The following is a 288,358-nucleotide window of genomic DNA, read 5'->3' as shown; positions in this document are numbered from 1 at the left end:
ACATACATTCAACAGAAGTTACGTGCCATATTATCAGTAAGGGTTATTAGCTCCAATACTTAGAGCTCTTCAGAGATCCCTCACCATGGTCATGCCAGAAAACCACTATGTGAGCTCATGGAATTGGCCAATGACTAGGGGGAAGTGCTCAGATCATAAAAACAGAAAATGCTGGAAATACTCAGCATGTCTGGCAGCATCTGTGGAGATTGAGAGAAAGAGAATTAACGGCTGGGATGTCCCAACTGAAAGCAGGTGGCATGGCAGCAGAGTAGAGGAACTCAGCACAATATTCCCATGGCCGACCAATTAACGGTCAGCAGGCAGGGGAGGTTAGACCGCACAGACTGGGGGAGTTCTGGCTCCTGAACACTGAGGAAACAGGATTCCCCTCTATGCCCATACAGCATGATGAAACACTTCTGGCAAGGTATCACTGAATCATAGAAACATAGAAAATAGGAACAGGAGAAGGCCATTTGGCCCTTTGAGTCTGCTCTGCCATTCAACATGATCATGACTGATCCTCTATCTCGATGCTACATTCCTGCGCTCTCCCCATATCCCTTTGTGTAAAGGTCTGTGAGAAATTGAGCTGCCTGGGAGGGTTGGGCCTTGAACCTGCTCTCCTCAGGTTTTTGAGGTTGTCGTTGGCTTAGGCAGTGGGCGCCACTGAAAAGATAAGTGAATATTTTATTTTAATTCTATGGACTCTGGAGACACAGGAGTATTTACAAAGATCGCTGCCACCTACAAGCAGCCCCCTGCAGGGTGTTGCCCCCCATTCCTCCCCCCCCCCCCCTGCAGACCCGGGATATACCTGAGAGGTGTTACCAACAGACCAGGTGGCCTAAATGTTAAAGTTTCTGTCAGGCGAGCTGATTGTTATGCTGCAATATGTGCTTGCAGCTGACCTGAATATTTCAATGCGGCCTGTTCTCCTCAGGCCTTTACCTTTGGGAAAACCAATCTATTTTTAAGTCTGGGATTGCCACTGAAAGCAGGCTAAAGGGTTGTCTAGGAGATGCCTTAATGTTCGTTGAAGATAAATGAGGAGTTGAAATCAAATTATTTAAAGTAAACCAAAAACTGTTCAGGATACCACTGAATGTTGCATCAACATTAAAATATTTGTTGTTGATAGTTGTATGTTTTACAGCCATAGTTTAAAATTTATTTATTAGTGTCAGAAGAGGCTTACATTAACACTGCAATGAAGTTACTGTGAAAATCCCCTAGTCGCCAGCCACACTCCAGTACCTGTTCGGATACACTGAGGGAGAATTTTTAGCATGGCTAATCCATCTAACCAGCACGTCTTTTGGACTGTGGGAGGGAAATGCAGCACCTGGAGGAAACCCACGCAGAAACGGGGAGAAAGTGCAAACTCCACACAGACAGTGACCCAAGCTGGGAATCGAACCCGGATCCCTGATGCTGTAAGACAGCAGTGCTAACCACTGTGCCCCCCTCACACACCAAAATTTAAATAAATCAATGATATTTTGTTACATTTGATATGTTAAAAAGCCCAAGGAAGGAATATTTTTTAAAACTTTGTATAAGACACCAGTTCACCTCCAGCCAGAGTATTGTGTCCATTTCTGGGCACCACACTTTAGGAAGGACGTGAAGGCATTAGAGAGAGTGCAGAAAAGATTCACGAGAATGGTTCCAGGGATGAGGATAGATCGGAAAGAAATAGGGCTGTTTTCCTTGGAGAAAAGAAGGCTGAGAGGAGATTTGATAGAAGTATTCAAAATCATGAGGAGTCTGAATAGAGCTGATAGGGAGAAACTGTTTCCACTCGGAAAAGGGTCGAGGACGAGAGGGCACAGATTTAAAGGGATTAGTTAAAGAAGTAAATGTAACAAGAGGAAAAACATTTTCACACAGCGAGTGGTTAGAATCTGGAATTCTCTGCCTAAGAGCGTGGTTGAGGCAAGTTCAATTGAATAATTCAAAAAGGAATTAGACTGTTATCTGAGCAGGAAGAATGTGCAGGGTTATGGGGAGAAGGCAGGGGAATGGCACTAAGTGAATTGCTCATCCGGAGAGCTGGTGCAGACACAATGAGCCAAAGGATTCCTTCGGCACTGCAACAATTCTGTAAGACCAATTTCCTTTTATTCTTCTGTCTTTATTGTCTTCATAAGTTTCTAATGTTTTAAACAGAAGTCAGTGGAGATAAAGATTAAATTCTTCTGATCTTTGCCGCCTCTTCCCAGTGTTGTTTTTGCATATATTCCTTCATTAGATTGACCTCCTTTTGAGATGGGAACATTCTGGGAAATATAAGCATGATTCTAATCACTAATCTTTCTTGTGGGAAAACGTGAGTTCTGCTAGGTCTTTCTGTATCTTGTCAAGATCAGGAATTTGATGTTTGTTGAAGTATGACACAAATCTATATCTTACAAAGATGATTGCAACATGTGAAATAGTCTTCTCTTGCATGTGTCATATTGTCGTGAAGACTATCGTCAAAAGCAAATTGGGCTTTGTGTAATCCTCCGTCCCTTCAACCCTCTATTGGTGGCTGTCTCTTCAGCTGCTTACATCTCACATTCTGCAATTCGCTGCCTCTCCATCTTCCTCTGTCCCTGTTTAAAATCCACCTCTGACCAATCCTTTTGGTGCCTCCTCTTTGGCACAGCAGCCACTTATTTCTGGTTATCCTTGTGTGAAACCTCTAGTGTATTAAGTTAAAGGCATGATATAAATGCAAGTTGTTGTTTTGAACAATCTTGGTAGAAACATCTTTTTCATTACAGTACAAAGGATAGGAGCTCCTATACAATGCTGCCCTGCAGACACAGATGTTCAGAGTTCAAATGGACTACAAAACATCGATCTCTTGGGCCTAAATTTTCCAGTCCTGCCCACTGCTGGAATGGCAGCGGGTGGTATGGAAAATTTAATGAACCAATTGACTTTGGATGGGAATTTCTTATCCTGCCCTTTAATTTTTCCCAGTATTCGAAAGTCTACAAAAAGAATTGCATTTCAGAATTTCAATAGTGTCAAGAATAGAAGATAGTCCCTCAATTCATTTGAAAAGAAAGGAATTGCTAACGAGAACGTAACTGTTTCCAGGTCATGCTGCATCTGAGTGCAGCTTCAATCATTCTTCCACCTGTTGTGACATTTTATGTTTCACACTTTCAATCAGGGCCTTCAGCCAAGAACTCCAACTTTGCGTAAGTTTTATTCTTCAAACCCATGTCCACTAGGAATTAGAGCGAGCATGTTGATGCGCGATAAATCACACGGGAGGCTGGATGTACCCGGGAAATAAAGGCTTTTATTGCCAACAATAACGGAGCTACTATATACAGTATACAATCCCAGACTAAAGGGTCACCAGGCAGAGCAGTGACCTTTATACCTCTCCCGGAAGGCGGAGCCAACTGGGGTGTACCATAGGACTATATTAACAGGTAGAACAGCCCAACCCTAACCCCAACAGTAACATATCTACAGACTCATAGTGCTGGCCAAACCATGGCTCAGCACTCCCGGTGGTAACCAACAATGGTTCACCACACATGTCATCATTTATTTTCAAATATAACTTAAACACAGAGATCTGTTTTGTCACTCATGCCTGTGCTGAGTTTAATCCTGGCTCCCCGGGGGTAATAAACACTGTGCAATGCCAGGGTTTAATTTGTTGTTTTACAGAGGCTTTAAAAATCATCGGAAGTTTTCTGGAAAGCACAGCTATCATCGAGATGGCATTATGACCTGGGAGCTGCCATCAGGGTAACTGCTGCAGCCATCGTACAGGCAGAGGCAACAATGAGTTCTGGAATTTTCCCAGGCAAGAGGAGACAGATTTACAACTGTGTGCCTGGAGTTAAATCCCCTAACAGTGAAGTCAGGGTCCCAACATCACCCCACCCATGTCCGGTGTGCAGGCAAGTGAATACATCCCCTCCTCCACCATACAGCTATGCTGTCGATTAAGTCATTAAAATATTCAAATAGGCCATTTTGTGCTGTCTTAACCTTCATTTCTGCCTCTAACAGCCAGAGCATCTGTTCCCCAACTTGCCTGCAGCAGGGTCACTGTCCAAGTCCAAAGCGGGAAGGACTTTTTCAATTAAACTTACAAAACATCTGACCAGTTACACTGAAAGTTTTTTTCTGATGCTGTCACAGCTCCTAATAAACTCTAAGATACTAGCCAGCAGGGAATGAAAGCAGATTGTAACAGCAGACCTGCTACTGTCTGTCAGAGCAGACAGACTTCTCAGGTCCTTACACACAACAGGAAGTGGACCATGTCCTGATGGCAGCCCCAGTCAGGCAAAGCAGCCGGAGTCAATGGGATTTATCCAGAATTCCTGAAGAACATAAGCTCACAGAGAAGGAAGTGACTAGCAAAGCTGTTTACCAACATCCATAGCACAAGCATCATTCCAAACAACTGGCACCAATCCAAGATAGTGGCCATTGCCAAACCAGGGGAGGATGACCCTCACAGGCCTCCTTGGCCTGCTCTCATTAACCCCTCCTGCTAGATAGACTGAGTCTGATCCGAGAAGCAGCGATGCCTGTCCTCAACAGGCAAGTTTCCAGCCAGGTCACAATCACTCCGAGCAGGTCCTGACAACTTGCTGACATACTGAAGCAGGTTTCCTGAAGGGCCATCTTTGTTGCCACATCCTGTGCCTTTGGCACAGTGCAGCACAGACACGCTGCTGAAACTCTCCAAAATCATCCGCTGTGTGAAAATCCGACAAAGAGTCAACTCCGGGATAACAACCCACAGTTCCATGTGAACCTTGGAGATTAAATCATTTGTCCACACAAAACCACAACGTGCTCCTGCAGGGATCAGTCCTCACACGGCCTCTCTTCATCATAATTGACCTCCCTCCCACAAAGTTACAGCTCTTCACATATGTTGACGACTTGGCCCTGGATTTCCAGGCTGAAGAACTCGAGGACGTTGCAAACAACATTCACTGAAGATCCATTTTCTCTGAAAACCTACTTCAGAAAATGGAGACTTCAACCAAATGCTGCAAAGATTGTCATTTCATGCCTTCCACCTGAACAGCTCAAAGACCAGAGAAGAACTTCCTTCTCAGTTCTGTGGCCGACCATTCACCCACCACCTAATGCTCAAATATCTCTGGCATCACTCTTGATCATATATGAACTCATCAGCAGCATTTCCAGAACATCAGAACCAAGGTCAAGATGAGAGTGAATCTTGTACAGAAACCTGTGTATGCCACCTGGGGCAGCACAGCTTCACCTGCCATGGTCTACCCAACAGCACAAAGCTGCTCATCCTGCTCAGAGGCTGCCACACAAACGTGATAGATATCCACTACCAAGGAGTCATGAGGAATACCTCTGGCCAACACGGCAGCTTCCTGTGCTAGCTCACATTGAACTTTCTGGTGTCCACAGGGACAACATCCTCCTTAAAGAACACCACTGGCCAACAGCTAACAAAGCACTCCCATTGGACACAGGGCCTCCAAACAAAATCCATGGATTCATCTAAATTTTTAAAAATTTGCTCTTTCACACCATTAGCAAGGCCACCATTTGTTGCCTATCCCTTATTTCCCACATTGTCACATGTAGGCCAGACCAAGTAAGGATGGCAGATTTCCTCCCTTAAATTACATTATTGAACCTGTTTTATAACAATGAACAATAGTTTCATGGTTACCCTCATTGAGACTAGGACCAGGATTTTACCAGTTCGCCCTGCCCATCAATGGGTGGTGTGAACAGGTAAGATCACGCAAGAGCTGAGAAATCAGGATCACGCCCGATTTCTTGCCTCTTGCGATCTTACGAGAGCCGGGTTTCTGGCAAGGTCAGCCTCTCACCAGAAATAGGCAAGAGGCTGAATAAATTATGTAAATTTATTGAAATGCATTAGCGAGCCCGGCGCTGAAACATTCGGGCTCTTTGCCTTCATGGCCTCACCGGGAGAGGTTCTCATCAGACCATTAGAGTTTGGAAGAGTGAGTGGCGATCTCGTGGAAACTTATAAAATTCTAACAGTGTTAGACAGAGTAGATTCAGAAAGAATGTTCCCAATGGTGGGGGAATCCAGAACTAGGGGTCATAGTTTGAGGTTAAGGGGTAAACCTTTTAGAACTGAGGTGAGGAGAAATTTCTTCACCCAGAGGGTGGTGACCGTGTGGAATTCACTACTACAGAAAGTAAGAGGTGAAAATGTTGTCTGATTTCAAGAAGAAATTAGATATAGCTCTTGGGGCTAAAGGGATCAAGGGGTATGGGGGGAGGGGGGGGATCAGGATATTGAATTTGATGATCAGCCATGATCAAAATGAATGGCAGAGCAGGCTCGAAGGGCCGAATGGCCTCCTCCTGTTTCTAGTTTCTATGTCTTTGAGTGATCCATTCCTGGTGGCATCACAACCATTTACACTGTGTCATCTCAACCCATTGAATGGGTTGTTATTACAGCCACACAGATAAAGAACAGAACTCCAGCTGAGAGGCTGCTATTCACAGCACTTCTTCCCTCAGAGCAGGTTATCATCACTTAACAGATGTTTGCCAACTTTCTGAAAGGGTTGCAGGGCTGCCCACCCACAAGTGGTCTGTAGCCAATTAAGGCTTCTTAAAGGCCTATTTAGGCCAACCAGAAGATTTCACAAAGCCTCCTAGTCCCCCCTGAGGCATTGGGGTCTAGGCCATTAGTGATGGGCAACAAATACTGACCATGTTAATGAAACCCAGTCCAAAGATGTGCGGGTTAGGTTGATTGGCCATGCTAAAATTGCCCCTTAGTGTCCTGAGGTGCGTAGGTTAGAGGGATTGGCGGGTAAATATGCAGGGATATGGGGGTAGGACCTGGGTGGGATTGTGGTCGGTGCAGACTCGATGGGCCGAATGGCCTCTTTCTGCACTGTCGGGTTTCTATGATTTAAAGAAAAGAAATATTGCTACAGAGTACAGCTGCTCAGTGGGAGTGGGGGGGGCAGGGGGAAGCAAGTTTGAATATCAATAAACATAGACAACAACTGAACTCATAATAACTAAATTGTAATAATTACTAAATAATGATTAAACCTAACAAAATAAGAAAGAGAAGTGACTAATTTAGAGATTGCAATCAGGCTCTATCTTCACAGAACTCCACCTGGTGGCTCAGAGTGGCACTGCTAGAGTGTCAGTTTAACATAAACTGTAAAAACTCCTTGACCAGGATTTTACAGCCCCTCCTGCCCAGCGGGTTATTACGGTTCTGCTCAAGTGCCGAAGTGAAAGGCCCACTGCATCCACCGGGGGGGAGGAAGAGTCACACCATCGGGGGGGGGGGGGGGGGGGAGTCGGGGTTGTAAGTCGGACTCAGCAGTAACGTATAATGTGTCAATCTTCTGATTGGGATATGAGAATAAACTTTATTTTAAGGAACAGTGCTGGAAGGTATCAGACAGATTCACCCTGCTGCAGTTCGTTCTAAACACTCACTCAATATGAGAGGTGCTGGATTCAACTCCCACTCCCAAGTTCAGAGAACAAAATCCAGGCTGACTGTCTACGAGAACAGAGAGGGAGTGCTGCAGTGCCAGAGGCGCCATGCTGTCTCTTGGAGGAGATTCTAAACCAAGGCCCTGTCTGCCCTCTCAGGTAGACAGAAAAGATCCAGTGGTACTGTTTTGAAGAAGAGCAGCAAAATTCTGACAATATTTATCACTCAATCAAAAGAGATTATCTGTCATTCTGTTCCGTATCTCGCTTCTGCTCCAACAGTGCGCATTGAGAGATGCACAATGAAAACGTGTGGCAAAGTACAATATAAAAGATGTGGCTTATAAATCTGTGATATGATGCACCTTTGTCAATGAAAGGGAGGACCTAATGGAATTTCTAAGTTCAAGAAGTGGTTCCCTTGCCTGTGTACCCCACTCACCTGATGAAGGAGCAGCGCTCTGAAAGTTTGTGATACCAAATAAACCTGTTGGACTTTAACCTGGTGTTGTGAGACTTCTTACTGTGTGTCAATAGTAAGAAGCAAAGGTTGTAAAAAGATGGGGTTGGCAAGGAGTTATAGTACACTGCAACTTAATGCTGCTCCCAAAAGGAGACCACACTAAAGTTGGATCCTCTTCAAGGGTTCCCACTTCTGCCTGTGTCAGTGAGATACATGTGGTTTCACTATCCAGTGAGTCCCATCACAGACCTGGGTACGCTATGCTAGAGTTTGGAGCTCATGCCTCAAGCCCACTAGCCTTACAAAGATAACCACATTTTGGGATGAGTAGCATGTCCGTCTCCAGCAGGTTGGTGATTCTACCTGCTCCTCCACTCGAGGACATTCATCAACCTATCTGAATTGCTGTGTGATCAGGTGGCCCATGACCTCCCGGATTGTTACAGAAATATTGATATATTTTTCATGACAATGGATAAAAACTCAAAGTGTGGAAGCCAAGTTTAAACCTAGCCGGACTCTGCAATTAGCAAACCGAGGAGCGGGAACAGCCAATATTCACTGAGCCAGGCCTTGGACAATCAACTTCCCAATGAAACCAGACAGGCCTGGAACTGCCTGGTCAGGTGCTAACAGCCACATTGTTTCAGTGTAAACCATTGTTTACACCTCCAGCGAACTTGTTTTGTTAGAAGAATGTGACGTAGACTTGGCGGCACCCAGCTCAGTAGGAGGCCAGAAGCATAGCATAACAAGGGTGGCACTTGGCAGTTCAAAAAAGGTTCAAAACCATGTCTGCGACCTCCAAATATGGAAAGTAGTCACCTCATTGGATCTTCTTGCCCTTGCCTGATGCTAATATTGGACACAGACCACAGAATTTTAGAGAAGGGCATGAGGAGGGGGATAAAAGGGGTAATCTGGAGCCCCAGCTCTCTCTGTTTTTGCACCTTCTTCAATGGGTGTCTCCAGGGAGCACCTTTGACTGGCAGCTGAGCAGTACAGCATCTCCAGCTTTTTGTACCTCTTGGTAAGCATCATCAGACTGACCAGACCCAGAAGATCATGCCGGTGAGAGTGGAACCAGACCTAGACGAGAGAGGAAGCCCAAATTGACCACTGCAGATCCTGAAACATCAGCCAGCCCTCAAAGACCGAGGAACAGTCTGTCTCAGTCTTACTGAATGGGACAGGTAACACAGACAAACACTTGAAATACAGTGAAAGGGACCTGTGGATAGAGTGTAGCGAATCCTCAGAAGCGCATGTCAGAAGTAGATAGCTCGTGTCGATTTGAGACTGTTTACTTAGAGATCTAAGACTGTTTACTGAAGAGTCCTGTGAAGAGATTGTTCGAGTTTAGAGTACAATCGTGGAGTCAGATAAATATTGATTTTTCTTGATAAAATTTTCAATAAAGTTGTATTGGACCTTCCCCTGACTCTTGTCCCCTTTGTCTATCTCACTGTCTAATGCACCCGAGTTAAAAACAGGGTCACTGAAACTGGTCAAGGTTAATCAGGGTGCATTTACCCACCTTTCATTTTCTAATAGCTGCTTAATTTCTGCTCCTTCCCACACATCCCCCTGTGAAATTAGCTACTTTATAACAGCCACCGACTTTCAGCACCCAAGTCTTGAGATGTAGATTAAGAAAAATTAGGAAGGAATTTATAAAGAAAGAACAAAGAACAGTACAGCACAGGAACAGGTGCCGATCACATTGTCCTAGCTAGACCAACTGCCTGTATCCCTCTATTCCCCGTCTGTTCATGTGGCCATCCAGATAAGTCTTTAATGTCATTAATATGTCTGCTTCAACCACTTCACTTGGCAGTGCATTCCAGGCCTCTACCAACCTCTGTGTAAAAGACTTCCCCCGCAAATCTCTACTGAAGCTTTCAAATTTTGGGGGTGCGAGAATCCTGATGGGATATACCCCAGAATACTGAGAGAGGCAAGGGAGGAAATTGTTGGGGCCTTGAGAGAAATTTTTGTATCCTAATTGGCTACAGGGGAGGTCCCAGAGGATTGGAGAATAGCCAATGTTGTTCCTTTGTTTAACAAGGGTAGCAAGAATAACCCAGGTAATTACAGGCCGGTGAGCCTTACATCAGTGGTAGGGAAATTATTGGAGAGGATTCTTCGAGACAAAATTTATTCCCACTTGGAAATAAGTGGACGTATTAACAAGAGGCAACATGGTTTTGTGAAGGGGAGGTCGAGTCTCACTAACTTGATCGAGTTTTTTGAGGAAGTGACGAAGATGATTGATGAGGGTAGAGCAGTGGATGTTGTCTACATGGACTTCAATAAGGCCTTTGACAAGGTCCCTCATGGCAGACTAGTGCAGAAGCTGAAGTTGCATGGGATCAGAGGTGAGCTGGTAAGGTGGATACAAAACTGGCTCAATCATAGAAGACAAAGGGTAGCAGTGGAAGGGTGTGTTTCTGAATGGAGGTCTGTGACAAGTGGTGTTCCTCAGGGATCAGTGCTGGGACTTTTGCTCTTTGTAATACATATAAATGATTTGGAGGAAAATATAACTGGTTTGAGTAGTAAGTTTGCGGACGACACAAAGTTTGATGGATTTGCGGATAGGCGATGAGGACCATCAGAGGATACAGTAGGATATAGATCAGTTGGAGACTTGGGTGGAGAGATGGCAGATGGAGTTTGATCCAGACAAATGTGAGGTAATGCTTTTTGGAAGGTTCTAATACAGATAGGAAATATGCAGTAAATGGCAGAACCCTTAAGAGTATTGATAGGCAGAGGGACCTGGGTGTACAGGTACACAGGTCACTGAAAGTGGCAATGGAGGTGGAGAAGGTAGTCAAGAAGGCATACGGCATGCTTGCCTTCATCGGCCGGGAGATTGAGTTTAAAAATTGGCAAGTCATGTTGCAGCTTTCTAGAACCTTAGTTAGGCCGCACTTGGAATATAGTGTTCAATTCTGGTCGCCACATTACCAGCAGGATGTGGAGGCTTTAGAGAGGGTACAGAAAAGATTTACCAGGATGTTGCCTGGTATGGAGGGCATTAGCTATGAGGAGAGGTTGGAGAAACTTGGTTTGTTCTCACTGGAACGACAGAGGTTGAGGGGCAACCTGATAGAAGTCTATAAGATTATGAGGGGCATGGACAGAGTGGATAGTCAGAAGCTTTTTCCCAGGGTGGAAGAGTCAATTACTTGGGGGCACAGGTTTAAGGTGTGAGGGGCATGGTTTAAAGGAGATGTACGAGGCAAACTTTTTACACAGAGGGTGGTGGGTGCCTGGAACTTGCTGCCTGGGGAGGTAGTGGAAGCAGATACAATAGTGATTTTTAAGGGGCGTCTTGACAAATACATGAATGAATAGGGTGGGAATAGAGGGATATGGTGCCCGGAAGGGTAGAGGGTTTTAGTTCAGTCGGGCAGCATGATCGGTACAGGCTTGGAGGGCCGAAGGGCCTGTTCCTGTGCTGTAATTTTCTTTGATCTTTGTTCTTTGAGAATGATGGATAAGGCGGGGAATCCTTCTGGAGACCCAAAATGTTTTTTTATGTCGGCAGGATTTCCCCAATCGATTGTCCCTGCCCTCCCCTCCTCCTGATGATGTAATGGGAATCCTAACTTTACAAGTTGGGGTTTCCATTTGAATACTGTTAAATATAATAATGAAGCCTTTGCCCCGATAGACCTCATCTTTTCAATTGTCCATTTAACGGTGACTTGAATCAGGACAGGTCTTCCACGACGTGTACCTGCAGAGCAGAACCCGCTGGAGGTGAACAGGTGAATACAGCCCCCAGGGGGTGAGAGTCATGCCCAGGCAGTACCTGGAACTTCGCTGTGGCCCTACCACAGCACTAACCCCGGGGGGGGTTGTCCCTTGGTGGGTGGGGGTTGCGTGGGGAGTTCAGTTTCTGTGTGGGGGTGTTGACATGGTGGTTGGGGGGGGGGGTTCCGTGGTGGGGTGGGCTGTATGGGGTGGTTTCTTATAGGTGCAAGTAGTTTCAGAGTACAAGTCTTCAACACCACAGTCAGGATCTTGGCTGGTTCCATAATCTCCGATGTATTCAGTGCTACCACGTAGAATTAATTGATTTGGTTGAAGCCTGGTATCAGTGGTACTAGGACCTCAGGAGGAGGCTAACACAGATAATCCATTCAGCATTTCTAGCTGAAGATAGTTGTGAATGCCTTGTCTTTTCAACTTAAGAATGTGGAGAAACAATTTAAATTAAAGGGTATAATTCTAAAAGGGGTTGAGGAGCAGAGGGATATATGCATAAATCATTGAAGGTGGCAGGGCAGTTTGAGAGCACGATTAAAGCATACAGCACCCCAGGCCTTATCATTGGGGTACAGAGTGTAAGAGTAAACAAGTTATGTTAAACTTGCACAACACACTGGTTCAGCCTCAACTGGAGCATTGCATCCAATTCTGGACACCAGAATTTAGGAAGCATATTGAGTGCATTGGAGAGAGTGCAGGAAAGATTCAGGACAATGGTCCCAGGGATGAAAAAGTTCAGTTATGTGGATAGATTGGAGAAATTGAGGCTGTTCTCCTTGGGGAAGAGAGGAGTTTTGGCAGAGGTATTCAAAATCATGACGGTTCTGGACAAGTAGATGAGGAGAAACTGTTCCCATTGGTTGAAGGGTTACAAACCTTTGATGCAAAGATTTAATCATTGCACAGACTTAAGGTAATTGACAAAATAAGCAATGGCGACATGAGGAAAAACTTTTTCAACCCGTGAAGAGATTGTGTGCTGCCTGGGAGTGTGATGGAGGCAGGTTCAATCAAATCATTTAAGAAGGATTATTACCAGGAAAGGAAGAATGTGTGGGGCTCCGGAAAGAAGGAAGGAACTGAAAGCACTAGGTGAATTACTCCTTCAGAGAGCCAGCACAGACACAATGGGCTGAATGGCTTCTTTTTGTACTGTAACCATTCTATGGTTACCATTCGATATAACCAAGACTGGATGAGGGCAACATGTTTTGCTCCCTAAAGAACGAGTGGGTTTTTATGACAACCCAATAGTTTCATGTTCACCATTACTGATACTAGCTTTTTATTCCAGATTTATCGTCATTTTTAATTTATCCATTCACAGGGTGGGTGTTGCTGGTTGACTGAACTCAAATTTATAAAATACCCTGGTGGGATTTGAACTCACATCTCTAACTACACTGATTGTTTGGATTTCTACCCAGTTACCATTCTGTCCCGAAGAGTAGCCCTCATGATCCATAATTATGTTGCCTCTTATTCAGCCCCCTAAGCAGCATTCCATAAATAGGGTTAAGTCAGCTACTTTCCAATACGAGATAAAAATAATCAACCAGCATGTATTTTTAATGGATGGATTAAATATGACCAGCTCTTGCCTCAATAGATTTGAGTCAGAGGATTAGTATACAAGTCAAATAAATTCTGAGCGAACTGTTTGAGTACAAGCCTTTGTAACGGCGGATTGTTTGACCTCGAGGGAGTTATAGTGTCAATACTATCTGGCTTAGTCCAGTAGCAGTGCATCTCCTACACAAAGCCAGCTCAGTCAGAGTGCTTTTTCAGAAATGTTTGCAGCATTGAGTCAACTGAAGAACGCAGAGAAACAAAAGGCTGTCTGAAGGATCAGTTAAAAAGTTTAAGAAACAAGTAACTACGGATTAAAAGTTGGCAGGAACAAATGTCCTTTTCAAAGCACTTTTTATTTGAGGGAGATTATGCTTTGTTTGTTTTGATTTTGGACCAAAGCCCAGGGGCCTTGCTTCTCAACTTAAGAAGGTCACGTACAAATATTTACTTTTGTTTTAGAGGACAAATTATTGCACTTATCAGAGCCAATAGCTTCATGCAGAGTGTGAGATTTCCCTGAGTTAAAGTGACAATCGCTAACCTTGTATTTTACCCTTTATTGATTCCATGGTGATAGTTGCACAAGCTCAACATATTGTTTGGCAATTGTTGTTATCAACTGTCCCTCAATTTCAGGATACTTAGGGTCACAAGTTTCTGCCACGGGTTTCCTTGTGACTGAACAGGCTGATTCTCAACCCACAGATTCTTAAGCACATGGGGCAAGATTTCCCACAAGGTATTGGGATCCAGAATGCAGGATTTGCTTTCTTTCCTTTCCTACTCTGCTGCCACTCGGCCCCATCATTAAGACCTTGTGACTCAAAACATGAAGCAACTTGATGGACATGTTGTCACCATTTTGAATGGTTGGCAGTAAGCTCCTCCCAGTCATTAATGTCAATGCTCCTGCACTTCAAGGAGAGATTCAGAGTGTTTTTGAAATGTTTTCTTTGTCCTCTTCCGGACCTTGGCCATCTGAAAGTTCAGAAAAAAAGACCTAGCAGGGGAGATAGTTTTTTGACGATCTGGACAGAATGTCCAGTCCATCATAGTTGGTTTCTCAGGAGTTTTCCTGAATGCTGGTGGAGTTGGCTTCAAAAAGGACACCAGTATTTATCAGTTTGGCATCTGAAATAGCCTTGGAAACTGCATCTGGTCACTTAAATATATCCAAGGAAAGCACAAGCTACAACAGTCAAACCTGCAATGCTAGCTGTACAGTACTGCCAAAGTCACTTGCCAGGAATTCCAGGTACTCTTCATTGTATTCAGTAAATTGTGACGCTCTGAGGATTATGCACCAGATACTTAGATGTCCAAGAAACATCATCACAATCCTGCAACTACTTCCCTTGTGAATGGTTCTCCTGATTTTGTGATGTTGTCTTATATCCTGACAAGCGTGCTTGATATATGTGCACTGAGACGTATGTCGCCTGTTATCCTGTTATTCTTTGAAAGCCCGAGATATCCATTTATTTATTGTGGAAGTCATCCAATGAGATGCTCTGGCAGTGGAACAAGAGAGAGCTTCGTTTAAAATCTGTTACCATTTTCATTCAGTCTTGGTGTTAGCTATATTTTCTATGGCTGTGTGGGTTGTGACAATGGCTACTTGGTAGTTCGGCTCCTGGAGTGTATGGTGAACATATCATCTTGTGGGGAGGAGGAGGTTCTTGTCCTCCCCCGAGATATCCTGACAACTCCTCCTCCTGTTGCTAAGGTTTCCTTGATGGGGGAAAATTGGGTGGAATTTTGTTGAAGGTGGGGCCTGAATAGCCTCTCAGGTGTGACTGGAGATTGGGGAAGTTTATTTTGTTTGTAGCCCAGTCATGGCGTGAGTACCCCTGGTCTGTCAGTCCTTCTTTCAACCGTGTCATTGTTCAATGTCTATCTTGGCTGGGTATGTTAGGGTAGTAGTTACTTTGATTACCTGTTCCTGGACCTTGTGGAGAATATACTAGAGGGAGTAAGCTCTCCTTCCTTGAGATGTCCCTTTTGGAGTCTTCTGGACAATTCTCTTTCTAGAGTTCAGGTTCCTCGGGGGCTGGGGCCGGGGTGGGGGGGGGGGGGGGGGGGGGGTTAATATCCTGTTTGCAGGGTCTGAGTGTGAACTCAGATGTTGGGGCTCTGTATTATCTGAGTTTCTCCTATGAGGTTATGTAGCTCTGCTCCTGCCATCCTGCATATGAGATGTCTTGTGTTTATGCTCTTATCCAGGTGTTGCTCTCTCTTCGAGGTTTTCTTTCACTATCTGGGTCAGTGGGGTACTGATACAGGCTCCGGTTTATTATATTTAATCCCATGGAGTTCCCCTCATCTTGTTGGGAGGGTGAGGATTGTATCTTGTATCAATATAGTTGGCTCTCAACTGCACTCTGAAATGGCCTAGCAAGCCACTCAGTTCAAGGAGAATTAGGGATGGGCAATAAATGCTGGCAAGCCAGCGACGCCCATGTTCCACGACTGAATAAAATTCCCCCGAGATATCATAGCTGTGGATGTCTTCACGATTCTTCTTCTGGTTGGTGGGGTCTCCTTGGTTGGGAAATGGGTTAAATTTTCCTGCTGATGGTGGGGCTTGAGATGAGTGAGGGTTGTTTTGTGGTGAGCCCAAGTGTGGTGTGAGGATCCTTGGCTTATTGCCTCTTCTTTTATCTGTCAATATCCCTTACTTTCTTTGGCTGTGTAGGCAAGGGTATCAGCTTCTTTGAAAATTCACACTTAGAAGCTGCGGAGATTATATTCTAGTTTAGGTCCTCCTAATGGAAGGGTCCAAGTGCAAGTTTAGATCCTGGGCTCTGTTTTATCCACACTCTTCCCATGAGGCTGTATAGCTCTGTCCTGTTATCCTGTATGTGACAGTGTAAACTGTAATGCCACGTCTTAGATTTGGGGTTGTATCCCAATGTTCCCCTTTCTGTGATATCTGTTCATTGTTTGGAGGCTTTGGGGTGCTCTTTTACGCTCTGATTGATTGTATTTGACCCCATAGGGGTTCCCTTATGCTATGTAGCTCAGTCCTTATTATCCTGTAGCCAAGGGTGTGCACCATTGTGGCTCCTGTTATCCCCCACTCTGTGTAATATAATTTCATTATCCATAAGAAGGGAGGCACTGATTACAATTATTATAATGAGCTCTAATTAATAATTGATATTCCAAACCAATTGTAATGATTTGCTGGTCTTTTCTGTTAGTATATGCTGTAATGTAGCAACCCTTTAGGGTTTGCTGCATTGTTTTCAAGAATGGGGAAAAATCTTCAATAAAAAATAATTTAACCTGCCATCTCTTAATTTGGCAGCGGGGAGTTTTCAAACAAAGAACTACCAAGATAAACTTTAGCTTTGTTTGATCAAATTGAACAGCTCACATCAATATTTAGATTTGATCATTACTGTCTTCGGACACGGGGTTGAGTTATGGGTGGTAGCACAGTACCATTTAAATTGGAGAGGCATTCCTCCTGTTAGTTGAACTTCCATTCTTCTCGACTGAAGTCATAATTGTCTAATAGCACATGGGCAAGACAGTGAATAACAAGTTACACAGAGGAGGAAGTTGCCAGTTTAAATCATTGGTTTGTGCTAAGTTAGCAGAGCTTCTGTGAGGGCAATTACAAGTGACCGTGATGACCCTAAATTAGGGAAAATACTTCAGGATTCCGATCCCTGATTTCCAGCAGTGATCCTTGCTGAATGTTGATATGTGTGGATGTCTGGTGAGGAAAAGATTATGATGCGATTGCCCCTTTAAGGGCAACACAGCAGAGTAAGAATCACATGGCCTGGGTGACCAATCAGGACTCAGAGTGTGGAATCACCCCATGATGAGAGAGGCTTCTAGCCAGACATTTTGGGAGCCAGCTACAACCATGCGGCTGCTGTACAATTCTTATTAATAAATACTTTTTGTCTTCGCTAATGAAATCTGTGAAAGTGCATCTTTCTTATTAGTTAGTTAGATTAGTTCTTGCCTATGATGCATCATTCACAGTGGTTAGCACTGCTACCTCACAGTGCCAGGGACCTAGGTTTGGTTCCGGCCTCAGGTCACTGTCTGTGTGGAGTGTGCACGTTCTCCCTGTGTCTGCATGGGTTTCCTCCGGGTGCTCCGGTTTCCTCCCACAATCCAAAAGATGTGCTGGTTAGGTGCATTGGCCATGCTAAATACTCCTGTGTACCTGAACAGGCGCTGGAGTGTGGCAACCCGGGGATTTCCACAGTAACTTCACTGCAGTGTTATTTTAAGCCAATTGGTGACACTAATAAATAAACTTTAAACCAAATAGATTATTAAATATAATGTCAAGGCTTGCACACAGAAATTTGGGTATGTTACTGGTGGCAAAATGTTTTTTCATTCAAATTGTGATAAACGTTAAGAAACATATAAATGAGCATTTGAAATGCCATAGCAAACAAGGCTACCAACCAAGTGCTGGAAAATGAGATTAGAATAGGTAGGTGCTCGATGGCTGGCACAACCACAAAGGGCCAAAGGATCTCTTTCTGTGCTGTAAAACTCTAATGATTGTGACTTTATTTACCAGGTAGGATAGTAGAAGACACATTCACTCCCTCCACCACTGACACAGTGGCAGTGGTGTGTACCATTTACAAGATGCATTGCAGCAACTCACCAAGGCCTCTATCGACAGCACTTTTCAAACTCGCAAACTCTACCACATAAATGAACAAGGGAAGTAGATGAACGGAAAAACCAATGCCTGCAAGTTGCCCCCAAAATGACACACCATCCTGACTTGGAATAATATCACTGTTCCTTTACTGTTGCTGGATCAAAATCCTGGAACTCCCTTCCCAACAGGAATGTAGATGTACTCACCACATCGATTGCAGTGGTTAAAGAAGGCAGCTCACAACCACCTTCTCAATAGCCATGAGTGATGTGCAACAAATACTGGCTTAATCAGCTACACCTACATCCCATGATCGATTTTTTAAAAAACCCTGCAATGTGTGTAAGACTGCTTTCTAACCCAGTACCTAAGAAAATCAAAAATTGAGAAGCAGACTACTGTGGATGCTGGAAAACTGAAATAGAAACAGCAAATTGTGAAAAGCTCAGCAGGTCAGGCAGTACCTGTGGAGACAGAAACAGAGTTAATATTTCAGGTAGATGACCTTTCATCAGAACTGGAAAATGTTCAAATATAATAGGATTTGAGCACGAGGCGTGAGGGACAAGGACATGGGGTGGGGGCTGCTGTGATATCGTGGAAGACAGGGGAGATTAAATCACAGAAGAGTTGGTCTTACAAGATTAATGTTGAGTCTAAAAGATCTAATCGAAAGATGAGGTATTGTTCTTTAAGCTTATGTTGAAATTCACTGGAACAGTCCAGCAAGCTGAGAAAGTCAGCCTATGCAAAATCTATTACATACTTAACTTTTCCCAGTTCTGATGAAATGTCAGAAATTTGGGCAAAGAAATGGCAGATGGAGTTCAATCCAGATAAATGCGAAGTGATGCATTTTGGTAGAACTAACGTAGGGGGGAGCTATACGATAAATAGCAGAACCATAAAGGGTGTAGATACGCAGAGGGACCTGGGTGTGCAAGTCCACAGATCCTTGAAGGTGACGTCACAGGTGGAGAAGGTAGTGAATAAGGCATATGGCATGCTTGCCTTTATAGGACGGGGCATAGAGTATAAAAGTTGGGGTCTGATGTTGCAGTTGTATAGAACGTTGGTTTGGCCGCATTTGGAGTACTGCGCCCAGTTCTGGTCGCCACACTACCAGAAGGACGTGGCGGCTTTAGAGAGAGTGCAGAGGAGGTTTACCAGGATGTTGCCTGGTATGGAAGGGCTTAGTTATGAGGAGAGATTGGGTAAACTGGGGTTGTTCTCACTGGAAAGATGGAGGATGAGGGGTGACCTAATAGAGGTGTATAAAATTATGAAAGGCATAGATAGGGTGAACGGTGGGAAGCTTTTTCCCAGGTCGGTAGTGACGTTCACGAGAGGTCATAGGTTCAAGGTGAGCGGGGGGGGAGGTTTAACACGAATATCAGAAGGGCGTATTTTACACAGAGGGTGGTGGGGGCCTGGAATGCGCTGCCGGGCAAGGTGGTGGAGGCAGACACACTGGGAACATTTAAGACTTATCTAGATAGCCACATGGACGGAGTGGGAATGGAGGGATACAAAAGAATGGTCTAGTTTGGACCAGGGAGCGGCGCGGGCTTGGAGGGCCGAAGGGCCTGTTCCTGTGCTGTATTGTTCTTTGTTCTTTGTTCTTTGATCTGAAAGATTAATTCTGTTTCTCTCTCCATCAATGCTGCCTAATCAGCTGAGTATTTCCAACATTTTCTCTTTTTACCTAAGATTATTAACAAGAGAGAATTCACTATTTATTTTGTAATGGAGACTAATCCAGAGCAAATAATAGTGGTAAAGGTGGGGGAGCATCTAGATAATAGTGATTATAATATGCTTTAAGATAATAATTGAGAAGGACATAAGCATGGCAAAGATTGGTAATAGATGGGAGGAAAGTTGATTTTGAGTTGCTGAGAATAAAAGTGAGAAAGTAAAATGAATAACAATTTTGGCAAACAATCATGTAGGGAAACATTTAAAGTGCTGTTCAACAGGGTCTGGAGAAAATAAACCAAATTAAACAAACATTAGACATCTTGGATGAATAAAGATGTAAAGGAAAAACTGAGGGTAAGGAAAGAGATGTGCACTATTATGTCATCATTGTCGACAGGAATAGTGCCAGAAGACTGGAGGATAGCAAATGTTGTCCCCTTGTTCAAGAAGGGGAGTAGAGACAACCCTGGTAATTATAGACCAGTGAGCCTTACTTCTGTTATGAGCAAAGTTTTGGAAAGGATTATAAGAGATAGGATTGATAGTCATCTAGAAAGGAATAATTTGATTAGGGATAGTCAACACGGTTTTGTGAAGGGTAGGCCGTGCCTCACAAACCTTATTGAGTTCTTTGAGAAGGTGACCAAAGAGGTGGATGAGGGTAAAGCAGTTGATGTGGTGTATATGGATTTCAGTAAAGCATTTGATAAGGTTCCCCATGGTAAGCTATTGCAGAAAATATGGATGCATGGGATTGAGGGTGATTTAGCGGTTTGGATCAGAAATTGGCTAGCTGTAAGAAGACAGAGGGTGGTGGTTGATGGGAAATGTTCATCCTGGAGTTCAGTTACTAGTGGTGTACTGCAAGGATCTGTTTTGGGGCCACTGCTGTTTGTCATTTTTATAAATGACCTGGATGAGGGCGTAGAAGGATGGGTTAGTAAATTTGCGGATGACACTAAAGTCGGTGGAGTTGTGGACAGTGTGGAAGGATGTTGCAGGTTACAGAAGGACATACATAAGCTGCAGAGATGGGCTGAGAGGTGGCAAATGGAGTTTAATGCGGAAAAGTGTGAGGTGATTCACTTTGGAAGGAGTAACAGGAATACAGAGTACTGGGCTAATGGTAAAATATTTGGTAGTGTGGATGAGCAGAGGGAGATCTCAGTGTCCATGTGCATAGATCCCTGAAAGTTGGTACCCAGGTTGATAGGGTTGTTAAGAAGGCGTACGGTGTGTTAGCTTTTATTGGTAGAGGGATTGAGTTTCGGAGCCATGAGGTCATGTTGCAGCTGTACAAAACTCTGGTGCGGCTGCACTTGGAGTATTGCGTACAGTTCTGGTCGCCGCATTATAGGAAGGATGGGGAAGCATTGGAAAGGGTGCAGAGGAGATTTACCAGGATGTTGCCTGGTATGGTGGGAAGGTCTTATGAGGAAAGGCTGAGGAACTTGAGGCTGTTTTCATTAGAGAGAAGAAGGTTAAGAGGTGACTTAATAGAGGCATACAAGATGATCAGAGGATTAGATAGGGTGGGCAGTGAGAGCCTTTTTCCTCGGATGATGATGGCTAGCACGAGGGGACATAGCTTTAAATTGAGGGGTGATAGATAAAGGACAGATGTCAGAGGTAGGTTCTTTACTCAGAGAGTAATAAGGGTGTGGAATGCCCTGCCTGCAACAGTAGTGGACTCGCCAACGTTAAGGGCATTTAAATGGTCATTGGTTAAACATATGGATGATATTGGAATAGTGTAGGTTAGATGGGCTTTAGATTGGTTTCACTGGTCGGCGCAACATCGAGGGCCGAAGGGCCTGTACTGTGCTGTAATGTTCTATGTTCTATGCACTAAGTATGTCAGCAGGAAGAAATAAAAAATAAATTAAGAGAAGTCAAAAACAGGAAGCAAGAGAGGAACTATGACATTAAATTATCAAGGAACGTTAAGCAAATAATATAATATTCTACAGGTGTATGAATTAAAAGAAGGGAAAGGCAGGATAAGAATAGAGCTAAAGAATGGACAGGATAAAATTACAGCAATAGCAAAATGGCAGAATATTAAATAATTACTTTAGTATTTATAGAAATGATATAACCACATTTAAAATAATGAGGGGAAATATTGAATAAATTAATCAAATTCTGAAAGGATAAAACCCCTGGTCTAGATGAATTGCATTTGTACATTTAAAAAACCGAGAGAAATTAAGGCTGAGGCACATATTTAATATTTTGTTAGCAAAAGGTGGAATACCAGAGGACATGCAAATAGCTAACATTACACCTGTATTTAAAAAAGGGAGATAGAAGATATTGAGGGAACAATAGGTGAGTCAGTTTAACATCAATAGTAGGAAAGATAATAGCATTATAATGGATGGTCAGCATTGATTTCACAAAGCAAAGTCTTGCTTGACCAAATTTAATTGAATTCTTTGACAAAGTAACAGAGAGAGTAGACAAGATTAATGCAATAGGTGTAATTTATTGAGATGTCTAAAAGGTCTTTAATACACTGCCACATAATAGACTAATGAACAAAGTCCAAACATGTGGAATTATAAGCAGAATAGATAGCTAGCTGGCTGGGCAAGACAGAGAGCAGAGTGTAAGGATAAAAGGTATCTATTCAGAGTGGCGGCAGATGGAAGGTCAAGGGTCCCACAAGGATCAATGCTGGAACAACTGTAGGTCGCAATTTACATTAACCATTTGGAATTTTAAAATCAAAAACACAACTACTCAATTTGCTTGTGACATTGTTATTTTCTGGATACTCAAAAGTGAGGAGGACTGCAACAACTTACAAGGCATTGATAAACTTGCAGAATGGGCATATAATTGGCAAATAAATTTCAACACAGATAAATATGAGATATTACATTTTGGTAAGAAAAATAAGGTACATAGTACTTGGAAACTAAGATTCCAAATGGTGTTGAAGAGCAAAGCGATCCGGGAGTAAAAATCACTAAAATAGCAACAAACCAAGAACTAGGGTTAATTTCTATAGTGATTTCTTACATTGAACCTTGATTAGGCCACACTTGGAGTATTGTGTATAGTTTGGCCACAGTATTACTGAATGAAATGAGAAGCCTGAGGAGTGATCTAATAGAGGTGTTTAAAACTTTGAAAGGTTTTTGTAGAGCAAACACACCATGCATATCCATTTCTGGGTAAGAGCAGAACTAGAGGCCATTAAAACCATTTTTTAAAATTTGTATTTACAGGACATGAGCATTGCTGGCTGGGCCAGCATTTCTGTGGATCTGGAGTCACATGTAGGCCGGACCAGGTCAGGATGACAGATTTCCTCCCCTAAAGGGCATTAGTGAACCAGATGGGTTTTTAACAACAATTGTCATCATTAGGCTTTCAATTCCAGATTTTTTATTGAATTTAAATTTCACCATCTGCCATGGCGGGATTTGAACCTAGGGGTCCTCAGATCTTGTTCTGGACTGTGACACTGCCTCCTCGTAATGATAAGAATGTGGATCTCAGAACTGTTTGAGGCATATAGTACAGATACATTTAATAGGAGGAAGAGAGGCATACAAAGGAGAAGGAAATGGAGGGTAATGCTGATAAAAGATAATGAGGAAGGATAGGTGGAGGCTCCAGTGGAGTATAAATGGCAGCACAGACTGAATGGCCTGTTTCTCTGCGAGCCTGTATACTCCATGTCATGGTGAACAGAAGCAACAATGAAAAATCTAAAAACAAAGTGAGGGACAAATCCATGTTTATTGAAGGTATTGCTGGAAAATAAAAAATACAATCTGTATTTCTTTGTAAGTTGGGCTATCAATACAATATAGTGTCAAATGTGATCATATGGGTTGGAATTTTCTGCTCTCGGGACTAAGTGCGGTGGTGTGCAGGAAAGATGTAGTGGACCCTGCAGCATGGTGGGTTTCTGCGCAGGTTGTCTGCTTTTCACCTCATTATGTATGCATAAATGATCAGCAAGTCATATCTCGTGGCAGGTTGAGCTGGGATTCATCCACCCTGTCACTACCTCACCAGCTCATATTTACTGGCACCATATTTAAATGGCACACATTCAGTCTCTGCACCAAGGACTTGCCATGACCAGTGAGGGCCCCAAGAAGAGACAGGTGCTCTGTGCTCAAATTCAGCAGCAAGGCACTGGCGGCACTCCTCCAGGCAGTCGAGGACAAGCAGGAGGTCCTTTACACCCAAGATGGGAGACCGGCAGACCACCAACCTCATTATTAAGGCTTGGCATGGGTCGTCAACGTGGTCAGCAACTGCGCTTCTCAGAAGAGGACTGCTATCCAGTGCAGAAAGAGGATGAATGATCTCAGTCGCTCTGCCAGGGCGTGTCAACCTTCTCCTCACTCCCAACTCTCACAAAGCCATCCCTACAGTCCACAGAGATCTCACATAATCTACCAGCACAAGGGCCATCATCACTGACTCTCTCACACACACTTTTACATCTTCATCTCTGTCACGTCCTGCACAAGTCACATCTCCAGCCCTAATATAGATCCACTCAGCACACACAGAAGTCAGGCATGCTTATCACCTGCTTTGGCATCCGTCCTGCTCACAGTCTGTCCATCTCTCTTTATGTAGGACAAGATCATTCACAACAGCAGGTAGACATCCCAGACCAGAGGGGGAAATGCCTGAGCTCAAAGCAGTCACCTATTTTGAGGAGTTGGTGGCAGAACTGGCTGGCAAGGACAGGGACCATTCCTGCGCTGAAGGCAAGATTGGTGTCTCCTAACAAGCCGGTGAGGCTGTATCCACCAGTCTGAACCCACCCGCCAAAACTGTGAGTTCTCTTTAATATAGGTGACTATCCAGCCAATCACTAATGATCTCTTCTCTCTATTACAGCCACCAGAAGAAAAGAGGGAAGCCCACCACCAGACAGCCCATCAGCCGCAGTCCCCATGCCGCCTTGGATAAGGATCCTGAGGACCACTAGATGTCGAGCTGTCACTGCTTTCTCCAGTACCCTCCACCAGCTCAGAGACACGCACCTCAGTGGGTCTTAGTTTTAGAGCAGGCTTGGGGACAACATCTGGTGAACGCAGCACAGATTCGGGTCCACAGCAGACAGATGCAGTGACACTCAGGGGACTGCTGGAGGCCAGGATCCTGCTGAGTCCGAGTCGAATGACAAGCCTCTGGATTCAGCCCTGAAAAAGATGTTGGAGCTCCAAAGGCAGGCAGGGGCAGAGTAGGAAGGGCTGTCAGAGAATGTCTGCAGATTATAATGGAGGATGGAGGAATCATCCATGTTCTGTCTAATCTTGTTGCACCAACATGCCAGTAAGAGGATGGGACCAGGACATTATTCTTGCATGAGGGATGGCCTGTGGAGTGATGCTGCAGTCTGGATTCAGTTCAGACCGCAGGCATTAAGGCAAGAGAACCTGTGATAGACGATTGTCCACCTTGAGGTGCCTTCTAACACCAAGCATACTGCCCTGAATATGCTGACTCTGCCCCTGGTGATTTTTGACCTAGGTTATTTTTTAATTGTGTCATTCCGCGCGCTGTTGAAATGGTGCTGCTCTGCTTCCGTTATGAGACTAGTTTCCTCTGTCTTGGCCCCTCCACAACAATTCCCCCCCCCACCACCCCCCCCCCCCCCCCCCCCCCCCGCCCCACCCTGTCAAGAATGTGCCTTCCAGTACCATCCTTGCCTCTGTCTTGTCTAAACAACACCCACCCTCCCCCAGTCAAGAGAATGCCTTACAAACCCTCCCCCCCATCATCTTCCCTTACAAACACCCCCCATCTTCCCACTGGTCTTGTCTGATTATCCTTGGCACCACATCACAGCAGTCGTGAGTGAAGCGCAGTGAAAGCTAGGTGAATGTTGCATACACAAATTCAAAATAGCAAGTGAGAAGCAGTTTTCCAGGTGCATGTCTGTTATATCTGGTTGTGATTCACGCCAGTCTTATTAGCTGCCGGCGTGGTCATTTGGTTTAGACTGGGAGTGTGATTCCAGTGAGCTGGGTTTTTAATGAGTATTCGCCAGATGCAAAGGCAGGAAAATCCAGTTCCAGTTCCCAACATGGTGGGGCGGGCAATTCGAGCCAACATGAAATTCAGGAGCAGAAAATTGCAAAATAATTTTCACGCTGGCTGAAAACTGGCTTTTGGCAAAGCTCCAAATTTTCCAGTTCCACCCACCATGATGTCTGCCACCAGCAAGACCAGAAAATTCCACCCAAGATTATGGGGGAGAACTTTGACCGCGCTGCGGCATTTCTGATCAATTTCTCAAGGACAGGCAGTGCATCAGACCACTGCGTACACAGCCCAAGCTATATTCTTCATTAATGCCAGTGAGGAATGCCACGTGGGCTGTGTGGAAGGCAGCCCATGGTGCTGCTTGCCATCAGGGAATCAATGTAAGTTTGCAAAGCATCACCAGAATTCTTCCTCAATGGGTCACTAATGATTGTAAGAAGTCTCACAACACCAGGTTAAAGTCCAACAGGTTTATTTGGCAGCAAAAGCCACTAGCTTTCGAAGCGCTGCTCCTTCATCAGGTGAGTGGGATTTCAGTTCACAAACAGGGCATAATCAAGTCTTAAAGGTACAGGCAATGTGAGTGGAGAGAGGGTTAAGCACAGGTTAAAGAGATGTGTATTGTCTCCAGCCAGGACAGTTAGTGAGATTTTGCAAGCCCAGGCAAATCATGGGGGTTACAGATAGTGTGACATGAACCCAAGATCCCGGCTGAGGCCGTCCTCATGTGTGCGGAACTTGGCTATCAGTCTCTGCTCAGCGACTCTGCGCAGTCGTGTATTGTGAAGGCTGCCTTGGAGAACGCTTACCCGAAGATCAGAGGCCGAATGCCCGTGACCGCTGAAGTGTTCCCCAACAGGAAGAGAACACTCTTGCCTGGTGATTGTCGTGCGGTGTTCATTCATCCATTGTCGTAGCGTCTGCATAGTCTCCCCAATGTACCATGTCTCGGGATATCCTTTCCTGCAGCGTATCAGGTAGACAACGTTGGCCGAGTTGCAAGTGTATGTACCGTGTACCTGGTGGATGGTGTTCGATGATCCGGCATATCTTGCAGAGGTTGCTGTGGCAGGGTTGTGTGATGTCGTAGTCACTGTTCTCCTGAAGGCTGGGTAGTTTGCTGCGGACAATGGTCTGTTTGAGGTTGTGCGGTTGTTTGAAGGCAAGAAGTGGGGGTGTGGGGATGGCCTTGGCGAGATGTTCGTCTTCATCAATGACATGTTGAAGGCTCCGGAGAAGATGTCGTAGCTGCTCCGCTCCGGGGAAGTACTGAACGACGAAGGGTACCTTGTCCACCGTGTCCCGTGTTTGTCTTCTGAGGAGGTCGGTACGGTTTTTCGCTGTGGTGCGTCAGAACTGTCGATTGATGAGTCGAGCGCCATATCCTGTTCTTATGAAGATATCTTTCAGCGTCTGGAAGTATCTGTTGCGATCCTCCTCATCCGAGCAGATCCTGTGTATACGGAGGGCTTGTCCGTAGGGGATGGATCCGTGGGCTTGCGGTACAGTGAGGTGCTGAGGCGACCATCCTTGATGGAGATGCGTGTGTCCAAGAATGCAACCGATTCCGGAGAGTAGTCCATGGTGAGTCTGATGGTGGGATGGAACTTGTTGATGTCATCATATAGTTGTTTCAGTGATTGTTCACCATGAGTCCAAAGGAAGAAAATGCCATCATATTTGGTCCCCATGGCTGTTCTGTGTGTCTGGATGAAGAACTGGTTGTTGAAGGTGAAGACATTGTGGTCCAGCATGAAGCGGATGAGTTGTAAAATTGCATCTGGAGACTGGCAGTTGTCGGCGTTGAGTACTGAGGCAGTTGCAGCAATGCCATTGTTGTGGGGGATGTTGGTGTAGAGACATCCATTGTGACGAGGAGTTCGTGCGGTTAACCTCCTGGTTCAACTGCTCCATGTGTGCTGAGTTTCTGTAGGAAGTTGCACAGACTGATCAAGACCTTTGATCTGGACCTTCAGAGCACCCTCCGTGCTCTCATCCCACGTACTCCCCGCGTTGGAGATCTCTGCTGTCTCCCGAAGACACACAAGGCAAACACACCCGGCTGTCCCATCATATCGGGCAATGGGACCCTGTGCGAGAACCTCTCTGGCTACGTTGAGGGCATCCTGAAACCCATTGTACAAAGCTTTTGTCACAACACTACGGACTTACTCCAGAAACTCAGCACGAAAGCTAGTGGCTTTTGCTACCAAATAAACCTGTTGGACTTTAACCTGGTGTTGTGAGACTTCTTACTGTAGTTTACCCCAGTCCAACGCCGGCATCTCCACATCATCACTAATGATTTACAGCCATTACGTGGTTACAAAAAGGAATACAGCAGATATTAATGGATTAAAAGCACAGACAATGCTGAAACTATACAGTAGATCAGTTGACATCTGAAAGGGGAAGATAGACTAATGGGCAATATAAATGGATAATGGGCTTTTCAATTCGTATTTAACTGTTCAAACATTTTCTTATTACTTCAAATTGAATAGATGGTTGTATTGTAATTCCAAAACATAATTTAAGATGATATGTACTGTGAACATATTGTTGTTCCCTCGAAAAATATTTCTTTATTCAATTATTACATATGCAGAATTTTACCATGTGGTGGCACTGTTCACAGAACATCTCGCTAAGCACCTTGCTATATAAAGATATTCCCCTTTTCCCTGTTATTGTAAAGTATTTGCAAATTTTAGCCTATTTTTCCTTATCCTGCACAATAACAAAGTTTATATGTTTTATTTACACACCCTAAATTTACTGTTACTGCAGTGTTACTATTCGTATATTACTTTAAGGAAGTTATGAAATTGTGGAAAAATTGTTTTTTTGAAAACGTGTGTAAATAAGAGGGCACTCAGTAAAGCATGTACCTCCACTATGCTATGTTAACTCAACATTATTACAATTAAAGTTTATTTATTAGTGTCACAAGTAGGCTTACATTAACACTGCAATGAAGTTTACTGTGAAAATCCCTCAGTTGCCACATTCAGTGTACCTGTTAGGGTACACTGAGGGAAAATTTAGCATGACCAACGCACCTAACAAGTACTTCTTTCAGACTGTGGAAGGAAACCCACACAGACACGGGGCGAACGTTACGAAGCTCTTCCTTGAGGTTTGTCTCTGAATGCTTGATGCTCTATAACTATAAAGCTGAAAATAAATCTTATTATTAAGAGCTTCAAATTCACTGAGGAGGCTACGGGCCAGTCCACATCCAACAACCTGCTCTGAAAACTCTGCTCGCATTTTGATAATTTTGACAAATTCCACCATAGGCAGCCGAGACAATTCACAATATTCGATATAAAATAACCCAAAACATTTCAAATAAAATAACCCTCAACATTCCAAAAAAAAGTCAATTTACCTTATCCCACAGTGTTACCAGATCTTTTACAAAATTCCGGGATCAAATCCGAATCTTTGCCAAAAACTAATCAGTTTTTCCTTTGGCCATATCCTAACTGTGCACCAAGTTTCATTAAATCCGTCCATTTGTTTTTGAGGTATTTTGTTTATAGGCAAACAAGACAAACAGATAGACTAACAAATAAGGATAAAAACATTACCCCGCCCACCACGGTAAACTACAGTTTCACATCCTCCATTTTCTGCCATTATTATCAATTATCTTTATCTGTGAAGGAAAACAAAGGCCATTTTAAAAAAAATCCTGAACTGACAGTGTTCTTTTGCAAATAGCACCAAAAAGCGCTGAAATCCTGGATTGTGTTTTAAATTGCTGTCTATTTTCAGAATTTCTAGCCTTCCAAAAGAGCTGCTGCAAATATTTTTAAGAGTTGCCCCCCTCCACAGCTTGCTCTTCTCTCTTGTATTTTTTTTGTAACACACACACACACGTGTGCAAATATATCCATGATTTCTTTGGCTCAGTTATTTTTCTCCTTGTTGACATTGTTCCCTTGAGTATGGGATTTCTCAGTCAAGCATGAAGTCTGCTCTCAGTGGAGTACAGGTCTATCCATTTGCAACAATTGTGTTCTGTGCCTCTCAGTCTAACCCAGGCAATATTGAAGATTAAAACCTAAAAGCCCCTGGATCAGCACTCAGGCCTCACTGGAAAGGGATAAGGCATCTCGGAGTACAATAATTTCTCTAATTGGAAAGTTGCTTTTGCAGCAACTGTATCTGCTTAATTAGGGGAATTATTTTTGGATTCCATGCAAGTGCCGAGTTTTTAATGCCAATTGCTAGCACCGTTAACATTAGGTCAACACTTCGATGCAGTACTAAAGAACTAAAGTACTAAAGAACATTGCTTGAAATTTGTGTCTTTCAGAAAATATATCAAATGCTACATCTATCTGTTGAGGTGGGATCTATGGTGCGATTTCAAAAAAGAGGTGAAGGATTTTGCCCATGTTAACTGGTTGATTGCATTATGATGTTCGCTTGTGGGACCTTGCAAATTCACGTCAGCATTTTTTTACAAACAACAATGATAACATTTGAGTTGTGCTTCACTGACTGTGAAGGACTTTAGAACATCCTGAGAATGTGAAAGACATTGATGCAAGTTCTTTCTCTTTCTGCCTAGGGATGGGCAATAAAAATGCTGGCCCAGACAGCAATGCCTGTGAAAGAATAATTTTATTCTTTTATGGGGTGTGGGCATCACTGGCTGGGCCAGCATTTGTTGTCAATCCCCAATTGCCCTTGAACTGAGTGGTTTGCTGGGCCATTTCAGAGGGCAGTTAGGAGTCAATCACATTGCTGTGGGTCTGGAGTCACTTGTAGGCCAGACCAAGTAAGGACGGCAGACTTTCTCCCCTAAAGTGAGTGTGGTACTGTTGTGGGGTGAGGATAAAAGAGATGTCCAGCATAGATATTTTGAAAGGCTTAATGGAGACTTTGGCCAATATCTTCATCTGATTTTAATCTCTGCTAATCATCAAGTTGTTGGTTGCCATTGATCAGCAGATACTTACAAATGGGATTTCCACAGCTCCTTTAATTCTGTCTGACACATGCCAGGCTGAGCTGGGAATTCAGACAAACCACGTGAGCCATGGGTCTAAAGTTCATATCTAAAAGCATGCTCTGGATCCCAACAAATCCTCTCCTGTTTTTATATAGATTGTGAGAAGTAAAACAGGTTGACTTAGTTTTTTCCCTTCCTAGCCAAGGGATGCTGAAGTCATAGAAACCCTACAGTGCAGAAGGAGGCCATTCGGCCCATCGAGTCTGCAACGACCACAATCCCACCCAGGCCCTACCCCCACATACTTACCCGCTAATCCCTCTAACCTACGCATCTCAGGGGCAATTTTAACCTGGCCAATCAACCTAACCTGCACATCTTTGGACTGTGGGAGGAAACCGGAGCACCCGGAGGAAACCCATGCAGACACGAGGAGAATGTGCAAACTCCACACAGACAGTGACCCGAGCCGGGAATCGAACCCGGGACCCTGGAGCTGTGAAGCAGCAGTGCTAACCACTGTGCTACCGTGCCACTCAGTTACAGTTTCCACCATCGCTACCACAGCTTTAAGCAACTCGTTCAACACTGAACGATCAATGAAACTGGAAACCTTTCAATTCTGAATGGGCCAGTTCAACTCAACGTGGTGACTAGATTTTCCACGATAGAAGACTCCTGAAGATGTTCCATTGTTAACTGTGTGTGATCAGGAACATTTATGACAGAATGTAGATTACTGGCAATAGTGTGCTGGCTGGGCTGGTCTCTCTACTACTAGCTGAAGTTTTAAAACAAATGTAAAATTGAAATATCAGATTAATGATCATTTAAACAGGTTTTTAGGCTACTTAAATTTAAAGGATCACTCTCTGCAAAAGTAGAATTGGAAACTTCTTCATTCCGTTGCTTGAAGGCCCACAGCGCCACAAGGTAGGTCAAGGACGTAGGTCTCAAATCCACCCCAACTGGAACAAGGATCAAAGCCCGTGCATTGGTCGATCAGCCAACTGCCCCCGCACAAGGAGTCCAAATTACTGTGCAACCTACACTTTTACGGCAAGGGACATCCACAGCACACAAGTGTTATGTAATGACCATCTCCACTAAGAGAAAATCTAACCATCTCCCTTTGACATTCAATGGCATTGCCATCACTAAATCCCCAACAATCAACATCCGGGCCAGAAACTAAACTGGACTCGCCATATAAATACTATAGCTACAAGAGCAAGACAGAGGCTGGGAATCCTGCATGAGTACCTCACCTCCTGACTCCCCAGAGATTGAACACCATCTACAAGGCAGAAGTCAGGAGTGCGTAGAATACTCTCCACTTGCCTGAATGATCAAAAAGTAAAATATGTATCAGCAATTACTAGCTGATGTGAGATCACACACACAATCATTGGGTACTGCTTCATTCCATGGTCCTGGTTTAATCCATCTTCAGATCCATCAACACTCAAGAAGCTCGACACCAGGCAGGACAAAGCAGCCCACTTGATTGGCACCCCTTCCACCATCTTAAATGTTCACTCCTTCCACTACCAATGCAGAGTGGCAGCAGAGTATACCATTTCCAAGATGCAACAAATATTTAAGCACCTTCAAACCCATAACCTGTCCCACCTAGAAAATGGGCAGAAGAACACTACAACTGGCAAGTTCCCATCAAAACTACATACCATCCTAACTTGGAACTATCTCATTGTTCCTTCACTGTTGCTGGGTCAAAATTCTAGAACTCTCTTCCTAACAGCCTGTGGGTGTACTGACACTACATAGACTGCATCAGTTCAAGATGGCAGTTCATCACCACCTTCTCAAGGACAATTAGGGATGGGCAACAATTGCTGACCTAGCCAGTAACATCCACATTCTATGAAAGAACGCAAAAGTATGAAAAGTTGCTAACTTTGTGAATTTTGCACCGAAGATGGATGAAGCCAAGGCCATGGAATGAAGCAATGCTCAATGATTGTGTGTGATCTCACATCAACTAGCAATTGCATTATAATTAATTAAATACATATTTTACTTTTTATAACTTTTCTATAACAACAATATTATAAAGAAATTCAGTTGAGAGGGCAGATTGGGAAAGTTAGAATTGACCATAAGATGTAGGAGCAGAATGAGGCCATTCGGCCCATCGGGTTTGCTCTGCCTTTCAATGCGATCATGACTGATCTGATATGACATGATAATCCCCAACTCCACTTTTCCACCTTATTTCCATAACCCTTATTTATTCCTTTACTGGTTAAAATCTATCTATCTCAGCCTTGAACATAACTAACGACCCAGTCTGTATAGCCCTCTATGGTCAAGAATTCCACAGATTCACTACCATCTCATTGGAACAGAGAAAATTGAGTTGACCTCATTTCTTTTCTGTTTTCCTAGAGATGTGAGTAAGTGATGGTGAGCTGCCTACTACAGAATGAGTTGGTAGGCCATTCCAGAGCGGCAGTTTATGAGTCAACCACATTGCTGTGAATCTGGAGTCACGTGTAGGCCAGACCAGGCATTGACAGCAGATTTCCTTCCCAGAACCAAATGGGTTTTTTTATGACAATCTGGTAGTTTCATGATCATTATTGATGAAACTAGCCTCTTCTTCCAGACTCTTTAATTCAAAGACTTTAAATTCCTCCAGTGGGATTGGAGCTGATGTCTTCACAACAAGTATCCAGGCCTTTGGTTTACTAGTCCAGTAGTGTTACCACTATGTTCATAAGTTCATAAGATATAGGAGCAGAATTGGGCCATTCAGCCCATCGAGTGCACACCGCCATTCGATCATGGCTGATTATGCTCCTCATCCCCATTTTCCTGCCTTCTCTCCATAATCTTTCAACCCATTACCAATTAAAAATCTGTTTAACTCCTCCTTAAATTTACTCACTGTCCCAGCATCCACTCTTCTTTGGGGTAGCGAATTCCACGGATTCACAATCCTTTGGAAGAAGTAGTTTCTCCTCAACTCTGTTTTAAATTTGCTACCCCTTATCCTAAAACTATGACCTCTCATCCTAGAATGCCCCACCAGCGAAAGCATCCGCTCCACGTCTACTTTATCCATACCTTTCATCACCTCAATTTGGTCTCCCCTCATTCTTCTAAATTCCAGAGAGTATAGGCCTAAAATGCTTCTTTCCCCACAGAGGGTTCCAAGATGGTGACAGGACTCCTTATGGTAAGTGGGCCAATAACCAGAGGTCATGGATTTCAAATCATTGATAAAAGATCTAGAGGGGAGATGAGAATGTCTTTCACTTGGGGTTTTAGTGAGGATTTGGAACGCTTTAACTGGAAAGGTGGTGGAAGCTGATTCCATAAATAAGTTCTAAAGTGTGTTGGATGGGTACTTGAGAATGAGGAACTCACCAAATTAGGGACAGACAACAGGGATGGGCGAATCAGAGTGACTGCTGTTGCAAAGAGCCGGCAAAGCCTGACTGGTCGAATGGTGCCTCCTATGCTATAACTTTCCATGGTTATTCTGCTTTCCCAGCTCCAGATACCAATTGTTCACTTAAAGATTAATAATTAGTTTGTTGAATTTACAAATTTTATGAACATTTTGTATTTTTCGTAACAACTAAACCAGGCAAAACACTGACACATATCATAAATCAGTTGCCTTCACTTAATTTTTACTCCACTGAATAAACAGAAACATATGGTTAACAACACGAGCATCTTGTAAATTGTGTAAAGTTTAATGGACTCTGACATTAGGACTTTACATAGGTTAGATCACTGACAGGTAATGTAGATTGCCCCTGTTTGTTTTATGCACATTTTTCCATTAAGTGTCCCAGATATAATTTTCTTCTGTACTTCTACCTGCCATGTACAGACTTTTACCTTCCATTGTCATATATTTTACTTCAGCCCTCAGAAGGACAGGAGACAGGGACTTCTCCACAGATGTTGTCTCCACTGTGTTGTGCTGTGCTGTGGTCAGTTGACTGCAGTTTTTTCTTCTGCAATGCTCAAATCAATTTTCCCTCCATAGGATGGTGAAGCATTCCACATCTGTCAACTGTCCAAGAACTATTGTAACTCTCATCTACTGGAAAGGTCAATTAATTTTTCCTTTGATGAAGAACAAAGAACAGCGCAGCACAGGGACAGGCCCCCTGCCCACCAAGCCTGCACTGACACATGACATCTTTCTAAACTAAAGGCTTTTTGCCTCTACGGGGTCTGTTTTCCTCTATTCCCTGCCTTTTTTTGAAGCTGAATATCGATTGAAACTGAAGACTACAGGCTGGAAACTTTAGAAAGGACACCAAATTACTGGGTCCTACTCAAATCCCCTTGTATATTTGGTATTATTTAAATTTGGTAACGCAGCCATCAGGAAGTTGGGAATAGAGCACCTATGCCTCTGTCCCTCCATTCAGTGCTCCAAATTCAGAAACAAACTCTGCATTTGAGGAAACAACATAAATGTTTTCGAGTAAAATAAAGGTTGAAAGAAATAGAAATTATTGAACCAACATACATAATGCATTTATAATACTGAGTTTTACAATAGCTTAGCTAGAAAGTAATTTGGGGCTGCAATCTGAACACATGTCACAGTCATGTCCATGAATAACCTTTGCCATTGGCAGGTGGTTCACCCTACATAAGTTCTGCCAGCTGACACTTGCACCATCGAGATCACATCCAAGTTGCTCAAAGGCTCCAAACAAAAACTGGAAAGACCGGCAGCTTTTGCCTTCCAGGGGATGTATCTGTTTTGCCCTTCGCCCCCGAGAAGATTTAATACAGCTCCCCATTTAGTAAAGGGGTCTATGCTATAATTAATCTTTTGAACTTGTTTCGGGTGGTTCAGGTTCCCATCCTGTTCTGAATTCCTTGGTAGGCCTGATAGACTCCATCTCACTTAGCATGCCAGCCTCAAATTTATGCCAGGTCACTTTGAGGCTGAGGAAATGGGAACACTCAATACAGAAATTCCTCAACCTCAGAACCCCTCCTCATCAGGTCAGTGGCTTTTTTTTGGCTCAGATTGAGGTGCCACCAATGGCCATCCTCGCCAACCCCCCCCCCCCCCCCCCCCCCGCCACCCCCAATTCACCCCCCAACTGACTGGAAACCCCATTGTAAGCACACATCTGGGTTATCGGTGTTCCAGAGGAGTTTAGTGTTGTTACACTGCAAATCCAAAAGAGTCATTTCAGGGCAAACATTTTTACAATTACAGTACCTTGATCTCAAGCCATTGCTCATTCTCATGTGATCCTTTACAGACATCTTTGCTCCTATTTGAACTTTCACTCCGGAAAAGGTCGTTTTTTATATCAGGACGCAGACATTCTTTCATATCATCCTCGTTCCAACTTTCTCCCATGCTGTCAATTTTAGCCTATTGCCACTATTAACAAAATAAGTTTGCCTCTAACCCATAAATGAGTGAAGCATTACAAATTAATTTCCCTCATGTATTGCGAAGTGAAAAAGATAAAGATTTACCATTAAATCAATAACCACTCATGTAACACTTTTCATGACCCATGACCTCAGGCTATCCCGAAGCATTTCATTGCCAATTGAATTATTGTGAACTGTTGTAATGTCGAGAAACACAGCAGGCAACATCCCAAATACATCAATGAGATAAATAACTGGATAATCCATTGACCAGGGTATCAGGAGAATTTCCTTGCTTTTCTTCAGATTGTGCAATTGGATCTTTTATAGCCACCTCGGGGGTAGAAATTCCTTTTATTATGGGGGTGATTCTCCAACCTCGCCTGGTGCAGATCGCGTTGATCCTGAACAGTAGCATAAGGGCCTAAAAATCGGTTTCGTGCCCAGCAGCAGTTTGCGATTCCCTCAGCCCCTTTCTAATGGAGCAAACCAGATCGATTAGCATATTTACAGTAGCATTTAAATACGCATAGCCTGTTCAACTCCCAGCACACAGAATTCTCCGGCTTTCGGGCACGACACGATAACGGTGAGAATCACTGCTGGTCTCCATCAGTGGAGACTTGGCACGATGGTCACGCTGGGGTCTCAGAGGTTTTTGAAGTCCCCGGGTGGTCAGGGAGATGGCTGAACATTGCCCATTGGGCAGTGCCCACCTGGCACAATGGCAGTGCCCACCAGACACCTCAACAGTGGTCACCAGACACCCCGGCAGTGGCCACTGGATACCCTGGCAATGGCCACCTCAGCTGGCACAGTCAGTGTGCAAGGGGCAGTGCTGAGGGAGTGGAGCCTGAGTGGGGGCGATGACAGGGGGGCTATGCAGGGGGCGTCATGATGGGGAGGCACGTTGTGGATCATGCTGGGGTGCAAGTCAGGGGGCATGATGGGGGGGGCATGTCAGGGGTCAATGCCCCAATGTCGGCACCCTGTGTCAAGGAGGGGGTGGGGACACATGCTTCCAATGAGGGGTTGGGTCCCGATGTCCGTGGGGGGAAGGAAGGCATCTCCAACCGCACTGTGAGATCAGGGTGCCTTTGTGAAACAGCACCAGTGCGCTTTGAAGCTGTGCTCACCGGTGTGATTACCCAACCCCCCCCCCAGCACCGGTGCAAAACTCCCAACTTTCCAAAAGTGAGTGTGGGAGGATTGCAGGAGGAGTAGCAAGATGGACGAATCCCACTGGCGTGAATGGCCGAAGAATCCCACCCTTAGATTTTGTTTGGAAGAATTCCACCCAATGTCTCATTGAAAGACCAGCAGTGTAGCACTGCCTCAATGCTGCACAGATCTGTTCGTCAAAACTGTGAGCAGAAGACTCTGGAGGGGCACCTGAATCCCACAATCCTCTGACTCAGGCAAGAGTGCACGTTGAGCCAAATCTGACATAAATAACGTAGGGAGAAATCCATTTTTTGAATTTTTGAAGCTACATTAATTGAAACTAAAGGAAACATCAACATGGTGTGGAGTACTTTCAAGGGGTGATTTAATTATGTATAATTCTTTTGAGTATACCCACATGTTACAAGAGTAGCCTTACGCCTCAGGCAAGTGGGCCCAAGTGCCTGATTCACAAGGCATTATATTCAAAGAAGTATATTCAATGATCTAATTTTTGAAAAACATTTGAGGTTTTGCACAGATTGTTTATAAGCCGTGTTATATTGCTTAATTGTAGTGAACAACATGCAAATTGGTTCAAGCCAAAACAGTGATCTTTTCATCTGCTCAATCTTCCATTGCAGTTTGCCTTTAGAAAATGTGTGCAGCTGGGATTCTGGCCTTTAGAAGCTTGACTGTTTATTGTGCAATTAGCAGCTTAGGATTTGTGTTTCATATTTCATGTTTGTTTTTCGCAAAGCTGCATCTGCATTGTCTAAGTATTACTTGTTGTTGATAGTTGCCGTTGCAGCCACGGATGCCTTGGGAAAAAAGGTCATAAACAGCGTGCAAGTTGTTTATTCTGTTTTTCCAAGGTTTCTGTGACTCCTCTGCTGATGTTACAGCCAATGAGGAAGAGAACCCCCTTCGAAATTTACCCCAAGGTCATATCTGGCTCACTTGATTGAATGTTTTGAGGAGATAACAAGGAAGGGTTATAGGGTAACATGTTTGAAGTTGCCTGCAAGGATTTTAGCAAGGCTTCTGAAAAGCTCCCATGTGGCATACAGGTCAGAAAATTAAAAACTCACAAGATCCAAAAGAAAGTAGCAAGTTGGATCCAAATGGTCTCAGAAGAGGAAGCAAAGGGTAATGGTAAACAAATGTGTTTTTGACTGGAAGGCTGTTTCCATTGGGTTCCAGAGCGCTCAATACTGAAGGGCAATTAGGGATGAGCAATAAATGCTGGCCAGTGGCAACGCCCACATCCCATAAAATGAATTTTAAAAATACTGATCCCTTGATTTCTGCAGTACTATAAGTCAATGATTCAACTTAATTGTAGGGGGCAGGATATAAAAGTTTGGAGATGAATGCAAAAATTAACTGTGTGGTTGACAATGAGGAAGGAAGCTGTCGACTGCAGGAAGATATCAATAACTGGTCAGGTGGGTAGAAAATGACAAATGGAATTCATTCAGGAGAAGTGGGAGCATTTGGGAAGGACAAACAAAGCAAGTGAATATAGAATAAATGATAGGATTTGGAGAGGTTTAGAGGAACATAAGGACCTTGGAGTGTATGCCCACAGATCTCTGACAGGACAGCTGGTTAAGCTGGTCAACTAGACCTATGGGTGCAGGCCTTTATTGGTCGAGGCCTAGAGTGTAAGAACTGGGAGATAAGCTAGAACTGTACAAAACAACAGCTTTGTTCATCCTTCAAGGTGAAGATGACTATATTTATAACCTGGTGTGTTTGGTGGGGTATGTAGGCGACAGCTAAGGCCGGTCTGTCTGGAAGGTCCCACTGTAGCTGGTAAAGGATAGCACAAACAATTGAGCTTTGGACGAGCTGCTGGCTCAGAGTTTCCTCTCCTTGAGTTTTCTCCTGGTCTCTGATGCTCGGCTTCTTGCTTTTGAAGGAGGCCGCATCCTTTTCTATTTGGTTGTGCCAGGTGTGGCGATCATAGGTGAATTTCTTCCAGTTTCCGAAGTCAATATCAAAACTCCGAAGTGAAACTTCTTCAGTGCGTCTTTATGGTGCTTCCTTTGACCAGCATGAGAGCGCACCCCAGACTTGAACTCTCCATAGATGATTTGCTTAGCCCAAGCCAGTTGTGACTGTCTGAATATGGTGTGGATGCATGTCATGCCAGCTGGGTGAAAGCCTCAGTGTCAGGTATTTCATTGACATCTAGACCACAGCTAGAGTACTGCGTACACATCTGATCACTACATTACAAGAAAGATCTGATCATACAGCGCAGAAAAGCGCATGAGAAAAGATAGAGGAGATTAGCGAGGATATTGCCAGCAATGGAGAATTTTAACTGTGAGGAAAGTTTGGATAGGCAGTATTTTTAGAATGAGGAAGTAGAGGGACGTTTCACTTGAAATGTATAAAATTATAAGAGGCCTAAACAAGGTGGATGAGCAGGATCTATTTCCTTTAGAAGAGAGGTCAATAAACAGGGGTCATTGATTTAAAGTAATTGGTAGAAGGAATAGAGGGGAGTTGAGGAGCAATTATTTCATTCAGATGGTGGTGGGTGTCTGGAACTCACTGCTAGAAAGGATGGTAAAAGAAGAAACCCTCATCACATTTAAAAAGCACTCAGATGTAGCCATCACCACAGGGCTGCGTGGAACAAGAGCTGGGAGCTGGGATTAGACTCGACAGATCATTATCACTGCCATGGACAATGAGGATAATAGGCCAAACAATAAACCTTTGTGTTTCTAAATAACAACACAATGTTACAATCTAGAGAGGGGAAGCCATAGGAAAACAAAGAAGAATCAATCTGAAGACTTTACATTGAGGAGGAGAAACATAAAATGGTTAACTTGCAGCCACTGGTGGACAATCAATAACTTCAGTAACTGTGTAATTTTGCCCGGATGAACAGTCCTATGATCATCAGCATCAAATCATCAGCTGCCCCAATGAACAGTATGCTCTGCCTAACACAACCTCTACAACAATAGCAAATACTAGATGCTGGAAATATTCAGCAGGTCAGGCAGCATCGGCGGAAAGAAAAACAGAGTTAAAGTTTCAAGTCAGTCACCTTTCATTGGGATTGGGAGAAGTTCAATATAAAGATATAACAGGGTTTAAGCAAGTACAGAAGGAGGGAAAGGGATGAGGTGAAAGGAGAAAGAACACAGGAGAAGGTCTGTGATAGGGTAGATGACAGGTGGGATTAAATGACAAAATTAATGCCCACTTAAGGGCTTCATCTTGCCACCACTGGGTGGTGGACTCGCCACTGGGTGATGGAAAGTTTAAGAAGCAAACCCTGTCAGGGTTTTGCAGGTCCCAGTGTGGGAGAAGGAGCCTCATTCAAAGGCACTCAGAGCCTGATTGAGAAATAGCATTGGAAGGCTTTCCTCTGGCAGTTAATTGGAAGTTTGGAAGTTAATAGGACAAGCCTTCCTGCAAAGACGTGATGAGGGGCTAGTCTCACCTGTTCTGTAGCCAGCGGTAAGGGTGACCAACTGTTCTGGATTTCATAGAATTGTCCCATCATTGAGGCAGTTGTCGCATATCCAGGGTTTTAGGTTGCTGGGACACTGCTTAAGACCTTTAAATTTTGCGCATGCATGTTTGCAGGTTTGCATTATTCCCGGCTGCGGATCTCACAGCTTCGCCAACAATGCCCTCCACCATTAACCCCTCGCCCCCAAATCTTGACTCTCTCAGCTTCGCCAGTAACCCCCACTGCCAGCTTGAACGGTCACCAGCGCCAAAGTGTTCCTCAATTTCTTCCCCTGAGATTTGCTCAACCTGGGACAAGACCCCCGTGGTGTACACCAAATATCTCCCAAATTTAATGCCAATACATTGAAGAGGGATTCTGCAATCACATGCTCCAAGTGGGGCTGTCATGCTTAGAGCTAGCATGACTACAGTGTAGCCCCAATTCTCTAACTGCAATCTCTGTGAATGCATTTATTACGGTAAGAAGTCTCACAACACCAGGTTAAAGTCCAACAGATTTATTTGGTAGCAAATACCATAAGCTTTCGGAGCACTGCTCCTTCGTCAGATGGAGTGGAAATGTGCTCTCAAACAGTGCACAGACACAGAAATCAAGTTACAGAATACTAATTAGAAACTTGATGTCTGTGTCGATATGCCCGATCTTCTTGGAGATCCTCTCCACTTGGAGCTGGCAGTTTGCGGTGTCGATGGTAGTTAAGATCTCCAAGAAGATTGCGCATATCGACACAGACATCAAGTTTCTAATTAGTATTCTGTAACTTGATTTCTGTGTCTGTGCACTGTTTGAGAGCACATTTCCACTCCATCTGACGAAGGAGCAGTGCTCCGAAAGCTTATGGTATTTGCTACCAAATAAATCTGTTGGACTTTAACCTGGTGTTGTGAGACTTCTTACTGTGTTTACCCCAGTCCAACGCCGGCATCTCCACATCATGTATTTATTAGCCAGGATACTGTTATTGTCTCTTGAGGGCTATGCAGCTGCGAGGGTGCTGTGACTGGATGCTACTGAGTGAGAGAATTTTAAAAGGAAGCAATGAGGAGGGAGTATTTGCCACCAATCTTTGCCAGCACATATCCTCTACTTCATCAGTTCCCACGAATTGGAGGATAACATTTGCTCTCATGGGGCTTCAGCATTTAGACATTGGAGGCCTGTCAACAGCCCAACTTAACCTTTTGGCTTTCAGCAGCAGGAAATAACACTGAACTCGATACCTCATTGTTCAGTCTACATCCCAACATCCCATATTGTTTAAAAATAATTAAGTTGCATGCAAATAACTTCAGGTGGCATTTTGACTTGGTAATACAACATGAAACAGTTCAATATTATGTTAGAAATGTTTCTCTGTTCTAGCCACAAAGGTTCATGCTGAAGTATCAGGACATGAAAATATTGGTGATCAAGATATGAATGGTTGTGCCATTGCATCCCATTCTTCTTCACAGATACTGCTCCACTTTTAGACCACAGTGCATGTGGCATGTAAAGTACGTACGCAGGTATAATTTGAATTGCAAAATTGTGACTAACTTTATTTTAATCCTTTCCCAGGCCTAAATATTTTTTAACCTGCTGCCAGGGTCTATGTGGGAGGAAGCAATCGCACTGTTAACCACCTCCAAACCTATATATTAGCTTGTGCCATAGAGTTCCCTTCATTTCAAATATGGCTACCTTCCTCAAGTAGATGCTCACCAACATTCAGTTTGATTTCCGTCAGGGTCACTTAGCTTCTGACCTCAGTAAGCCTTGGTCTGAACATGGAGAAAAAAGCTGAAATCTAGGGGTGAGGTGAGCGTGACTGTCCTAGATATCAAGGTTGTATTTGACCATGTGTGGCATCAAGGAACTCGAGCAAAGCTGAAGTCATTGGGAATCAGGGGGAAAACTCTCTACTGCTTGGAGACATACTGAGTGAGCACTAAGGAAGATTATTGTTGTTGTTGGAAGTCAATCATACCAATACCAGGACGTCAATGCAGAAATTCCTCAGGGTAGTGTCCTCAGCCCAAACATCTTTAGCTGCTTTATTAATGACCATCGCTCCACCATGAGGTCAGAAGTGGGGATGTTCACTGATGATTGCATAATGGTCAGCACCATTTTCGACTCCTCAGATACTGAAGCAGCCCACGCACATATGCAGCAAGACTAGCACAACATTCTGGGTTGGGATGACAAGTGCCAAGTAAAGGTCACACAGTGCCAAGCATTGAACCATCTCCAACAGGAGAGAATCCAACCATCCCCCCATGACATTTAATAGTATTACCATATCTGAATCTCCTACTATTAACGTCTTGGGGGTATAATTGTCCAGAAACTGAATTGGATTAGCCATATAAATACTGCGGCTACAAGAACAGATCGGAGGCTCACCCCCTGCTTTCCCAAAGTTTGTCCACCTTCTACAAGGCACAAGTCAGGAGTGTAATGGAATTCTCTCCACTTGGCTGAATGAGTAACGCTCCACAAACCCTCAAGAAGCTCTACACCATCCAAGACCACGCAGTTCGCTTGATTTGCATCCCCTCCACCACCTCCAACATCCATTCCCTCACTAATGCATGGTGGCAGCAGCGTGTACCATCTACAAGATGCACTGCAGCAATTCACCAGGGGTCTTTCAACAACGCCTTCCAAACTCATGACCTCTACCACCTAGAAGGACAATGGCATCAGATGCATGGGTACATCACCACCTGCATTTTTCCCTTCAGGCTATATACCATTCCTTCACTATCACTGGGTCAAAATCCTGGAACTTTCTCCTAACCAGCACTGTGGGTGTGCTTACACCACACGGACTGCTGCAGTGGTTCACAAAGATGGCTCACCACCCCTGTCTCAAGGGCAATTAGGTATGGGAAATACAATTGCTGGCCTAGGCAGTGACACCCACATCCCATGAAATAAGTTTTTAAAACTTGCATATTATTACAATGTCATAATCTTAGTGAATCTAGTGAGGTTAACTCCCCACTCTCCATTCATGAGATATCCAACTGATCTCCAGGATCACAGAATCAGCCCTAATGGTGAGGTTCTAAAATATCCCAGAATGACTCGTACTTGATAAATAAAAAAATGAACATTCTCCAATTATTTTTCCACCACACAAAATATCTCTATTGTCAGGTGCTTTGGGGATATTTGTGTTTCTTCTGTTTTCCCCTCTTTGTAGAGATTCTCCATTTCAGATCACTACACACTGTTGGACTCTACAGTAGAATCTAAAGAGATTGACACTCTCAGGCCAGTCTCAGACACTAAGTTGGAGGTGCTGATGTTGACGTACTTATCCAATTACACTTGTTTTATTGTGTAGGTCACACTGACATTTCCAAGGGCATCATCTCTCAAGTTATTGGAAACAAATATGATCTCACCGACTCCCTGCTGATGTACAAGTTGTGTTCATGTGGCCATGCACCTTCACTTTTCGGCATCTCCTGATTACTTTCCTGCCTGTGCAATAGGATCTGAAGAATAGCTTTTCTTGCAAAGGCACATCTTTTCCGACATGCTCACATAACCCTAACGGGTGTAACATTGGGTTTATGCACTTGTAACGCATTTAGAGTACTGTGTTTAATTGTGGGCAGAGCTCCTTTGGAAGCACAGATTGACGTTGGAGCTGGTGCAACACAGATTGTCAGAGTAATATCGGGACTATGGCATTTCTTGAACAGCACAAGCATCTCACACTCATTGACGACTTGTTAACCTTCAGTGAGAAAAGTCATACTGAGAACATTTCAGCTTAATATTCTTCAAAGACTTCACTAAGATCATCTAGGAATAGTTAAATGTAGTGCAAGAGCACAGCAGTCAGTCTGGTAGCTAGGCATTACTCACTCTATGGAAGAAATTATTTCTAACTAGCTTACTTGTGCTGCAAACAGCCAAAAAACAAAAAGAATCATTATTATCTTCTACTTTTCCATCAAGGCTGTGGGTAGCACTTGGGAATGGGCATATTTGAATTTAGGTAAAAACCTTCTTTATTGTCATTGATCACTACTCACGGTGGATTAAAGTAAATAGATTGCATAATATCACAGAGGAAGTAACTTGCAAATGAGCTATCCCACAATTTTGCTAACAAATATGGCTTTGTTCATTCAACCAGTTCACCTCGCTATCCTCAAGTGAATGGAGAAGCTGAAAGAGTGGTATGAACCATCAAAGATATATTGAAGAAAAACAAAGACATTTATTTATCTAGCTTTTCTGACTCATCGAACCTCAGCACTGTAAAATGGTTTCTTCCCACGAGTAGGAGATTGAGAACACGGCTTTAATTTTAGAGCAAAAACTCAAACCCAATATCACCAAAGAAACCACAAGGGTGAAATAGCGTGAGGAAGAACAGAGAAGCAACCAGACTTGGAACTTTAATCATAGGCATATCCATATGAGAGATCAGTGCTGAAGTCTGGGAAAAGAGTCCAAAACACAGCAGGAAAGCACAATCATCGAAAAAAAAACTCCACAGCCAAGATTATATAGAATTGAAACGGACCCAGGGTATTGTTAGGAGATACCACGGTTCCTTAATATTCATGAAGAAAAAGCCAATAAAAAACTTGGGTTTACTACTCTGATCTTGATGAAGAAGATAAAAGACTTGCTACTAGCTCTACAGCCACCTGGTAGATCACTCACACCAACAGAATATCCTCACCGTCAAAAGGAGATCGGCATGAGATTGGGGAGATTAATCAAGACACCTCAGAGACTAACCCTGTGAAGTCTGAGAATTTGGGGGGAGATATAGGAGGATGTAAATATGATAGGGATAAAGATCTGGGGGCAGACGTAGAGTAAAGGGTTAACATTATTAGCATACATGGTGCTGATGTAATAATGATGTTAGATCACATGACTGAGAAGTAAGAGAGACCTGGAAAGAGGAGAAGCTCCAACCTCGTGTAGAGGTCCAAAGTGTAAATACTTCCTGTAAATAAAGAATAATGGTTTTGAGAAACTACGGACTCGAGCAGCACACATTAGGAGAATAGACAATCCCCAAAACCCCTGTCTAGATCTTGACCACACAAGGAAACAATCTAAGGCAGTCAAGATGTCATACATCCTGATCCGAACCTCAGAACATTCAAAATGTAGTAAGTAACCTCTAACGTATGAAAGCGGCTGTGAGGTCTGAGTATTTATTGCAGTACTTACCAGAATTTGCTTTGTGTTCTCACCTTGGTTTCAATGGCAGGTTTCAGGAATCCATTAAAAGCTACGCATGCAACAATAAATTTGAAAGGACGTTGAAGTATCACTACATTGGAGCAATTTCCATACTTAAATTGATAACCAACTTCTCCTGAGGGGATAGTCTGCCGAAGGTCCCCGAGTTAAACCCGAAAGTCGGTGGGTTGGAGCTGGCTGCCTGACACACTAGCTTTTCTAGTGGATGAAACCCACCCTCCCCTCACCCCTGCCAGCTACTTCTAAACCCATGTACTCTGCAATCTTAAAAATTGCCCCAAAAGTAAGTGATGGTTTCACTTTTGATCTTGGTAGATATAGATGTTTTGGATTTGAGTGCTAGGAACACAAGTTCAAAATTTACATGAACAGCAAGATGATTGTAAAAGACTTCAGGAAGAGGTACATTCAACTTAATGAATGGGCAGACAGATGGAATACACAATTTATTGCAAATATGTTAATTAAGTAAATTAAGAAGTAATAATAAACTTTTACAAAACATTGGTTAGGCAATGGTTAGAGAACTAAGTATACTTTTGGGCATCCAATATAGAAAGGGCATTAAAACCATATGAAGCGTACAGTATAAATTCACCAGGGATGATCGTAGTGAGGAGATTGCAGATACAGAAACTATTTCACTGGAGTGGTCAAGAGGAGATTTAAGAGAGTGTTTTAAAAGTGTGAAGGATTCTGATTAAGTGAATTGGGAAAGACTATTTCCTTTGACTGGGGAGTCAGTAATAGGGATCATTAAATAAAAATTGTGCCATTTACAAGATGCACTGCGGCAACTCACCAAGGATCCTTCGACAGCACCTTCCAAACCTGTGAACTCTCCCACCAAAAAGAACAAGAGCAGTAGACGAATAGGAACACCACCTGCAAGTTCCTCTCCCAAGCCACACATTATCCTAATGTGGAAATATATCACTGTTCCTTCATTATCGTTGGATCAAAGTTCTGCAACTCACTTCTTAGTGGCGCTCTGGATGTACCTACACCACATGGACTGCAGTGGTTCAAGAAAGTGGATCATCGCCGCCTTTCTCAAGGGCAATTAGGGATGGGCAATAAATGCTGGTCTAGCCAGTGATGATCACATCCCATGAACGCAAATTTTTTTAAAAATAAAACTTTTCTCTGAGAGCAAAGTTTGAAGAAATTCCTGTACACAGAGGGGGTAAATCTTACCAAAAAATGGCAGGATGCTGTTTCCGGTGAGAAAACTGGCATGTTTCCTTCCAGAGAAACAAGCTAGTTTTTTCTCCAGATCTTACCACACTCTGCCAAAACAAACATGGGAACATGTTTCACGCTGTCATACGGGGGGATGGGGCTCAACACACTGGCTCCCTCCCTTGGCCATTGCCAGTGTCCCCAGCTCCCCTGTCCACTCCCAGCCACCAGCACATCTAAATGCACCCCCCCCCCACCCCATGAGGTTCCCTCTGGGGCCCGCCCCTTGGCACAGGTTGGCATTGCCAAGTTGGCATGGTGTCAACCTGACAGTGCCGACCTTTGCCAAGAGGCAGTGCTAGGGGGCAGTGCCAGGCCACGCCCCTCTCCACTCGGGGCTATAGTTACCTTTACACCGGTGGGGAGACCCCCATGACAGGTTTATGTCCTGTCTGAAGTTGTGCTGACATGACACCAATATACAGCATGAAGTCAATATCTTGCAAGGGGACAGGTTAATGATATTAAAATTTATTGAAATTCATGTAAAGAAGGTTCACGCCCCATGACATCGCTAGCGAGAAGCAGGGATGGTCTGAACTTGAGATCTCGCCGCGAGATCTGCGACTTCCAGATCTTGAGCCCCTGCTGACATTCGCAGAGACAGCAAGCATGACTTAATATCGCCCCAGAGAATGGTTAAATCACAGGTCAATGCATGTTTAAAGGAAAATTTCAATAAATATTTGAAGTGGAAGAAGGTGCAAGGCTATCGGGAGAGCACAAAGCAGGGCAATTAGCTGTGGACTTTTCTAGTAGTGCTGACACAGGCACAATGAGCTGAATGGCATCCTCTGCTCTATAAACGTCAATGGTCCAAACGTACATTGTTCCCGTCAGTCTTCAACTGGTCTGACAACTGCCCTCATTTTCTACGGTGATATTGATGTGTGTCAACCTTAAGCTATACGATCACATGACTTGGACGCATGAGACATGAAAGTACTTGAAGCGATTTACACAACCCATCAGAGCACAATCACAACTTGTTTTTTTGTGACATTTTGAAATGAGAGCAAGCATTTACAGTAAATTTTCGTTGTCTTTTTATACACCCTTTAAGTAAACTGTCATACGTATTGTTAAAACATTACACTGACAATATCATAGTTCAAAGTTCTGATAGCATCAAAGGTTCTGTATCCTGCAGCAATTTGGTTACTGATTTGCATGTGTTTTACTGTTTCTCTTGTGTCTATGAGCAGCTGCCATGGAAGTTTGGTAAATATTATATCTCATAATGTTCCTTTTGTCACATCACCTGTGTCTTTTAAATATTTTTGATCCCCACCTTACAGGTCATTCTATATCTTATCCTGTGAGCATTCTGTTAGGACATGGCACATTCACACACCTAATTTCATCTCAGTCAACTGCATATTCATGTGGAATACTTCCTTATCTTTAATGGCATAATTTTGTCTCACAGCCATAAAAATATAGCAAGAGGTTCTCATAAAGGACACACCTTTCAATTTCAAGGCAATTCCAGAGTGATGAAGTGTATAGTTGGTAAAATGAGGCTGATAGATAAAAAGCAGAAAATGCTGGATAAACTCAGCAGGTCTGGCATCACCTGTGGAGAGAGAAACATTTATTGGGAGGGATTTTGCTCCCACCCCGCGGCGTGTTTCACGGCAGTGGGAGGTGGCACGCGCTCACTGGCGGCAGGATCTTATGGTCCTGCCGCTGTCAATGGGGTTTCCCATTGAACGCACCCGTCGCCGCTGGCTTGAATGGTAGCAAGATTTTGGCGAACGTTTTGAGTTCATATGATCTTCTGTAGAAGAGTCATATGGACTTGAAACATTAACTCTGTTTCTCTCTCTACAGATGCTGCCAGACCTGCTGAACTTATTCAGCATTTTGTGTTTTATTTCAGATTTCCAGCATCCACAATACTTTGCTTTTTCTGATAGGTAGATGTTGTACACCTGATCTCAAGTCCCTAAATTCCCAGGATAATCTCACTCTAAATATATTGGAGACCATGGAGTTGATTAGAGAAGATAAATCTGTAACTGCAGTCTAGTGCCTATTCTTGTAATGTTCTCCTCGCACAAAGGAATTTGTCTTTCATTAAGAGATAAATACAGAACTTACCTGTTGCCACAACATCACACCATGACATGTATTGGATGCTGAGATGTCTTACAAGGACATGTCCTACATATCACAATGTATCCTTCTTCCTACTGTGTTTCAGTTGACAGTTCAATATGACAGCATCATTCACTTCGCTTGCAGGTTATGATTGCCCAGGAGTTTCTATTCCGTGGGAAAATATTGAGTTAGACTTAGAACTGAACAATAAACATGCATGCCAACATCACATACATTCATTCATTCATGTGTGCTCTGCCCGAAGACAGGTCATAGAAATCATAGAAATCATAGAAACCCTACAGTGCAGAAGGAGGCCATTCGGCCCATCGAGTCTGCACCGACCACAATCCCACCCAGGCCCTACCCCCACACATATTTTTACCCGCTAATCCCTCTAACCTACGCATCTCAGGAGTCTAAGGGGCAATTTTTAACCTGGCCAATCAACCTAACCCGCACATCTTTGGACTGTGGGAGGAAACCGGAGCACCCGGAGGAAACCCACGCAGACACGAGGAGAATGTGCAAACTCCACACAGACAGTGACCCGAGCCGGGAATCGAACCCGGGATCCTGGAGCTGTGAAGCAGCAGTGCTAACCACTGTGCTACCGTGCCCGCCCACCGTCCTTGGCTCATTGTCTGCTAATGCTTAATCCTGAGTTGTAGTCTTGGCTATTTTTTGTTGTCAGTTGTGGTTTGCCATTGCCTTCCACTTGCTGGGGCAGGGCAAGGAGGAAGGTCTAACGTTTACCTCAGCTGGAATAGGAATCAAACTCACGCATTTGGCAGTATTCTGAACCACAGACACTCTCCTTCCAGCCAACTGAGCTTACCTGCTGCCTATTGTGTATGCCCCAAAACAAATCTCAGAAGGGAAAATTATTTGACAGCATGTAAAGTGGCTTGCCAAATATGGCAGTTAGTTTGGAGAGGGACATTTATAATTTTATCCACAATCACCTCTTGTCCTTGCCATTATTGCAATGGAAAGACTAATTAGGTTGCTGTGTCTATGAAAAGTGTAAAATGAAAATATTTCTGCCTTTGTCTTATTATAATTTTAGATCCAAGACCTCATTAAAGTCACGTGCCAATAGAAGGCTTACAATAGGTTGCACTGGCAACCTTCGACACTTTTACGTATTTCACATTTTGCATGAATCTCTTCGGTGAGTGTAGTAGTGACATTTTGTGACCATTCATGTGTATAAAATAAAACAAACTAAACCAGCCTATTTCCCAAGCTCCATGTTGTGCACACAAGTGATGTTGTCAGGAAAGGTACGACAGTTTGGCAACAAAGATGGGATGGTGGATTCCCTAGCCGAGAACCTTTTGGTTGGAAAGGTTTCCAGATGACCAGCTGAGGGACTTGTGAGTGTTATTTGTTGGAAAAAAAGGTCTTAAAATACGTCCAAAACTCGGTGGACTGATCTTCCAAGGTGGCTGCATTAATGGGAATTATCGAGTGACTGGGGAGTAAGGCTGCGATGACAGTTTTTTGGTGTGTATGTGGAGCGGTGAGAGATCGTTTACAATTATGCTCATAGATGTTGTATATTCAGCTGTCAACAAGGCAGTGTGGGAAAAGAAAAGGGTAATATTTTTGACTGAAGTAGGCCTGGATGTAGATGATTTGCTCACTCCAGCAAAGCCAAAGAATATGCCATTGAAAGACATTTTGATGAAGCTTGAGCAGCAGCACAATCGCAAGCCTTTGGAGATGGTAGAAATGTATCATTTTGGAACAAGGATCAGGAAGCTTATTGTAGCCTTGAAAGCTGCCAAATGTGGAGGATCTGTTCACAATGTTGTCAGGAGGCCAGACTTTTTCAAAGTTAGATCTGACAAATGCTTATCTGCAGCTTGAGTTAGATGATCAATCTGTGTCATAATTGACTAGCAATACACAAGCAGGTCTGTTACAGTTTCCTACGATTAAAGGTATAGTGTACCTTTAGCCTCTGTCAGTTTCCAAGGGATGAACCAAGTTTGGCCAGGAATTGAGGGACTAGTGTGCTATTTGGATGACATTTTTATTTCAGTTCCAAACAGTCATATCCATGATCACAGACTGAAAGAGAAGCTCCAACGGTTGGAAAAGCATAGAATTGAGATGAAGCTGCAAACATGGGAAATGTTTGAAAACTCTGTAGAGTACTTGGGTCACGGGGTAGGCAAAGATGGGTTACATCCTACCAAGAGTAAGGTTCGAGAAACAAGAACTGCATCACACTCTCAGATCATTTCTGAGCTCAGATCTTTTTTGGGCCTCATGAATTACTACAGTAAATTCAGACCAGATTTGGCAATATTGTTGCGTCCATTGAAATAATTCTTGAGGAAGAGTGTTGTGTGAAATTGGACGAAGGAGTGTGACAAGGCATTCAAACTGAATAAAAGTCAACTTGCAGAGAATACAACGGTTGTACATTATAACATGCCCAAAAGGATTAAGCTAATATGTGATAGAGAAGGTGCTGTGATCAGGAGGAGAGACCAAATACATTTGCCTCTCGTTATCTCAATGCCAGTGAGTGAAATTATGCTCAGAAAGAATATGAATCAATGTTGTTGATTTTTTTGAGTAAGAAGATTTCATAAATACTTGTTTCATAAATAGTTTCACGATCATAACTGATCATAAGCCATTAATTGCTATTCGGAATCCAGTCTTCAGTGTCCATGGTAGCTGCAGCCCAAATACAGAGATAGGCTTTGATTTTGTCTGCGTATCAGTCTGACATCAAATGCAAGTTGAGTGTCATTTATCCAAAACCTTTGAGGGTGATTGCATTTCGGATCTCAGATCATTTCTGCTTACAGATACTGCATATACGCCTCAGCCTACTTCCATTACAATGGTTTAAGGCTAGGCTCGCTATAGTCTAAAGTAAATAAAATGGTTGGAAAAGTAAAATAGACCATTGAGTAACAAAGGTTAGGTGCAGTCGGCTCGGGTCCTGTCAGTTCAGGTCATAGACATCCTGTGCTAAAGTTTGACGAGTTTCAAAATAGTGTCTTTTTGGATGTATTTAGTTTTCAGAATTATGGATAAAGGATACTGGAACTGTACCAACATCAAAAGATCACTGTGATGCTGATGCAATGTCTAGATTACCATCACCATCAGAGGTAGAGTCCAACAGGGAAGATGTATTTTTCTTTTTGTACATAAATGAGGTGTCAGTCACAGTAGATGACATTGGTAGAACAACTCTTAGGGACCCTATATTGATAAGGGTGTATGCCTACAAGGGTATTGGAATTAGAAATCAGACCATATTTTATAGATAAGAATTAATTGTCAGTTGATTAACGTTGCGTCATGTGGAGAACCCGAGTTGTAATTCCTGGAAAGTACAGATCACAGTTGTGTGTGATCTTCATGGTTAACGCAGAAGGATATGTTTGACAAAGACTTTAGCAAATAACTATCTTTGGTTTGATAAGGACATTGAAAACAAAGTGAAACAGTGTGGAGTATGTCAAGCAGTAGAAGGAGTAGAAGGAGACAATACACATCTTTTTAGCCTGTCTTGATGCTCTCTCCACTCCCATTGTTTTGTTTCTTAAAGACTTGATTAGTTGTAAGTATTCGCATTCCAACCATTATTCATGTAAATTGAGTCTGTGTCTTTATAAACTCTGTTTGTGAACAGAATTCCCACTCACCTGAAGAAGGGGCTTAGAGCTTCGAAAGCTTGTGTGGCTTTTGCTACCAAATAAACCTGTTGGACTTTAACCTGGTGTTGTTAAACTTCTTACTGTGTCAGACAAATGCCAGAAACAAATCTGAAGAAACGTCAGTCTTCATTGGATCACAGACTGGCAAATTTTACCTATCGTAACCATCTCACATTTCTGCCAGCGGAACACCAGCTCAACGATTTCTTAGAAAACAACCCAAATTAAGATTTTCATTGCTAAATCCACATTTAGCACAGTAGAAGGAAAACAATCAAGACAGTAAGAGGGTCATTATAGGAGTGGAGTGAAAGAAAGAAATCTGAAGTTGAACCAGAAGAATAGAATGAAGAATCACCATCACAAGTTGTTGAAGTTGCTATCAGGAAGAGTTGTGAACCTATGTGGTCCTCACATATATTTGGCCAAGGTGTTTGGTAATGGCAAGGTCAGGTTTGTACACTAAAATAAAAGCAAAACACTGCGGATGCTGGAAATCTGTAAAAAAGAAGAAAATGCTGGAAGACCTCTGCAGATCTGGCAGCATCTGTGGAGAAAGAAACAAGTTAATGTTTTGAGTCCGTACGACTCTTATTCACAGCTCTGAAGAATTAGCTAATTTTCTCCCAGCAATGTGACAATGGCCAAACAATCTGTTATAGTGATGTTGGTTGAGGGATAAGTATTAGTCAGGACACTGGGTGGAACTCCTATGCATTGAGATCTATTACATCCACCTGACAACTGTAAAGTGCGCTGAATAGGTCAGTATTCAATACGATCACCACTTGCCACATATGGTGAATTAGTCACAGGCACATGGCAGATTGATATTGGTCATTTTTGAAGACACACAGAGTACTGAGTTGTGTTGAAGTTGAGGCTGTGGGTATGAGCATGGGTATCAATCTCTATTGGAGCAAGGAAAATCAAACACATCTCTGTTAGGCAGGAGTCACACATCGATCAATGACAATGTTTATTAGATTATTGTTCAGTTGTCAGGTGTGTAGTGACCTGGAACCTGAAGGACCACTTACTCAATGAAACAAGAAGAATAGTCAGCCATTTGTTACCATCTCTGTTCCTGACATTTCTGAGTACCTCTTCAATGACAATATATTTAGAGCTGTGAGACTGCTCTGTGAAGTATTGTGAACACAGTAAGAAGTCTCACAACACCAGGTTAAAGTCCAACAGGTTTATTTGGTAGCAAATACCATAAGCTTTCGGACTTCTTACTGTGTTTACCCCAGTCCAATGCCGGCATCTCCACATCAAGTATTGTGAAAACAGGGTTGGCCTTCACAACAACAGCAGATAAATGGATCTCAAAATGTTCTTGGGAATCTGGTGAGACAGGGGATTCTAACTGAAGAACTTTGTTTTCTTGAGCCGGTAGTTGTTGGTTTTTGCAAAACAGTTGAGATGCATGAGCAGTGCTGCATTGCTGCCAATGAGGGTTGAAATGTGCAATTTTGGCAAGTTGTGAGTGGTACAGCAGCATCCAGATGTGCCCAACCTTCATCTTAACAGATGGGCGACTGAAAGGAATAGGGCACTATAGGTGTAAGGTGTTGACCATTAGCCAAAGCTAGAGATCTGTTGATTCTTTAACCTTCCCAAGTTCGGTAATATATCAATTCTGATAAAACAAAGACAATTTACTTTTGAAGAAATTTGTTTTTCTGAAAATAATAAATATTTTGAAATAAACTGGAACATACTAACAGAGACAGAGCACTTCAGTTAAGAGATTGTCACCACCCTTTGAGAATGGGAACATCTGGCTTGTTTTGCAGATTACAAAACCCTTTTGAAGCAGTTCTTCTGGCTCTGATAGTGAATGCAGCTGTCTTGAATGATGGTGCTGCAAAATCTCAAACAGTATTTTTTTTTAAAAGTGCTTTTTGTTCTATTATTATTGCATACATTTTGTATTGTGTGGAGAATATGGTGACCTGATTGCAACAAGTTTGTCATTGAAATCCTATTGGATAATACTGATAAAGATATGCACTGTCAACAGTGATAAAGTTGTTTGAGGGCTTGGCTTGAATTATAAGTAAATGTGAAAAACTTAGCCCAGCAACACTTCATAGTATACATAGCAAAGATATGCATTTTTAAAATGGAGCATTTTAAAAATTGTCAGTTTCTTCCATGTCTATTGCCAGATCTTGCATTGAACCGGGTCACCATTTTCTGCTAGGTACCCTGCTCTGGCGGTATCTGGGGAGAATGCACTTTAATGACAACAAAGAACAAAGAACAGTACAGCACAGGAAACAGGCCCTTCGGCCCTCCAAGCCTGTGCCGCTCCTTGGTCCAACTAGACCAATCGTTTGTATCCCTCCATTCCCAGGCTGCTCATGTGACTATCCAGGTAAGTCTTATAGAGTAAGACAAATAGAGTAATTGGGAGTAATTCTCCCAGCTGGGAGACATCAGCGGAGGGTGTCCAGCGGGGTTCCCGCTGTTCGGCACGACCTCTCCCTGGAGATCACATGGTCTGGAATGGGGGGGTGGGGGTGAGTTAATAGGTTGTAATGAACAAAGCATCGTAGCTGTGAGGGACAGCTCGGTGGATAGGATATTGGTATGTAGATAGGCTGGAAAATTGGGCGGGGATCCTGGATTCAGGATTCAATCCTGGACCGAGGAGCGGTGCGGGCTTGGAGGGCCGAAGGGCCTGTTCCTGTGCTGTATTGTTCTTTGTTCTCTGCTCGCCTCCGGCTGCTGGATTTCCAACGTTGCCATCTCTGCGCCAGAAATTGCACAGAGCTGCATAAGTTATTTAAATTGAGATTTACATCTCATTGGCAGGCCCGGGACTGAAATCTTACTCCAGTGAGGTTTACAACAGCTCCCCACTAGCGGGCCATGGAGGCCCCACAGGAGGTCAGGAGTAAGGGGGGGGGGTTCGCCAGGCATTGCCAATTCGGCAGTGCCAGCCTGGTCTCCTGGCACTGCCCAAGGGGCAAAGTGGCAGTTCCCAGGGGGCATCTTGGCACTGCCCACCAGTCATCAGGCCGTACCAAGGGGATGGGGCCAGAGGGCGGCAGGGTGTCTGGTGGGGGAGATTGGTGGGGGTGGGAGGTACCACTGCCATTCTGCATTTGGGATTGTGGGCAGAAGGAGGGAGGACAGTGATCAGGGCTGGCCATCGGAGGACGGGGGGGTAAATCGGGACTGCCGAGGGAGGGGAGGGGAAATTGAGGTGGACTGGGGGGGGGGGAATCCAGGAAATCGGGACTGCCTGGGATGGGGGAATCGAGGTGTGCTGGGGGGAGTTGGGGGGGGGGGGGGGAGGCGGGGGGGGGGGTGGTCAGGGCATGGGGGCAGGGGGTCGGAGGGGCAATGATGCATGGTCATAGGGATGGCCAGTGATCGCTCAGCTGGCCAGTGATCGGGAGGCCGGCACTGCGGGGCTACTGCGCATGTGCGATCTCCGCTCTGACAGATTGGTGTATGCACAGTGGCCCGCTCAGCACTATGTTGCCGGCTTCTCCAGAGGGAATAGGCCCCAGCCCACTGATTTTTAGCATGACTCACGCTAGGGCACTCCCTGATGCACAGAGTGTGAGAGATTCATTTTGAAAATCCCGCTGAAAAAAACCAGTGGGATTTACTCGTTTTTACACAAATTCAGCACTTAGAATTTCTTTGGAGAATCCACCCATTGGGTGGAATTTTATGGCCTCACTTAAGCGAGACTGCCTGAGGTCAACGGACATTTCCATTGTGCGACCCTCGCCCACTCCAATCCCGTGGCGGGCAAGGAGGTAGAATTCTGGTGATTATCTCTGCATCCATCATATTTATCAGTAACTCCACTCTGCCAACCATCAAACAGGAATTCCATTGCTGCCATCTGCATCTAAATTCATTGTGCCAGCTCTTGCATTGGCCTAAGCAACCTATGAACAGGCCAAACGCAGGAGTTTGCAAAGATTATTCACTGGAGGTCTCTTAATTGACTGCTGTAACTTTAACAAAAACCCAGTTTTTACATATAAATTGAGTTTCAATGACTTTTCCCCAAAATTATGACAGTCAACTCCAAAAACTCCACTGAAATCCACCCCCTACCCCGCACAATTGGGCCAGAACATCCTCTACAACTAATCAGGTGGGCACTAATCCAACTGTGTCTGCATTGGCCACCATCCCTCACCCCCAGATGTACATAAAGACACGCAAGTTAATGCTGAACTATATCCAATTTAATTCCTACTTTAAATTTTGGTGTACAGTTTACCTTTTTATGAATTAACCCAAGAAAATTAGATAAAAAGATGTAGGAGAATAAATAAGCAACAAAGAAGACAGAAGTGGGTCAAAATAAATGAAGAAAGAATACCTGAGTGACTTTCTCCTCTTTTCCAGGGAGTTTTTCCCTCATTTCCAGTGGATACGTGCTGGAGCTCTTTTCCACTGATGGCTTACCTATGGGATTGTGATAAATGCAGCAATGAAGTGTGTGAGCCATATTTCTTAACACTCTAGAAGTTGCTTTTTCATTTGCTTTATTTGCAATTTACAGAATTCCGTACCTATTTTCAATTGCGTTATAGCTTTGTGCTACATGACCTGCTGCAGAAATCAGATTAAACGAACCTCGTCACGAGAATATTGAAAAAACAAACTACGAAAACCCCAAACTTCCTCCTTGCCAGGAACAGATGTAGAAAGGTAAGCAAAGCCCCTGCGGGCTGTGGCAAATCGAACGGAACCTAATCTGAAAAACATCAGTCACTAAAATGTAGAAATTAACTCACCTCCTTTAAGAAATGAGATGCGGTCATTGTGGAGTGTCAGACAGATTTGTGTTATCTGTTTTAGCTCCAAACATTGCCTGGAGGAGGATTAAGATTTTAAAAAAACCTTGTAATCTAGATGAGCTCCTGAAGTGGGTGTGGAGAAAAGCAGCCTCTTTTCTACCACAACATTAATTCTAAAATGTTGGAAGGTTACAATAGGTTTATTATCACAGTAAGTCTAAAATGTTAAATGACACACAAAAAGGATTTGCATCCAGTTTCCTTAATTCCAACTGCAAGTAAAATCTAATTAGATCTTAAATATGGTCAGACCCAACGTGGATTATAAGGGTCAATTTTTTAAAAATGTAGACAGAATATATTGGTTACGTTTATGTTTATTTTCTCCTTCAATTACAAATAACAGACTAATATCCAAAAAGTCTTTCAATTGTACCTGAAGGGAACCAATTGATTTATCGGTGCAAAATAAAATAAAAGATCTTTTCTGCTGCAGCTCAACAATTTGCATTCTCATTGTTTTGACTTAATTACATAAGGTTATATGTTTAGAAAAGAATCTGGAAGTAACTTTGAAAAATTAAGTATGAGTACATAGCTAAGTTTCAAAATTTAAATAAAACATCCAATTGCCTGTCCAATTCTCTCTTCATATTACTGATGTTATCAAAATCATTCATCAGAATCCAATTTCACAGATTGGGCCTGGTTTGGGTATTAGGCTCCTCATTAATATATGAAAAGGGCCTAATGCCTGAAAAACTGCCTGACCCAATGTGTAGTGAGTGTTTCTTCATCACAATTAGCAAACTGCAACATTTGACTTGATTTTAACTTTACGGCAAATACAGCAAAAGATAGTTTAATTTACACGCGTGAAAGATATCCAAAAATACTGCCACTTCAGGGAACAAACTTTGAAGAAATTACATTTTAAGCCAGGATTTTCTGCTTCTGTACTCAGTTGTCCATAATCTGCTGTTCACTTTAACGAGCAGAAAATTGCTGGTTTGCAAGCGTAAAAGTGGAAAACCCTGACCTCAACGTGACATTGCATTGGACTTGACGTCACATTCGAACTGCACTGCAAGCGAAACACAAAACCGATTCATTGTGAACTTGTGGTTGAGCATTTTCGAAGATAGTTTCCTGACTCTACAATTACCTTGTCACATTTTTCAGTTTTGCAGTAAATAATCTTTCAAGTTCAGCACCCCTAATCACTCCCACAAAGGTTCCTCATGATCCAGATTGCAGCTTTTCTGCCCATTCTCAATTTGAGTATTAACATGACCCCAAGAGCTGTAACAATGTACTCTCACGATGTGTACTTTTTATTTAAGCACATTATTCATGGGGCCTTCTCTCTCGATGAAAGGTGAACTAGGGGAGATAGTGGCATAGTGGAATGTCATTGGATTAGTAATCCAGAGGCTCAGACTAATCCTCTACGGACATGGGCATAAGTCCCACCTTGATTGAATCTGGATTGTCGTGAGAAACGGTTCATTACTGCCTTCAGGCAAGGGAATCTGCCATCCTTACCTGGTTTAGCCTTACATATGACTACAGACCCATGTGGCTGGCTCTTAACTGCCCAATAAATGGCCCAGCAAGACACTCAGTTCAAAGGCAATTAGGAATGTGGGTGTTGCCTTGTCAGCGACACCCACATCCCATCAAAGAATAAAAAAGTACTAAAAAAGCACATTACCGAAATGGGGTACAATTAGAATCCATAAACTGCTGACCTTTCACTAGCAATACATAGGCTACGCTGGCACAATTTTGGATAGGTCATTAATACAGGTGCAGGAAGAATACATCGAAAGTGAGTAGAGTAGATAAACTTCTCTATCAGTCAGGGTCTGAAGCTGATTTGATGCTCTCATTTTCAAACTCAGTTGTCCAGCTAACTTCCTTCTCAAGCTAAACATTCACTCAGTAAGAAAAAGGGATTCCAACAAATGTTATTTAAAGGGATTGATCATCAACTACTTTCAGTTGAGTTGTTGTTTGATTTCCATTAGCTGCTGCTGAGTGAATCAAAGTGCTTAGTGGTTTGTACTGCCCCTTGAAAGTTGCTGAGTTTACAGGGAGATATATGGTGAAGGCTTTGGTTCTGACTTGAAGAGGTCTGCTCAGATCATTTGCTTTGAGTCATGGGTTCAGTGGTTTCTATGCCCCTTGGCCTGCAGTATGACAGGGAGAATAAGCAGCGGCAGCACGCACACAGAGGGCAAGTTACATAAAGAAGGAGAAGGAGGGGCAGTGCTCCCAGCAGGAGGATATATCCACTTCAGGGAGCAGTTCTCATATCTCAAACTCAACGAGAAACAGTATGTGTGATGTCTCTGTTTCCTCACTGAAATCCATCACCTATAGTCCTGCAGTCTCAAAACAGGGCAAGGATGGCATTGACAGTCACTGTGATGGTAACCATGGCGATGGATCCCTTAGCATCAACCTCTTTCCAGGCTGGAGCAGGAATACCTTCCAACATCTCCCAGTTCACTATCCACTGTCGTGTGAGGAAGGTTGTTGCATGTAAAGATTTAACAGGGTAAGATTCCCCATGTTGCAGGTCCACCACTACTTCCATGTGCCTTTGTCTAACCAGTGCTCCCACATAGTGCTACCCACTGGCTGCACTATGGCTGTCTTTACACAGCTCTGGCTTCACCGCAGCCCGGCTTTAACCTGCACCAGGTCGGTATGACACGGCTGCAGTCTGAAAAGCAGCTGCAAGGGCACAAGCCAAGCGACAATGTGGGAGCACATCCTGAGATCCTGAGAGAGGACAGCAGGTTCATCCACCCGTGTAGCCATTGGCATTGCACCAGAGTGGTATTTCAGCAATTCTAGCAACGTGCTGGAGGATAGATTGTTGGACTGCTGTGAGAGGTTGTAAGATCCTTTGAATGCCTATCTCCATAGCAATAATAGCAGCAGTCTAAGCATGCATGGTACATGTATAACTTCAGTCTGAGTTTCCATTGCAACACTCAGACACTTTTGCCCATGCTGCATTGGAAGCTGAGACATATAGCCATCAGATGCTGCGTTACACTAGGTCTAAAAGTGCAGTAATTGAGTTGCCTATGGCTTGCACGCTGCAGAAGGTGGACTCCAAGCTCTGCCAAGTCCCTGTAAGATTTAGCACCCAATTCCTTCACAACGACACAGGCTTTCATATGGCCTGCCAATGCACCAAGATCTGGGTGCACCCCCAGCAGTCCCTTACTGCATGCTGTCCTTCGGAGCCCTCCTCTGAGCCTTTTGCAGAATTTGTGTGTGACTGCACTCTCTGGAGAGTGGGTACCTATGCTACCCTTTGCCACTATCTTAGCTCTTGGCCACTCATGCCTGGTGTTTCCAAATGCATAGCCCATCTCTAAGCTGTTCACTAAATTATTAAAAATTTATTCTCTCACAGAGTCTAGTCTAGGCCAATTGTTGTCCATCACTAAATGCCCTGCAGAAGTGGTGGTGAGCTGTCTTCTTAAACTTCTGTAGTCCACGTGGTTTAGGTGCCGCTACAGAGTTGTTAGGGAGGGAGTTCCAGGGTTTTAACTCAGCCTAAGTGAAGGAAAGGTGATAGAGTTCCAATCAGGATGGTGAGTAACTTGGAAGGGAGCTTGTAGGTGGTGGTCATCCATGCATTTGCTTCCGACTAGGTAATAGAGGTTGCGGGTTCGGAAGGAGTTATTAAATGAGCCTTGGTGAGTTGCTGCAGTACATCTTGTAGATGGTATACACTGGTGTCATTTTCTGTCAGTGATGGAGAGAGCAATTGTTCAGGAGGTGGATGGGGTACCAATCAAGTGGCTGGTGTGGAACCTCTTGAGTGTCAATGGAGCTGCACTCTTCCAGGCTAGTGCAGAGTATCCGATCACATTCCTGACTTGTGCCTTGTGGCTGGTGGACAGAATTTGGGAAATCAGGAGGTGAGTTACTGCTCCAGGGAGGGAGTTCCAGGATTCCAGAATCCTGGAATTCCCAGCATCTGACCTGCTCTTATAGCCACAGAATTTACATGCCTGCTCCAGTTCAATTTCTTGTCAATGGTAACCCCCAGGATGTTGACAGTGGGGGATTCAGTGATGGAAATTCCATTGAATGTTAATGGAAAATGGTTAGATTTTCTCTTGTTGGAGATGTCATTGCCTGGCACTTGTGTGACACAAATGTTATTACTTATCAGTACAAGCCTGAATGTTGTCCAGGTATTGTCGCATTTGGACACGGATTGGTTCAGTATCTAAGAAGTCATGATTGGTGCTAAACATTGTGGAATCATCAGCAAACATCCCCACATCTGATCTTATGATGGAAGGAAGGTGATGGATGAAGCAGCTGAAGATGGTTGGGCCTAGGACACTACCCTGAGGAATTTCTGCAGCAAAAAATAAAAAATCCTAGGACTAAGATTGACCTTCAACAGCCACAACCATTTTCTTTTTTGTTAGGTATGTTTCTAGCCAGTGGAGAGTTTTCCACCTCATTTCCAGAGATTTCAGTTTTGCTCAGACTGCTTGATGCTACTCAGTCAAATGCTGCCTTGATGTCAAGGACAGTCACTCTCATCTCATCTCTGGCATTCAGCACTTTTGTCTATATCTGGACCAAGACTGTGATGAGGTCAGGAGCTGAGTGACCCTGGTAGAACACAAACTGAACATTAGTGAGCAATTTATTGCTAAGCAAGTGCCACTTGATAGCGCAGTCGATGACACCTTCCATCACTTTACTGATGATCAGGAGTTTGACTGGCCAGGGTTAATTTGTCCTGCTTTTTGTGACAGGACATAGGCTATTTTTCACATTGTCGGCAAATGCCAGTGTTGTAGCTGTACTGGAACAGCTTGGCTAGGGGTGTGACAAGTTCTGGAGCACAAGTCTTCAGTATTATTGTCAGAATGTTGTCAGAGCCCATAGACTTTGCAGTATCCAGTGCCTTCAGCCGTTTCTTGATATCACATGGAGTGAATCGAATTGGCTGAAGACTGACATCTGTGATGCTGGGGTCCTCAGAAGGAAGCCAAGGGGGATCATCTACTCGCCATTCTGGCTGAAGATTGTTGCAAATGCTTCAGCATTGAATTCAGCCTAAGTTACACATGGTGTCAGTGTCTGGCTGCGAGTCATCATGAGTCTCTTTGCCCTCTTCCACTTCCACTTCCACTTATTGCTCCTGCAGAACTTTGGTTGCACCTCTTGGGTGTCTGAAAATAGAAAGGCACAAGGTTTTGGTTGTGGTGAAGGGAGAGGGAAAATCAATAGGTGCATGTTTAGACTATAGGAACTTATAAATCTGAAGAGATTGTGGGATGAAGGGGAAGTAAGATGTGAAAATTACTCATGATACAGGAACAGGCCATTCGGCTCAAGCAGTACATGTCAATGTTTATGTTTCACCTGAGCCTCCTTCCATCTTGCCTCATTTAAATCTTTCATTGTAGCCCTCTATCCCTTATATGTTATCTAACTTCCCCTTAGATGCATCTGTACTATTTGCTTTCACCATTTCCTGTGCTACTGAATTACAAATTCTCCTCATTGCTTTGGGGAAAGAAATCCTATTGAACTACCTTCTATTGATGGCCTCTGGTTATTCTCTTCCCCACAAGAAAATGTATTGATTCTGTATCCACTGTATCAAAATGTCTCATAATTTTAAATATCCTCTTTTGGAAGATCCCACAGCTTCTTTCTTCAAGAGAAAGGAGAATCAGCCTGTTAATTCTTTCCTGATACGTACTTTCACACAGTTCTGCTATCATTATTGTAAATCTTTTTTGCATTCTCTCCTGTATCTCTATGTCCATTTTATAATATGGTGACCAGAAATACGCGAGTTCAATACAGGTTTGGTCTTCCCTACTTTTCCCACCAGAAATAAAACTTTGCACTTGATTAGTTATTTTATGGCCTTGTTAACTTGAGGCAGCGTCTTTCTTGATTGCTGTTTTTGCACTCCAAGATCCCTTCTTCTACCCCACCTAGACTTGTACCTTCCAAGTATTAAGTGACCTTCTTATTCTTCCTACCAAAATATATTACATTTATCTATGCTATACTTCACTTGCCAATTGTTTGCCCATTCTGCAAGTATATTAATGCTCTCCTATAATTTGTTGCAGTTCTCTTCATTATTGACTATCTTCCCAATCTGGTATCATCTACAAATTTAGATATTGTGTTTTTGATTTCAAAGTCCAATTCATTAATGTAAATTGAAAATAGCGGTGATCCCAGCATTGATCTTTGTAAAACATCAGTTAGCCACTCAAAATAACTACCATCTACTCCCACTCTCTGCTTTCTGCCTTGAAGCTAACTGGCAATCTATTCATCCATTTATCCCTTGACTCCATTCACTAACTTTTTCATTAGTCTATTATGGGGCATCTTAGCAAAGGCCTTTTTAACATCCAGGTAAATTCCATCTACTATATTACTATTATCTACGCTCTCTCCAAAAATACTTATAAGGAAGAGGTAGGTAGATTCTTGTTAGGAAAGGGAATCAAAGGTTATCAAGAGTAACTGGGAATGTGGAACTAGAACCACAGATCAGCCAGCATGCTTGAGGGGCCGAAAGGCCTACTTCTGCTCCTATTTTGTATGTTCGTATCTACATCCCCTTTTTAAAATTTAAATACGCTGATCCCATTGCTCATCTCATCATTCAATGTTATACTGGCCTATTCTATCTCCCTGGTAAGTAACAAAGCAAAATAATTATTTAATATTTCTGCCATCTCTCTGTTACTACCTGTGATTTTAGTCTGTCTACCCCTTAATGGTCCAATTCACATCACAGCCTTCTTCTTTTATTGACATGCCTGTAAACTATTTTGCTATATTGTTTGATATCCCTTGAAGAGCTGGTCAGAAGCTAGGAATCCTGCAGTGAGTAACTCACCTCCTGACTCTTCAAAGCCTGTTGACATTTATGAGGTAAAAGTCAGGAGTGAAATGGAATACTCTCCCCTTGCCAGGATGAGTACAGCTCCAGAAACACTCAAGAAGTTCCACACCATCCAGTACAAAGCCGTCTGCTTAAGTGGCACTCCCTCCACTACTGCCAATCAGTGGCAGCAGTGTACCATCTACAAGATGCACTGCAACAACTTTCCAAGGCTCCTTTGACAGCACCTTCCAAACAGCTACCATCTAGAAAGACAAGGGTAGCAGATGAATGGGAATGCCACCAGCTGCAATTTCCCCTCCAAGCCACACACCATCCTGACTTGGAAATATATTGCCATTCCTTTTGCTGCCACTGGGTCAAAATCCTAGGACTCCCTCTCCAACATTACTGTGGGTGTATCTACAACTCACGGAATGCAGTGGTTCAGGAAGGCAGCTCACCGCTACCTTCTCAAGGGCAATTAGGGAAGGGCAATAAGTGTTGGCCTAGCCAGTGATGCCTGCATGAGCAAATTGAAAAACACCATTTTAAATGTCTCCCATTCGTGTTCGACATCTTTGTTTGCCAATAATGTCGCCCATTTTATTTTTCCAAGTTCTATTCTCAGCCCCTCAAAATCAGCTTTTCTCCAATCTATTAATCCAGGTTTCGTCACACTTAAATCTATGCCTAACTTCATCTTAAAGCTTACTAAATCAGATCACATTGCCAAGATTAGGAGGATTAGGATGAACATACTGTCACCTTCAATGTTTTCAAACACACCGCTGGCAGAGTGATGGCCTGCGCAGTCTCTTCTGTTGAGTTGAGGACAGGCAGCCACTCCTGCCCCTGCCAGTTAGGTACTGCTGCCTGCAGTTGTGTATCACATTGTCCTGCAAGAGAGAGGGAAGCATGTCAGTGAGTGTGGTGCAATCTATTCGGCTGACACGCCTGTGAAGGTTGAATAGCTGGCTATGTGTGCAAGCTTTAAAATATGAGAGTGAGACTTGCGACTGCACTAAATGTGTGAGGGTGAGGTGACCGTGAGGAATGAGTTGTGGTTGTTAGAGAATTTTGGTGGGCAAATGAAGGTGTGAATTGAGCAGTGTGTGAAATAAAAACAGAAAAAGCTGGAAATGTTAAGCAGATCAGGCAATATCAGTGCAGAGAGAAATATAATTAACATTTCAAATCCTTTCATCAGTTCCAACACCTACAGCATCTGCCACACCACACTGAACAGCGTCAAGGAAATCTAGATAGCACCAAAGATTCATACAGTTTGAGCAAAAACCAGTAGAAATTAGCTAGCAATAAAATCTAAAAATAATTAATGATTGCTTTAAACAGCAGGAGTGGGAGGGAGTGGGCGGGGGATGGGGTTTCGGGGAGGAGTCCTTCATGCTTCATGTTCTGTCGTAGATCATTAAGAGGAGGCAGGAGTATTGGGCTGAAAAATGGTAGCACTGAAGTCAGTTCTGCTATCTCCACCAGTGCTAACTGCATGTGCTAATGCCCTCACCAATTTATCTTTTGGTACGACCTGCACTAGAAATGTTTGAACTCCTAAGGCCACCTGTAGTGCCCAATAAAAGGCTCTACACATCTGAATTTTATGCCCTCTTTCTCCAACCTGCCTATGTTATCTTCAAACTGTTCTTTCTCCCTTCTTTGGGTTCTATTCTGCTTCTGTCTTCCATTCCCTGCTTTTTGTTCCTTTCTATTCTTCTTTCATAATCTTGGTGGGCAGTGGTGGGGCAGGAAAAGGAGGCATCAGGCGTTGTATTTGGAGGAGATTTCATTGGGGAAATTGAGGCATTTTATCAACGTTTTTCTATCTCTCACTTCTATCCTCTCCAGCCCTCACTCCCAATCATGCCATGCCCCCTACTCTTTCCATCCTCCCATTGCTGCCTCCTTTCCTAGCCAACTCCAAGCTCACTCCCAGGTGAGGCAGAAATGTGCAATTTTAAATGTGGACACACAAATTTATAATGGAAATGGTTGACACAAAAATGTGACAATAATAACAACAGGAATTAAGATTTTCTGGAGAGGAAGTGTGCAGTTATCTAATTTTACACTTCATCCAATGTTGTACAGCACATTTGAGGTCACTGTAACCAAGGGATATTTTGGAACAGACCCAATCAGTAAAGCAGCTTTGGAGGTTTTGCCAGAGGAGATCCTTCAAAGAAAGGGGGAGCCGAGGACCAGCTTGCTGTTGGGAAGATTACTACAGTAGCCTGTATAGATAGAGGTGACTGAAAGCTGTCTCACTGTGGTGAACCATCGTTGGTTCCCACTAGATAGTACTGAGCCAGGGTCTGGCCAGTACTACAAGTATGTATATATGTTGCTGTTGGGGTTAGGGATGGGTTGTTCTACTTGTTGCTGTTGGGGTTAGGGTTGGGCTGTTACACCTTGTATTATAGTTATTGTGGTACATCCCAGTCGGGCTCCGCCTCCTGGGAGAGGTATAAAGGTCTTTGCTCTCTCTGGGACCCCTCAGTCTGGGATTGTGTATATAATTAGTAGCTTCATTGTTACAGCAAATAAAAGCCTTTATTTCCTGAGCATCTCAAGCCTCGTGTGTGATAACGCGCATCACTCACCAATGCCACAAACTTTGCAGATGAAGAACTTTTCTGGTCTCGGGACCGTTGCAAAATTAAATGTGCTCACATGTTTGGATAGTTGGGTAAGGTTGCATAGCATATAGATATGGATGCATACTAATATACAGGATTTGGTAGTGTGCACCTTCTACAAGATGCCCTGCAGCAACTCACAAAGGCTACTTCAACAATACCTTCCAAACACACAACACCCTCCCAACCAAGAAGGACAAGGGCAGCAGATATATGGGAACACCACCATCTGGAAGTTCCCCTCCAAGCCACTCACCGTCCTGACTTGGAAATATATTGCCATTCTTTCACTGTCATTGGGTCCAAATCCTGGAACTCCCTAACAGTACTGTGGGCATACCTATACCACATGAGCTGCAGCAGTTCAAGAAGGCAGCTAACTGCCACCTTATCAAGGGCAATTAGGGATGGGCAATAAATGGTGGCCTAGCCAGTGATGCCCACATCTCATGAATTAATTTTTTTAAATTCAGAGGACTTTTGGGGATGGAAGAGCTTACAGAGGAGGGGAAAAACTGTGGAGAAATTTGAAAGGAAGAATGAGAATTTTAAAGCCTAGAAGGTGCTGAAATAGGAACCAATGTAGATCAGCAAGCATAGGGGTGAAAGGAATTTGATGCTTGCAAGGACATGGACAGCAGAGTGTTAGATGACCGGAGGTTTACAGAGGATAGAACATGGGAATTGGCCAGGAGTGCATTGAGATGATCAAGGCTAGAGGTAGCAAAATGATTTCAGCAGCAGATGGACTGAGGCAGGGCAGAGTCACACTGTTTTGCAGAATGCCAGCCTATTGGAGTACCATTATTTGGTAATTAAAAAAATTATTTCATGAGATGTGGGTGTCCCCCTCTAAGGGCACACAGCCCTAATTGCCCTTGATCTGAGTGGCTTGCTAGGCATTTTCAAGAGAGTAGCTAAGAGTCAACCACATTGCTGTGGGTCTGGAGTCACATGTAGGCCAGACCAGGAAAGGACGGCAGATTTACTTCCCTGTAGGACATTGGTGAACAAGATGGGTTTTTACCACAATCAGCAATGATTTTGTGGTCATCATCAGAATCTAATTCCAGATTTTTGTTTTATTGAATTCAAGTTCTGTCGTCTGCCATGGTGGGATTTGAACCCCGGGTCTCCAGCGCATTACTCTGGTTCTCCGGATTACTAGTCCATTGGTAGTCCATGACAATACCACTGCACCACCACCTCCTCTGATTTCTGATTTTGAACTCTGGGTCCAATCATTTGGTCTGGAATGGTCTTTTCAGTTCCTCCCTTCATATCTTCCTTGTAACAACAACTCACTGCAGCAGAGCAACAGAAATGGAAAATGCACAGCACCCATTAACTTTACAAATGCACAGGTTAATTTGCAAGCCAGGGTGAAGCACACACTGGGAAAGGCTTAGTGCTGCCAGAGAAGGCGGGAAGAGGACAGGCAGTGGGAGAAAGGAGAGTGCGAGCTGGTGCTTCTAATGAGCACCCTCGGGGGGGACAGCTGCTGTGAAGCTCTCTCAGGGAACTGCAGACCTGTAAAAAATAAATTGCGATGGAAAAACTGTGCAGAGTGTCGAGGCAACACAGTCAAACACAAACCTCAGTCCCTTCACTCCTGTCTCTGACTGCAGCCAATGACAAATGGCAAAGAATGAATGGTAGCTCCACACCTAACCGGGATCTCAATGTTATGAGACCCATGAGTTGGGAACAAACCTGTTGCAATACGGGCTTCACCATAAAGAGAGAACACGTGGGTATCTTTGACAATCAGTTGCCTCATAATTATTAGGGAGTTCCCTTGGTTGGCCACATGTGCTGAACTTGATTTGAAAAAATCCATCTCTCACCTTAGATTTTACTGACTGTGTGGTCAAGGTTAGTTTGGAAAAATAGAGTGTGTGTCACCTTTCAAACTGGCTCCACCACATTCAACACTCACCCTGCTACCCACCAACTTCCCCTCTCACCCTTGACCCACTCAATATCACCATTTCTCTCCCCTCTGTCACCCTTGAACCTCCCCAGTTACCCTGGACTCTATCATGATTCACCTCCAGATGCCTTCCCTTCCCTCAGAGCTGACATTCGTTCCCATCCACCCTGCCTCCTCCCGTTATCCAAGCCACCTGTCTGGTCCCCTTTGTGACCCACCAGATGAGACCTTCACTACCAAACTCTAACACTGAACCTGTCACCTTCCCACACTCCACTCTTGCCTCTGACTGTGACTGTTCCTTCCTATCACCAGTACCCTGAGTTCTCCCTCCAAGAAAACCCAATCAACACCACCAACCCCGTCCTCGAAGACACTTCCCCCTGCCCCCCAACCCCCTCCCCTAGACATTCTCCTTGTCCTTCCCCCTGACATTGTCCACCCTCTTTCCCTGAGCACTGTCTCCACCCTTCTCCTGTGAACCTGCCTCCCCCATCCAGGCTTCACTCCACTCTTACACTCTATGTACCTCCCTCCAACATTCACCTGCCTCCCTTGTCCAGACTTGGCGTAGCCTGGCTAACGGAGAAAGCAATATCTACGGACCTCAAAGTTGTGGAAGAGGTAAATCTTGCCAGGTGAATGCCATGTATATAGTTATAAAACTGAACTTAATGTTGAGGGGGAACTTAATTCCAGTGAGATGGCCTTTTAATTAACATGCATGAGACGCTAATGCATGCAAATCAGGTACCCGAGTTGGGGAGTTCGATTTGCCTTTAACCGATCTTGAAAGTTGGGAGAGCAAACTTTCAACCAATCATCCCTTTATTTATTTATTTTTTATTATTGTCACAAGTAGGCTTACATTAACACTACAATGAAGTTATTGTGAAAATCCCCTAGTTGCCACACTCCGACACCTGTTCAGGTGCACTGAGGAAACTTTAGCATGGCTAATGCACCTAACCAGCATGTCTTTCAGACTGTGGGAGGAAACCGGAGCACCCAGAGGAAATCCATGCAGACACGGGAAGAAAGTGCAGACTCTGCACAGACAGTAACCCAAGCCGGGAATCGAACCTGGGTCCCTGGCACTGTGAGGCAGCACACTGTGCCACTGTGCCGGCCACCCATAGTCAGGAAACAGATTTTTTGCCTTCTATCAAGTTAAGTGCCTGCCACAATTGCTGCTGCAGGCAGGAGTGGAAACTTACATCCAACATCTGGAGTACCGAGTACCGTTTGGACTCCTTATTTACGAAAGGATATGTTAAGATTCTGCACTGTTTTCCTTTGAGAATCTTTCCAGAGTCTTTTGGGTAATTGGATGACTGTTATGGGGAATATGCTCATTCTAAGCTTTCTCTCTGACACAGCTGCGATATGGATATGGCAGGATAAACTAAGTGAACTATTGCTCACATACACATTTCACTAATTTTGAAACGCAGGTTAACTTTTTGGAAAAAGCCTCTAGTTCTTCCTCAACTGGCTGGTAATTGTCATGTTAATTATTTCTATCAACTTTTCTAGATCAGATGCATTCTCGAGGTTGCTGAGGGAAGTCAGATTGGAGATAGTAGAAGTTCTGAATGGTGCTAGAGAACAGGAGATTGGAAATGCTGTTCGCCTGTTCAAAAAGAGGGGGACAATCTGGTAATTACAGACCAAGCAGCCAGTGGTGAGAAAACTACCAGAGACCATTGTCAAGGACAAAATGTATTCTCACTTGGAGAACCATGAGGTAACAACGGCAGCCAGCATGGATTTGTTAAAGGCAGATCATGTTGGATTATTACCTGCTTATGTTCTTTCATGAAGTAACAGGAAGGGCTGATGGAGAGAAGTGCAGTAATGTTTTATATGAGGAATTTTTTCAAAAGGCATTTGGTACCCCATCCACCTCCAGAACAATTGCTCTCTCCATCACTGACACAGAATGACACCAGTGTATACTGTAAGGGGAAAATGTAAGGAAAGCACACTTTAAAATGGCTGCCTGGCACATAAAGAGTTAACTGGGAAAGGAGCCATTAAGCAGACACCGGCTTCCACTTAAACAAAGATCACTTCAAATCTAACCTAACAGACAAGCCATTTCTAAATCACAGACAGTGACTTAAAGTAAACAAACACCTCAGGAAGCCAAGCCAAGGATCGAGACATCTTTTAGATAAGGAAAACCCGAGACAAAGGGAATAGATTAGTCATAGGAAGAGCGAGAAAATATGAATGCGGGGAAACCGATTAACACCTGAATGAGCCAAAACCAACCATTGATAGCCACAGACATAGGAAATGTACCCATTCATAAGAACAATACTATGTTAAATGTCTGTATCTGTTTGTATCTGCCTATAACGATGTGATAATGTTCAAATCACCGGTCCATCTATTGTGTAAAAAGTATAAAGATGGACCGTTCCCGACATTTTACTGAGAGAAGGTTTGCTACAGATGTGTGCCTTGTCTCCCGGAGCTCCGTTGAATAAATTGTGTTTTTTGAATCTCGAGGTCTGACTACTAATGGATTTTTCCCACAACAATACCATCTACAAGATGTACTGCAGCAACTCACCAAGACTCATTTCATGGTTCCTTCCAAACCCTATTACTGAGTCGGAAGCAAATGCACGGATGACCACCACCTACAAGTTCCTCTCCAAGTTACTCACCATCCTGATTGGAACTCTATCAACTTTCCTTCACTGAGGCTGAGTTAAAACCCTGGAACTCCTTCCTTAACAACTCTGTAGCGGCACCTAAACCACGTGGACTACAGAGGTTAAAGAAGGCAGCTCACCACCACTTTCCACAGGGCATTTAGTGATGAGTAACAGATGATGGCCTACAGTGCAACACACACATTCTGTGAGAGAATAAATTTTTAATAATTTAGTGAACAGCTTAAGGGTGGGATTTGCATTTGGAAACACCAGGCATGAGCGGCCAAGAGCTAAGGTAGTGGCAAAGGGTAGCATAGGTACCCACTCTCCAGAGGGTGCAGTCACACACGAATTCTGCAAAAGATTCAGAGGAGGGCTCCGAAGGGCAGCATGCAATAAGGGACTGATGGGGGTGCACCCAGATCTTGGTGCATTGGCAGGCCATATGAAAGCCTGTGTCGTTGTGAAGGAGCACCAAGGAATTGAGTGCTAAATCTTACAAGGCTTTGGCAGAGCTTGGAGTCCACCTTCTGCAGCGTGCAAGCCATAGGCAACTCAATTACTGCATTTTTAGACCCAGTGTAATGCAGCATCTGATGGCTATATGTCTCAGCTTCCAATGCAGCATGGGCAGCAGTGTCTGAGTGTTGCAATGGAAGCTCTGACTGAAGTTGTACATGTACCATGCATGCTTAGACTGCTGCTATTATTGCTATGGATATAGGCATTCAAAGGATCTTACAACCTCTCACAGCAGTCCAACAATCTATCCTCCAGCACGTTGCTAGAATTGCTGAAATGCTGCTCTGGTGCAATGCCAATGGCTACACGGGTGGATGAACTTGCTGTCCTCTTTCAGGATCTCAGGATGTGCTCCCACGTTATCGCTCGGCTTGTGCCCCCGCAGCTGCTTTTCAGACTGCAGCCGAGCTGGTGCAGGTTAAAGCCGGGCTGTGATGAAGCCAGAGCTGTGTAAAACCATTTTCGCATTCTCCCCTTGAGAATCAGCAGTCTTCTGCCAGCCATACTGCACTTGGAGCCATACTCCAGCTAGTGGATAGCACTATGTGGGAGCACTGGTTAGACAAAGGCACATGGAAGTAATGGCACACCTGCATCGCTGGCTAGGCCAACACTTACCCTGTCAAATCATACATTCAACAACCTTCCTCACACAACGGTGGATAGTGAACTGGGGGATGTGGGAAGGTATTCCTGCTCCAGCCTGGAAAGAGGCTGATGCTAAAGGATTCATCACCATGGTTACCATCACGGTGATTGTCAATGCCATCTTTGCCCTGCTTTGAGACTGCAGATCTATAGGTGGTGGTTTTCAGTGAGGAAATATCACACACATTGTGTGAGGTCATGCATTTTGGTCACAAAAATGGGATGGTGACTTATTATCTAAATAGGGAGAGACTTCAGGGTGCTCCGGTGCAGAGGGGTCTGGGTGTCCTTTTCATGAGTCACAGAAAACTAGCATGCAGGTACAGCAGACAATAAAGAAAGCAAATGAAACGTTGGCATTTATAGCTAAAGGAATAGAATATAAAGGTAAGGAAGTATTGTTGCAACTATACAAGGCATTGGTGAGGCTGCATCTGGAGTATTGTGCACAGTTTTGGTCCCCGTATTTGAGGAAAGATGTAGTGGCATTGGAGGCAGTTCAGAGGAGGTTCGCTAGATTGATTCCAGAGATGAGGGGTTTATCGTATGAAGAGAGATTGAACAGTTTAAGCCTATACGCTCTGGAATTTAGAAGAACGAGGAGAGATCAAATTGAGGTATACAAGATGATAAAAGGTATGGATAAAATAGACATGGAGCGGATGCTTTTGCTGGCAGGGCATTCTAGGATGAGAGGTCATAGTCTTAGGATAAGGGGTAGCAAATTTAAAACAGAGTTGAGGAGAAACTACTTCTCCCAAAGGGTTGTGTATCTGTGGAATTTGCTATGCCAAAGTGCGGTGAATGCTGGGACAGTGAAGTAATTTAAGGAGGAGTTAGACAGATTTTTAATTGGTAATGGATAGAAAGATTATGGGGGGAAGGCAGGAAAATGGGGATGAGGAGCATATCGGACATGATCGAATGGCAGAGTGGACTTGATGGGCTGAATGGCCTAATTCTGCTCCTATATCTTATGAACTTACTTACTTATGATAAAGCACCACATAGCAGACTTAGCCAGAAGCTGGAAACACTTGGTTGTAAAGAGACTTTGGTGACTTGGGTATGTAACTGGCAAAGTAGTAGGAGGTAAAGAATAGTAGTGAGTGAATGCTTTTCTGAGAGTAAAGAAGTCAGCAGTAGGGTGCTCACCGTCTGTGTATTAGGATCATTATTAATCCTATATAAATGATGTGAACTGGGTATCGGAAGTAAAATTTCAAAGTCTGCAGATTATACAAAACTTAGCCATGTAGTAATTAATGAGGATAATATTCACAGAATTCAGGAGGACATGAGCAGACTGGCGAAATGGATGAACACATATTAAGTGTAACTTAATTTGAATACATGTAAAGCAATGGAAACGCAATGGTAGCTAAATGATATTATATTGAGCAGAGGGCAAGAGCTGAGTGACCTGAGCTGCATATCCACAAATCTTTGAAGGTTGCAAAGCTAGTTGACAAAGGATTTTAGAAAGCATATGGGACACTTGCAGTTCTAAATAGGGGCACTAAATACAAAAACAAGGAAGTCATGCTGAGCCTTTACAGGTCTCTGGTTAGGCCTCATTGTGCAATTCTGGGCACCATACTTCAGGAAGGATGTCAAGGTGGAAAATGGGATAGCTTGATCTTGGTTTTGGTCAAAGCTCGGCACAACATTGAGGGCCGGAGGGCCTGTACTGTGCTGTACTGTTCTATGTTTCTATGTTATGTTTAAGGTCATGGAGAGGATACAGAGGAGGTTTACCTGATTATATCAGTGATGAGGGAATAAAGTAATGTGGAGAGATTAGAGAAGTTGGGATTGCTCTTCTAAACGTAGAGAAGGTATGGGGAAAACCTAATAGAGGTATTCAAAATTACAAGGCGTTTCAATAGTGCAAAAAGGGAGACACATTCCCTGGCAAGTGCATCAATCAAGATTTAAAATAATTGACAGAGGACTAGACAGGAAATTAGGAGACATTTCTGCACAAAGGATTGTTAATAGCAGAAACCAGTACTTTAAGAGTGGTAGAATCCTTAGGAACTTTCAAACGGCAAATGGGCATGTACTTGAAGAGGACTAATTTGCAGGGTTGTGAGGACAAGGTGCGGTGTGGGAGTAAATTGTACAACTCTTTCAAAAAACCAACACGCTATGGCGACCAAATCGCTCTATGCTGCAGATTCTAAAATTCTGACCGAGTAGAAGGAGGTGTGGTGTGCACCTATTGTTTACAGAGATGTTTACAATGTCAAGCTTGAAATCAAGCTCAAAAGGCCTGAAAACATTGGAAACCCTCAGCTGGTGAGGCAACCTCTGTTGATGTTATGGGTGTAGAATTTTTCCCAAACGGCATTTAAAAAGAAATACAAGGCAAAGGAGCAGGAGGTGGGCTGGGAACAAAACACGCAAAACTTAGGGCAGGATTTTCTGGACCGGAAAATCCCACCCACCGGGCTTTTGGCTGCTTTCCAAATTTTCCAGTCCCACCCTCGCCGATTTCCTTCACTGGTGGGACTGGAAAATCCTGCCCATAGAATGACCTGCATTATGTGGAGAATTGGCAGAAGTGACATGTACAACAAAACATGTTATGTCATAGGGTTGGATTTTAGAGGGATGCATATGTTCATTCACCCAGGAGAAAGGTTGTTTATATTTATCCCATTAGGAATCCCGTATATTGTGTAGCTCTGTCTTTGTTATCCTGTGGAGGAGGGTGTGCATCATGATGCCATATGCTTATAGAATCATAGAATCCCTACAGTGCAGAAGGAGGCCATTCAGCCTCTCAAACCTGCACCAACAAAAAATCCCACCCAGGCCCTATCCCTGTACCCCACATATTTACCCCACTAATCCCTATAACACTAAGGGGAAATTTGCATGGCCAATCCACCTAACCTGCACATCTTTGGACAGTGGGAGGAAACCGGAGCACCCGGGGGAAGACACGAGGAGAATGTGCAAACTCCACACAGACAGTCACCCAAGGCCGGAATTGAATGCCCTGGCACTGTGAAGCAGCAGTGCTAGCCACTGTGCCACCCATGGCTTTATCCTGTTATCCTGAGATTCCTCCACTTTTTCTGGTATCCTTTCATTATCCGTTCGAAGGGAGATGCTGACTACAACAATAATCTGAACCATTTGGATGAATATTTGTTAGTCTTTTCTGTATGTATATGTGGAATAATGATCACTCTGTACTGTAATCCATTTTGGGGATTTGTTGCATCTCGTTGTTAAATGGAAAATTTCCAATAAAAACATTCATCCAAAAAAGAGACCACCCTGCAACAGTAACATGCTGCAGGTGACCTTAAGCTGTGGGTTGGACTTCTGCCCCTAAGTGGAAGCCCTTACGAGCTACCAGCTATTCTGATTGTCTGGAAACTCTTGCAGTCCCAGCAGCACCAGAACTGCAAGCAGTCCCACCAAGACGCATCATGGATGCCAGAGGCAAGTATGTCCCAGGCTTTTGGGGTAGAGGAGGATCAAGCATCCTTGGGAGAGGGGTAAGGGAGACAGGCTTTGGAGGTCAATCGAGGTGGCACAAAAGGGGGATATGATCTTGGAGGGGGACCCTAGATGTGGACAGCACCCCCTTCCCATCCTGAAGGAGGTAGTGCCTCTTCCTTCCCGTCATTTCACCAACTTGAATGAAAGAATGACCTTCTCACTCTCGCCTGCCTTCCGCTGTTCAGGTGGATTGAGGATCTTAAGTGGGCAATAACTGACCACAGAAGGGCCTTAATAGACCTAAGGGTGGGCGGACACTTTACTCATTCCCCCTTATTATGGAGACCTTGTGGAGGCTGGGCTAGCCACCTAACATATTTTACTTGCCCAATTCTGACAAAAATGAGCGGCGTAAAATCCAGCCCATAGTTAAATTTTAAGAAAGGAGACTTGCATTTATATAATGCCTTTATGTAGTGTATCTGAGTAAATCCTGAAGCTTTACAACTAATGAAGCACTTTTGAAGTTGTAGGAAATTTATGATTTTAAGAAATAAGAAAAATCAAGATTACAGATAACAATATGATTCTGTTTCCTGAGATACTTTCCTGCAACAATTTTGACAGGTTGTAGTTAATATGCAAATGATTGCCCTGCAATAGCTCCCAAAGCCTGTATTATAAATTCGCTCTGGGCTCAGGCACCAAGACAAAGGCACTCCTTTCAGAGGGCAGCGGCATGGTGGCGCAGTGATTAGCACTGCTGCCTCACAGCACTAGGGACCTGGGTTCGATTCCCGGCTTGGGTCACTGTCTGTGCATTCTCCCCGTGTCTGCGTGGGTTTCCTCCGGATGCTCCGTTTTCCTCCTATAGTCCGAAAGATGTGCTGGTTGGGTGCAGTGGCCATGTTAATTCTCCCTCGGTGTACCCGAACTGGCCCTGGCGTCTGACGACTAGGAGGTTTTCACAGTAACTTCACTGCAGTGTTAATGTGAACCTACTTCTGACGTTAATAAATAAACTTTTCTTATTTTATCCTATCAGCTTTGCCATTCCTCCAGTGCTCATATTGATCAGACTTGGTTCCTAGTGCTGATTTTATAATTCAACTCCTGCGTGCCTGGTTGTCTCTGATTTTGTGTCAGCATTGAGAGCCTCCACCAAGTTGAGATATTTAAAAATCACAGGAATGCTGCAACAGCACAGAGCGACAGCAGCAGCCTGTAGGAACACACTGCAATGGTGCAGCTGCATCTTTTTAAGAGGAGCAGCTCTGTTAGGAGGGAAACAGTGGGCAGGATATGAATCACATACAAGCCAACCTGTCACTTTTAGGAGCAAAATGGGACCTGAAGTCTAGTTTGTTATATAAGTACATGTGGTTTGTTGCTTTGAATTTAAGTAGGTTGCTTAATTTTCACTTGTATGAAAGAGATAATAACTCAATTGTGACTTAACTGTTTCTGGGTTTACCAGGCCCTCCTCATTTGTGGAAATGTTTTCTGTGCCTTGCGGAGCATCTATTTAACTTTTTAGATTTTTTAAACATTCGAATATGAACCTTAGCTGTTTCCATGGCGATGGAACACTTCAACATTGCAAACCGACATTGTAATCTGGGTTGCATAACAAAAGATGGTGGTAACTGTGGCAACAGAACACTTCACCATTTTAAACCTAGTGTCCTAACCTTCATTAAATTACAAAGGACTGCTGTAAACAGATATAAGCAAACAGTTTTACAATAGTGCCTTGAAAATTCTGAACTCAACCGAACCGCTGAACTTTGATGGATCTTAAAAGTTACATTCCCTCATTCTGTGCAATGGCAATGTGAAGATGGAGTTCAAAAGGTTTTTTTTAATGGAAATATTGATTTTTGCCTGACCCACTTTCACCAAAAATTAAGTTGTTTTTCATGGCGAGTAGGAGTGGGATCTTTTCACACAAAAAAATGTTTTGCTGCTGCTGTACCGATATCTAATTGTAACCATGGCAACAGAACATTTTTACACATACTTTGTCCTTTTCCCATAATTACCAAAATTAAGTTTTGACTGTGGTAATTATTCTGGTGTTTGGAAGGAGATTATGACCCACACATTTACGTTTTTGTTTTAAAAAATATGCGCTAATGTCAAGTTTCTCATAGAAAAGTATCAACTCCCATTCATTTCCCCAATCATTTTTGCCCTTAGTTCATCCAAGGTCATGACAAATGATTTTGAGAGTTACATTGCATGAAAGATTGCATTTGGGATCTGGAAGATAGAGTTGCTATTGATTTTTATCACAACAAATTATTTTATTGACTCTCCCTTTAATCTTGATTTATTTAGACTTTATCCCTCTTCTTTTGACTTGTTCCATTTTACTTGGGGTTACCACCATGCGGTTAATCGATGTGGTGATTGTCCTTTTAAGGTTAACACAGCAAATTTAAGGGTCACCTAGCTTGGGTGACCAATTGGGACTCAGTGTGGGTAATCACCCCAGGGGATGGAGCCCTCTGAGGCAGGAGGCATGTAGGGGGCTAGGTGCAGCTATGAGGCTGCTGTTTCTTATTAATAAATCCTTTTTGTTTTCACAATGAAATCTGTGAAAGTGCATTGTTACAATCACCCTATTCCATCTTTCCCTATCAGCCACCCATTCCTCTTCCAAGGTGGCTCATCCCGAAACTGTAAAATCCAGGATGAGGTCAATGGCTCTTTCCATTGTCCGCCCCTTGCCTCCTCTGATTCCCATGGCAGGTGGGCGGTAAAATTTCAGCGATTGTGTTTACACACATCTTTCCATCAGATCTTAGATCTTCCTCATCTCTTTCCTGACAGCCCAATATCTTACTTGCTTCCTCATATCTCCTCTCTCTTTCTGCAACAGATGACCGCAACAGAAGACCATATCATATCAGTCTCCTCAGTTATTTTCTTCAATGCTCCCTTAATCTTTACTGATCCTCTGATGTGTTGGTTCCTGATTTTCCTCAATTCTCTCATTACTGCACACGTGTGGGACGGCACAGTAGCACAGTGGTTAGCACTGCTGCTTCACAGCTCCAGGGACCTGGGTTCGATTCCCGGCTCGGGTCACTGTCTGTGTGGAGTTTGCACATTCTCCTCGTGTCTGCGTGGATTTCCTCCGGGTGCTCCGGTTTCCTCCCACAGTCCAAAGATGTGCAGGTTAGGTTGATTGGCCATGCTAAAAAATTGCCCCTTAGTGTCCTGAGATGCGTAGGTTAGAGGGATTAGCGGGTAAATGTGTAGGGATATGGGGATAGGGCATGGGTGGGATTGTGGTCGGTGCAGACTCGATGGCCTCTTTCTGCACTGTATGGTTAAAAGTGGCGGCACGGTAGCACAGTGGTTAGCACTGCTGCTTCACAGCTCCAGGGTCCCGGGTTCGGTTCCCGGCTCGGGTCACTGTCTGTGTGGAGTTTGGGGCGGCACGGTAGCACAGTGGTTAGCGCTGCTGCTTCACAGCTCCAGGGACCTGGGTTCGATTCCCGGCTTGGGTCACTGTCTGTGTGGAATTTGCACATTCTCCTCGTGTCTGCGTGGGTTTCCTCCGGGTGCCCCGGTTTCCTCCCACAGTCCAAAGATGTGCGGGTTAGGTTGATTGGCCATGCTAAAATTGCCCCTTAGTGTCCTGGGATGCGTAGATTAGAGGGATTAGCGGGTAAAATATGTAGGGATATGGGGGTAGGGCCTGGGTGGCATTGTGGTCGGTGCAGACTCGATGGGCCGAATGGCCTCTTTCTGTACTGTAGGGTTTCTATGATTAACTTCTATGATTAACATTTACCTCAACATCCACATCTCATTGGCATCCAGCCATTGTTCCTCACTTCTTGATGTTGTCCAGGTTTCTGCATGACATAACAAAGCCAGTCTCACACAAAAACAGAAAATGCTGCAAAATCTCAGTGGGTCTGACAGCATCTATGAAAAAGAACAGAGCCAATTTTTTGAGTCAGGGTGACCTTTCGTCAGAGCAAAGCCAGTATCACAACTATTTTATAGATTCTTCCTTTCATGTTCAGCGATGCTTTCTATCACATAACACTCCACGGGCAGAATTTTCCTGCCCTGCCCACCACTGGAATTGTAGCAGGCAGGACATGGGCCATGCAAAGGTCTGTTGACCTCGGGCGGGATTTTCTGATCTTGGGGTGAGTGCGGTCGGAAAAACCCAACTCAGGTCTTCCCATGAGTCCAGAACTAATCCATTGGTTAATTTCCACATCTATACTTCCATCTTCTGCCACCACTGACCCCAGGTACTTGAAACGATTCACTTTCATCTCATTTTCACCCATAATCTTTACACATTCACTCTGATCCTCTACGCCAGGCTCAATTTAACAGTACATAAATTAGATCCTTGGTCTACTGACCTTCATATCTGTCTTTCAGTTTACTCCAGTTCTCCATGGAGGTAAGTATGGCTTTGAGTGATAATGTCAACAGTGATATACATCCCCACTTTATTCATCTCTCCTGAAAATCAGAATGTAGGACGTTGGCTAATTCCAGTTCTTCCGTTGATATTATCACACAGTCAAAGTTATTCTCTTTATTCATCAATAAACATATTACAATAAACACATTGAATTTTAAAATCTTAGTGTTCATATTCCAGTCTGAGCATGATCCGTTTGAGAGGCGACTGTGGTAGATTTTGCATTCATCAGCTCAAGGATAGGAGCGAGGATAACCAACTCTCCAGGAGAACCCAGAAGAAAAATCATAGGTGTATTAAAAACATGTGTTTTTGCATTTATGAATTATAAAAGTACTGCAAAAAAAGACTGGGTGGAACAACTGGAATCAAGAGCTCATGTGACACAACCTCCAGCAATATGCTCATCTCAAGTTGGGAACACCAGGCGAGACTGGCATTGCTGGTTCAATAAATATTCAAAGATAAGTTTTCTTATATTTTTGAGAATCCTTCAATGTTCCCTTAAAAGAATGCTGCTTTGGCCTCACAAGAACCAGAACAACACACTGAAGGATCTGTGGCAAGCTTTGTCCATTTGATCACCATCCTAGAGCCAGCATTAGGATTACAATTGCAAAAATGCCTGTTTCAGACAGATGCCCTACTCATCGACAAGTCACTAGTTTCCAATTTTGACAGCTGATTCACTTCTGGGGAGATGGGATGTTTGAGATCATAGTCCTAAATGTGCAACAAAACGTGTTGACAAAAATAATGAATTTTCCCTTTAACGTTTCCTGTTTTCCACACTACCTTACAATACAATCGCCTTCCATCTGAATTTAGTTGCATGGCATATACAAACATAATGATCCTTAATCCTCTTTAAAATCATATCATAATATTTGGATATCATCTATGGCTTCCTGACAATTTGAACTTCATAACTCAAATTCGCTGTTGACTGGAGAAAATTATACTTGACACGAGGGGGCAAACACACACAATAGGAGGTTTTTAAGTAACTGTGATGAGATCAGGGTAACGTCAAAGGAGTAGAAAATGGTGAGATTGGACACCTGCCGCCAGTTCCTGGTTGGTACTATCATTCTCATACTTTTGCTTCTCACCCGATTCATTCACTCATCAACATCAAAGTATACAGTGAAGTACAATGTCCCCTGGCCATGACTTTTCCAGCTGTAAGTTATACTTCTAGGGTTGCTATAATGGTTTTACTGAACCCATTTTACCTCTATATTTCTAGGTGGGACAAAGGAAGCTGGAAAAAGGCTGAGTAGATCACATTTGCTCAACATTCAATGACACTTGCTCATGCCCACTGAGGCATCAACTTATAAACATTAATTTAGAACAATTTAGGTATTTGGAAAGCAAAAGGTGCACAATATAATACACAATTTCAGGCAAACAGGAGGGGGTGTGGTAATCTGCTGTTCAAAAGATCCTCTCATGTTCATATTCACCTGTTGGTCTCAGCAGTCCAGAATTCACAACGCCTGCTTTCAAAAGAAGGATGGATGTTGAGTACAAAACATTGTTAGTCATTAGAGATGGCTGCAGAATGTCTCATTAAAGTTAATTGGTCCCTGATGGCACCCCTTCGCTTTGAGAGAAGAGTGCAGCAGGGTTTCCCTTTGTCTGGCCAACTGTATTTAATTTGCATAGAACCATTCCTGCATCTCTTGCAGAACAGGTTGCCAGGTCTGACTCTGCGCGGGCCGAGCATTGGGGTGGTCCTGTCAGCTTATGCTGATGACATGCTCCTCATGTTCACAAATCCAGCTGACCTACGGAGGATGCGGGAGTGTCAGACCGTGTACTCCGCCATGTCATCTGCCAGTATCAAGTGCTCTGGACTCCTGGTCGGTCTGTGGCAAATGGAACTCCTCCCAGAGGAGCTCAGGCCTTTCACCTGGAACATGACCAGCATCCCCTACGTGGGAGTCCATCTTTGTCCGGCTGAGGAATCATGGCCGGCGAACTGGCAGGAGCTGGAGGCCAAAGTCACCGCTCGCCTGAGTCGCTGGACAGGCATGCCCCGAGTACGGTCTTACTCGGGTTGGAGTGGGGGGGGGGAAATGGTGGTAAGAGAAAAAAGGATGGAAAGCAGGATAAAAAAGGGGATGGAAAAATGAATCAATGGTAGAAATGAAAATAAATTGATAGAAATAAAAAATAGGGTGAATAGGGTGGTGGAGAAAAGAGTTCACAGACTGAAGCTGTTGAAGTCGATGCTCAGGTCTGGAAGGCTATAATATGCTGTGCATTGGTCTTCACTGGCTCATGGGAGGTCCTGGCTTGGGACTGACCAAAATGGAGAAGCTTAATCCTGGAAGGCACCGAGCACAGTTGGGAATGTGCAGAGACAAAGTCGAGGCATGAGAGGGAGCATAGACCTTCAAGCAACTCATCTACCCAACCTTTCAAGGACCACCTGCCCTGAGGGGCAGAGTCTGCAGATCATGAATCAGCCATCTCAGAACCTATCGAGGTAAGTCATCCTTGATCATGAGGGTTTGCCTAAGAAGGAGAACAATTGAACGTAGCTGAGGCAAGTCCAGTACACTCTCTACCAGTTAAGTCCTTTTTGTAGCCGGCTGCTGTTGTTCCTCTGGTGGAGGTTCACTGGCTTGCCCAGCTGGCACCTGGCCCTCTCTTTCTCTGAGCTTCTGGTGTGCAGTATGTGAGTCTACTGTGACTAGGTGTATGAGATCTATACCCACTAATCACTCACCCTTACATGTGCTGACCCTACCTTTGTTAACTTTCCCTGGTTATTCTCCTCTGAACACATGTTAATGTCCCCTCTGAATGGCAACTGCTCTGCTCCTACCTCTCCTTGCTGTAAATGAAGTACACCTCTGTGTCACTCTAGACGTGAACGCAGCACCCCCCTCTCGGCCCACCCTTGTCATGAATCTTGCACCACTGTCTACCAATGTCTGCTGGCCCTCTGTTCCTCTTCCTGTATTTACCCATGGCTGCCTTCCCGACGATGCTCTGAGGTCTCACATTAGTACCCCACCTTTAACCAGTGCTGCTGATTAAATGTGAAACCCCTGTAAAATTGAAGTGAGCAAATGTATGTTAAGTGCCTGCTCAGCCTTTCAGATTGCAATCTCGCCGTGTTGTCGTGGCAACATTGCCTTGGAGCTTTCCTGCCACTGGTGAACTGAGGGTCATGACGTTGGGTTTTCAGGCGAGATCATCCCTCCTGAATTTTTGATCCTCTACTTCCCAACTGGTCTTCTTAGCTGCACAAACTTCAGCCATTTGAGAGAGTAATTACAATTATATATGGGATTTTGGGCTTCATAAACTAATCGCAAACATTGGGAGGTCATTCTGAACCTTTATAATGCTCTGGTTAGGCTACAACTAGGGTATTGCATTCAGTCCTGGTCACCACACTTTAGGAGTGATGGGAGGGTCCTTGAGAAGGTACAGAAACGATTTACCAGAATGATTCCAGGGATGAGGGAATTTAGCTACAAGATTGGGTTGGAGAAGCTGGAGTTGTTCTCCTCAGAATAAAGGTGAATTAGTGGAGATTTGATAGAAGTGTAGAAGACCATGGCAGTTTTGGGTATGGTAGACAAAAGAAATTAGCTGGAGGAGGAAGGGATACAGATTTAGGGTTTTGGATAAGAGATGCAGCAAGAAATGTAAGAAAGAATTTTTATGCACAAGTAGTAATTACCTGAAACATGCTGCCTCTAAGATGATGGAAACAGAGATAAGCAATGATTTCAAAAGGAAATTTGTTAGGCACTTGCTGGAAATAAACTCAAAAGGGTATAAGGATTGAGCAAGGTGAATTGGACTGACTGGATTGCCCTACAGAGAGCTATGATTTGATTTGATTTATTATAGTCACATATATTAGTATACAGTGAAAAGTATTGTTTCTTGCACACTATACAAAGCATTCATCGAGAAGGAAAGGAGGGAGTGCAGAATGTAGTGTTACAGTCACAGAGTAGAGAAAGATCAACTTAATGCGAGGTAGGCCCATTCAAAAGTCTGATGAAAGCAGGGAAGAAGCTGTTCTTGAGCTATGGGTCAAGGACTAGAAATTCCCATCAAATATTAAAGGATGTTTTGCTGGGTTGCCACGTTTTCCATCTCACCCGCGATGCGTTCTGTCGTGGGCTGGACTGGAAAATCACGGCCTAAGAATCAAACTGCACAACCAGTCTGACCTCAGCCTCACAGGCCATATCTTCTATACATTCATGTCAAAGAAACTAAACTACAATATCATTAATAAGAAAAGAGTAATTTAATCAGACTCTTGCCCTAAAAATTTATGGAATAAGAATATTAAGGATCTACTTTCCAGATTTATTGTCACTGAGATGCACACTCATTCATGGTGCCTAACAGAAACATGAAGGAAGAATCTAAAAGCACAGCTGCAGCTATTGAAATTTTTCCAGAAGGAGAAAAAGATCATGAAGAATAAGAAGTGATGAGTGATTTATTAGTAGTATCCTGCTAATGCTGTAAACAATAGGCCTATTGTGTTTTCTGAGTAATAGCTGGTTGAGGTAACTAGACTATTGGCCATGCTAAATTCTCCCTCAGAGTACCCGAATCAGTGCCAAAGTGTGGCAACTAGGGAATTTTCACAGTAACTTCATTGCAGTGTTAACGTAAGCCTACTTGTGACACCAGTAAATAAAAATAAAATAAAAATAATGGGTACGACAGTAAATGAGCAGTGAAAATTATTTGAAGAAACAATTCAAAATTTTCAACTAGAACGGAATTCAGTACCAACTGTGGCTTACTTGGAAAGTGAAGGATAGAATTAGATTAAGAGAAGAAGCTTATAATGTTTCAAAGAATAATGGCAAGTCAGAGGGCTGAGAGTGTTTGAGAAACCAGTAAAGAGTTATCAGAAAGCTAATATAAAAGGAATAGAATATGAGAGTAAATTAGGCAGGAACATAAAAATAGATTGTAAGTGCTTTTACAAGTATATAAAAGACAAGTAATGAAAGTAAATGTTAGTTCCTTAGAAGCAGAGACAGGAGATATTATCATGGAGAGTGAAGAAATGGCATGGCTGTTGAACAAATTCTATCTGTCTTCACAGTTAAAGACACAAATTACATATCAGAAATAAAGGGTAACCAAGGGACTAATAAGAGTGACGAGCGCCAGGTAATTAATATCAGTGGAGAAAAAAGTATTGGAGAAACTTAAGGGACTAAAGGCCAACAAATTCCCACGACCTGTTTGCTTAAGATGTTTAAAAGAGGCAGGTGCAGAGCTAGTGGATGCAATGGACATGATTTTTCAAAGTTCCCTAGATTCCACAATGGTCCCAGCGGATTGGAAGTTCACAAATGTAACACCACTCTTTAGGAAAGGAGGGAGAGAGAAAACAGGACAACAGACTGACATCAGTCATCAGGAAACTGTTGCAATCTATTATTAAGGAAGTCAACAATGCACTTTGGGAATCATAATGCGATCAGAAAAAGTCAACATGGTTTTACAAAAGGAAACTCATGTTTGACAACTTTATTGGGGTTTTTGAGGATGTAACTGGTAGGGTAGATAAAGGGGCGCCATTATTATGTATACCTTGATTTCCAAAAGGTATTCGATAAGGTGCCACACAAAAGGTTAGTACAATCAGTGGTGGGTTAGTTACTGGAGGGGATTCTGAGGGACAGGATCTCCCAACATTTGGATAGTCAAGGTCTGATTAGGGATAGTCAGCACTGCTTTTTGCATGGGAAGTCATATCTGACGAATCTTTTAGAGTTTTTTGAAGAGGTAACCAAGAGGCTGGATGAGGGTAGGGCAATAGATGTTGTTTATGTAGACTTTAGCAAGGCCTTTGACAAGGTCCTGCATGGCAAGCTAGTCTGGGAGATTAGGTTGCGTGGGATCCAGGGAGAGCTATGGATTCAAAATTGGCTCTATGGTAGGAAGCAGAGGGTGATGGTTGTTTCTCGGACTGGAGGCCTGTGACTAGTGGTGTGGTTGGTGTTGGGACCCTTGTTATTTGTTATTTATACAAATGGTTTGGATGTGAATGTACAGGGGATGGTTAGTAAGTTTGCGGATGAAACTAAATTAGGTGGTATCTGCGATTGCGAAGAAGGTTATCAAAACTTATAGGGGGATCTTGATCAGTTAGGGAAGTTGGCCGAGGATTCACAAATGGATTTCAATACAGATAATTGTGAGGTGTTTTGGAAAGTCAAACCAGGGCAGGACTTATACAGTGAATGGTAGGGCCCTGCAGAATGTTGAGGAACAGAGGGACCTCAGAGTACAAGTACATGGCTCGTTGAAAGCGGCATCACAGGTAGACAGGGTGGTGAAGAAGGCATTTAGCTCACTGGCCTTCATCAGTCAGGGCAGTGAGTGTAGGAATTGGGACATTGTGTTACACTCGTACAAGTCGTTGGTAAGGTCACACTTGGAGTATTGTGTACAGTTATAGGAAAGACATTAATAAACTGGAAAGAGAGCAAAGGCGATTTAGGAGGATGTTGCCAGGACTGGTGGGCCTGAGCTCTAGGGAGATGTTGGCTGGCTAGGACTTTATTCCTTGGAATGTAGGAGAGTGAGGGGTGACCTTATTGAGATGTATAAAAACATGAGGGGCAGAGATAGGATGAACACACAGTCTTTTTCCCAGGGAAGGGGAATTGAAAACTAGAAGGCATAAGTTTAAGGTGAGAGGGGAAAGATTTAAAAGGGCCCGAGGGCAACTTCTTCATGCAGAGGGTGTTGCATGTATGGATTGAGCTGCCAGAGAAAGTGGTTGAGGCAGGTAAAATAGCAACATTTACAAAGCATTTGGATAAGTACATGGATGGGAAAGGATTCGAGAGCTATGGGCCAAATGTGGGTAATTGGAACTAGCTGGAAGGGCACAATGGTCAGCATGGACCAGTTAGGTTGAAGGGCCTGTTTCCATGTTGTATTGCTCTTTGACTCTACAAAGTAAAGCCTCATGGAGTTGGAGGTAGTATGTGAATCATAGAATCACTACAGTGCAGAAGGAGGCTATTTGGCCCATCAAGTCTGCACCAACTCTCCAACAGAACATCTTTCCCAGGCCCACCCCCTGCCTTATTCCTGTATCCCCACACATTTACCGCGCTAATCCCCCTAACCTACACATCTTGGGACACTGAGGGACAACTTAGCATGGCCAACCCACCTAGTCTGCACATCTTTGGGCTGTGGGAGGAAACCAGAGCATCCAGAGGAAACCCACGCGAACACAGGGAGAATGTGCAAATTTCACACAGTCACCCAAGATGGGAATTAAACCCGGGTTCCTGGTGCTGTGAGACATCATTGCTAACCATAGTGCTGCCCCAAACATGGGTAGAGGATTTGTTAACAGGCAAGAAGCAGAAAGCTGGGAAAAATGAGATATTATCAAATTGGCAGCCTGTAACGAATGCAGTGCAGTGAGGATCAGTGCTGGAGCCTCAGCCATTTACAATCTACATTAATTACTTAAATGAAAAGTCCAAGAGTAATGTATCCAAGTTTGCTGATGATACAAAGCTAGGTGAGAATGTAATCGAAAAGGATGACACAAAGAGGGTGAAAAGAGATTCAGACAGTTTAAGTTAGTGGGTAACAAGGTGGCAGGTGGAATAAAAGATGGGAAGTGTGAGGTTATTCATTTTATTTGTCAGAATAGAAAAGCAAGATATTTTTAGAAGATGTGAAACTTCCAAATATTGAGGGTCAAAGAGTATTGTATCCAGTTCTGTTCATTCAAGAATCATACAAAGTTAGCATGTAGGTACAGCAAGCCATTAGGAAGGCAAATTGTATGTTGGCCTTTAATGCAAGGGGATTAACATACAAGAATAAAAGAAGTATTATTGTAATTATACAGCATTTTGGTAAGACCATACCTGGGATAATGTGTTCAGATTTGTCTTCATATTTAAGGGAGGATATACTTGCATTGGAAGCTCACTACCACGTTTCTTGGGATGAAAGGGTTGTCTTATGATGAAAGGCTAAGCAGACTGGGCCTATACTCTCGAGAGTTTAAGAATGAGAGGTGATCTTACTGAAACATATCAGGTTCTGAAGGGGCTTGACAGGGTAGACACAGAGATTGTTTACCCTAGTTAGGGAATCTAGCACGCAGGCTCAGGATAAGGGAATGCCAAGGGATTGTGGATGCTCCATCAGAGTATATTTAAGACTCAGGCAGATTTTTGGTCCCAGGGCATCAAGGAATATGGTGAATTTGTGGGAAAGTGAAGTTGAGGCATAAGATCAACAATGATCATATTGAATGGTGGGGCAGGCTCGAGGGACTGTCTTCAGCTCCTATTTATTTTGTTTTTATGTATACTGTGAACAAATTAGTTGTAAATTAGTATTGATTTTGGTTATCTTCATTCAAAGGAAAAATAAAAACATATAATTCTGGAAACATTAGATTAAAATGTTATATTTTGAGTGGGATCTTCATCAAATTTATTTCAGATTTCCAGTAATCAATGTTTTTCTTACAATTTAGCAAGGAGCACTTCCTTTGTAAAACATTAGAATGTGCATGAAACCAACCTACAGCAAGTGGTTGTCTCAAACCTTTTCCAGATTGTAAATGGAAAGCAATTAGTTATTATTTATAAGGAAACTACCTTCTCATCATGAAACTTCTAATCTCATCACGAAAGGGGCGGCACGGTAGCACAGTGGTTAGCACTGCTGCTTCACAACTCCAGGGACCTGGGTTCGATTCCCGGCTTGGGTTACTGTCTGTGTGGAGTTTGCACATTCTCCTCGTGTCTGTGTGGGTTTCCTCGGCTGCTCTGGTTCCCTCCCACAGTCCAAAGATGTGCGGGTTAGGTTGATTGGCCAAGGTTAAAAATTGCCCCTTAGAGTCCTGAGATGCGGGGATTAGTGGGTAAATATGTGGGGGTAGGGCCTGGGTGGGATTGTGGTCGGTGCAGACTCGATGGGCCGAATGGCCTCCTTCTGCACTGTAGAGTTTCTATGATTTCTATGAACCTTTGAGGCCAGATCATTGATTGGCAAGTACCTGGGTATAGAACAGAGCTCAATGTCTTGATTATATAAACTGGATGCTGCTCAAATTTGATGACTACAAGGGAAACTCGAATGCTTTCATAACAGATAATGTTAGGAGGAAAACATGTAAATAACATTTGCACAGTTCCTAACAATAGGTTGGGCAAGAGCCAAGGTGCAACTGCAGTTTTAAACTTGCATGTAATATCTTGTTAACATAACGATTTACAAAGCTTGTCTGCTCAAAAATTGGCAAGTTGAGACAGAAAGCCATGTCCAGCAAGAAATGCAATGAAATCAATTAGGAAGTGCAATTGCATATTTTGATGACCTTTACTATCCATGCCAAAGACACAGTTTTGTTTAAATGCAGTACGCTGCCACAAATCAATGCAATTGTGTACTCAGCAGAGTTGATAACATGAACACATTGTAGGATATGACTCATCAGAAGGTGGTTACCTACACTGATGTTCATCAGCCTGAGGGCAAACCCAGATTGCAGGAATACCCTATCTGCACTCTATCCGCTTTCTAGTACAAGGGGGTCCTCTAGTAACGTGGGAAGATCAGGACAAGAGCCATCGCCGTGCGCCAATCAACTTTCACATAACATTTCCGAAAGGGAAAATGTGCCAGTGAGAGAAAGTGTTGGGGAAAGTATCCTCCCCGTCATTGGGCTCTTTTATTTCTGCCTTTACAACACACACAACAAAAGCCTTTGGCAGGTGGCTGGTTCCTGAAAACAAAATCCCCAGTCAGCCTGAGGCGAGGACTGTCTGTTGCAGCTCTCTCTCTGATTTAAAGCGGATTGCTGTGGGGAGGTTCACTCGCTGCTGCTGCTCCCTCACTCAGCCCCGGCACAAGGAAGAAGCCCGGCCCGGCTCAGCCCAGCCCGAGCCCCCGGCTCAGCCAGTCCAGACCAGGCCGCTCCGCCCGGAGCCGAGATGCCGAGTTCTGGCGGTGGCGGCGAGACATGAGGACAGGCTGTGGTGAGGAGGAAGAGAGCCGGAGAAGGGGGAAGGCCTCCTCCGTGTCAGGGCCGCGCCGGCTCCCGCCGCCCATGGGCTTTCTCCGATAGGAAGGAGCCGCGAGAAGCCGAGGCGGAGCAAGAGGAGAAAATCAAAGCCCGGAGGTGGCGCCCGAAGATGGGCCTGAGAGGGGGCGGCTGTGCCCGGGAGTCGGTGGCTGAGCTCGGCCGGTGTTTGTCCTCAGTCGGAAACCCAGATACCTGAAGCCGGCCCGGGGAGCCAGCGGAGAGAGGGGGGGAGAGAGAGGCCTCGGCCCCGGCCTCCCCGGGCGGTGCGTGTCCGGCCCCGGTTCCGGCTCTTCCTCTCGATGTGGTAGTTTCGCTGTCGCCGCTCTTTAAGTCTTTGGTTCGGCCGGTGCCCGCAGGCTCGGCCCCCGCTCCAATGGCAGTATGCTACCAGTACCAGTTACCGGTGCTGCCGCTCGACAGGCCGGTACCCAAACACGTCCTGAGCCGCAGAGGCGCCATCAGCTTCAGCTCCAGCTCGTCCCTGTTCGGCTGCGCTAACCCCAGAGTCCTGTCTCAGGTAGGAGGCTCTCACAAAGTCATTGTACACCAGCAGTATTGTTTCATTTGATTTATTATTGTCACATGTATGAACATACAATGAAATGTATTGTTTCTTGCGCGCCAGACAGGCAAAACAATACATACCGTTCATAGAGAAGGAAAGGAGAGAGTGCAGAATGTAGTGTAACAGTCATAGCTAGGGTGTAGAGAAAGATCAACTTAATGCGAGGTCAGTCCATTCAAAGTCTGATGGCAGCAGGGAACAAACTGTTCTTCAGTTGATTGGTACTTGACCTCAGACTTTTGTACCTTTTTTCCCCAACGGAAGAAGGTGGAGGAGAGTATGTCCAGGGTGCATGGGGTCCTAGATTATGCTGACTGCTTTTCCGAGGCAGTGGGAAGACAGTGTCAATGGGTGGGGGGCTGGTTCGAGTGATGGACTGGGTTTCGTTCGGACCCTTTGTAGTTTCTTGCGGTCTTGGACAGAGCAGGAGCCGTACCAAACTGTGATGCAACCAGAAGGATTGCTTTCTATGGTGCATCTGTAAAAGTTGGTGAGAGTCGAAGCGGACATGTGAAATTTCCTTTTGTCTTCTGGGAAAGTAGAGGCGTTGGTGGGCTTTCTTAACTAATAGTGCTGGCATGGGGGGGACCAAGTCAGGTTATTGGTGATCTGGACACCTAAAAACTTGAAGCTCTCCACCATTTCTACTTTGTCCCCATTGATGTAGAGAGGGGCTTCCTGAAGTCGATGACTATCTCCTTCGTTTTGTTGCCATTGAGGGAGAGATTATTGTCCACCTCTCTCCGCATGTTCAGATCCTCACTCAGTTCACATCCCCCCCACCCATTTTTAGACTCATGGTTAACTCGTCTGTATTGGTGTTCTTGTGAATTCCTCATGTAATTTATATCCACTGACCATTGTATCATGTATTTGTGCAAATGCTTTCCCTTGATTCATATATAAAATGACTTTTTATTATAAAACTCCTTAATGATCCAGGTGTGTAAATGCTGATTCTGGAGGGAATCATCATTTAGCTAATCTCTTCTTACATGTCTGTGTACGTTTTCCTGGAGATTACAGTAATGCTTATGCTAGATTTGGCATGTACACCTCTGCTGTGTCAAGATTGGCTAAATTTTACAGACCAAAGTTTGAATTTGGTATGTTCCTGAGGTTACCATCATGTAATGCTGAGCCTTTGGGCTCATCTATAAGCAACATTTTTCCTGCAGAGTGACTGGAGGGGATTTTCTGGGTGCATCCACCACGGGTACAAATCCGGTTATGGCCAGAATCTTTCACGAGAGGACCATAATAGGATTTGTGCCAGAAAGAGATCCTCCTTGCTGATGACAGGTGCGAACCTGATTTGGAAGAATTTAAATTAATTAACATCTGATTAAACGGCTTGTGCCGTATCTTCTGGGAATGTCAGATGTTCTTACCCGCCGCGTGATGTAACACCAGTGGGAATCACAGCAGCTCTGCAGCACTCGCGATGACCATGTCAGGGTGCGGGTGTATAGCCCCAGGGTGGTCAGGGTCATGGCTGGGCAGTGCCCCCCAACACTTCCAATGCTAACAGTTGGGACCAACAGACAGATCTATAACAGGGATTTCAAATATGCTGGGGCAAGGGGAAGCTCAAGCCCCAATGCCAGCAATTAAGGAGGGAGGCGGGTAGATGGTGCTGGCAACTAGATGGAGGGGGCCTGATGCCCCAAAAACCCGATGCCAGTGTGGATGTGGGGGGGACGGGGGGTTGTACTGATGCTTGCATAGCTGGGGGTGAGGTTGGGCTTCTGTGGCAGAGAGTTGGGGGTCGTCCTCTTATTTGCAGGCAGTCCCAATGTCTGGGGGTGGGGGGGGTTCTAAAAAGCTTGGAGCTGGGTTTGCTGGCACCTTTAGCCCCGTCCCTTGAACGATGGCACAAAACACACCACCTAGCTTTTTTTAAAAATCAAATCAAAGCATCGGAAGATCTGGAGAAAAATGCCAGTTTTCAGTCAGAACTTGACGCTTTGCCATTTTTTGGAAAAATTCTGCCCAATGTTTCAGGTCTACAACCTGATAACTGTGTTTCCTTCTCCACTGATGCTGCTAAGTGTTTCCAGTATTTCTTGCTTTTATTTCAGATTTCAAGCATCTGGAGTATTTTGTTCTTGGAACTTTTTTTCTTGCCCTGTTATATCCAAGAAATCATTACGTACAAAGCTGTGCAGGATATTTGAACATAAAAATAACAAAGCTCAATCTGGGATTGTGGTCGGTGCAGACTCGATGGGCCGAATGGCCTCTTTCTGTACTGTAGGGTTTCTATGTTTCTATGTTTTCCATATTCCACTAGTTTAAAAAGAATCATTCTTGGTATGTGGGTGACATTGGCAAGGCTGGCATTTATTGTGCATCCCAAATCACCCAGAACCATTGCAGTCTGTGTTGAAGATGCTTCCATAATGGTTTTGGGTAGGGAGTTCTAAGATTTTGACCCGTCAATGAGAAGGAATGGCAGTGTATGCCTCAAGTCTGTATGGTGTAACCTTGAACCATCAACTTCTTGTGGGAATTTGGGAATGGGCAACAAATGCTGGTATTGCCAGTGACGCATGAAAGAATAAACAAAAAGTGGGTGTCTGTGATTAATCCATTTGGAAAGGGGTCCTTGTACTGAAAAAGTTTGGGAATCACTGGTCTAATCAGGGCTTTATATGGCATTAGCAAACCTTCCAGTTATATGCTAATACTCTTAGATATGAAGACTACTATTCCTTCTGACTTTCTTTGTACCTCTGAACATAATATTTTAATGATTATGTATTTGGACTCCCTAAATTTTTCTGGACTTCTGTTCCTTGCTTTTTACTGTTGGAAAAAAATACTTGATTCATCTTTTTTTAGTTTAAAATGAATGACCTCACACACCTGCACTTTTTTGCCTGTTCATTTTATTGATCTTTAATTTTATGCTGCAATCTACACTATTTAATATATTACCAGTCTTGGTGTAAATGGAAAACTTGGATATATGGCTTTATGTCAGTCACATTGTCAAAGTCATTAACACAGAATAAATGGTTGACACCCCAGCACAGATCCTTCTAGGACATCAGTAGTCAGTTCCTACAACTTGGGTATATACCCATTGTTATTTCCTAATGAGGTCAATGGTTTATCTTTAATACCAGGAGTTTTAATTTTGGTCGCTATTCTCTTCTGTAGGTCCTCACTGCATGGATATAAACTGTATCCGTTGACGTTCCCCCGTCTACTAATCTAATTACTTCACATAATTCAATTTAGTTCATTAGACATGACCTGCATATTACAAATCCATGTTTGCTTTCTCATAAGTGCAAATTTCTCTAAGTGCTTAATCACTGTCCTTAATTATAGATTCGAATAACTTTTCCACAACAACCATTAAGTCTATAATTTCCTGACTTCTTTCTCTCCATTTTTAAATAATGGAGTTGCATTTTCAACTATCTGCCTACTATGAAAGATTGTTTCCAATTGTTCCATTAGCTGAAGTGAAACTGAGTGTTAGCAGTTGGCTACGATTCTTGCAGTTGTGGTTATCCTGGATACAAGATTTTCAGGATGACCTATATTGTGCAGATATTGCATATAATGGGTCTCAGGTACCCTCCACTAAACCAAATTAAGAGTTTAATAATAAAACAGCACTTTAGTTTGTAGGCCCTTTGAGAATGAACATCACTGTCTACTGGGTCTTTTGCAATCCACTTACTCAGTACAGAATGTATTTGTCCAGTATTATTATAAACCACTTCTCGGATCAGGCTGCAAGTATGTTACAAATACATTAAACCGTTCTTGTTTGCTTTAGTAATTGAGGGTGGTGTGCTGTCCCATTTTCATGGATACTCATTGACACGTTTGCGAATAACACTAGTACCCCTCACTCAAGATTCTGTGTCAAATGGTAATCTTTATGACTGAAGCTGATTCCAACTCTTTAACTCCAATGCAATGCTGTCACTGGAGTCTAAATCCTGGATTTTTGCCGAGTTGGAGAACCGACCCCCATTTCCAGCAGATCCAATTTTTGTTGGTAGGAAAAGAGGATGGGGCATGATTCTCACACAAGGGAAACCCAAACTCAGCAGGGCTGTTCAAACTCAGTGCTGAGTTCAAACAGACCTCATTTTGGCTGTTTTAAGGTCCTTTATCCCACAGTGTGGGAATCACACATTTATGGAGAAAACATAAATGCTCTTGAAGGTCTGCATAACTGTCATAACGTGAAGTTATTTAAAATCCTCAACCCTTTTTAATAAAAAAAAACAGCTTCTCTGTGTCTTAGCATTTAAATAATCTGTACTAGCAGTTGCAGTAGTTGTTTTTTGACATTTCCTCAAGGGTTGTCATTATATCATTATTAATGTTTGGCTGCTTTCCACTAGTGGTCTGCAGCATGGTTGTGAGGTTCAACTGATAATCTATGTCTCTTTAAAGCTACTGGCCAAGCAGCGCTATGAATCAACAGCTCCTACTAACTTTCGCAGAGTATACATTTCTGAGGGCAACTGTAACTGCCAGGAAATTTTGGACTCGGGTGGAGGACTTGTTTTTAACGATTGTTTTGCATTTTTGACAAAATGTGATGATACTTTGGAATTTACCCGGAGGGGGAAAATTCTTGTGTTACAACCCATGTAGAAAATGCATTGAAATTTTAATTCTAGGCATTCAAGATAAATAATGTATAATGTTGAACTTGGCTTTTTGACTTATTCTACATATCTCCGACTAGATAATAAAATATTCTGTCAATCTTCAGACAATTGGTTAAAAACTATTCAACAATGCCTCTCCGGAATCAATAAATGATTGACACGACTGTACCCTTTAATGCTACTTATTTTATAACTCCACTCCGTTAGTAGGTTACAATCTCTAGTAATAGTACAACTAAAGTCACTTTTTTTAAACCAATTTTTATTTTCCCCCACCAATTTAAATCCCTGTATTTTTCCAGGTTGGTGAATTGGTAAAAGATGATTTCTACCCAGTTCTGAAATACAAAAAAACTTCCTGATGCCTTTTTAAAAAAAAATTCATTCGTGTCACTGGCTGGCCAGCATTTATTGCCCATCCCTACTTGCCCTTGAGGAGGTAGTGGTGAACTGCCTTCTTGAATCGCTGCAGTCCATGTGCTGTGGGTTGACTTTGACTCTCAATGCCGTTGGGGAGGGAATTCCAGGATTTTGACTCAGCCATTGCGAAGGAACGGTGATATATTTCCAAGTCAGGACGCTGAGTGGCTTGGAGGGGAACTTGCAGGTGGTGGTGTTCCCATCTGTATCTGCTGCCCTTGTCCTTCAAGATGGAGGTGGTCATGGGTTTGGAAGGTGCTGTCTAAGGATCTTTGGTGAATTGGTACACCCTGAATTGTGTGATGCAATGTGTGTTCATCCCAGGAGTCAACTTTCAGTGCAAAGTTTTGGAAGGGCATTTGAGATGAGTTTAAGTGCTTGGAAGAGTTTGAGTGCCTCAAATGCACCATACCTAATCTGTCGTGTCAAAAAAGTGTTGGAAGCATTCTGACAAAATTTAATGTTTCCACAATAAATAGTTAACATTGATTACTGCTCCATCAAGCATCAATCTGAGTAAATTAAAGTAAAATATTGTGGATGCTGGAGATTTGAAATAAAAACAAATCATAGAAACCCTACAGTACAGAAAGAGGCCATTCGGCCCATCGAGTCTGCACCGACCACAATCCCACCCAGGCCCTACCCCCATATCCCTACATATTTACCCACTAATCCCTCTAATCTACGCATCCCAGGACACTAAGGGGCAATTTTAGCATGGCCAATCAACCTAACCCGCACATCTTTGGACTGTGGGAGGAAACCGGAGCACCCGGAAGAAACCCACACAGACACGAGGAGAATGTGCAAACTCCACACAGACAGTGACCCAAGCCGGGAATCGAACCCAGGTCCCTGGAGCTGTGAGGCAGCAGTGCTAACCACTGTGCTACCGTGTCACCCCACGTGGAAAAACTCAACAAGGCTGGCAGAATCTTTGGAGAGAGAAACAAACTTAATATTTTTGAGTCTAAGTGGTCCTCCTTTGAAAGAGAGATAAAAATGTGATGGGTTTTATGCTTGTTGCAAAAGCGGGGTGGGTCAGGTAGAACAAAAGGGAAAGGCCAGGACTGCAGGTTAGAAGGTGAGGAGAGTAAATATCAAAATGTCATGGAACAAAAGGCAAAGGAAGTGGTAATGATAGTAGTAAAGAAATAAAGCATTAGTTCAGAATAGGTTTAAGTAGATTAAAGGAGTCTTAGATGGAGCATAAATACTGGCATGGATTGGTTTGGCGAAATGGCCTGTTTCTGTGCCTTCTATCCATGTAATCCTATTTCACTTCAGCCTCTGGCTGTTCCCTTTGTCTGAGTTTGTCCTTTATTCTGAAAAGTCTTTATAGTTTGACTTTTCTCTTAGCCTAAACCAGCAAAATGCTTGAAGTCTGATGTTTGTTTTTTTGTAATCTGATATCAACAGCCCTCTGAGGGCAAGTTGTTTATTTCAAATCCCTGTTTCAGGAATTTGGCTTTTTTTTTGGGTGGGGGAAGAACACTTCAACCCTGTGATATGTTTATTGATGTGGTGCCAGTACATCTAGGTACCTACTATGTTCAAGTGATTACTTGTTGCAAAACTTACAAGTTTAAGGAATTCTGACAGGAAATGCATCATGGCCACTGACCTGATTTGAGAGGTTGCCATTTATTCTCATTGGGTTTGTAAAGTCATTTTTAAAAAAGTCATAAGCACAGGAAAAACTCAATCCTCAGACTTAATCATCGATCCAGCTTATAGTTTTTAAATCACAGCAACAGCTGTCCTTTTAAGAATTGTTTGAAATCAATACAGAATAGTGTGTTACTCTTCATGGTGAACTATCTGGCTGATTTTAGTGAGTAAATTACTGCCAGATTTTCAAGGGCAACTAGGGATTGGCAACAAATGCTGGACTTGCTTAAGGATGCTCGCATCCCTTGAACAAATTTAAAGAATACTGACTGCTCAGTTGTTAAAACTACCAGTAAGTAATCTGGAATAAGCAACCACCACAAAATCAATATTTCTTTTTCTTGGGAGCTGTGTTTTTACTCAGTCAATTGTGTGCGTGTAAAAAAAAAACAAGTGCATGAAAACTTAACTAAACTTCAACTTGCCCTTAAATGTATCCACATCCTATTGGAAATATCCAATAAGTCTGCCCTCAAGGTCTACTTTTCCCTAGTTGCCTGGGCTTTGAGATATTCTCTCTTTTTATGAAGATTGTCTTCTTCCCTTGGGCCTTTCTTTCAATATCTTTTAGGTCTTGAACATCTGTGACAGCTTTCAATGCCCTGTTTCTGTCCAATGTTGAATGGCTTGTAGTAAGCTTGCACAAAAAATATTTCCCATGAAACCTAAGAGTGCTCTTCAAATTGATGAGTGAATGCTTTGTTTGTGAAACATGTTTTCATTTGTGTGACGAATGTGAGTATAATGATTGCAGTAGCAGCAGTATTCAAACATATCGAAGCTTCACCACTAGATTCCTGCAGTAGATTGTAACGATGTGGAGATGCCGGCGTTGGACTGGGGTAAACACAGTAAGAAGTTTAACAGCACCAGGTTAAAGTCCAACAGGTTTATTTGGTAGCAAAAGCCACACAAGCTTTCGGAGCCCCAAGCCCCTTCTTCAGGTGAGTGGGAACAGAATTCCCACTCACCTGAAGAAGGGGCTTGGGGCTCCGAAAGCTTGTGTAGCTTTTGCTACCAAATAAACCTGTTGGACTTTAACCTGGTGCTGTTAAACTTCTTACTGTAGATTGTAACACCATGGATCAATTGGATAACCCGAGTAAAAACTACAAAATGAGATTTGGGGTCGAGGCCATGTATGGATTTGTAGAAATTAAAATATTTGTCTAAAATAATCACCCATTCCTGGATTTTATAGATTTTCTTAATACATTCTGGGGGATTAGCAGGGTAAATATATGGGGTTATGGGTATAGGGCCTGGGTTGGATTGTTATCGGTGTAGGCTCAATGGGCCAAATGACCTCCATCAGCACTGTAGGGATTGTATGACTTGAAATGATAGTATGTTTAATAGTTCTATTTTCCACACTGCATCATTATGCATTAACTGACAAGATTCTTAATTATTGCAGGAGTTTATCCATTTTAAAACTGATGAAGGGAGTCCAAAGGTGTATTCGTGCCATATGCTTCTGGCTCCTTCCTGACTTTAAATTGGAATATAAATTGGCTGAAAAGCATTGAACTTCCTCCTGAAGAAGAGCAGAATAAGAATTTCTCTGGCTGTAACTTCAGGTTCTCACACTGGATGCAGGTTGCATTTACTCTATAACTCCAATGTCTGTACAAAAGCAATTATCAAAGCTGTGCTTGTAGTGGACCTTTATTTTGCCAGATAATGCACACGTCCAAGTTTCAGATAGGGAAGCATGATTAGCCTGTTGTTTAATGTTGTTTAGTCTTCTATTTTATATTCCCTTGTGTAATTTGGCAGATTAATTGTACACGAGCACTCATTTAAAAGTTGCGACATAACTGCCTACATTTAATGGCATGAATACATTTCACTACTGACCCATCTTATTTTTAATCCGACCTAAATAACTTTTATCAGTAACCTCATACTTGCTAGGATTTCTGCATGCTTGCATGAATTAGAATCTGCTTGTGCTATTTTCAAAACAAATTCCATTTTTTTCTTTAATTTCTTTATTCTTTAATTGAATGTGAGCATTGCTGGCAAGGCCAGCATTTATTGTCTATCCCTAATTGCCCTTGAACTGAGTGGCTGGCTAGGCCATTGCAGAGGATAGTTAAGGATTAAACACATTGCTGTGGGTCTGTGTAGGCCAGACCAGGTAAGGACGGCACATTTTCTTCCTTAAAGATTATTATGGGAATGGGTGTAACTTGAGAGAGGTGGATACTCAACGAGACCTTGGAGTCCTCATGCATCAGTCGCTGAAAGTAAGTGTGCAGGTACAGCAGGCAGTAAAGAAGGCAAATGGTATGTTGGCCTTCATAGCAAGAGGATTTGAGTATAGGGTTTGGTATATTTTGCTGCAATTGTATGGAGCGTTGGTGAGGCCACACCAGGAGTGTTGTATGCAGTTTTGGTGTCCTTATCTGAGGAAGGATGTCCTTGCTATAGAGAGAGTACAGCGAAGGTTTATCAGGCTGATTCCTGGGATGGCAGGTTTGTCATACGAGGAGAGACTGAGTCGGTTAGGGTTATTCACTGGAGTTTAGAAGAGTGAGAGGGGAATCTCATAGAAACTTATAAAATTCTAACAGGGTAGATTCAGAAAGAATGTTCCCAATGGTGGGAGAGTCCAGAACTAGGGGTCATAGTTTTAGGATAACGGGATATCCTCATAGCTTGAGGATAACCTTTTAGAATTGAGGTGAGGAGAAATTTCTTCACCCAGAGGTTGGTGAATGTGTGGAATTCACTACCATAGAATGTTGAGGCCAAAACATTGTCTGATTTCGAGAAGAAATTAGACATAGCTCTTGGGGTAGAGGGATCTGGGAGAAAGGGGCGATCAGGATATTGAATTCGATGATCAGCCATGATCAAAATGAATGATTGTCCTACTCCTGCTCCTTGTTTCTATGTAAAGGACATTAGTGAGCCAAATGGGTTTTTATGACACTCTATGATAGTTTCATGGCCACCGTGACAGAGTCTAGTTTTCAATTACAGATTTTATTAATTACATTTAAATTCCACTAGCTTGAATTTGAACTCATCTTCCCATAGCATCAGTCTGGGCCACCTCCAGATTACAAGTCCGTTTACATTCCCAATCCACTACAGTCTCCCCTATATTTGTTTGCCAAGTCTGCTAATTAGCAGGAATCAAATGTTTATCTAGGTGAGGAAGCCGCTGTATTAACATTTCTTCATTTTGGTATACGTGATCTAGAGTACATAAATATAATCAACTCAGCATTAAAAAATTGAACTATTTAAAAGTTATTATCATAAGTTGGCTATATTAACTATAATTTAAAGTTGTCAGAAAGAATTGGAACTCTAAATGTTGTAGTTTTGGCTCTCAAACAAAAATGTTGTTTGTACAACAATTCTGTTTATGTAAAAGTGAAATATTTATCCTTTATGCCCTACATGTGACCTTGGAATGGTGGTGATCAATTTGACATCTTTAGGTTTGTGGTGTACTAAAAACATAGTGTAAATCAAATATTCTGGCTCAAAGTGAGTAGCTCAGAGTCTCAATCTGTCATGCATGCATGTGAATTTTTGACTTGTTTCACTTTTGCAAAAAGCTATCTGAATTTGGTCATTCTTGTAATCTTTGTGCTTAAATGCTCAAAGATAAGGCAACTGTAAAACATATTGAATATGTGCAGCCTGGTTTTTTTTTTGTCCAAAAATTTACTTTATTCAAAAAGTTGTAAAGTACATTTCAAATGGAATATTGCAGGAAGTGCAATATAATTCAACTTTTCCCCATACAGCATGTTCCACTTTGAGGTGCCTCAATAGAATTTAAAATCTCTTGATGTTTCCAATACATATAATGTACTGTGGCTGAAAGGCCTTTCCTTAGATGGTGTTATTTCTTCTTTACTCCTCTGAGGTGGTTGTCCAAAATTTAGGGTGTCCCTCAGCCTGTAGTCCTCGGCCTTGGAATGTGCCAGTCTGTAGCATTCAGTTGTGGGGATGGAAGACCAACCTTTGGGACTAAGAGCGTCTTTCATAGAACATAGAACATTACAGCGCAGTACAGGCCCTTTGGCCCTCGATGTTGCGCCGGCCTGTGAAACCAATCTAAAAGCCCATCTAACCTACACTATTCCAATATCATCCATATGTTTATCCAATGACCCTTTAAATGCCCTTAATGTTGGCGAGTCCACTACTGTTGCAGGCAGGGCATTCCACGCCCTTACCACTCTGAGTGAAGAACCTACCTCTGACATCTGTCCTATATCTATCACCCCTCAATTTAAAGCTATATCCCCTCGTGCTAGCCATCACCATCCGAGGAAAAAGGCTTACACTGTCCACCCTATCTAATCCTCTGATCATCTTGTATGCCTCTATTAAGTCACCACCTTCTCTCTAACAAAAACAGCCTCAAGTCCCTCAGACCTTCCCACCATACCAGGCAACATCCTGGTAAATCTCCTCTGCACCCTTTCCAATGCTTCCACATCCTTCCTATAATGCGGCGAACAGAACTGTATGCAATACTCCAAGTGCAGCCGCACCAGAGTTTTGTACAGCTGCAACATGACCTCATGGCTCCGAAACTCAATCCCTCTACCAATAAAAGCTAACACACCGTACACCTTCTTAACAACCCTATCAACCTGGGTGCCAACTTTCAGGGATCTATGCACATGGACACCGAGATCTCTATGCACATGGACACCGAGATCTCTCTGCTCATCCACACTACCAAGTATCTTACCATTAGCCCAGTACTCTGTATTCCTGTTAATGTCCTTCCAAAGTGTATCACCTCACACTTTTTTCCGCATTAAACTCCATTTGCCACCTCTCAGTCCAGCTCTGCAGCTTATCTATGTCCCTCCTGTAACCTGCAATGTCCTTCCGCACTGTCCACAGCTCCACCGACTTTAGTGTCATCCGCAAATTTACTAACCCATCTTTCTACACCCTCATCCAGGTCATTTATGAAAATGACAAACAGCAGTGGCCCCAAAACAGATTCTTGCGGTACACCACTAGTAACTGAACTCCAGGATGAACATTTCCCATCAACCACCACCCTCTGTCTTCTTACAGCTAGCCAATTTCTGATTCAAACCATAGAGATGATGGTCTTCCAGCAGCACCGTCTGTGTGACGGAGTTGCTTGGGATGAACCTTAACAAACACCACTGTAGCTCTCTCTCTATAGGCCTTGTTTGCAAAGGCACCATAAAATATAGGAGCAGAATTAGGCTATACAGCCCATTGAGTCTGCTCCACCATTCGATCATGGCTGATATGTTTCTCAACCTCATTCTCCCACCTTTTCCCTGTAATCTTTGATCCCCTTACCAATCAAGAACCTATCTATCTCTTAAATATGCTCAACCACCTGGCCTCCATAGCCTTCTGCGGCAATGAATTCCACAGATTCACCATCCCCTGGCTGAAGAAATTCCTCCTCTTCTCAGTTCTAAAGGGTCGTCCCTTTACTTTGAGGTTGTGCTCTCGGATCCTAGTCTCTCCTACTGATGGAAACATCTTCTCCACATCTACTCTATCCAGGCCTTTCAGTATTCTGTAAGTTTAGTACGGCACTCACCAGAAGAAGTTGGACAAAGATCAACCCCAGATAAAGCGGAGGGTGGCTTGGGTGATTGCTACGGCCCAGAAGTGAACACGTCTCACCAGGTTCTTACCTATAATACAGAGGGAGAGTTTTCTCCCACGTGCCCTACTGTGTTTCACTGTAACTACATACTCCCTCTAGTTGTTATAGTGCACACTCCAGCCCTCTGAACCGTATCTCCAGCTGCTTCAGTCCAATTCCCAAAGAAAGTGACCCCATCTTGCCATGGTTTACTTTTGTTCCTGAGGACGGTTTGAACTGGTTGTAAATGCTCATCAGTTTGTGCACCCACAGTGGACCATAACCCCTAGCACTTCACCACCAATGAAATGTAGACCTTATCCTAGAATATTCTTTCAATGTTTCCACTTCTGAATAATTGTCTTAATTCAATAGCCTTCTATCTCATAAATGTTTTATCGTATTATAAAGGCAGGCCAGATGCCAGTCCTAGTGTTTGTTGCGCAGATTGATATTTGATTTCACAATAAAAATTCATCATTATATCTGTGAGTTTAATTAATATGTTGCTCACTTTCACAGTGGGTTTTACAGTTCTTTTGAAAGGGCCTGTGGAGCTGATAGAACTTGGTCTTAATGCTCTTTCACTTGTAGCAGATTGTACAATTTTATGAATACCACAGATTTTCAAGCCTGTTGTCAAATAATGGCTTGGTATTCAGAGATTTAAATAAAATGCTTGATTAACACTCATTTAAATAATCAGAACTTGGCTCTCCATTATCCTTTTCAGTGTAAATGTTATGAATTTCAGTGCATGAACAACTGGGCCATGTTGTCTGACTTGATCCATGTTGCTGACAAAATGTCAAACTGTAAACCGATATTAAAAAGTTGCTTCCCTCTACCCTCATCCCTACCACCTCCCAAATCCAAAGTACATATTGAAAAATACAGTTTATGTTGGAATGACTGCAAATTGTATTTTCAAGTTCAGTTCATTATTGTAAATGACACGTGTAGTTTGACTCCTGGGGCGGGGGAAGGTGCACTGTTCTTTTTCCCTACCTTTTTAGTATAGCACCTTTTAACGTATCACTGATGTATAAAGGACAATTTAAAATTGGAGTTTGTTCCATGTTTTTGTGTGACTTTTGATTTAAATTTACATTTAGTAACCTTATATAGCTGTTGTGTATTATTTGGCATCAGTGATGAATTTTAAATGAAAATTGAACTTTGTTTTATATCCAAGTTGAATTGAAGGTTTCTTCTCACATGGTTTTTAACCTCTCTGTGGCATTGGCCCTGAGGAGGAATCACAACACAACTACGCACCATATAAGATGAAAGCTGACAACTCAATTGGTTTACATGGACAAATAAACTGCTTATTTGTTTGAATTATTTCAGGTGGGTGGGCATAATAATACTGATATCTCACAGGACAGTCAAAGAAACAGATGCTTCTATTTACTTATATCTGAATCAAATTTGAAGTGAACCGATTTATATGACCTTTTCATGTGTAAGCTTTAGAGCATTTAAATATACTTTACAAAAGTAAAATACTGTGAATATTGGAAACCTCAAACAAAAACAGAAAATGCTGGAAATACTCAACAGGTCAGAAAGTAATTTCTTTTCCAGATTCTGATGAAAGATCATCTTGAGCTGGAATGTTAATTCTGTCGTCTGAGTACTTCAGCTTTTATGTTTTTATTTCAGATTTCCAGAAACGGTAGTATTTTGCTTTAATATTTGTGTGTACTATATCATGTTGGTTTCCTCCAAAACAGAAAAGAAACCCAACACTGTGTGTATATATTTAAAAACATCAGCCTTATTGCCATTTCTTATTTTTAAACTGGACTTCTCTGCTGAACAATGTCAACTACGATGGTTAATCTTCAATCTCCGGAACAAAAGAATTCTCCCCTCAGTTTTGGGAATGTTGCATATCGTTGAGCCTAAGGAGCTACTAACAGACTACCTGGGACTGGTCAGATCGAATTTCAAAGGAAGCTACACGAAGGCCACCTGCATTTGATAAGCCAGTTTGACGAGTGGAGTCATTGGGTGCACTGCAACAATGGCTTCCCAAATGCCAGACCTTCAACATTAATGGCATTTCTTTCAACCATAATGCCTGAGATATTATCAGTCCTGAAAACAACACCAATTCCAGATGCTGGATAAATACCCCTTTTGAAGTTGTTGTGGAAGAGGACGGTCAAACGACCCAAGACTCTGGCCCCTGGACACTTTAATATTACTTTTTTGAGCTGCACTCCCAGGTTACTGTTTTACCACCTGACTGACAAGCCACAAAAATGTTGGCTCATCTGACCTGACTTACAGAACTTGCTTATAGAATCCCCACGGTGCAGAATGAGGCCATTTGGCCCATTGAGCCTGCACCAACACCAATCCCACCCGGGCCCTATCCCCGTAACCCCACATAGTTACCCTGTTGGTCCCCCTGACACTAAGGTGCAATTTAGAGTGGCCAATCAACCTAGCCCACACATCTTTGGACTGTGGGAGGAAACCGGAGCACCCGGAGGAATCCCATGCAGACATGGAGAGAATGTGCAAACTCCACACAGACAGTTACCCAAGCTGGGAATCGAACCTAGCTTCCTGACACTGAGGCTAGCCACTGTGCACGGTGCCATAGTGGTTAGTACTAACCCTCTAAATTGATCCTAATTTGGAGTTTGCTGTGGCTTATTTGTAAAATTGGGTCACACAAAAATTGAGAGGTTGGGAAAAATACGCAATTGCCTTTAAACAGTGCTACTTGAATTGAGCCCTCCTTGTCATAGAATCATAGAATCCTACAGTGCAGAAGGAGGCCATCCCATTGAGTCTGCACCAACAACAATCCTACCCAGGCCCTATCCCTGTAACCCCACGTTTTTACCCTGCTAATCCCTCTGACACTGAGGGTCAACATCCACCCAACCCGTACATCTTTGGACTGTGGGAGGAAACCCACACAAACACAGGGAAAACGTGCAAACTCCACACAGATAGTGAATTTAGGGTGTTGGTGCTGTGAGGCAGCAGTGCTAACCACTGTGCCACCGTGCTGCCCTTACAGAGCAATTATAATTCAATATAATTTTACTCTATTAGTAACCAACTTTGATTAAGGGTTGAAAGTGCCTAGATTTTTGAACTCTTTGAAAATTTTCCTAGCATCAACCCAGTGTGTTACCAAACAACAGCTTGAAGGTAGTATAGATGTTAAAATGCTATTTCTGTGTAGTATTTGGTGTACATAGAGAACAGAATGCAAAAACACAATCAACGGACTGACCCCAATGTGGTCTACAGACAGTTAATCAGCTGCAGGTTAATCTCCAGAAAAGTATATCTGGATATTCCCTTCTGCAAGCTGAGGGCAATTGTGCACAAACTACACTTGGAGCTATATTTCAGTTGAATTTTACAGTTAAGTTATCTGTAGTTCAACAGCACGTGCACTATTATGTTTCATAGAGGAAGTGGCCATCTGTCATTGCCAAAATGACAATCCTATTATTTCAAAGGAGTTAATAAATATAGCCTTAACTGTTCTGTTTGGGTGAAAAAAGCCTGTATCACATATCTGATGCCTTGGAGGAAACAGAGGGTAGGCAAAACTCTACTCTTGCTGTAAGGTTGCTAATTTTGTGCTTGGGTCCCAGTCCAAGTTGAATAACCTGTTTGTGTACCTAATTTATGACTTGTTATTTTGAAGAGAGCACCATGCTCCCTTTTGATCATCCTCCCACCAAAGAAAATAAGCTCAGTTTGAGTTGCAGGTCCTGGAATCATTCCAGCAGCTTTTCTTTGTGAAATGCATCCATAGAGTCAAACAAGCTGAGTTCCTGTGGATTGACTAGGTGCAAATATTCCAATTATAAATGTCTGTCCAGAGTTGACAATGAACGCGTCTACAATGAATCTTTGATCCTGAGCCTACTTTGTGCTTGATTGATGTCTTAAACCCCACAGAAGGCTGTTAATCACTACCCCAGGATGTTTTAATTATTTATTCTGTGCCAACTCACCTAATTAATAGCTCAAAATCTGCAGAAATGTGTTAGAAAATTTTATTAACAGATGAGCACTTTTGATTTTTACGTCAATTACATTTTGTTTTTCTCCCAGTTTGAAATTGCATAGAACATGTTGACAGCAGAATAGACAGCCTGTCCATACCAGTGTATATGCTGCACTCGGGTTTCCTTCCATCCTTCCTTATCTAACTCTAGCAACATGATCGTTTATTCCCTTCTCCCTCCTGCTTATCTAGCTTCCTGTTAAATATTCGCCTCCACATGCTTACCAAGCCCTGGGTAAAGAAGTTTCTTCCAAAATTCTTCTTTGTTTTTTTAAAAAAATTCATTCGTGGGACATGGGTTTTGCTGGCTGGCCAGCGTTTATTACCCATCTCTAGTTGAGAGTCAACCACATTTCTGTGACTCTGGAGTCACATGTAGGCCAGACCAGGTAAGGATGGCAGATTTCCTTCCCTAAAGGACATTGTGAACCAGATGAGTTTTTCCAACAATAGACAGTGGTTTCATGGTCATCAGTAGATTCTTAATTCCAGATATTTTTTATAGAAATCAAATTCCACCATTTGCCATGGTGGGATTCAAACTCAGGGCCCCCAGAACATTAGCTGAGTTTCGGGATTAATAGTCTCTTGATTAAACTACCATGCCATCACCTCCCCTCGCTAACTTCAGAGCACCTCAACTCTCCCTGTGTGATACATAGGTTTCCCACATATCTTATCCTTACAATCTGAGCCATGCTATTAGCTTGTAGGTCCTAGAAAGTTTGTTTTAAGATCCTAGTTCATTCTTGGCTACTTTGTTGAACATCTTTCTAAATTATTAATTTAAATGAGATGTTGCTTAGCAACCAGCACCCTCTTTAGGTTAGGAAGGATTTTTGAGTTTAGTTTTAACTGGACGCTTGGTAATGAGAGAGAAGGCAACTCTTACAGTTCTGCCAGAAGCCGAGAAGCAATACAATAGCGTAATGGGCAAGAAAATACATTCCAGAAACTAAAGAACAGCTAGTTCTAGAAACCAGGGAATGATAAAAGAAGCTCTAAGAAGATCGGAGTCAAAGGAACAAAAGGGAACTGGAATTTGAACAAGATATTGTGCGTTGAAGTTAAAGAAAAGTGCCGACTTGGTGTGGTTTGCTAGAGAGAGGCCAGATATCGGAAGCCATCCTAAGGTTGGTGACCTTTTGTACAGCTTTGAAGCAGTAGTGTTCAATGGCATGGCTGGCTGCCTGAGATTGGGTGGAAGCTTGAATGCATGCAATTTAAGACACAGGAAAACTGAAAGGAGAGTTGGAAATCTTGGAAGCGGGTCCTTGCTGGAAAAAGCATTGTTTGAAAGAAGATCCTGAAGTGTGATTTTGAGAGTGGAGTTTGGAAACACTTGTGTGAAAGCTGCAGTCCAGTAAGATCAGTTGGCTCATGGTATAATAATCATTTGGGGAGATTTAAGGAGAAATCCATCAAAGCTCGATTGGGTGGCTTCTGTCAGTTGATTTTGAAGTGGGCTGTGTCTAACCACAGTTAGCCAGGGTTTACAGGGACTGTATATTTACTGAAAACAACATGGCACAAGATATATTTTGGGATCTGCGCATATTTGTGCAGATAAGTAGAAGTGAAGGAGTATTGTATTCTAGTCAAAAGCTAATGGCCAGTCCTGTGACTCTTCATGTTTTTTTTAAAAAAGTAAAGAATTTCATTCTGGGAGGCCACCTTGTCCAGTACTAACATCAACTAAGATTGTAACATAGCACAAGGCATATCTAAAAATGCAGTACCAGCCTAGTGAAACTACAACATAGGATTACATGTATGCTAAGCAGTGGAAAGATCATGGTTTTGAACTAAGCAATCCCACGGCAATGGATCTGTTCAAAGCTCTGTAGTCCTTGAAACAAATTAATTAACTTCCCACATATGTTCTATATTTTGTTCAAATCATTTAGAGTTCCACAATTGATGTGTTAGGAGTTGTACCAGTCAATATCAAGTGACCTGGAACCCTCATTAACCTGCCAGTCAAAGACTGATGAGGTGAAATCCCTGTAGATAGAGAAGGGTAAACCTGATCGTCATTGAACAGAGGTAACATGTTTATCCATTTGATTGAGGCTAGCCATAGATAGCTTTTTCAACAATCAAAGAAAACTGTGGGTGTTGAGATTTATGTAACTTACTTTGAATTCCCATTAACTCTTGTAACTTAAAGAATTTCTCAATAATCTATGATACATCTATGATAAAGTAAGTTTCCACGTCATTGTTGACTTGCACAACGTGTCATTTTTCAATATTTTTGCAGCAGAAGTGCAGTATTCGACAGACCAGGAAACCGATCTATTCACTTAGTAAGCTAATCGATAACCACAAGTGTTTATGTAACATTTCTGTTGTGGTAAAATCAATCTGGAAGTGAATCCAAAGATTGTTTGGTGCTGCCTGACTTCTATGGAAAGCCCTATTACATTGGAGGGTTTACCTCTAAACACAGAAAATATCTAGAATCTCTAGCATCCTCCTTATTCTTGGATTATATATCAGGATGAAGTCCTATCTTAAATCCTGAATAGCAATATACCCGAACAGGTGTTGGAGTGTGGCAACTGGGCAATTTTCACGGTAACTTCGTTGCAGTGTTTAGTAAATAAACTAAAAAAAAACTGCAGGAGTTATTGTCTTACAGTCCTCTTCCTCCAAGCTCTGGATATCCCAGCCTAAAATACTGAAACTGTACATATAATGGTATCAAATGTGCCCAATCGTCCTTAGCTCCTGGACCTAAAAATAACCCATTCATGCATTGGGTGTCAGACTGTTCAAAGTCATTCTGTACCCCACTATCCCTCCACATGATTTAACTCCTGTTGTGTCTGTACTACTGCTGCGGGAGTCCAATGTTGAATGTGAAGAACTCTCTATCTCAATACTATCTTCCAAATCACATGTCTCATCAACTGACCCCCAGGACCCAGTAGTCACTGTTGAAACTACCACCTGCGGTTTTCCTAATTTTTCCATTGCTCAATCTCAGTAGTCTCAGTAGTCCATGTAGAGATTCTTGGAATTCCCCGTGTGCATCCTCCAGTTGCTGTCTGAGACTCTTTTGACGCTGTTTCAATGATTTCTTTACCTCCTGCAACTCATGTATAGCATTGCCTCATATTCTGATGCTGTAATGCCACTGACAAGGCTGCTGATCAGGCAACGACAGCACAGTGGTTAGCACTGCTGTCTCACAGCGCCAGGAACCTGGATTCAATTCAGATCTCGGGTAACTGTCCGTGTGGAGTTTGCACATTCTCCCTGTGTCTGCGTGGGTTTCAAAGTTTGCAGATGACACAAAGATAAGTGGAAAAGTGAATCATGTGGAGGACGTAGAAGGTCTGCAGAGAGATTTGGACAGGCTGAGTGAGTGGGCGAGGATCTGGCAGATGGAGTATAACGTTAACAAATGCGAGGTTATTCACTTTGGAAGAAATAATAGCAAACTGGATTATTATCTAAATGGAAAGAAATTACAACATGCTGCTGTGCAGAGGGACCTGGGGGTCCTTGTGCATGAGACCCAAAAACCCAGTCTGCAGGTGCAACAGGTGATCAAGAAGGCAAATGGGATGTTGGCCTATATCGCAAGGGGGATAGAATATTAAAGCAGAGATGTCTTGTTGCATCTGTACAGGGCATTGGTGAGGCCGCAGCTGGAATACTGTGTGCAGTATTGGTCCCCTTATTTGTGGAAGGATATATTGGCCTTGGAGGGAGTGCAGAGAAGGTTCACCAGCTTGATACCAGAGATGAGGGGTGTTGACTATGAAGAGAGACTGAGCAGATTGGGTTTGTATTCGTTGGAATTTAGAAGGCTGCGGGGGGATCTTCTAGAGACTATAAGATAATGAAGGGGTTGGATAGGGTAGAGATGGAGAGATTCTTTCCACTTAGAAAGGAAACTAGAACTAGAGGGCACAGCCTCAAAATAAAGGGGGGTCAGTTTAGGACAGAGTTGAGGAGGAACTTCTTCTCCCAGAGGGTGGTGAATCTCTGGAATTCTCTGCCCACTGAAGTGGTGGAGGCTACCTCGTTGAATATGTTTAAATCACGGATAGACGGATTCCTGATCGGTAAGGGAATTAGGGGTCATGGGGTTCAGGCGGGTAAGTGGAACTGATCCACTTCAGATCAGCCATGATCTTATTGAATGGCGGGGCAGGCTCGAGGGGCTAGATGGCCTACTCCTGCTCCTATTTCTTATGTTCTTATGTTCCCAAAATGACACAACATTACATTGACTGATTCTCCCAAGCTAGACTTCAACCTGAGCAATTCCTCAGTTCTAGGTGATTATTTGCTTATATTCACACCCTATTAAGATCTTTGTCCCTACTACTGATTGTTATGCTGGATTCTTATTGCGATCCTCAATCTATGACAATTTCTTTACTCCTTTCTGATTTCTTGTAGCAACCCCAAACCCGGGCCAAATACCTGTCAATTGGCAATGTCTTGTACTTTAACTTTAAGTGCTCTACTACTCACTCCCAGCAAATGTCCTGTGACAAATGCTATCCCTTGCAAGTGCAAAGTTATTAGTGACCATCCCTTATTTTTATATCCTATTTGCAGCATTTAGCGCAAGTATGTGCATCTGTATTTTTATTCCAATTCAATCAAATCCAGTCCAATTCAGAGTCTCAACAAGTTAAGACATTCCCGATCCAAGCTGACAAGACAGGGCTCTCACCTCCTGTCTTGGGCTTGATCTACATGATCCAAGCTGATTGGAGTAGGCAGAGCTCCTCCTCCAAGGCTTGATCTCATTTGCGTCTTGGCCAAAAGGCCGAGATGCCGCTTTTAAAAATTGCTTAAAATGAAGCTAAAATGTAACCTAATGACTTCAACCAAGCACAGCATGTCGATACTACACTTGATCTTAGCCAAAAGGTGTGCCAACACAAATAACCTCTAACCAAATATTCCGATTCTTGACCAATGGAAGAGCACACTACAACAATCTAGCCAATCAACTTTGAAATCTTGGCGTCCCTTCTAACTGCGAACTATAACTTGTATCTTTTGACAGAAGGTCCTGGAACACTTGTTGCTCTACCTTCCTGACCCAGTTTGTTCCTTAAAGCTACATCACAGTACAGTATTTGGTGGTTAAAAAGACATTAACTTTTAAGACTTAACAATTCCAAAGTTCAAGCATTATCCCAATAATGCATACAAATTAAGACTATTAATCACTAAGCTTATGTACAGTACAATCTGATAATTTAAGCTTTGTTAATTACACAAATATGCCATCAACGTGAAGTCTAACGTGCTCCTCCAGGCCCGCTCTCCAATTCCCCAGGTCAGCTGCACATACTGGCTACTGTGCAGTACACCAGGGTCATTGCCAAATATGTCGAGGTTGGAACCCTCTAATACCTGACCACCGAAGAGATTCTGAAGCAGGTTGGCAATGTGGCCTCGGGCAACAAGATGACTTGTGCTATCCCTGCCTCTCGCTCGTCATCCACAGTGACGGGAAGCTCAACAAGCTGCTGAGAGGACTCGCCGTAGCCAGGGCGGGTTCCTGCCCAACTTCAAGGCCAGTCTGCTGCCTAAGAAAACTCGGCAAATTAAAAGGACCAGTTGAGACGAGTGGGAGGGAGGGGATCTGTGATTGATGGAGCGGGAGCAGCAACATGGGACAGACAATCTGAGTGGAAGAATAGCTCCTTACGGATTCTCTCTCTTGCACGCACTGCTTCTCAAAGTGGGTGACCTTTCTTGAATCTTTCAAGAGTTTTTCCAGAAGGTGTACCAATGCTCATAGTTTCCAAAAAGCCTCTTAGTAAAAATGTGTTGAATGTAAAGAACAGTAAAATACTACTATCTCAGCAAAACGCATTTTGTATTTCTTGTTTTTAAACTAAATTCTGGAGCACATGATAGAAATGCTATATAATCTTGAACACTAGGATTTGGGAATAGAAGGAAAGGTGTCCAAATTTGCGCAAACTACTAGGCTGCAAAGTACAATGAATTGTGAGGAAGAGGTTAAAAGTTGAAAATTTAATGGAATCAGATGGCAGTGGCTGTTCAATAGAACCAATGACAAGGTATAATGTTGCAGAAATAAGTTAAGCAGATAGAAATGTTGGAGTTGATAGTTGCATGAGGAACAAAATTAGGTTTGGCCACTACAGCTGCAGAGTGGGGACCAAAATGACATTCGTTGCTCACACTTCTTCCATAAATTGTACTGGAGGGCATATTGGTGAATGTGCTAGCGTGCAATGCTGAATTAATATAAGCATTGCTTTTTTTCTGAACCAAACACTCCAGCTCAGCTGGCTTATTATTAACTTCACATAACTTGGCCTGTGTGTTAAGGTGATCCCCCACCCCCCTGCAGCAACAGTGATCATCAACTAGTCAATTACTTATAGGTTAGTTGCTGGTTGATTTATTTTGACTGTGCTACAATTGGTGTGGGAGGTACTGAGGGATGTTTTTGCTGATTTCAAAGCTTCTGCACAAATTGGTTGCTCCCAGACATGGGTGGCCTAGTGGTGCTGCTTCTTGGCAGTGTGTGTGACTGGAAGCATGAGCAGAGGCTATGCAGAGCAGGCCAAGCTGCTAGAAGAGTGGGTTGGGGGAAGGGGAAGACGGGTTGTCAGTTCTGTTGTGGGTCTTGAGAGAGCAGGTCTGTTGGAGTACAGATTGCAGAAGTGCTGTCATGCCCCTTTGCACAATAATATCTGGATCCTTAATGACAGAAGCGTGAGTTTCCCCTGCTGCACTCGGGCTTTGGGCAGATGATGCTTTTTCTGCAGTGGAAGCTGAGACATCAGATAATATTTGGGTTCACAGGGGTGCCCATAGAGTTGGCCAGCACTTCTCTACTGGAAAGGATCATTTCTAAAGAATGCAGAAAACCTTGTGTCAGATTGGTACTGAACTCCACCGTGCTCCTTGACATTGAGCACATGCTTTTTGGATGATTTTCCAATGCACAAAGCATTTCATTGTGTCCACTCATCAGCTTCCTTCTGAAGCTTGTCCCATTGAAATCCTCTGCAGCAGAATCTGTGTGTCCTCAGCTAGTGTGAAGTGTTGGTTAACTCATTGGCACAGCTGTGAACCCAAATATTGGTTGATGGCATTTGTCCTTTCCTTGTCCCCTGCCCTGGCTGCAGCACATTTATGCCTGATGTCTCACCACAAGCAGATTCCACCTCTAAACTATCCTTTTATAGGTAGTGTCTGTACCTGTGCTGGTGGTTGCGAATGTGAAAGCAGGCAATGGAATATCTTCTTCGCTGCTGTCTTGGTATTCCTCCACTACCAAGGCAAGTTGCAGCTTTTGGCTATTTGACAGGAAAAGGTACGATGGTAAGGTTTTTTTAAATTTGATTTATTATTGTCACATATATTAGCACACAGTGAAAAGTATTATTTCTTGCGCGCAATCAGACAAAGCATACTGTTCATAGAGAAGGAAAGGAGAGAGTGCAGAATGTCGTGTTACAGTCATAGTTAGGGTGTAGAGAAAGATCAGCTTAATGCGAGGTAAGTCCATTCAAAAGTCTGACGGCAGCAGGGAAGAAGCTGCTCTTGAGTCGGTTGGTATGTGACCCCAAACTTTTGCATCTTTTTCCCGATGGAAGAAGGTGGAAGGGAGAATGTCCGGGGTGCATGGGGTCTTTAATTATGCTGGCTGTTTTGCCGAGACAGTGGGAAGTATAGACAGTCAATGGATGGGAGGCTGGTTTGCGTGATGGATTGGGCTACATTCACAACCTTTTGTAGTTTCTTGCGGTCTTGGGCAGAGCAGGAGCCATACCAAACTGTGATACAACCAGAAAGAATGCTTTCTATGGTGCATCTGTAAAAGATGGTGAGAGTCGTAGCGGACATGTCAAATTTCCTTTGTCTTCTGGGAAAGTAGAGGCGTTGATGGGCTTTCTTAACTATAGTGTCGGCATGGGGGAACCAGGACAGGTTGTTGGTGATCAGGACACCAAAAAACTTGAAGCTCTCGACCTTTTCTACCTCGTTCCCATTGATTGTAGCCAGGGACATATTCTCCTTTATGCTTCCTGAAGTCGATGTCAATCTCCTTCATTTTGTTGACATTGAGGGAGAGATTATTGTTGCCACACCAGTTCACTAGATTCTCTATCTCATTCTTGTACTCCGTCTCGTCATTGTTTGAGATCTCTCCCACTACAGTGGTGTCGTCAGCAAACTTGAAAAACAAATTGGAGGGGAATTTGGCTACATAGTCACGGGTGTATAAGGAGTATAGTAGGGAGCTGAGAACACAGCCTTGTGGGGCACTGGTGTTGAGGATGATCGTGGAGGAGGTGTTGTTGCCTATCCTTACTGATTGTGGTGAGAAGTGCATGCTCACATTATCTGTAGGTTATAAATCCAGAGAGTAAAAGGATGCAAGAAGGAGGGTGAGGTATGAGGTTCCTACCAACTCTATTGCTTTCAGCTCTGCTGCTCGACACACCCTCAGTGATAGTTCTAATAATGCTCAGCACTGTCTTCTGCATGAGGATTAGGACATGCAGGTGTGCCTAACCTTCCCCTGGTTAGATCCTGCTGTGTTTGGTTGTACCTAATCTTGTCTTGCAAGACTGAGGGAAGTATGCCAGTGAATACCATGGAATCTGTTTTGTGTGAGGTGGCTGTCATGGTTGAGGGTATATACAAACTGAGGTGTGTGTGAGGCTTACTGCATATGCAAAGTGTGCAAGAGTGCAATGAACAGCAATGATTACTTGTGTTTAATAGTACAGCATTATTAGTGTAATAAAGTGCTTACAGAAAAGAGCCCCTAGTCTGTTCAACCTTTTCTGATAAGCACCTTTCTCCAGTTATGAAATTCTTTTTGCACCTTAAGTGCTGCCACATTCTTTTTGTGATGTGGAGATGCCGGCGTTGGACTGGGGTGAACACAGTAAGAGTTTTAACAACAGGTTAAAGTCCAACAGGTTTATTTGGTAGCAAATGCCATTAGCTTTTGGAGCGCTGGTAACGCTCACAGCTTGCCTGCTGGCCTTGCAGAATCTCACTGGCTGCCCTGTCTGGAGATAATACACATCTCTTTAACCTGTGCTTAATGCTCCCTCCACTCACATTGTCTGTATCTTTAAGACCTGGTTGGTTGTAGAGATTCGCATTCTAATCAGTATTCTGTAACTTAATTTTGTGTCACTGTGCCCTGTTTGAGAGCAGATATCCACTCCATCTGACGAAGGAGCAGGGCTCCGAAAGCTAATGGCATTTGCTACCAAATGAACCTGTTGGACTTTAACCTGGTGTTGTTAAAACTCTTACATTCTTTTTGTGCCATGGAGACAGGAACTGTGTGTACTTAGTATGATCTAACCAAGGTTTTGTGCAAGTTTAACAAAACTCCCTCCTTTTCAGTTCTATCCATCTCAATTCTGTCCATCTCAAAATGATTCCCAGTACTTTAACCTGCGTCACCTTAGATGATTTTGTTTACCAATACCTCCACATTCCTTGGGGGGGGGGGGATTTGTTAATGTATAATTGCTACTTGTGCAGTCCACACGACTTTCTCCAGCGATATCAACGAGGAACGCTGAAGGCACTGTTGCTAAGTTTGCAGCTGATACAAAGATATATAGAGGGACAGGTAGTATTGAAGAAGCAGGAGGGCTGAAGAAGGACTTGGACAGGTTAGGAGAGTGGACAAAGAAGTGGCAGATGGAATACAATGTGGAAAAGTGTGAGGTTGTGCACTTTGGAAGGAGGCATGGAGGCATAGACTATTTTCTAAAAATGCTTAGGAAATCAGAAACACAAAAGGACTTGGGAGTCATTGTTCAAGATTCTCAAGGTTAACATGCAGGTTCAGTCGGCAGTTAGGAAGGCAAATGCAATGTTAGCATTCATGTCGAGAGGGCTAGAATACAAGAGGCTGTATAAGGCTCTGGTCAGACTCCATTTGGAGTATTGTGAGCAGTTTTGGGCCCCATATCTAAGGAAGGGTGTGCTGGCCTTGGAAAGGGTCCAAAGGAGGTTCACAAGAATGATCCCTGGAATGAAGAGCTTGTCGTATGAGGAACGCTTGAGGACTCCGGGTCTGTACTTGTTGGAGTTTAGAAGGATGAGGGGGGATCTTATTGAAACTTACAGGATACTGTGAGGCCTGAATACAGTGGACGTAGAGAGGATTTTCCACTAGTAGGAAAAATTAGAACCAGAGGGCACAACCTCAGGCTAAAGGGTTTAAAACAGAGATGAGGAGGAATTTCTTCAGCCAGAGAGTGGTGAATCTGTGGAACTCTTTGCTGCAGAAGGCTGTGGAGGCCAGGTCATTGAGTGTCTTTAACACAGAGATAGATAGGTTCTTATAATAAGGGGATCAGGGGTTATGGGGAAAAGGCAGGAGAATGGGGATGAGAAAAATATCAGTCATGATTGAATGACAGAGCAGACTTGATGGGCCGAATGGCCTAATTCTGCTCCTTTGTTTTATGGCCTTATGTTGTGCAAGTATTGGCAGGTGGTGCTGCATGTCCTTGGGGAGCTGATATAAGTCTGTATTACAATGACTAAAGCAACATCATGTAAACACAATTCTCCCCCTTATTATCCAAACAGTTTATGACATCCTGATTATTTTCACCAAAATGCACCACCACTCTTATCTATTTTGAAATTAATTTGCTAATTAAATGCCAATTCTGCAAGCTTACTAATGTCATCTTTGTATTTTGTCATTTTCTCTTTCCATTTTAATGATGTTCCCCAGTTTGGAATGCTTCCAGTTCCTCAGTTCGAATTGTCAGTGATCAACACATCAGTCCATGTGGAACATTTTCCATATTCTGCCAGTTTGAGTAGCTACCCTTAAGGAACACTCCTATAGTTTTGTAGCCAGCTTGCTATGCATTCTCCTGTTTGTCCTTGGCTCCACGTGTACTGACCTTAGCTGTAAATTCATTGTGTAATATCTTGTCAAAGGCCTTCTGAAAATCCAAATATATAATATCAGTTGCGTTACTCTTGCCTACTCTATCTGTTATTTCTTTAGAGTTCAATGAGATTAGTCAAGGCGATTTGATGATACAAGGGATTTGGAGATCAAACTATGTACGTAATTAAACACAATCAAGAAAGCTAATGGAATGCAGACTTTGTGACGGGCATACAGAGTGCAAATGCTAAGCAGTATTCTTACAGTTACATAGTGTGAAAGTCAGATCTCACTGGAGTATTCACCTTCAGGCACACTACTGCAGGAAGCATTAAAGAAAAGCAAGATTAAGGGACTCCAGGTGGATTGATTTGAGCTGTGTTCCTAGAAATTAGGAAGTTAGTGAGTGTCCCGATGAAGTGTTAAAATAATTAAGGGAATTAATATAATAAATGTGGAATGACTCTTTCATCTAGTAGGGGAAATTAAAGCAAGGCAACATCATTTAAAATTAAACCTTTTCTAAAGCAATTTTAATTCCAAGTGAAAGTGTGGAATGCAATACCAAAGATGTGTGGGTTAGGTTGATTGGCCATGCTAAATTGTCCCTTCGTGTCAGGGAGATTAGGAGGGTAAATATGTGGGGTTATGGGGATAGGGCCAGGGTGGGATTGTTGTTGGTGCAGGCTCGATGGGCTGAACGGCCTCTTTCAGCACTATAAGGATTCTATGATTCTCAGAAGACCACAGTTTCATTCAGTTGAGTCATTTAAAATGTTGATAATGGCAAGTAAGGGTGTTTTTGGATGTAAGGAAAGGATAGAAAATTAGTAAAACTAATTACAGAGTTTGTTAGCTCTGTGGTCAAACAAGCTTGATAGGCTAAATGGCTTCCTCCTGTTCATGAATCTTAGCATCTGGATGCTGATCATCTTAATACAAAATATTTTTAATTACCTATTTGTCATTTCTTAAAAGTGATGTGACTTTGAGATCAGCCAGTAACTAAATATTTATTAAACAACAGATGCTTAGATGATTCTTGGAAATGATCTCCAGGACGTATGGGAAGTCTCCCAGTTGGCTGCTGTAACTTTGGCAGGAGACCAGCAAAAACTTTAGATTAACGCATGAACCTTGAAGTTATGGTGGCCAATTCCTCTAGGAAATTCTCTGCACCAGTGTCGGCCTGTTAGTTGATGTTCCTTTCCAGTGTTTTGGTGTTTGAGGCTTCTAATCATTCTGTGAATTGAAGTGGTTGCACAGTAATTTTGAATAATTTAGACTGTTTTCTAGTAGTGGTGATGCTTTGATTGTTCAACAACATGAATGTGCTAACTGAATATTGTATAGATATAATATTCCAGTTTGCTGACAATGCACTATTAGGTGGAAGTGTAAGCTGTGAGGAGGACACAGTCTGCAAAATGAGAAAGACAGGTTAAGCGAGTGGGCGACAAAATGGCAAATGGAGTATAATGTGGGTCTTAAGAATAGAAAAGCTGCATATTTTTGAAAGGTGTGAAACTAGTAAATCTTGATATTCAGGGAGTCTTGGGTGTGCTCATATAAAGCAAGTTAGCATACAGGTACAGCAAGCAATTAGTATGGCAGATTGGAGGACAAGAATGAGGAAGTCTTGCTACAGTTGTGTAAGAATTTGCTGAAGCTACACCTGGATTGCTGAGCATAGTTTTTGGTCTCCACACCTAATGAAGAATATACTTGCTACGGAAGCAGCAAAGGTTCACTAACTTTGAGTCCTGTAATGAGAAGCTGAGAAAATTGGGCCTATATTCTCTGGAGAATGAGAGGTGATAATATTGAACCATACAAGATTCTAAAGGGGCTTCACAGAGTAGAGACACAGAGTTGTTCCCCTGACTGGGGAATGTAGAATACAGGAGCACAGTCTCAGAACAAGGAGTCTCATTTAGGACTGAGATGAGAAATTTCTTCACTCAGATGTTTGTGAATCTTTGGAAATTTTTACCCCAGAGATCTGTAGATGCTTCATTGTTGGGTATACTTAAAGCTGAGAGAAAGATATTTTTGCTTTCTCGGGCAATCATGGGATAGGAGGGGGATGAGCAGGCAAGTTGGGTTGAGACAGAAAATCAACTGTGATTGTATTGAATGGTGAAGCAGGCTTGAATGCCATATGATATATTCTGGCTCCCTTTCTTTCTGTTGTTTTCTCATGTTGGGCTTACATAGAAACACTAATATTCCTTCATAAAAAAGGACATTGTTTTGGAAAATATGGGAGCTACAGATTGATTGGATTCTTGCTATATTATACTACCTATTTTTTTTATTTTCTTATAGACTTTCACAAACTCTTCTAACCTATGGATCCCTTCATCTGGGTGGGAAGAACGCTTTCTGGAGGTACTATTGTTGTCTGTGTATGGAAAAAGTCAACAGGAAATATATGTTTAAATAAATCATGTCTATATGCACATCTTAACTTTTTCCATCATAAATTCCTATATTTGCATGTATAATAGCAATGATCTCAGCAAGGTTGTCATGCTGTAATTACACTTTGAGTAGAGGTGCTCCAGTACCGCCACTGTCAAGAGAATGTAATTAAAGAGTGAAGTTTACACGGGCGATTTTGCACGTGCGCAGTGGAGTGGAAGTATGAAAATGCAGACAGAATGTATTACTATAAAATGAGCATTGAATTATATCTCTATGCTCCCGTTTCAATTATCCACTACTGGCCATCTCTGCTTTATTTGAAATTTACACATGGTATTGACTCCACATGTGGAATGCTACAGGAGGTTAGACTGGTAATAAATGAAATGTTTTCTGCCTTTCCATATTTCATGTGGTCATACTTGAATCCTTGTTAATGCACGCAAGCTATATCATTAGATGTACTTTCTGCCAAATAGTACTTCTGTCTTTGTGATACAGTATTTCATCTGATTTTTTTTTTCTCCCCCACCCTGTAATCAGGTAGGTGTTTGTTTTGATTTATATCCATTATCTATTTTTAATATTTTTCATTTAAAACTTTAAATCTGGGCACAGTCTGTTCCCTCTGTCTTCACCCATGTTCTGACACAAGAGTTCATTCACCGGACTGCTAATTTTGCCTTTTCTCTTCATAAGGAAACAGCCACTTGACTTTTGAAAGTGTTTGAACTGCTTCGGCCTCAAGTTGACCACTCCATCGTGATATCATGGGCCTTGACCACTTGACCTCCAGCTGCCCACCTGTCAAAGTGGCTATTAAACCTATCACGTCTGTGCCCCCAGCTTTGTTGCAATGTCACTTAATGGTCGCACACCATATTATCTTTATTATCTTCATCAGTTTTCCAATGCATAACTGAAGTAGGTTTAGGCTTGACCCACAAAAGTAATTTGAGTAGTTGTGAGAGGCCCAAAGCAAGATTGCAAAATATTTGGGGCCTTAGTCACTTTACTTATGCCCCTGCACCCCAAACCAGGGGAACAAAAGATTATTTGCTGTCTTAGCAACAATTCAGATCTGCTCGCTCAATGCAGACTGAAGATTAACTGTGGAAATTCTGGTTTGGAAAACTCAGCTGCTCACTGGATAAATACGCTGAGCCAACAGTTGTATCATTAAAAAATCTTCAAATGTAAATTTGTTCAAAGATATATTTCAATTCATATTTGTGTCTAAAATTACACTAATGGGCTGAAGGGCAATTACTTTACCTTGGTTATGTTGGTGACTGTTGAATTAGACTAGTTTTAAAAAGTATTTTGTTTAAAAAAAGAGAGGCTCAAGATAAATATGGATGAGGGTGGATATTTAGCCCGTGTTAATTGATCCATCTAAAAACACCATACATTCGTCATATATTTTCTGGTTTCTTCTTAAACAGGGTTTTGCTGTCACAGATTGGAAACTCATTCAATGTGTAGAATAATCTGGAATATTTCCTGATACAGTTATAGATGTCCTTTTTACCGATCTGAACATATCACCTTGCTTGTCTCTCAGTTTGCAGTGATTTTGAACATCCACCTTTTCTTATACTGTTTTATTATCTTGTGTATATCTGTGTCATCTTTGAGTTGCTTGCCTTGTAAGCTGAAATGTCAAGTTTTTGCCCATCTTTCCTGCTCTGGTTCAGACTGCTTAAACAACCAATTACTGGAGAATCAGCTCCTGAGTACAAATCAATCCTGGCTTCTTGTCTTCCCAAATAACCATCTCTTTAAGCCACTTTCTCTTGACCCCTTCACCTTTGATTCCATCGGCACATTTGAGGAACTCAGAACTTCGTCGTCACTTAAAATGAAAATCGTTTACTGAGCAGCTGATGCTATTTTCACCCAAAATGCTGACACCAGCTTCCTTTTCCAGTGCTCAAACTAGCTGACGTCTGTGCTCCCTGCCACTGAAATTAGTGCTCGCTTTTATCAATTCTCAGCTCTTGCTAAAATACTGAAGCAACCTTGATCAAAGTGCTGAAACCTCCTCTGAAACTTTGACTGTAATGCATTAACATCCACACTCTTTCTGCAGAATTTATGGTCCGCCATACCAGCCTCCTCTTTCCTACACTTCACATCCATTGAACAAAGAAAATTACAGCACAGGAACAGGCCTTTCAGCCCTCCAAGCCTGCACTAACCATGCTGCCCGACTTAACTAAAACCCTCTAACCTTCCAGGGACCATATCCCTCTATTCCCATCCCATTCATGTACTTGTCAAGACGCCCCTTAAAAGTCACTACCATATCCGCTTCCACTTCCTCCCCCGGCAACGAGTTCCAGGCACCACTCTGTGTAAAAAATCTGCTTCGTACATCTCTTCTAAACCTTGCCCCTCGCACCTTAAACCTATGCCCCCTAGTAATTGACTCTTCCACCCTGGGAAAAAGCTTCTGACTATCCACTCTGTCCATGCCTCTCATCTTGTAGACTTGTGTCAGGCCTTCTCTCAACCTCCGTCGCTCCAGTGAGAACGAACCAAGTTTCTCCAACCTCTCCTCATAGCTAATACCCTCCATACCAGGCAACATCCTGGTAAATCTTTTCTGTACCCTCTCCAAAGCCTCCATATCCTTCTGGTAGTGTGGCGACCAGAATTGAACACTATATTCCAAATGTGGCCTAACTAAGGTTCTATAAAGCTGCAACATGACTTGCCAATTTTTAAACTCAATACCCCGGCCGATGAAGGCAAGCATGCCGTATACCTTCTTGACTACCTTCTCCACCTGCATTGCCACTTTCAGTGACCTGTGTACCGTACACCCAGATCCCTTTGCCTGTCAATACTCTTAAGGGTTCTGCCATTTACTGTATATTTCCTATCTGTATTAGACCTTCCAAAATGCATTACCTCACATTTGTCTGGATTAAACTCCATCTGCCATCTCTCTGCCCAAGTCTCCAACTGATCTATATCCTGCTGTATCCTCTGAGGGCCCTCATTGCTATCTGCAAATCCACCAACCTTTGTGTCGTCCGCAAACTTACTAATAGCAAAGGTTCCAGCACTGATCCCTGAGGAACACCACTTGTCACAGCCCTCCATTCAGAAACGCTCTCTTCCACTGCTACCCTCTGTCTTCTTTGACCGAGTAAGAAGTCCAACAACACCAGGTTAAAGTCCAACAGGTTTATTTGGTAGCAAAAGCCACTAACTTTCGGAACAGGCTGTCCCTTCGTCAGGTGGGTGACAGTTTTGTATCCACCTTGCCAGCTCATCTCTGATCCCATGTGGCTTCACCTTCTGCACTAGTCTGCCATGAGGGACATTGTCAAAGGCCTTACTGAAGTCCATATAGACAACATCCACTGCCCTACCCTCATCAATCACCTTCGTCACTTCCTTGAAAAACTCAATCAAGTTAGTGAGACACAGACCTCCCCTTCACAAAACCATGTTGCCTCTCACTAATATGTCCACTTATTTCCAAGTGGGAATAAATCCTGTCTCGAAGAATCCTCTCCAATAATTTTCCTGATGTAAGGCTCAGCGACCTGTAATTACCTGGATTATTCTTGCTACCCTTCTTAAACAAAGGAACAACATTGGCTATTCTCCAATTGCTGAGAACATCTCTAGCAATGTCTTCTCTTTCTGTCCTGCACCACAACCTCCCAGTCCAACAAATTTTGCACTCTTTCTCTTCTTCATCTACATGCTGCCTATGCCGATATCATGCACAGATATGCATCAACTCTCTCATGTATCCTAATGGTTCTGCACCACCTCTCAACTCCTTCATTGTCTGTTATACGTTACTTGTCTGACACCCAGTGTTAGATGAATGGCAGTTTTCTCCAGTGGAAAGACCAAAGCCAATGTTTGGGCACTCATCACTGACTTCATTCCCCCTCTCTAGCTACTGTCTTTGCTGACCTAGATTATTAGTGGTTAGCACTGCTGCCTCAGAGTGCAGGGTCCCGGATTCGATTCCAACCTTGGGTGACTGTCTGTGTGGAGTTTGCACGTTCTCCCCCTGTCTGCGTGGGTTTTCTCCGGATGCTCCGGTTTCCTCCCACAGCCCCAAAGATGGGCAGGTTAGGTGGATTGGCCATGGTAATTGAGTGGGGTTACGGGGATAGAGTGGAAGGGAGGGTCTGGGTAAAGATGCTCTTTTGAAGGGTTGGTGCAGACTCAGTGGGCCGAATGGCAGCCTCCTGCACTGTAGAAATTCTATGGTTCTATTTCAAATTATGTCATTGTATTGCAGTCCAAGCTGAACACCTAAGTTTCTATTCTCTCCATCTTAAGAACTGTCTACATCCACCTTTGTAGCATCACCTACCACTGCTCTTACCTCAACTTGCATTTGTTGCTGAAACCCTTACTCATGCCTATTACCTCAATAGTACTATTCCTGAATGTTTGAAGTACGATATAAATTATTGTTTCTTTTCCCTGAACTGTCTTCAGGGCTCACCTGTCTCTCAGTTCCTTGCATAATACACGACTTGGTGTGACCAGAGCATTTATGAAGTTTGAACATAACTTTGACTTGTATTCTCTCAATTTGACTATATGGTTAAGCATTCTATTTCCTTTTTAATTGAAAGATTGATGCCAAGACCCCTAGATCTCTTTTAACTTTATCTGCTATTTTGACACCACTCAAGGGGTGCTTATGTTGTTTGGTTTTTTTTCTTCTTCCCTGTGCAATCCTTTTATCCCTGACTGTATTAAATTTCATCTGCCATTCTTTCTGCCCAATTAGTCCCGGAGCTGCCACCTCAGATCCGATCTTCTGAATCCAAGTAGTTGATTTCAATTAGAAACAAAAGAGTCCAGACACCCATTCAGCTTTTTGCTTGCCCTGACATAAGTCCTTTTAAATGGTATCTATATTTCAGGCGACATCAACCTAGACTTTAACTTGCTGCATCTTTAACTTGCTGAATACTCATCCTTCCAAGCGGCAAGAAAATCCATAATCATCTTCTCAAATTAACCTAAGGATACTCTGTGTCCTGAAAGGTTGCATTTATTTAAATGTCTGCTGAATGCACTATAATTTTAAAGTTCAGTACCCCCCAATTTCTATCTCTCCTGCATTGAGTAATAAGACTTCAAAGTATTAATTTTAACCTATTAATTTTAGCCAGAGACAGCAGGCAATGGATAAATTTATCCAGCAGAGATTAGTGTGCATAGCTATTTTCTGTATTTCTTTCAAAAATGCGTTAGAATTGATGCATTTTTAGATATGAAGTGGTGGGAGATTTTTTTTTTACAAAAGTATTTTTCATGGGATATTGGCATTCCTGGCAAAGCCGGTATTTATTGCCCATCCCTAATTGCCCTTGAGAAAGTGGTGATGAACTGCCACCTTGAACCACTGCAGTCCATGTGGTGTAGTCCACAGTACTGTTAGGGAGTGAGCAGAATTTTGATTCAACGACAATAAAGGAATAGTTCCAGGTCAGGATGGTGTGTGGCTTGGAGAGGAACTTGCAGTGCAGGTGCTCCCATGTGTCTGCTGCCCTTGTACTTCCAGGTGGTAGATCATGGATTTGGAAGGTGCTGTCAAAGAAATCTTGGGTGCTGCAATGCTTCTTGTAGATTGTACACACTGCTGCCACTGTATGTTGGTGGCGGAGGGAGTGAATGTTTAAGGAGGTGGATGGGGTGCTGATTAAGTGGGCTGGTTTGACCTGGATGGTGTTGAGCTTTTTGAATGTTATGAAATTCAAGTCATCGAGACAAATGAAGAATGTTCCATCACTTGTACCTTGTCAATGGTGGACAGGCTTTGGAAGTCAGGAAGCGAGTATTCACTACAGAACTCCCAATCTCTGATCTGTTCTTATAGTCATAGTACTTCTATAGCTGGTCCAGGTCAGTTTCTGGTAACTTGTCACATGTGGCACCTCTTCCTGGGGGAGGAAAAGGAATCTAGTAATGAAAATTGACCATAGAAAAAAATGCAGCCATTAAACTAATCCTATTAGTAAGGAATAGGCTAGTTTTGCATAATTGCAGCTACCAAACACATTTCACCCAAGATTAAACAACATTAGAGCCATTTCACTATACATAATGGGTACAAAGGAAATGAAAATTGCAGAAACTGTAGGATATAATTGTAGCATACAATTTTGTGAAAGTCTACTCTGACCAAGATTGTGGCCCATTAATCTACCCATGCAAACTGGAAAAATGTGACCATGCTTGAAATCGATAAGTACATATTAGTTACCAATTTCCATTTGCTGTAGATACCTTTTTGGTTTCAGTAGGATAAGTCACTCCCGTAACTACTCTGAGCGCCTTAGTTTATAGTAGTTGACCTAAATTGCCTTATCCCTACATGCACAGTAATAATAATAGCCTTTTGAGACTGGGACCAGGTATTCGTGCCTTTTCCACGTGTATTGCTTTAATCTGCCTGGAGGTGGGCCAAGTGAACAATTGCTGAAACAAAGCTAGATGCAAATCATTAAGCTGATTCATTCACAGTGTATGGATATACTGAGCAATGGTTATGATTGGATCCAGTCAGTAGCACGCTACAACTTCCTACATCCATGGGTTATCTGCCTTGACTTAAAATGATTTCTGACTGGTTTTTCTGAAATTCCAGTCATCTTTCTGCCTGTGTTTCTCATGCTTTTTATAATTGACAAGGGAAGGTCTATTATTCCCCATGCCAGGGGCCAACAATGTCCAACATCAAGCGCTGCTTCATTTACTGATTTACCAAGACAACCGAATGAACATCTCATCATCCACGGTCAATGCATATCATCAAAGCTTGTTCATTAACATCTTAAGGACATACTGTCTCAGTGACTTGTTTTAAACTTGTGTGAATGTTATTTTAAAATGTAACATTTAAAGATAGCCTCTCTACTTGCTCGTCCTTTTACTGTAAATATGGTCACAAGTTTTTAAGTATAACAATTTGAAAATATCTTTTCAGAACAGTGAGATATCAGAACAAACATTTATATAAACGCAGATCTTGATTTCTGAAGTGTCATGTTTATAATTGCTGAAACAAGGCGAAACATAAATGATTAAAACTTTATATTTCACAATGAGTGAATACGCTGATCTATACTGTAGTTATGATTAGGATCACTTAATGCACCATAATGTAAGCAACCTTGCTGTACTGGATTAAAATCTAGTGAGAATGGAAGAAGTTGGAGTTATTTTTCAGAATAATCAGAAGTGGACAGCAGTTTCCACCATTCTGTTTGTTAGGTGGATGGTAAAGATTGCATGGTGTTATTTTGAAGAAGAGTAGGGGAATCATCCCTGGTGTCCTGGCATGAGACATCTACTGGTTGAGAAGTGCTTTATAGATGCAGGTCTTTTTTTAATGTTAGATTTTGGGGTGATTTGATGTTGAAAATATATTAAGGGATAGGGACAATGTAGATAGAAACAGACTGCTTCCATTGTCTGGAATGAAATGCAATTATATCTGATTAAGTTCAAAAGACTTAGGACATTGGGCATTAGAAATTTCCAAAGAGGGTTAAGTGACATTTAAGAATAGGTGGTTCAAGAAAAGGACAATGAAAGGATATGAGAACAGAGGGATAGGTTGCTTCTCTCTGAAGGATGAAGACCAACAGGGACCTGCTGGGTTAACAGACATTGCAATTTCTATGTCATGGAAGAGTCCTCTTTCTAGTATGTCCATGCCCAAACTTAAATTATTTTGTTGATTTCTGTGGGTCCACTTTATGTTTGAAGAGTGTGATGTGGGATTGGCACAGATGTACAAAGAACTGATGGTTTATCTTGTTGTTTTTGGTGCTTGGAGGAATTTCTGCAGCTATGTCACTTTTGGCCACTGGGCACGTTAGACATTGTAACCTCAAATCATGCTGATCTGGATTTCGGTGCTTACCTCCACATGAGCCACTGCGTTTCCCCAAGAGGTGGTCTGCAATGCAGCAGTTTGTAAGGCTCCTTTTTAAAAAATATGTCCTTGTATAGTTTGGATTGGACTGACCAACCTTATTTCATTTTGCCCTGAGAAGATCTGATTGGTGATTCTGTAATCATCCATGTGGGAGATGTGGCTTGATCATCCAAGGTTGACTTTTCTGGAGGCTGGTCTCCATGTTGAGTGGCAGTACTTGCTTTTTGGATGAATGCATGAACATCTTCATCAATAGTGGCACCCCTGGAGAGCACACTGTCCAGGTATGAGAACTTTTTCTACAGCCTTGAGACTGATGACAAAGGTTATGTCAAGTGCTTCATAGCATATTTCTGATGCTAGCTGGAACATAATCTTGGACTTGGGCACACCAAGACACAGATTTTGGCTGTTCTCAATTTTGTTTGCTATATTCTGGGTATTTTTCTTGTTGTGGACAATTTGGGCACAGTCATTTGCATACTGTGGTTACTGCCTCTGACTTTGGTGGAATGCGTGCAGTTTGGAGATACTGAAGAACTTCCCTGAACAGAACCGAATGTTAATGCCTGTAGACAGCAGCAATTGAAGAGTTGGGGAACAACAACATATCCTTGCTTAATTTTGCTGGTTACTGCAAAGGCATTGAATTTCACCACAAGCACAAACATGTCCAACCATGCCATCGTGCAGCAGGCGCAGGATTTTGACAAACTTGTTCGGATATCCTGACTTAGAGAGCAAGTGCCATGGATCAGGTCGACTCTGCCTACGTTTTCTGTTCACTGGTAGAGGCCATTTTGCTATGGACATATTCCATCATGGTTGTCTTGCACATAATCAAGGTTCAAAGTATTTTAATTTGGGTGCTCTAGAAATACCATAGTGATCCAGAGAGCAGACTGGACACTAACATGCAAGTTTCTAACAGAACTAGTGGAGTTCCAACTGCCTTCTAAAGTGGTGATACTGTCCATCTTCTAAACCTGAAATTGTCAAAGCTTAGGTTTATGAACAGCATATGCTGATCCCGCTATTGCTCTCTCCACTTCTGTGTAATTCTAAGTAAAACAAGTCTACAATAATAGTGTCCTCAATAATGCAAATTAGGACTCAGGTTTTCCTTTTATTTCCCATATTATGGAAGCAGCTGCTGTTAAAGTTACCTATTTCAAATTAATTACGTGTGAGCTCCATAATGTGGTAAAAACGACTTTTTGGGAATGGAATAGGCAGATTTCCATACAATAGGAGCTACAATCAAGTTATCTCGGGACAGAGGCTGTGATTTTGCTACAAATTTAATTGCAAGAATTGGGTAGCACCCAGGTTCATAGCTCCAAATAAATTATCTCCTGCTCAAAACAGTTTCACCAGTTTGGAATTAATGTAGAATGCACTAGACTACCCACAGCTCCAAAGAAGCCTGATAATGGGAGAGAAGTAAAGGAAAGATTATTATAATGGAAGTGTATGTGCACTCCCCCCTCACCATCTGTTTATTTCTATCTTCTTTTTGAACTGGGGAGCAAATGAGCCATGACACACAAACCAGACGGATTGTGTGTCGGATTGTCAACCAGTTGGGATTTAAAGGCAGTTAGGCATGCCTACGCTTCTGACTGGTTCATCTGGTCACTAATTGAGGCCGCTTTTGTTTTGCTACGGACAGATGTCAACGCGGTTGTTTCGCACATAAAGAAGCTGCATCGTTTCGAGGTATGTTCATATAGGTGCTCGAGAAGTACCACACTGATTCACAGAAGAGACTGGATAGCTACGTGCAAGTTCCTAACAAAAGTAGTGGAGCTATGCATATAAGGAAGGAATATGATTTTCATTTTTGCCTACTGGAAACTCACCCACTAGTCCGTGTTACTGGTAATAGCAGGTTATAAACATACATTATGTAAAAGGATGACCATTGTCCTTGAAATTCCAGTAAACCAATGTAAACTTAGATCAAATTGTTAATTAGGGGATTGTTGTAATACTGCTTAGAGTGCAGGACAACCCTCAGACCATTCCATAAATAGAAACCTAGTCAATTGAGGAACAGGAAATATAATTTGGCCAGAAAATTGGCCTCCCCTGCTTTGTGTCCATCTAAGCCAATCCTTCCTATCATTTACCCTTTAACTCCTCTTTCTGGAATTGTTTTTAACTATGTTTGAATGTATTTCTAAATTTTTAAGATTCCTAATTCTCTCTGATTCTGTGATCATTGATTTTTTTTTTTCATTTGCCAATATTGCTTTTATTTCTTTCTCTATTGCAAATAGATGGGGAACCATTAGCGTGTACAAGGATAAAATACATAGGTGTTATGTTTCAGCTAAGTATCAAGTACTAGGTTACCAAAGCTGAATGATTTGATTCCTGGAAGTTGGGTGAATTCCAACTGCTAATCTTCAATGATGTGCATCAGCAGCCCTGGCTCAGTGGGAGGCACTCTTTTCTTAGTCAGGAGGTTATGAGTTCAAATCTCATTCTAGGAAATTAAATGTAACCATCTAGGCTGACATTCTGTTGCAGTAACGAAAGGATGTTACAGGACCAAGAATGCGATGTCACTGCACACTCGTGGATATAAATGATCCCATTGCTGAATATTGAAAAAGAACAAGGGAATTATCCCCAGTGTTCTGGTCAATATTTTTCAATCAACATCTCACAAGCAGATAATCTGATTTTTATCACATTGCTATTTGTGGGGGGTTCCTTTGTTGTAATGTAGGAAATGCGGCAGCCAATTTAGACAGTGACATTTCAAAAATACTGCATTGGTTATAAAGCATTTTGGGATATCTGGTTATGAAAGGTGCTTTATAGATCTTGGTTCTTTTCATTAATTCTGGTCCTCCTCCCTCCAAAAATCTACCCAATGTATCTTTTTGACCATAGAACCCCTACAGTGCAGAAAGAGGCCATTCAGCCCATCGAGTCTACACTGATAACAATCCCACTCGGGCCCTATCCCCATATCCCTACATATTTACCTGCTAATCCCTCTAACCCTCATATTTACCCGCTAATCCCTCTAATCTACGCATCCCGGGACACTAAGTGGCAATTTAGCTTGGCCAATCAACCTAACCTGCACATCTTTGGACTGTGGGAGGAAACCGGAGCACCCGGAGAAAACCCACGCAGACACGGGGAGAATGTGCAAACTCCACACAGAAATGTGACCCGAGCCGGGAATTGAACCCAGGTCCCTGGAGCTGTGAAGCAGCAGTGCTAACCACTGTGCTACCGTGCCGCCCACTATGTCTTTAGTTCCATTGTATCATCTTCCTTTACTGTGATAACATAAGAATAGTTATTAATTCTGCTACATGAGCCTATTCTGCCATTTTATTAGATTAAGGCTTATTTGTATCTCACCTGGTTTTGTTCCACATCACTTGATATCCTTGCCCAACACACATCTGCCAATCTCGGTCTTGAAAATTTCAATTGAGTCATTTTGGGGGAAGAATTCCAGATTTCCATTATGCTTTGTGTTGAAAAAGTGCTTCCAGATCTCACATAAATGCCCCAGTTCTCATTATATTTGAATCCCTCCAATCGGTTTACTGACCCTGCCACAGCACTGAAAAGATCCCTTGAAAAGGCACAAACGACAGTTTGTGACTGTAACCGTGGTAAACTATCAATACTCCTCTTTCTCAACCTATTTGCATTTTTGATGTGGTTTCCCAACCATCCACCTTTTAGAGCCTCTTTTCCAACATCCAGCTGAGTGAAATTGTACTTGCGTGGTCTATAAAGTGACAGCCAAAGAATTACTTTAAATGGTTTCCCCTCCTATTACAGCATGGTTACTTTGCAGATTACTTTACTATTCTTGGCTGATCCTGCCCTCCAGCCCACTACCAGCAATGTCATCAAAAAAGGGTTCCATATAAAGGCTAGCAACTCCAATGGACATCACCACCACCTCGCTCAGTTTTCTACTGTATTTGATTTGTCACTCTGCTTGTTTGGATTGGATAAGTGGAAATATTAAATCTTGCGAACACTGAATTTATTGGTCCCCACTACAAATTGTTCCATAAACACCAATTCCATCCTTCCCCCTGGCCACTGTGTATGTGGCTGAACCAGATTGCTTGCAAATGTAGCATCCTATTTGAACCTAAATTGAGCTTTCAACCCCATCACCTTGTCCATCACCACCATTTCCACCTCCACAGCATCGCCCATTTCTGCCCCACTCTCGGCTCAACTGTTTAAACTCTCTTGCCTCGAGAATTGATTCCTACACTAATCCTCTCCAAGTCGGTCTCCCGCTTTGCATCCTGCAGGAACTTGAGTTTATCTAAAACTCTGCTCCACGTATTGTAACCTGCACCAAACCAATTTACCCATCACCACTATGCTGACTAACCTATATTTGATTCTGATCGACAATGCCTTAATTTTAAAATTCTTGTCCTTGTTTACAACTCCCTCCATGGCTGTGGTCTCTTTACCTTATAACCTTCTCCAGCCCTCTGTGATCTCTATCCTTTTCATTCTGGACTTCTCTGCATCTTTTGATTTTCTTGACACAACCATTAGCAATGTAAGTGAAAAATCCAAACCCTAGAATTGGAGTAGAGAATGGTCTTGATGCTGATGATACCTTATGTCAGAAGATTGACTTATTAAAAATACTCCGCCCCCCCACCCCCAATAACCTCGAAAGGTGCTAAATGACTGTGTAGCTTTCAAAGTGGTATGTTATGTTTGCATTGCAAGTTTGGTGTTGGTGATGGACAAGGTGTTGCAGAGTAGTTTTGAGTGCACAAAGCCACTAAATTTGTGAAAAATAAATTGGGTGTCAAAGCCTGAACTCCCATCAAAGCCAAGTGGGGTAAGACTACCCTTTTGTCAAGCCTTTCTGCTTCGATCTGATGTCTGTTTGGGTCTTGTGTGTTTTGACTCTGAATTCAAGCTTCATTAACACTGGATAGATCATCATTGCAAAGCAAAATTTACTACGCCCTAATGCTACAGTTGTAGAGTGCATAGCAATATAGTGGACTGAACCTAAAAAATAGGTTATGTGCCTTATCAACATTTCTCATGAGGTTAGTGTTGTTGCCTTCTTCCTTTGTCATCGTAGAATGAAAGTGATTTTTGAAATTGAAGCTGCTGAATTGCTTATTAATATTATCTGTTACTCATTTCTGTTACTTATTTCAGCTTTGGGCTCTGCGTCTTTTTTTAAGAGCTCATCAAAAGGCATCCACGTTAGTGTTGATGCCAACAATTGCCAACTTGGATGCTCGCATATTTAATTACTTGGTAAAAGGCAAGACAAAATGGTCATGCTTGATGCTGGTATTGAATAATTGCACAATTCTTGTCAGATTTTAGGAGCTGATTGCACTAAGAGCTGCACTATGTTCCCACCAATTAGAACAATTGAAAGTTGATTGCTATATTTTGCGTTGCTGATTCATATCTGCAAAATGCTCAATTTAATGACTGGTAATTTGTGAAGTCTGCTACATGTACAAGAAGTTATTCTGTGTTTCAGGGGTCTATAAGTTGAAGGTGCAAAGGATATTTTTGCAATTTTGATATTTTTGGATTTATTTATTTGAGCCACAGAGCTTTACAGCACAGAAATAGGCCCTTCGTGTCAGCGCCGGCCATTTGATCTCCTTTTAAATTAATATTGTTCAAAACCTGTAGACGTGCATCCTCCCCCAAAATTGGTGTATATATTAATACATGGAAGACCTTTGCAAAGAAGAAATATGAGACCAGTGTTTATATTAGAGATTAGGATCCTATTGTCCAACTGGAAAAAAAATCTTTATTTCCCTGAAGTCATCTTACCAAAGCCACATGCTATTCTACTTTTGTAGAAACATGAACAAAACATATTTGCATTGATGTCAACCCTTCAGCATAGAATCCAGAGGCGTAATTAGATAAAAGTGTATATCCAGACAAAGGACCCAGTGGAAGAGGTGACTTAAAAACCAAACTCAAACACTGACACAAATTTAAAATGACCCTTTAAAGTAGAATGAGGTGGAAGGAAAGAGGAAAGGTTTTTGGAGCAAACTCCACAAATAGTTAAAGACATGACTAACAGTGTTTGAAGAAAGGCAGAAGGGGATACACAACAGGCCAAAGTCAAAGGAACAGAAAGATTGGGGTTGAAAGAGGTTAAAGTTAGAGAGAGACAAGGCTAGGAAAAATGTTAATCACAATTATGAGCATTACAAATTTGAGATACTGAAGGATGTAAGTGACCAAGGAGAGGAGTGATTGGTAAGGAGGACTGGCATGGGATAGCATGACAGAGATTTGAGGAAGAGAGTGGAGAATGGTGGTGCCAATCCAGGAAGGATAGGAATAGATGGTCTGGAGATGGTAGAGGCATAACACAAGTTTCAGCGCTGTAAGAAATGTGGCAGGATGATGCTTTCTCAGTGGAAGCTTTTGTGAAAGTAAACGTAGAGTGAGTATGGTGACTAAAGGATTTTCACAGTAACTTCATTGCAATTTTATTATTAGCCTACTTGTGACTAATAATAAATAAACTTAAATTTACAACATAGGAGACCTTTAAGCCCATCATGTCAATGCCTGCTGGGGAAAGAGTGCTATCTGGCCTAATCCCACCTTCCAGCTCTTGGTCCTGTGGCTTTGTAGTTTTAAGGCACTTCAAACACGTATCCAAATTTATTTTTGATGTGATGAGCGTTTCTGCTTCTACTACTCTTTCAAGCACTCTCTGGGTGAAAAAGAACTCCTCAGAGAGGTGACACGGTGGTTAGCACTGCTGCCTCAGCCCTAGGGACTCGGGGTGTCTGCGTGGGTTCCAACGGGTGCTCTGGTTTCCTCCCACACTCTAAAGATGTGCAGGTTAGATGGATTGATCATGGTAAATGTATGGGGTTACGGGCATATGGTGGGGAGGTGGGCCTGGATAAGATGCTGTTTTGGACAGTCAGTGCTCACTCAAAGGGTTGAATGGCCTCTTTCTGCGCTGCAGGGATTCTATGGTTCAGCTCCCTTTTAATTCTTCTGCTAATTACTTTAAATCTATGCCCTCTGGTTATTGAGCTCTCTACTAAGGAATACAAGTCCTTTTGATCTATCTAAACCTATCATAATTTTGTATACGTCAATCAAATCATCACTGACTCCTCTGAAAGAAAACTTCAGCCTCTCCAGTCTTTGTTTATAACTAAAATTCTTAATTCTTGGCAATATCCTTGTACCCTCTCTAATGTAATCACATTCTTCCTGTAATGTAGCGACCAGGACTGTAAGCAATATGCCAGTTATAGTCTAATATTCTACACACAAAAAAACGTAGAATGCTGGAAAAACTCAGCAGGACTGGCAGCATCTGCAGGGAGGGAAAACAAGAGTTAACGTTTCGAGTCCATTTGACTTTCCATTGGAACTAGGTGTTCTAATTAATGTCCCACACAGTTCCAGCATAACCTCGCTGCTCTTCTATTTTACATCTCGACTAATGAAGGAAACCCAGCCCATATTGCCACCTTAACTATTATCTACCCTTCCTATAGGGATCTGTGGACATACACCCCAAGGTCCCCCTGTTCTTCTATATTTCTTATATCCTATCATTTATTGTGTATTCCTTAGTCTTCATTGCCCTTCCAAATGCAGTGTATCAGACTTCTCTGGCTTGAATTCCAGTTGCCACTTTTCTGGTCAGCTAATCAGTTGATTGCAGACTACTTTCTTCCACACTATCAACCACACAAACCATTTTTGCATCATATATTCAAATAGCTGCCTGCTATTTTCTGCCTTCCTGGGGTCCGGAAAATTCCGCCCAGGATGTCACCCAAATTGAGAGCTGTCAGAGATTTGGAAGAGATATGTCCTTGTTGTAAAGGACATTCCCCTTTCTTCAAGGCGCCTTGTATTAGATGATCAAAAAATGTTACATGAGGAACACTCTGTACAATTTAGTTACAATAAATGTTACAGTATCTTATTAACTGACTCAGCCGACAGGTGTAAGCCTTCACAGGCCCATGACCTATAACCCTGGCTCACAATCCTAACAGAAGATGTTCTTTTTTAAAGTGAACCTCCCTGTATAGTATCAGTCAGTAAAGGCAATGCATCAGTTAGCATATATCTCCTCCTTGGTTGGGATCTAGCCTCTCGCCCACTTGGTATACAGTGCTTTCACTCTGTCAGTGTATGAATTGTCTCTCCCCCTGCCCCCCCGCCCCAGTCCCCCCCCGCCCCAGTCTCTCTCTTGCTGTTGGTGAAACACATTCATGTCCCCAGGGGCGGGTTGTCTGGTGAGTAGCTGAGTAAATTTAATTCCTAAATTTTCTAGGTTTGTTGACCTCACTGGTAGGACTGCTGCTGTTGACTTTGATGCTTGAGTTTGAGGAGAAGCAGGTAATCATACCTGACAATTTTCCAGAAATTGGGTCAAAATGTAAAATGCTAAAAGCACCGAGGAACCCAAAATGGTAAGCCTTGATTTTAAAATATATGATTTCATCCAAAAAAAACAAATTCAATGCGAGGGACAAATAAGGTCCAAGCTGACAAGATGCGACATTGCAACCCATCTTGGGTTTGATCAAACAAGGTCAATGGTGAACATTCAATTGGATTTCACAGGAGAGTTAGTTTATTGGAAAGACCATCTGAATTTGCCTTCAGTCAGTGTGGCATTATTCATATTGGTGATGACTGTTCAGGGGATATACTTGGATCTGCAATCAGCCTCTGGCCACATGAAAAACAACTTGGAGCTTCTATTGTTCAAAATCTGCCTTTGGTTTCAATTTTTTGAGGCAGTTGTTCCATCAAAAGACTTATTTAACAAATTGGCTAGCTGGCTGCTGGGTGAGGGAAACCAGCGCCAGGCTGCACCCTTGGGTGGTCCCGAGCAAAGGCAGCGCAGGCCAGGTGTGGAGAGGTGAAGAGGTCGATCACTGGCTGGGCTGGACATTGGGAGTTGGATGGGGGAGGTTGTCAGTTGCAACGGGGAGTGGCAGGGTAGATAAGATTGAAGGTTTGCCTGAGGGATCTGAGGGCAGAACTCCTGCTGCTCCTGGCCCACGAAAACACTTGCCTCATGAGATGACAGCTGCCCTTTTGCTGTCATGTATCCCGAGCCTGAGGAATCCCAGCTGGCAGCTGTTATATTTAAATGAGTCTCTGAAGTAAGCCGTGAAAGCTCGATTTTAAACACGTTAATGATTCCATCTCTTGTCAGAACAGAAGCAGGCCTTTTGACTCCTTGAACCTATTCTGTCATCCTGTGAGAACATAGAAACATCGAAAATAGGAGCAGGTGGGCCATTCGGCCCTTTGAGCATGCTCCGCCATTCATTATAATCAGGGCTGATCATCTAACTCGGTAACCTGTGCCTGCTTTCCCTCCATGTTCTTTGATAACCTTTAGTCCCAAGAGCTTTATCCAATTCCTTATTGAAAACATGCAATGTTTTTGCCTCGACTGCTTTCTGTGGTTGCAATATCCACAGGCTCACCGCTCTCTGGGTGAAGGAATTTCTCCCTATCCCTGACCCCCCCCCCCCCCCCCCCCCCCCACCCCAATCATTCCTCTAAACTCCAGCAAATGTAATCCTAACCGACTCACTCTCTCCTCATATGTCAGTCCCTCCATCCCAAGAATTAATCTAGTAAATCTTTGCTGCACTCACTCCATAACAAGAACATCCTTCCTCAGATAAGGAGATAAACATGGCTGATCTGTGATATAAAACTTTTTGCCCCATATCCCTTAATACATTTGGTTAATAAAACAAGTTATCAATTTTAGATTTAAAATTACATTAACAATTGAGTTAGCATCAATTGCTGGTTACAGAAGAAAGTTCCAGACTTCTACCATTCTTTGAGTGTAGAAGTGTTTCCTAACTTCAGTTCTGAAGGGCTTTAGACTAAGCCCCCCCAAATCCAAGGCTCCCAACCAGCAGAGATAGTTTCTATTTTCCATTTGTTGCTCTTAAACTTTGATCAAATCACCTCTTAACTCTCTAAATTCCAGGGAATACACTCTAGTTTTTGTAACCTCTCATTATAATTTATTCTTGGGGTTCAGGTATCATTCTGGTAAAATGCATTGCATTCCCCTCGGGGTCAGTATATTCTTCCTCAGGTGTGGTGCCCAGAACTCCTCACAATACTGCAGGTGTGGCATAACCAGGGCTTTGTATTGCTTTCATATCACTTCTATCCCCTTGCATTCTGGTTTGCTACATATAAAGGCCAGCATTCCATTAGCCTTTTTGATTCTCTTGTCTGTTCATGAGACTATGATTATCTGAGCTCCCTTTGGACCTTGACTGTTTCTAGGTTTTCATCATTTAGAAAGTACTTTGTTCTATCATTTGCTTGACCTCATGTTCCTAAATTGAAATCCATTTGCCACAGTTTTACTCATTTGCTTAATTTATCAATATCTCTCCAAGACATGAAACACAAACACCTCAACTTGTTGCCATTAAAAAATATATATATTGGGCATGTATACAGCAGGTATAACTCAGTAGCTGGATGGCTGGTTCGTGATGTAGAGCGATACCAACAATGAAGGTTCAATTTCCATTCCAGCTGAGGTTTTTCATGAAGGCCTCACCTTCTCAACCTTCCTCCTCACCTGAGGTGTGGTGATCCTCGGATTAAAATCACCACCAGTCAGCTCTTCTCCTTAAAGGAGAGAGCGACCTATGGTCATCCAGCAGGTGGGAGCACACCCCTTTTTACATTTTAGGGTTTAACTCCCCCTTTGACCGTCTGCCTTTCAAAGTAAAATTAACATAAAGCATGCAATTTTCTGCATTTATCTAATAATTCTACAAATTCTTAAAAGAAATGCTTTTATATAGTGCCTTTCATTACCTTGAATCACTCCAAACCTCCTTACAGCTAATTAAGTACTTTTGAAGTGAAGTCATTGTTGGTCACATAGAAAATGTGGCAACTAATTTTGTGCCCTGCAAGGTCTTACAAACAGCAATTGAGTAATGATGTGATAATATGTTTTTGTCCCTTTATCTCCCTAGTGCTTCTATTTTTTGAATAAGTCTTTGAAGTGGCATTTTACCAATTGCATTTTGAAAGTCTATAGATACATCTATTGCCCTACCATCAGCAGCGCTCTCTGCTAATTCTTCAAGAAGATCAACTAGTCATAGAGTCATAGAGGTTTATAGCATGGAAACAGGCCCTTCGGCCCAACTTGTCCATGCTGCCCTTTTTTTAAAAAACCTTTTAAACTAATCCCAATTGCCTACATTTGGCCCATATCCCTCTATACCCATCGTACCCATGTAACTAACTAACAATGCTTTTTAAAAGACAAAATTGTACCCGCCTCTACTACTACCTCTGGCAGCTTGTTCCAGACACTCACCACCCTCTGTGAAAAAATTGCCCCTCTAGACACTTTTTTGTAACTCTCCCCTCTCACCTTAAACCTATGCCCTCTAGTTTTAGACTCCCCTACCTTTGGGAAAAGATATTGACTATCTAGCTGATCTATGCCCCTCATTATTTTAAAGACCTCTATAAGATCACCCCTCCGCCTCCTACGCTCCAGAGAAAAAAGTCTCAGTCTAGCCAGCCTCTCATAACTCAATCCATCAAGTCCCGGTAGCATCCTAGTAAATCTTCTCTGCACTCTTTCTAGTTTAATAATATCCTTTCTATAATAGGGTGACCAGAATTGCACACAGTATTCCAAGTGTGGCCTTACCAATGTCTTGTACAACTTCAACAAGACGTCCAACTCCTGTATTCGATGTTCTGACCGATGAAACCAAGCATGCCGAATGCCTTCTTCACCACTCTGTCCACCTGTGACTCCACTTTGAAGGAGCTATGAACATGTACCCCTAGATCTCTTTGTTCTGCAACTCTCCCCAATGCCCTACCATTAACTGAGTAAGTCCTGCCTTGGTTCAATCTACCAAAATGCATCACCTCGCATTTGTCTAAATTAAACTCCATCTGCCATTCATCAGCCCACTGGCCCAATTGATCAAGATCCCATTGCAATTGGAGATAACTTTCTTCACTGTCCACTATGCCACCAATCTTGGTGTCATCTGCAAACTTACTAACCATGCCTCCTATATTCTCATCCAAATCAGTAATATAAATGACAAATAACAGTGGACCCAGCACTGATCCCTGAGGCACACCGCTGGTCACAGGCCTCCAGTTTGAAAAACAACCCTCTACAACCACCAATTGGCTTCTGTCACCAGGCCAATTTTGTATCCATTTAGATACCTCACCCTGGATCCTGTGAGATTTAACCTTATGCAACAACCTACCATGCAGTACCTTGTCAAAGGCCTTGCTAAAGTCCATGTAGACAACATCAACTGCACTGCCCTCATCTACCTTCTTGGTTACCCCTTCAAAAAACTCATTGTGAGACATGATTTTCCACCCTCAAAGCCATGCTGACTGTCCCTAATCGGTCCTTGCATCTCTAAATGCCTGTAGATCCTGTCTTTCAAAATATCTTCCAACAATTTACCCACTACAGATGTGAGGCTCACTGGCCTGTAGTTCCCAGGCTTTTCCCTGCAGCCCTTTTTAAATAAAGGCACAACGTTTGCCACCCTCCAATCTTCAGGCACCTCACCCGTGACTATCGATGATTCAAATATCTCGGCTAGGGGACCCGCAATTTCCTCCCTAGCCTCCCAAAATGTCCTGGGATACACTTCATCAGGTCCCGGGGATTTATCTATCTTGATGCACTTTAAGACTTCCAGCACCTCCTTCTCTGTAATATGTACACTCCTCAAGACATCACTATTTATTTCCCCAAGTTTCCTAACATCCATGCCTTTTTCAAAGTAAATACTGACGAGAAATATTCATTTGGGATCTCGCCCATCTCTTGTGGACCCGCACATAGATGACCTTGTTGATCCTTAAGAGGCCCTACTCCTTAGTTACTCTTTTGCCCTTTATGTATTTGTAGAAGCTCTTTGGATTCTGTCATTTGGATTGAGTCCTGACATGATTTACCATAACAACGCAGTACTGTTCCCTGCTCCTTATTAACCCGTCCGTTTCCAAGCACTGACAGTCTCCCTGCCCGACCGCTCATTCAGATTGAAACAAGCTATGACGTGATTTGTTGTTGTGCTTTTATTTTCCCCACTGTTGTGTCTTCCCCACGCATGAAGATTTTGAGGTCATATAAAAATAAGTTATCCCCATATAATTTAAAAAATAATTGTCACAAATGAAATCAGGTGATTAATCTTGTATTGTACATGAATTGTTAATGGAAGGTACAGAATGGCAGCTCTGTGTACTGGAGATGAGAACTCCCTGTCCAGTACATTAGACACCAGACCTCAGAGCAGTGAAATGTGGTTCTGTGAGTTTGGCGATGCACATTAATTTCAGCTCTCAAATGATGACAGCGTAAAGAGGATTTCAGAAATCTGATCGTCTGTGTGATAAGCGGATTGTTGACATGTATGTGACATTGAGTAAGATCCCAGGTCGAATTCCCAGGCTGTGCTGAGTTAGCTAATCTCAACTTGACTGACGGGGCACTACAATTTGTTTCACCACCTCTGAGCCAGAAAAGGTGGGATGGGGCAAACCTTTGATCTCCTTGTCTCTCCTGCTGCTTCCCGTTGTAACTGATGACATCCCCCATCCAACCCCCAATATCCTATTATCATTGACCATAGATGTACACTTTCCAGCATGGAGATGGGGAATACACATCAGGAAGAAAAAATTCGGGGCCGGAGGGAGAAACGCAGAAGGATGGATGATAGAGAGAGTAGGGCAGAAGACTGAGCAAAGAGTGTGAGAAAGATAGAAATTAGGAGAGAAAAAGAGACAAATTTTGTATTGGAAAGTGTTTGACTTTTTGAAAATTAAGATTGTGTCAAAGTGTTCTCAGCATAGATGTATCAATGACAGTTTTGTGAGGTCATTTTTTTCAGTTTGGCAAAATTTGCCAGCAATGTGAGGTCCTTGAATTCTTGGCCATAGAACTATAGAATCCCTACAGTACAGAAGGAGGCCATTCGGCCCATTGGGTCTGCATTGACCCTCTGAAAGAGCATTCCACCTGAGCCAACCCTGGCCCTGTCCCCATAACCCACGTATTTACCCCGCTAATCCCCCCCTAATCTACACATTTTGGGACACGATGGGGAAGTTTAGCATGATCAATCCACCTAATCTGCACATCTTGTGTGGCTTTTGCTACCAAATAAACCTGTTGGACTTTAACCTGGTGTTGTTAAACTTCTTACTATCTTTGGACTGTCAGGAAACCAGAGCAACTGGAGGAAACGCACACAGACACTGAATGGAAGAATGGGCAAACTACACACAGGCAGAAACCCAAGGTGGAATCAAACCCGGATCCCTGGTGCTGTTAGGCAGCAGTGCTAACTACTGTGCCACCGTGCTGCCTAATTTCCTAATTGCTTTTAAAACACTTTAATGTTTGACTGTGTAACACCCATTATTCATTGTTCTTTTAAACAAACAGGTTTATTTCTAATACCCCAGAATCAGTCTGATAACGCAGTTTACAAAAGAAATGAGAGAAGTAGGCGCTTTGGCCCTCTGTGCCCGTTCTGCCGTATGATATGATCATTGTTGATCTTCAACCTCAACCACATCTTGCTTAAATATCCCACATATCACTTAGGATTGTCTCAAGTGAGCTGATGGTAACCAAAATATAACATGACCCCCAATGGTAGAGAATACACAAAACATAAATCTAAATTGGTACACAACATGCTTGAAGGTTTATCTGTCAAAGAACAAGGCTTGAAGGAATTTTGTTATACGGCTTTGATCCATCACTTGTATTCTTGAGGGAGAATACAATTCCTAAGCTATCAGAACTATGCATTTTGAATGATTTGTCTTCATGATCATGGAATCTTTATGGTGCAGAAGGAAGCCATTTGGCCCTTCAGCGATGCATATTTCCTTGTTTCCTTGGTTACAGGCAAAATAGACTTATTCATTGCGCAGTCAAACTTGCGACTTGATTAATGTTCCTCGGGACAATAGATACACCTCTCTTTCTCAGCTCATTGCCATGGTAGTGCTTATTGTCTAGAGCAACCAAGCAACCAAAAGGTTCAGTGTTTGTGTGATGGTTTAGAAAATGATTTAGTTGAAGATGTCCTCTTACCCAATGGGGCTCAGCTTTCTGCACTTTACTGAAACTGTTTTCCACAGCTTTTAACAGGACTGGAAAACTTGTTGTGGATGATTATAACCAAGGCATCACTACATAAGTTAATGGGGTGAACAGGATTTTTTCCCTTGTCTGTCATTGTGCAGAGAGTGATAAAAGAAGTGGAATGACACAGTCTTGCAATAGGTTTTTCTTGCAGGGCAATGGGGGAATAGTTGGTGAGTGGACTATTCCCTCGCTCTTTCAAGGATCTGGCACAGCCACAGTCGACCCAACCTCTGAGAATCTGATTTCCCAGAGGGACTCAACAATTAATCCTCATTCTGGAAGGTGTTTTATGCAGTTTGATCGGCAACAGAAAAGTTTTGCCTTGGCTGCAAAATCCAAGGAGTATTTTTTGTGACTGTCAGCTTTGTGGCTTATACAGAAAGAAAACCTAAAAAGTGAATTCCACAACTATCTAAACATGCTGATTTCAGAGATTGTGGACCTGACACCCTACTGTAATTTGGAACATGCATGGCACAGATTATGCAGGTTTAAACTCTGCTGCTTCTTGTATCCGGGTGCCCTTCTTTCTCAGTTAATGCTGAATGAACAGAATTTCCTCAGAGCTACTCTCAGTATTCCCGAATAACTGCATGGGTGGCGGAATCCGTGTTTACATTTGTAAACATTGTTTTTGCCACACTTCGGCAAACATACAGTGGAAGTGATTCCTGAGAAATTGTCACTCCATGGTTTTCAGGTGTCACTAGATCGAAGATTAGGAATCTGTGTTAATTTACTTCAGCATGCCTGCGATCAAAGTACCAATACTGTTGAAAGGCATAAAAGAGGGATGTTATTGAGGATCGGGGAAATGTTGGATGTCTTGAATAATTTATTTTGTATTGCTGTTCCGAGAAAGCATTGCTGATTCTGGGCGGGAGGGTTAATTTTGGAGGACAAGAATAAATTGCCGATGAAGGAAATGACGAGTGGCCTGTCAAAACCCATCTGGTTCGTTAATGTCCTTTTTAAGGAAGGAAATCTGCCATCTATATCTGGTCTGGCCTACATGTGACTCCTGATCCACAGCAATGTGGTTGATGCGTAACTGCCCTCGGAAATGGCCTAGGGATGGGGAACAAATGCTGGCCTTGCCAGTGATGCCCAAATACTATGAAAGTATAAAAAAGGGCTTTGTACCTGCAAACATAGACAGTAAAATTAATCTCTTCTGGCAAAGGATTGAAAATAATAATAATGAAGTTTTGTAGTAAAACATTTGTGTGCTGGTATGCACACTCCCTTTGCCCATAAAACATCATCTTTTTGATTTAGCAATGGGCTGGAAAATCCAGGCTCCCATCGTGTTTGTGGACCTTGTTTATGGAATGTTTTATAATTTGGAAATGTTGATCCAGTGAATTTCTACACCTGTGCTGACAGTTTGTAATGTAACATTTCATAGTAACAGTACGATGCAGTGTTCTGAGCTTTTTATTTGTCAGGCGTGTCAGTGGCAAGGCCAGCTGCCCTTGTTACCCGCGTGACGTTGATCGTGTTTGAACTGCAGCAGTAAATGTGCTGTAGGTGCACCACAATGCTGTCGTGGGGGGGATTTTGATCCAGGAACAGTGATATACTTTCAAGTTAGGATGATGTGTGTTTCCATGCACCTGCTGCCCTCGTCCTTCTAGCTGGCAGAGATTGTAGGTTTGGAAGGTGTTGTGGAATGATCCTTGGTGAATTCCTGTAGTGCATCTTTAATGTAGATGATAGACACAGCTGCTACTATGTGACAGTAATGGAGCAAATGACTGAGGTACGTGATGGACATTTAAGTGGGCTGCTTTGTCCTGGACGGTAATAGAGCTTCTTGAGTATTGTTGGAGCTGCATTCATCCAGCCAAATGGGGAGTATTCCAGCACTCTCGCGACTTGTGCATTGATGATGTGCATTAGCCCCAAGAGCTATATCTAATTTCTTCTTGAAATCGGACAACGTTTTGACCTCGACTACTTTCTGTGGTACTCAATTCCACACATTCACCACCCTCTGGGTGAAGAAATTTCTCCTCGCCCTCAGTTTTAAAAGGTCTTCCCCTCAAACTATGATCCCTGGTTCTGGATTCCCTCAATAAAATAAATGAAATAAAGAAGATTCTGAATGGCTTTGACAGGGTGGATATTGAGAAAGTGACTCCCCTTGTGGGGAAATCTAGATCTCCAGGGTGCAAGAAGGGATGGAGTCAATAGCAAGAGAACGGAGTTTGGAGGGCGGACCAAAAATTGTGGCTTAGTCTTTCCACTTCATTACTTCTGTACCTATGAATCCTTAGAAATAAATCCTGGTGCTTTGTTAGCAGTTTTCATTGCTTTGCTAACCTGCATTTCTGTTTTTGATATATTTGCTTATCTCTTGATCACTTCTGCTCTTGTTTTCGATTTCTTATTTTCTAAGGTGTATGTGATGTTTCTACTTTTCATACCAAAGTGCATCACCTCTTATTCATCTACGTTAAATTGAATTTATCATTGAGCTCTCCAGTCTGCAAGTTTCTAATGTCACCTTGTATTCTGTTGCAAAGATGGGCAAATGGAGCTGAGATAATCCTACTAAAATGGTGGAACAGGCTTGAGGGAACTGATGGCCTACTTGTGTTCCTAGATTAGGTTGGACTCCCGAAGTTGACTCATAATCATTGGTACTTTTTTATTAGCCGGAAGAATCAATATTTTCTGTTTGCCTTCCAGTCAAACCCATTCTAACATGAATGTGAACTGTCTTAGTTTTGGGGGTTAAGATAAAATTATGTACTTCCTCCAGTCCATTTTAAAAAGTCCTGTTTTTTGGAGTTGACTCCATCTTGAAAAGTAACCATTTCTGTACTGGTCTCTTATTTTTCAGAGGCGAGGAGCGATATCCTACGAAAGCTCAGATCAGACTGCTCTGTACATTCGTATGTTAGGTGAGTAATCTAGTTGTACTCTTACTGTCTTGTGACTCATCATCAGAACATAACTGTCTATTTATACCAGTCTCTCACTCTCACTCTTGCTCTGGATTTTCCATAAGCACTGACACTGATGAGTCAGGATTGTTTCTGTTACTTAATCCTTGTGTTGGCATTTTTCATTCTGCATCCCGTTGAGTCTCACTGTGTCATCTTCTAATTTTGTCCGTCTCTTCTCAGCGGGTCAGTTATGTAGGGAGATAATGTGCTTAAAGTGGTTACAATTCAATTAATTTGGCTAAGTTACTCCTTTGCACTAGATCACGCTCTTCAGTATAATAAACATTGCTATACAGTCATTCTGTGACTCATACCCTCTTCACTTGCATCTCCTGGTCCTAGTCGCTTTGCTTGAGCCATGTGACATTCCTTGTATGGACTGCGCTCCGGTCACTGATCTCAGCATCTTTGCTACTCAACCACAACTGTTACTTTCTACTCAGACTGCATCCCATTTCCCCTACAGCTACAGCCCTTCCCTCCACTTACTGTCAGTCTCCTTCCCATTGAAACCCTCCTTCGAAGGTGTATGCAGTTTTACCTAGCCCAGCCTTTTGTCTCCATATCCATGCCCTTTTCTTTCCTTTAACTTCAGACAAAAACAATTGATTTCCCTGGGCTGAGTCAGTAAAATCACTTTTGAGGGTGAATTTCCGGGGGATTAGTTCTCGCATATATCTGCTGTAACACTGGCAGAAGAACCATCAAGAAAAGTTGTGTAAGATGCACCATTTTGATGCTTTCTGGGTTTTCTGTATCTCTGTGTACAATCTGAAGAAAACCTCTGGAAAATCACCCCTTGGTGTTTAAGAACACTATATGCTAATGTTTCACAGCAAGTGGTGTTAAGTGCGTGGTACGGTGTACATGTGTGATCTAGGATCTTTGACTAATGGAGAAAGAAGGGCAAGTGGACAACAGTAGAAGAAGGTGCATCAATCTGCCATGAAGAATATTACATATTAAGGTAAGTATATACACCTATATAAACTTTAGCTAAACATAATTCCAGTTGTCACACCAAGGTATGATGAAAATAGCATCACAATCGAATTATGACAAACAGTATGTGTATTAAATGCAAGCTTCTGAGCTCATTAGCCTGCAAGCTCACTCTTAGCTGCATATAGAGATAGACTGTGCATATTTCCTGCCATAAAGTATTTCCAAGTTTAAGTGATTGGCGAAAAAACCAATGGTGACATGAGGGAAAATATTTTATGCCGAGAGTGGTTAGGGTCTGGAATACACTACCTGACAGCGTGGTGGAGGCAGATTTAATCAGGGCCTTCAATAGGGATTTTGATAAGTACCTGAGAGAAAACATTTGCAGGGCTCAAGGAAGGGACCTTTCCCTAATCATAGAATCCCTACAGTTCAGGAGGAGGCAATTTGGCCCATTGAGCCTGCACTGACAACAATCCCACCCAGATCCTATACCTCCACGTATTTACCCTGCTACTTCCTCTGCCACTAAGGGGCAATTTAGCGTGGCTAATCAACCTACCTGCACATTTTTGGACTATGGGAGGAAACTGGAGCACCTGGAGGAAACCCACGCAGACAGGTGAATGTGCAAACTCCACACTTTTCTGCTCCACAGCTACCTGAACAAGCAGTGTAGTAACTTGAACTTAAAGGCAGCACATCTGATAACACAGCATATCATCAGCGTGGGACTGTCAGCCTCAATACAATACCAAAACCTGAATCAAAGAAAGAAATGCTGGATCAAGCAGAAAAGAATCAATCACTTGCAAGTAATTTGCCTTTAAATAAGTATAACAGTATCCTGCACTAACATTTACACCTGAAAAAAAACAACAAAATCAGATAAGCTGGTTATTTATTTTGGTAACCTGAACCTACTGTGTGTAAATCAGCAGTTGTATATAACAATATCACACTTCAAGATTCTCGTTGGATGCGAGTTGCTTTGAGATCTCCTGAAGAAGGAGTTACATTAGTGAATTTTACTTTTTCATCTTTCTTTCCCCTTTTTAACAAAAGAAGGCCAGCTAGCCACCTGGGATGTATAGAAAATGCCATAACGGGGCGGCACGGTGATACAGTGGTTAGCACTGCTGCCTCACACCCTGGGTTAAATTCCAGCCTCTGGTCACTGTCTGTGTGGAGTTTGCACGTTCTCCCCATGTCACGTGTGGGTTTCCTCTGGCTTCCTCCCACATGCCAAAGATGTGCGGGTTAGGTTGATTGGCCGTGCTAATTGCCCTTTGGTGTCAAGGGGATTAGCAGGGTAAATATATGGGGTTACGGGGATAGGGTCTGGGTGGGATTGTTGTTGGTGCATGCTCAATGGGCTGAATGGCCACCTTCTGCACTGGAGGGATTCTATGATTCTATGATTTAAGATTACTGTAGCGTGAGATTAAAAAAAAGCAGAAATGTCCGCTGCAGCATTGATTGGTAGATTTAGATCCTGATATTCAAAGGACTTGTGCTTATTGTAGATCTTGTGGATAAAGAGTCAATCAATCATCAGAATGCACTTGTATTTCTTTATTGCAGACTCTTTCCTTTCCTTTCTTCTTCTCTCTGGTGAGAGAGAGAACCTTGCCAGGTATGATTCTATCGATACTTGTGTTAACCCTGGAATATTTTTTTGCCCCTTCTATCAGGTGATGTACGGGTGAGGAGCCGAGCAGGATTTCAACCTGAAAGAAGAGATTCTCATCCTTACGTTGATTTTCGCCTTTTGCACCGTAAGTGTATTATTTGATGTACCTTGTGAGGTTGCTTAAAGAGCAACTCTCCTTTCATGTTTTGGAAGGAAATTTGTTCAGCCTGTAATCTAGAAATTTATCACATCCTTGTACTTTAAAGTATCAAGAAACTTGGAATGCTGAAACTCCAGAAGTGTGTGCTAGAGCATTGTACCAGTTCTGCCATTTTACAGAGGAATGTTTAATTTCATTAGCAAGACTGAATTTGTCAAAACTCTTATTATATCAGGATCATCCTGGAATGTAAGTTTAACCTTGGAGTTTTTGTTTCTCTCTCCAATCGTTTCCTTAAACACTTCTTGCCTTCTTTGCTCTCACCTCTAACAACCAATGGAAGGAGCTAATGCACTTCTTTGTCTGCCGTTGCCTTGGACTCATGTCTTTCACTACTTACTCTCTCACCTCCATTCATGCTCAGATGTCTGAGCACATCCTCCTACCTGAACCCTATTTCATACTCTCTTTTTTGGTTAATTCCACTAAATTTCCCCCCCCGGCTCTCCTGCTAGCTGATTTTGTAAATAGTTTCTTCTCCTCAGGTACTGCCTCTTATCTTTTCTAAGCCATTGCCATCTCCCTCAAGTTCTGTCGCACTCTTTCCAAAACAGTTACCATCACCTGCTTCCTCAAAAACTAACCCTCAACCTCTGCAAACTACTGCCCTTTCTTCCGTGTCCCTTTCCCCTCAAGTTCTTGAATCTGCCCTAAATTCTTACAATCTTTCCAAAAACACTCATGTTTGAATTGGTCTCATCTGATTTCTACCCCGGTCCCTGCAGCAAAATGGCTTTAATCAAAGTCACAATGTTATCATTCAAAGCAGTGACCGACTGTGTTTTCCTCGCCCATCCTGGCCTCTGTAACTTTTGACATGGTTGACCACATCATTTTCCTGCAACGTGTCCCTCCCATCTCCAGCTCAATGTCATTGGGAAGAGTGTCACAGCTGGATTGCGCCAAGAATCTATCCTTGGTTTCTCCTCAGGAAAGATTTCGAGGTGTTGGAAGGGAAACAGTGCATATTCTCCAGCATGATATCAGGGTTATGAATACAAGATTTATGTATTTGGTTTGTATTCCCTTGACTTCAGAAGGTTGAGCAGTGATCTAATTAAGGTGTTTAAAATGAAGAATTCAATTTGAGGCTCATTGCAGAGAACCTATTTCCTCTGCTGGAAGAATTCAGATCAAAGAAGCATAAGCTTAAAATTAGGCCTAGGATGTTGAGGTGTTAAATCAGGAAAAGCTTTGTCACACAAAACTTGGTGTAAATCTGGAATTTTCTTCCCTCAAAAAGATAGTAGCTGCTGTGACATTTGACAGTTTCAGGGTTGGATTTTGTTGTTATTAAATGAGATAAGAATCATAGAATTCCTGCAGTGCAGAAGGAGGACATCCGGCCCATCGACCCTTAACCGACTCTCCGACAGAGCATCTCACCCATGCCCACCCTCCTGTCCTATCCCCATAGCCCCACATATTTGCCCCACATATTTACCCCACTAATCCCCCTAACCTACACATCTTTGGACACCAAGGGGCAATTTAGCACGGCCAATCCACCTAACCTGAGACATGGAGCAAAGGCAGGTCATAAAGAGTTGAGGTACATGTCTGCCATGATCCAGTAGAATGACAGAACAGGATCAAAGGGCTGAATGGCCTGCCATGTCATCTGCCTGTTGACCCTTAGCAATATTATATGAAGTATTTAGGGTCGTTCTTTGTGCATTTTGATGAGCTCCTTCTCTACCTCACCACCTCTTGATCCGTTCGTTCACTGTTTTATTGTAACGCTTGTCTAACATCCAATTCAAGATGAAATGCAATTTCAACAACATAAACAGGGAAGACTGCAGCCTTCATCTTCAGGCCTACCACAAATACCGCACCCTTCATGTTGGTTCCATTCTCCACCCCAGCAATTGTCTCATGTTGAATCAGAGCTTTAAAAGCCTCAGCGTCCTATCTAATTGAATTGAGCTTCCGACACCTTAGGATCTATGTTACAAAGACCAGCTGTCAATTTATCCCAGTGCTCCCATATCAGTTCTGCGTATTGCCCATCCACTGCCGATACCGTCATCCAGGCTTTCTTCACCTCCAGATGTAACCATTCTAGTGCTCTCCTGTTTAACTTCCTATCTTCCACCCTCCCTAAAGTTCAGTTAATGAAAAACTCTTGTATCCTATCTGCATAAAGTCCAATTTATTGTAACCCTCTCGACTGTAAACACTGTTGTGTTTCTCCAACTCTGGTCTCTCTGCATCCGCGGCTCCCTTTGTCCCACTGTCTGTGCCTTCAGGATCTGGGCCTTGTGCTCTGGAATTCCACCCTCTCTAAAACCTCCTTTAAAATGTACCTCCTTAACCAAATGTTTGGTCACTCTCACCTTTTGTTTTCATTTTCGAATAATATATTTTTGTGATTTTGTGCCTTGGGGCCTTTCTACGTTATTATTGAATCCGAGCTAAGATTTGGAAGCCTGTTAACTTTCACCCAGAGCTAATTTGTGACACATTCAGCTAATACACCTGCTATTTCTGTTACCTTTTGCAATATATCATACCGAAGGTACAAGTGTGGAAAAGACCTTTGCAAAATGTACATCTAGATGTTCTTTGCCAGTTGCAAAGCTGAAATATTTTGACTGGCTGTCATTTTTATTTCAATTAAACTCAAATAGCCACAGCTTGAAGTAAAGTTTATAAAATAATTAAAATCAAACTAAATGTAAAGTTATGTACGGGTGGTTTTCTCCAGCCTCCCAGCTGTGTGTTTCTTGGCAGCAGGAGGCAGTATGCTGTTCACTGGTGGTGGATTTCTCTGGTCCCACCACTGTCAATGGGATTTCCCATTGAAGCCACTCCACGTGTCCGGGGAACCTGTGGGTGCGTTGCCGGCAGGGCCAGAGAGTCACACTGGCATGGACGGCCCGAAAATTATTTTGAATATCTTCATTGACATTTTTACTCAAAGGCCTTGGCTGTTTTTAAAAGCCTCAGGTTATTTTTCAAGTAACACTTGTTTGAAAAAGCATTAGCAACCACATCTAATTTCAAGCATGAAAATTCCTTAAAATAGTGAATGCACTATGTACCAGTCTGTAAGGAAAAAATGCTACTTAAGAGCTGTGCATGTTTCTTACTGAAGCCACATTATATATGCTGCTTTTCACAAGTGCACTGCAATGACGCAGTTCTTTGTTAGACTTCAAAAGTAATTTGTCTTTAAACTGAAAGGTGCTTTGATCTCTTACATTTTAATGCTATTTCTGGGTTTTTTCCAAGTCATTACAGTTAGCGATGTGTGAATAGTTTAACCAATGAAGTTGATTACACAGATTTACAACGTATCTAAGATGTCACTTAGCAGCCATTTAAGCAGCACTTTTACATCATTCACAGTATTGTCTTTAATAGCAGCACATCCACAAAATTTCAAGCAGCTTTATAGCATATAACTAAAAGACCATATTACGGTAAGAAACCGCATGTGAGCACAGAGATAATGATGTATTGTCATTTTCTGGCCTTCCGTAAACTGGTGTAGAACAAAAATCAGTATGAATTTTGCAATCTCCATTTTCTGAAGTTGTCGCTGATCTGTCCGGTCCAGAATCTCATGGGTATGTTGTAGTTACTTAGGGGCAAAAAAAGGTAACTTGTGGAAAGAAATCAAACTTCATGTAATTTGGTTGAGATAAGCGCTTCACAACATTGCATCTAATTAAGGCATAGTTTCTAATGAGTTGACTGCTTGGAATATCTGAGTTTTCTCTTGGGAATGTTAATTAATTGAAAAAGCAATACTTATCTGTTTTATGTACCATTTTTAGACAAGTAAAGTAAAATGTTGCACAGCCATTTCAAATTTATTAATATAGATATAATTTCCTTAATATTGGGATGTGCAGTTGTGGTCTAACGTACCATTATTGTAATTAATTTGGGCTCATTGTTCTTTATATACTGTACTACAATTAAATGGATAATGTCAGGAGAGTATCCAAGAACACCTGCTCTTCAACATGTTTACTTGTCCTTGTGTGACATGTACAATATCTATAATTTTACTTTTGTTACCTGCATCAACACTTTCATGCTTTTCCTGGGAACATGAAAGAGACTTTGCAATCAGTTATGCCTCCTGTTTTGACTGAAGATTTAGATGTAAAAATATTAGATTTATTTAATGTTGAATTTCTTATTTACTATGCAATAGATTTATTTTACAAATACCTGCAGGAGGCCCTGCTTGTCACAAATAGTTAATAGTGACTGGTTACTTTTGCTCTCGAGGATAATCCTAGAGTAGTTTTACAAAGAGCCCTTCCAAATCTGAATTGAGGGTGTTGCACTATGAACTGATAGTTCACGATGGCAGCTGTGATTGAACAGGGAAGGTATTAGATTATTAAGTGCTGAGTCGTAGGAAATTATTGGTCTTTTGGGGTGGTGAGTTGAGAATCGAGAGAAATTGGGCATATTCTCCTTGGTTCTGGGTTGGACCAGGACAGCTACCAAATCCATCTAATTTTTTGTGTCGGAGCTAATTACATATGTAGGTGAACTCCCAGTGGTGCATCTGCTCTTCGGGGAAAGGAATATTTGTGATACTGCAACAGGAGCTCACTGCAGTAGCTTAAATGGGCAATGCCCATTTTATGGGACCCCATAAATATTGCAGAAATTATTGATGAAAATCAAAGGTGTTCTGGCCAATATTTCAGTGTTGTTCAGTTTCCCTTGATTTGAGATTGGCATCTTCTCAAGCACGCAAGTTTCTGCCAATGGCCTTCATGTGACTGAACAGGCCAATTCTGAATCTGTAGCTTTTTGGCCACGTGGGGCATGATGTCCCACAAGGTCATGAGTTTGGAGGAATTACTTCCATTCCTTTCCTTCTCAGCTACCACTGCCTTATCAAAGATGCCATGACTCAAAATGTGATGTAGCTTGATGGTCAAGCATTTTCTTTGTCCTCCCTGGAACATTGGCCATTTGAGAGCTGAGAAACAGGACCTGGCAGGGGAGACAGTTTTCGGCCATCAGGGCACAATGCCCAGTCCATTGAAGTTGATTTTGCAGGATTTTTGCCTGAATGCTTGAGAAGCTGGTTTTAAGAAGGACACTAGCATTTGTTTGATGGTCCTTCCATTGAATCCATAGGATGTAGTGGAGGCATTGCTGATAGAATTTCTCTAGTGCTCTTATGTGTTGCTGACACTTTCCAGATCTCACTGCAGTACAGGAGTGTGGTGACAACTGGGATTTTTTATTGACCTGCAGCGGTCTTTGTTATCTGCTCTAATTTGTAGAAGACTGAGCTGCCACAGCTGATCCGGTGTTGGATCTCCTCATTGATGGTGACCTTTTTTTGAGAGGTTGCTACCAATGTATAGGAAGTGCTCAACATATTCCAGGATTCTCCTTCACCGTACATGGGAGGTGGAATGTTTGGCTGGCCAAATTTGGGATGATAAGAGTTTTGTTTTGATAACATTCAAGGACAGGACAGGTTTCTTGAATGCAGAATTGAAGAGCTTGAGAGTGGCTTGTACATCTGCTTGAATGGCACCCCATTCATCACCTTTAAATATTTACTCCCTCTACCATCAACACACACAGGCAGCATCTACAAAATGCACTGCAGCAACTCACCAAGGCTCCTTTCATAGCATCTTCCAATCTGCAATCTCTGCTGTCTAGAAGGACATGGGCAGCAGATACATAGGAATACCATCAAAGATATCTCAGTGCAGAAGAATCCCTATGGTCCATCGAGTCTGCATCAACATGAGAAACCTGCAAAAAAGCCTCTTTCCCTTCTCATCTTCCTATCTTGAAAATCTCTGTTGATCCATAGTTCTCCGGGGTTGTTACTCTTTCCTATCACCCTAAAGGAAACATGTCGGGCCTATACCCTGCCCATTTCCTTTTGGAATGTTTCCTGCTGCTCTTCTGTAGATATACCCCCCCCCCCCCCCCAGTAGCTGTTCCCAGTCTACCTTGGCCAGATCCTGCCTTGTTTTACTAAAATCCACTCTCTCCCAATCCACAGCTTTCTTTTTTGCAAATTGTCTATGTCTTTGTCGATAACAAACTTAAGTTTTACCATGTTGTGGTCACTATTGCTAAAATGTTCGCCCACCACCGCCTCAACCACCTGCCTGGCTTCATTCCCCAGAATTAGCTCTAGCACTGCATAGTCACCCTTTGTTGGACCTGCTATTTAGTAACTTAAGTTCTCTTGTACATATTTCAGGAAATCCACTCCAAGCAGTTAACCCTATGTCGATCCCAATTAATGTTGGAAAAGTTGAAATTACCTAATACAATTACCCTATTGTTTTTACACACCTTTGAGAATTGTGCATATATTTGCTTCTCAATTTTTCGCTGGCTATCTGGGGGTCTATCATAAACACATAGCAATGTGGCTGCCCCTTTTTTTATTCTTAAGCTCTACCCACAGCCTCATTCGATGCCCTCCCCAAGATATCATCTCTCACTGCAATAACTACTTAACTAATGATGCAATGCCTCCTCCTCTTTTACCCGTCCCCTGTCTTGCCTGAAGGTTCTATATCTCGGAATGTTGAGTTGCCGATCCTGCCCCTTCTTCAACCACGTCTCTGCGATGATTACTATATCACATTTTCACGTGTCAATCATCGCCCTTAACGCATCTGTTTTACCTGTAATATTCCTAGCATTAAATAGAGGTCATCCAGCCTTGCCTTATTCCCTTGAAACTTAATATAGCTGTGCTGCCTCTGACTTGGTTGTTTTACTGTATTATGTTGTGTCCCTATTCTGCTAACAGTCTGTGTCCCCTCTTTCTTGGGAAGCTGCCAAAAAAATTGGAAGTGTGCAATCCTGTGCATGATATGTGATGCAGAAACCTGGTGGATTTGAGACCTTCTCCAAATTGTAGTTCATTCTGCCCATGACCAGGGTGGCATCACCTTTCTGCCATTCCCAACTCCTGCATTTTCAAAGATTTTATCTCTCAGGTTTTTTTTTAAGTTTCACTGTAGCATCATGGTAACTATTTTATTTGGCTAATTCTGGAAAATAAGAGATACCAGTGGGCTGGTCTTTGAAAGTGATGAAAAACATATTACTTCTGCTCCTCTTCTCATTGTATGTCATCCATTTGTTTGAAATGGACCATCCATGCATCAAGCTTTGTCATCTCTCCTATGGTCCACGGATAATGAGAATGGGCTTCTGCCTTTAGAATTGTTTATTTTTATAAATAGATTTGCATTATTCACACTTTCTTGTGTTGACCAGTTCCAGTTGTCAGCAGTTGAAGATTGTTACTTTTTTGAATTGGACAAAACAGAATTTCAAATTCTAACAAAATAAAGGCTTGAAAAAGGTGAAAGCAGCACTTTGTTGGCTACCAACTGCTTACCCAACCTCAGCTGTTGACTGTTTTGAAAAATTGGCAGCATGCATTGCAGTTGTCAAAAACATAAGAAATATCTTGGTTTGGATTATGTTTGATGCTATCGGCCAAAAAGATGATCCAGAAGAATAAAGTTAAGCTTTCATACAGTCATTCTACTTTAAATTCCACCCGCTGGTCGGCGTTATACCTAGTACAAGGGAAGATGATTGTGGCTGTTGGAGGCCAATATCTCAGCCTGAAGACATTGCTGAGGAGTTCCTCAGGGTGGTGTCCTAGACTGAGCCATCTGCTTCATCAGTAACTTTCCCTTCAGAATTAGCTGGAATGTTTGCTGCTGATAGCATAGTGTTCAATACCGTTACTAAAGTAATCATAGAACATAGAACATTACAGCGCAGTACAGGCCCTTCGGCCCTCGATGTTGCGCCGACCAGTGGAACCAATCTAAAGCCCCTCTAATCTACACTATTCCAATATCATCCATATGTTTATCCAATAACCATTTGAATGCTCTTAATGTTGACGAGTCCACTACTGCTGCAGGCAGGGCATTCCACACCCTTACTACTCTCTGAGTAAAGAACCTACCTCTAACATCTGTCCTATATCTCTCACCCCTCAATTTAAAGCTATGTCCCCTCGTGCTAGTCATCACCATCCGAGGAAAAAGGCTCTCACTGTCCACCCTATCTAATCCTCTGATCATCTTGTATGCCTCTATTAAATCACCTCTTAACCTTCTTCTCTCTAATGAAAACAACCTCAAGACCCTCAGCCTTTCCTCATATGATTTTCCCACCATACCAGGCAACATCCTGGTAAATCTCCTCTGCACCCTTTCCAACACTTCCACATCTTTCCTATAATACGGCGACCAGAACTGTACGCAATACGCCAAATGCGGCTGCACCAGAGTTTTGTACAGTTGCAGCATAACCTCCTGGCTCCGAAACTCAATCCCTCTACCAATAAAAGCTAACACACCGTACGCCTTCTTAACAACCCTATCAACCTGGGTGCCAACTTTCAGGGATCTATGCACATGGACACCCAGATCCCTCTGTTCATCCACACTACCAAGTATCTTACCATTAGCCCAGTACTCTATATTCCTGTTACTCCTTCCAAAGTGAATCACCACCTCACTTTTCCGCATTAAACTCCATTTGCCACCTCTCAGCCCAGCTCTGCAGCTTATCTATGTCCCTCTGTAACCTGCCACTTCCCTCCACACTGTCTACAACTCCACCGACTTTAGTGTCATCCGCAAATTTACTAATCCATCCTTCCACGCCCTCATCCAGGTCATTAATAAAAATGACAAACAGCAGTGGCCCCAAAACAGATCCTTGCGGTACACCACTGAACTCCAGGATTAATATTTCCCATCAACCACCACCCTCTGTTTTCTTACAGCTAGCCAATTCCTGATCCAAACCACTAAATCACCCTCAATCCCATATGCTTGCCTTCATAGGACGGGGTATAGAGTATAAAAGCTGGAGTCTGATGATGCAGCTGTATAGAACGCTGGTTAGGCCACATTTGGAGTACTGCGTCCAGTTCTGGTCGCCGCACTACCAGAAGGACGTGGAGGCATTGGAGAGAGTGCAGAGAAGGTTTACCAGGATGTTGCCTGGTATGGAGGGTCTTGGCTATGAGGAGAGATTGGGTAGACTGGGGTTGTTCTCCTTGGAAAGACGGAGAATGAGGGGAGATCTAATAGAGGTATACAAGATTATGAAGGGTATAGATAGGGTGAACAGTGGGAAGCTTTTTCCCAGGTCGGAGGTGACGATCACGAGGGGTCACGGGCTCCAGCTGAGAGGGGCGAAGTATAACTCAGATATCAGAGGGACGTTTTTTACACAGAGGGTGGTGGGGGCCTGGAATGCGCTGCCAAGTAGGGTGGTGGAGGCAGGCACGCTGACATCGTTTAAGACTTACCTGGATACTCTCATGAGCAGCCTGGGAATGGAGGGATACAAACGATTGGTCTAGTTGGACCAAGGAGCGGCACAGGCTTGGAGGGCCGAAGGGCCTGTTTCCTGTGCTGTACTGTTCTTTGTGTCCGTATTTTCTGCAAAAGCTTACCATGGGGAACCTTATCAAACACTTTGCTGAAATCCATATACACCACATCAACCACTTTACCATCATCCACCTCTTTGGTCACCTTCTCAAAGAACTCAATAAGGTTTGTGAGGCACGACCTACCCATCACAGAACCGTGCTGACTATCCCTAATCAAATTATTCCTTTCTAGGTGATTATAAATCCTATCTCTTATAATCCTTTCCAAAACTTTGCCCACAACAGAAGTAAGGCTCACCGGTCTATAATTACCAGGGTTGGCCCTACTCCCCTTCTTGAACAAGGGGACAACATTTGCTATCCTCCAGTCTTCTGGCACTGTTCCTGTAGACAATGACGGCACAAAGATCAAAGGCTCTGCAATATCCTCTCTAGCCTCCCAGAGAAACCCAAGATAAATCCCATCTGGCCCAGGGGACTTATCTATTTTTACCCTTTCCAGAATTGCTAACACCTCCTCCGTATGAACATCAGTCCCATCCAGTCCAACAGCCTGCATCTCAGTACTCCCCTCGACAACACTGTCCCTCTCCAGTGAGAATACCAACGAAAAATATTCATTTAGTGCCTCTCTCTGGCGGCACGGTAGCACAGTGGTTAGCACTGCTGCTTCACAGCTCCAGGGTCCCGGGTTCGATTCCCGGCTCGGGTCACTGTCTGTGTGGAGTTTGCACATTCTCCTCGTGTCTGCGTGGGTTTCCTCCGGGTGCTCCGGTTTCCTCCCACAGGCCAAAGATGTGCGGGTTAGGTTGATTGGCCAGGTTAAAAATTGCCCCTTAGAGTCCTGGGATGCGTAGGTTAGAGGGATTAGCGGGTAAATATGTGGGGATAGGTAGGGCCTGGGTGGGATTGTGGTCGGTGCAGACTCGATGGGCCGAATGGCCTCCTTCTGCACTGTAGGGTTTCTATGATTTCTATGATTCTATCTCTTCAGACTCCCCGCACAACTTCCCACTACTGTCCTTGACTGGCCCTAATCTTACCCTAGTCATTCTTCTACTCCTGACATACCTATAGAAAGCTTTAGGGTTTTCCTTGATCCTACCTGCCAAAGACTTCTCATGTCCCCTCCTGGCTCTTCTTAACCCATTCTTTAGGTCCTTCCTGGCTAACTTGTAACTCTCAAGTGCCCTCACTGAGCCTTCACGTCTCATCTTAACATAACTCCTTCTTCCTCTTCACAAGAGATTCAACCTCCTTAGTAAACCACGGTTCCCTCACATGTCTGCTTCCTCCCTGCCTGACAGGTACATATTTATCAAGGGCGCATAGTAGCTGTTCCTTGAACAAGTTCCACATTATAATTGTGCCCATCCCCTGCAGTTTCCTTCCCCAACCTATGGCAGCTAAATCTCGCCTAATCGCATCATAATTTCCTTTCCCTCAGCTATAACTCTTGCTCTTTGGTATATACCTATCCTTTTCCATTGCTAAGGTAAACGTAATCGAATTGTGTCACTGTCACCAAAGTGCTCACCTACCTCCAAATCTAACACCTGGTCTGGTTCATTACCCAGTACCAAATCCAATGTGGCCTCGCCTCTTGTTGGTCTATCTACATACTGCGTCAGGAAGCCTTCCTGCACACGTTGGACAAAAACCGATCCCTCTAAAGTACTCGAACTATAACTTTTCCAGTCAATATTTGTAAAGTTAAAGTCCCCCAGTACAACTACCCTGTTACTTTCGCTCCTATCCAGAATCATCTTTGCAATCTTTTCCTCTACATCTCTGGAACTTTTCGGAGGTCTATAAAAAAACTCCCAACAGGGTGACCTCTCCTTTCCTGTTTCTAACCTCAGCCCAAACTACCTCAGTAGACGAGTCCACATCAAATGTCCTTTCTGCCACCATAATACTGTCCTTGACTAACAATGCCACACCTCCCCCTCTTTTACCACCTTCCCTGCACTTACTGAAACATCTAAACCCCAGAACCTGCAACAACCATTCCTGTCCCTGCTCTATCCATGTCTCCGAGATGGCCACAACATCGAAATCCCAGGTACCAACCCATGCTGCAAGCTCACCCACCTTGTTCCGGATGCTCCTGGCGTTGAAGTATACACACTTCAAACCGCCTTCCTGCCTGCCAGTACACTCCTGCGACTCTGAAACCTCATCCATGACCTCACTACTCTCAACCTCCTGTACACCGGAGCTACAATTCAGGTACCCACCCCCCTGCTGAATTAGTTTAAATCCTCCCGAAGAGCATTAGCAAATTTCCCCCCCAAGATATTGGTACCCCTCTCATTCAAGTGCAGACCATCCTGTTTGTAGAGGTCCCACCTACCCCAGAAAGAGCCCCAATTGTCCAGGTATCTGAATCCCTCCCTCCTGCACCATCCCTGTAACCACGTGTTCATCCATGATCTGTGCTATGCAGTAGGGCAAATTCCGGCTTAAGCTGATATGGCCAATAATATTCATGCCACATGATTGTCAGCCAATGACGGTCTCCAACAAGAGAGAATCTAACCATCACCCCATGACACCATTACGTTAACATCACTGAACATTCTGTAGGTTGACCAGAAACTGAACTGGACTAGCCATATAAATATTGTGGCTACAAGAGCAGGCCAGTGGCTAGAAATTCTGCAGTGAGTAACTCGTCACTTGACTTCCCAAAGCCTTTCTACCATCTACAAGATGCAAGTGACAAGTGTGATGAAATACTCTCCACTTGTCTGTATGGCTGCAGCTTCATCATCACCTGAAGATTGACAGCATTCAGGACAAAGCAGCCCGCTTGCTTGGAACTCCATTCGTCACCTAAATCATTTGTTCCCTCCATCTCTGGTGCACAGTGGCAGCAATGTGTACCATCTACAAGATGAGCTGCAATAATTCACTAAAGCTCTTTCAATAGCGTCTTTCAAACTCATGACCTCTACTGCCTGGAAGGACAAGGGTGATAGGTGCATGGGACCACTTGCACTGCAAGTTCCCTTCCAAAATGCATACTATCCTGACTGGGAATTACATCACTATCCTTCACTGTTGTTGGGTCAAAATCCTGGAACTCACTCTCTAATGGCACTGTGGATCCCTTGAATCCCACCATGGACAGTTGGGGTTCAAGGAGACAGCTCATCATCACCTTTTCCAGATAAATTAGGTATGGCCAGCAATTGTTGCCCAGACAGTGACACTTCCATCCTGCGAAATAATCAGAAATGAATTCTGGAACAATACTGTTCCTTCTTGTAAAATATTAAGAAAATAATCTTCAAATCGAATACTTTTTTTTGCAGTGCCACCAGAAACCGAAGAGTTGGCTTCAGCAAGGAAAATCAGAAGGTTGCTTAGTTTTCAAAGATATTTTCGATCAGCTCATTTATTTCATGGTATTTCTTCTCGGAATTCCCTGTGCATCCTGGATGATAACTACAGTGGGCAAGCCATGGTAAGTTTGAAGTGTTAATTGAACATGAGTAAACTTGGACTGAATTATTATGATTTTCATGCTCTTTTTATGGTAAGAGCTTGGACATTGCTGTTGTAATAAATGTTCATGATTACAAGTATTTCTAAAAGTACAGATTCCTTGTTCACATAATTTGAAAGCCAGAGTAGTTCTCAATATATTTTTAAGAGCTATATTTCTGATTCCAATTGTTACTGTAGCAAAGACCAGATGATTTTTTTTCTTTGGAGTTTGACATTTAGAATATAAATATCTCTGCTCCTTTGGCCACCGGGAAAATGACTGCACTCCTATGGTGGTGAATTATGAGGAATAGTTCTCTTGTCATCTGTCTCCCTTCTCTCCTCCAGGTAATGAGGGGCTGACTTTAGAATCTACTCTGCAGGGGTTGAGGCAATGTGATCAGCTGAGATTCTGCTTGGCTGTCACCATGATACCAGGATACTTTTATAGTTGGTCATTTTGAGATGCTCCAGGAAGATCTCCCTCCTGTATCATATCATATACTCAAAGCAGTTTTCACACTCCCCCTCTGGTCATGTTTATATTTATTATTGACGAACTTCTGAATGAGCACAAAATACTGCAGATGCTGGTAGTCTGAAATAAATCAGCGCACGTTGAAAACAGTGGATCAAACAACATCTATGAAGAGAAAAGCAAAATTAACCTTTTCAGGTGAATGACCTTTTGGACCTGCTATTCACACACGTAGCCAGGACACCACTGATCGATGAATGCGAGAAACATTTGGATTGGACAACTGATTGTAGCCATTTTGAGACACCTCTGGAACCTTGTTAAATTGGTCACTTTGTATGTGAGAGCTCCATAATGGACAGTGGGAATTCACACCTAAGATTCAGCTTTTGTGCGAGTCGTGCATGGATTTATCAGTAATCATTTATAATTCTTTATTCTGTCACAGTTATGACACACAGTTTTTTGGGGGGAGAATTCTGCCTATGGTTTCTGGAAATCTGCAGTTAAATAGTGGCTCTTTGATATCTCTTCCTAATCTCATTCCCCTTTGCCATCTGTTTTTCTATTATTTTTGGGGTGCTTTTTGTCTCTGCTACGGTGAAGACGGATACAATATTCTTGTTCATATTCTCTGCCATTTACTTACTTCCCAGTCTCATCCTCTGAGGGACCAGTACCCACTATCGCTATAGTTTTCCATGTAATGGTTTCACTCTGTTTTTATATTTCTTGCTGTTATTCTCTCGTGCTCCAATTTTTCCCCCTTTTTCTTTTTTAGTCATCTTTTGCTGGTTTCTAAAATTTCTCAAATTTTCTGGCCTGCCACTAATTTTTGCAGCATTGTATATCTTTTCTTCCAATTTGATCCCATCCTTAATTTTCTGAGGTAGCCATGGATATGTATTCCATGCACATTCTTTCATCCACTCCTCCCACCCCTACCAAATCTCCACCACTTGGTATCTCTGACCTGATGATCAGGTTCTCTATGGTACAGAAGCAAAGCATCGTGGTTGCTGGAAATCTCTTCCACGAACGCTGCCAGACCTGCTGAGTATTCCAATGATTTTTGTTTTTCTCTTGTGGTTTGTGGAGGATCTTCTGGATTTGAAGAACAGACTATTTTGTGATAATAGGCAATTAAAAATGTTCTTTAAAGAATAAATTTCAGCTTGCAAAGATGTATTGTTGAATTTTATTTTCTCTGTGCTTTCAGTGTATGCTAGAAAAGGATGGAAGTTGGAATTTTGACATCTTTCTTTTTGACAGACTAACGAACGGTAAGTTGGATCAAAAGATTGCACTATACCAGTTTTTAGCAACTTCATATATTTTTTCAAGTCTGACAACATTTATTAACTTTTAATTGGAAGGTTGACATGCAAGAGTCCAGCCTTTTCTCAGTGAAGTTCAGATGTTCTGAGCAAAATAGCTGAAGATTTCTTCACTGATTTTTTTTTTCTAAAAAGCAGATTGGATATAGAGAAGAAAAATATTCTGACTTTATTAATGTACATTTGTGATGCCTTTTTAATCAATCAGACTACTGAACCATGAACCCACTGTGATAGATCAGAGTTGAGAGACAGCTCTGTTTTGGTTCTGATGTTTTGAATCAAATTCCACTCCCTTTTCATCTACACACACGAACAACATAACCAGTAGGGTGTCATGAACATCCTTGACCTCAGGATCACACCCACCCCCATCCTGAATATCACAATGCAACTGCATACAGACCTCAGTCAGTAAGGATAGGCGGCAACAACACCACCTCCATGATCATTCTCAACACAGGTGCTCCGCAAGCCTGTGTTCTCAGCCCGCTACTATACTCCATATACACCTTTTGACTGTGTGGCCAAATTCCCCTCCAACTCAATTTTGAATTTTGCTGACGACACCGCCATAGTGGTCAGGTTTCAAACAATGACGAGACAGAGTACAGGAAAGAGATAGAGAAACTGGTGTGAGGACAATAATCTCTCCCTCAATGTCAACAAAACAAAGGAGATAGTCATCAACTGTAGTGGAGGGCATGCCCCTGTCTATATCAATGGGGACAAAGTAGAAATGGTCGAGAGCTTCAAGTTTTTAGGTGTCCAGATCACCAACATCCTGTCCTGGTCCCTCCATGCCAACGCTATAGTTAAGAAAGCCCCCCCAGCGCCTCTATTTTCTCAGGAGGCTAAGAAAACTTGGCATGTTTGCTACAACTCTCGCCAACTTCTACAAATGCACCATAGAAAGCATTCCTTCCTGTTGTATCACAGTTTGGTATGGCTTGTGGCTGTCCAAGACCACAAGAAACGAAGCCCAGTCCATCACTCAAACCAGCCTCCCATCCATTGACACTGTCTACACTTCCCACAGTCTTGGAAAAGCAGCCAGCATAATCAAGGACCCCATGCACCCTGGATACGCTCTCTTCCACCTTTTTCCATCAGGAAAAAATACAAAAGTCTGAGATCACGTACCAACTGACTCAAAAACAGCTTCTTCCCTGCTTCCATCAGACTTTTGAATGGACCTGCCTCACATTAAGTTGATCTTTCTCTACACCCACCTATGACTGTAACACTACATCCTGCACTCTGCTTTCCTTCCCTCTGTAGGCTATGCTTTGTCTGTATAGCACGCAAGAAACAATACTTTTCATTGTATACTAATACATGTGACAATAAATCAAACTTGGCCAGATGAGACCCTATGTATTGAAAGCTGTAGTATAACTTTCACAAGCTACTGTGCAGCTCATCTTTCCTTACGGTGGATACACAAGAAGCACCATTACTTTATTTGTACTGATGTGCTGTAATTCGGCAATTAAACTCCCAATTCCCAGAAGCCATCGTTTAGATTTCCAACCACACCAAGGTGAGGAGACTACATTCCTGCAGACAATTCCCTGGAGCTGAACAGTCCATTTGTAGGGACTGAAGTTAGAGTGACACAAGTCTTCCCTTTCATGTGGGGAGTTATTTTTTTCCGCTGGCTTTTTGTCCATGTATATTAACTTGAAATATAATCTTCAAATAATTTAGAATACAAAGCTTTTGAAATCTGCATGGAATGAGCAGATTATCTCTAAAATGAGCACAGTACTAGGGAGTCTAGCTGTACTGAACTTCATTTGCAGCCTCTTACGTGATTTAACCATCATAATTTTGTTTGTGCTTCAAATTTGTGGTGTTGATAGATATGCCCTCAATGCCATTTCACATGTTGCTGACTGCAGTTATCAGCAGTCTCAGATTTTAAGAGCCATTTTGATTGTGTTATATCATATACCTTACCTAGGGCCGTGAAGATCTTCAGTCTCAATGTTTAAGACCCTTGCACTTGTCCTGTGGCTCAGGCTAAACTTGACCCATGTTGCAAGTTTGCCTGATCTCTCTTTTGGGGAATTTGGCCAGGCTCACTGCCACAAAGGAAGTGTTGTTTGTTTGCTGTCCGGGTAGCTAATATTTCTGATGAGGGCACACGTAACTTGTCTGTTGTTAATAATCAATGAAATTGAAAGCTGCTTCGTTTAGCTCCCTAATCTGCATAACCTGCATGATGAACAAAATATCTCTGAAATGAAGTTCAGTACCGCAACACACATTTTAGAGATAATCTGATCAGTATTAAACCAGTTGTTGGGTTTCAAAACCCCTGCCCATTCTTGCAAAAAAGAAATGTGGTATCTGTACGAATTGACCAGAACTGTACATAGTACTTCAAGTGCAGCTTGACATGGACACTGCAGCTGTTTGGTATTGGAATTTAGACTATTTTGGTTATGTAAGCCCAACATCCTATTTGTGAATTTAAAATTTACTGCAAATTTATTGGAAACTAAGGCCAGGAGTAATTTGTGTATATTTCAAACAAGAAGTAAGATGATTCTGATGTCTGGATTCCAGAAGAATCCAGTTAAAATTAAAAATAGTGATTTTAAATAAATATATGCCAGTTGTGTCCTATCTTACCCGCTACCTCATGTGTTTCAAAGGTTTTAGTTTTTCGGGAGTTTCTGATTTCAGCCAGGTGATGTTTGCAAAGGAGAAATACCTGGAGGATTTGCCTCTAAAGCATTAGTATAGGGTAGGGGAGCTCTGAAAGAAGAGATCAACATTGTGCTTGGGTCTGAAGGGTCATCTCTGCAAAGTAAATTGTTTAGTAATTGGAGAATCGAGTTTTTCATAAGTTAAGGCCTCCATTTTTCTATCCACAGCATTGCTGCCGAGTTTGAGCTGTTCTGACTTTGGTTTTAAATGGACTTTCTGGTCCATAGGCAGTGCTGGAAACGGTTACATAACAATTGTTCCTTAATGGATTCTGCCCTCCTTGCCCCCTTGCACCTGCCTGATTTCCTGAGGCCACGGGGAAAAACTAGGTTGATTGTGGTTGAAAATATAATCACTTTTAAAGTAAAAGCATCATTAGAATAGTGAAGTGACTAACTCCTGTCCTACAAGTTGATTGATCCCCCTCCTCTTTTCCTGCCTCCGTTAGAACTGCAAGTGGACAGGATCGAGGTGGGTATTGGGTTCCTGTTTCAGCTGGGTTAGCCTTTTAAACTTCTACTCAAACTCAACTCGCCTAGTTTTATTAAAAATTATCCCCTTGATCTTCATTTGACTTGGTAAAACCTCAAGTACTAGTCGATATTGACATTGGCTAACACATTTGTAAAACTAATCCATTCCTCAATATTTACTCGCCTTCAACACACGAGAATCTGTAAAATATATGGCATGCTTTAGCTGTTCCAAAGCTAGAAAGTAAAACTTGGTCCAAAATGGATTAAGCAGAACTTAAGCACAGTACAAGCCAAAACTTGTACAAAACCCATATACAAATGTAAATAAAGATTCATTTCAGTATGGCATTAGAATTCCTTTGTTCATTTAAATGGATAAATAGCAATTTACATAACGATTGTTACTTAATCCTTGAATAATTGTTGAGGATTTTTTGAAACATAGTAACCTGAGAATGTCATGTGCATAAGCCAAAACATAACTGGCATAAAATAAGTGGAAATCAGTATAAACATTTCTCTGGGTGAAGCTTGCATCATATTTCTTCTATAAGTGTATTTTTAAGCATGAAAACCACCATTTTACGATATTAAGCACAGCATTTTAAAAAAATGCAATCTTGGTAGTTTTTCATTTTGCCAATGTAAATTATTCTGTTGCCATAAAGCTGAATTTGAAGCAACATAACTCGTATATTTTAGGTTTCAGTGAGGAGAAATCAAAACAAGTTGCTCGAAACTTGGCATAAAGCACCAGAAATGTGACCAGATCCTGGTGCACTGACGGGGAAATTCATGCGAGCTATCTTATTGCATGGTGGATGGGAGGAGGCAAGCTGTTAATAAATGAGAAAGGGTTAAAGATTGAGGAAATTTGGGTTTGGTGTCAAAATAAGCATCTGATTTGTACATCTGAACATCCTCGATCTTTAATGTTTAAATTGGCATAATGCCATTGTTACTCTGTTGTTTTGGTACACACTCAGAAAATCCAGGGCAGTTGAAACTTGGCTGTTCTTTCACACTAACTCTTCTTCTTTTACTTTCCATTATCGAAAAAAATCATAAACAATGCTTGAAATATTAGACATGTTTAATATAATATTATGAATATGTGAATATATTTAAATATAGGATGCGTTAGAAAGCACAAAATGCTTGACTACGATAGTCCTGTTGTTAAAAGCTTAATGTGCAACAATAAAATTACTGAGAGCAATTGCAATTTACCAATTTACTGTACTTTTTGCTTTTCCAGGAAATAGTCTAATTACTTTGACTTTCCATTTGTTTAAATACCATGGACTTATTGAGCATTTTCACCTGGATTTGGTAAAATTACGTCGATTTTTAGGTAAGTGGCTTTATGTATTTACCAGGTGTCTTTTTCCATTTTGGTCCCAATTTTGCAGTGAGCAACGAAGCAACAGCACTCTCCCTTGGCCACGAAAAAAGTTGTCTACAAACATTTAGCAATCTTTATGGGGTGGATTTTTCCCTTTCCAAACATTAATTTTAATCTGGTGCCAACTGAAAGTGATCGTGAGGGTGTCTTACAATTGTGAATTCATTGTACAGGATAAGCAGCCAATCACATTGAAGTATTCTCATAGACCGCAAACCAGGAAATTAAGAGCGCTAATTCTCCTTCACTTTTTAATAGAATTTTATAAGGAGTAAAATAAAGATTGTGATATATCATGCGATAAAATGTTTTTTTATCATTATGGAAGAAATTAGGTTTTTAGGGCTATTGAGGCTGTGCAGAAATAATTATGAACTTTGTACACGGTTTTAGAAACTTCATTCAATAAGGTGTAACATTCTCGAGTGTTTTTTTTTTACAGTGAGGCTAATGTAAAAGGACCAGTTCTATTGATATCTAATTGCAGAAGGGGTGAACGTCAACAATGCATCCTATGGAGAGCATGGAATCATTGACAGCAACTTCTGGATGTCATTGTTTAACTGCGCATGTGCGTACTACAGAAGTTGCTGTGTATTTCAGATTAGTAATGACAGTGAATGTTAGCAGTTTTGTTGTTACTACGACAAAGTCCATGCTAATGTCCTACCTGGTGCAGATGTTAGGATTAGTAACCTATAATTAATTAGTTAGCATTAATGAAGTCTGAGGAGTTGATGTTTAATAATTCTACTTTCTAATGAAACTAGAACAAATTGATTACAGACTTATTGGAGAGGTAGAATAGAGGTAGGGGACATACTGTAGCCTCAAGTTATAAGTTGTAAGTTCAAAGAGTGTAACTAGAGCAGTAGAGGTAGAAATTTGCGAACAAAGATTTTGAAATCAATACACTCTAGAACTGGACATCAGCTGGAAAGAGGTGATAAGCAAGTAACACTTATTTGGGATAAATGGGAAGGAAAAGTTCTGGATGAGATGGAGGATACAGTGTTTGGGACACCAGAATATAGAGTGGAAGGTATATTGAGGAATTTATTTTATGCAAAATTTCATTGCCGCCTTTAGCATTAACTTTTATCAACTTGAAAACTAATGAATTACCATAGTTGAAGTTAAATTTGCCCAAGATACATTTGAAGAATTAACTCTGATATCTTTAACTTTCCCAAATATTTTTGGTCAAAATAATAAGTGATTAAAAAACATTTTGTTTTCTGTGCAGTAATGGTCCAGGACGATTACCACCGCAACAACCCTTATCACAATGCGTTACATGCTGCTGATGTAACTCAGGCCATGCACTGTTATCTAAAGGAAGCTAAGGTAAAAACTGATTTAAAAAATCAACTTCAAAGGAAGGACATATAGATTTTCCCCAGTTCAATCCAAACATTTACAAATTTTATTTATTAGTCCATTTTCTGAAAAATGTTTTCTTGGGTTGACCAACTCTTGGGGGAGGCAGGGGGTGGGCGGATATATAAGGGACACATTGGGATGAGCAACCATTCAGATAAAGTTGCTGTCCACACCGTGAGATGTGGGTGGTGGGGGTTGCTGTCCAAATTGTCTGTGCTGCCTATATGTTAAGGGAATAGGCATAGCACTGTTAATACAGTGGTTGGTGGTCGCTGCCCAAATTATGGGAGAGGGGAGGGTCAGCAACAACATGTTTTTTTGATTAGTGAAATTGAACAATCCTCACTGAAACACAGTCGGAATCAGAAGTAGAGGTACAAACCTGCAAATTAACCACACAGTATCCAACATCATATGTAATTCTACAATTGGACAACATCTGCTAAATAGTCCTCAGTATGCTCAGTAAGAGGCACGCGAAGAACCAGTTTAAGATTGTCATTCAGGCTTGCAGTGTAGTGAATTTGCATATACTGGAAGCTACATATATTAATACACAGAACCCTGATCTTTGCAGACAGAATATATACACACATTATGGCTGTTTCATTCCTCAGGGCAATGTCTTGACCAATCACGGTCAAGCAGTCTTGTTTAAATATCAAACAATGCTTGGCAGTTAACTGTCAGACACCACCAACTTGTGCATTTTCCATGGCAACCCCTCGATCAATCCGAGTCCACTTGCCAACCAAACAGCACTCTCTTCTCGTGCAGTATAAATTGTTGTTTCCCCCTTGTATTGGTATTCTTGGAAGTGTCCGGATGAGCGCAAGACAATTTCAGCAATACTCAAGTTCTGTACTGCCAAATGACTATTATTTAAATTGGGGGAATGAAACTCCGTATTTGTAAAATTAAATTTTCAGGGCCAGCAAGGATGTTTGGCAATAATTAGAATTTATCAGGCAATTAAAACTTCACTTGCACCTGAATGTACCAACACTAACTTTTTGTGGCGTATATAGTGGGTAAATATAGCAGCTTGACGCCCTTCTTATATCTTAATAGGAAATCTTGCGGCATGGCACGGGTGTAGCAAAGCTTGCGAGGTGCAAGGAAAATCTGAGTGAAAAGCCCTGATTCTGCATTTACCTGTGCATGTGTAGATGCTGTAAGTTACTGTCGAATTTGCTGAGTAATAGTGCTGAACACTAATGTCCTCAACATTCGCAAGTTCTAGCCTGTTGCTTAGATGGAAAGCGGCAGTTGCTTATACTTAAATATTTATTTAACATAATTCAACATGTCCATTTTAGTTTTGTTTTAGTTTTTATGTAAATGTAAGATGGTCACTTTTTTCCTCTAAGCTTGCCAAGTCTGTTTCTCCATGGGATATTCTGTTGGGTTTGCTGGCAGCTGCCACACATGACATGGATCACCCTGGTGTTAACCAACTTTTCCTAATCAAAACCAATCACTACCTAGCAAGTTTATACAAGGTGAGTGTTGATCAAATTCAATATTTGTTAAGGAATTCATCATTTTACTATTTAAAGAGAAAAGAAAGTTTATATATGGAAAGAATTCTGCTGAATTACAAAACTTAATCCAGAATAAATTGTATAAATAAGGAATTAAATTCCTTGATATAGTCTACATTTATATATGGATGCTATTGTAAGGACTGGAACTGCATTTAATTCTTCGATTTTAAAAAAAAAATTCCATCAGACATTTTACAGAGATGTTTGCACATTTGTATAAATTGTACATTTTTCAAAAGTTAAATTTATTCTGCCAGCTGTTGTACAATTCTAAAGAAGAATCCAGGCAGTGACTTATCTCATGTCAAGTGTCTTAAAGCTCTTGCCTAAAATAGATCATCTTAAAGTTCAGTGACTATCTACTATCTACATGCATAGCATGATTCCAAACTGAATGACTCGTCATTTAATTTTGACACTGTTCATTCCTAATTCTAACACAACTCTGGTGCGGCCGCACTTGGAGTACTGTGTGCAGTTCTGGTCCCCACATTACAGGAAGGATGTGGAGGCTTTGGAGAGGGTGCAGAGGAGGTTTACCAGGATGTTGCCTGGTATGGAGGGGAGATCCTATGAGGAGAGGCTGAGGGATTTGGGATTGTTTTCGCTGGAAAGGCGGCGGCTAAGAGGGGATCTTATTGAAACATATAAGATGATTAGAGGTTTAGATAGGGTGGATAGTGATAGCCTTTTTCCTCTGATGGAGAAATCCAGCACGAGGGGGCATGGCTTTAAATTGAGGGGGGGTAGTTATAGAACCGATGTCAGGGGTAGGTTCTTTACCCAGAGGGTGGTGAGGGATTGGAATGCCCTGCCAGCATCAGTAGTAAATGCGCCTAGTTTGGGGGCGTTTAAGAGATCCGTAGATAGGTTCATGGACGAAAAGAAATTGGTTTAGGTTGGAGGGTCACAGTTTTTTTTTAACTGGTCGGTGCAACATCGTGGGCCGAAGGGCCTGTTCTGCGCTGTAATGTTCTATGTTCTATGTTCTATTAATGACTCCATAGGGGGAGGGTAGGTTTTGCGGATTTGCTATCAAGATGCTGATCTAATGGAAAAGCCTGGGCTTTTGTGGCCAGGTTCCTGATTATATGCGCCTTGCATGTGAAATATGTATGGGAAAATCACCTGAAAATTCTACTTCGAGATTTAAGTTGTGTTTTCTTGGGGTTTGTTACTGTTCTTGAACTTATGGATCGGGGGAAAAGGAAAGGGAACAGAAATTTTGTGTAGGATTACTGTGGGCAGATAATATCATCAGCACCAAAGTTACAGAACACCCTCTCCATTGATGGAAAAACAAACATGCGAGACGGTCTTAATCTTCCCATCTTGCCATTTGTTATTCATTTCAGCTGGAGAATGTCAAAATGCTTTGCCATTGCTATAGTCGTACACAGCCCCTGCTGAAATAAATATGTTAGCTTTCCATTCACAGCAGCTTTTTTTTTTTACAGGTTACTGATACTGAATTTCTAGTCCAGTCCTTCTGGGGCACCCAGTGTGTCCTTTGCTGTCCCGGGAGTGCCACAAAATCTTTAATTAGGTGACCTTGTATTATCCTTCAGCCACCTGATTGTGTGCACAGCTGTATACATATGTTGGGAGCAGTGCCTCTGGTGGTGAAGTGCCAGACCCGCTTATATGTTTACACACATCACCACTGTAAAATACACTTCTTGTTTTACAACAGATTTGTCAACATACTCAAATACAATAATGCCAGATTATCAACTTAACGGTCATGTGGAGGATTGAGTGACACAGCAGGTTAAGCACGTCTTTCACCGCTGGCTCGAATCCAGCTCAGATTGTTAGAATCAAATCCTTTGTTTCAAAAAATCTCAACCCAGTCTGTGATAGGTACAAAACTGCTCCCATCTATTTATTGTGATTGAATTATCAATTTCTCTCACAACATGATGATTGTTGGTATGCAGTGGAAGGAGCTTTACTCTGAATTAAAGTGAGCTGTATCTGATTTGGAAGTCCTTAATGCTAACATTAGTTGTCTAAAATGGAAAATATTTCCGTCTCCAGGAATAACATCTTCACCTTGATCACAAAAAAGTAAATACATAAGCATAACCAATCATTCCCGAGAGAGCATGTTCAAACGAACGTACCTCTTCTCTTGCCCTGCCTGTCACCTTTCCTGTAGAAATCAAATTTGGGAATACATAGTATCACGGCTGACCACTGTCCCTCTGCTTCATCATCATTCTTAATACGTGGGCCGAAGTGGTGGTGATGCCCAGGCTATTCAACTACAGAGGATTCGCATGCTAAATATGTACTTTAGGTTGCTGAGTAATGTTCGCTTCTCCTCTCAAACCCAGCGAGGAGGTAATTTGGACTAGAAGTCATACCTGCAACATTTTTACTTCGTATGATTCGGCTACTTCGTACCCTGCAGACAGCAAGAAGGAGGGTTGTAGACTGGGTATGGGCAGTGGGCCAGGGATTGGGGGGTATAACGAAGGAGGGGACTGAAGGGGCAGGAGGGAGTGAGAGCAGTGGAGAGATGAGGGAAGGCAGGAAGTGACATCCAGCCATATTACTGATTTCACTCCAGAATTTGCATCAGTGAACATCCAATGATGTGTATTGGCACTAAATAGGCATAGGACTGGCCTTTTTCTTTGTTTCAATCAAAGTTAAAGAATTTCATAGCACGGAAGCCAGTCATTTGGCCTGTTGTATCCGTGTTTGAAAGACCTATCCAATTAGTCGGACTCCTGTGCTCTTTCCCGAGAATCCTACAAGTTGATTGTTTTCCCCAAGAGCTAATTTCAATGCACATTGGGGTCAGTGTAACTGCCTAGTCAGTAACTGATGAAATAATGATTTTCAGTGACCTGATGAGAATGAAATCTTGAGCGTAATCATCAATGACTAAGTCACAAACTGAAGAAAAAAACTTTGCTTTCCTGAAAGAGATTCATTTTGGATTTCCCAAAATAGATTATTCCATAAGATAACTTTGTCTATTGTATTCTCTTGATTTCTTTATTCATTGCTAATTGAGTTTATGTAGTTTTTCGTATTGTTGCGGTTCAGTGGTTTCAGAATTGCAAGTGACTTTTGATCCAAGATTGAGGGCAAAGTGCACAATAAGTTATATACAGTGCCACTTTTCTGCCTGTCCCAGAATATTTAGCTACTGTGCTGACTGCACAAAATAATTTATTCAGCATTGTGCCTGTGGAACATGGTGTGCAGATACTTTGGATAAAGAGCATTGGCCAATGTAAGGAGTGTGTTTGTAAGTCTGTATTTTGTTCTCTGGCACTAGAATCATAGAAACGCTACAGTGCAGAAAGAGGCCATTGGGCCTATCAAGTCTGCACTGACCACAATCCCACCCAGGCCCTACCCCATATCCCTACATATTTACCCACTAATCCCTCTAACCTACGCATCCCAGGACACTAAGGGGCAATTTTAGCATGGCCAATCAACCTAACCTGCACATCTTTGGACTGTGGGAGGAAACCGGAGCACCCGGAGGAAACCCATGCAGACACGAGGAGAATGCGCAAACTCCACACAGACAGTGACCCAAGCCGGGAATCGGACCCAGGTCCCTGGAGCTGTGAAGCAGCTGTGCTAACCACTGTGCTACCGTGCCGCCCACTAATGCATTCCTTACATTTAGTCCGAGTATCTGAAATAGCCATGTGCAGACAGGATGCATACAGAACGGTTTTCAACAATTTCCAGGCCCTGAACTTTCTTCTTTTCACTGTGGACATTCAATCCCTCTACACCTCCATTCCCGCACCAGGTGGGTCTGGGAGCTCTACACCTCATTGAATGGAGGCCCAATGTTCTCCATCCATCACCACCCTCCTCCACCTGACTGGACTTTATTCACTTCCTCCAGATAAAATGTTGCTATGGATACATGCATGGACCCTAGCTATGTCTGCTTGCTGTGGGATATGTGGAATATTCCTTGTTTCAGTCCTACGTGGTCTCTCTCTCATCTCCCTCTGGTACATTGACTGTATCAGTGCCATTTTCTGCTCTCTACCTGACTTTGCTTCCAATTTTCATCTTTCTCTTGCCTTCACTTGGTCTATCTGCTCTTCCCTTGCTTGATTTCTCTATCTCCATTTCTGAGAATAGGCAGTTAATCAATATTTACCATAAGTCTACTGATTCCCACAGCTAACATGTATACCAGTGGTGGACAACTTGTGGCCTGGGGGCTACATATGACCCATCTGGATTCTGAGTGCAGACCACGAGACATTATGTTGGCTGTTACCCACATGCAGGGTTGTCACATTCTGCTGATTTCCATCCATGTAGTTTTTTCCCTTTATCGGTATGACTATGAAACACATGTGTAAAGCAAGGACAAGTGAAGTGAGATGCATCCTGATTGCACACAACATTGAGAGTGCTGTGGTCAAAGTGGAAATATTTGCTTTGTTTTTTAACCATCTGAAGTTAATGATAGGTCTGTCAATTTAGAAATGATTATGCATTTTCTGTAACTTATTGTGTATTAAATGTATTTAATCTTAATAATGGGATCATGGTTAGTGACGAGCTTGATTTTAGTCTTGTGGCCTGCTGAGATGAAGGAGGGCCACTCAACAGCCTAGGTTGCCTATCACTGTTGTGTATGCACATGCTCATACTCCACTTCCTGCAAGGACTCTGTCCATTCTCCCAGTTTCTCCATCTCTGTTGCTTCTGTTTAGATGATGCAACTTTCCACATTAGCATGTTTGATGTGTCTTTCTTCTTCCTCAGCTGAAGGTTTTTCCCACCGTGGTTGATGTGGCCTGTCACCATGTCCAATCCATTGCAGCACTTCTCACTCTTTCTCTTCCTCCCAAAACCATGATGGCATTCCCCTACCATCCTATCCATTCCACTATCTCCGTATTTGGTGGATCATCCTTCTTCCCCCACATCACTGTCACCTCTAGCGTTATGCCAACGCTAAACACATTTTCTCTGCCCCTCCTTTTGTAGCATCCTGAAAGGATGGTTATCCGATATTCCAGTCTGCTCCGTCACCCCAACACCACTTCTTATTCCTTGGATACCACATTTCCATGCAAAACACACACATTACAACACCTGCTTTTTAAAACTCTCTCTTCTCACTGTCCAAGGCCCCAAACACTACTTCAAGGTGAAACAAAGATTTATTTGTACTTTCAATTTAGTATATACCACATTTGCTGCTCATGAAATGGTTATGTAGGGGAGACCAAATGCAGACTGGGTGACCACTTTGCAGATCAACACTGTTCAGTCCACAGTGGTGACCCCAAGCTTCCAGTCGCTTGTCATTTGAATTTTTCACCCTGTGCCCACTCTGACCTTTCTGTCTTCTTCCCTTTGCAGTGTTACGGTGAAGGCCAATACGAACTCTTCCTGCCCCCCCTCATTTTACTGGTTCGACACGTCTTGCATTTCTAACTTTTTGCAGACCTGATGAAAGGTCATCATCCTGAAACATTAACTGTTTCTTTCTCCATAGATGCTGCCAGGCCTGCTGAGTATTCCCATCATTTTCTGTTTTTATTTCAGATTTCCAGCATCTGCAATGTTGCTTTTTCATGCATATAGCACCCTCTGGTGTGGTAATTTCAGTATTGTATCTGGTGGAAAATTGTTGTCTTTTATTTTACTGCTCGAGCCAAAGTTCCTGCCAATAAAACCAATTCTAAGCCAACTGTTTAAGTGAAATCTTTTCCATAAACATCCTTGAAATGTCCCCTTTTTGAAAATAAAGATGTGGAATGTCTGATTTTTAGTTACTCCAGTCTATGTTATTAATTTATGCCTGAACATATTTAAAATTACACCTAGAATCCAGAATACAGCAATGTTGTACAATTGGCTGTGCATAACTGGCATTTTGCTCACGGAAAAACTGTTCCAAGTTATCAGGCATCGTGCTTGATTATAAAGCTCCTGCCATGATTTATAACCGCATTCGCTACATTTACAGGGAAAACTGTTTGAAACTGCGTCATTGGGTTAAAAATTTCACAATCTCAAGATATCCCAAAAGTGCTTCACAACCAGTGAAGTTATCACTGTTTCAATGTACGGAATATCTAACTTAGCAGAACAATTCAGTCAGATCAGCCGTTTATTGATCACCATTCTTTTCTGCGTACTGTATTAGAAGACAATAACTATGATATTTTATGAGTTGTGTTTTTGAACACTGATAAAATTGTTGCCCAGACAGCGTAGATAATGTTTATGCATGTTCGAATAGTGACCAACAGACTTGTTGATCTATGACTCAGCTATATTTTTATTTAAGCCACCTATATAATGGTCATATGTCTTGCTTGGCCTGTTTGTTTTAGTGATTGATTAGGTGGTGAATACTGTGTAACCTGCACTTTTGTTCATGTTAAATCATCTGCACACTTCTGAAGTGGACTGGCAGTGGGAAAGTCAATTAAAGAATGCTTTCCCTTGAAGAGTAATCAGTGGGTGAGAAACATGTCAACAAGCGCAAGTGGGCAGAATTAAAACCATTGATTGGTTGTTTGGTGTTTTCAGCAGCATGGCTGTCCAGTCAGAAATTGGCAACTTAACTGTGAACCTGCATGGGCAACAGAACTTTATTTCAGGATTGCAGAACTCCGAGTCCTCTGTGGTTTCTTTCATTGTTCCCTTTTCTTGGGCTGTCATTAGGTAGTTGGGGGAATATGCATAAATGTATCCTGGTTACTTCCGAGAGAAAAATGCACCATATGGGATGAAATTCAAACTTAGTTTCTGGCAGGAAGGTGGGGCCACTTGCAGGTGGGGAACCCATTTGACACCCAGCCTCCGAGTTCCTGGAAACTCAATCGAAGAGGAAAGGTTGACTTGTCCATTTCATCAAAGGGAATGCTTTTAATTAAAAGGACCACAACGTGGATGACAAAGGCTCACCTGTACATGGGTTTTTGAGGCTAGAGCACTCGCAGGAGAGGAGACCTGAGAAGGCTGCTCTCAGGAGGGTCTTCCACTTATCTGGACATCCTGCTGTGAGGTTTGAGGGGCTATAGTGAGGTGAGCCATCCCAAGTACAGAAGAAAGAGGATAGTTTCTCCAACCAAGCAAATGAAAGTGACCAAGGAAGTTAGCAGCAGAGGTGTAACCCCTTTATCCTGGAGACAATGCAGCAAAAAGATACAGGAGTTCAGACAGACAGGAAGGATGAGTGGCATAGAAATTTTACGTGTCAATCTCCGCACTATTCTCATGCACAGCGGTCTTCAGGCCACCCATTCCTCTGTTTTCAGACCCCCCATGTCCCCATCTGAACAGTCAATACTCAATGCTCAACTTAACCCCAGTTACCTTGTGCACCCATACCTCACAGTGCCTTCCACAAATGGTGACCTACTCTCCTCTGCACACAAGCTACTATAAACACTCAACTCGTTGCTTTCTTTCCATGCAATAAAGGAGAGCATACAACTTGGCAAGAAGCAGAGACCCAGAGTTGACTGTCTAGTGCCAGACACCTTATTTTCCCGAGCAATGCATGCCCACCCACTCAACTAGTTATAGGAGGCTGTAGAGTCAGCAGTGACCTGCCATGAAAATCTGGTTTTGGTGCTCAGACATGTCAACAGAGCTGATCCTCTGTGTTGTCCCATTCCAGCTGGATTTCAGTGTTTCTCCTAATATGGACTGTGGAAGGGCATGCAGCTGAGAGGGAACAACTGTTACCAATACATGTTGGTGTTGCTCTTCCTCTTATCTCTCATGGGGTGGCACGATGGTTAACATTGCTACCTCACAGTGCCAGGGGCCAGGAACCTTCAATTCCTGCTTGGGTGACTGTGAAGTTTGCACATTCTCCCCGTGTCTGTGTGGGTTTCCTCCGGGTGCTCTGGTTTTCTCCCACTGTCCAAAGATGTGTTGCTTAGGTGAATTGACTATGCTAAATTGCCCCTTAGTGTCCAAAGATGTGTAGGGTGGGGAGATTAGTGGGGTAATTACGTGGGGTAGTAGGGATTGATTGTGGGATGGGCCTGGTTAAGATGTCGGAGAGTCGGTGCAAACTTGATGGGCCACATAGAATCCCTGCAGCGCAGAAGGAGGCCATCAGTGTGCAAGATGCAACTGCATAAGTTGCTCCCATACCCTACTGAAGGCTGGCAGCTGGAATATGCAGCTGAAGTTGTATGAAATGCGAGACACGTGACGTGCTTTCCAAGATGATGATCCACTTGTCAAGCATTGGTAGCTCATTCTCAGAGTAGAACTGCTTTAGCCTTTCACTTTGCCATGACTGGTGCTTTTCAGTGTAACTGATCAGAGCCTTCCTAAGTGTCAGTTTCACTGATGTGAATCTCTTGGCACCTCTGCTGTGGAATTTGTAGGCTCTTTGAGATTAAGGTTTTGGCCCTGTGGTATTTTGGACACCGATATTGCCTGAAAAATATTCTATTAATTGCCTGCCCAATGCCATGATTAAAAACACACCTTGAGTTGGAGGGGAAGGCCTGTTGTCAAGGTGCTTGTGGGCACCAACAATATAGGCAGGGCTAAGAAAGAGTTTCTGCTGAGGAGGCATGAGCTGCTAGGGACTAAATTTTAAAAAGCAGAACCAAAAAGCTATTAATCTCCGGATTACTACCTGGGCCATGAGCAAATTGGAATTGAGTAAATAAGAGCAGGTAGTTGAATGTGTGGCTCAAAGACTGGTGTGGGAGAAATTAGATTCAATTTAAGCTGCACAGTGGGACAAAGTGTGTATCAAGAATTAATGGGAACTTGCAAGCAATGTATTGCAATAATCGTGGGTGACTTTAATCTTCACATTGATTGGACAACTCAAATTGGCAAAGATATCCTGAAGGATTAGTTCATAGTGTGTGTTTGGGATGTTTACAGTAGGCTTTGAAACCTACCAGGGTTCCACCTATTTTGGACCCGGTAATATAGAATGAGACATGATTAATTAAAGACCTCATATTAAAAGATCCTCTAGCCAAGAGTGATCATAACATGATAGAAGTTCACGTTGAGTTTGAGTGATAAATTTGGGTCCAAGTCTTAAATAAAGGCAATTACAAGAGTCTGAAGATAGATTTGGCTAATGTAAACTGGTAAATAGGTTAAAAGGTAAGACAGTAGTGAAGCAATGGCAGGCATTTCAGGAGATATTTCATATCTCAAAGATGTATTCAATTAAGGAGGAAAGACTCTACCGGAAGTATACACCATTTGTGGTTAACTAAGGAAGTTAAGGGTGCTATCAAGTTGAACGAAAAGGTACACAAGGCTGCAAAGATTAGTGATAGGCTAGAAGATTGGGAAAGTTTCAGAAATTATGACTTAAAAGAATAATAAAGAAATTGGAGTAGGAGAGAAAACTAGCAAGAAATATAGGAAAGGAGTAGCTAAAGTGAGCATTGGATCCTGAGAGGGTGAGACTGGGGAATTAATAATGGGGAACAAGGAAATGGCAGAGACTTGGAACACACACGTTGTATCATTTTTGTAAGATTGCAGAATCTATGGTTGATGCACTAGATTGAATGATTGTGTTTTAGTTTCAAAAGATTTATTTATTAGTGTTGTCCCTGAAGTTTTCTATTTTAAATTATGTGGAATTTCAAAGTGCCTTTGTTTTGCCAGTCAACCATAGCTGGTATATTCAACAGAATAATTTGTTAATGCTTTTGAAGATGTACAGTGACAAGAGATTAAGATAAAGTTTTGATTGGAAAGTTGAGGTTTTTTTTTGAAACTAACAATAACTGCCTTTTCTATGATCTGCTCTTTGGAAATGAGAAGAATTTGAAGTTTTGTTTTTCCATAACCGCCAATTTATTTTTTCTTCACTCAGAATACCTCGGTGTTAGAAAACCATCATTGGAGGTCAGCAGTGTGTGTGCTGCAGGAATCTAAATTATTTTCACATCTTTCAGTTGAGGAAAGGTGTGTATCTGATTTGCTAAATAATTGTCTCTACAAATTTGAATTGTTTCTGAATTTGTCAATGCATCCAATACATGTTCAAACATTAATTATAAGTATTAATTTCTAAGAAATTGGAGTTGATATATATCCAGCAGTTCATAACTTGTTTTAGTTAGCTTTTAATATAAAACAATTGTCAATTTTTCCAATTTTTAGATGCATTTAAACATTCGATAATGGAAAAGGAGAGCCAGAATATTTTCTTTTTTCCTTTTACTTCTGTGTTCCAGGTCTCCCTGAACATTTCAGTAGCTAAATATGGCAATCTGAGAAGTGCCTCTTTTAATTTCCGATTTTTGTCCTTTAGCCATCGCCTGCCCATATTGTCAATTTACCTCCAATACATGGGTCATGATTACTTCAGTAAATCTCCAGAATCACACTTTAGCAAATGCAAGTTCAGATGAAAACACCACCATTTGTCTACACAGTAATTTCCTCACAGTATTTGACTAAATTAGTCAACCACATTCCTGCTTTTTCTATAATGTTCTAATTGTTCAATAATGTTATGCTATGTTATGGGCTTGCAGTTTTCTACTACCAATGTAAGATTGACTGACCTGCAGCTATTAGCTTATCTCACTCCCCCCGTTGCACTCTGGCACTAACACTGGTACTAATACTGATTCTTGATCTCTAGACCTGCAAGTAAATTTAAAAGAGCAGTGTTAGTAATTTTTAAGCAGTGGGAGTTGATTTTTAGAAGTGTGGGATGATTGTAGTAGGGGTGGTGGAGGGAGTGCTGGGGCCTGCAGAAGATATTAAAATTGGGAGGTTGGGAATAAAATATAGATGAGCATGCTGATTCCCTCTGTTCTCCTGTAAAGCACCTTGGGACATTACTGTGTTTAAGTACTGTATAAATACCCGTTGTTATTGGTGCCTTGTCATCATTAACCATTACCATCACTCCCCCAGGCTTTGACCCTATCTCTGCTTCTTTAAGTATGAGAGGCACACATTTGAATGTTTATGGCAGACAACTGGTTTAACCATTCACCAGATCTGACTCCACCATATAAAGCACTAATGTCCTGTTTCCTCTGCCAAAACAGGTTACTATTCCAGGATCATAGAATGCAAAGATACTCCCTGACTTCTCCACTACTTAATCCCCTCTTGCCTGCCCTTTCCACTCTCACCGTGAATACAAGGTGCAAACAGTTTGTGTCTTACATCCAGTATTGGACGAGTGGGAAGACCAAAATGATTGTCGTTGATCCCTGTCACAATGTTTGGTTACCTAAACAAGGCTCCAAGGCCTTGCTTAAACATTGTATGAGGCTGAAGCGGACTGTGCAAAATCTTGGCATCCTGTCTTATCCTAGGCTGAGTTTTTGACTCCTTCGACCGAATCTTACCCAATATAGTAATAGACCTTTTCTGAGTCCCGATCCCACGCATGCTGACTGCGCACTTACTGGCATGATCATATGGGAGGCAGCCACCGGATCTGCCATGCAATTAAGAAAGGAGGATGGGTTCCTGAGGCTGCAAGCCCAACAAAAGGGTCTGCAGCTACGGAAAGACAGTAGCCTACTGGCAGAGGTTGACACTGTAGGAGTAAGGCCACAAACGAGCATTCATCTTGAGGTGCGCTCTGAAGAAATAGACTTTGCTACAGCTGCTAGGCCACCACTGTGGAGCGAAAACTCCTCCAAAGACTGATCCCGGTGGTCCTGATGGGTGGGGGATAGACAAGTATGGGATGTATAATGGGGTCCCCAGCCAGCCATCAGCAAACCACCTCCAAACACCTGTCCAGATTTGACCTCAATGGGTGGGAGGGTGCTCTTCCCATGTCCAATCTCAGCATGTGAACACTTGCATATTCAATTGGGCAGGTAGCCTTTGCTTCTTTCATCCTATCTCTGGCTTCCAAATCCAGGCATTAAGCTGCTCCAGTGAGACCAGTAAAATTTCATGCTTTTATTACCTCCGGGCTTAATTATGTCAACTCTCTCCTGGCTGGTTTCTCTCCTGGCTGGTTTCCCACCTGGAGCCTCTGTAAATTTGGGCCCATCCGAAGCTTAGCTGCCTGTATTGCACCAAGTCCTGTTCACTTATCATTCCTGTGATTGCTGACCCACATTAGCTCTTGGTCCAGCAATGTGTTGATTTTAAAATTGTCAGTCAAATTCCTTCATGAACTGTTTTGTCCTTCATTCTAACCTTTTCCAACCCTACAAACTCCAAGATCTCTGCAATCCTCCAATTCCAGCCTCTTATACATCTGCAGTTTTTTTTTTACTTCACCATTGGTGGTCATGCCTTCAGCCAGCTAAACTCTAAAGTTTGGAATGCCCTCCAACCCCCCTCCCCCCCACCTCCCGCTCCCTCCTTTAAAATGCTCTTTATAACATATCAGACCAAGCTTTTGCTCACCTGTCATATTTCCTTATATGGTTCAGTGTAAAATTTGTGCAGAATGTCAACGATCTGGAGAAAGATATTTAGAATCCAGGCAGAGATTCTAGTAAATTAGTTTCCTGAATGAGTTTCCTACTGTCAACTTAATGAGCAGAGTTCTTGCATCACAATGTGATATAAATGTTGACTGGTGGTCTGACAGTATAGCTGCTGTGGCATTTGTCCCCAGTGCTTCAGCAGTACAGTGGATGCCCTGGATTTAAGGACAGAATCTACTACCTGTGCCTTTATTTTTGGTTATGTAGTTGGGTTTCCCAATAACAAAATTCTTCTTGATGGTAAAAAGATTGGAAGATCCTTGTCAAATTAAGTTGAGAATACTGATGAAGGTCATTAAGAAATGACAGCAAAATTTCAAGGCCCCTTGTGGCTTGGCGTAAATGGGTAAATCAAAGTGTGCAGTGTTGACTCATGCAGTCCACATGCAGATAGAAATGGAAATTTTCAAAGTTTTGATTTCAGTCCTTTCTATATTCAAACACAGTGAGACTATAATTTACCTCTGCCATCAAACTCTGAAATTAAAAGGTTAAACAAGTTGCATCTTGCCGGTTGCAGTCTTTGCATGGAAGACTCCCCAGAAATGTTATCTCCACACCAAGGTTTTTTTTTTTAGCTTTTGTGAAATATCCACAGTATATCACTTTTTTTTTTAAAGCTATCAAATTGGAAGGCAGTTGGGTTCTCTAATTCTAGCCACAGACATAAGCCGCCAGAATGAGTTTCTGTCACAACTCCGAACTCGCTTGGATATGAGAAACCTTTCTTTAGATGATGCCGGTCATCGACATTTCATGCTGCAGGTAACCTTATTTGAAATCTTCTTTCTGGAATTAAAGATTTAAGCAGTTGTGTTTCCATTGCAGGCCATCCTTGTTCCTAACCCCATCCTTCCCATCACCCATACGCAAGCTTAACTTCAACTATATTGCTTCACCTTCAGCAGTTACAATGGTGGACTGTGTGTAGCTTACTGCTACAAATGTGACTTCAGATTCTCAGCCATATTGTTGATTCTTAGTGAGCAAGCCACTCAGTTGTATCAAACTGCTACAAAAAGAATAAGACCAGAAAGACAACTTGGCATCTCCTAGGCATAAGGACCAACAAAGACACATTCATAGAACATAGAACAGTACAGCACAGAACAGGCCCTTCGGCCCACGATGTTGTGCCGAGCTTTGTCTGAAACCCAGATCAAGCTATTTCCTCCCTATCATCCCGAAGTACTCCATGTGCCTATCCAATAGCTTCTTAAATGTTCCTAAACTTTCTGACTCCACTATCCCTGCAGGCAGTCCATTCCACACCCCAACCACTCTCTGCGTAAAGAACCTACCTCGGACATCCTTCCTATATCTCCCACCATGAACCCTATATATAGTTATGCCCCCTAGTTACCGCTCCATTCATCCGAGGAAATAGTCTTTGAACGTTCACTCTATCTATCCCCCTCATCATCTTATAAACCTCTATCAAGTCTCCTCTCAACCTCCTCCGCTCCAAAGAGAAAAGCCCAAGTTCCCTCAACCTTTCCTCACAAGACCTACCCTCCAAACCAGGCAGCATCCTGGTAAATCTCCTCCTTTGCACTCTTTCCAGTGTCTCCACAAGCTTCTTGTAGTGAGGTAACCAGAACTGCACACAATATTCCAAATGTGGTCTCACCAAGGTCCTGTACAGTTGCAGCATAACCCCATGGCTCTTAAAACTCAAACCCCCTGTTAATGAACGCCAACACACTATAGGCCTTCTTCACGGCTCTATCCACTTGAGTGGCAACCTTCAGAGATCTATGGATATGAACCCCAAGATCTCTCTGTTCCTCCACATTCTTCAGAACCCTACCTTTCAGCCAAGACATTCCTGTAAAGTAGTTTTCATTAACATCTAGGGACTTCACACAGACTAATCATGCAACAGTCATACTGAATCATACTTTTCAGCTAATGTCTCCGGATCCTCCTCCTTCACCCTAACAGAGGTGGGAGCAGCGTGGTATAGTTGGGAGGAAGTGGCCCCATGAAGTCTCATGGCATCAGGTCAAACACGGGCAAAGAAACACCTTGCTGACTGCAACATACTGCCTCCTTTATTTGATGAATCAATGCTCCTCCACAACACTTGCACTTGAGGGTAGCAAGGACACCAAATGTACTCTGGGTGGAGGATTATTGAAGTTCAATGCTTACCACCAAGAGTGGCTCAACAGCACCACTACTGACCAAGTGGCTGAATTCTGAATTGTATATTGCCAGATGAACCTCTCTTCAATTTTTCCCCTTCAGTCCTTCCCTCCCCTCTGTACCCCAACTTCTGTGTTGACTGTCTTTCTCAATTCATGTCAGTGTTGGTCTGCCTCTTAATCGTTCTGAAATTGTGTGTGTGTCTCTTCTGTGCTTTTATGTGTGTGCTCTCCACTGCTGTTTGTGTGGTTCTTTTGTCTCTTCCCACTTCTCTTTCTGCCTTTTCTTCTCCTGTGTTTGTTTATTCTTCCCCATCATCTGTTATATGCGTGAGGGATTTTATAGCCACTTCTGTGTCTGTGTTTGTCAAATCCTCCTCCTAAATGTGCGTATTCTCCACTCTGTCCATTAATGAATCTGTTCCACCTGTGCAAGGATGGCTCTTACAAATCTTTGTGGCTCTCTTACATTTCTTGGTGGGTCTCCTGCTCTTCTAGTTTCTCCAGCTGCCAGTGTTTCTTTATTTCCCTGTCTGTACTTAATTCTTTGCATTGTTCCCATCTTCATTTCTGTGTGTCTCACTTTTCTCTCCCAACTTCTCCTTCAGAGGATGTTCATAAAGGACTACAGTGATCAAATATTCTTAAGGACATGTCATTTCCTGTGTGCTGAATAATTATTTTGATGTTTTACGTTATTGTTTCTGGGGAATTGAGATTATTTTGGCTGAAATTGAATGAAGTACTGATACTAGTGTTTGAAAGAGTAGTGTTGATAATTTTTTCTTGCCCAAGCTTGCATGCTATCTGATAGCTGTTAACCATAGAGTGATTAGAATTGTGGAACAAACAATATCCTTAAAATGGTAAGCTAATGGAAGAGAGGAAAGTAAAACTACCATTCCAAGTAAATCATTTTTGTTGTTGTTATAGATAGCACTGAAATGTGCAGATATCAGTAACCCATGCCGGCCTTGGGAACTGAGTAAGAAATGGAGTGAAAAAGTATGCCAGGAATTCTTCCATCAAGGTACATTCAGTAAAATGGCTCAATAGAAGAGAATTTTACTAAAACAATATTAAAAGCAAAAATAATAACCCTTTTCACAATTCCCACAACACTCTGAATACAGGATTTTTTTTAGGGACCAGTGCAACTCAGCATTTTTATGATAAGGCAGTATAAATGTTGGAAATGTCATTAGTCCCTTCATCTCATAGTTGGGGGACGATCTTAAAATATTAGTGATAAATATGGGAGAGGATGGAGAAGTAACTAAGTCTAAAACAATGTACTTAAATTTACAAGAATAATGGTGAATTGTTACCAAAACAAATTAGGAAAAGGTGTTTTGGGGTCATGACAGATTGATCCCTCAAGATATCGTACCAAAGTCTGGTAGTGATCATATAAGCTAATTGACTATTGCGTTGCATAAGAGGAATGGAGATTAGACTAAAGAAACAAATCCTATCTCTCGGGCCCCACAGAGTACTGTTCAATTTGGAATCCACATTACAGAGAGGATTGAAAAATATGAAAGGGAGCTACTAAGATGATAGGGGATTCATCAGAAAGGGTAATATTTGAATCTGGTGCTGGATTATTTGGAGCTCAGGACAGGGCCTGAATGACCCAGACCACCTCCCAAAAATGTAAGAATGGCCAACAGCAATTTTCTCCTAAAACCTCATCAAATTCAACCCTGTCAGATCCCATGTTCCTTGAGCTTGATCCTAACTGTTCTCCTAAGGCAGAACATAAAGAAGCCCCTCTATCTAAAAATATGCAGGCTAGGTTGATCGGCCAAGGTAAATGTGCAGGGATAGGGCAGCAGGGGGTGGGTCATGGCCTCTTCCTGTACTGTAGGGATTTTATTATTCTATATATTTTACTTTATAAGATCTTCAACATTGTAGGATAAAGCAATCCATAATAATTCTGCATATGATAGATTTATATTTGTTTGTCTAATTTGAAAAGTGCTATTACTAGTGTAAAATTAAAGCAAAATAAAAGTAGCAAAATGTGCAGAATGTTAAATTTGGAAGAATAATTTACTAACAAATAGGATACCATTTTGAAAATGTTAATACATCAGCAATCCTCATGAGACCATGTATATTTAAACTGTTCTTTTTCCTGTTTAGGGGATATTGAAAGGCGGCATAAGCTCGGTATAAGTCAGCTATGTGATCGCCATACAGAAACTGTCGCCAATATTCAGATTGGTGAGTGGTTTGAGTTTCAACACAATACAAAACAGCTGACTTTTATAACATTTAGGTGCAATCATGATATTAGCGAAGTGGCTAAGATGTCAACCAGCAGTTAGGGGTATCTTGAATTTGAGAAAATCGTTTCAAAAAATTGAGCCAGTCTTATCTCAAAAACAGGCTTTCAAAGAAAAGTTTGCAGTGTTTTGAATTTTGAGCTGTAATTTAATGTAAAAAAAGCAAACAGGAATAGGGAAGGATGGATGGTGTTCAAAATTTTCTATTTTCACTTACTATTGTAACTAAAGTTCAGGTTTAAAGTGATCAATTTTATTAGTCTGACAATTTTATTAGATTCACACTGGTAGCACATTCGTCTCAGAATTGCAGTTATAGTTGAAAATTATTTTAAAATAAAATCTTAAAGGGTCTTAGAGTGAAAAGAATTTAAGTAGATGGCACATTCCTTGCCTGTGGCTTTATTTTTCCGTTCATTTTAAACAAAACATTGTTATTTTTCTATCTTTGGGCAAAACAAGTTACTCTTGTAGTTAATGCTGTTTTATCATTATATAAAACTTGTTTAAAAACTTGTATTAACATATTGAGGTTTTGTTTTATGTACCAGGTTTTATAACTTACGTAGTGAAACCTCTTTTTATGGAGTGGTCCCGATTCTGCAACACCACGCTGTCACAGACTATGCTTGGACACCTCAGTTTGAATAATGCTAGCTGGAAGGGATTACTACAGGAAGGTACCCGGAGTGGAGATGATGCTGATTCTATTTGCGAGGAAATGGACTGAATTATTTACCTCAGGAAAGCCAAGAATTATTTTATCCCACTCGCCTAGCTCATCCTGCTGGAGCTGGACAATGAATTTTCAACCGATTGGGTTGAATGCAAATGGGATAATTCTTTAGGTGGGGGGTGGGGTGGGGGTGGGGTGGAGATATATTTGCAGGCTTCGACTGTCACGGTTGCATGTGTACCCGTGCCAACATTAATGTAATTTCATGCTTTTTTTCAAAGCATCATATTGCTTCTTAGCCCCTCGCTCGGCCTGAACATAAAGCAATATACAAATACCTCAGTTGGCTTTTGTGAGACATTGAGCACGTAAACTGCAGTGGTGGCCAAACTGAAGGGATTGGAAAAGAGGGTGGCAGTGTCCCAGAAAGTGCCATTTAAGTTTGAATACTGTAATACAGACTGATACTTAGAATTTCTGCACTTGGGGTTTTCTGTGGTTTTTTTTTAAAAAAGGCTAAAATATGAACTTAGTGAAAATCTTCTGATGTTGGTACAAGAAGAGTTTTTGTTCTCTTCCCGTCATTTTGGAGTGACTGAATGCATGCAAAGAAGCCAGTCCTTTTCTGCCTCAGAGATTTGTTTACAATGCTGTATTTTTGATACTTTGGTTCTGGTTCTTGCCTTGAAGCATAGTGGAAAAGGAACCACTAATTTGGGAAATGCTATTTGGTAAGAAGATAGAACAAAATAAATGCTGCAGCTCGTTTTTACTCTTTGTGATGCCATTTAAGTTCCCATGGAAGCCTTCCTTCTACCATGGTGTTCCTTTAGTGCACTGTGAATCCAGCCTTCATCTCTTGACCACAACCAAGCTTTACTTCAGCAATGGGAAGAGAGTGCTGCTGGCCTTTGCCTTTTTGGGGGAGAGTTGAAGAAATAGAAAAACAGATTAGTGGGTGAAGCCAACATGTGGTTTTCATGCATGAACTGCACTTAGTGATAGTGGCAGTAAGTCATTATAAAGATCAGCTCAGGATATTAACCTGTGTTTCTGGAGCAAGTGATGTGGTAACCAAGAATAAGTCTATCTGAACAAAGTGCCACTTTCACCATTCAGTTTTCTTCAAACTGTGACATACACGCAGTCAGATTGAAGACAAACTCTAACATTGCTACAGAGGCCTTAAAACTATGCACAAAGCTAAGTGACCAAATCTGTTTTTATTTTGAAAAGTGCATTGATCCTCGACCTTTTGCGAGTGAATTGTTACTCCCCTGTGGGCCTTGTTTGATGTGAAAAGGTGAACCCTTTGTAGGATAAGTTAACAAATGTTATTTTAAACTTCAAACATTCCATTTTGTATTTTACAATGTTTTAAATAGTTGTTGATTATGTACAGTAAGCAGAACTGTATCTTAGGTTTGGCGTTTTCCAGTGAAACAAACTTGGTGCTTTTCTCTTTTTTTAGTTACTTGTATTTCAGGACTGTTTAAGAGAATTCTGTTTACAATTTGTTGCAACAGCCATCTTTGAGAGATGAAGGCTTCAATGTTAAGCTTAGGGACATTACCAGGTTGTTGGCGGAGATGCCATATTCATATTTTGATATGTGCCTGTTGCTGTTCAGAATTTTGAATTAAAAAATTGACATACCTTTTGAACTACATGTCTGTTTGATCTGTGAAATTTTAACATTTTTATTTATAGTACACCGTTTGCATTTCATTTGTATTACATAGGACCAGGATTTTGATTTAATAAAGGGTTCAGTAAAATCTTCATTCATGACTTTTATAATAGCACCGGTAACTGAGTTTGGAATTATAAGTAATTCAACAATTGCGACGATCTGTAGAAAGATTACATTTAGCTTAAAAAAAAATTGTTCTTGTGAAAAAGAATTATGCATCCACCTACATTATTTTAACAATTACTGTTTAAATGAGTGAGGTTTTCCAGCACTCCTGTGTCATGTTTTCCAGCAATGGGATCTTCCAGTCCCACTGATGTGTTTTGCATGCCCCACACCCTTTGCCACTGGGGAATGCGCCACTTGCAGCTGCAATTGGTCAGACTGGAAAACTGTTGGTAATGTCACTATTGCCCAAGGTTTATGCTTATTATCAGTTGCATGCAAGAAATAAAGTTGTGCAGCTGAGACAGAAAGACAGCTGTAAAAATGAAGCCTGTTAATCAGTTAACTTATTTAACTCATCAAGCTTAAGCTTATTTAACTCATCAAGCACAATGGAATGAAAGGCTAGAGATGAGACAGAAAACTAAAATAATCCTGACTCTTTCATCACTAGATACGGTGAGCGGAATGATCTAAGACAGAAATGACTAGAGTTGGCATAGATGGAGATATTTGCAGCATCCATTACAGATTACTTCAAAACAAAACAAGAAAAGGCTTGCATTTATATAACTTTTCTTTTGATTTGATTTATTGTCACACGTATTAGTATACAGTGAAAAGTATTGTTCCTTGCGCGCTATACAAAGCATACCGCATAGAGAAGGAAAGGAGAGAGTGCAGAATGTAGTGCTACAGTCATAACTAGGGTGTAGAGAAAGATCAACTTGGTAGGTCCATTCAAAAGTCTGTTGGCAGCAGGTAAGAAGTTGTTCTTGAGTCAGTTGGTACGTGACCTCAGACTTTTGTATCTTTTTCCCGACGGAAGAAGGTGGAAGAGAGAATGTCTGGGGTTTTGGGCTCCTAAGATTTTTCGAAGTGCTTTCAAACCAATTAAGTATTTTGAAATGGGCCTTACAAAACCCTTTCACTGGGTGCCATAATTCTAACAGTTGTGTAGCATTAAAGGAACAGTTCCACAGTTACTCCCAGCTCTCCAGCAAGTTCACTTTTCCTTGCTGTGCCAGTTTGAAACCTCCAGTGTTCTTCAACAATCATTCCAATCAGCCCGAGTTTCTGGACCTGATTACCACCAGCAAGGCACACCTTGATGATTCACTATTCTGTACATCTTCAGGAGCTCCATCTGCACTGTTCCCTTCTGAATTGAAACCAAATTCTTGCAAGCACTCGTGTAGTTTCCCCCTGCTTCTCCACAGCAGTAGCTTCTTTGTCTCTTGTGCCTCAAACAGTAGCTGTGTGGTTCTGTGAAAATGTGTTAAAACTGTCACTTGACACTTCAATGTGTTTCTCTCCCATGCTAACCAATTCACATGGGCATGTTGGTGTTTATCATGACTTCACCATCCCCCTTTCCAGAACATTCTATTTCACAAGTTAAAGGGGACATTTCAAACACAATTTGTCTTACAAGTTCAGTGTTCATAACACCATAGAACTGAGCACGGTACTCTGTCCAGAATCCCACACAAGATGTATACAATTTAACTACTTTGGATTCTAAATTGCTAGAAATAAATCCCAGTGCTTTGTTTGCATTTTATTTGTTTTGCTGAGCAGACCTGCTGCTTTTAATGATTTGCTCATCTGTATCACTCGCTGCCTTTGCTCTTCTGCCTTCATTTTTTTTTACTTTTAAAGGTATAGGTGATGTTTCTGTTTTTCTTAAGTGCATCACCCAACATCTACAGACCTAACGGGTAGCTACTGAGCCCCATTCAACCCTAGAAACAACCATCAGCATGCAGTAGCCTCCACTTCACATCCATCTCTAACTGGGAAAACATCTGTATACATGGCCTAGATGTGGAGATGCCGGCGTTGGACTGGGGTAAACACAGTAAGAAGTCTCACAACACCAGGTTAAAGTCCAACAGGTTTATTTGGTAGCAAAAGCCACTAGCTTTCGGAGCGCTGCTCCTTCGTCAGGTGAGTGGAGTTTGCACATTCTCCTCGTGTCTGCGTGGATTTCCTCCGGGTGCTCCGGTTTCCTCCCACAGTCCAAAGATGTGCGGGTTAGGTTGATTGGCCATGCTAAAATTGCCCCTTAGTGTCCTGGGATGTGTAGATTAGAGGGATTAGCGGGTAAAATATGTTGAGATATGGGGGTAGGGCCTGGGTGGGATTGTGGTCGGTGCAGACTCGATGGGCCGAATGGCCTCTTTCTGTACTGTAGGGTTTCTATGAGTGGGGAGTTCTGTTCACAAACAGGGCAAATAAAGACACAAACTCAATTTACAAAATAATGGTTGGAATGCGAGTCTTTACAGGTAATCAAGTCTTAAAGGTACAGACAATGTGAGTGGAGAAAGCGTTAAGCACAGGTTAAAGAGATATGTATTGTCTCCAGACAGGACAGTTAGTGAGATTTTGCAAGCCCAGGCAAGTCGTGGGGGTTACAGATAGTGTGACATGAACCCAAGATCCCGGTTGAGGCCGTCCTCGTGTGTGGAACTTGGCTGTCGTGTGTCGTGAAGGCCGCCTTGGAGAACACTTACCCGAAGATCAGAAGCCGAATGTCTGTGACCGCTGAAGTGTTCCCCAACAGGAAGAGAACACTTGCCTGGTGATTGTCAAGCGGTGTTCATCCATTGTCAACGCTACGTCAATGGATGAATGAACACCGCTCGACAATCACCAGGCAAGTGTGTTCTCTTCCTGCTGGGGAACACTTCAGCGGTCACGGGCATTTGGCCTCTGACCTTCGGGTAAGCGTTCTCCAAGGCGGCCTTCACGACACACGACAACGCAGAGTCACTGAGCAGAGACTGATAGCCAAGTTCTGCACACATGAGGACAGCCTCAACTGGGATCTTGGGTTCATGTCACACTATCTGTAACCCCCACGACTTGCCTGGGCTTGCAAAATCTCACTAACTGTCCTGTCTGGAGACAATACATATCTCTTTAACCTGTGCTTAACGCTCTCTCCACTCACATTGTCTGTACCTTTAAGACTTGATTACCTGTAAAGACTCGCATTCCAACCATTATTTTGTAAATTGAGTTTGTGTCTTTATATGCCCGGTTTGTGAACAGAACTCCCACTCACCTGATAAAGGGGCAGTGCTCCGAAAGCTTGTGGCTTTTGCTACCAAATAAACCTGTTGGACTTTAACCTGGTGTTGTGAGACTTCTTACTGTACATAGCCTAGAACAGAAGCACAGATAAAACACACAATGTCAATTAAAAATTGCCTACATTGCCAGATACCTTTTTCAATAAGATGGTTAGAGAGAAATCTTGAATTCCATGATTCTGACAAGACTCTGAAATAGAGGCTTTATTTGGCTCTGGGCTTGTGGAAATGACTTTGTTTTATTATTCTTTGGTTAGGCTGTATCATGCAGTTAACTTAAAATTGTATTTTGATTTACTGCTGATTTTGGACAGTCATTGGGCAGATGTTTTGACTTGCAATTTGGCGTTTTCTTTTGCAACTGATTGTCACATGACCAATGCAGGTTCAATGTGGACAGTACAAGAGTAGCACCAAAGATAACTCAAAATAAAATGCCAACCTAGAGAGTGTGAAACGAGGGCTACATGTATGCTAATCACATCAATTTGAGTTCCATAAGATATAGGAGCAGAATTAGGCCATTCAGCCCATAGAGTTTGCTCTGCCATTCAATCATGGCTGACATGATTTTTATCCTAATTCTCCTGCTTTCTCCCCATAAACCTTGATACCTTATTGATCAAGAACCTATCTGTCTTAAAGACATGCAATGACCTGGCATCCTGACTCAAAACATTAGCTCTATTCTCTCTCGGTAGATGCTGTCAGACTTGCTGAAATTTTCTAGCATTTTTTGATTCCAGCATCCACAATATTTTGCCTTTAACCTCTATGTTCACTTTTTCCCTGCTTTATGCTACAGGAGTTAGATAAAGCACCCCCCACCCAGCCCTTGATTTGATGTTTTTCTCTCATTTTGCATTCCTCTAGCCTTTTGCTTTCTTCACCATTTGTTTATTTTTTGCCTCCCTGCTCCTGCTGCAGTACTATTTAGTTCCTCAGTGATGGGTCCTGATCGAGTCATAAATTGGAATTTGAACATTTTGCAGTCTGAACTCTCTTTCAACTTAATAATTGACTTACTTTATTTCACAACTGCTTGGTGTTCTGTTCTACTTCATTCATTTAATCTGGTTCCTTAACACAATTATTTTCTCTCCATTTTAGAAGGTGTAGATTACAAGCTCCAGCGAGCTCTCGGATGCCACCCTTCCTGCTGTTTCATCTTTCTTTTCGCTTTATGATCCCATTGCTCACTCACCTATATTGACTCCCGATCCGGCAATGCCTTAATCTTGAAATTCTCATCCTTGTTTTCAAATCTCTCCATGGTGTTGACTTTCCAGCCTTTCACTTTCTCCAGTCCTGCAACCTCTGGTGCTGCCACTTCTGGCTTTTTCAAAGTTCCTGTTCTAATCACTTCACTATTGGCAGCTGTGCCTTTAGTTGCTCAAGCCCTAAGTGCTGGAATTCCCTCCATAAATCCACCTCTTTTTTTTTTCTTCTTTAGTATGTTCTTTAAAAGCTACCTCTTTCAATCTAGCTTTTGGTCACCTGCCTAATATCTCCTTATGTAGAATTGATGTGTCTGGTTTATGAGTGAAGAGTTGGCTTGCCTCCAGCTTTTCCTGTCCTAGTTTTCTCCAACAACAATGTGAAAAGCAGTCAAACATACAAGTCTCTCCCTGTCAGTACACAGCTTCTCTGTCAGTAAGTCCTCCACTGTGCCAAAAATAAAAGCAGATTAATGCGGATGCTGGAATCTGAAACCAAAAGAGAAAAAATGCTGGAAAATCTCAGCAGGTCTGGCAGCATCTGTAAGGAGAGAAAAGAGCTGACGTTGAGAGTCCAGATGACCCTTTGTCACAGCTTTGACAAAAAGTCATCTGGACTCGATGTCAGCTCTTTTCCCGATGTGGAGATGCCGGCGTTGGACTGGGGTAAACACAGTAAGAAGTTTAACAACACCAGGTTAAAGTCCAACAGGTTTATTTGGTAGCAAAAGCCACACAAGCTTTCGAGGCTCTGAGCCCCTTCTTCAGGTGAGTGGGAATTCTGTTCACAAACAGAACTTATAAGACACAGACTCAATTTACATGAATAATGGTTGGAATGCGAATACTTACAACTAATCCAGTCTTTAAGAAACAAAACAATGGCTGTCTTGTCTGGAGACAATACACATCTTTTTAGCCTGTCTTGATGCTCTCTCCACTCCCATTGTTTTGTTTCTTAAAGACTGGATTAGTTGTAAGTATTCGCATTCCAACCATTATTCATGTAAATTGAGTCTGTGTCTTATAAGTTCTGTTTGTGAACAGAATTCCCACTCACCTGAAGAAGGGGCTCAGAGCCTCGAAAGCTTGTGTGGCTTTTGCTACCAAATAAACCTGTTGGACTTTAACCTGGTGTTGTTAAACTTCTTACAGCTCTTTTCCCTCCATTGTACCTCCTTGTGGTGACAAGTGGAAGTGGGGTCCTTCGCAGCCCCAGGGTAAAGCTCCAGAGGAACTCTTGAGGTGGTTTGGCCCCAGACTTGAGGTGTGCAGGGCCATCAGCAGATGGATAAACCCTTGTGCTCATGAACCAAACTCCCAGCTGTGGGCAAATAGCTTCACTGCCTTGAGGATAATGTGGGAAATGCTAAGGGAGAAAACCCTGACACACAGTCTGGAGTGCAGCCTAAAGGTGGATGGATGTCTAAACCTGTCACCTTTCCAGCAACTTTAGTAACCAAGCTGGTGGCAAACATAGTACTTTGTATTCCTCAACTGATATTTGTACAGCCTATGCCCTCATATTTTGCCAAGGCTTGTGCCCTGGAGAAGATTAACAGAGTTGCCCATCACAGCGCAGACCATCATCTCACAAGATGACACCAAGATTGGTGGAGTAGTGGATGAGGTGGAGGGCTGTTGTAGGCTGCAAAGAGATATAGATAGGATGCAGAGCTGGGCTGAAAAATGGCAAATGGAGTTTAACCCTGACAAATGCGAGGTGATTCATTTTGGTAGGACAAATTTAAATGTGGATCACAGGGTCAAAGGTAGGGTTCTGAAGAATGTGGAGGAACAGAGAGATCTTGGGGTTCATATCCATAGATCTCTGAAGGTTGCCACTCAAGTGGATAGAGTCGTGAAGAAGGCCTATAGTGTGTTGGCATTCATTAACAGGGGGTTTGAGTTTGAGCCGTGGGGTTATGCTGCAACTGTACAGGACCTTGGTGAGACCACATTTGGAATATTGTGTGCAGTTCTGGTCACCTCACTACAAGAAGCTTGTGGAGACACTGGAAAGAGTGCAAAGGAGGAGATTTACCAGGATGCTGCCTGGTTTGGAGGGTAGGTCTTATGAGGAAAGGCTGAGAGAACTTGGGCTTTTATCTTTGGAGCGGAGGAGGTCGAGAGGAGACTTGATAGAGGTTTATAAGATGATGAGGGGGATAGATAGAGTGAACGTTCAAAGACTATTTCCTCGGGTGAATGGAGCGGTAACTAGGGGGCATAACTATAGGGTTCATGGTGGGAGATATAGGAAGGATGTCCGAGGTGGGTTCTTTACGCAGAGAGTGGTTGGGGTGTGGAATGGACTGCCTGCAGGGATAGTGGAGTCAGAAAGTTTAGGAACATTTAAGAAGCTATTGGATAGGCACATGGAGTACTTTGGGATGATAGGGAGGAAATAGCTTGATCTGGGTTTCAGACAAAGCTCGGCACAACATCGTGGGCCGAAGGGCCTGTTCTGTGCTGTACTGTTCTATGTAAAGCTTGCAACACAATTATAAATTATTCTTTGAGTCTCACCCCTGCCCTATTTTTCCTATCGCCTCCCACCTTAAAATAATCTGTCCTCAATCTCACATTCCTATGCTCCATCTCTGTGAATTCCAAGCTTTACATAATGTTGAAACTGATCAGGAGCCTTCCCGCCACACATCCTGCCACCTTGATCTGTTTATTGAAAACTGCTGCCACCAATCCATCATTTCCCATGTCTCACCTGCTCTGCATTTCTCCCCACACTCACCCCACCCTCACACCCACCACCCTCACCCACCATCCCCACACTCACACCCTCTAATCTTTAGTCCAACCCAGCCAGATTCTATTTCTCTACAATATCCACAAACAAGGTTGTTCTGGTAGACCAATCATTTCAGCCTTTCCCATCAGATTTATTTATTGACTTCTTTCTGCCTCCTCCCTGCAGGCCCCACCCACATACATGTGATTGTTCTGAAACCATTTGCCACTTTAAATTTCTGGCCTAAACCAAAGACCCTCTGCATTGGTTCTGAACTGTGAGAGCGCAGCTAGTCCTCAGTTTCTGCCTGCTCCTACACAAATCAGACACACTTTCCATCTGTTTTACAAATAAATCATTTCTCCATGACTCCCAATTTATTTTTTTGTCACTCCTACCATGTGCTCTCCTTCCTGTGACATTCAGCTGCTCCCACTTCAACCCAAATACCTTTGCTGGATCAGCTAGCAACTTAGTGCATTGTATTTTCTGCTGATATTGCAATACTTCAGCAAGATCAATACAGCTTATGGAAATACTTTGTGGAACACCTCCATTCTGTCTGCTGCCAGTACCAATCTCGAATGCTATCACTTGCGGTTTCAATTCTCTGACCCCGGCTTTCTACATTGTTCCAATGAAGTTCAACACAAGCTTGTGTAATATCACATTTTTACTCAACCGCATTGTAGACTTCTGGCTGGTTCTGATATTGTTTGGAACAATTTCAGGTCTTAATGAGGGAGGAAGGGGGTTTGGTTGCAGAACGTGTCTGTTTAAAAAAGCCTGTGTGTAAACAGCAAGTCTTTAACTACTTGTGACTATATACAACTATAAGAGTACAGGGTACAGGTATGTATATTCTTCCATCCCTCCATCCCATCCACAGCAAGGGGGGGGGGGGGGGGGTTGGTGGCAAGTGAAAGCAGGGAATCTAGCAGGAGCCAAAAAGTGGGAAACCCACTGGTGAAGAATCCCTACAGTGCAGGAGGCCATTCGGCCCATCGAGTCTGCATCGACCACAATCCCAACCAGGCCCTTTTCCCATAACTCCATGTATTTACCCTAGCTAGTCCCCCTGACACTAATGGACAATTTAGCACAGCCAATCCACCTTACCCACACATCTTTGGACTGTGGGAGGAAACCAGAGCACCTGGAGGAAACCCATGCAGGCATGGGGAGAACGTGCAAACTCCATTCAGCCAATGACCCAAGCCAGGAATTGAGCCCGGGTCCCTGGCACTATGAGGCAGCAATGCTAACCACTGTGTGCCGTTTGAAATGGCGTAGCAATTTTCCCAGTGGTGGGTTAATGGTGAGTCAGTAGCTGGTCAGTCTACTCACTGGCTTGTGGCATGAACACTATTTGCATCTCATGAATGTCCAACACAGCTGCCTATCACCATCATCCCATCAGGCCTTGTGTCACGCCAGTTGAAATTTATATTAGTATCAAGCCTGATTGCTAACGAGTGGCATGCCCAAGGCGTTCATTGGTTCACCTGAGTCTGAGAGTGCGACAACTTTCTGCCAGAGTACATAACTCTGCTGAGGCAGATGATTCCAACCCTCCAACTCTGCTGAGCTGGTCTGATATGGATAGCATCGTGCTGCTGGATCCGTGGACTCTCCTGTGTCACTAAATTTGATCTGTACTGCACCTAGGGTTGGGAGTACTGGTGTCTCCTTCCCCCTAATGCCACGCACCAGTGTCCATCTGGACATCGCTGTGCTGTGGGACTCATGCAACCACTGCAACAAAGATCAATATCAACTGGGGGTGGAGTGCAAGATGAAGTCGGGAGAGGGGCGATGTGGAAGGAGGACTGTGCAAAGGAGGGGGGGGGGGGGGGAAGGGGGGGGTCAGGTGAGGGCACAGTGGGGAGGGGGTGGGTAGGGTGAAGGCACACAGTGGGGCAAGGATATGGAGGATGATGTAGAATGGAAGGCAGAGGGAAGATTGAGGGGAGGAAAGCAGGACCTTGACAAGGCTCATGAAAATTCACAAACAGCGGGATCAAAAGGGTCAACATCAGTTACTGGTATTTAAATATGTCACAGACCTTTGAACCTGCCAGCTGGTAGGCAGACAAATCAGTTGCCAGCTGGCCAGGAGGATCAGAGGGGAAGCTGCTTGTGCATAATCAATGAGGTTCCATGCACAGAATCTGGCATAGGATCCCACTATTCTGGTCAGTGGAACAGGCTCTGCCAGAGCCATCTCCCACCACACACAGCCTCAAAAGGGGAGAATTCTGCCCAATGTCTTATGTTAAATACTTTCACAATTTAATCATCTCCCTTTTCAGCATCTGCCCTGTTAGGACATGTCAGAATCCTATTTGTTTGATTAAGATCACCTCTCCTTCTAGACTATAGGCCCAAGCTGCTCAACCTTACCCCATAAGCCAAACCCTTCATCCCATGAATCTGCCTAGTGAACTTTCTGTGAACTACTAACTGTGCAAGATATCCCTCCTCTAATAAAAGTGACCAGGATTGTGCCAGTATTCTGTGTGGTCATACCAATACCATGTACAGATGTAGCAAGACTTCTCTAACTTTATATTCAACCCCTCTTGCACTAAAGGCCAACATCCTATTTGCCTTCCTAATTACTTGCTGTACCTGCACGTTAACATTGTGATTAATATATGCAGACAAAGATTCCTCATACTGCAGCATTCATAGATCTCTCCATTTTCATAACATTCTGCTCTTCTATTCCTCCATCTAATAACCATCTCAACCAATATATCTATCTCCAAGTGTCCCTCAGCTGGAATAGGGATCAAATCCTGTGTTGATATTATTCTGAACCATAAACTAACCATCTAGCCAACTGAGCGAACCTGCTACTGCTTCCTTATTCCAACATTTTTCTAATGACAGCCATAAAGCTAACTGGCCGAGACTTTCTTGCCTCAGTCTCACTCCTTTCTGGACTGAAGGTGTTATATTTGCAGTTTTCCAGTCTATTGGATATAGAACCATAGAAAAATTACAGCTCAGAAACAGGCCTTTTGGCCCTTCTTGTTTGTGCCGAACCATTTTTTGCCTAGTCCCACTGACCTGCACTTGGACCATATCCCTCCACACCCCTCTCATCCATGAACCCATCCAAGTTTTTCTTAAATGTTAAAAGTGACCCCGCATTTACCACTTTATCCGGCAGCTCATTCCACACTCCCACCACTCTCTGCGTGAAGAAGCCCCCCCTAATATTCCCTTTAAACTTTTCTCCTTTCACCCTTAACCCATGCCCTCTGGTTTTTTTCTCCCCTAGCCTCAGCGGAAAAAGCCTGCTTGCATTCACTCTATCTATACCCATCAAAATCTTATCCACCTCTATCAAATCTCCCCTCAATCTTCTACGCTCCAGGGAATAAAGTCCCAACCTATTCAATCTCTCTCTGTAACTCAGCTTCTCAAGTCCCGGCAACACCCTTGTGAACCTTCTCTGCACTCTTTCAACCTTATTTACATCCTTCCTGTAATTAGGTGACCAAAGCTGTACACAATATCTTCCAGAATAAAATAAATAAGAACCTTACTTACATCCTTCCTGTAACTAGGTGACCAAAACTGTACACAACATCTTCCAGAATCTAGGGACTTTTGGCAGATTAAAACCAATGCATCAACTCATCTCTTGTAGACACTTTTGAGATCGTAGAATTTGGGTCCAGAGGATTTGTCAGCCTTTTGTCCCATTAGTTTACCAAGTACTACTTTTTTGGTGATTGCATGTCATTATCGGTGAATTCCCCTTCTGTCTGTCAAGTTTTTTTCTCACTTTTAGAGCCACTCTACCTGAAAATTAACATTGTGCACTCTTCCTCCTTGTGTTGAAACTCCCATTCCTCATACTTTTAAAATATATGCATGGCATTATTGAATCACAACCTTCTGATTTATTTTGTTCTCACTTCAATGTGCAGCACTAGAGGAATCCTTCAATAAAGTTTCAAAAACAAAAAACTTTCTGCATAATGAGAAAAATTTAAATTTACAATAGTTTCAATTCTTATAGAAGATTGGAACAACAAAGATAGGGTTACCATTTTTTAAGGCATTTTATAATTAAAAAGAGCAACTATAAATTTAATTTACTTTGTGATGGACAAAATACTCAGTAGGTTGATGTCACCGTTAGATGTGACCTTTACCAGGTTATATTAGAAGGCAGTCAAGAGTCAGCCATGTTGGTGAGAGACTACAGTCCCAGATTGGCCATAAGCTTGGCAGGTTGCCTTCCCTCAAGAACATGAAACAGCTGGGTTTTTACAAACAGCAATAGCTTTTTAAAATCAGGTTCTCAAACCAGTGCTGGAATTTAAACCACTGGATTATTAGTCCAGTGCCATTATGCTCTCGTACCATTGTTGGAGGCTTGTGAAGACACTAAATGCTTTCCCAGTCCAAAGCAACAGCGGAATACTTAGAAACAGGTTACTAGCTCTCCTGGCAGATTAGGAAATTATGTAAATAATTTTACAGGAAGAATAAGATTATTTCTCATTTTAAAAGCCAAATTGATCATTTAGTGAACTGGAATTTATCAGAGCTTTTCATTTGGCTACTGTAACAAAAAAACATGGAATTTTAACTAGTAATTGAAGACACTGAATATTCAGAATGTTCTCACTTAAGGGCCCTTTTGTCCTGTGGAGTAAATTGCGATCATTTGAAATTTGGCATTCTTGTGTTTGTTCTGATGAGTGTATGATGAAAAGTTTGGGCGAGATGTCTCTCTTTACAGTAATTACTGCTGAAAAGAATCAACTATTTCTTGCATGGTGTCTCATTAGGCAAAGGGAGCACATAATTCAGCAGGACGGATTTGAAGGTGTCTGCCTACTGAAACAGATGATCCCATGATGTTCATAAGAGCTTGTGATGTAGGCATAACATGGTTAGAGGATTGGCTATCCAACAGGAAACAGTAGAGATCAATGCATCATTTTTGGGTTGGCAGATGCAACAAGCCAGAGATCAGTGTTGGAGCCTCTACTATTTACAATCTATATTAATGACTTGGATGATGGGACTAAATGAATGGTTACTGAATTTGCTGATAAAATAAAAAGAATAAAAGTTAAGCTGTGATGAGAACATAAGGAGTCGACAAAGGGATAGACAGGCTAAGCGAGTGGAAAAATATTTGGCAGAGTGAGGGCCACGTGGAAAATGTGAACTCGTCCACTCTGGCTGGCAGGAATAGAAAAGCAACATTATTTAACTGGGGATATTGGAGAACTGAGGCACAGAAGGATTGGGGTATCTTGGTACACGAATCAGGCAGGTGCAGCAAGTGATTAGGAATACACATGGAATGTTGGCTTTTTAAAAGTTTATTCGTGAGACATGGGCATTGTGAACTGGCCAGTATTTACTGCCCATCCCTATTTGCACTTATTGCGAATGGAACATAAAAATAGGATGATTTGCTAGTTGTACAGAGCATTGGTGTTTGTTCCCTAATGTTCCAGTTACACTGTGCCAAGTGGTACTGTGTGAAGAGCTTCGACAGCAACAGAGAGCCATTGGCTTCATACCAGTATTGAAACGGTTCTGTGCAAGCCTACTCAAGGCAAGTATAAAATTCTGATTACTGAAAGTTCAGCTTCTCTCTACCAGTCCAAAGATGTGCAGTTAGGTGGAGTGGCCATGCAAAATTGCCCCTTAGTGTCAGGGGGATTAGCAGGGTAAATACGTGGGGTTACAGGGATAGAGCTGAGGTGGGATTGTTGTTGGTGCAGGCTTGATGGGCTGAATGGCTTCCTTCTGCCCTGTAGGGATTCTAATGATACATATTAAAAGAGAATAAAACAGGCCAGGTTTAGTTCATTTGAAACCATGTTTAAAAGATGGCTATTCACCAGCTGCAGATGCTAAAAGCACAACTAATTTTCCACGTGGTCTCAATACAGTTGCTAAATTGCTGACTTTTAATTTGGCACAACAGTAGATGCTTGCCTTTGGTGTGATACAAAAATACGCAATATGGACATGAAATGCATAAAACCTTTCCAACAGAATCACGATATAATACATCCTGTTCAGGAGAAACCAATTAAACAACAACAGAACCGTTTTTATAATCGAATAACCTTTAGTGTTGAGTTTACATTTCAAACAAATAATGCAAAATGCAAAAATGTTTCCAACATTTTCCAACAGTCTGATGGTAATAAGTATTGAACAATAAGGAACAGTATTGCAGGTGTTTTACATTGAGTTTATATTAGAATAGATTTTTGAAAAGTATATCAGATCTCATGACTGAAAGCAGCACAGTTCCAAATTTATAAAATATTACATTCAAACATGCAAAAATGTTTGGCAATGTATAATTTACTTATTACCCGTAAATAAAATAAGCTAATAGAATATACATTAATACATAAGGATTTGCTTTTCTTCAATTTCAATTTGCTATACCAAGAGTTAGCATGTGCTGCTATTCTTGATAGAAATGCAAACTGATCAACAAAAACACTGATGGTGAACCAACAGGTAACAAACTGTGGCTTTGTTCCTTCAATTTCTGGTGTGGGCAAGGTAAGTCAAACAGCAGGGACAACAAAGTGAGAATTAGAGAACCACTTCACAGAAGAACCACTTAAATTTCTCCCAAATGCTGATAGTTGTTACATAACTATGGGTGGAGAGCAGATGCTTTGCTGCCTCTTTTCACAACAAAGTGGGGCATGTCTCAAAAGTTGGTACGGCACTCTGAATTACATGTTTAAAAACAAATACACATGCACAAAAGAAATACTTTCTTTCTAAAACTACCTTTCCTTTTTTGAAGCTGCAGCTCAGATAATTCTGTATGCTAGAGATGGTCCATTTAAAAAAATAATTAAACACCTTGCACAGCCCTCCCACACCCCCCACTCAAGTTATACAAAGTACATTACATTTAAAAAAATAGATCAAAACATGTTTCCCATCGTGGAACATAAAATGCAAATTTTTCAGCATACCTACATTGCTGTGCAGGAATTTCTTTTTGTATAACAAACATGGGAATTAAAAGGCATCACATAGGTCTTCTGAAGTTAAGCTAATGCCTACTCTATTTCTATTCTACATCGAGTGGATCTAGAAAATTCTAGCAGCTGTAATGTAGTTTTAATGTAAATATATATTATGCCACAAGTTATTTTGGTCCAATTTGAAGCAGCACTGTACTACAGAAGTTAGTGTATTTCTAGGTTACTATTCATATAAAAATACCACAGGCACGAGACAACGTTTTACGCTTTGCATCCAATTATTAAAATGATGGAAATGCAAGTCTGCTGTAAACATCACCTAAAATATCCCTGTTTATGAACAAAGCTCTGATGTATGAGATTTTCAGGATTGGCATTTGAAGTAAGAGAGTTCTACCATCAAGACATCTTTTACAAATTAGTTATCAAGAGTTATAATTAATATGATCTTTTTTAGGTGCCTTCATTTAGTCACTTTTTAAACTTTAAGCAGGAAGAGCTGGTTAAAAGGAGTTGAAATTTGGCGAGGGAAGTTAATTGTAAGTAATAATAGATAAGAGATGACTCAACATTGGTAGTTGTTGGTAGTTCAGGCCTCTCACACCTATGACTGAAGAATCCTTGTACATCATTATCCGCATTCATATTTTAAATAAAAAGAATTAAACTAAATAAAAAGAAATTGAAAACTTTTGTAACCATTTGATTTTCAAATGTACCCTGTGATGGGTATACAGCATAATTTCTTTGCCAAATCTACAGAAATTGCTGCAAGTGACTCCCACAGCTTACTATTGTTTAAATGACAATGTGAATGCCAACACAGGAAGAAAATGCTATGGTTTGGCTTACTTAAAACACAATTAAAACAACCATCGAATTCAATTTAAATCAGTCCAGGTGCCTCATTTAAGACAAACATATAAACAGCAACACAATAACTTCAAATACTTGAATTTGGCTGCAGAAGTGCTTCCTCCTTGTGAGTACATGCAAAACAGCAATTGGCACAAAAGCAAGTCAGTAAACCAAATGATAACATTTACATTTTTAAATCCTGATTTTAGAAGTATTGCTTATGTAAACCACAAAGATTTTGTAATAGCATTTCTTCACACGTCTTCAAATCTCACATGAATTAAAGTCCGAACTATCAGAAAAGTACAAGCCTTTCCCTCCTCCTGTCCTATCAGGATTGAGGTGCGTTCCCTAACAACGGTTTTCTCTTTCCTGTTGGCTTCAGCATGTGTTGTCCAAACTATAAGAAAGAAAAGTAGGATAACATTTCATAAGTTTCATCTCCTGGTTGTCAGTTTGCTTTGTTAAACTTTACTCTTAATAGAGGACTTAAACTTTTGAGGACAAAGAATATTAATTCGTAGGAAGCCATTTTTAACTGGGCAATGGGTCTACACCTTAGCTATGACTGTAACACTACATTCTGTACTCTCTCGTTTCCTTCTCTATGAATGGTACGCTTTGTCTGTATAGCGCGCAAGAAAAATACTTTTCACTCTATGATAATAAAGTGACAATAATAAATCAAATCAAAAATAATCATAACACCAACAATGTAAAAGTAACAATCACTTGCATTCATAGAGCACCATTAACATAGAAACGGCCTCATTATAGAGCAGACATCAGGCATAAAAGAATGAATGAATGATGGGCCATGGTGGACGAATTAGAAACAATGGCTATTGGTTTGGTTCAAAATTGGGTTTTGAGAATGTTCTTGAAAGAAATGGAGAAACAGACTGAGAAGGAATGCCAGAGTAGGGCTAAAGCAACAGAAGACTCTGCAACAAAAGGAACAATCTAAAAGGTTAGAGCCAGAGAACTAGGAATGGAAAGCTAAGAATGGACGACCCAAATTGATTTTAAGTTTACTTATTAGTGTCACAAGTAGGCTTACATTAACACTGCAGTGAAGTTACTGTGAAAGTCCCCTAGGTGTACTTTGAAAGGTTTGTGTTCTATGAAGTAAAAAGGGGCTTCACAAGAGAAAGAGGGGAGAATATTTCACGTCATTATCTCAAAAATACAGATCAACAGTTTCATATTTCTGAAATACTTCATTTGAAAGAACCGAATTGTGAATAACCACCTTACATTTCCACTTACCTTTGGGGGTTCTGTGCTTGCCTGAAAGTCAGCATTTGAAGATTGATTTTCACTACAGCTATCATTTCTGTAGCGATGTGCAAATTTGCGTTTCAAAGCTGCTGCTATTAATGCTGTTGGATCTGTTACAGATTGCTCTTGTTTGGGCTTTAAATCATCCAAAGATCTGTAATGAAGTTATATATTTTCATTTTACATCCAATCAATCACACCAGTTTCAACTCCCTTCTAATCTGAGCCTCCCTTCATTCCCCTCGTACTATGGGCTGAATGGCCATCTTCGGCAATGAAGGGGTTCTTTCTTTTTGTTTTTCCACGTATTTTGCTGCCGTTCCCCTGATACTGCTGTCCATTTCCTTACAACAGGTTTGGAGCATGTTGTTAACTGACCAGTAGCTACAAAACCCTTTAAACACAAGAGGTTCCTTTTATTTGCTACCCCAAATAATGCACATTGTATAAATAATTATTTCCAATGTGGTAATTCTGAAATAATCACCAAATTTGACGAGATATAAATAACACAAGTTAAAAGTTTATGTATAGATTTTATATAGACACCTTTGCTAAAATTGGAAAGCCTCAGTGGGACAAGTAAAATCTTTTCCATAAACTGGGAACAGAACTAGTTCAGTACAAGAAAAGGAATCTTAAAAATACGTACTTCTTCACAGATCGTAGTTTCACCTTATTGATGTCTTTTAGAACATCTAACATGTTTGGCATAGTTTGCTGAATAGGATTAGCTGTAGTCTGACTATCAGATTTCTTTCCTCTTCTTTCTTTAATGAGATCAATCGCAGACACACTTTGCTGGATAGCAGGCGGTGGTGGTAGAGGTGGGGGTGGTGGAGGAGGTGGTGGGGGTGGAGCAGTAGGAACGCCACCAGATGTCAGTGAACCTGAAGAGATAGGCAAAAAATTAAATTGCACAAATTATAGTGACCCATTCATAAAATGCTCCTGAACTGAACTATCCCCATGTTAAATTCTCCATCATATCTACAAAATACATTTTCTACATATATAGTGAAGAATTAGTTCCTGGGTACATTTCTTACTATTCATATTATAAACTTACAAATTCAATAATTTTGTAAAAGATCATAGCTTCTGAACTCTACTGTAAACTAGATTGCTTTAAAGCCATTTATTCAGTTTGAGGTAAGAAGAAAATGAAAGAAAGGAGCATTTAGTGCAGACTGCCAGGTTGGAGATTGGGTGGCACTATAAACTACCTTTTCAGCACTGGACCCAAGTTCAAATCTAGCAAAACAGCTGGGAGAAAAAAATCTTTGTCTTGCAAGGATCCCACATGAAAAATATACAGTGTTAATCAAGTTCTAGTTGATATGTTTGTAACAAGATTCACCAAAATTTCAACATTACTTGGCATCTTAGTAAAGTTTACAACTTGTTTAAAAAAACTGGAAGCTATTAATGGTGCATTAGGTGTTGTTCCTAAATAAGGCTCAACGTTTGCTCTAACAACCCAATGCATGGCACCCACTGTTAATTATATGTGCACCTTTGCCCATACGTTGTTTTTGCCCTGCAAGTTGCTGAAAGTCCCAGATGAAAATGGCATGACACCCTGCTCAGAGAATCTGAGTGAACAAGGCAAGCGACTGTGCATCTTCCTAACCAGTCAGACTGAAAGATTGTCGAATTTACAGTACAACGCCTGAACAAGAAAATGTAAATTTGAATGGTGAATTCAATGTCAAATCAGGAACAGAAAGAGAAACAAAGACAAGGAAATAAAGTTTGGATTGAGTGTATTGAAAATTAACTGTAATCTTTAAAGCTCCAGAAACAATTAAAACCTGAAATGAGGTGCTTTGCTTGTAATATTAAGTTGACAGGCAGTAATTAATACATATCACCGCATTCTGAGAGTAGACTGAAATGGATTAACTCCAACTTACTGTGGCAAGGTCAAACATCCCATGTCTTCCTATGCATATATTTTTAAAAATTCTCCTAAACCTTTAATTACATTTGTGTGGCGACAATCTTAACTTTCTGCCCTTCGGTTGCCAACTTACCAACCAGCGGAAATAGTTTCTTTCCCATTTTACTTCATCAGAATTATTTTGAACAGCTCTATCAGGTCTTCCCTTAACCATCCTTGTTCTAATGCCTAGTTTTTCTAATCTTTTGCAGCCAAAGTCTTTCCAGGTATCTGGGTGAATCTCTTCTGGACTCTCACAACAGTCTCTTTATGCTTATTTCTAAAATGTCCAAGACAGAGCATACCATTCTGCGACTTAAGATGATTAAATGAACGAAATGACTTAAGTTGCTGGTTCTGTAACTATCCTTCAGCTTAATGATCTAAGTGACAGCCATAACAAAAATCACATAAGCTGTATTTTACAGGCCACAAATATATGGGACGTTAATAGTTTAGTTGAGAGTGCATCCCCGAGATAAGAAAGCTGACCACTATGGTCAAGGTGAATCATCTGGTGGCTCTCAGATTTGTTAATTATCAATCTATTCAATTTGCTGACACGTTTGAGATGAAGAACTTTACTATATAATTGTTTTAGTGCATAACCATTAAATATTACTTATTTTATACGCATTCAGTACACAGGTTAGTACCAAGGGAGATGAGGGTGTGTGAAGCGTTTCATAAATAAGCAAATTGCTCAACGGGGAGGAGGAAGAAGCAAGCAGCACAATTTTCACTGGGTGCAAGGATCATAGTAATAATTTAAAGTAACTATTAAGTAGATTTGGGGGGGAATTATAATGGCAATATGAAAGGTTTTAAAAATGTAGCTACTGTATACCAAAGTTAAGCAGGAATAACAGCCATATTCCAGAGGTTCCAAGTAACTTTATAAAAATAATAAGGAGGATAGATGATGAGACAAGGGAGAATTTGAGAAATAACTCTAGGCTGGAAATGTTCATTTTGAGGAAGTTTTAAGAACTATGGAATAGAAACTGAGACACCAATACCTCACATTGTATTTTTATTATATAATATGCTCATTTATATTCCCAAAAATGTAAAACTGAGCAAAGACCTTAAAATAGCTATGTCTGCCTGTGATCCCTGAAAGAAAAAGCCACTTGGCAGTTTTAGGAAATGTCACACATCGCTATCTTCAAGGAGCCACCAACAACCCGCTGTGGACTATACAGCTCAAATTCAAAGACAGTTATACAAAGGCAATTTTAGTAACCCAGGTTTGGCCAGAAGGTGGATCATCTGTCAAGATGAAGGCCCCGAAACCTCCATTTTTATTCCTCATGCTGAAGTATTTAAGTCTCTGGAATCCGAATGATGGATACGCATCTTTTATCAAAGATGGAGGAGAGGCAAGAATCATGTGACACAGGCCTTTGGCTTGTGGAACAGGTAACATCACCTTGTTGAATTACACAGCTCAGTCTGCTGTCTACCATCTGACTAGCAGCTTCACAGTAATGGAGTTCTGCTCAGGTTGAAAACCTGGCACCATCCACACTACTTCTGTTGAAAGTTCTGCTTCATTGCCTACATTCATCCCAGTGACAGTGGTAGTGAAAAGGGCAGAGGGGGTCAAAAGATCCTAAATTGAGTTCAGGATATTCTTCCACAGAAGGGTTCACTCCAAAAAGAATGGATGTATTAAGATAGAAGCAAATGCTGGAACAAAAACAGAAAACGCTGGAAAATCTCAGGCATGACAGCATCTATGGAGAGAGAACCGCGCCAACGTTTCAAATCTTATTAGCTTTTGGTATTGTTAGTTTGTTGATTGGTTTATTACTTTCTTATTTTGAATTATTTTTGGTTAACTCTTCATCAGAGCGAAAACAATGATATATTGTTGGGCCTGGTTCTGGATGTGGGCCAAGTAGATCAAGTGTCAGTGGGGGAAGCACATTGTATTGTTAGATTTAAGATGACGGAAAAGGAAAAACAGGCAATGCAAGGTAAAAATAATTAACTGGGGAGAGCTGACTTCAATGGAGCAAGAAGAGAGATGGACAGATTAGGCTGGAATGAAAGGTTGGTGGAAAAACTGGAGTTAAAAAATGGGCAATCTTCAAAAAAGAAAAATCCAGGCACAGTCAAGGTACATTTTCTTAAAAAGGGAAAGGAAGAACAAACAATTCTAGAGCTTCCTGAATGAAAAAGGAGATAGAAATTAAGATTAGGCAGAAAAAATATGCTTTTGAGATGTCAGGTAGAAAATACAGTTGAGAACCAAGAAAAATACAGTAGGCTCAGAGGAGAGGTGAAAAAACATGAGAAGTGAAGATAGATTGAGGAAAAAACTGGCAGCCAATATAAAGGGGAATCCTAAAGTCTTCTGTGAGCATATAAATAGTAAACTGGTGGCAATGGAGAAGTTGGGCCAATTAGGAACCAAAAAGAGAGGCAAAGGGTATGAGAGATATTAAGTGAGTACTTCGCATCCATGTTTACCAAGGAGGTAGATGCTGTATAGGCCATAGTGACAAAGATAAAACAAAGAAAAGTACAGCACAGGAACAGGCCCAGCAGCCCTCCAAGCCTGTGACAATCATGATGCTCTAACTATAAAAAAACTTTCTGCTCTTACTCAGTCCGTATCCCTCCACTCACTCCCTATTCATGTACCCATCCAGATGCCTCTTAATGTTGCTAATGTGCCTGCTTCCACCACATCCTCTGGCCACGCGTTCCAGGCACTTACCATTCTCTGCGTGAAAAACTTCCCCCGCACATCTCCCTTAAACTTTCCCCCTTTCACCTTGAACCTTTGTAATTGACACTTCCAACCTTGGAAAAAGCCTGTGAATACCCATCCTGTTTATCTCCCTCATAACTTTGTAGAGCTCCATCAGGTCTCCCCTCAGCCTCTATCTTTCCAGTGAAAACAACCTAGTTTATTCAACCTCTCTTCATAGCCAACACCTTCAAGACCAGACAACATCCTAGCGAACCTTCTTTGCACTCTCTCCAAAGCTTCCATGTCCTTCTGATAGTGTGGTGACCAGAACTGTATACAATACTGCAAAAGTGGCCTAACCAATGTTTTATATAGCTGCAACATGATTTCCCAACTCTTGTACTTAATGTCCTAGCTGATGAAGGCAAGTATGCCATATGCCTTCTTAATCACCTTGGCCACCTGTGTTGCCACTTTTAGGGAACTGTGGACCTGTACGCCGAGATCTCTCTGCATGTTAATGTTCCTAAGGGGTCTGCCATTTACAGGATAATTCACACCTAAATTTGATGCTCCAAAATGTATCATCTCGCATTTGTCCGGATTAAACTTCATTTCGCATTTCTGTGCCCAAGTTTCCAATCTATTTGTATCCTCTTGACAATCCTAGGCACTACCAGCAACTCCACCAATCTATGTGTCATCTGCAAACTTACTAATCAGACCACCCACATTTTCTTCCAGACCATTTATATACATTACAAACAGAGGTCCCAGCACTGATCCTGTGGAACACCACTAGCTACAGATCTCCATTCTGATAAACACCCTTCCACCACTGCTCTGTCTTCTATAACCAAGCCAGTTCTGTATCCATCTAGCCATCCCATCCCAAATCCCATGTGATTTTAGTTTTTGTACCAGTCTGCCATGTGGGACCTTGTCAAACGCCTTTCTAAAGTCCATATAAACTACATCCACAGCCCATCTCTCATCAATTTTCTTTGTCACCTCTTCAAAAAACTCAACCAAGTTGGTGAGACATGTCCTTCCCCGTATAAAACTATGCTGCATGTCACTAACTAGTCCATTTTCCTCCAAATGTGCATATATCCTGTCCCTCAGTATCTTCTCCAAAAGCTTCCCCACTCACTGGTCTATAATTTCCTGGATTATCCCTGCTTCCTTTCCTAAACAAAGGAACATCATTAGCTATTCTCCAGTCCTCTGGAACCTCGCCTGTGGTCAAAGATGATGTGAAGGTATCAGATAAGGCCCCAGCTATTCCTTCCCTTGCCTCCCACAGCAACCTGGGATAAATCCCATCCAGCCCCAGCAACTCGTCTACTTTAATGCAATTTAGGATACTCACTTCTTCCTTTGATATAGCGTTCGCACACCTATCCCTGACCTCAACATTCATCGTGTCCTTCTCTTTGGTGAATACCAATATAAAGTACTCATTAAGGATTTCAGCCACTTCCTGTGGTTTAACACATAACTTCCCTCTATTGTCCCCGAGTGGGCCTACTCTTTCTCTTGCTACCCTTTTGGTCCCAATATGTGCATGAAAAGCCTTGGGATTCTCCTTGACCCTGCTTGCTGAAGACATTTCATGGCCCCTTTTAGCCCTCCTAATTCCATGTTTAAGTTCCTTCCTACTTTCACTGTACTCAAGGGCTTCGCCAGTTTTATTGTATGCTTCCTTTTTCCTTAGCTTACAATTTCCCTCATCATCCATGGTTCCCGAATTCTGCCATTTCTATCCTTCATTTTTGCAGGGACATGCCTGTCTTGCATTTCAATCAACTGGCCTTTAAAAGCCTCCCACATGCCAGACGTGGATTTTCCCTCAAATAGCTGCTCCTAATCCACACTCCCCAGTTCCTGTCTAATTTGGATGTAATTGGCCCTCGTCCAATTGAGCAAAATTCCATTTGCTGTCTTAATTACCTGTTGGACCTGCAAGCCAGCTTTTTGCGAGTCAAGTACAAGACACCCAGGTCCCTCTGCACAGCAGCATTCTTCAATTTTTTTACCATTTAAATAATAGTCCATTTTGCTGTTATTCCTACCAAAATGGATGACCTCACATTTACCAACATTGTACTCTATCTGCCAGACCCTTGCCCACTCACTTGGACTATCTATATCCCTTTGCAGACTTTCAGCGTCCTCTGCGCACTTTACTCTGCCACTCATCTTGGTGTCATCTCCAAATTTTGACACACTACATTTGGTCCTCAACTCCAAATCATCTATGTAAATCGTAAACAATTGTGGAACAAACACTGATCCCTGAGGCACATCACTAGTCACTGATCGCCAACCTAGTGGTGTCGTCAGCAAACTTGAAAATCGAATTGGAGGGGAATTTGGCCACAGTCATAGGTGTATAAGGAATATAGCAGGGGGCTGAGAACACAGCCTTGTTGAGGATGATCATGGAGGAGGTGATGTTGCCTATCCTTACTGATTGTGGTTTGAGAGTTAGGAAGTTCAGGATCTAGTCGCAGAGGGAGGTGCCTATGGTTATGGTGAGCGGGCGGGTAAGTGGAGCTGAATTCATGAAAAGATCAGCCATGATCTTATTGAATGGTGGAGCAGGCTCAAGGGGCCAGATGGCCTACTCCTGCTCCTAGTTCTTATGGTCTTTTAAAATAAGGGGTAAAATGCTTGTGTGTGTGGAAGCAGAGGGATCCGAGTACATATATGCATAGATCATTGAAGGTGGCAGTACAGGTGGAGAGAGCGTTATAAAGCATACAAGTGCCCTGGGCTTTATGAAGGAGCACAGAGTACAACAGCAAGAAGGTTATGTTGAACTTATACAAAAGGCAGTAGTCAGACCACAGCTGAAGAATTAAGTACTGTTCTGGGTGCCACACTGGGAAGGATGTGAATGCATTGGACAGGGTGCAGAAGAGGTTTACAAAAAAATAGTTCCAGGGATGAGAAACTTCATATATGAGGATAGATTGAAAAGGTTGGGACTGTTCTCCTTGGAGAAGAAGGTGAAGAGGAGATTTGATAGATATGCTCAAAATCATGAGGGAGCTGGACAGAATAGACAGGGAGTAACTGTTCCCGCTTGTTAAAGGATCAAGAACGAGGGGCACAGATTTAAAGTAATTTGCAAAGAAGCAAATGCTGCGTTTTGAGTCTGGAATGCTCTGCCTGGTGGAGGCAGGTTCAATCGAGGCATTTAAAAGGGCACTGGAGGATTATTTGAATAGAAACAATGTGCAGTGGTATGGGGGAAAGATAGGGGAAAAGTCATAATGCTGACTTGGAGAGCCAGTGCAGACACAATGGGCCTCCTTCTGCACTAACAATACTGTGACACTGATTCTTGCTTGCCCATCTCACCATGTGAAGTCAACACCACAAGAAAAGGAATCTTGCAACATTGTTTTTAGCCTGTGAAAGACTAGCTGATTGGAGATCGATTCTGGACTCTGGAACCCAAGTGAAACAATATTTTCTATGGACCTAATACAGTCAAACCTTATTTTCTCTATTCCTCTCTTTACTGTCCAAGTGTGGAAGCAACATTGTGATTCTCCTTTCTCAGAGTGTGTGCAAATAGAAAGTTGGATCGTATCAAAACTGAGGGATTGGGAAATATGCCACTGCTCATAAAGAGTAAACAAATCAGAAGACCTCCATATATGGGCAGGTGGTGAGAGTAGAAATTAGTGCTGTTTAAATTAAACCCTCTATTGCCCATAACTGCACCAGGCAAAGAGAATTCCAGAGAAAAGGGCTAAAACTGAAAAGCTTGCCACCAATGGTATAAAAAGCAGCTGCCAGGCCAAAGTTAGAGGACGCAGGATGGAATACATAGCTGCAAGATATTAGAACATAGAACATTACAGTGCAGTACAGGCCCTTCGGCCCGCGATGTTGCGCCGACCTGTGAAACCAATCTAAAGCCCATCTAACCTACACTATTCCAATATCATCCATATGTTTATCCAATGACCATTTGAATCCCTTAATGTTGGCGAGTCCACTACTGCTGCAGGCAGGGCATTCTACGCCCATACCACTCTCCGAGTGAAGAACCTACCTCTGACATCTGTCCTATATCTATCACCCCTCAATTTAAAGCTATGTCCCCTCGTGCTCGCTATCACCATCCGAGGATAAAGGCTCTCACTATCCACCCTACCTCTGATCATCTTGTATGCCTCTATTAAGTCACCTCTTAACCTTCTTCTCTCAACGAAAACAACATCACGTCCCTCAGCCTTTCCTCATAAGACCTTCCCACCATACCAGGCAACATCCTAATAAATTTCCTCTGCACCCTTTCCAATGCTTCCACATCCTTCCTATAATGCGGTATTGCAATACTCCAAGTGTGGCCGCACCAGAGTTTTGTACAGCTGCAACATGACCTCATGGCTCCGAAACTCAATCCCTCTACCAATAAAAGCTAACACTCCGCTAACCCCATCAACCTGGGTGCCAACTTTCAGGGATCTATGCACATGGACACCGAGATCTCTCTGTTCATCCACACTACCAAGTATCTTACCATTAGCCCAGTACTCTGTAATCCTGTTACTCCTTCCAAAGTGAATCACCTCATACTTTTCTGCATTGAACTCCATTTGCCACCTCAGCCCAGCTCTGCAGCTTATCGATGTTCCTCTGTAACCTGCAACAACCTTCCGCACTGTCCACAACTCCACCGACTTTAGTGTCATCCGCAAATTTACTAACCCATCCTTCTACGCCCTCATCCAGGTCATTTATAAAAATGACAAACAGCAGTGGCCCCAAAACAGATCCTTGCGGTACACCACTTGTAACTGAACTCCAGGATGAACATTTCCCATCAATCACCACCCTCTGTCTTCTTACAGCTAGCCAATTCCTGATCCAAACCGCTAAATCACCCTCAATCCCATGCCTCCGTATCTTCTGCAATAGCTTACCGTGGGGAACCTTATCAAACGCTTTACTGAAATCCATATACACCACATCAACTGCCTTACCCTCATCCACCCCTTTGGTCACCTTCTCAAAGAACTCAATAAGGTTTGTGAGGCACGACCTACCCTTCACAAAACCGTGTTGACTATCCCTAATCAAATTATTCCTTTCTAGATGATTATAAATCCTATCTCTTATAATCCTTTCCAATACTTTGCCCACAACAGAAGTAAGGCTCTCTGGTCTATAATTACCAGGGTTGTCTCTACTTCCCTTCTTGAACAAGGGGACAACATTTGCTATCCTCCAGTCTTCTGGCACTATTCCTGGAGAATTGAATATTGAATGGATAAAGAGTGGAGGTGGAGAAATTAATTACACCTGGCTTTCTGGTGCACAACTAACGGTTCGCATGGAGCACACATTTCAACTGAGAGGTCTGAGGCTTGCCAGATATTGGGCCTCAAGTCTAATTTTAATAACTGTAGCAAACTGCTACAATTCCCTCTGCAGAGACAGCTGGGAGTAAGGGCAGGGAATGAGTTAGGATTCAGACAGGCAATTAAAAGAGGTTTTGTTCCCCAATTTGCTTCTACATTTTATCTTCAATGCTACACATTGAAGATGTTAAAACAGGAGCATCAAGTTGAAAAGCCAAATGATTTTTAAGTACAAGTCCTGCCTCAAAGCATTGTTGGTATTTGGATATTTCAAGAACTCTCACCGTTAAAACTCAGATCAAACAATTGTTTGGAATGATTCACCAGAAAAAGCATGTTACCTTGCTATGCACAAATGCTGCATTTGTCCAAATAACAGCGCAGTAAATTAATTCTTTGTGAAGTGATTTGACAGGTTTCAGATCAACATGATAATGGATTACACGCATGCTGTTTCTGTATTGCATAGATAGCAAAGCAGCAGGGCAAAGAAACCTCAAAGGATGCTCCAGCAAACTGACTAAACCTGAAATTGCCATATGATCAATATCAGAGCTATCCTATCCCAAGGCATAAGTAGGTGCACAAATGCACATGTAGATAGATACTGTTTGAAACAGCTAAACGTACAATAATTTAAATGGCTACTATTTAACGATAAATATTGTATATACCTGCTGAGAGACTGCTTTGTTCTTGAATAGTCACTATCATGGCAATCTGCTCCCGTAACTTAGCAAGCTCATTTTCCAATACATTGATTTTTTCCAGTGCTGCATCACTGGCCATTGTGGGAGTTTCAGGTTCCTTTTTACAATTCCTCAAATTTGGTAAGAATGCTTGCTTGACAATGGGTCTCGCAATAGGTGAAGCCTGATGATCCAAGGTATCAGCACATTCAGGACGAATTTCAGATCTGCAAGCAAAAAAAAATACTGCAAGAATAATACAAGCTTTATTGGAATTCCAAAAGGAAACATTCACACAAGTATAAATCCCCATACATTTGGATAGTGATAAAGATATTTATTGCTTTATATGTTCAATTCTTAGACAGCACAATTCAATTATGCATTCAAAAACCTTCAAATACTGAAAAAGCTTTATGGATATTAAAGAAACCTTCCAGTTTAATAATCCTCAAGGGGAAGAAAAAAGTAATGTGCTCATTTCTAATTTAATGTTGTATTTTAACCTTAAAATAAGATCTATTGCTTTCAAGTTATATCTTAAGATATACAAGTCCAATAGACAAAGCTTGCATTTATATAGCACCTTTAACACATGAAAAAGTCCTGAGGTATTTCACAGAAGCAGGGTCAAGACAATACATAAAGAGGGGCATCTAAAATCATCAGAGGTAGGTTTTTAAAAGGGCCTTAAAAGTTAGAAAGAAATGGAGGCAGTAACGTTTAAGGGAAGAGTTCCAGAGCATTAGGCCCAGCCTGTTGAGGACTGAGAATGGGGATGCATGAGACAATAGAATTGAGAATTGCGAGGGGAATTGAATACAGAAGTAGAGGTTATGCTGAAGTTATACAGGGCAATGGTGAGCCCATATCTGGAGTACAGAATTGGTCTCCTTATTTAGGAAAGGGATTCAGAGCAGGTTTATCAAACTAGACTGGGCAAGTTGTCTTATGAGGAATGGTTGGAAAGACTAGGCTCGTATCTGCTCAGGTTTAGGACAGCAAGAGGTGACTTGAAACATAAAAGATCCTGAAGGGCCTTGACAAGGCCAGTGTGGAGAGGATGTTTCCTCTTGTGGGAGAATCTAATATGAGGGGCTGTCCATTTAGAACAGAGATGAGAAGTATTTTCTCAGAGGGTCTTGAGTCTTTGGAACTCTGCTTCCACCACCTTCTGGGGAAGAGAGTCTTTGAATATTTTTAAGTCAGGAGGTAGATAGATTCTTGATAAGCAAGGGAGTGAGTGGTTATCAGAGATAGGCAGGAATGTGGAGTTGAGGTTATAATCAGATCAACCACAATCTTATTGAATGGTGGAGGCCTAAAGGGCCGAGTGGCCTACTCTTAATTCCGATACTGGTATACAATGGGAGGAATACGGAGATCTTGGAGCACTGTAGGGCCAGGGAGGTTGAATGGATAGGAAAGGGCAATGCAATGAAGGGATCTGAACAGGAGGGTGAACATTTTAAATCTGAGTCTTTTGTAGACCAGAGGTCCAAACAGGCTAATGAGCACAGCAACGATGGGCAAGGGAAACATTATGTGGGGGATTAGAACATGAGCAGCTAAGTTTTGAACAGCTCAGGTTAAGGAAATAAGAGGATGTAAGGTTGACAGGAGAAAATTGGAATTGTTAAGTCTGGAGGCACTTGTAATTTTCTTATCCTGGCAGCTCATTTACATTACTATAATAGTGCCAGGAATTAGTATTTGTTAGATCACATATATAATTAATATAATAATTGGAACCTCATATGCCATGCACTGCAACTCAAAGAACAAATACTTGGTGCTACATTTCTGTGATGCACTTTACAACCTTATTCTTATTTGTAAACTAGATCGTGAGTCCCGCATAGTATGTTGCCTGCCCAGTGCCAGGGCGAAGGAAGTCTCTGACCAGCTTGAAAGCATATTGGAGTGGTAGGGGGAGGATGCAGTTGTTGTGGTCCATGTTGGGACAAACAACATAGGTAAAACTCGGAAAGAGGACCTGTTTGGGGATTATCAGGCACTAGGAGCTAAATTAAAAATAAATCCTCAAGGGTTATAATCTCTGGATTACTAACTGAGCCACATTCAAATTGGCATAGGGTTGAGAACATTAGGGAAGTAAACATGTGGCTAAAGGAGTGGTGTCAGAAAGAGGGGTTCCATTTCATGGGCCATTGGCATCAGTATTGGAACAGGAGGGATCTGTATTGTTGGGATGGTCTTCACCTGAACCGATCTGGGACCAGTGTTCAAGTGGAAAGGATAAATAGGGTGGTCACAAGGACTTTAAACTAGCAAGTGGGAGGGAGGGTGGGGGGTGAAACTATGGGAAGTATAATGGTTAATGGGGAGCAAAGCAGCAGGTCAGCATGTGGGGAGAAGGTTTCAACTACATAGAAAACTATGAAAAATGTTAAAAGGCAGGAGAACTCAGGAGATGTCATTAGTGAAGGCTTTAAGATTCAAAAAGATATAAAAACTAGCATAAAGGCATTTGAACAAGGCAAATGAGTTGATGGCACAAATCATCACGAATGAGTATGATTTAGTGGCCATTACAGAGACATGGTTGCAGGATGGTCACGACTGGAGTTAAACATCCGGGGTATCAGATTATTTGGAAGGACAGACAGGAAGGTAAGGGAGGTGGTGTAGCTCTGATATTTAAGGATGACATCAGGGCAGTAGTGAGAGATGATATAGGTTCCATGGAGAAAAAGGTTGAATAAATTTGGGTGGAAATTAGAAATACAAGGAGATAAAGTCACTGATAGGCGTAGTCTATAGGCCACCAAATAGTATCATGGTGGGGTGAGCAATAAACGAAGAAATAACTGCATGTAAAAATGGTACAGCAATTATCATGGGGGATTTTAATCTACACGTCAATTGGTCAAACCAGGTCGGTCAAGGCAGCCTTGAGGAGGAGTTCATAGAATGTATCCGTGATAGTTTCCTTGAACAGTATATAATGGAACCTACGAGGAAGCAAACTATCCTAGATCTGGTCCATTGATAGATTGATAGATCAATCTGATCTATTGAGACAGGAATAATTAATGATCTCGAATTAGGGATCCTATTGGAAGGAGCTATCACAGTACGGTTGAGTGTGAGAAGGTAAAATCCAATACTAGTGTCTTGTGCTTAAACAAAGGAGACTACAATGGGATGAGGGAGGAGTTGGCTAAGGTAAACTGGGAGCAAAAATTTTATGATGGGACAATTGAGGAACAGGCGGCGGCACGGTGACACAGTGGTTAGCACTGCAGCCTCACAGCGCCAGGGACCTGGGTTCGATTCCCGGCTTGGGTCACTGTCTGTGTGGAGTTTGCACGTTCTCCCCGTGTCTGCGTGGGTTTCCTCCGGGTGTTCCAGTTTCCTCCCACAGTCCAAAGATGTGCGGGTTAGGTGGACTGTCCATGCTAAATTGCCCCTTAGTGTCAGGGGGACTAGCTGGGTAAATGAATGGGGCTATGGGGATGGGATCTGGGTGGGATTGTGGTCGGTGCAGACTCGATGGGCCGTATGGCCTCCTGCACTGTAGGATTCAATGGATTCTATGAACAGTAGAAGCAATTTTTCAGTGCTCAGCAAAAGTATATACCAGGGATAATGAAGGATTGTAGAAAAAGGGATAATCAGCCTTGGATATCTAAAGAAATAAAGGAGGGTATCAAATGGAAAGAAAATGCATACAAAGTGGCAAAGATTAGTGGGAAATTAGAGGATTGGGAAATCTTTAAAGGTCAACAGAAAGCCATGAAAAAAAGCTATAAAGTAAGATAGATTATGAAAGTAAACTAATTCAGAATATAAAAAGATAGCAAAGGTTTCTACAAATATATAAAATGAAAAAGGGTAGCTAAGGTAAACATTGTTTTTTTTTTAAAGAGGACGAGAAGGGGATTTAATAACAGGAAAAGAGGAAATTGCCGAGGCATTGAACAGGTATTGTGTGTCAGTCTTCACAGTGGAAGACACAAATAACATGTCAAAAATTGACGATAAGGCGGCTATGGCAAGTGAGGACCTAGGAACGATCATTATCACTAAAGTAGTACTGTTTTTATTTTTCTCTTTTTTTTGTATTTTTATTCCAATTCAATCAAATCAAGTCCAATTCAGAGTCTCAACAAGTTGAGACATTCCCGATCCAAGCTGACAAGACAGGGCTCTCACCTCCTGTCTTGGGCTTGATCTACATGATCCAAGCTGATTGGAGTAGGCATAGCTCCTCCTCCAAGGCTAGATCTCATTTGCATCTTAGCCAAAAGGCCGAGATACCGCTTTTAAAAATTGCTTCAAATGAAGCTAAAATGTAACCTAATGACTTCAACCAAGCACAGCATGTCGATACTACACTTGATCTTAGCCAAAAGGTACTGTTGGGCAAGCTAATGGGGCTAAAGGTAGACAGGTCTCCTGGCCCTGATGGAATGCATCCCAGGCTACTAAAAGAGGTGGCAGGGGAAATAGCAAATGGACCAAAATTGGCTGGACTTGGGAGGTGGTGGGGGGTGTGTGTGTGTGTGTGTGTGTGTGTGTGTGTGTGTGTGTGGTCTGGCCGATTGGAAAACAGCAAATGTGATGCCACTGTTTGAAAAAGGAAGTAGACAAAAGGCGGGTAACTATAGGCCAGCTACCTTAACTTCTGTAGTGGGGAAAATGCTTGAATCTATCAAGGAAGAAAGAGACACATCTGGACAGAAATTGTCTCATTGGGAAGACGCAGCATGGGTTCATGAAAGGCAGGTCATCATGTTTAACTAATTTACTGGAATTCTTTGAGGACATTACAAGCGCGGTGGACTTGGGGAACTGGTGGATGTGATGTATCTGGATTTCCAGAAGGCATTCAACAAAGTGCTGCACAAAAGGCTGCTGCATAAGGTAAGGTACACGGTGTTACGGGTAATGTATTAGCATGGATAGAGGATCGGTTAAGTAACAGAAAGCAAAGAGTGGGGATAAATGGTTGGTTTTTCTGGTTGGCAACAGTGACTAGTGGTGTGCCATCAGTGTTGGGACTGCAATTGTTTACAATTTACATAGATGATTTGGAGACAGTACTGTGTGGTCACAGCTCACAGATGACACTAAAATGAGTGATAGAGCAAAGTGTGCAGAGGACACTGAACATCTGCAAAGGGATATAGATAGTTTGAGTGGGCAAGAGTCTGGCAGATGGAATACAATGTTGGTAAATGTGAGGTCATCCATTTTGGTAGGAATAACAGCAAAATGGACAATTATTTAACTGGTAACAAATTGCAGCATGCAGCTGTGCAGAGGGACCTGGGTGTCGTTGTACATACTCGCGAAAAGTTGGCTTGCAGGTGCAGCAGGTAATTAAGAAGGTAACTGGAATTTTGTTCTTCATTGCTAAAGGGATGGAGTTTAAAAACAGGAAGGTTATGTTGCAGCTGCATAAGGTGCAGGTGAGGCCACACCTGGAGTACTGTGTACAGTTTTGGTCTGCTTACTTGGGCACTGGAGGGGGTGCAGAGCAGATTCACTAGGTTGATTCCCGAGTTGGGAGGGTTGACTTATGAGGAGAAACTGAGTAGACTGGGACTATACTCATTGGAATTTAGAAGAATGAGGGGGGAATCTTGGAGAAAGAAATAAAATTATGAAGGGAATAGATAAGATAAAAGCAGGGAGGTTGTTTCCACTGGCGGGTGAAAGTAGAAATAGGGACCATAGCCTCAAAATAAGAGGGAGCAGATTTAGGACTGAGTTGAGGAGGAACTTCTTCACTCAAAGGGTTGTGAATCTGTGGAATTCCCTGCCCAGTGAAGCAGTTGAGCATCTCTCATGGAATGTTTTTATGGCAAAGATAGATTTTTGAACAGTAAAGGAATTAAGTGTTATGGTGAGCTGGTAGGTAAGTGGAGCTGAGTCCACGAAAAGATCAGTTATGATCTTATTGAATGTCGGAGCAGGCTCGAGGGGCCAGATGGCCTACCTCTCCTCTTTGTTCTTATATTCATACGTTCATGTTCTTAAAACTTGAGGCACAGGAGAGTTCATAATTGGGTTGGATATTATAATCTCGGCAACAACAAAAACTATTTACAACATATTGCAAGTTCTCAAGCAATGCAAAGGTGACAAAAGTACCTCATCTTGGTAAATGACTTCCCCCGATCACAAACAATCCAACCTACATCAGCCAGGGAAGCAACAGCACCATACTCCGGCTCAGCAAAACTTTGAGCAGCATCTCCAAAGCCATGGAAAATCTATTTAGAGGGGTTTTAAAATAAGCTGATTATTCAGTTCTCTCAATGTCAAAGAAATACTTCTGAGCATCTCACTTTAAATCACAGAATAAATGTACAAGATGATTTGGGACCAGAATTTAAGGTTGAGATCATTTTTGTGCAGTCAAGCTTAAAATATGCATTCATTTTAAACATTGAATCATTGAAGAATTCTGGAATTATTAGAGTTAAGATTTTTTTGAAAAACTACTTTCAAACTATTTCTTTTTGGAAAATATCCTTCTCTTGGCAGAATCCTACATACCCTAGATATGGAAAATCAGATGGATACTTATTATGTCAATGTTTGCAAGCAGGAATCTTTTGATTACACCTCGACATAGTAACATAATTGCCCTGTTTATTTTCAAGCTCTGAAATTATGTATGTCATTCCACTAGCAAAGACCTTCTAGGAAGTAAAGACCTGACTGATCATGGGATTTGTGCAATGCTCCACTGTTACCCAATGCTCAAAACACCCAGATATAGAACAGCTCATCACTATTAAAATCAATAGTAATCATATATTTGCTGTATTCAAATCAGTCATGCTGTTAAAACATAAAAATAATGGCGCTGAAGACTTGGCAGTTAGACGATTTACACATTTATTCACCATTGTTGCATTTGTGCTGTCCTTTCCGCTTCTGATGCCTCATTAGACCATAAGAAACAGGAACAGGAGTAGGCCATTCAGCCCTTTGAGCCTATTCTGCCATTTAATAAGATCATAGCTGATCTAACACTCAGTCCACACGATCTAACAGTCCACTTTCCTGCCTTCTCTCTGTAACCCTCAATTCCCCCACTGATTAAAAACTTATCGATCTCAGCCTTGAAAATGTTCAAGGACTCAGCCTCCACAGATTCCTGGGGTAAAGGATTCCAAAGATTCACCACTTTCTTGAGAAGAAATTCTTCTCAAATCAGTCTTAAATGAGCACCTCCTTATTCTGCAATATGTCCTCTGGTCCCACACTCTCCCATGAGTGGAAACATCCTCCCAACGTTTACCCTGTCCAACCCTTTAAGAATCTTATATGTTTCAATCAGATCACCTCACTCTTCTGAACTCAGAGTACAGCCCCTTGTTTAATGCTTCCTCGTATGACCGTCCCTCCATACCTGGGATCATCCAAGTAAACCTCCTCTGTACTGCCACCAATAAACAGACCAAAATTGTACATAGTATTCTAAATGTGGTCTCACTGGTACCTTGTACATAGTTGTAGCAACATCTCCTTATTTTTATTGTCCTGCCCCTTTAAAATAAAAGCCAGCACTCCATTTGCCTTCCCTGTTACCTGCTGCACTTGTATGCTAGCTTCCTGGGTTTCATGACCAAGAATCCCCAAGTCCTTTTGTGCGACAGCTTTCTGCAGTCTTTAGTCATTTAAATAATGATCCACCTTTTCATTCTTCCAAAATGAACAATCTCATTTTCATTTGTCAATTTTCTGCCAACTCATTTAACCTGTCAATCTCTCTGTAAACTATTTATATCCACCTTATCTACACACAGGACACACAAGATCAATCTGAAGCCAATTCCCAGATCCATCATCATAACTAGAATCACCTTCCATTTCTGTTTGCAGGAGTACTTAGCAACCAGCAAGTTGTCCAGCAAAGCACTCTTATTGAGAAGCTTTGCTTTGGCAGTCAGGACTCGGGCATTGAAAACATGGGGCCAGCTTAGCAGAGTTGGTTTCAGATGATCATGGCCAGAATGCTGGTGCTCTTGGCTCCTTCTAGAATGGTGAAGTTAGCATGCTTGTCTTCCCATCTGATGCGGAGAATCCGTCTCAGACAGGGTTGATGGTATTTCTCCAGGACCTTGAGGTGGCATTTTCTGTTCACAGCAAGTATTAGGGTAACACTATAATGTCAATTGTTCTATTGTTGTTCAGCACTTCACTATTACTACCATAACTAAGAAATTACACCATTAGATAAGCATGGATTCGATTTGCACCACACTACATCATGTTCTTAACTTTTGCTATACCCACTTGTCTCCATTTCCATCGCTAACACCCTTCACCTCATCAAGAACAAGCTTCCCAGTGGACAGGGTCTACAGGATGGACAGAAAACGTTTCAACCTCCAAGAAAAAAACAATACTGTCATTGCTTCGTTATGCAGATAACAATGCCACCTCTGCTCACTCAAGAGAACCTCCAACCTTCACAGAAGCATACCGAAGAATTGGTCTCAGCTTCAACCTCAAGAAAACTCAACAGTGAAGTCAACACTTCACCAACCCACCCCAGGGCAAGATCTGGTCCCTCCCTCCATCAAGGTCAACAGAGAAACCCTTCCAAGCATGGAACATATCCCTACCTGGGGAATCATCTCTCATCCAAGGCTGACATCAATGCAGAGCTCCAACATCATAGCCAATCCACGAGAGCTGCCTTCGGATGCCTAAGGGGGAGTCTTTGTCAACTGCAACATCTGTGCCAATACTCAGACCCTCCTGTACAAGGCAGTCGCCCTCCCAACTTTTATATAAAGCTCAGAAACTTGGACTATTTACAGACACCACCTCAAGGTTCTGGAGAGATACCATCAACCCTGTCTGAGACGGATTCTCTGCATCAGATGGGAGGACAAGCATGCTAACTTCACCATTCTAGAAGGAGCCAAGAGCACCAGCATTCTGGCCATGATCATCTGAAACCAACTCTGCTAGGCTGGCCCCATGTTTTCCATGCCCGAGTCCTGACTGCCAAAACAAAGCTTCTTTAAGGAAGGCTCCCGAAAAAAGCAACAAAGGAAGCACTTCAAAGACACCCTAAAGGCTTACGTCAAGAAATACAACATAGATGTCAACACTGTCATACAGAAGGGAAATTGTGATTTGACAAATTGAGAGTTTTGAGGATGTAACCAGTTGGATAATTTTAAAAATCCATTCTGCCCACCCACACACCCTCCTATTTATTCTATCTTGCTCTACTATTTTGATGGCAAGTGGAGAAACTGAAGAACAACCAATGAACTTGGAACTGCTAACAAACAACAGAAAGCAATCCAACAGGCGCCAGAGTATGGCAACTAGGGGATTTTCACAGCAACTTCATTGCAGTGTTAATGTAAGTCTATTTGTGACACTAATAAATAAATCCAATATACTTGGATTTCAAAAAGGCACTTGATAAGGTGCCACACAAAAGGTTAATACGCAAGAACTGTCAGTCAGTCATGTACACCACCATAGGCCATTTAGTCCATGCCAAAGTTAGGGCTAACATATTAGCATGGATAAAGGATTGGTTAAATGGACAGAAAGCAAAGAATGGAGATAAATGGGTATTTTCAAATTGTGGAGATGCCGGCGTTGAACTGGGGTAAGCACAGTAAGAAATCTCACAACACCAGGTTAAAACTTGATTACCTGTGAAGACTCGCATTCCAACCATTATCTTGTAAATTGAGTTTGTGTCTGTATATGCCCCGTTTGTGAACACAAGTCCTCACTCACCTGATGAAGGAGCAGTGCTCTGAAAGCTTGTGCTGCCAATTAAACCTTTTGGACTTTAACCGGGTGTTGTGAGACTTCTTACTGTATTTTCAAATTGGCAGGCTGTGACCAGAGGAGCTCTGCAAGGATCAGTGCTGAGGCCTCAGCTATTTATAATCGCTATCAATGACTTAGACGAAGAGACAAGAGGATAACGTATCCAAGCTTGCTGCCGATGTTGCCTCTTCTGTTTACATTGCAGCAAAGAGGCTGCAAAGTGATGTAGACAGGTTAAGTGAGTGGGCAACAAGTTGACAGATGGTGTTTAACGTGGGCAACTGTGAAGCTATTCACTTTGGTTGCAAGAGCAGAAAACCAGATTTTTTTTTTAAAAAAGCATGCAACTTGTAAACGTTGATGTTCAGAGACTTGAGTGTACTCATCCATAGAACCCTTAGTGCAGGAAGAGGCCATCTGACCCATTCAGTCTGTACTGACCCTTTTAAAGGGCATCCTACCTAGCCCTCCCTCCTCTGCCCCATCCACATAACTCCACATATTTACCATGGCTAATCCACCTAATCTACACATCTTTGGACACTAATGAGCAATTTTAGCAGAGCCAATCCTAATTTGCATATCTTTGGACTGTGGAAGGAAATTGGAGCACCCGGAGGAAACCCACACAGATACAGGGAGAATCCATTTTGCATGCAACTCCAAGTCAAATAACTTGAGAAAACAATCATAGACTACTGACCTGCAGCAGGAACACTGCATTGTCCGATAAGAATTTGAACAGAGCTATCAGAAAGAGACAATAAAGAGGAGAAAAGGCTTGCAAGAGTAGAAAATAGTGAAGAGTCAACATTCAGATTTTTCTGAAGACTTTTGTGCCAGATCAGCAATAAACATTGTATAATAGTAAATATATTAGAAAATTTCAAACAAAAGCATAGTGTGAGAAACAAAAGGACTGGTGAAAGATGCCAATGCTTAGCATTGCCTTCTAGTGATCGTAGGTATTGACTTCTTGTTATATGGCTTATTCTAGGTGATTAATTTCTACTGTTTGATTCATAGTCAAATCAAAAATCACATCAACTAAATGCACAAGATATTTTTTTCTTAAAGCGCTAAGGGTGTAAATTGCAAGGACATTCTTAATAGTTCACAACAGTTGAAAATTAAGGTGAAGGAACTGTCGAATACAGCAAGGCTGGTCATAGTTGACAATATTTGCGTTTCATGATGCACCTATTGCAACATCTTGATTGTTTGCAAAGGCGACAGTGCCATTGGCATGAGGAGGCATTGATGCCTTGGAGTCTTTTCCAACGGTTCACAAGATCAAGGCATCCTTGGTGTCCCTGCCTCCCTGAAAAAGTTCCTCTCACCTGCCTCCATATCCTCACAGTGCCTCCCCAGATTCTTCATCAGACCCATCACTGGTCATCCTTCCTGGTCTGAAGAGCTGCCTTGCTTTCCTCAGCCTCCACTTGCCTGCGCTTGCCAGAGCCAGGTTTTGTAGGGTGCAGCGTGCTAAGACCTGCTCTGGAGAACATTGCAACCCTCCCCCATTGGTCCAAGCATCTGAAGCACATCTTGAGAAGCTTTTGTGGAGTCAGGACTCCTGTTGTACCTCTCTTCCACCTCTGCTTTTGGGTGACGGAGTGGGGTAATGCGTCATCTGTTCAAAGGATAGCTCTCATCACCTAGGCACCATCCATCCAATCCTGCAGGAGCCACGAACAGCCTTGACACCTGTGAGTGCCGCAGTAGAAGCATCATTTGAGTTGCCAGGGTAATGGGCACAAACTCAATCTACTTTTGGCTCATCTAGTGGCACTTTGATGGCCACATGAATGCAATCTATCAAACCCTGGACATGAGGGAGCCTATTAATCACGACAAACCTCTGGCTCTTTCCACCTTGCTGGGATAGTCCATCCAGTAATAGATAAATGCAAGGACATGTCTAAAGATAGCATCAGTCACGATCTTGATGCAACTGTGCGCAGTTGACAGACACACCATGCAGATCCCCCACTGACTCCTGGAAAGAATCAGTGCAGGAGAACTTACAGGACACTGACCCTCAACTCCATTGGAATGGAGTGTTCACCCAAGCAGTTGGTGGTGATTTCCAGCCCAATCATCTGGCACATTGCTGCTACTGAATCCCTCAAGAGGCAGAGCCTCCTGTGGCACAGGACCTCAGATATTTGGAGGTAGTTAAAGCGCTGCATTTACACACTATTTGTTAGGTAATGGCATCCTCTGTGGACAGTACAACCTTGCCCTCCCTCCTGGGCCTGTGCCTCTGGAATGTTGGCCATGTTCACCTGATCTCCTCTCCCTCCTGCACCTCTCTCACTCTTCAGTGGAGGTCCCATTCGCCGAGTATACTATTTCCATCAGATGAGATGCACCAAGACCTGTGCCTTTCAGTTAAGAGTGCACTGTGCTACAATCCTCAAGCAATCCTTCTAGGGAAGGTGAGGTCCTCAAACGCAGCTAGGCAGACTTGAAACACTACAGAAATCAAAAGGAAATCTGGCACAATTCTGAACTAAGAAAGCCCAACAAATTGGCAAAAAAACTGAATGTGCTTGGGCTTGGAAGGGCTTTTTATCTCAGCTTGTACGACAAATTGATCAAATCATGCTTTCTGCATACCCATTTTGGCCGTGTGATTAGTGAAAAATCACTCGGGTAACAAAATCACATTCAATAGGTTTATTAATGACTTTATTTGGCCCTTTAATTGTCAGTGGGCGTGGATCCAACTCAAGAGCAAGCCTGCTGACCTTAACATTGCATGTGTATGCATTAATATCAGGCTGCACGCCCAACATCACTTTGTGTAATTTTACATTTGTTCAGGTCAAGCGCGCCCAATCTCAATGTAAAAATCAGGCCATGGAGAATCAAGCCAGCCACCACGGACTGCATTCTGCCACTATCACAATACAAACATTTTTTTAAAAATCAGCACCTTTCTCATTCATCTCTTCATCAGCGATCAATTCTCTATTTACAATCAGGAGGTAACTAATAAATATTGAATGGCTTGCCTTACCTGAAAATGAACTCGTGGACATGGTTTTAGAGGCAGGCTAGAGCCTATCCTCCGAATAATACTACGAGACGAGCCATACGGTTTGTTTGACCAAAAGGGCTGTAACTGGGAACAATTTTCAACAATTAGAGAATAGAATGTGAAAAGTTCATTTTCAACTTCAAATAAACGTTTAAATTACTGTCAAATCAAATTGTATAGATTCTTTGACTGGTTCAAGATCATATGACTGTCTAAGAACAACAATGTGTTCCATATTTTCTAATACCCGGATCCTTGGTGTGTGTTCAGAACCGTATACAAAAAGTTTATTTATTTATGCAATCCTAGAAGTGTTGTATTGTACAACAATTGCAATCCCAGAGGAAAATGTTGTATTATACAACAATCAAGAGATAAGCATTTAACTCACTGAATCCATGTTGATTCCAGCGTATCCCAACATCATCCTAATCATCTGAATGAGGAATAAAAACATTAAGGCTGCATCACAGTTTTGCAATCCACATCAATTAGGAGTCTGGAAGCTTTATGCAGTTCCATCATTTAACTGAAAGAAAGATAGAATATAATCAGACAACCACAAATGGACAGAGAAATAATTTAAAAACAAAACCATGAGACACATTCCTTACTTTTATGTTCCACCGATAAAACAAATATATAACAAAGCTATTACACAATATAATTATTGTGGATGTTGGAAAACTCAGTAGGTCTCAGACAGTCATTGAGTCAGTTTTACTCGGCCCATTGTGTCTGTGTTGGCCATCAAAAATCAGTCAATTTTGGACCCAATTTGCCAAATTGCTCTGGATCCCATGGGCTCTTATCATTTTCATTGGTCTCCAGTGTGGACTTTAAATCTTATTTAAGTGAAGACTACATCAACTGCACTGCCCTCATCTACACACATTGTCATCGCCTCAAAAAATGCAATAAAATTTGTTCGACATGATCTCCCCGACAAAGTCTTGCTGACTATCCTTGATTAACACTTCCCTCTCCAAGCAAATATTAATTACATCCTTCCGTTTTTGTTCCAATGATTTCCCTACCACTGACCATAAGAGCAAAAGTTGGCCATTTGATGTCTGATCCACCAATGAGATAATGACTAATCTAATAATTCTCAACTCCACTTTCCTACTTGATCCCCATAACTCTCGATTCCCTTACTGATTAAAATTCTGTCTATCTCAGCCTTGAACACACTTAACCCAACCTCTACAGCCCTTTGTGGTAAAGAATTCCACAGATTCACTATCCTCAGAAGAAATTCCTCTCATCTCGGTCTTAAAAAGGGCAACACCTTGCTCTGTGGTTATGCCCTCTCCTCTGGTCCTAGACTCTCCCACAAGGGGAAACAACCTCTCAGCATCTACCCTGTGAAGCCCTATGTCTCAAGAAGGTCACTTCTTATTCTTCTACGTTCGACTCACTGGCCTGTGATTACTTGGTTTTTCCCTCCTGCCCTTCTTGAATAATGGTACCACATTTGCTGTCCTCTGGCACCTCTCTTGTGGCTAGAGAGGATTTGAAAATTAGTGTCAGAGCCCCTGTAATCTCCTCCCTTGCCTCACATGCAGCCTAGGATATAGTGCATCTGGGCCTGGGAATTTATCTACCTTTAAGTCCGTTAGAACCACTAACACCATCTGCCTCAATGCTAATCTGTCCAGTTATATCCCCCTCCCTGCTTTCTATACCTACATCACCCTTCGCCTCTGTAAGCACAGCTACAAAGTACTCATTTTATACCTCACCTATATCTTTCGGCTCCATATGCAGGTTGTCACTTTGGTCCCTACTCTTTCCTGTTTGTCCTTAATACATTTGTAAAACATCTTGGGATTTATTTTGCCCGCCAGTGTTTTTTCATGCACCGTCCAGCAATTTCTGTACTCCTCTAGGGCTTACACTGTTTTGAGCCCCCTGAAGCTGGCATAAGTCTTCCTTTTTGTTCAATATCCAATGCTGCATATCTCTTACACCCAGGGTTCTCTGGACTTGTTGATCCCACCCTTTACATTTACAGGAACATGTCCACATTGTACTCTCTCTATTTCCCACTACTCTGAAGTGGATCTTCCTACAAGTAGCTGCTCTTAAGTCTACTCAGATCTTGTCTTTAAAAATCGGCCTTTCCCCACTTCAGAAACCCCATTCTGGTCAATCTTTGTTCTTTTCCATAACTACCTTAAATCTGACCAAGTTATGGCCACCATCACCAAAATGCTCCCCCACTGATATATCTACCACCTGCCCAGCTTCATTCCCTAAAATTAAGTCAAATGCCAACCCCCTTCTTGTAAGACTTTCAATGTGCTGGCTCAAAAAGCTCTCCTGGATGCACTTTTAAGAATTCCACCCCCTCTAAGCCTTTCACGCTCTGCCTACCCCAATTATTAGGGCAATTGAAATTCCCTACTATTATTACCCTATTATTTTTTACACTTCCCTAAGATTTGTCTATATATCTGCTCTCTCTCTCCCCCTAACTGCTTGGGAACCTGCAGTACACTCCCAGCAATGCGACTGCTCCTGTTTTAAGTTCCAATCATATGGCCTCAATCGAGGAGCCTAAGATATCATTGTTCCTCACTGCAGTAATTGACTCCTTGATCAATAATGCAACACCACCTCCTCTTTTATACACATACCACCACCAGCTCCCTTGCATCACCTCCCACTGTACCTCACTACTGTGACTCACCTCCTTCCAAATTAATTTAACCCCCCCCCCCATTTCTTCGGCCACACATCCATCAGCTCTAACCTCCTATTCCTATATTCACTAGCACATAACACCTGGTGTAGTCCAGAGATTACAACCTTTGAAGTCCTGCTAGCTTCCAAGATTCTTGCTGTCGGGTTTCATCATAGTATCTGATGCGTGAGCGTGAGCGTTTCAGCTCCATATTCAAAGCTCTAAAGTCAAATGGATTTGAAATGTTAACTATTTCTCTTTCCACAGATGCTGCCAGACCTGCAGAGTTTTTTCCAGCATTTTCCAAAAGCTGGGTAAAACAGTATATCTGAAGGTGTATTTACACTACTACTGTAGCATCAATGCAAAATACGATTGCTTCTGAGCTTTAACTCCCAGTTAACATTATAGAAGCTGAAACTGCGCTCAACTTTTGTCCACTTGGGACGTTATAGGATTTGTATTATACTCAATACATTAACATAAAACATAGTATTTATCCTATAGAAGCATTCAATGTTCACAAAATTTGCATATACTCCACTTTTAAATTTGAATTTGCTTGCATTAAGATGGTTTGCTCAAATTTAAAACTCGAATTTTAAAACTTCTACTGCCTATTTTTTGCTTGGCTCCTAACACTTGTTCAGAACGATACCAGTTCTAGCATAGATGCACAAGTAAACAGTCATTGTATGGGCTGGCTACAATTGCTGTGAAGATTTGTCAGAGTACATCGATCACCCCAGAATGCAAAGATCTCAGCAACATCACAGAGTAAACAGATAATTGTATAACAGGGAAATTGTGGTGTGTAGTTTAGTTTTTAAAAAAAAACTAAATATCACGATTTCCCCATTACTCAATTACCTGATTTGAATTTGGAAAATGTGGGGGGGCTTGGGTGAGGGCGGGATATCACTGAGCAACCCAATCTAACCTACATGTTTCCAGGCAACAAGAGTTTGACGTTTACATAGATAATTGGTTTATTGAAAAAACATCATGGCAGTAGGTGCTGAGTTACAAATAAAAGAATCATAAATCATGACAGACAATTCATAGAAGTTCATAGAAACCCTACAGTGCAGAAGGAGGCCATTCGGCCCATCGAGTCTGCACCGACCACAATCCCACCCAGGCCCTACCCCCACATATTTTACCCACTAATCCCTCTAACCTACGCATCCCAGGACTCTAAGGAGCAATTTTTTTAACCTGGCCAATTAACCTAACCCACACATCTTTGGACAATTAAAATGAAAATAAAGTAAAGGATTACCCAGTTGATCATTTCAATATACAAATCAATATACAAAATGCAGCTCCCCTTAATTTACAGAATAGAAATGAAAGATTGACAGCACCCCGGGTTCTGCATTAAAGTCAATAGATCATATTTGTCTGGTGGAGTTCAATAAATTATTTGCATATTATTTATAAGCTTTATAAAGTAGGGGACTGGTCTGTCTCAGTCTATTTATTCTATATCTTAATTGTGGAATGGGGTCTATTCTCCATAATTCCACCACACATGCATTTTTGTATGGCTGCAGCAAGAAATAGGGGCAATGCCAGGGTGGAATTCAAAGGTTTTCTCACGAAGTCCAGATACGGCTGTTTCCATCTTTCAGTAAGGAACCACATACAGTATTAAATTTTTTTATTCCTTTCTTAAGAGCTACAAAGCCAATGCACAGAGTGGACAGGGTAAGCTCGCTCCAAAAACCAATTCAAATTGAATCCAATCGTGGTCCCCCACAAGAGACATACAAGATCCAAGCTGACAAAAGCAGATATTGCACTTGATCTCACCATTATTCACTTGTTCAATTGTGTTAGTGTTGCCGTATGTTACCTGCTTCAGTGTTCATTTGTGAATGCTTTAGAGCTTGTTCAATGATACAAGCAAATATATATTTAAAACTAATTATATGTAGGCATCAATCCACTCATTAAAAATCCTAACAATACTGCTAAACATTCACGATACTTGCAACAAGGTCAAAACTTACTAACTACGACCATCACACTCGCTTCAGCAAATGTTACACAAATACCTAGATGTCAATTTGTGCCAACATCAACACATATAGTAACATTTATTCAACACAATTAGGAGTACAAGTTCAATTTTAGGATAGCTATTTGCCCCCAAGTTCAATTTTAAAGTTTACAGTTTATTTATTAGTGTCACATGTAGGCTTACATTAACACTGCAAGCTATTCACCCCCAATTCAATTTTAGGATAACTATTCACTCCCTACCCCCCTCCCCCGCCAACATTCCCAAATAATGTGATTAACTAGTAATTGATCAGATTACACTTACCCAGATCAATCCAGTTACAAAAGAAACATAAAGGAAAGAGAAAATAGGACTAAGAGATTCCCCTTTCCCACCACAAGAACAAACTGCTCAAAAGAAATGGCTTTATGTGATTGGCTGAAGTAAAGTATCAGTGTCACAAGTTTACATTAACACTGCAATGAGGTTACTGTGAAAACCCCCCAGTCACCGCACTCCAGCGCCTGTTCGGGTACACGGAGGGAGAATGTAGCATAGCCAATGCACCCTAACCAGCACGTCTTTCAGACTGAGAGGAAACGGGAGCACCCGGAGGAAACCCACACAGACACGGGGACAATGTGCAAACTCCACACAGACGGTGACCCAAGCCAGGAATCGAACCCGGGTCCCTGGAGCTGTGAAGCAGCAGTGCTAACCCACTGTGCTACCCAATTGCCACTTGAAAAGAGTAGATAGGGTTCGCTCTCCCTGGTTATTAGCAGGAAGGACTCTCTGTAAGAAGCTCCTGCCCTCTTCCCCCCTCTCCTCACCTCAACCCTCCGCCGCCTCCGACCAACCGACGCTGACAGAGCGCGAGACAGACACTTCCGCCAAACCCACCAATCAACCTGGACTCCAACCGTCCGTCCGACCTTTCAACCGGAATTGGACGCATTTAACACATTTAAAGTACTCCTTGTGGTAAAAGTTCAACATTGATACAGCTTGTATTCATATAATTCGCCCTGATTTTAAAAAAAAGCCTCGGAGCCGAATAACAATACGGCAGTAACACGATGCCGGATAGGCTCTCCGAGCAGGGGCTGCTGGAGCCAATCGGGTGGCTGGGATTGAGGGAGTGCGGTGTGTGTGTGTGTGAGGCCGGGTGGGTGAACGCAGAGCCGGGGCTGCGGAGGGAGCGGGGATTGTGAGTTAATGTCTTACTGAGTCATTACAGCTGGTGAAACAGATGGGATTTGTTGGTGGCGGCATCGGAGAGTGACCGAAGGAGCAGTGCACCCACGTTATAAATCGAGGAGCCAAGCAAGCGTCGGGGGGGAGGAGGAGGAGGAGGGTTGAAGGTATGTGGAGGCCCGCGGCTGCTGGAGGTTAACTGGGATGAACGGGGACTTCTGTAATGAGGCGGAACCCTGAATAACAAATATCACCAGGATTAACTCGGGGCCCCCTCAGCAAACCCAGGCGTTACACTAGTGTTTACATCTGATTTAAATTCCGTCATATTTTAGACTGTCTGAAAAACACTTCTGTAACTTAGACCCTCAAAGTATCCTGTGAAAATGCACGAGAAATATTTATAGAGTTTCGTGTCCCTTAATTAGGGTTTTAATTAAATGGTATTTTTTCGCTGTATGTTGATAGACATGCTTGATAGAGCAGATTGGTTTTGATTTTTTAATAGCTTATTTTCATAGAATTTCATAGAAACCCTACAGTACAGAAAGAGGCCATTCGGCCCATCGAGTCTGCACCAACCACAATCCCACCCAGGCCCTACCCCCATATCCCTACATATTTTACCTGCTAATCCCTCCAATCTACTCATCCCAGGACACTAAGGGGCAATTTTCTTTTTAGCATAGCCAATCAACCTAACCCGCACATCTTTGGACTGTGGGAGGAAACCGGAGCAAACCCACGCAGACACAGGGAGAATGTGCAAACTCCACACAGACAGTGACCCAAGCCAGGAATCGAACCCAGGTCCCTGGAGCTGTGAAGCAGCTAACCACTGTGCTACCGTGCCGCCCTTAGTGGTTGTATAATCTTTGATTCTTAGCCATTTGTAATGAATGAATTAACACTTCTGATTCTATATTACATGGCATTCCAGGATCTTTGCTGTTATAGCCTTTTTATTAAACCCAGTGACCTTGAATATGACCATAGAATCATACAATGACTACTTGTGCATATATATAGCACCTTTAACCTAGTAAAACATCCCAAGGGGCATCCAGCAGCCATAACGAAACACTATTTGTCATCCAGCCACATAAACAGGTAATAAGACAGTTGACCAAAAGCTTGGTTGAAGAAGTAACTTTTAAGAGTTATCGTCAAGGAAATTCTAGAACCCAAAGAGAAAGTCTCCGCCAGGCAGCATCTGTAAGAAGAGAAAAGAGCTGATGTTTTGAGTTCAGATGACCCTTTGTCAAAGCTAAAAGACATAGAAAGTGGGAGATATTTATACTGCAGGGTGAGGGAATGAAAGATGAGTCATAGCTACAGAAACCAGGGGAAAATGGACTGCTAATGGCAGTCCATAGAGAGAATAAAGGGTGTGAATGGCCAAATGACAGAGAAGCTAAAATCAGAGGGTAAGCTGTGACAGATGAAGATGAGGGAGAGAGGTAAAATTTAGGCAAAGGGGGAGAAAAGATAAGGAAAGGGGGAAAGAGTGGAGGGAAAGAAAAATGAAGAAAGACAATAAATAAAAGATAGGAAACAGTAAAAAAAAATTAAATAAAATGAAAACAAAGGGCTCATGGTGGGGTGGAGCTAATCATCTGAATGTGTTGAATTCGATGTTGAGACCAGAAGCCTGTAAAGTGCCTAGCTGGAAGATGAGATGCTGTTCCTCCAGCTTGCGTTGAGCTAGGAAATTCTAGAACCTGAGATTATGTGAAAGTGAAGTGAGAATTGATTTGGCTGAGGCAATTAAAGGGTTGCCTACCAATGTTGAAGAAATTGGGGTCATGCAAGAGGCTGGAATAGGAAGAATGCTGCTATGTCAGTTTTAAAGCTGGAGGAGGTTACATGTAAGGTGATGTGAGACCATGGAGGGATTTGAAAACAATCATGAGAATGTTACATCACAGAAGAAAACCTGTCAGCTGTCTGGTTGGTCTCACTTCACTTTCAAATAATCATTTTTTCTTTTGAAGTACATCCTCTTGATCTATGATGCTTCAACTGATTTTCTTCAACCATGTAATCAATTGGGTTGCCTAATGGCTTCTTTTCAATCTTGGTGTTTCCTTGTAATATAAATCATTTGGTTTCACCCTGTGTTTAATACTTTGCAGGTTAAGTGTTATATTTCTGATATTGCAAATAACATTTATTTGAAAATATACAGTATCATGAAAAATAATGCCTCATTGTCAACCATTGGTACAAGTTTAACTGATTATTAAAGGGATTTAAGTAATAAATGACCTGTCAAATTTGACTAAATATATTTAACTTGTTAATGGTCTAATGCATGCCTATTTTACTTTTACAGTGCATTATTGAGAAAATTGCTTAAACATATGGCATAGTGGATGGTGGCACGATGAGTGGGGAGCCTGATGCACTAGCAGTAGTAAATCAGCTACAAGATTTAGCATCTGATCCCTTGAACAGGCGAGCGATTGTTCAGGATCAGGGATGTCTGCCTGGATTGATCCTGTTCTTAGACCACTCAAATCCCCAAGTTGTTTACTCTGCATTATTGGTAAGTGTTAACTTACCTGCTCATTGTATTTTGATATTCAAAATTAATTACTGAAACAAGTTAAGCACCTACCCGTTCTTGTGTATGTTGTGGTGTCCACAGGCACAGTTGACGCCTTCCGCGCCCACTGGGCACCGCAGGGGCTGGGGTGTCTTATCGACTCCGACAATCACATTTTGATTTAATGTTTTAAGTTTCCTTTCGACTTTGTTTTTGTTCGGGCTGTTCCCCTTCCTTTTGGGGAGCTACTCCTTTTAATTTGTCCCTCAGTTAATTTGAGTTAGTTTATTTGGTTGGTACTTTAAAAGAGCTACTTTATCAGCTAGTTATAATTGACTCACAACCTTGTTAATTGAGAGCTTTATTAGCACGAAAGCAAAAATCAAACAGGATTGTTGGGTGTTGTCACTTTGCCGCACTCTGAAATGAGTTACAAATGGGTTATCTGTTGGTTTCAGTAAAATCACCTCTTTTGTGACATGAACAGTTGCTTGGTAGTACAGAATTTGAATATTGCTGAAAAGAGAGAAAGAAAACAGATGATGCTGGGACATCTCAGCAGTTCTGACAGCATCTGTGGAAGGAGAATAGAGCTAACATGTCAGGATGGCATTTTGTCAGTGTGGGATTCCAGCATCCGCATTATTTTGCCTTTAATCTTGGTTTTGCTGAAGCATTTTGTCTTGAACTCATCGGGCCAAATGGAAGAATGCCAAATTGCAAACGATCACAGCTATTTATACCAAAGGAGAAAAGGGTGCTTGCTGTTTGGATGTCAAGTCAACTCTGACTGGCATCTGAGGCCTTGTCATGGAGAAAGCAATGGAAAAATATAGACTCCCCAAACTCCTGGATAATTCAAAGGTGAAAAGCTTGAACATATTCTTTTTGTTTGCAGAGAACAGGTTCCTGCACATCAATGTATGTTACTTCAAACAAGCGTAAATAACCCCATTACAAGCACAACCAATTGGTTGTTAGCACATTCAGCATTGTTCAACACTACACACCGTACTCACACCAGCCCGGCCTTGCAAAACCCAAAACAAAGTGATTGCTGTTAGATGTGATTCCACAATTGAACAGCCCTAAACTGTCTCTGCTCGAAGGAGAACAACTGCAATTTCTCTAATCCCTCCACATAACTCAAACATTTTATCCTTGTTACAATTCTAGTAAATCTCCTCTGCACCCTCTTCAAAGCCTTTTCATGCTTCCTAAAGCATGACCAGTGTTTTATAAATATTTGCCTTAACTTGTATCCTTTTGTATTCTTTGTTTCTACTTCTAAAGTCAAGTAACCTGAATGCTTTTCTAACAGTCTTATCAATTTCTTCATTTTTAATGGTGTAGGTTCTTGTGACTTAAAGATTAACATGCCATTTGCCTTCCAAATTGTTTGTTGTTAACTTTATTGTAAAGAGGTTAATTATAAGAGAAAGGAAGTCTTGGTGCATTTATACAGGGCTTTGCTGAGATCATATCAGAAGTACTGTGCACGTTTTTGACCTCCTTACCTAAGGAAGCATATGCTTGTTTTAAAAGGAATGTAACAAAGTTCACTCGCAAACTTCCTGGTATGAGTGGGCTGTCTTATGATGTAAGTTTCAGAGCAGAGCAGGCCTATACTCTCGGGAATTCAGGAGAATGAGAGCTGATCTAATTGAAACATATACAATTCTTAAAGGGCTGAGTGGCTGTTTCCCCTGCATGCAGCATCTAGAAGCAGGGGTCAGAGTCTCCGGATAAGGGGTCAGTCATTTTGGACTTTTTGTAGCTTTTACATTAAATTATTTATAGGATTATCTAGCAGAGATATGATATTTTGTTGGGAAACAATTGCAGTTTAGGGGGCACAGAGGAAATATTGGGTGTCGTCAAAGTAACCATGCTTTGTACATACCTTGTACTAATTAGCTTACGTGACTAATGGCAGAGGAATAGGATGAAATGTATGCCCTTGACCATAGACTAATACAAGGGGGGAGAAGCAAGATAGTGTGCAGGTGAGTAGGATTCATATTGACTGTGGCACCAGCTGGTAGCCTCCCCATGTTCAGTTGTGCAGGGAAAGGTAGCACCAGCACGGTATGTGCTGTGATTAAAATTAAGTTGTTAATGAGGTAAAGAGACATAGTGGCAGAGTTGTTTTTCCATGACAGGGACCCATTGTTTAAAACAGTCAAACAAAATCTGCTTGCTCAAATACCAGGTGTCTGCAAAATATTTTCTTGTTGTGCATTTTTTTGCTTTTAAAAATATTGTGTTAATTATGGAGGAAGGGGAGGAGGCACATACTTCCTTTACTCTCCCCTTTCTTCCCAGCTCCAACCACCACCACCCCAAGCTCCAAAGAAGAGTCTCAGGACTTCCAACAGTGCCAAGAATGTATTTAAAATTTAGGAATGGCATCTCAAATTGGGACAGATTTATTTATTTAATTAACCTTTAATTAGCCAGGTAAGTTAATTGAGAACCAATTCTCTTTTACAATAATGAATGACCTGATCAAGAGGCTAATGCACAGAAATTACACAACAATGCAATTCATTTGACATGTTGAGTCCACCATCGGTAAAAATCAGGCACATAAGCAGGAACTCGCCTATATTGTTTGACCATTTCCGTTGAATTCTATATAAATAATTCCGTTTTTCTTGTAACTATTCACATGTTTAGGGGAATCATAAATTTCTGTGTTACCATGTAATGAGGTGGAGAAAAATAGAATGGAACACAACAAAGCACGCCACAACATGAACTAAAATGTGGTAAAACCAAATGTATGGCACATAGACCATATGCATGCTGATTGTAAATTGCATTTATCAGAAAAATGGTTGACTGTTCTGACCAAACTTGCAACATTACACAATGAAGAAAAACATTTCAACCTATCCATCTTGAAAACGGGGTGCACTTTTGCCTCCTCTATAATCCATAATCTTTCGGCGTTCTGGTGTACAGCAAAATATATTGGAAGCGTTAAATAAATTTGTCAAAATAAAATGTAAAGGGGCAGAAAACAGGTAAATTCATGTGGTGAAAAAGGAGATGAAATACTTTACTGTGGTACAGCATCTTGACAATCATTGCACTGTACTGTCAGGGCTAACTGTAATCACATTCTATTAAGGCAGACAAACATGATGAGGAAAGAGTAGCAAACTTTACTTCACTGTAAAATTTGCTCTTGCAAGCGGAAATCTCTAAGATATTCCAGCCGATCTCTTGTGGAGTTGCTTATCTATAATTATGGATGATTCTGCTATTTGGCTGATAAGCCAGCCTTTCCCTTGTGTGCTTTCTGTGCGTAAGTTGGATAAGCATGAAACCCAAGCAGTCGTGACTACTTTGAAACTCTTGGCCAATCACAATTTTAATAGTTTGTCAATTTTTCTTGGTCACAAAAACCCATCTTGACTGGTTTACATTCTTTTTAAGATGGCTTTGATTCTGTAATAGTGTGACTAATTTTATTCCATGAAATCATAGATGAATCGGTTATTCAGCTAATAGTTCTTTAATGTTGTGAAATATGTTGCACTCTTTAGTCTGTTGGCTCCTGCAACATGGAGTGACTTATTAAAAATCCTCATGTTTTCAGTAGAATTCCTTCATGCTGCCTTATCAAAAGTACACCCTCCCCTTCCATGTTGCTTGTGGGTACAGAAATTAGTCAGACTACTGATATTTCTAACAACTCAGAAGTAGAGATGAAAAACTCCACATTCAAAACCATGGTTATAGTATGATTGTTATATAACCTGAAATATAATTTGCATGTACATTATTTGGATTGTAGCAAACTCTAAACTGCTCTCATTTCTGATCTTGTCAGCAGCTCTGGAGCGAGTTGCTCTGTTTTTCACACCCATTGTAGTAATTTTGATAGCCTAACAGCATTACTGTTAGGCTATCAATTTAAAGGAGTGAAGTTGTGCAGAAAAATATGATCTCAAACCTAATTGGTTTCCTCAGTTTTTGTAAAACATTGTTGTTCCTATTGTCAGTGATGACTAATGCAGCTACATTATTTTTTTTCCACTTCTACACCTCAGGCTCTGCGCTATCTGGCAGAATGCCGTTCCAGCAGAGAGAAAATGAAAAGTGAACTAGGCATGATGCTGAGCTTACAAAATGTGATCCAAAAGTAAGTCTATTACCAGGTTAACTGCACCTTCCTTTGTTTATATGAACAAGATTACATTCTTGCCTGCTTTTCTAAGGAGCTTTTTGAATAGTCTTATTAAACATCTGATTTCTTTGTTCGTATAAAAGATGGGGGAAAAAAATCTTTTGAATATTGATATTATAGGCAATCATGACCGTTTGACATTGAAACGCCACACATTGCAGGTGAATATGGACAGTTTTATAAGATAATTCATAGTAATAGATTGGTGTAGGAGTGTTAATGGAATGTGTTGCTCCACGTTCCAAACTTAATATGCAATAGATTTCAATTTTTTAAACTCATTTTTAGGATGTGAGCGTCACTGGCAAGGCCAGTAATTGTTGCCAATCCCTAACTCTTCTTTAGAAAGAGCTGGTGGGCTGCTCTCTTGAACAGCTACTGTTCATCTGGTCTAAGCACACCCACAGTGCTGTGATGGAGTTTCAAGATTTTGACCCAGTGACAGTGAAATAATCATAATGTGAAGCTCATTCCATCACGCAAACCAGCCTCCCATCCATTGACTCTGTCTACACTTGCTGCTGCCTCGGAAAAGCAGCCAGCATAATCAAGAACCCCATGCACCCTGGACATACCCTCTTCCGTTGGGAAAAAGATACAAAATTCTGATGTCACATATCAACCGACTCAAAAACAACTTCTTCCCTGTTGCCATCAGACTTTTGAATGGATCTACCTCACACTAAGTTGATCTTTCTCTACACCTTAGCTATGACTGTAACACTGCAGTCTGCACTCTCTGCTTTCCTTCTCCATGAACGGCATGCCTTGTCTATATAGCGTGCAAGAAACAATACTTTTCACTGTATACTAATACATGTGACAATAAATCAAATGTAATTTAAAGTCTGGATGATATGAAACTTAGAGTAAAACTTGCAGGTGGAGATGTTCCTATGTCTCTGCCGTTGAACTTTTTGTTTTTAACTCTCATGTGTTTTTAACTCTTTCATGGGACATGGGTGTCTCTGATTAGGCCAGCATTTTTATTGCCCAGTGAGCCACCAACTTGAACTGTTGCAGTTAGGTAGGGTAGTTAGGTAGCTGTTAGGGAGGCACTTCCAAGATTTTGACCCAGCAATGGTGATGGAACGGTGATGTAGTTCCAAGTCCGAATGGTGCGTGACTTGGAGGGAAATCTCAAGGTATTGGTGTTCTTGCCCTTCTAGGTGGCAGAAATTACAGGTTTGAAAGGTGCTGTCAAAGGAGTTGCTAAAGTGCATCCTGTAGATGGTATGTACTGTTGCCACTGTGCATCGCTGGTGGAAAGGGTGAAAGTTGAAGGCGGTGGATGGGATGATGAAGTGGGCTGATTTGTCCTGGATGATGTCGCACTTCTTGACATTTATTGGAGCTGTACATATCCAGGCAAGTGGGGAGCATTCCATCGCACCCCTGACTTGTGCCTTGAAGATGATGGATAGGCTTTGGGGAGTCAGGAGGTGAGTTACCAGCCACTGCCCTGCTATTGTAGCCGCAACATTTATGTAGCTGGTCCCTTTCAGTTTCTGGTAAATGGTAATTTTGGCGGGGAATTGAGTGATGGTAAAGCCATTGGATGTCAGAGATAGTTAGATTCTCTCTTGTTGGAGATGGTAGTTACCTGGTACTTGTGTGGTGTAACTGTTACTTGCAACTTATCTGCCTAAGTTTAAATATGGTCCAGATCTTGCTGCATATGAGCATGTATCTGAGGAGTTGTAAATGGCATTGAGCATTGCAATCATCAGCGAACATCCCCACTTCTGCCCTTATATTTGAGGGACGGTTATTAGTTTATTAACAGTGCCTGACTTTATTCTAAAGCTGTTTTAAATTCATTCAAAGATTTGACTTTTCATATTTCTTTTCAGAACAACAACACCTGGTGAAACTAAGTTTTTGGCAAATGAAGTATATGAAATTTTGCAATCATCGAGCAGCGACGATTCTGACTACACAAATGATCATAACTCTCATAGACGCAAACCACAGTTTTTCTTGGGAAGCACTAACAAACGTGCAAAAACAGTAACTCTGCAGATAGATGGTTTGGATGATGCGGTAAGAAATCCAATCACCCTGAACTATTTCTTTAGTGAGGTTTGAGAATGCATTTTTCAGTTATGAAGTGTGGGTAGTCATATTATGGCAAGGCGATGAGCCTTGGCACAGTGGTTAGCACTGCTGCCTTGTGGCTCCAGGGATCCGAGTTCAATTCTCGGCTTGGGTCACTGTCTGTGCAAAGACTGCACGTTCTCCCCATGTCTGTGTGGGTTTCCTCTGGGTGCTCCGGTTTCCTCCCACAGTCCAAATAATTGTGCTGGTTAGGTGAATTGGCCAGGCTAAATTCTTCCTCGGTCTACCTGAACAGGCACGGAGTGTGGTGACTAGGGGATTTTCACAGTGATGTCATTGCAGTGATAATGTAAGCCTACTTCTGACTAATGAATAAACTTTTAAAAAAAAATTCCATATAAATTAGATTGAAATTTTTTTTTAACATTTTACTCAGCCTCGCATTGGAAATGGGTATGAGGCTGATCGTGCCAGAAATCCGATGCTGGTTAGATGGTGAGAGGCAAGAAATCAGTTGCGCGGTAAGATCCCATCCCCCCCAGCCCCCCCATCGCAAGTTTCTCCCACTTGTTGGAGCTGACAGTGGAGGAAATGGAAAGAGGTGTTTAAAAGGACAGTTTGCAATGGAGAAAAGAAGCTGAGGGTTATCTTCGCAAACTTAGATGACTAATGAGCAGTTTTGATCGGTGAGATCTGCAGATCATGATGTTGTTTAATGTGGTCCAGACAGATCTGGCAGTGAAAAGCTAAACCTGTTGCTCACCATATCTCCAAGTCTGTGTCCCTTTGGCTAAAAGAATGGCGAAGTGGGCCATACAAGCGGTGGAGGTCACACGAGAGGGCAAGGGTGTGGTTGAGCAAATGGGTAGCTGTAAAAATGTCATTGCGAATGGAGGGTTAAAAACCAGACAGATGTAATTCAAGTTCAGGTGTAAATGAATTGGGAGATGCATTTTTCCAGGGCTTGGCACAAAAGCAGGTAGGTTTGAGAGGTAGGGCAGATGTGGGAACAGAGCAATGCAAGAAAGAAAACTCCTCTTCTCAACTCCTTTCAATACCTGTTTTGGGTTCTGGCCAAGGAAGCAATACATTCTGATAATGCAATTCACCTGTCCTTTTTAAAAAAAAATCTGGTTCTTTTTCTCTTTAATTCTTAATTTTTTGTCTTTCTTGCCTTGCCTTTGCTTGCCTCTATTCCTTAACTGAACACTTCATTCTCCAAGTCCAAAGTGTTTATTCATTCATTCTGAAGCCAGATTGTGAAGTAGGAAACCAAATGCAAGTCTTTTAATTAATACTAGATTTGTTTACATTGCAAATGTTTGCCTCCTCCTCAATCAACATCCTGTGCCCCAGAAGTCTCTCTTTGTACCTCTTTTGACACATATTTCAATTAATTGACCCATGTGAAAGGACACAGGCTCCTTTGAATGGGAATTGAACCAGCAATGTCAGCTTTGCTAGCCCTTATAGTCATTCACTCTCTTCATTCAGCTATCAAAGTAAAGCTGTAAATTTCTTTAAAATGATTAAAGACCTTAAAGGGCATTTTTATATTTTTTTAACAGATAAAACTCAATGAAATATGCCTGTGCTTAAGGTCCTTTAATCAATGCCTTTTATCCATAAATTTAATAAAATTAACATTCCATTAACAAGAACATTCTCAGCTCCTGATGGCTTGCTGCCTTTTTCCTTTTCCAGCCTGATGAGCTCTAATCCCTGAACTTGCTTTCGCAGTCAGGATTACTCTGGAGGTATTTTTTCTTGCCAAACCTAGGCAAATCTTCCAGACCCGTTTAAATCCACACAACCGTAGTCCCTTGGATGCTCCCTTTGGTGATTGGTTGACCTGTTTAGGGGCAGCACTGGGTTGGAACTGCAGTCTCAGTGCTAGGGACCCAGGTTCAATTCCAGCCCTGGGTGTGTGGAGTTTGCACATTCCTCGAGGGCTTCCTCCGGGTGCTCCAGCTTCCTTCCACATTCCAAAATATGTGCAGGTTAGGTGGAGTGGCCATACTAAATTGCCCCTTAGTGTCCCAAGATGTACAGGTTAGGGGGATTAGTGGGGTAAATACGTGGGGTTACAGGGATAGGGCCTGGGTGAGATGCTCTGTCATAGAGAATCAGTGCAGACTTATTGGGTCAAATGGCAGCCTCCTGCACTGTAGGGATTCTTCCATGATTCAATCTGAGTGTGAGCTCTCACCCACATTCTGTGTGGTGAAGAATAGAAAATGGTTCTATTGCTCTGCGCTCTCTCTGTCAGTTTCTTGAAGACTGACTGTGAGGTTTATGGATAACTGAAGAAAACTTTTAAGTTGATACTATAATGGCTTTCAATGGCCTTAAGCCCTCAAAGCCCAAGTCCGTGGCAGTGTATCCAGATAGAAATACTGATTATCTATCTTCCAAATTGCCAACTTCCTTCTACCTAGGAATCAAGCACCAAGTTAAAGTATAACTCTTTATGAAGCCTGACATTCCAAACACCTTCCTGTGAAACCTGGAGACTTACCAGCCTGCCAAAGTCCGCACAAGTGCTCTTCCCATTGTCTAGAGTGTGAACATCTTGCACCTTCTTCCCAACAAAACAACCTGCACCCCTATTTAACCTTTACCAATCAAGCTTGTTGGGCAGAATTTACAATAATCAGATGACCCCTTCATTCTTTCATTTCCCCCCAAATTAAAGAGAGAGTCTCAAGCATACAAATGCAAAGTGTGTAAGACTGTTAACAGTTTTTTAATGTTTGAGTTGTTGGGACATGGGGAAAATGATGGTAGTAGATTCTATAATAGCTGAAAGAGAAGTGAATGAATTCTTTGAAAAATAAAAATTTAAAGGGTATAATCCATGAAATGGGTCTAAGTAGATGCACCTTACAATAAATAAATTGGTGTGGGCACAATGGGGTGAATGGCCTCCTCTGGTAGAACAATTTATTGATTTAAAAAAAAAAAAATTTACAAAACAGCAAGAAATACCACAGTACTAAAAGCTTAATAAGCTAATAATTTTCTGCTGGCTTCTGATTTTGATAAACTTGCTATGTTTATGAAGGTAGGAGCCAGGGATTTATAAGCAGCTGTCAATCAGACACTTCCTCAGCACCACAAACAAGTCTCTAATCAACCTCTGTTTGAATCGATAAAAGCAATTTCACTTTGCTCCATTAAAGGGATATGCTGGTTAAATATAGCTCCAGTTTATGAAACCAATCTTCCGCATCTCTGTGTTGTTCAAAGTTTCTCATACCAATAAGTGTTTATAAAGCTGTCAAAATGAAACTAATGAATTTACCACCTGATGAAACAGTTCCCAAATTAATTGTCAGTTGGCTTTTTGTTTCTGTTTAGTCACGGAGAAATATGTGCGAAGAAGCATTGTTGAAAATTAAAGGTGTCATCAGTTTTACCTTCCAAATGACTGTAAAAAGATGTATTGTGAGGATCCGATCTGATCTCAAAGCAGAGGTGGGTTTTGTTTTTAAAAATCACGATTCTGGTCGGGCCGTTGAATGCTAATGTCCAAGGCACGTTTGGCATCTGAATTTTTAAGAAAATTGTTTGACATGGTTTGAGTCAAGAGCTATGGAAAACTGAATGAAAGCAATTTTCAGATTTTTGACTTCCTAAGTAAGAATAAGTTTAAATTAATGCTACTTCCCAATCAAGAATGATGCTTGTGGTTGTTGGAGGCCAATTGTCTCAGCAGTGGACATAGCTGTAGGGTAGTTTTCTAGGTTCCACCATCTTCAGCTGCTTCTCCAATGGCCTTCCCACCATCACAAGGTTAGAAGTGGGGATGCTCACTGGAGATTGCAGTGTTCTCAGTCCCATATGAAATTCTGGGTAATGACAAGTCAGCATTTGTGTGCAGCAAGACCTGAACAACATTCGTGCCACACAAATGCCAGGCAATGACCATCTCCAACAAGAGGGAATCTAACCACCATCCCTTGACATTGTCATTGCTAAATCTGCCACTATCAATATCCTGGGGATTAGCATTGACCATAAACTGAACCGGACTAGCATAAAAATACAGTGGTTACAAGAGCAGATCAGAAGTTAGGAACGCTGCGGCAACTAACTCGCCTTCTGACTCTCCAAAGCCTGTCCACTATCTTACCATCAACAAGCCATCAGTCAGGAATGTGATGGAATACTTCCCACTTGCCTGGATGAGCGCAGCTCCAACAACACTCAAGAAGGTTGCCACCATCCAGGACAATGCAGCCTGTTTGATTGGAACCCCTTCCACAACATTCACTCCCTCTACTGCCAATGACAGTGGTAGCATTGTGCACCATCTCAAGATGCAGAAACCTGGGCTTCTTGAGCAGCACCTTCTAAACCCATGACTGCTACCATCTAAAAGGTCTAGGACAGCAGATACATGGGAACGCCATCACCTGGAAATTCTCCAAATTACTTGCCATTCTGACTTGGAAATATATTGCTGTTCCTTTATTGTTGCTGGGTCAAAAATCCCGAAACTTCCTCCCTAACAGCACTATAGGTGTCGCTGCAGCACAGTGACTGCAACGGTTCAAGAAGGAAGCTCACAACCACCTTCTTGAGGGGTAGTACAGAGATTAACACTGCTGCCTCACAGCACCGGGGACCCAGGTTCTGTTCCGGCTTTGGGTGACTGCGTTCTCCCTGTGTGTGGGTGGATTTCCTCTGGGTGCTCTGGTTTCCACCCACAATCCAAAGATGAGTAAGTTAGGTGGATTGGCCATGGTAAATTGCCCCTTAGTGTCTCAAGATGTGTGCGTTAGATGCATTAGCCATGGTAAATGTGAGAGTTACAGGGATAGGGTGGGGGAAAGGCTCTGGGTAAGATACTCTGTTAGAGAGTCAATGCAGACTCGATGGGCCAAATGGCCTCCTTCTGCACTATAGGGATTCAAAAAAGAAGAATTGGAGAAGGGCAATAAATGCTGGCTTAGCCAATAACACCCATATCCCATCAATGAATAGGAAAAAAAAAGTGCCAGGCAATAACTATCTCCAACAAGAGAGAATCTAAGCCTCTCACCTGGACATTCAATAGCATTATCTTTGCTGAATCCCCCACTATCAAAATCCTGAGGGTTACCTTTAACTAGAAACTTAGCTATGTATAAGGCACAAGCCAGTAGTGTGAGGAGCTTGCCTGGATGAGTGCTGTTCCAAGAACACTTGGGAAGCTTGGCACCATCCAGAACAAAAGCTTGCTTGACTGGTACTCAATCCTCTGCCATTTACCACTCGCTCCATCACTGACACACACTGGCAACAGTGTGTATTATTTACCGCAGCCCCTCACTGAGCCTCCTTTAACACCACCTTCCAAAACTGTGACCTCCACTACCTAGAAAAACAAGGGCTGCAGATGTATGATGGGGGAGCTCCTTGTAGTCCAAAATTAGATACTTAAACGTTGTTCTTTAATTATTTAATATAGTTATTCAATATGACCATGCCATTTTTTTTGGTGTTGGGCCTATTTAGGCTGTGTTCTCCCCAGAAACCTGATTCACAAGGGATCTGTTAGTGTTATAACTTGGCTCAATGTTGCTATCAACGGGAAGCCACTAAAGTTCTGAGTATGTAACATTGCACACTCCCTGTACAGTGAATCAATGTATGCCTATCAGTAAGAAGTCTCACAACATCAGGTTAAAGTCCAAAGGTTTATTTGCTACCAAATAAACCTGTTGGACTTTAACCTGGTGTTGTGAGACTTCTTACTGTGTTTACCCCAGTCCAACGCCGGCATCTCCACATCATGCCTCACAGTGCCAGGGACCCGGTTTTGATTCCAGCCTTGGGTGACTGTGTGGAGTTTGCACATTATCTACGTGTCTGTGGGCTTCTACTGGGTGCTTCAGTTTCCTTCCATAGTCCAAAGACATGCAGATTAGGTGGAATAACCATTGTAAATGTACAGGGTTACAGGGATAGGGCAGGAGGGATGCTCTTTCGGAGCATTGTTGCAGACCCGATGAGCTAGATGGCCTCTTCCCGCAATGTAGCGAGTCTATGGTTCTAAAACTGTAATGGCAGTACCTGTTACCACCTCTGCAAGCTCTTTTTTAAAAAAAGAAAATGGTATGGCCTGTTATTTGTTGAAGAGGTATTGCTAGAATGTGTCTCAGGCCATTACACTAAACATTGCAAAAGACATGCCATTTCATTCATCTAACTATGCTAAACCAATTAAGTACATAGTGCATTTTTGGAAAATTATCAACTGTATTTTGGACACTCATTAAATAGAGAAATTTAGGACCAAATGAGGATTCTGACAATGAATAAAACAAACATTAAGCCGATAAGAAAATTATTAAGCTTAGGGATTCAATCACAGTTCCTGTGTTTAACACGTCTGTTGACATTTTCAGTTGGAAACCTCTCTTTAATAAACCTAGACTTGAGTTCATGAAGCTCAGTGGAGCCACTGTTGATTTAAGGACTAAGATACAGTTGAAAATGTCTCTGTAACTCCCAAAACTCTCTCTGCTTTGACAACAACAGTAGTCACTCACTGAACATGCTAGGACCAGCACAACGTGTCTCAATATAAGATTGTTGAGTCCAAGAAATCACCTTTTCATAGCAGTGAAAGTGATCAGTTTTGTTTTGATTTGTACAGCATGAACTATTTAACTCATTCTGAGGTAGCTTTCCTGAGAGGAAAGGTAGGATACTGCATTCAGTGATTTGTTTATTCAGTGAATACAGTACGCACCATTTGTGATTAATTTAAAACTTTGCACTAAATCCGTCATTAATTGATCTTTTAATGTATTCCTAATGATTAAGCAGAATTTTAAAATTTGTATTTATTATGGAACTCAACATGGCAAAAACCTGGTACGTACAAACAGTTGAAATTCTATTACTGTAGCTGCCTTCAGTTTATAGGGAGGGTGGTTCTGAATGAAAATCCTGATTTAAATTTGTTAAGTAAAATATTTTACAAATTCTTCCAGAGACATTAGTTCACAAAAGAAAGATGGAAATTAGTTTAACATTTTCTTCTACTTCTTGCCAGTCACTGGAGGAAAAAACCCCACAGCGTTATAGAAGGTTCATAAAGATAGAGTTATTGTATCAAATTATATAACTTTGGATAAGCAAATGCTTTATTTCAGAAACCAACCAAAAATGATCAGTATTTATGTTATCTTCTACAAACTACTCTTAATTTTTTTCAGTGGAAATATCAACCCCTCCTTTGCACCAATGTTAGTTCTTGACTCAGCATGAGGCCTAATCCTGATATTACCTATGTTCATCTTTTATTGTAGGCACTGGCATCTGCTATTGCAGCAACCAAAATTTTAAAAGCACAACAAGTGATCAAAAATGAAAATGGAGAGGAGGTAAGATGACTGTCTGCCATCTGTCATTTGTGGCAATGTGAGAGACTTCCCACTGCAAAGTATTCATGAATATTGATCAAATCAAAGATCAGCTCTTAGGAAATATATGGGAGCAATTAGATTATGACTGACTTTTTTTTTCACCCTTCTCTCCTCTGGGTAACATTTGCTTTTCCCACCCAATAACTTGTTGGCATTCTCATTTGGCATTATACAATGGTGTTTCTATCATCTAAAATTAACAGTGAATTTCCTCCAAGCATTTCTTTGTAAATGGTAGATCTTTTGTTCTTAATCAGAAAATTTAAGTAATCTAATCCTAGATTATATAATTAGATTAGTGGAAATCGATCAAAATGTCCTCTACCCTGTATTAGAGGGAACTTTAAAGTTGATGTATAGACGCATTCACGTTATAAATTAATTTTCAGATTATCTAATGAGTAATCGAGGTGATTTATGTATTGAATTTGTCATAATTTTTACCTATCATTATTTTTGTCCAAAATGGTTCTCATTAAAAGTATAAGCCCCTTATGAAGATGAATGCTACAGTTAAAGCTCTTAAAAATTGTACCGTGATAGGTCAGTGTATTTTTTTAGCTTTTTAAACAAAAGTATTTCTCGTGATAAAACTATTAATCCTTCTGAGGATCGACGACAGGTCAACAACTGTTGAAAAGCGAGTGAATGAATTTGTTATGAAGAAATTCTGCCACATCACTTAACCTTGTTCCTAGCAAGCTTTCAAAGTCTGATGAAGATTACAATATTGTTCACAAACCTGTATTTATTTTTGTACTATTTAATGCTCGGGCAATATATCTGACTGATTGACTTTGCAATCTTCTCTTAAGCCAGTCCCTCAGACTCTTAAGACGATTTGCTTCCACACTACAACTGAGTTCTCAGGTGATTGAGGAGTCCTGTGTGTGACCTACCGTCTCTGTCACAGGTGGGGCAGACAGTGGTTGGAGGAGCGAGTGGGTAGGGTGCCTGGGTTGCCATGCTCCTGTTGTCGATGCTTGGCTTCAGCTTGCTCTCGTGATGAAACTAGAGGTTTCCTTCCTGGAAGCTTTTCCTCCACTTCAGGTGGTCTTGGCCAGGGATTCCCAAATGCTGGTGGGAATGTTGCACTTTTCCAAGGAGGCTTTGAGAATGTCCTTGAAGCGTTCCGTGTACGCTGGCGCTCACTTGCCATGTCAAAGCTCAGAGTAGAATGCTTGTTTTGGTAGAATCGTGTCAGGCATGTGGAAAATGTGGCCCACCCAACATAGCTGACTGATCATGGTCAATGCTTCACTGCTGGAGATTGTAGCCTGAGCGAGATCATTGATGTTGTTGCGCCTATCCTGCCAGTAGATTTGCAGGACCATATGGGGTCGGCGCTGGTGGTACTTCTACGTGGTTTTGTGGGGCCTGCTGTACTTGGTCCACATCTCAGAGCCATATAGGAAGGTGAGTATAACTGTGGACCATGAGCTTGTTGGAGGGTCTGAGGTCCTGGTTTTCAACCATTCTCCTCTTCAAGTGACCGAAGGCTACACTGACATAGTGAAGGTGGTGTTGAACTTTGTCATTGATGACTGCCCTCGTTGACAGTAGTCTCCCAAGATGGTCCATGTTGTCCAAGGTCTCATCTGAATTTTGATTGGATAATATTGTGCTGTGGGTAGGTTGGTAGAGAACCTTTGTCTTGTGGATGTTTACTGTAAGGCCTATGCTCTCAAGCCTCAGTGCAGGTGTTGATGATGGTTTGGAGCTCGGCCTCAATCTGCATACTGGAGTTCAGTGACAGAGTATGGGACAACCTTGGATCTGACCTGCAGATGGCAGAGGTTGAACAGATTACCATTTGTTCTGTAAATTAGTTTTACTCCAGGAGCTTTCTGAGGGTGAGATGGAGCATTTCAGCAAGGAAGATAGAGAAAAGCTTTGACGCGATGATACAGCCTTGTTTGATCCCAGTCTGAATGTGACTTGAGTCTGTGGTGGATCTGTTGGTCAGGATCATGTCTTGCATGTCATCGTGCAGCAGGCGGATTATGGTGACAAACTTTTGGGGGCAAACAAAACAGAGGAGGACACTCTAATCCATTGCAGTTGAGTGTCGAAGGTCTTTTTGAGGTCAAACATGACCATGCACAAGGGTTGGGCTTTCTCACCCACCATCTGTTCTTTAGGTTATAGGTGTTTTGCTGGACCTCCATCTTCAGCTATCTGTACAGTTGCTTTCTTGCTCTTGAGTTAGATTGTTGTTTAAGGCTCATAAAAGTAATGCACTTGCGGCTTACTAGTTCTTGGATCTCCTGGTCATTCTCATTGAGCTGGTCTTGGTTTCCTGGTCGAATTACCAAGCATCTCTTCAGAGGTGCTGACTGTAAGGGCCTTGAGGGCAGACCAGGCGTTGTGGACTCTTAAGTCGCCAGGAGTTGTCAGGTTGACAGTGAAGCACTGACTGAATAAGGTTCTCTTATCAGGGTCGATGCCAGGTGGTCCGTCCAGTTTCATTTCTTTGTTGAGACTTTGTAGCAATTGATACAACTGAGTGGCTTGCTAGGCCATTTCAGAGGGCAACTGAGAGTCAACCACATTGCTGTGGCTCGGGAGTCGCATGTAGGCATTTCTTTCCCTAAAGGACATTAGTGAATCAGATGGGTTTTCTGACAATCGACAATGGTTTCATGGTCATCAGTAGACTCTTAATTCCAGAATTAAAAAAAAATTGAATTCCACCATCTGCAATGGCGGGTTTTGAACCCAGGTCCCTAGAACATTATCTGGATCTCTGGATTAATAGTCGAGCGATAATACCACTAGGCCATCGCCTCCCCTGTAAGTTAGTGTCTGTGGTTGTCTCCTCAGAATCCCCTCAGATAATTGACTTATGAGAGTTTCCAAAATCTATTCCCAAAAACACATTAAAACCATCTCGTAGGAATACTTTCATTTGATAGTTTGCATTCCGAAATCCACTCCACTCCAAGTTTTACAAAATGTGCTAAAACTTCCGATCCACTTAACAGTGAATCCAGTACAAGATTTTGCAGCACTCCTTTTGAATTTCTTTATCTTGACTTCTGTCCACACTGGTTACAATTGCTTTAACTCTCAAATCCCAGACTCTTGATAAAATTATACCATGTTTTCATCTACCTCTGAAGGTCTACTGTTCCGCTTTAAAATTAGTTAATGCAATTGTCATTTTTACTCCAGGGCTTTTCATTTACTCTTTCTTTAATTCTTCTGAGCAAGACCTTGATCTTGTTTCACTTAACTCCAGTTGTCTTAAATGTTCTTTCTATCCCAATTCCTGGTTATCTGGCTTGTATCTTGTTTCTTAGGAAGCCTGCATCTTTGTAGCTCCCTTGAGCTGTCCAGCTTCTGCTGGCAGAGTTGAGAGCTATTCACTCAGTGATCTGTTTCCAATTGCTCTGGCTCCTAGTTAAAAAGCAAGAGCAAAGGAAAGCCCTCTCTTTCTGGGTAGTAGCCCTCTTTAGTTAGAACTTGGTACCAATCCCCATACATACAAACACCTTTGTACAGCATGAGTCTAACTGTAGGTTTACCCTTCCAAGCACAGAAACATTAAATCCAACACACTTAAAACTATATAAATACAAACCCCTTAAAACTACCTTTGTTTTCCTAAAAACTTTTTATCTCTCACTGTTCTCGCTGACTCACGATGATATGTAACTTGCATTTTAAAACTGCTGTTATGTGGCATTGGGAAACATTTGAGCTCCAGCTTGTGTCTGTAGCTATTTTCATTCTGTGCTTACTGGATGCTTTGTGAAGTTGTTGAAATGGTCTCATTTGATTTGGTTTCATATTCAGGAGGAATAGTGCAATTTCATAGTTAAGAGATAGGGAGGAAGTATACAGGAGCTGTATGCTTTCAAAACCCTGTGGGCAAACAAATACTTCAATTTCTAATGGTAGCTAAGAACATGGAGATTTAAAAAAAAAATCACTGGTCCAAAGAATCATAGGCAAATCTTGAACTGATTTACTGTAACATTGCTTTCCTTTCTCCACATCCTTATTCAGCAACTGCAAAATCACCTATGAGAGGGTCTAGACAACATCGATAGGAAAGTCTTGTTTCCCCTAGCTGAGGAGTCAATTTCCAGATTTAAATGATCGGTAGAAGGATTAGAGGGCACATGGGGAAGAACTTTTTCACCCAAAGGGTGATGAACATCTGGAATTCACTGCCTGGTTGATGCTGAAATGCTCAACTTGTATTTAAAAGGTACCTGGATCTGCATGTGAAGTGCTGTAACCTGCAAGGCTATGGACCAGGTGCTGGAAAATTGGATTAAAATTAGTGGCTGTTTCTCTTTTTGGTGGACGCAGAGATATCGAATGGCCTCTTTCTGCACCGTAACTTTTCTATGGTTCGTTTTTTTTTTTGAAGGTGGGGTGGTGGAGAGTTTCCCCATTTATTTTGTCTGTTGTCACTTGAGCACAAGTGATTAGTTACAGTCTAGATCATCCATTTCTGTCATAAAAGTTTTTGGGATGGCAATGGGGCTATAGTAATGCCAATTGTATTTTATCAAAATAATGTTACGTTTGCAGTTCTCATACTGGAATATAACTTGTATGAAACAGTTGGAATAAATTATCAGATTGTGTTTGAATGGCAGCATATATGACTGCTATTCATCGTGAAATATTAACTATATTTTAAAAGACTATATTAAGAACAACTGAGAAATATTGCCTCTTCTTCCCCAGGTGCAGTTCACTGGCATTGTTTGAGGTTTTAAATCATTATTTTTATAGATGCTGGTTCCATTCCAAGGTACACCTGTTGAAGTTGAGGAAAACACAGAATTACCGGACTACTTGCCTGAAGATGAGAGTCCTGCGAAAGATGGTGATAATGCTGTGTCCCGTGTTGGGAGTAAGCAAGAAGTTGGTGGTGGCTGGTTCAGTACAGCGGCAAACTTTTTATCAAGGTCATTTTATTGGTGACAGGTGGTTGTAGCTGCACCAAACTTGGGTATGAGTAGGACTGTGGAAACAGGGAGACCGTTTTCCCATTGTTGTGGTGAATTGTCAAGTGCAATTTGCAGTAATGCAAAAACTATTGCAGTTTATAGAGGCTTTAAGTATACTGCATTTTCACTTAACTGAGAAATTAAGCCATCAGCAATAGAAGAGATCCCTACTGCCTTTATCATTAAATTGCCTCGCAATCATGTGTTTATTATTTTCCTCCAACGGGTCCTCATCAATACCAAATGACATGAAAAGTGAAACTTAAGCAAGAGTTTGGATGGATTCTTCTACAGCATCCTACATAGAGTACCCACATTCACCTCAATCCCTTGAATATTGTACAGAAAACCTCTCAGTTATGTTAATATAAGGAATATTGTGCATGAATTATGCTTTTTTTGATGTTTGACATTGCAATGACGTTTGCAAATATTTGCAGTTTGCTTAAGACCTAAAGGGTTGCATACATTTGCCTTACTTTTTTGTTCTTATTTTAAAGCCTTCATTGTAAATGCCTTTCTATTTCTGTTTTTCATCTGAATGCCGGATTCATTATGCCTTGTAACTTATTAATGTTCAACCATTTCTGTACACCAAAGTTGCACCCTTTTCTTAAATGTACAGTAAATGAACTGACATGTTGACTTCTATCTGGTTTTGCAACATTTTAAATGAATCTGTCAAAAAGCCCATTAACTGCACTTTGAGTAATGTATCTGTCTACATGTTACAATGCAATGATTTTATTTTGTCAGGCATGTATTAAAAGCATAGTTTGAGATTCAAATGTTTGTTTGAGGTGATAGGTATGTATAGTATTCAGCAACTAAAGCTTTGTTACTACGAATTTACATTCATGTAATTAACATTTAGATTGTGCCAATAGTCTGTATGTTATTCCACAAATGTGTTTATCCCTGTAACTATGTTTTCCATTAAACATTGTATATGGACTACATTTCCACATTTTACAAGATGTGTTTCTTTGCATTATGCTACATTTTCTGGTACATTTTAGGAACAATAGCTCTATTGTACCTGAAACCGTGCAACCAGATTATGATTGTTCAGCAAATCATGTGAAATGAAAGATAATCCACATTTCTGCCTGGTACACATCAGTTGGTCTGGTCACGTGCCACATATTAAAGATGTTCATTCATTGACTACGAGAGGAAAATGATCAACCTTTTTGTAATCCAGATTATGAATGTTGCTTGTAATTTAGTTCTAGCTGGAATCCTGCATTCATTATAATTTTGTTGGTGTAATTCAAAATCATTGAACTTTAAACATTTTTTAAAAATTAAATGAGCTGGTGGTCATTTTTTAATTTTTTTTGGAGAATTGTTCCTATGGTACTAGTTGAAATTGTATTCTGTTTCCATTACTGATTGTTCTAGAGCAAGCTACACGCTTTCAAATTTCTGGTGTGTAATACTGATATCCATAATTTGCATTTATTTTTTCAGTGCAAGAATGAAGTGAATTAGTTTATAATTGAGAAGATGTTTTTAGATGTAATGTTTCTGTTAACATATTGGGTAACTTGGCATTTCTCCATTGACATTGATGAGAAGTGTTTACTGACTTTAGAGCCATTTTAGGACACTGAAGAATTAATCAAACTATTCCACACTCACAATGACTCGAATTGGATCAGTAATGCTATTTCAGAAATGCAAATTGATGTTTCATTTTTTCACAATAGAGCATTGGTACTCTCAATGAAGAGCTAGATTGACATTTTAAATATACTTTCTTGTAAAGGTGAAGTAGTTACAAAAAAGATGCAGATTAAATGCTTGTGTGTTTAAGTGTAATTTCAAAGTTGATCAACTCCATTGCCTGAACACAACACAAGAAGATGGAGCAGAAGTAGGCCATCTGGGCCCTCGAACCTCCTCCACCATTCAATAAGATCATGGTTGGTCTTTTTGTGGACTCAGCTCTGCTGACCTGCCTGCTCACCATAACCCTTAATTCCTTTACTATTCAAAAATTTTGAACATCTTTCCCTTAAAAACATTCAATGAGGTAGCCTCAACTGCTTCACTGGGCAGGAAATTCCACAGATTCACCACCTTTTGAGTGAAGAAGTTCCTCCTCAACTCAGTCCTAAATCTGCTCCCCCTTATTTTGAGGCCATGCCCCGTAGTTCTAGTTTCACCTGCCAGTGGAAATAACTTCCCTGCCACTACCTTATCTATTCACTTCATAATTTTATATGTTTCTATAAGATCTCCCCTCATTCTTCTGAATTTAGTTATGCTATCAGTATTGGTGCAATACCTATTGAGAGACAAGGGGATCGATAAGCATTTTAAATCCTTGCAGGAATTGGGGAGGAAGGGGTTATCAGGATATTGAATTCAATGATCAGCCATGATCATAATGAATGGCGGAGCAGGCTTGAAGGGCCAAATGGCCTACTCCTGCTTCTAGTTTCTATGTTTCAGGGACAGATATGAAGACTATGGGCTCAGGATATACATGATCTTAGCTTTTGCATTATGAGCTACTTCCCATGTAATTTAGCATCAAACTACAAATGGGAGGAAACGCTTCTAAAGTGATGTGGCTGCAGCCACCATCTGACATGTTTGACGGGCACTGCTGTTTAACTTTGAATGTATGGCATTGATGCTACCTTGAGTATAGCCATTTATAACATCAACTTGTATTTAAATAGCATCTACAATGTAAGAACGTTTTAAGGTGCTTTATAGGAGAACTATAACAAAATTTGACACTGAGCATGAGATTCTGGGTGGATGTTCAATAGCTTTGTCAGAGGTGGATATGAAGGAATGTCTTAAAGGTAGAGGCATGAGGATATTTAGGGACGGAATGCTACAGCTTGGGACCTAGGCAGCTGAAGGCACAGTTGCCAATAGTGAACAAATAAAATTGGGAGGCTCAAGTGGCCAGAATTAGAGGAGTGCAGATTTCTTGGAGGATTGTGAGGTAATTAGGTGAAGCCATGGAGAGATTTGAAAACCAGGATGAGAATTTTAAAAATCAAGGCATTTTTTGTCAGGCTACCGTCAAGCACAGGAATGATGGATGAAAGACGAAGGATGTGGGCAGCAGAGCTTTGGATGGCTTCCAGTTCAGGGAATATATAATGTGGGAGATCCAGGTGTGCATTGGAATAATTAACTCATGAATGAAGGTTTGAGCAGATTAGCTGAGACAGTGGTGAAGTAAGGTGATGTTTCAGAGCTGGAAATAAATAGCCCGAGTGGCACAGATATGTGGTTGATAGCTCACCTTTGGATTAAATATGACACCAAGGTGTTTGGTTCAGTTTCCGACATTTGCTTACCAGGGAGAGGGATGAAGTTGGTAGCTAGGGAACAAGAACTGAAGAAAGTAACTTTGGTCTTCCCAATTATCCATGGGGTGTGAGCATCTCAGCCCCCAGAGAGGATAGGTAAGCAGTGTGGAAGATCAGAAGGGTGGGTTAAGCAATGTTGAGAGTGAGGGAGGGATGGTAAGGGTTGAGTTGGGGAACCTAGAATTAAAAACAGTTAACATGCACATTTCAGATTAGTGAAACTCATTGAACTGGAGGTAGACCTCAAGGGTAGTGTCTTCAGTTCATTATATCAAGGGCATTGCTGGACTTGCACCTTGTCACTAGTGACAAAGATTTATATGCTGAATACTATACATACCTTGTCATCCCAACTCACATTATCACTGGATTCAAGCTGGAGCCAGAAGAGGAAGATTCCCCAGGCTCCAGTGTAAAAGATACAAGGCCGTGGCTTCCATTCCACTGCTGACCAGAAGATCCTGCCCACAATTAATGTTTCAGGTCAGTGTCCCTACATCAGAACTGGCAGTACTTTGGGCTGTAACAGTATGAAGAAAGGCAACAAAGAATCTCAGACCTGAAATGTCAAACCTGCGTATTTTCAGCATTTTCTATTTTTCAGCTATTCAGCATCTGCAGTACATCATTCTTTTGATTTGCTTGTTTCTGTTGGCTCATAGCTCATCTAATGTTCTACATTAAGTGCTTTGAATAATAATTATTAATGGGGTTTTGCAAAAAATATTAAGACTATTAAGGGTTGAAAAGAGAGAATGTGCAGGGAAGTGGGATTAGGTTGAATGCTTTTTCAGAGAGTCAGTGGGTCAAATGGCCTCTTTCTGCACTGTAAAGATTTGGTGAAAAGTTATGTAGAAATACAATGTCAGATTTAGAAGATTATGAATGTTAAATTCCTCACCACCTTCAGAAGATAATTAATGTGTTTAATTCTTCACTTGAGTCTTCATGGTGAGAACTGGATAAAATCCTTACCGTAAGAAGTCTCACAACACCAGGTTAAAGTCCAACAGGCTTATTTGGTAGCAAAAACCACTAGCTTTCAGAGCGTTGCTCCTTCGTCAGGTAAGTGGGAGCTCTGTTCACAAACGGGGCATATAAAGACACAAACTCCATTTACAAAATAATTACCATTTCTTTTGTAATTATTTTGTAAATTGAGTTTGTGTCTTTATATGCCCTGTTTGTGAACAGAACTCCCACTTACCTGACGAAGGAGCAGCACTCCGAAAGCTAGTGGCTTTTGCTACCAAATAAACCTGTTGGACTTTAACCTGGTGTTGTGAGACTCCTTACTATGTTTACCTCAGCCCAACGCCGGCATCTCCACATCATAAAATCCTGACCTACAGGTCAAATTTGCTTGTCAAAATCTAGATGTGCTAATACACGCATGGAAGTGGCACAAGCATGCTGTAAAATTATTGCCTGGACATCAAGGGTTGAAACTAATACTGCTACTCCATAAAAAGGAACTGGACAGGTTTGAGTTTCAAGGAAACCTTGAGTTAATGAAGATAGGTGATGCATTGATTGTAACAATTGATGCGAGTTAATGTCGTCTTCTGAAGACTGATGAAGTATGTACACTAGAAACTTTACAGTGCAGAAGGAGGTCATTTGACGGATCGAGCTCGATGAGCTATTTGGTTTTCCGCATAGGTTCTTCTAATAGCACCAAGGAATTGAATTTATGAGGACGCGCAGACAGACTTTTGGTTTTCTGCCTTATTCAACAGTGGTGGTCTGTAAGTTTGTCAATGCAGCACTCAAGAGTCGCCTAGTATGGTGGGTATGTGGTGTACATCTGTTTCAGCAAGGCCAGAGGTGCTCCAGCTGTCATATTGGTGAAGGAACAAAAATATGCATCGGAGGCCCTTGTCTGAAATAACTTGTTATAATGCAAATAAGGGGTAAATTCCTGTTTGAGGCTCCCATTCAAAACTGACTTGAGGCAGACATCTTAAAGGCAGTTCAATAAAAATATCTCAAGGAATACGCAAGTATAAGGACAGTATTCTTCAATCTCATTCCATGCTCCAGAGTGCATATATACTATAATTACTTCTATAATGTATATTTCTGTTCCTTCCTTTCTTATCGCCCTTTCTGTCCTGTCTGAAAATGCTGAGCTGCCTCTCCTGTCCTTTTTTTTTAAAGCCATGTTTCAGGAATAGCCATGATGCCATACTTCCAACTGTCTACCTGCTCCCTTTACCTTATCTGCCATAGTCACTAGATTCCTTGCATTTAAGTATATTCCACTGAGCACTGTCAAACTCCTTTATCTATTTGTTAGCCTTTGTGTCCTCTGCTTTCTACACTTGCTTACTAATTTTCTGCTTTACATTTCTAACTTCTCTTCTTGCCCTTCTGATCTATGCTCCTATTTCCATCTCACTACTGAGCTGGAATATTGGCCCTGCCTCTGTTGAGGTGCAGAACATTTGATTTGTACAGGCCCCATTTGCCCCCAAACTTGTCCTAATGCTCTAGAGTTGAAAGTCCTATCCTTCTGTTCCTATAGTTACAAGAGGGTAGCACAGGAGTAACCTGGAAATTATGACTTTTGAGCTCCTGCTTTTTCAGTTTGCTTCCTAACTGCCTAAAATCTGTCTACAGGATCTATTCTCTTTTCTACCTATGTCTTTGGTACCTGTGTGGACCATGATCACTGGCTGTTCACCCATCTCCTCAGACTAATTAATAGCCACTCAGCAACGTCCTTGATCAAGGCACAAGGGAGGCAAAATACCACCCTGGAATCACAGCTGCAGAAACAACTGTCAGTTCCACTTACTGAATCCCCTATTACTATTTATTTTCTGATCTTCCCACTCCTACCCTGAACCATTGCTCTCATCAGTATTCAAAACTGACAGAATGCACTGAAGAGGCCTGTCTGGTCCTCCTTGTCTATCTGGTGGTCATCATTTCTCCCTCAGCTCTCCCTTGAGAATGGGAGTGAGCACCATCTGCAACATGCTACCCATATGGTCACCACCTTGATGATACACTGCAGTGATGCTGCATAAACTCCTCCAGCTGTCAACATTTCCTGTACCTGTGGTTCTCCAGGACACAAGAGGCATCCTGGAGTTCCTGAATGGCACAGGGTGTGCTTTCAATGGGTGTGACGTAATTTCCCATATCTCTCTATTAGACTGCAGTGTAAACTTACCAGAGATGATATTTAAGACTTGTCCCCAATCTGAAAGGAATAATGCGCTCGCCCAGTTCCTCACCAATCAGCAACTTCCCTCGTGCTGACACCATTTTGGATATATTTCCACTCTCCTTGGCACTGTGGGAATTTGCTGAAAGTGCAAGGTCATAATGTCACAGTGAGGGAGACTGGACAGCTTCCACCTGAGTGAACAAGCAGACAAATGTGTAGTCAATCTGACTGAGGGATTAAAAAATGAACAATAACTGAAATGGAAGTATGATTTCAACATTAAATCATACAGAAAGTGAAAGAAAATAAGTTTGGAGAGAAAAAAATACAAAGAAAGAATAAAAAAATAGGATATTTAACATTTTCAACATCTATGATAATTAAAGCTTGACAGAATGAGATTCCTCTTGTAATAGTTAATTTTCAATGTCAGAGAGGTTTACTGTAGGTAATTAATTCTATCATGTTGTTAAAATGATACTTAGACTGAAATAGGCAAGACTTTCCGTAGTGAGTTTAATTCATCCCTATCATGCAACTGCAGCAACTTCATATCATTCAGCACATTTCAATGATAAACCAGTGTCCCCAGGTTCTGGTCTTTCCCACAAGTGGAAACATCCTCCCAGTATCTACCCTATCAAATCCCCTCAGGATTTTATCTGTTTCAATAAGTTAACCTCCTATTGATGGACAAGTTGTCAACATTTTGAATGATTGTTAGCAAGCTCCTCCCAGTCATTAATGTCAATGCTGCCATTTTTCAAGGACAGCTTCAGTGTGTCTTTGAATGTTAGCCATTTGAAGGGTGAGAACACAGGACCTGGCAAGAAAAATGCTTTTCAGCCATCCAATGTCCAGTTTATTCAAGTTAATTTTCAAGGAGTTTGAATGTTTGTGGAGCTGGCTTCAAGGAAGATACCAATGCTTTTTCAATGGTCCTCCCTTTGAACACAGTAAGAACTTTAACAACACCAGGTTAAAGTCCAACAGGTTTATTTGGTAGCAAAAGCCACAAATAAACCTGTGGCTTTTGCTCCCAAATAAACCTGTTGGACTTTAACCTGGTGTTGTTAAACTTCTTACTGTGTTTACCCCAGTCCAACGCCGGCATCTCCACATCATACCTCCCTTTGAATCCAGAGGACATGGCAGAGGCATTGCTGATGGAATATCTCCAGCAGTCTTAACGTGTCACTGATGCACAATCCGGGTCTAACGTGTCACTGATACACAGTCCGGGTCTAATGTGTCACTGATACACAGTCCGGGTCTAACGTGTCACTGATGCACAATCCGGGTCTAACGCGTCACTGATACACAGTCCGGGTCTAACGTGTCACTGATACACAGTCCGGGTCTAATGTGTCACTGATACACAGTCCGGGTCTAACGTGTCACTTGATACACAGTCCGGGTCTAACGTGTCACTGATACACAGTCCGGGTCTAACGTGTCACTGATACACAGTCCGGGTCTAACGCGTCACTGATACACAGTCCGGGTCTACCCTGTCACTGATACACAGTCTGAGTCTAACGTGTCACTGATACACAGTCCAGGTCTCACTGCAGGACAGGAAGGTGGTGATGCCAACTCTGTACACTAGGACCTTGTTGACCTGCAGAGGTCTGAAGATGCTGAACCATTTATGCATAAATAATGGAAGTGCCATTAGTTGCAGTGTTATTTTGACATAATCCTGGCCCAATAACAGTGGTCACCTTGAATAAAATAATTAATTGTCTGTGAAGCACTTTGGAATGACCTGTGGACTTGAAGTATGTGTAAATGCAAGTCCTGTCTTTTGGTATTTTTCAAGCTATTCCTTATTGAGCGATTATTGGGTATAGGACTGCAAAATATCTACAAAGTTTCTCATCTGAAACTGCATGTGGTTTCTGTGGAAATAGGGCAATAAACATTGGCAATGTTTTGTTGATACTTTTCACTAGTTAATGCAACATATTTTACAAAAATTTGATTTCGAATTTACACAAGCCATGTGCATGCTTTATATTTCTATCCCCTGGTGTTTCATTTCCCAAGTGAAATATCATACATTTTAATAATCTCAATATAAATATGCTTTTCTTAAAAGATGTTTTTAATTTGCTCACTTGTCTGGTTTTCTGTTTATTATTTGACATGAACAGCAAAGAATTTAATTGTTTTAAACATGTCTTTTCCCTATCATCTGGAATAAGTATTTTTATTGCAATGTTTCAGGTTTATTGTGCATAAAGCAATAGTTGGTAAACATATCCATTGTATCGACTGCAGCCCCTCTCAAAGATGAAACACGCAACTCTTCATTATTCAAACCATGGCGTTGAATGTCAGAAATTCTTAACAATAAAAAACAATTAGATCTATAATTTAAAATTTTCAACATGTATGAATGTTCAATGTAGCTGAAATGGAATACCTATTTTAAATAAGGTATTTATAAAATTGGCAAAATGAATACTATTAAAATGCATCCATTTGTTTATGTTACCATATTGTTCATCAGCAGAGGGTGTCACTGAGATGATCTTTCTGTAATGTGCTGAAGTAGGTTTTCGGCATCTCGTGATGGGATTAGACTGGCACTGGGCTCTCTCCTCAGGATGAATTGGTACGCAACACTAGATTGGATTATTGAGCAGGTGCCTCTAATTGAATATGACAGTGCAATCAAAACAAATGTTAGTATTTGCATGACAAACCCGCAGTTAAGATCCTTTTGAAGTTCTCCAGCATATGTGCAATGCAGAGGATGCAAAGTTGAATTGTAAATCTCTGATAATGGGGTCGATAATGGGGACATTCTTGCAGTATGTCTGATGATAGTGCAGCAGTAAAGCCAGAAATTAGTCTAAGACCTGGATGTACTGTTAAAATTGGCTGGAGAAGTTGGGTTTAAAAGGATTTGGAAAAATGACTTCGGATCTCTGGAGTCCAGGCCACAGTGTGACTGGACGGCTGGTTAGTGATGCAGAGTGATGTCAACAGCATGGATTCAATTCCCATACTGGCTGAGGCTATTCATGAAAGCCCACCGTCTCAACTTTGCCTCTCGCCTGAGGTGTGATGGCCCCCAGGTTAAATCACCACCAGTCAGCGCTACCCCTCAAAGGGGAGACCAGCTTATGGTCATCTGGGACCATGGCCGCTTTACCTTTACCAGCCCAGATGTATCATTAGGCTGATGCACCTGATTCTACTCAATGTTCTAATTCATTGCCTCCAACTAGGGAAACTCTCGGTCTGGAAGTCCTCTTTCAACAATGCCCACTAATTCAGTATTAACCTTAACTAAAAATGTTCTATGGAAATGCCTGGGGAAAGTCATATCCAATGTATGTGGATTCTGACACCTGCTGCTATACTAGCCCTGAATTTGTGGCAGAAGTGGACCAGCAGGACTGCAGATTCTCAGCTGTGCGGTATAATAGCTGATGAGTTTACTCATAAGAAAGAGGTGAGGTGTCCGTCAGGAGAAAGTGCAGCAATGTGTAAATCAGATTACAAGGTGGCGTGTGTGTCCTTACTTACACTGCAAGAAATGTTGCGTTTCCATGGAAGATCTTTAATTCCTCTCTGTGCGAAAGCAGAAAGCTAATATTCCCGATATTTACTTGAGGTTTGGAAGCAGGAAAATAATCAAAATGGAGCCAAATGCAGAAAGTTTACATATTGGGAGCCAGAAATATATGAAAGGAGGCTAATGCAACAAATGCTGACCACATTACTGTAACATAGTTAGAATGGATGTAGAGGTATTCGATTCATTGCATTTTTAATATTCAGAGTGTCTTTGAATGTTAGCCATTTGAAGAATGAGAACACAAGACCTGGCAAGGAAAATGCTTTTCAGCCATCCAATGTCCAGTTTATTGAAGTTAATTTTGAAGGAATTTTGCCTGAATGCTTGTGGAGCTGGCTTCAAGAAGGATACCAATGCTTTTTCAATGGTCCTCCCATTGAGTCCAGAGGACGTGGCAGAGACATTGCTGATGGAATATCTCTAGCATTCTTAATGCGTCACTGATACACAGTCTGGGTCTAATGTGTCACCTTAATATTCTATAAAGCAATCCCTAGAGCCAGTGAAGTTTTAACAGTTACATCTCCTGCAGGAACCATTTTTAGTGAACTGATTATGACAAAAAATGGACCTGCAGTTTCAGTTCTCCCTTGTACCTCCGTGCTGAATGTGTAGCAGTCTATAAGGCGGGGTGATTGAGATAATTTTATAGGTTTCTTGCATGTTTTTTATATGGTAAGATTTTTAACAACACCAGGTTAAAGTCCAACAGGTTTATTTGGTAGCAAATGCCATTAGCTTTCGGAGCGCTGCTCCTTCGTCAGATGGAGTGGATATCTGCTCTCAAACAGGACGCAGAGACACAAAATCAAATTACAGAATACTGATTAGAATGCGAATCTCTACAACCAACCAGGTCTTAAAGATACAGACAATGTGAGTGGAGGGAGCATTAAGCACAGGTTAAAGAGATGTGTATTGTCTCCAGGCAGGACAGCCAGTGAGATTCTGCAAGTCCAGGAGGCAAGCTGTGGGGGTTACTGATAGTGTGACATAAACCCAAGATCCCGGTTTAGGCCATCCTCATGTGTGCGGAACTTGGCAATCAGTTTCTGCTCAGCGACTCTGCGCTGTCGTGTGTCGTGAAGGCCGCCTTGGAGAACGCTTACCTGAAGATCCAAGGCTGAATGCCCATGACTGCTGAAGTGCTCCCCCACAGGAAGAGAACAGTCTTGCCTGGTGATTGTCGAGCGGTGTTCATTCATCCGTTGTCGTAGCGTCTGCATGGTTTCCCCAATGTACCATGCCTCGGGACATCCTTTCTTGCAGCGTATCAGGTAGACAACGTTGGCCGAGTTGCAAGAGTAGGTACCGTGTACCTGGTAGATGGTGTTCTCACGTGAGATGATGGCATCCGTGTCGATGATCCGGCACGTCTTGCAGAGGTTGCTGTGGCAGGGTTGTGTGGTGTCGTGGTCACTGTTCTCCTGAAGGCTGGGTAGTTTGCTGCGGACAATGGTCTGTTTGAGGTTGCGTGGTTGTTTGAAGGCAAGAAGTGGGGGTGTGGGGATGGCCTTGGCGAGATGTTCGTCTTCATCAATGACATGTTGAAGGCTCCGGAGGAGATGCCGTAGCTTCTCCGCTCCGGGAAAGTACTGGACGACGAAGGGTACTCTGTCCACCGTGTCCCGTGTTTGTCTTCTGAGGAGGTCGGTGCGGTTTTTCGCTGTGGCGCGTCGGAACTGTTGATCGATGAGTCGAGCGCCATATCCTGTTCTTATGAGGGCATCTTTCAGCGTCTGGAGGTATCTGTTGCGATCAGAGCAACCTCTGCAAGATGTGCCGGATCATCGACACGGATGCCATCATCTCACGTGAGAACACCATCCACCAGGTACACGGTACATACTCTTGCAACTCGGCCAACGTTGTCTACCTGATACGCTGCAGGAAAGGATGTCCCGAGGCATGGTACATTGGGGAAACCATGCAGACGTTACGACAACGGATGAATGAACACCGCTCGACAATCACCAGGCAAGACTGTTCTCTTCCTGTGGGGGAGCACTTCAGCGGTCACGGGCATTCAGCCTCTGATCTTCGGGTAAGCGTTCTCCAAGGCGGCCTTCGTGACACATGACAGCGCAGAGTCACTGAGCAGAAACTGATAGCCAAGTTCCGCACACATGAGGACGGCCTAAACCGGGATCTTGGGTTTATGTCACACTATCAGTAACCCCCACAGCTTGCCTCCTGGACTTGCAGAATCTCACTGTGTATCCTGTCTGGAGACAATACACATCTCTTTAACCTGTGCTTAATGCTCCCTCCACTCACATTGTCTGTATCTTTAAGACCTGGTTGGTTGTAGAGATTCGCATTCTAATCAGTATTCTGTAACTTGATTTTGTGTTTCTGTATGCCCTGTTTGAGAGCAGATATCCACTCCATCTGACGAAGGAGCAGCGCTCCGAAAGCTAATGGCATTTGCTACCAAATAGACCTGTTGGACTTTAACCTGGTGTTGTTAAAACTCTTACTGTGTTTACCCCAGTCCAACGCCGGCATCTCCACATCATGTTTTTTATATGTACAGGGAAAACTGCAGCATGAGGAGAATCCTATATGCAAATGCTGGCACCATTCTCCATATACCATTACATGGCTACCCATGTAACAGCCTCCACAAGCGCCATCATAGAAATATCCACTGCAGGGGAATCAGATGTGAAGAAAGCATCAGAACAGGAATAAACCCTTTGAGCCTGTTCTCCCATTCAATGAGATAGTGACAGATTTGTGAATGAAGCAGGAGAGATCACTGAGCATCTCAATGAAGCACTAAGCAATTGTTAAGGTCATGAAAGGTGGCAGCAGAGGAGCTGAAGTAGAGGGTTAGAATCCATGGGGCCACATACTGAGATGCACTGATCAATCAGCAGAATCTCTTCATTCACTCCTTTGACCATCTTTAAAGCTTCCTGCTTGGGATGGTGGCAGAAATGCAGCAACGCTGTTCTGTATTCATGCAAAGAGGGTTTTGCGAATGAGCAGAGCACCACTGAGCAAGTGACATCTGCAGAGTGTCCCATGGGGCAGAAGCTTACAAGATCAGAGGCCCAGCTATTTTGCTAGCCAATGTTGGTTTTGCTACTGTTACCATTTTGGGCTCCAGTCCTAATGTGTGTCAGCACAGGAATGAAGTTGCGAGGCAGTTACACCTTTCGGGACTTTGGAGAGGAAAGTGAAGTTGGTGATGTGATGGAACTCTGCAGTAGATGGGGCCATGGGTTGGTTTTTGGATGGGGGTGATGATTACGGCAGATTTAGAGGAGGAAGGAACATCACCGGAATAGAGAGACAGAGAGAGAGAGAGAAAACCATTTATAATATTGGCTAACATGGGAGTTAGGAGGGAATCAGCACATTAGTGTAAATAGGTTAGAGGAAGCAGGAGATGGGTCCCATGGACAAAATGAGCTCAGAGGGCATGAGGGGAGATAGGAGAGAAACTAGAGAAAGTTGCAAATTCAGGGTAGAAGGGAACATTAAAGATAGTTTGGCCAGGTGGGTTACTGGAAGGGAGGGACTCAACAGAGGCGGCAAAACCAATTGTCTAGAACTTAATGATAAAGAAATCCATAAACTCCTCGCACTTGTTGTTGGAGGTGAGGGTGGAGATCACAGGCAAGAAAGGTTTGAGAAGACGGTGGGAGTAATATTTGTATTCCAGGAAGGTTCTGGAATAGTGATCAGCTTTAGCAAACAAGCAGGACCTGATAGTGCTTTAAGTGTCCAGTCAGATCTGATGATGGATGGCAAAACCACTTAGCTACCATAGCTTTTCTAGTCTGCATCCCTTGGACTTGAGAAAGTGGAGTTGAAGGATGTAGCATGGAAAATGGTCTGGGAGAGAATAATAGCTTTACTGGGGACTAGGACATGAAGGTGAGGGTGCTGTTGAGTGAATCAATAGCTGCAGAAATGTTGTGTCAAACCGAGGGCTAAAGGTTAGACAGTTGGGATTTTGAAAGTGCACCTTAAAGTCAATTGGGACTATTTTTTCCAGCGGCAGTATACGGAAGGTGGTAGGATTGGAGAATAAAAGAGAGATACAGGTAGAGAGTAATACGGAAATGATTAGAGATGTAACTAATATACTGGAAAGGGGGAGACCATGTAAGGTTGCAAGATCAAGGAGGTGGCCCTGAAAATGGGTTGGGGAGTTTACATGGAGCAAGAGATTCAGGGAGACAGCAGCCATTCATCCAGTTTGCTTGCTTCATCAAATGGTGGCTCCCTGAACAGTCACAACATTACCCTCCTTGGGAAATAGCATTTCCTCATGTATTCCACACTCCTCCATTTCCTTCATGCACTTTGGATCACCTGATGGCACATTGCCACTCAGATTAACCCTAATTACCCCTGGATGAAGGGATCTGCGTTGGTGTGTATGGGTGAGAAAGCAATTGCCACAGAGTCTGAGTTGAAGGGGGCTGGGCACAGGGATAGTGGTTGGCATTTGTTGTCCATCTCTAATCATCCTTGAGAAGGTGATGGTGAGCCGCCTTCTTGAACTGCAACAGTCTGTTGGTGAAGGTACACCCCAGTGCTGTTCGGAAGGGACCAGCGACAGCAAAGGAAATGTGATATAATGCCAAGTCAGGATGTTGTGTGGCTTGGAGGGAACTTGCAGGTGGTGGCATTTCCCATGTATCTCTTGTCCTTGCCCATCTAGATGGTTCAGATTGTGGTTTTGGAAGGTGATGTTGAAGGAGTCTTGGCGGTTTCTGCAGTGTATCTGGTAGATGGTACACATTTCTGTCACCGTGTGTTGTGGTGGAGGGAGTGAATGTTGAAGCTGGTGGATGGGGTACCAATCGAGCAGGCTGCTTCTTGCTGGATGATATTGAGATCCTTGAGTGTTGTTGAAGCTGCATTCATCCGGACAAGTGCAGAATATTCCATCATGCTTTGGGGACTGGCTTTGAGAGACTCAGGAGGACAGGTACTGGCTGCAGAATTTCCAGCCTCTTCGGTTCAGTTTGGGGTTGATGGTAACCCCAAAGTGTTGATAGTGGGGGAAATTCAGCAATGGTAATGCCATTGAATGGTTAGATTGATGGTTAGATTCCCTCTTGTTGGGAATGGTCATTGTCTGGCACTTGTGTGGTGTGAATGTTATTTACCGATGATCAGCCCAAGTCTGAATGTTGTTCAGCATAAACTGCTTCAGTAGCTGAGGAGTTGCGAAGGGCTCAGTAACAACACTTCACCCCCATGGCCTGGTCCTCCTCATAGTCAACACCAGAGTCAAAGAAGAAAAAATGTATTCCTTGCCTTTGCTCCTTTTAGGCATCCTCTTCTTCCTGTCGGAGAGTCAAAGCTAAGATTGGATAAGGTGAAGTAGGAGATGGAATATCAGCTTGCTAAAGTGGAGGAAGGGGTTTAGGATTGTGTTTGTAATTAATTACTATAACAAGAGCTGTATAGTTTATGATGCTGAGTTAGAGATTCCTTCCAGAGAGCAATATGACCTGTTAGCTGTGCAAATATGGTGGCACAGTGGTTAGCACTGCTGCCTCACAGCACTAGGGACCTGGGTTCGATTCCCGGCTTGGGTCACTGTCTGTGCAGAATTTGTATGTTCTCCCCGTGTCTGCATGGGTTTCCTCCGGATGCTCCGGTTTCCTTCCACAGTCCGAAAGACGTGCTGGTTAGGTGTATTGGCCAATGCTAAATTCTCTCTCAGTGTACCCAAACAGACTCAGGAATGTAGCGACGAGGGGATTTTCACAGTAACTTGGAATGCCTATAAATGAATAAACTTAAAAATATTGCTTTAGGATGGTGAAGATTGTGTTTGTGCCCAAACAAGGAAGGTAAGGGAGAATGTCCAGAGTTAGCTGGCCTGTCCTGATGATTTGACACTGGTATTCAGTGCTGCTGCTTTCCATTTTCAGGTGGTACAATCAGGCAAAGACTCCCAGGAGACTCTGCCTTGTGATTCCAAGTTTCCCCACGAGGACTCAGAGGCCTTGATGTTTCAGGCATTGATTTGTAAAGCAGGGTTTCCTCAGTTGCTTTTTGTAGCATTCCAGATTGAGGGAGTAAATGATTTGCTCACACTTAGATCTATTTTGTTTACATTTTGACAGAACAAAACTATTAACTGCGTTGAAGTCAAGCCTGCCAGAGTGGTCTGAAGTGGTGCTGTTTTAAGGATATCAGCAGGTTAGTCTTAGCCATTGTGACATTTTCAACATTGACATTGTTCCTGTCCATCCATATGTACAGATTTATGATATAATATTTTCAGAGAAATTGTCAGGGGTGCTTGGAGAATGGGTGGGGGTGTTTGACATTGATTGACTCAAAGAAAAGTTAATGGCTGTAAATGAGTGGAGTGAGAAATCTTAGAATGCCTAATTTTCAAAATCAGTCTTTGTAACAATCCACAATCGGTCTGGGATGGGTGACAGCCAGTGATTTGCCATTTGAATCCTTTGAATTGTTTTCACTCTTTAAGGTCACAAAGGCCATCATTGTTTATGTGCGTTTCTTAAAATACTGCGTAACGCATATATACGTATATATAGAATACTCAGAATTGTTTTAACTATAAAATTTATATTGGCAGCGATGGATCTCCAGGAAAAACAGAACTTGAGATCTAGAAACATAGAAACTAGGAGCAGAAGTAGGCCATTCGGCCCTTTGAACCATTCATTATGATAGAACATAGAACAGTACAGCACAGAACAGGCCCTTCAGCCCACGATGTTGTGCCGAGCTTTATCTGAAACCAAGATCAAGCTATCCCACTCCCTATCATCCTGGTGTGCTCCATGTGCCTATCCAATAACCGCTTAAATGTTCCTAAAGTGTCTGACTCCACTATCACTGCAGGCAGTCCATTCCACACCCCAACCACTCTCTGCGTAAAGAACCTACCTCTGATATTCTTCCTATATCTCCCACCATGAACCCTATAGTTATGCCCCCTTGTAATGCTCCATCCACCCGAGGAAATAGTCTTTGAATGTTCACTCTATCTATCCCCTTCATCATTTTATAAACCTCTATTAAATCTCCCCTCAGTCTCCTCCGCTCCAGAGTGAACAGCCCTAGCTCCCTCAACCTTTCCTCATAAGACCTACCCTCCAAACCAGGCAGCATCCTGGTAAATCTCCTCTGCACCCTTTCCAGCGCTTCCACATCCTTCTTATAGTGAGGTGACAAGAACTGCACACAATATTCCAAATGTGGTCTCACCAAGGTCCTGTACAGTTGCAGCATAACCCCACGGCCCTTAAACTCCAACTCCCTGTTAATAAAAGCTAACACACTATAGGCCTTCTTCACAGCTCTATCCACTTGAGTGGCAACCTTTAGAGATCTGTGGATATGGACCCCAAGATCTCTCTGTTCCTCCACAGTCTTCAGAACCCTACCTTTGACTCTGTAATCCACATTTAAATTAGTCCTACCAAAATGAATCACCTCACATTTATCAGGGTTAAACTCCATTTGCCATTTTTCAGCCCAGCTTTGCATCCTATCTATGTCTCTTTGCAGCCTACAACAGCCCTCCACCTCATCCACTACTCCACCAATCTTGGTGTCATCAGCAAATTTACTGATCCACCCTTCAGCCCCCTCCTCTAAGTCATTAATAAAAATCACAAAGAGCAGAGGACCAAGCACTGATCCCTGTGGCACTCCGCTAGCAACCTGCCTCCAATCCGAAAATTTTCCATCCACCACCACCCACTGTCTTCGATCAGACAGCCAGTTACCTATCCAATTGGCCAACTTTCCCTCTATCCCACACCTCCTCACTTTCATCATAAGCCGACCATGGGGGACCTTATCAAACGCCTTACTAAAATCCATGTATATGACATCAACTGCCCTACCTTCATCAACACACTTAGTTACCTCCTCAAAAAATTCTATCAAATTTGTGAGGCACGACTTGCCCTTCACGAATCCGTGCTGACTATCCTGGATTAATCCGCATCTTTCTAAATGGTCGTAAATCCCATCCCTAAGGACCTTTTCCATCAACTTACCAACCACCGAAGTAAGACTAACCGGTCTATAATTACCAGGGACATTTCTATTCCCTTTCTTAAACAGAGGAACAACATTCGCCATTCTCCAGTCCTCTGGCACCATCCCCGTGGACAGTGAGGACCCAAAGATCAAAGCCAAAGGCTCTGCAATCTCATCCCTTGCCTCCCAAAGAATCCTAGGATATATTTCATCAGGCCCAGGGGACTTATCGACCTTCAGTTTATTCAAAACTGCCAGGACATCCTCCCTCCGAACATCTATTTCCTCCAGCCTATTAGCCTGTAGCACCTTCTCTTCCTCAAAAACATGGCCCCTCTCCTTGGTGAACACTGAAGAAAAGTATTCATTCATCACCTCGCCTATCTCTACTGACTCCATACACAAGTTCCCACTACTGTCCTTGACCGGCCCTAACCTCACCCTGGTCATTCTTTTATTCCTCACATAAGAGTAAAAAGCCTTGGGGTTTTCCTTGATCCAACCCGCCAAGGACTTCTCATGTCCCCTCCTAGCTCTCCTAAGCCCCTTTTTCAGCTCGTTCCTTGCTAACTTGTAACCCTCAATTGAGCCATCTGAACCTTGTTTCCTCATCCCTACATAAGCTTCCCTCTTCCTTTTCACAAGACATTCCACCTCTTTCGTGAACCATGGTTCCCTCACTCGGCCATTTCCTTCCTGCCTGACAGGGACATACCCATCAAGGACATCCAGTATTTGTTCCTTGAAAAAGTTCCACTTTTCATTACTGCCTTATGGCTGATCATTAAAATCAATATCCTGATCCCCATTTCCCCACCTCAACTCGATCCTTTTAGCCTCTGGAGTAATGTGTAGCTGATTTCTGAAATCACACAACATTTTTGCCTCAACTACTTGAGTGCTTTTGAGGATGTAGTCGAATTAGTCAAAGTTAAAAGCGTCAGACTAGTATTCTTCTAAAATTAAAATAATTATATACTTTTTGGACATTTAATTTATAACGTTGTAGTTCTAAACTCAGGATTAAATGTTTTAAGGATTTGAGACACTTCTGAGCTGAGACTGTTAAACTTCCTGAATATGTCCACCAGAGGGTGGTGTTTCATTGCCATAATGTGACAAGTTCAATTTCCATGCTGTATCTGTGGATGATACATTTTTGTAAATTGTTAAACTATTATTATATGTATTTAAGAACAACTCAAATCTTTATGTTTGTTATTAAGTAGGAAAAATTGTTTCACAGGTTTCTTCATTGAAAATCATCATTGACTGAGTTTGGACAGATCTATAACCTTGATGTTCTAAGACTCATGTCCAGAGTTTTGTTGATGCCCTGGGAGATGGATGGCTTGGGGGATGGATGCCTTGGGGGATGGATGCCTTGGGGGATGGATGGCTTGGGGGATGGATGCCTTGGGGGATGGATGCCTTGGGGGATGGATGGCTTGGGGGATGGATGCCTTGGGGGATGGATGGCTTGGGGGATGGATGCCTTGGGGGATGGATGGCTTGAGGGATGGATGGCTTGGAATTGATGAACTGCAGGAGCTTCACTTCATTTATTTTTAGGTGGTTCAGTTTCCAGTAACACAGCGTCATGCAGGTGAATGCATGTTTCCCAGACAGCGGTGACAATTCCTTTACATTTCACCCCTCGGTGATTTGAGGAAGGCAAACTCAAATAATTACTTTCTTCAGCCCTGACTCAGCATTGCCAGGGACAAGGTGGAGAAGGTCCAACCGCTGTAAAGGGTAGAGTGTGGTCATGACTTCAAATACCCTATTAGTGTCTTGGACTGTCAGGGCCGGATTTTCCGAACTCGCCCGCAGCTGGGATTCTCCAGTCCCACTGCAGTGAACGGAGATTTGGCTGAGCGCCAAATTCTTCATTCTCGCTGGCAGCAGCAGTGGGGCATGAATGGCTGGGGAGAATCTGGACCGAGATCTTCATCCATGTGCCTCAGTGGCTTCATTCAGCAACTGTTCTGTGTACAATGCAGTCGTCCAGTGCCCTTCACCAACATTGTACCCATTCTCTGTCCTTCCATCTGTTATTACCTTCAATAGTGCACTCTTTGGAGAAAACGTGATGAAAGTGGAAGCAGATTTCATCCCCGAGGCATAATCAGCATGTCCAGTCCCGTTCCTTTTGAATGCAGTGAATGCTTTCTGTCTTCTGAAAAACCTAACCCAGTGGCCATGAGTTGGAACTGTTTGGGATTGAGGTGACCAGGGGTCTTCTTGTGTGGATCAGGAGTTGGGCCAGCTCAGTGTTTCAGTAATCTTTAATCACATTTCCAGCCCTTTGAGTGGGAGAGATTGGACTGGAATTTACATTCCTCTGGTGGGCATGTTTGCCAAGGGGAACACTTGAGTGCTGTTGATACCCATCCCACCACTTTCCTACCCACCCTGAGTTCACCCCCATAATACGGAGGGCAGGGGGCAGACACTGTAGTCGGCTGCACCACCCCCCCACCCCCCCCCCCCCCCCGCCCCAACCTCTGCCATATTTAAATGAATTAGGCTCGTTATCAAGCCTACGATGTCAGTAAAACAAATGAGATAGTCATCAACTTCAGGAAGCTTAGTGGAGGACACGGCCCTGTCTACATCAATGGGGAGGAAGTGGAAAGGGTCGAGAGCTTCAGCTTTCTAAATGTTCAGATCGCCAACAACCTGTCCTGGTCCCCCCATGCTGACACTATAGTTAAGAAAGCCCATCAACACCTCTACTTTCTTAGGAAGCAAAGGAACTTCAGCATGTCAGCTACGACTCTCACCAACTTTTACGAATGCACCATAGAAAGCATTCTTTCTAGTTGTATCACAGCTTGGTGTGGCTCCTGCTCTGCCCAAGACCGCAACAAACTACAAAATGTCGTGAATGTAGCCCAATCCATCGCGCAAACCAGCCTCCCATCCATTGACTCTGTCTACACTCCCCGCTGCCTCAGCAAAGCAGCCAACATAATTAAGGACCCCACGCACCCCGGACATTCTCTCTTCCACCTTCTTCCGTCGGGAAAAAGATACAAAAGTCTGAGATCACGTACCAATCGATTCAAGAACAGCTTCTTCCCTGCTGCTGTCAGACTTTTGAATGGACCTCCCTCATATTAAGCTGATCTTTCGCTGCATCCGAGCTATGACTGTAACACTATATTCTGCACCCTATCCTTTCCTTCTCCCCATGCACTCTATGAACGATATGTTTCATCTTTATAGTGCGCAAAAACCTGATTTTTAAACTAAAAGAGCAGTGCTCATCAGGGGCTGCCCTTTAACCAATCGTGGAGTGCCATCTTCCCTTAAACTAAACCCCCCCCTCCCTTCGTATCTGCTCCCTCTCTTAAAACTCACCCTTTCCCCTTCACTGCTCCCGTCCCAATCCAATTGGCCAGCAGCGAGTGGGACATGCCCCAGTGAAGGGTGGAAGGCCCACTAAACTCCCATTAATCAGCCTTGTGGAGCTGCTCAGTGAGGTGTCTGTAAGCTGTATGCCAATGTGGCCCATGTTATTCAGCGCCTGGATAGTTAGCAATGGAATCGCCTTGCAAAAGCAGCTTTATTGTGCCTGCTGCATCCACATCCTTACTGCCAGCCATCCCTGCAACATCCCCACTGACCTGCATAGGAGCAATCTGTGATTAATGCTCTGGTCAGTTTGAGCCCCCGTAAGAGCAATTACAAGCATTGATGTCTCCCTGTGTGAAAGATCTTCATGGCTGGAGGGGCTATGTTGCAGAGATCCATGGAAATTAGACAATTAGACCTTACAAGGCAATTTGGCCAGAAGCAAATGACTAGATAATGACTGTGCTCAGATAGTCATATGCAAACCTCGTGAGATCCACATAGTGAAGGTTATGAGCAGCTTGCTGCTAATCTACTGTCATGACGACATGCTTCTCCCCATGTGCCTCACTCTGACCTCAAACTGAGTGAGAAAGCAGACTCCTGGAATCAAAGACTTTGGAGGTTTTACAGCCAAGAACAGGAGCTGTCTATAGATACTGGAAGGCCTAACCATGGAGCAGGTGAAGGAGATATTGGAAACCAATTAGAGATACCTCAGCGATTTGTATCTGTTGGTCCTTTTTTTTTTGCAGGTGTCCTTATTTTTAAAATGGTTTTTGTATGCACCGTAAACATTTTTCCAGAAATCGTGAAGGAACAGCTACAGTTATGGCCAGCACCTTACCAGTTGCAGCAATGTTCAGAAGTTAAATCTGGATGAAAGCTGATGTTGCAGATACAGTGCTGGTAGAGTGGAACCTATTTATACCACACTTCCAGATAACAGATAATTGTGGGGTGGGTGGGCTGCATGCACATTCTCTAGGCTCGCGTAGCATCAGTGTGTGCGCATCTTCTGCCACTCTTATCAATGAGGTTTCCTCTGGTTTCAGGGAAGGCAGCTGAATGTGTAATTCAAGCCCCACTACAAACAGGAAAAGGAGGAATTCAGTAAAAATTTGTCAATCATCATGATCTTTAAGCAGAATTTACTTTAGCCATTTTAAAGTGTGTTATCAGGGCTTGGTGCTTTGAAAGATCTCCAAAGTTTGTCATTTGCAAGTGTCTGTGCTTTCACAATGTTTTTTGTGTATTTTACAATCATGTCTTATTTTCGAAGTGTCCATTTATAGTTTCTACTTACTGGCACTGATGCTCTTGATCGTGGCTTTAGTGACACTAAAACCCTGGTAGATGTTGGAGGAGCTTGTTATAAACTGAAAAGAAATACATGCTGGAATTATGGTGGTATGTACCCCTTTCAAATAGTACTGGCATGGAAATATACATCATGGTGTAGTATTTGGATTTGTGAATGGAGGGGTAAAGGGGAACAGGAAAAGGATGGTCCTGTCTCCTGAGAGAGGCAATAAGGATAGATTGGTTAGGCTCTGAGCGAGCTCAATAGTTCCTTAGTGCTTTGTGTGTATCCTCAATCAAGATGTAATGGGTAGAATTAAAACTTTTTGCAGTATGTTTGACCACTCAGAAGTGTTAGCTTGTCACATTTGGATGCAATCTTGACAAAGGGTCAGAAGTTGAGAATTGAAGCTTGATCCCAAATTAGGCAGGTTAGATACCAAATTGCAGTGATGGAAACTTCTCAGATGAAGCATTAAACTGAGGCTCTATCTGTTTTCTTCTAAACACTATTTAAAGCGAATACTCGTAGTGTCCTGTGCAATCTTCTTTGCTCAACCTACCACCACCAAAGCAATGATTAATAGGTCATTTGTGTCATTCCCTCATTCCCTGTTTGTGATAGAATCATAGAATCTACGGCACAGAGAAAGACCCTTTGGCCCAAACTGCTGCATGCCGACCAAAATGCCATCTGAACTAACCCCATTTGCCTGCATTTGGCCCATATCCCTCTAAACCTTTGCTATCCATGTATCTGTCCAAATGCCTTTTAAATGTTTTCAATGTCCCTGCCTCAACTACTTCCTCCGGCAGCTCATTCCACACACGTACCATATACAAATTCTCTGTCTGATTTGGCTGGAGTAATTGCAATCCATTGATTGTAAAGTGCTTTGGGAACTCCTGAGAGCAAGATAAGGTGCTATATAAATGCAAATCCTTTCTTTTGCTCGGTACAGGGAAATGCTGCCTATTGAGAGATTTCTGTGACAAAATCATTTCCTCAGGCTCTTTGAACATTGGATACTGCACGGAGCATTTCTGTTACCTCCTCCCATCTAATCTAATCTACAAGGTGGCTATCAATCAACACAGCTGGGTCTCTGCTGTTTACTCAGGTTGGATGGGGTTGGTACTGCTGGGTTACCCACCTAAGTTTGGCAGAATCCCTAAGGATTTTTTGTCCCTGGTCATGTTAGATATTTGTTGAAACTTTATCTGATTTTTCAGAGCTAGTTAACATGCACAGAGTTAATTAACAGGAATTTGATAAGTTAGGTCAGCCGACTCTGAGATATTTGACATCCTACTTAGCTTATGATACCTTCATGGGAGAGAATGGCAGAGTTGTCACTGTACCAGTAATCCAGAGGCCCAGGCTAAATACCCTGAGGCCATGGGTTCAAAAGTCACCTTGGCTGCTGATGGAATTTGACCTCAGTTAATAAAAAAATAAAACTAGCCTCAGTAAATGGTGATTGTGAAATTATCATCAACTGTCGTAAAAATCCATCTGGTTCACTAGTGTCCTTTAAGGAACGAAATCTGCGTCCTTACATTGTCCGGCCTACATGTGATTTCAGATCCACAGCAATGTGGTTGACTGTTCCCTGAAATGACCTAGCAAGTCACTCAGCGGAGAGGCAATTAGGCATGGTGTGGTGTCTGGTCCCTTTAAGGGGCAAGCGTCTGAAAGGGTCACATGACCCCGGATGACCAATCGGGAACCGAGTTGGGGCTTCATTCCAACTTACAATCATAGAATCACAGAAGAAGCTCATTGGGTGGCACGGTGGCACAGTGGTTAGCACTGCTGCCTCACAGCATCAGGGAGCTGGGTTCAATTCCCGGCTTGGGTCACCGTCTGTGTGGGGTCTGCATGTTCTCCCCATGTCTGTGTGTGTTTCCTCTGGGTGCTCCGGTTTCCTCCCACAGTCCGAAAGACGTTCTCATTAGGTGGATTGTCCACGCTAAATTCTCCCTCAGTGTACCCGAACAGGCGCTGGATGTGGCGACTAGGGGATTTTCACAGTAACTTAATTGCAGTTAAGCCTACTTGTGACTAATAAATAAACGTAATTATAAACAAGTCTGCACTGACACGTGAGAAACACATGACCTATCTAATCCTATTTACCACTTCTTGGCCCATAGCCTTGAATGTTATGATGTGCCAAGTGCTCATCCAGGTACTTTTTAAAGGACGTGAGGCAACTTGCCTCTGCAAACCTCCCAGGCAGTGCATTCCAGACCATCACCACCCTCTGAGTAAAAATGTTTTTCCTCAAATCCCCCTAAACTTCCTGCCTCTCACCTTGAACTTGTGTCCCCTTGTGACTGACCCTTCAACTAAGGGGTACAGCTGCTCCTTATCCTCTCTGCCCATGCCCCTCATAATGTTGTACACTTCAATCAGGTCGCCCCTCAATCCTTTTACCACCTTACTAACATGCTCTTCTGTCTTCAGAGATCTGGGCTTGTCCCAGCAGTTAGATCCTAGAGTCATATCTGAAAGCATTCAATCTGGATCACCCTGTAAATAGTTGTTTCAGTTAATAAATGTCTATCGTTTGTTCTTAACTGGTGGAGCCAAGTTACTACATTTGGCAACAAGGTAAAAAGCATCAAGTGTGATTTCAAGATCATCAGCACAGAACCTGGTCCAGTCAAAGTCAAGCTTGCAAAGTAGAACAGAACTGCAGAGATGCCTGTATTTGTTAGAATGGATCTCTTCAACACTCTGCTGAAGTATGGGTATAGCATGTTGAGCAATTAGAATATTTGTTGAAAGCAAATGGAATAGAGGAGGAGGGAACGAAGAGGGTGATATTATTAAGCATGTGTGGGACCCAAACCTATAAGTTAATCCATAGTTTAACATCCCCAAATGTGCCCGATGCAAGCTCATTTGCAGAGATTGTGGATTTGGTAAAAGGGTTCTATGACTCAAAGCGCTCTGTGATTTTGCAATGATTTGAATTCAATTCTATGGGGAGAGCTCCAGCGGAGACCATTGCAAGGTTTAGGCAAATTGCGGAGCTTGGGACTTTGGGACAACACTGAATGACATGCTGAGAGACCGATTTGTCTGTGGAGTAATTAATGAGAGTATACAGAGGGAGTTGCGGGCAGAAACTGAGATTAATTTAAAAAAGGTGCTGGAAATAGTGTTAGCGATGGAGAAGCTGAAGGGCGCCCTGGAACTTCAGAGTGTGCAGAATGGCACAGTGTACCAGTTAGGGCAGCAAGTTGCAGGTAGCAGGGGCGCTGCCAGTTCTGCCAAAAGCAAAAATGCCAGTTTAAACCGAGAAACAAATACAGAAGTTGGTAGTGTCAGAAGATTCAGGGGAATAAATAGCCTAGGATCGTTACTGAGTGTTGCAGGTGTGGGAAAAATCAATCCCCAGAGATCTGCAGATTCAAGGAGGCAGAGTGCTTCAAGTGCTGCAGGAAGGGCCATTTGAGGCACAGAAGCGACAGATATCAAAGCCTGCCTAGTAGCAGTAGAGTGAACAGCTTGGCACTGGTACGTAATGTAGAAGATTTTCCTGCAGGTGAGTGGAACGTCATTAAGTAATGTAAAATAGGTAAGGTAGATGCCATCACGGTGGTACTATTAGTCAATGGTAGACCATTGAGAATGGAAGTTGACACGGGAGCCGCTACTATTGTGGTAGGGGAGCAGACCTAGAGATATCTGTGAGAATGATCCAGCCTCTGAAATTAAAGAACTCCGTAACAAGACTGGCAACTTACATGGGGGAGGTTATTAAGATTGTGGGTATGACCATAACCCTTGTGAACTATCAGCAGCAATTTGCCCAACTTCCATTGATCATGGTGTCTAGGCAAGGACCAAACCTAAGGGGCCGTGACTGGATCCAAGAAATTAAACTCAACTTGATGGAAATTTTCAAAATTAAGGAAGGAACCTGCATGTTGTAATCAGAAGTACCTGGACGTTTTTCATGACGAACTTGGGAAGATTAAAGGCTTGAAGGCAAAAATTCACGCAGACCCAGAAGCCTTCCCAAAATTTCGATCAGTGCCCCATGCTTTGTTGGAGAAAGTCAAAACTAAACTTAAAAGGCTAGAAGAACTGGGTATCATATAGCTGGTCCAGTTTGCAGAATGGGCAGCACCTATAGTGCCTGTGCTAAAACCAGCTAAAATAGTCTGCATCCTTGGAGACTACAAACTGGCAGTAAACCAAGTTGCAAAGCTGGACAATTACCCTATGCCAAAGGTAGAGAATTTATATGCAAGATTGGTTGGAGGACAGTCATATATGAAATTAGTTATGAACCATGCATATCAACAGTTGGAGTTAGATGATACTTCCAGAGGCTATGTGACTATTAACATCCATAAAGGATTATATCCGTATACACGCTTGCCTTTCGGCATCTCATCAGCTTCTGCCATATTTTAAAGATAATGGAAAGTTTATTAGTGGGCTTGCTGTGCGTGGTTGGATATTTGGATGACAAATTGAACAATGGGGTGCAACTGAAGAAGAACATTTGACTAATCGAGAAAAAGATTTCAGGATGTGGGAGTTTGCCTAAAAAGGGAAAAATGCACTTTCCAGGTAAGCAAAGTATTATACCTTAGCTATCGAGCGGATGCCCAGGGGTTGCATTCTGTGGAAGACAAAGGAGACACCGGCCCCTAGAAATGCCTCGGAGCTTAAATCATTCCTGGGGATAGTTAATAATTACAGGTGTTTCCCTCCAAATCTGTCAACACAACTGACTCTTTTACATGTGTCCATAGAAACCCTACAGTGCAGAAGGAGGCCATTCAGCCCATCGAGTTTGCACCAACAACAATCCCACCCCAGGCCCTATCCCCACAACCCCACATATTTACCCTGCTAATCCCTCTGACCTACACATCCCAGGACACCAAGGGTCAATTTAGCATGGCCAATCAACCTAACCCACGCATCTTTGGAGTGTGGGAGGAAACTGGAGCACCTGGGGGAAACCCACGCAGACACGGGGAGAATGTGCAAACTCCACACAGACAGTGATTCAAACCAGGAATTGAACCCCGATCCCTGGAGCTGTGAGGCAGCAGTGCTAACCACTCTGCCACCGTGCCATGTTACTGAGAAAAAGTTCTAGAAAGCACCACAGAACGAATCATTCAATAAGGTCAAGCAACTTACATTCATCTTGTTGACTGATACATTTTGATCCATCCAGGAAGTTAGTTATGACATGTGATGCCTTCCCAATGGGCGTTGGGGCAGTCTTGTCTCACAGAATGTGTGATGGGTCTGAGAGGCCTACTGCATATTGTCAAGAACTCTTTCAGAAGCTGAAAAAGGTTATTTGTAAATAGAAAACGAAGGGCTGTCTGTCATGTACAGAGTGAGAAAATTCCACCAGAATGTCTGTCGAAGACCTTTTACTGTTGTGATGGACCACAAGCCACTGTTTTGTCTATTCAAGGAGAACAAGGCTATTCCACCAACTGCATCAGCCAAGATTCAGCACTAGGCACTGATCCTATCGGTCTATGAATACATATTTAAACACTAATCAGATACACAAATAACCAACGCTGATGTGTTCAGTCATCTTCCACTACCAGAGGGTACACCACTCCATCCCTCAGTACAGCAAGAAATCATGATGGCAGTTAATTTCCTGGACACTTTGCCAGTGTCAGCACAACAAATTAAATTTTGGATGAGCGGAGAAAGACCCGCGGTCATCAAAGATAAGAGACAAAATATTGTCAGTGGAGTTGTGTCATTCTAAGAAGGATTGGAAGCCACCAGAGAGACTGAATTTTTGATGGACTGATTAAAAGTGTTAATTGCTGTGAATTATGGGGGAGTGTATAAGCTCATTATTGAACTGTATATAAAGGAACTTAGATGGGGAGGGATGTTGTGTCTGACCCCTTTAAGGGCTGACCTTCTGAAATGATTACATGACCCAAATTGACCAATTGGAAACTGAGTTGGGGCTTCACTCCACTTTGTCTGGGCTTGTCCCAGCAGTTAGGTCCTAGAATCAAATCTGGAAGCATTGAATCTGCATCACCCTGTAAATAGCTGTTGTTCATTAATGCATGTCTATAGTTTGTTATTAACTGGCGGAGCCAAGTTAATGCACATGGGCAACAAATGCTGGCTTTGTCAGTGAGGTCCACCTCCCATTAAAGAAACAAAAATCACTGCAGTGTAAAGTGCCTTCAGGTGTTTCAGTAGCTCAATAAGATGTGAAAAGTGCAAATGTATTTTATTATCTACTTATTAAAATAATTACCATGGCTATGTGAGTAAATAAATAGGGGTTAAAGGGATTTGGGGGTAGGTAAATGTGAGTAGGACTATATGTTTGAGGAGAGTGCAAATGGCAGTATTGGACTGGTTGGATCAAATAGTCTGTTTCTCTTCATAATACGTATGTATTTTTATGTATTTAATGATATACAGATTTGCACAATTTGTTTCCTACGGTAGATGGCATAATGAAAACATCATTCAAATTTGATCACAGCTTTTGCTGTCAAAAATAAATTTCCCCCAAGCAGTTAAACAAGTTTCATTTATAAATAGCTCATAGTGAACCGTCGAATATTGATTTCAGTCAGATTTGAAGGCATACATAACTGTTAAATGATCTTTACAGTTGCCATTCCCCGCAATTGTTTGAAATGACCTTTATTTACGA

The 288,358-nt window shown here is 42.2% G+C and overlaps 3 protein-coding genes across 8 annotated transcripts; 2 read left to right on the top strand and 1 right to left on the bottom strand.

Moving 5' to 3' along the window:
* The first annotated feature begins 89,481 nt into the window (after positions 1 to 89,481).
* pde7a (phosphodiesterase 7A) lies at positions 89,482 to 191,946 on the top strand. Of its 2 annotated transcripts, XM_078216258.1 has the most exons (14): positions 89,482 to 91,628; positions 121,334 to 121,396; positions 147,464 to 147,524; positions 150,209 to 150,292; positions 163,091 to 163,242; positions 164,963 to 165,026; positions 169,533 to 169,628; positions 170,926 to 171,026; positions 172,433 to 172,564; positions 182,451 to 182,542; positions 185,676 to 185,820; positions 188,136 to 188,232; positions 189,354 to 189,434; positions 190,048 to 191,946. In XM_078216258.1, exons 1-14 carry the CDS (start codon positions 91,485 to 91,487, stop codon positions 190,224 to 190,226), a joined length of 1,491 nt encoding a protein of 496 aa, XP_078072384.1. In that variant the 5' UTR covers positions 89,482 to 91,484; the 3' UTR covers positions 190,227 to 191,946. The 2 variants fall into 2 exon arrangements, with proteins under 2 accessions (XP_078072384.1, XP_078072385.1); XM_078216259.1 differs by lacking the exon at positions 121,334 to 121,396.
* A 13,002-nt stretch (positions 191,947 to 204,948) lies between these two features.
* mtfr1 (mitochondrial fission regulator 1) lies at positions 204,949 to 237,380 on the bottom strand. Of its 4 annotated transcripts, none has more exons than XM_078216262.1 (9): positions 237,331 to 237,364; positions 232,192 to 232,329; positions 231,780 to 231,884; positions 229,458 to 229,501; positions 225,086 to 225,207; positions 218,948 to 219,189; positions 208,896 to 209,133; positions 208,232 to 208,397; positions 204,949 to 207,362 (listed from the first exon to the last, which is right to left on the bottom strand). In XM_078216262.1, exons 3-9 carry the CDS (start codon positions 231,799 to 231,801, stop codon positions 207,294 to 207,296), a joined length of 903 nt encoding a protein of 300 aa, XP_078072388.1. In that variant the 5' UTR covers positions 231,802 to 231,884; positions 232,192 to 232,329; positions 237,331 to 237,364; the 3' UTR covers positions 204,949 to 207,293. The 4 variants fall into 4 exon arrangements, with proteins under 4 accessions (XP_078072388.1, XP_078072389.1, XP_078072386.1 ...); XM_078216263.1 differs by having other exon boundaries at positions 236,822 to 237,340; XM_078216260.1 differs by lacking the exon at positions 229,458 to 229,501 and having other exon boundaries at positions 237,331 to 237,380.
* Positions 237,381 to 237,421: 41 nt separating this feature from the next.
* On the top strand, positions 237,422 to 259,611 carry armc1 (armadillo repeat containing 1). Of its 2 annotated transcripts, none has more exons than XM_078216265.1 (7): positions 237,422 to 237,861; positions 240,030 to 240,242; positions 244,304 to 244,395; positions 246,294 to 246,483; positions 249,859 to 249,975; positions 253,803 to 253,877; positions 258,672 to 259,611. In XM_078216265.1, the coding sequence occupies exons 2-7, from the start codon at positions 240,081 to 240,083 to the stop codon at positions 258,861 to 258,863; spliced, it is 828 nt and encodes a 275-aa protein (XP_078072391.1). In that variant the 5' UTR covers positions 237,422 to 237,861; positions 240,030 to 240,080; the 3' UTR covers positions 258,864 to 259,611. The 2 variants fall into 2 exon arrangements, with proteins under 2 accessions (XP_078072391.1, XP_078072392.1); XM_078216266.1 differs by having other exon boundaries at positions 237,636 to 237,707.
* The last annotated feature ends 28,747 nt before the right edge of the window (positions 259,612 to 288,358 follow it).

Source organism: Mustelus asterias, chromosome 7 (genome assembly GCF_964213995.1).
Source record: "Mustelus asterias chromosome 7, sMusAst1.hap1.1, whole genome shotgun sequence".
NCBI lineage: Eukaryota > Metazoa > Chordata > Chondrichthyes > Carcharhiniformes > Triakidae > Mustelus > Mustelus asterias.
This window is presented reverse-complemented; position numbering and strand designations above follow the sequence as displayed.

Coding starts and splice junctions, on each gene's coding strand:
- armc1 (XM_078216265.1), top strand. CDS start 240,081: ATGAGTGGGGAGCCTGATGCACTAGCAGTAGTAAATCAGCTACAAGAT. Junction 244,396..246,293: donor TTACAAAATGTGATCCAAAA/GTAAGTCTATTA, acceptor ATTTCTTTTCAG/AACAACAACACCTGGTGAAA. Junction 246,484..249,858: donor TAGATGGTTTGGATGATGCG/GTAAGAAATCCA, acceptor GTTTCTGTTTAG/TCACGGAGAAATATGTGCGA.
- mtfr1 (XM_078216260.1), bottom strand. CDS start 232,257: ATGTTTTTATTCCTCATTCAGATGATTAGGATGATGTTGGGATACGCT. Junction 225,208..231,779: donor GTCCACGAGTTCATTTTCAG/GTAAGGCAAGCC, acceptor CCCTCTAAATAG/ATTTTCCATGGCTTTGGAGA. Junction 209,134..218,947: donor ACAAAGCAGTCTCTCAGCAG/GTATATACAATA, acceptor CTATCTCTTCAG/GTTCACTGACATCTGGTGGC.
- pde7a (XM_078216258.1), top strand. CDS start 91,485: ATGGCAGTATGCTACCAGTACCAGTTACCGGTGCTGCCGCTCGACAGG. Junction 121,397..147,463: donor GGGAAGAACGCTTTCTGGAG/GTACTATTGTTG, acceptor CTTATTTTTCAG/AGGCGAGGAGCGATATCCTA. Junction 147,525..150,208: donor TCTGTACATTCGTATGTTAG/GTGAGTAATCTA, acceptor CCCTTCTATCAG/GTGATGTACGGGTGAGGAGC.